Below are 288,358 nucleotides of genomic sequence, written 5' to 3'. Positions count from 1 at the left end.
GCGTTCGGACGTTAACGGCGAAGTGGGCTGGAGCACCATCATGTAGCAGCTACATAATTCTTCGAATCATCAATGGCACTTCTTCCAGCAGAGGAGAAAAAGTCACCCGCAAGAAACGCCGATAGTTCCGGCCTGTTAGGCGACCTGGGAGGAGGACTGGTCCCAAAATACGGTCGCCAATTATCCTGGCCCACATATTCCGACTACACCGATACTGATGATTCGCTGACACCATACCATGGGGTTTCTCCATACTATCCTACAGAGGACTTTTATGAAAGCTGAAGATCGCAATCCGCATAAAGGTGGCCTCAGCTGTGAATAGGGTGAATGACACAAATCCCGGAATCGTGGTTGCCCATTCCCGATGTGGAAAGCCTGTCGCTAGTAAGCCCTGCGCTCGTTGTAAGTGATAAGGGTGGTAACAATTGTTCCACACGGTCGTCTGACTTACCCTGTACTGGTGGGCTAATTGCCCGGTACTGACACGGCGGTCGCCTTCCACAGTGTTAATCACATTTTCCTCCAAGTCTGGTGTCCGAACATTTCGAGTATGTCCTTCATGATCACCTGCTTCCCGAAATGACCCTGTCTCATACAAACGGCGAAACACTGTTGCAAACATTGAATACTGTTATTGTTGTCTGCGGAGATAGGGCTCCTGATATAACCTTGCTGACCGCCACCCATTGCGATTTGCCTTTCCGTAAGTAAACATCATGTCGGCAAGCTCTCGATTCGAATACGGAACCATTTTGTACAACGCTGTATCACATCCATTACAAGGTGTGTCAGCAAGAGAAGTGAATCGGACACAACATTACCAATTACAATGGCAGGAGAGGGCGCTAGGGGATGATGAATTAGGAACAGTACCATCTTCTAGGAGGAAACCATGCGTACTGTAACTGTGGCAGTCTCTGTAAGAAAGTATGATTGAATAAATGGTCTCTAGCGTGCAAACCATGCATTTCTGGACATAAGTTCATTAGCCTTTTTTTTGTTCCGTATCCTCTTATCGATCAATCCCAACAGTTTGTACATACATGGTAGGAAAAATCACCCTGTAGATTCATTGCAGGTGGTAAGGTAAGACAGTTGTATGGAGTACTTTTGAACACGTTCTCCGAAATCTGTAGTGAAGTGCGACAGCCCACACGCAGTGGAAGTATTTTTCGACCTTGTAGCTACAAGTTTCTTTCTTTCTTGGGGCCCTGGTCCCGCTTCACGCAGAGTCGGCCGTGTTACTATTGATTTGACAGTGTTAGTTGCAGAGGGCGGCCGGCGGATGCCCTTCCTGCCGCCACCCCGAACCCCCCGGGACGGAATTAGTAAACCCCAGCTGTCTGCGTCTAGTGTAAGCCATGGAATAGTGCGAACGTTTTCAAATGTCTGCGAGTCGTGTAACTGAGGCGGAACGTGGGAACGAGCCCCGTATTCACCTACGGGGATATGGAAAACCGCCTAAAAACCACATGCAGGTTGGCCGGCATACTGGCTCTCGTCGTTAATCCGCAGGCGGATTCGATCCGGGACCAGCGCGCCTACCCGAGTCCAGGAAACAGCGTAACAGCGCTCTCGGCTGCCCTGGCGGGTTAACCTTGTAGCTACAAGCAGGTGTGATATCGACAGTTTCAGTATAGAGACGGGGGCTAGTAATCATGATTTTATCATAGAGACGATGTTTACTAATAGTAATAAAGCCATCAAAAAGACTAGGAGAATATTTATGCTGGAAAGAGTAGTTATTATCACCCCACTTAGTCACTGAATGGACACCATTCAGTTCCAATATGATGATCGTAGAGGAATTACGGGCAAAGGTTTAAACTGATTACAAATCGCGCCATGGATAAATATGTGCCTAGTAAATGGGTTAAGGACGGAAAAGATCCTCCGTGTTTAATACTAAAATTCGGAAATGCTGAGAAAGCAGAGATCGTTGCACCCTCGATTCAAAAAAGAACGCGCAGATTTCGACAGACAAAGTTAGTAGAAATTCCTGCGTCTGTAAGAGAATCGATGTGCGAAGCATACAACTACTTCCACCACCATATCTTAGCGAAAAATCTTGCCGAGAATTCTAGAAAATTCTCTTCATACGTAAAATCGTTAAGCGAGTCAAAGTCACTCGCCGATCCCAGGTGTGACAACAGAAGACAGAAAAAGGAAAGCTGAAGTTTTAAATTGCAAAAATTATTCGCTGATAGCGAATTTTTTGACATTAACTGTATTAGCAGTATCACCTGTTAGTGACACATGAAAATTTGTGCTGGACTGGCACACGAACCCGGATTTCCCGCACATCGCGAGCGGTCGCCTAAACCACTTTGATTACCGGCGCAAGCTCCCAGGATTCATCCAAACCTTCATATGCCTAACTGTCTGCATCCCCTAAAGCTCCCGACATTACGAGGGCAGTTCAATAAGTAATGCAACACATTTTTTTTTCTCGGCCAATTTTGGTTGAAAAAACCGGAAATTTCTTGTGGAATATTTTCAAACATTCCCGCTTCGTCTCGTATAGTTTCATTGACTTCCGACAGGTGGCAGCGCTGTACGGAGCTGTTAAAATGGCGTCTGTAACGGATGTGCGTTGCAAACAACGGGCAGTGATCGAGTTTCTCTTGGCGGAAAACCAGGGCATCTCAGATATTCATAGGCGCTTGCAGAATGTCTACGGTGATCTGGCAGTGGACAAAAGCACGGTGAGTCGTTGGGCAAAGCGTGTGTCATCATCGCCGCAAGGTCAAGCAAGACTGTCTGATCTCCCGCGTGCGGGCCGGCCGTGCACAGCTGTGACTCCTGCAATGGCGGAGCGTGCGAACACACTCGTTCGAGATGATCGACGGATCACCATCAAACAACTCAGTGCTCAACTTGACATCTCTGTTGGTAGTGCTGTCACAATTGTTCACCAGTTGGGATATTCAAAGGTTTGTTCCCGCTGGGTCCCTCGTTGTCTAACCGAACACCATAAAGAGCAAAGGAGAACCATCTGTGCGGAATTGCTTGCTCGTCATGTGGCTGAGGGTGACAATTTCTTGTCAAAGATTGTTACAGGCGATGAAACATGGGTTCATCACTTCGAACCTGAAACAAAACGGCAATCAATGGAGTGGCGCCACACCCACTCCCCTACCAAGAAAAAGTTTAAAGTCATACCCTCAGCCAGTAAAGTCATGGTTACAGTCTTCTGGGACGTTGAAGGGGTTATTCTGTTCGATGTCTTTCCCCATGGTCAAACGATCAACTCTGAAGTGTATTGTGCTACTCTTCAGAAATTGAAGAAACGACTTCAGCGTGTTCATAGGCACAAAAATCTGAACGAACTTCTCCTTCTTCATGACAACGCAAGACCTCACACAAGTCTTCGCACCCGAGAGGAGCTCACAAAACTTCAGTGGACTGTTCTTCCTCATGCACCCTACAGCCCCGATCTCGCACCGTCGGATTTCCATATGTTTGGCCCAATGAAGGACGCAATCCGTGGGAGGCACTACGCGGATGATGAAGAAGTTATTGATGCAGTACGACGTTGGCTCCGACATCGACCAGTGGAATGGTACCGTGCAGGCATACAGGCCCTCATTTCAAGGTGGCGTAAGGCCGTAGCATTGAATGGAGATTACGTTGAAAAATAGTGTTGTGTAGCTAAAAGATTGGGGAATAACCTGTTGTATTTCAATGCTGAATAAAACAACCCCTGTTTCAGAAAAAAAATGTGTTGCATTACTTATTGAACTGCCCTCGTACTTGGATTCCCGGAATAGGGAGAATGAGACAATGAGGAATGTTTTTAACGTCATTTTGCCCATCTAGGGTTGTAATATTTATTTTACTTTACGTTGTCTGTTTCTACAGACATGCACACACGTTTCCAGAGACAGACATTGTAAAATAAAATACATTTTAAATTTCGCGTTTAAGACATCATTCATCTACATCTATACTCCGCGAGCCACCTTACGGTGTGTGGCGGAGGGTACTTATTGTACCACTATCTGATCCCCCCTTCCCTGTTCCATTCACGAATTGTGCGTGGAAAGAACGACTGCTTGTAAGTCTCCGTATTTGCTCTAATTTCTCGGATCTTTTCGTTGTGATCATTACGCGAGATATATGTGGGCGGTAGTAATATGTTGCCCATCTCTTCCCGGAATGTGCTCTCTCGTAATTTCGATAATAAACCTCTCCGTATTGCGTAACGCCTTTCTTGAAGTGTCCGCCACTGGAGTTTGTTCAGCATCTCCGTAACGCTCTCGCGCTGACTAAATGTCCCCATGACGAATCGCGCTGCTTTTCGCTGGATCATGTCTATCTCTTCTATTAATCCAACCTGGTAAGGGTCCCATACTGATGAGCAATACTCAAGAATCGGACGAACAAGCGTTTTGTAAGCTACTTCTTTCGTCGATGAGTCACATTTTCTTAGAATTCTTCCTATGAATCTCAACCTGGCGCCTGCTTTTCCCACTATTTGTTTTATGTGATCATTCCACTTCAGATCGCTCCGGATAGTAACTCCTAAGTATTTTACGGTCGTTACCGCTTCCAATGATTTACCACCTATGGCATAATCGTACTGGAATGGATTTCTGCCCCTATGTATGCGCATTATATTACATTTATCTACGTTTAGGGAAAGCTGCCAGCTGTCGCACCATGCATTAATCCTCTGCAGGTCCTCCTGGAGTACGTACGAGTCTTCTGATGTTGCTACTTTCTTGTAGACAACCGTGTCATCTGCAAATAGCCTCACGGAGCTACCGATGTTGTCAACTAAGTCATTTATGTATACTGTAAACAATAAAGGTCCTATCACGCTTCCCTGCGGTACTCCCGAAATTACCTCTACATCTGCAGATTTTGAACCGTTAAGAATGACATGTTGTGTTCTTTCTTCTAGGAAATCCTGAATCCAATCACAAACCTGGTCCGATATTCCGTAAGCTCGTATTTTTTTCACTAAACGTAAGTGCGGAACCGTATCAAATGCCTTCCTGAAGTCCAGGAATACGGCATCAATCTGCTCGCCAGTGTCTACGGCACTGTGAATTTCTTGGGCAAATAGGGCGAGCTGAGTTTCACATGATCTCTGTTTGCGGAATCCATGTTGGTTATGATGAAGGAGATTTGTATTATCTAAGAACGTCATAATACGAGAACACAAAACATGTTCCATTATTCTACAACAGATTGACGTAAGCGAAATAGGCCTATAATTATTCGCATCTGATTTATGACCCTTCTTGAAAATGGGAACGACCTGCGCTTTCTTCCAGTCGCTAGGTACTTTACGTTCTTCCAGCGATCTACGATAAATTGCTGATAGAAAGGGGGCAAGTTCTTTAGCATAATCACTGTAGAATCTTAAGGGTATCTTGTCTGGTCCGGATGCTTTTCCGCTACTAAGTGATAGCAGTTGTTTTTCAATTCCGATATCGTTTATTTCAATATTTTCCATTTTGGCGTCCGTGCGACGGCTGAAGTCAGGGACCGTGTTACGATTTTCCGCAGTGAAACAGTTTCGGAACACTGAATTCAGTATTTCTGCCTTTCTTCGGTCGTCCTCTGTTTCGGTTCCATCGTGGTCAACGAGTGACTGAATAGGGGATTTAGATCCGCTTACCGATTTTACATATGACCAAAACTTTTTAGGGTTCTTGTTTAGATTGTTTGCCAATGTTTTATGTTCGAATTCGTTGAATGCTTCTCTCATTGCTCTCTTTACGCTCTTTTTCGCTTCGTTCAGCTTTTCCTTATCAGCTATGATTCGACTACTCTTAAACCTATGATGAAGCTTTCTTTGTTTCCGTAGTACCTTTCGTACATGATTGTTATACCACGGTGGATCTTTCCCCTCGCTTTGGACCTTAGTCGGTACGAACTTGTCTAAGGCGTACTGGACGATGTTTCTGAATTTTTTCCATTTTTGTTCCACATCCTCTTCCTCAGAAATGAACGTTTGATGGTGGTCACTCAGATATTCTGCGATTTGTGCCCTATCACTCTTGTTAAGCAAATATATTTTCCTTCCTTTCTTGGCATTTCTTATTACACTTGTAGTCATTGATGCAACCACTGACTTATGATCACTGATACCCTCTTCTACATTCACGGAGTCGAAAAGTTCCGGTCTATTTGTTGCTATGAGGTCTAAAACGTTAGCTTCACGAGTTGGTTCTCTAACTATCTGCTCGAAGTAATTCTCGGACAAGGCAGTCAGGATAATGTCACAAGAGTCTCTGTCCCTGGCTCCAGTTCTGATTGTGTGACTATCCCATTCTATACCTGGTAGATTGAAGTCTCCCCCTATTACAATAGTATGATCACGAAACTTCTTCACGACGTTCTGCAGGTTCTCTCTGAGGCGCTCCACTACTACGGTTGCTGATGCAGGTGGTCTATAGAAGCATCCGACTATCATATCTGACCCACCTTTGATACTTAACTTAACCCAGATTATTTCACATTCGCATTCGCTAATAACTTCACTGGATATTATTGAATTCTTTACTGCTATAAATACTCCTCCACCATTGGCGTTTATCCTATCCTTGCGGTATATATTCCATTCTGTGTCTAGGATTTCGTTACTGTTCACTTCCGGTTTTAACCAACTTTCCGTTCCTAATACTATATGCGCACTATTTCCTTCAATAAGAGATACTAATTCAGGAACCTTGCCCTGGATACTCCTGCAGTTTACCAATATTACGTTAACTTTTCCTGTTTTTGGTCTCTGAGGACGGACATTCTTTATCAACGATGATAATGTCCTCTCTGGTAAGCCGTCAGGTATTTTATCGTTTCGCCCAAGGGGGGGTCCCTCTAACCTAAAAAACCCCCGTGTGCACGCCACACGTACTCTGCTACCCTAGTAGCTGCTTCCGGTGTGTAGTGCACGCCTGACCTGTCTAGGGGGGCCCTACAGTTCTCCACCCAATAACGGAGGTCGATGAATTTGCAACCATTATAGTCGCAGAGTCGTCTGAGCCTCTGGTTTAGACCCTCCACACGGCTCCAAACCAGAGGACCGCGATCGACTCTGGGCACTATGCTGCAGATATTAAGCTCAGCTTGCACTCCGCGTGCGATGCTGGTTGTCTTCACCAAATCAGCCAGCCGCCGGAAGGAACCAAGGATGGCCTCAGAACCCAAGCGGCAGGCGTCATTCGTTCCGACATGTGCTACTATCTGCAGCCGGTCACACCCAGTGCGTTCAATAGCTGCCGGAAGGGCCTCCTCCACATTACGGACGAGACCCCCCGGCAAGCACACCGAGTGCACACTGGCATTCTTCCCCGACCTACCCGCTATTTTCCTGAGGGGCTCCATAACCCGCCTAACGTTGGAGCTCCCTATAACTAATAGGCCCGCCCTCTGTGACTGTCGGGACCTTGCCGGAGAATCGGCCACTGGCCCAACAGGCGAGGCACCCTGTGGTGGCTCGGAAACGATGTCATCACCACTAGGAAGCACCCCGTACCTGTTGGAAAGGGGTAAGGCAGCTGCCACGCGGCCAGATCCCACCTTCGCCTTTCGGCCAGGCACGCGCGAGCCCACCACTGTCCGCCATTCACCCTGGAGTGATGGCTGACCGGTAAGATGCTCACTGCCGGAAGACGCAGCGACATCAGGGGTTCCATGTGATTCCAAGGCCACCGAAGTAGGCATAGGTCTCACCACAGTTGCCCCAACGCCACTACGAGCCGACGCCTGCGCCTCGAGCTCGATGAGCCTAACAGACAAAGCCTCCACCTGCCCCCGAAGAGTGGCCAATTCTCCTTGCGTCCGCTCACAACAACCACAGCCCCTACACATGACTATGTTTACCCTACTCTATACGGTGACAAATTCCCAAGATAATCTTCTGATGAGCTACTCTGATAATCAAGAAACACTCACTGAAATACGAGACGCGAAAACTACGCTAGGTTTTCCCAGAAAAACTATTTAAAAGCTAAGCGCAGCAAATAAGTACAAAAACGCTTTATACAAACAGTACTCGCTGCTGCTGGTGCTGTCGCTCTGGCTGTCACAAGACAACTGCTGATTCAAGTGACTAGTGGCTAACGGCCGCGAAACAAACAAAAGACGGTTTTAGGGCGCTTTCTGTTCTAAACGATCAAGAAAACACTAAGAAATCTAACACGAAAACTACGTAAAGTTTTATCAAGAACTGTTAGTTACTATGCAGAGCAGATAAACACAAATAGAACCCCTTCCTTAGTGGAAGGTCGTAAACAAAATGCAAAATAAACGCTTTATACAGACACTACTCGCTGCTGCTGGTGCTGTCGCTCTGGCTGTCACAAGACAACTGCCGATTCAAGTGACTAGTGGCTAACGGCCGCGAAACAAACAAAAGACGGTTTTATGGCGCTTTCTGTTCTAAACGATCAAGAAAACACTAAGAAATCTAACACGAAAACTACGTAAAGTTTTATCAAGAACTGTTAGTTACTATGCAGAGCAGATAAACACAAATAGAGCCCCTTCCTTAGTGGAAGGTCGTAAACAAAATGCAAAATAAACGCTTTATACAAACAGTACTCGCTGCTGCTGGTGCTGTCGCTCTGGCTGTCACAAGAGGACCGTGCAAACACACCGCCGTTTGACCGTCGTACAGTCACCCATATGGAGGACGTAGTAATAGGCATCCCTAGCGTAGATAAGCAACTGAAAAAGTTGAAAACGAGTAAGTCACCAGGTGCGCATGTAATACCAATTCGGTTTTACAGAGAGTACTCTCACGCAGTTGCCACTTACTTAGTTTGCATTTGTTGCGAATCTCTAGCCCAGATCAAAGTCCCAAGCGACTGGAGAAAAGAGCAGGTAACTCCTGTATATAAGAAGGGTATAAGGACGGACCAGCATTATTACCGACGAATAGCCTTAACATCAGTGTGCTGCAGAATTCTTGAACGTCTTGTGATTTCGAATATAATAAATTGCCTAGAGACAGAAAAGCTTCTGTCCACAAATAAGCATGGATTTAGAAATCATCGCTCGTGCGGAACACAGCTTGCCCTTTTCTCACACGATATACTGAAAACCATGGCTGGAGGTGAAAGAGTAGATTCCTGATTCCTAGATATCCAGGAAACATTTGACACGGTGCCCCGCTGCAGGCTGTTAACAAAGGTCCGAGCAAACAGCTGAAGTTCACAGATATTTGAGTGACTCGAAGACTTCTTATGTAGTACGTTGTCTTCGATGGCGAGTGTTCGCCAGAGGCAAGGGTATCGTCAGGAGCGCCCTAGGGAAGTGTATTAGGAACGATCTTATTTTCTATATGTGTAAATACTCAGGAAAGAGAGGAGGAGGAGGAGATTAGTGTTTAACGTCCCGTCGACAACAAGGTCATTAGAGGAGGAGCATAAGCTCGGATTAGGGAAGGCTGGAGGAGGAAACCGGGCGTGCCCTTTAGAAGGAACCATCCCGGCCTTCGCCTAAAGTGACTTAGGCTATGAGCACTATGGGACTTAACATCTTAGGTCATCAGTCCCCTAGAACTTAGAACTACTTAAACCTAACTAACCTAAGGACATCACACAACACCCAGCCATCACGAGGCAGAGAAAATCTCTGACCCCGCCGGGAATCGAACCCGGGAACCCGGGCGTGGGAAGTGACTTAGGGAAATCACGGAAGACCTACATCAGGATGGCCGGACGCGGGTTTGAACCGTCGTCCTCCCGAATGCGAGTCCAGTTCGCTAACCACTGCGCCATTCCGCTCGGTGCTCAGGAAAGAGTGAGAAGCAATTTGCGACTGTTTGCTGATGACGCTGTAGTGTACGGAAAGTGTCGTCGTTAAGTGCCTGTACGGAGATACAAGATGATTTTGACAAAATTTCTAGTTAGTTGACGAATGGCAGCTTACTCTGAACGGAGAAAAATGTAATTTCATGCAGATGAGTAGGAAAGACAATCTCATAATGTTCGAACATAGCAGTGGTAGTAATCTGCTTGACACAGTCACGTCAGTTAAATATCTAAACGTAACGTTGCGAATTAATGCGAAATGAAAGGAGCACGTAAGGACGGTAGCTGGGAAGGCGAGTAGTCGACTTCTGTTTATCGGGAGAGTTTTATGTAAGTGTAGATGATTTGTAAACGAGGCAGTGTGTAAAGCACTAGTGCGACCCATACTTCAGTACTGCTCGAGTGTTTGGGATCCCCACAAGGTCGGATTAAGGGACACATCGCAGCAATTCAGAAGCGTAATGCTAGATTTGTTATCGGTAGATTCGTTCAGTGCCTCTTGAATTCAAATGAGAATCCCTGGAAGGAAGACGACGGTCTCTTCGCGAAACGCTATTTAGAAAATGTAGATAACAGGATATTGCAGCCGACTGCAGAACAATTCTACTGACGCCGACGTACATTTCTCGTAAGAACTACGAAGCTAAGAGAAATTAGAACTCGTACGGTGACGTATAGACAGTCGTTTCACCCTCGCTCCGTTTGCGAGTGGAAAAGGGAAGGAAATGTCTCTTAGTGGTACAATGTACCCTCCCCCATGCACCATTCGGTGGCTTGCGGCGTAAGTGTGTAGAAGTAAACGTAGATGTAGATGAATGTCAGACGTGATAGCAAAGAAATGATACTTCGTTCCGAGAAGTGCTATAACGTATCACACGAGGTAACTTCGCAGAACCTGTAAACAAAACATCGAGATTGAAACAAACACATTTAGCACCGCCTAGGCGAAGCAGTAACCGGTAATGTTGCTCATAACTTAGCCATCGAACGGTATTTCTGCATATGTGCCACACCAAAAACATAAAATTCTACTTACCTAGGCCATAAATGTCTTCCAGATTATTTCTTCGTATGTACCCCGTAAACCACTGTGAAGTCGTGACGTGCGTAACTGCCGACTTTGAGTGTCATACACTAAAGTGCTGTTCACAATCGCTGTGTTTTCACCTTAATTGGACTGCAGCTACTACCTATATACCCCGCAAGCCATTCTGCAGTATGTGGCGGAGGGTACTTCATACGTATATCGACTATTTTCTGTCCTATTCCGTTAGCGTATAGAGCGTGGGAAACATGCGAGTCTAAATAGGGCTGTACGCGCCATAAACTCTTATTTAATTCTCATGACCCCAGCGTGACTTATATGATGGTGATGGCAGAATTGTCGCGCAATTTTCTTCCAAAACTGATTCTCCAAATTTACTCAACAAGGTTCCGCGGGAACAATGCCATATTTCTTCTAAAGATTCCCATAAAGTTTTCCGAGCATTCCTGTTACAGGTTTTTATGGTCTGTGCCGACCTATTTCGATCTTAGCCATACGTTCAGATGTTCAGATGTGTGTGAAATCTTATGGGACTTAACTGCTGTCATCAGTCCCTAAGCTTACACACTACTTAACCTAAATTATCCTAAGGACGAACACACACACCCATGCCCGAGGAAGGACTCGAACGTCCGCCGGGATCAGCCGCACAGTCCATGACTGCAACGTCTAAGACCGCTCGGCTAATCCCGCGCGGCTCCTAGCAATGCGTCTCTGTTTTCTTTCGATGTCTGATGTCATGTCTGCTTGATAAGGACTCCAAACACTGAAGCCCCACTCTAAAATTGGTCTTATATGCGTTTCCATCGAAAAATGCAATGCACTTTACCAAAACCATTGCGTAAAATCTACGTCTTTCATTCCCTTCACATTGTCTACGTGTTCTGCAAATTTCATATCTCTTCTTACTATTAGAGGAGAGTGTTGTACCGTGGAACATTTCTCAGGCTCTCGTCTCCAGCCAGCTGTGTGATAGAAATGTAATATGTTTTATAATTCCATTTTAAAATGATAGCATTCAATTTATGCTTGCTGCAGTCTTTTTATGAAATTACAAAAATTACTCCGAAAAAGTTAAGTTCTTCCAAATGTGAAAAACTGTTCCAAGGAACAATGTGGTTTTGTACCTCGAACAAATATTTCATTGCGTATTATTGCTGAACTACACTCCAATAATGAGTAAGTGAAATTAAATCAAGAGGAAGTATTATCAAAAACGAGTTATACGTTAAAAACATTTTTAAATAGAAGTTATTGACAACTAACACAAATTTACCTTCTCAAGAGAAGGCAGATGGTCACGACATTAAAGAAACTCAGTTCATTTGCAAAAGTTACATTTCCCATCGTTAAAAGACATTCCGTTTCAAAGTACAAGATGGTGCACGTCTGACGAAGTATGGCTGAACCGTTCACGTGTTATGTAACTATTTTTAAAAAAGTGCAGAATTTTACCCCTCATGAATCTCTGCCATCATCATCATCATCATCATCATCATCATTTAAGACTGATTATGCCTTTCAGCGTTCAGTTTGGAGCATAGCCCCCTTATAAAATTTCTCCATGATCCCCTATTCAGTGCCAACATTGGTGCCTCTTCTGATGTTAAACCTATTACTTCAAAACCATTCTTAACCGAATCCAGGTACCTTCCCCTTGGTCTGCCCCGACTCCTCCTACCCTCCACTGCCGAACCCATGAGTCTCTTGGGTAACCTTGCTTCTCCCATGCGTGTAACATGACCCCACCATCTAAGCCTGTTCGCCCTGACTGCTACATCTATAGAGTTCATTCCCAGTTTACTTTGATTTCCTCATTGTGGACACCCTCCTGCCATTGTTCCCATCTACTAGTACCTGCAATCATCCTAGCTACTTCCATATCCGTAACCTCAACCTTGTTGATAAGGTAACCTGAATCCACCCAGCATTCGCTCCCATACAACAAAGTTGGTCGAAAGATTGAACGGTGCACAGATAACTTAGTCTTGGTACTGACTTCCTTCTTGCAGAAGAGAGTAGATCGTAGCTGAGCGCTCACTGCATTAGCTTTGCTACACCTCGCTTCCAGTTCTTTCACTATGTTGCCATCCTCTGAGAATATGCATCCTAAGTACTTGAAACCATCCACCTGTTCTAACTTTGTTCCTCCTATTTGCACTCAATCCGTTTATATTTCCTTCCCACTGACATTACTTTCGTTTTGGAGATGCTAATCTTCATACCATAGTCCTTACATTTCTGATCTAGCTCTGAAATATTACTTTGCAAACTTTCAATCGAATCTGCCATCACAACTAAGTCATCCGCATATGCAAGACTGCTTATTTTGTGTTCTCATATCTTAATCTCACCCAGCCAGTCTATTGTTTTCAACATATGATCCATAAAAAATATGAACAACAGTGGAGACAGGTTGCAGCCTTGTCTTACCCCTGAAACTACTCTGAACCATGAACTCAATTTACCGTCAACTCTAACTGCTGCCTGACTATCCATGTAAAGACCTTTAATTGCTTGCAAAAGTTTGCCTCCTATTCCATAATCTCGTAGAACAGACAATAACTTCCTCCTAGGAACCCGGTCATATGCCCTTTCTAGATCTATAAAGCATAGATACAATTCCCTGTTCCACTCATAACACTTCTCCATTACTTGCCGTAAGCTAAAGATCTTGTCCTGAAAACCTCTAAGAGGCCTAAACACACACTGATTTTCATCCAATTGGTCCTCAACTAATACTCGCACTTTCCTTTCAACAGCACCTGAGAAGATTTTACCCACAACGCTGATTAAAGAGATACCTCTGTAGTTGTTACAATCTTTTCTGTTCCCATGTTTAAAGATTGGTGTGATTACTGCTTTTGTCCAGTCTGATGGAACCTGTCCCGACTCCCAGGCCATTTCAATTATCCTGTGTAGCCATTTAAGACCTGACATTCCACTGTATTTGATGAGTTCCGACTTAATTTCATCCACCCCAGCTGCTTTATTGCACTGCAATCTATTGACCATTTTATCCACTTCCTCAAATGTGATCCTATTTCCATTATCATTCCTATCCCATTCTACCTCGAAATCTGAAACATTACTGATCATATTTTCACCTACATTGAGCAACTCTTCAAAATATTCCCTCCATCTGCCCAAGGCATCCACAGGATTCACCAGCAGTTTTCCTGACCTGTCCAAAATACTTGTCATTTCCTTCTTACCTCTCTTTCGAAGACTGCTAATTACACTCCAGAATGGTTTTCCAGCAACTTGACCCATAGTCTCCAACCTGTTTCCAAAGTCTTCCCAAGATTTCTTCTTGGATGCTGCAATTATCTGTTTGGCTTTGTTTCTTTCATCAGCATAACTTTCTCTGCCTACCTGAGTTGTAGTATACGCCTTCTTTTTCCTTTTACAGGCTGCCTTGACTGTGTCATTCCACCAAGCTGTTTGCTTCATCCCACTTTTACACACTACTGTTCCAAGGCATTCTTTAGCCACTTCTGGTACTGTGTCCCTGTACCTTGTCCATTCCTTTTCCAATGACTGTAATTGACTACATTCAACTAACTGGTACCTTTCTGAGATCGCTGTTATGTACTTGTTCCTGATTTCCTTATCCTGAAGTTTCTCCACTCTTATCGTCCTACATATGGACCTGACCTCCTGCACTTTCGGCCTCACAATCCCAATTTCACTGCAGATTAAATAATGATCAGTGTCATCAAAGAATCCCATGAATACACTTGTGTCCCTCACAGCCTTCCTGAATTCCTGGTCTGTTGTTATATTGTCAATGACAGATCTGGTTCCCCTGCCTTCCCAAGTATACCGGTGAATGTTCTTATGTTTAAAAAAGGAGTTTGTGATTACTAAGCCCATACTGGCACAGAAATCCAAGAGTTGTTTCCCGTTCCTGCTGGCCTCCATATCCTCTCCAAATTTACCTATAACCTTTTCATACCCTTCTGTTCGATTTCCAATCCTGGCATTAAAATCACCCATGAGCAGAACACTGTCCTTGTCCTTTACTCTAACAACTACATCACTGAGTGCCTCATAAAAACTATCCATCTTATCTTGATCTGTCCCTTGACAATGCGAATATACTGACACAATCCTAATTTTCTTGCTAGACACTGTCAAATCTAGCCACATCAGTCGTTCGTTTACATACCTTATTGCAACTACGCTGGGTTCCATTTCTTTCCTGATGTAAAGCCCTAAACCCCATTGTGCTATTCCTGCTTTGACTCCTGTCAGGTAGACCTTGTATTCTCCCACTTCCTCTTCTTTCTCACCCCTTACCCGAATGTCACTAACAGCTAAAACGTCCAGCCCCATCTTACTTGCAGCCTCTGCCAGCACTACCTTCTTCCCAGAGTAGCCCCCACTGATATTAATAGCTCCCCATCTCATTACCATTTGTTTGCCAAGTCGTATCTTTGGAGTCCCTGGTTTGTCAGTTAGAGGTGGGACTCCGTCACCTCCAAAGGTCCGAGGCATTTTGCTCTGATTGTTGTCAGCATCATATTTAAAGTACCAGGGAAGCAGGTTGCTAGCCTTACTTGCCCCGAGTCCCATTGGGTTTTACTCCTAGCGGTTGAGGGACTAACCGGTGGCTTTGGTAGTCTTTGCCGTATGAGCACAAAGGTGACCACGACTCAGAATATGTCCGAGATGCCCAGCCTTATTCCAAAGTAACTGGTATCCCGACTGTCGGGACCACTTACTTGGCCACTCATACGTTGCCCGTGGTTCATGAACTAGGACATGACTACAGGAACCCACACCATGAACCATGAACCACCATGAATCTCTGTAACTGAAAAATTAACAGTATCCGCAAAATAGCTTTAATACGTGCAGGGGTTGTAATACAATATGGAAACATCGCGAGAAATGCGTACTCGAACATAAATGCAGATGCTACAAGCCTGCAATTGGCGCTATTGTATTTTACCACGAACAGCGCCTATGCAATGGCCTCAATACGTTGCAAGTGTCAGTCGTGGTCAGCAGTGTTGCATTATGCCGGAGCTGAGTGAGTTAGAACGTGGACAGTCTCTTGCTTCTCATATGGTGGGTGCTTCCAACCAAAGGAGCAGATGTATTTGGTGTTTCAAGGGGCAGCGTATTGTACATTCGTACATCATACAGGGAAAGCGGAAAAGAAAGTGCGAGTTGAGTGATCGTGACAGAGTGTCATTGAAGACGATTGCGAAGAAAAATAAGAGGACGACAACGGCAGAAGTTACTGCAAAAGAGCCTGTCGCACTCACGAAATTGTCAGCAACGAAACAACAAAAATGGAGTTCCGTAAGCAGGGAATTGCATGGCAAGCTGGAATTCCACAACCACTGATCAGTGATGCAAGTGCCCGTAACAATAAAACGTGGTGCCGAACCGTAAAACTTAGACTGTGGGCCAGTGGAAGAAAGTCATTTGATCGGGTGAGTCTCGTTTCACGTAGTTTCCGACTTCTGGCCGAGCTTACGTCACAGAAGTAAAACAAGGAGGGTGTTCAGTGATGATTTGAGCAGTCATACCGTGGTATTCAACAGTTACTCAGCAAAGTAGCATTATTGCCAAGGATCATGTAACCACATTGGCTGGTCAGGTCCATCCCATGGCACAATGCTTCTTCCGCAGTGGAAATGCTGTGTTCCAAGACAACTCCCTGTTCACACAGCTCGCACCGGGCAGGAATGGTTTTGTGAGCACGATGATGAATTTTCGCATCTCCTCTTGCCACCACGGACACCAGATCTCAACATTCTTGAGTCCTTGAGCCCTACTTCGGAGAGGAGAACACGTAATCGCTATCCACCTCCACCATCGTTACGTAAACTTGCGGCTAATTTTCAGGAATAATGGTATAAGATTCTCTTGAAAACCTCACAGGACCTGTATTTATTCATTCCGAGACGACTGAAAGCTGATTTGAATGCCAACGGTTTTCCTACTCCGTATTAGGCACGGTAATGTGTTTTTGGCGTTCCCACATTTTTGCCCAAACCCTGTACCTCAAAACTGTATCCATATGAGTACTGTCCTCTGCATAAATCACCAAGACCGTTCCAGATGTAAACCATCGTCTTTAAGAAAAATTTGATAGCTTAAAGAACAAAAATGTTTAGATTCAGCAGCGTCTAGTAGCCGCGCGGTTTGAAACGCCATGTCGCGTCCCCTTCCACCGGAGGTTCGAGTCCTCCCTCGGGCATGGCTGTGTGTGTTGCTCTTAGCATGTAGGTAGCGTGTAAGTCTAGGGGCCGATGACCTCAGCAGTTGGGTTCCTTAGGAATTCACACACATGTGATCGTTTTTAAATTCAAAGTAAGCTTTCTTAATTGAATGTAGCCCTATATAATGCCAGTAACTGTTACACAGATCGTTTCTTAGTAAACTATGAAAGTCGTGAGTAGATGTGTGCGGGGTCTGAAATTGAAGTTCCACACAAAACAAAATAATTTCCTTAAAAAATCATTGAAATCGTATTTTTCTCTGAATATTCGTTATTGGAAAGGGTTTACAAAAATACTAATCTTGAAGTTCGGTTTTACGCATTGGACAACCATGTATGAAAATTCAGATCTGAGTCTCCGGACATAATTACTTTTTGTTAGCAAAATCAAATAGATCGTACTAATATTCTCATTACATGTATCTTCCCAGAATTTTTCTCTATGTATCCAAATACTGCAATTACAGAACTAAAGATCGAAGACATAATAATCTAAGACCTTTCACAGGTCAATCATACACACAGCTTACAATTAAAACAATTGGTGGACCATAACGTTACCTAAACTGTGGGCAAGTTCATGAAAGATTTGGCAGACGAAGGTCACATTTCTCCCTCTTCGCTTTTGTCTTCAAAACTCGTTATGCGAGCCATCGGTAGAGACCACTTACCGCTCGCATCTTAACTTAGCCGATGTTCAAATCAAGGTAAAAAAAATTCTAATTACGAGGGTGGATCGGGTAGCGCCAACATCGCCACGAGTGCCAAGCTGACACTCCGCCCCCCCCCCCCCCCCCCCCGCTTTAAATTTATACATTTATATCCTGTCGTCTGACAAGACCTGGAGAACCTGCAGCAAAAGTCTGTAGTGGCAGCTGATTCAAAATGTGATCCCTCGGGCTACGACCCCATCATCTTCAAAGTACTGCCCCATGGATGCTTTTTCAGGGTTCAAAACATTTAACATCACTAGGGCTACGTCGGTGCCGTACGGTGGATGATCCAAGAGTTCGCAATGAAATGTTTTCAATGACCTCTCCGACTGTCTCGCCGGTGGGAGGTGTCCTCAGATAGGCAGTGATAAGACCACGTCTCATCCCCTGCAATCAATCGTATTAGGAAAAAGATTTAACTGCTTACGAATGTTATTGTAGGCAGATCCACAGGGATAAACAATGACACGTGACGCTTCATAACCTCACAACAATTGTCAATTCTTCCACATGTTATAATGTGGCATCACTGGAAAACTCTAGGACACACCTTGTTTAAAAAATTTTCTCATAATTTGTTGAATTCCTGTGTCAAATTGAATGGGGTTTTCCGTGAAATGCAGTTCAACCAGCAGCAGGCGACGCATTCCACGATCAACGTTCTCTATTGACAGTCACTTGGCCAACAAAAATCCCATAAATCACGCTGTTCTAACGGGTATACACTCTCTAATAGCACACCTACAGTCTTGCATTAGCTGCAATCCAATAACGGTTGACGGAGAACTTTCTCCATAGGCTATGTGCCGCCTAAAAATATGCTGTCAGCTTTTGGAAACTCACAGGCATTAAATTTAAAACAGTGGCAGTCCACTAAGAAACACACAAAAATTAAAACTGTAATGAAGCTGCACCAAAGCTGTCGAAAGAGGAATAGAACAGAGAGAAAAGTGTATTTTCAAATCTGACGATAACTGGTTCACTACACTACGTCACCCGTCAGTTTTGAATAATAGACTACTGGCCATTAAAATTGCTACACCAAGAAGAAATGTAGACGATAAACGGGTATTCATTGGACAAATATATTATACTAGAACTGACAATGACTACATTTTCACGCAATTTGGGTGCATAGATCCTAAGAAATCAGTACCCAGAACAACCACCTCTGGCCGTAATAACGGCCTTGATACGCCTGGGCATTGACTCAAACAGAGCTTGGATGGCGTGTACATGTACAGCTGCCCATGCAGCTTCAACACGATACCACAGTTCATCAAGAGTAGTGACTGGCGTATTGTGACGAGCCAGTTGCTCGGCCACCATTGACCAGACGTTTTCAATTGGTGAGAGATCTGGAGAATGTGCTGGCCGGGGCAGCAGTCGAACATTTACTTATCCAGAAAGGCCCGTACAGGACCTCCAACATACGGTCGTGTATTATCATGCTGAAATGTAAGGTTTCGCAGGGATCGAGTGAGGGGTAGAGCCACGGTTCGTAACACATCTGAAATGTAACGTCCACTGTTCAAAGTGCCGTCAATGCGAACAAGAGGTGACCGAGACGTGCAACCAATGGCACCCCATACCATCACGCCAGTATGGCGATGACGAATACACGTTTCCAAAGTGCGTTCACATCGATGTCGCCAAACACGGATGCGACCATCATAATGCTGTAAACAGAACCTGGAGTCATCCGAAAAAATGACGTTTTATCATTCGTGCACCCAGGTTCGTCGTTGAGTACATCACCGCAGGCGCTCCTGTCTGTGGTGCAGCGTCAAGGGTAACCGCAGCGATAGTCTTCGAGCTGATAGTCCATGCTGCTGCAAACGTCGTCGAACTGTTCGTGCAGATGGTTATTGTCTTGCAAACGTCCCCATCTGTTGACTCAGGGATCGAGACGTGGCTGCACGATCCGTTACAACCATGCGGATAAGATGCCTGTCATCTCGACTGCTAGTGATACGAGGCTGTTGGGATCCAGCACGGCGTTACGTATTACCTTCCTGAACCCACTGATTCGATATTCTGGTAACAGTCATTGGATCTCGACCAACGCGAGCAGCAATGTCGAGATACGATAAACCACAATCGCGATAAGCTACAATCCGACTTTTATCAAAGTCGAAAACGTGATGGTTCGCATTTCTCCTCCTTACACGAGGCATCACAACAACGTTTCACCAGGCAACGCTGGTCAACTGCTGTTTGTGTATGAGAAATCGGTTGGAAACATTCCTCATGTCAGCACGTTGTAGGTGTCGCCACCGGCGCCAACCTTGTGCGAATGCTCTGAAAAGCTAATCATTTACATATCACAGCATCGTCTTCCTGTCGGTTAAATTTCAAGTGTGTAGCACGTCATCTTTGTAGTGTAGCAATTTTAACGGCCAGTAGTGTATATAGATGCGAAAGTCGAAAATAAAACTTGATAAAAAATACAGGAGGTGCTAATAAAGAAGGCTCCTCCGAACAATAGCACAATGAGCGCCACCGGAGCTCGATCCTGTTGTTGGAGTGAACAAAGCCAAGGCCAGCGATTCGTTGCCGTGACAGAACGCGAACTCAGGTGGAGTAGCGCAGGCACCTCGTAGCGTGTACCAACTACTACAAGCATTAAAAATAGACTACACACACTTTCGCCGACCGCAATATCAGGCATTGTGGTGAAATTGAAAGGACTCCTTTAGTCTCTTTAGCCTTCAGTGCTGTTGCGTGTTTCAGTGGGTACCATATGTTCCCGTCTAAATTAATATGGAGCTGCGGCGTGGTATGAACCGTCTGTCTTTGAATCCTACATGTTATTTCGCACGCCCTTGGTTGTAAAAATAATTTTACAACTGGATGGAAAGTAATGATCCACGTAGAAAGCAGCGGAAGAAAATGTTATTGGATGATTAGAGAGTGTAACGCAGTGCCAGAGCATAGCCAACCGCCTTAAGACTTGAAGGAGCAAAATAGCCTAAGTGAGTGTATAGGGCCGTCACTGTCTCTCCTAAGAGCCGCCAGGGGCATTCTCTCTGGTGTTTCGAAAGATATTTGCAATTTCGTAGTGTCATCCTAAAAGCGTAGTGTCATCCCAAAATCGTTGGTTTACCTCCCATTGCAAACAAAGTGATTTTTAAAACGGAATTTTACGTTCCCATTCGATAAAGCAGTCCCAAATTATTTTATTGCGATATTCGTTTTATAGATATTTATTAACGGGGACTCCAAAACATGAAGAAGAACCGGTACTTTAAAAGCAGCAGTCTTTGCCTGGCTTGCCTCGTCTCGTGTGCCGCCCTGTTCCGCACTGTCTGCTACCGCCATACAGCAGCGCTACTTAGTTGCTGCTGGAGTACTGGTTATTTTTCGTGTTTTACTGTCTCTGTTAATACATACCTATGGACCGATTATCGCATTAGACTCACCTGGGACCGCCCTATGAAATGGGCACATGAAATTTCGCTTTAAAAGTTATATTGTTCGTAACAGGAAACAAATCGACAGTTTTCGTTGACACTGGGGGCCGCACGAAACACATGATGAACTATGTTTATTTTGGCCGATTCCATCTACATATTGCATAATAAAATCGTAAATATCTACCGAAACACCAGAGAAAATGCGCCTGACGACTCTTATGAGAGGCACAGTATATTAGCCAGCGAACTGTATAGAAAGCTCTGTGGGACTGCTCTTTTATACAATGTGTACGCGACACTACCGCCATCTGCATACGTACATATTACTATCCCATGACTTCTGTCACGTCATTGTAATATACTGCTTTGCCACATCTAAATCTCTCGCCGCGCGGGATTAGCCGAGCGGTCTAGGCGCTGCAATCAGGGACTGTGCGGCTGGTCCCGGCGGAGGTTCGAGTCCTCCCTCGGGCATGGGTGTGTGTGTTTGTCCTTAGGATAATTTAGGTTAAGTAGTGTGTAAGCTTAGGGACTGATGACCTTAGCAGTTGAGTCCCATAAGATTTCACACACATTTGAACATTCGCATCTAAATCTCGTGACATATACATAGCAGTTCAATCAGATAAATGTGAGCTCATATGGACGGTTACTGACAACTTTTCTTCCCACACATCATTCGCAAATGGAATGGAAAACGCGGGAAATTATTGTGATACATGAAGCACTTTCCGCCACACACGATAAAGTGGCTTCTGGAGTATAGATGTAGATATTGACGTTGAACAGCACCAGTGGTCCCGCCGAGCTGAATTTCCCTATTCGACGAACTGACCACCACAAAAATTTCGCATGCCTCACTCAAAAACACAGTGGGAGAGGTTTGAAATTTAAGTTATAGGTTTTATGTCGAAATGGAAATGTGTTCTACTTAGAAAGTTTCTTTTGCTGCCACTAATATCACTGTTCGCATCTATAGTTAAAGATTTTCACAGGAAACTAACTGTTTGCTGTATTTCTTCTTTTTTAATGCATGAAATCTAAGCCAAAAAGATGAGTGACGATTTATCTTTAAATGAAATAGGAGGAACGAAATTTTAGATTTAACTTAACCGTTATTAGACTCGGAGTACAAGCCCGGACTGGTAAAGGACATGAAGAAACATTTGCCGTTGGCCGCAATTTTAAGTCTTTATGGAACTTTTCCAGCTACTGCGTGAAATGCTTTAGGAACACCATGGAAAACCTAGATCAGTGTGATCGGTCAGGGATTTGAGCACTGCTTCTACACAAGAAAAATCCACTACCTTCTCCAAAGCGCCATCTCACTCCGTAAACTAGACAGAGGAAGTCGCAAGCCGTACACGGCATTGATACAGCTCAGAAATTCAAGAATTTTCGTGTAGTGGTTGTTCTGAGTTCTTGCGCATTCTGTAATTGTTGGAGCTTGTAGTTAATCTGAAGATGTTTATCAATGTGCATCACTTCTAGACATAATTAAGTAACATTTGTGTTCAAGACATTTCTATTTTGTACTGAGTCCTCAACAAAAGATGGTCGCATACCTTTGTAAGGAGTTTCTCTATTAGAACATTAACATTGCGCTCTTGATCAAGTGTGGGGACATATCATAAGAAATGAAATTCAGAGTTGAACGCTAATCAAAAGACATTAACCCAAGATTACTGAACCCTCATAAAGTTTACGATTGCAGTAACATATAAAATAGGACATTTTGCACTTAATTTGGTATCTAACATACCACTGAAGATCTAATAATTGCAGTCACCTAATAAATAACCTATAAATTATGACTTCCTTTGAATAAGATGTGGGGTAATACACTTTACGATAGTTTAGCAGCAGTATAGCATTCCCCCCCCCCCTCCCCTTTTAGTGTTCTAGGGTTAAAGCTCATAATAGACGCGAGAGTTTCAACAGATGATTTTCGCAACAGATGTAAGCTTATCTGGTCGTTGGATCTTCAGTGCAAAATAACGCGCTCGTTGAAGCAAGTTATTTTTGTTTTCAACTCAGCTATAAAATACTGACCACTTCGGTGAATTATTGTATGAATGCCGAAATAATGTATCGCAAAAATAGAAAAAGGAAGTTTAGAGTTTTACGGCGAAATTACCAGAGGCAGAGCACAAACTCGGATTGTGATAGGAAAGGAAGGATCTATACTGGTCCTAGAGGGATTCAGAGGCTCAATCTGAAACCTAAATCTGGGTGGCTGGACATGGATTTCATTCCCATTGCTTTCGAAAGTGTGTTCTATGGCTTTGCAGGTTACCCATCTCACTCGATCTATAAAAAAAATAAAAAAAAAAACGTATTGCTGAATCAGTAAGTCTGTTGTTGTTGTCGTTGGTTCAAAAAATGGTTCAAATGGCTCTGAGCGCTATGGGACTTAACATCTGAGGTCATCAGTCCCCTAGACTTAGAACTACTGAAACCTAACTAACCTAAGGACATCACACACATCCATGCCCGAGGCAGGATTCGAACCTGCGACCGTAGCAGCCGCGTGGTTCCAGACTGAAGCGCCTAGAACCGCTCGGTCACCGCGGCCGGCTGTTGTCGTTGCTGGTGGTGGTTTTATTGTTCAAAATGGTTCAAATGGCTCTGAGCACTATGCGACTTAACTTCTGAGGTCATCAGTCGCCTATAACTTAGAACTAATTAAACCTAACTAACCTAAGGACATCACACACATCCATGCCCGAGGCAGGATTCGAACCTGCGACTGTAGCGGCCGCTCGGCTCCAGACTGTAGCGCCTAGAACCGCACGGCCACTTCGTCCGGCGTTTTATTGTTATGGCCGTCGACACAAAGATGGGCTCAAAGCAGTTCTCCGCGTTAATATATTGTACAAGTATTTTCATACGTGCATAAATACCGTTCACTATCCAACCCTTTGTCGCCCTCTACAATTTTTACCCTCAGAACTTCTTTCCATTGTCATACTGACTATTCCTTGATGTCTCAGGACGTATCTTACATAGTCATCTCTTCTTTTAGTCAATTTTTGACATAAAGCTGTGTTGTGTACTGTCCTTAGGTTAGTTAGGTTTAAGTAGTTCTAAGTTCTAGGGTTCGATTCCCGGCGGGGTCAGGGATTTCCTCTGCCTCGTGATAGCTGGGTGTTGTGTGATGTCCTTAGGTTAGTTAGGTTTAAGTAGTTCTAAGTTCTAGGGGACTGATGACCATAGGTGTTAAGTCCCATAATGCTCAGAGCCATTTGAACCATTTTAAATTCTAGGGGACTAATGACCATAGATGTTATGTCCCATAGCGCTCAGAGCCATTTGAACCATTTGATATAAAGCTCTTTCCTCCCAAATTCAGTTTAGTATCCCGTCATTAGTTATCCGATCTATCCACCTAATCCTCAGCATTCTCCTGTAGCACCACATTTCCAAAATCTTCTAATCGCTCTTTCTCTACACTGTTTATCCAATATTAATATATCTGGAAACGCCTTTCTTGCAGTTACCGATGGGAAGTTTTTATCCTCTTAACTTTGTCAATTATTTTGCTGCTGAAATAGCAGAACTGTTGAACTACTCTTAGGGTTTTATTTCCTAATCTAATTCCGTCAGCATCGCCTGACCTAATTCGATTACACTCCATAAATATTCAGCGAGACAAGTGGTGCAGACACCGGACACGAATTCGGGAGGGCGCAGGTTCAAATCCACATCCAGCCCCAAGATTTAGATTTCCGTGTTTCCCATAAAAAGCTTAATGCAATTTCCAGGAAGGCTTCTTAGAAAAGGAGTCCGCCAGTGGCCTTCCCCATTGTTCCCCAGTGGAGCTTATGCTCCGTGTCTCTGACATCGTTTTTGACGGAACTCTTACCCCTAATCTTCCTTCCACAAATAATTGTACTGCCAGTTTGCAGAACAAGCGGCTGATATAACTGTGTTTACGTTACGTCATGCCTTTGAAACTGTAACAGTTGGGTTTTGCTTTCCGCAGTTATGAAACGAGGTACTTTGAAATTTATTGTAGGTACCTGACGCCTTCGCGGAACCTGGCCGTAAACTGTTTCCTGTTGACAAACATTAACAGGACTTTATGCGCTGACAAGTCTTGTTATCGGACGTCGCTACCGGGATGTCAACACTCAAAAGTTAATAGCTGTATGCGCGACATTCCAATTCTCTCGGCAAGTCGAAACTCAGGGATGTCGTATGCTACGTGTTTGTTGTCATAACTACACACACACACACACACACACACACACACACTTTGCTGTTGCGGTTTGGGGAATGAGGTCTGTATGTCCAACAGTTGTGGGTTATTTATACTACCTAGAATGAGGTGGCGTAGTCGCTAAAACAAAGGACTCGTTTCCGACAGTAGGGGGCTTTAGTCCCGTAATACCATCCTGATTAGATTTTCGTTGTCTCCTAAAATTTTTTTCATCCATCTCTGAACAACATAGCCAGCGATCTACAGCAAGTATATATAATCCTCGAGGATGTCGAAACTATTAACTCTTTTCTCTTTTTTTTACCAGAGCCACAATATCGCTATAACTACTGTTACTGTTAATAGATTTCTTGGTGGAACAACCATTTTTGTATTTACTCAAACATCTCCGGTAAACACAGTTTCCATATTGCTATAGCTTTTCTAGATTTTAAAAAAAACGTCTCACAAAGTTGAGTAGAATACAGTCTTTGAAATTATGAAGTGTTTTACGAAGACAAAAGCTCGTGCACAACGTAGGAGAACTTTGGGAAATTAATTAAAATATAGGGATAAGAAAGGAGCATTTTAAAATTTTCCGATGACATTGCAGTTCTTGTGAGAGACGGAAAGGGACTTAGAAGATTAATTGAACGAAATGGACAGTGGCTGGAAGGAAGTCATAAAATGACATTGATGAAAGTCAAACAAGGTTAATGAAGTGTATTCGGCCTAAGTAAAACGTTTCTGAGAAAATTGGATTGTAGCCGCGCGGAGTGGCCGCGCCATTAGAGGCGTCATGTCACTGACTGAGCGGCCCCTCCCGCCGGAGGTTCGAGTCCTCCCTCGGGCATGGGTGTGAGTGTTGTTCTTAGCGTAGGTTAGTTTAAGAAGTGTGTAAGTCTAGGGACTGATGAGCACTGAAGTTTGGTCCCTTAGGAACTCGCATAAAAGAAGTCGGATTGTGAAATGATGTGCTGCAGGAAGTAGGCGAGTTTTGCTACTTGGAAAGCGAAAGAAAATACAACTGCAGAAATGAAGAGGATTTAAGATTGACATGGGAACAGGAGAAACATCTGTTGTGCGAGAGAGAAATATATTATCATCAAATATAAATGTAAATGTTGTGAACTCATTTCTGAAAGTATTTGTCTCGAGTGTAGATTTATTTGAAAGTAAAACGTGAACGATAAACAGTGTAGACACGAAGATAATACAAGCTTTTCAAATGTTCCCTCGCTAAGTGACGTCACCCATACGTTCTTGCTATCAGTTGTTTCTGGGCAGTAGCTAGATCGTGACAAGTACATTTCTGAGTCTAAGCGCATAGAACTATTGTGAAATCTCTCCGCTGGGATGCCTAAAATTGTGAGACGCATGCCCTGTCTGATTTTATTAGGTTCTCTCTATTGACTCATTCTCACTGAGAATACGTGTAAAATCAATTTAACTGATTTGTCTATGGATTCTTAGTGAAATATTGCAAATATTACGTAAGAAAATAAACTGTTTTCTGATGTTCCATAGTATTTTATTTTACACGGATTACGTTTATTGTTGCAAGTTTGTGTAACAGTATTAGTCTTTGGAAGATGTTATTCATATTTTTTGGCGTACTGTGAAACAAACAAAAGAAAGCTGCAACCACCAAAACAAATGTGGTGTATTAGTGTATTACGTGGTCGACGCGCTTTGCATGTGGAGAGCAACTACCAGATAACGGCTTACTTTTGTAGAAAAAAACTGAACAGGCTGTATGAAAATACATAGTATGGAAATAGGTGATACAGAAACAAACTCCCTAGCCATTACTGCAAATATCCAAACAGGAAGCAACTAGTTTAAAATATACAGGAAGTAGACATTTACAGTCACATCCATTCCAGCAGCTTCACAGAATCACTTTCCCTACAAACATGCTGTATTTCACCCAACTGTACGGCGTCTCCTATCAGTTCTTGCATCCACAACTGAATTTGCCCGAGAACTGTAAACAATGAAAACAATGACTTTAAACAATAGTTATCAGTCCACTATAAGTGACAGTATTCGCTGAAAGAGGAAAGAGAATAAGCTATAGTTTCCCAAGCTCCAAACAACTGAATATATATGCTGCCTATTTTTGGCGTCTTCTCAATAGAATAGGCAACATATTGAAAGTTGAATATTATTTAGTGGCCTACTACATCACAAGGACAGAATGCAAGAAGTTGTTTAACTCCAAAGTCATACAATCCCCTACGAACAAAGCTGGATGTATACAGTATCACTTGCCGTGATTGCATCTCGTACTGCATAGGAAGAAGAGGAGATATGTGTGCAGCAGGCTGAGTGAACATAATAGATATCGGATATTTCTTAAAACAAACTTTACGTTTGCACAGCGTTGATTGGAAACCAAACAGAAATAATGTCGATGTGTCCAAATGTGGCACTTAGGACAGAAACACCAGACTCTTTCAGAGCTTGAAATACTAGGAATTGAAAAAGTCAGAAGAGCTACTCAGAACTGCTGCTAAATGACCATACGCTTTTAATTCCTCGCCAGATCTGGATACATCCAGAAGAAGTAAAGAAAAAACTGGTTCATTTGAGCCCCTCCCCTAACTTCCATGCACTGTTCAGTCATTTAATCTGTACCAAATCCTCCGTCGTTAAATAGTGTTACGATTATTGCAACAACCTAGACTTTGTTAGCTAAGACATGGTACTCTATTGTCAGTACTGAGTGATGTGAAACTCTATATTCACTTAAACTGTAACCTATTTTATTCAGTTTTAATAGCGTGTAATTGGAATACTCTCTTTCAAATTCTAAAGGTGGCAAGGGTAAAATACAGGGAGCGAAAGGCTATTTACAATTTGTACAGAAACCAGATGGCAGTTAATAAGAGTCGAGGGACATGAAAGGGAAGCAGTGGTTGGGAAGGGAGTAAGACAGGGTTGTAGCCTCTCCCCGATGTTATTCAATCTGCATATTGAGCAAGCAGTAAAGGAAACAAAAGAAAAATTCGGAGTAGGTATTAAAATCCATGGAGAAGAAATAAAAACTTTGAGGCTCGCCGATGACATTGTAATTCTGTCAGAGACAGCAAAGGACTTGGAAGAGCAGTTGAACGGAATGGATAGGGTCTTGAAACGAGGATATAAGATGAACATCAACAAAAGCAAAACGAGGATAATGGAATGTAGTCGAATTAAGTCAGGTGATGCTGAGGGAATTAGATTAGGAAATGAGACACTTAAAGTAGTAAAGGAGTTTTGCTATTTGGGGAGAAAAATAACTGATGATGGTCGAAGTAGAGAGGATATAAAATGTAGACTGGCAATGGCATGGAAAGCGTTTCTGAAGAAGAGAAATTTGTTAACATCGAGTATAGATTTAAGTGCCAGGAAGTCATTTCTGAAAGTATTTGTATGGAGTGTAACCATGTATGGAAGTGAAACATGGACGGTAAATAGTTTGGACAAGAAGAGAATAGAAGCTTTCGAAATGTGGTGCTACAGAAGAATGCTGAAGATTATATGGGTGGATCACATAACTAATGAGGAAGTATTGAATAGGATTGGGGAGAAGAGAAGTTTGTGGCACAACTTGACTAGAAGAAGGGATCGGTTGGTAGGACATGTTCTGAGGCATCACGGGATCACCAATTTAGTATTGGAGGGCAGCGTGGAGGGTAAAAATCGTAGGGGGAGACCAAGAGATGAATACACTAAGCAGATTCAGAAGGATGTAGGTTGCAGTAGGTACTGGGAGATGAAGAAGCTTGCACAGGATAGAGTAGCATGGAGAGCTCCATCAAACCAGTCTCAGGACTGAAGACCACAACAACAACAACAACAACAACAACAATAGAAAACTCTGTACCTACCCTCTAATCTATTATGTTTATTGCTATCAAAACCTTCAAATGTCAAATAAGTTGTCGGTTCATTCGTATTACCAGTACTGACTCAGTTAGCAGTCTTTTCAAGTGTGTTAAGTATCTATTCTGAGGACAGCATGAGCACGTTAATAAAACGTATAAGATGACGACAACCGTCGTTGAGAGGAGAAGTAAATTTGGGAATTTTCCCGGCCTGCAAAAAAAGCAGATTTTTTACTACACCAAATAACTACGTGTGTCGTCCCAACTTATACAATTTATTAGACGGCCGTGGTGTCTTCGGCATAAACAATAAATTTGAAAAATATTCGTAGTTGAAACCGTTCGCAACTGTGGTGTTTTATGTCAATAAACTTACAGTCAGGTCCTTCACGAGCAAGACAATATGTAATCATTATAAACACACATCAAAAAAAGTTTTGCATCACCCTAGTTCCCAGAACTCCTGAAGATAGATATTGACTGTGGATATTGTATCACAGACACAGTCCCTTTGACTGTTCAGAGATGTCACTAAACCCGCCCAAAGATGTAAACAACCATGCATGAGCAGCGCCTATTAAACAGAGGGGATCCGGCAGCCCATCAGTTCCAGTAAATGTAAAATCAGGGTGGCTAGGGCCTCCCGTACGGTAGACCGTTGGCCTGGTGCAAGTCTTTCGAGTTGACACCACTTCGGCGACTTGCGTGTCGATGGGGATGAAATGATGATGATAAGGACAACACAACACCCAGTCCCTGAGCTGAGAAAATCTCCGACCCAGCCCTGGAATCGAGCCCGGGCCGTTAGGTACGACATTCCCTCGCGCTGACCACTCAGCTACCAGGGGTGGACATCAGTTCCAGTCATTCCACCAGGAAGGAGGTACACAGCTCGTGTTGTCTGTAGTTCATCCATGCCTAGACGGTCAATACCGCAGTTTAATCGCGTCCGCATTGTTACTTTGTGCCAGGAAGGCCTCTCAACAAGGGAAGTGTCCAGGCGTCTCGGAGTGAACCCCAGCGACGTTGTTCGGACATGGAGGAGATACAGAGAGACAGGAACTGTCGATGACATGCCTCGCTCAGGCCGCCCAAGGGCTACTACTGCAGTGGATGACTGCTACCTACGGATTATGGCTCGGAGGAACCCTGACAGCAACGCCATCATGTTGAATAATGCTTTTCGTGCAGCCACAGGTCGTCGTGTTACGACTCAAACTGTGCGCGATAGGCTCCATGATACGCAACATCACTCTCGACGTCCATGGCGAGGTCCATGTTTGCAACCACGACACCATTCAGCGCGGTACAGATGGGCCCAACAACGTGCTGCATGGACCGCTCAGGATTGGCATCATGTTCTCTTCATCGATGAGTGTAGCATATGACTTCAACCATACAATCATAGGAGACGTGTTTGGAGGCAACCAGGTCAGGTTGAACGCCTTAGACACACTAGCCAGCGAGTGCAGCAAGGGGGAGGTTCCCTACTGTCTTGGGGTGGCATTATGTTGTACCGACGTACGCCGCTCGTGGTCATGGAAGGCGCTGTAACGGCTCTACGATACGTGAATGCCATCCTCCGATCGATATTGCAACCGTATCTGCAGCATATTGGCGAGGCATTCGTCTTCATGGACAACAATTCGCGCTGCCATCTTGCACATCTTGTGAATGACTTCTTTCAGCATAACGACATCGCTCGACTAGAGTGGCCAGCATGTTCTCCAGACATGAACGCTATCGAACATGCCTGGGATAGATTGAAAAGGGCTGTTTATGGACGACGTGACCCACCAACCACTCTGAGGGATCTACGCCGAATCGCCGTTGAGGAATGGGACAATCTTTACGAACAGTGCCTTGATGAACTTGTGGATAGTATGCCACGACGAATACAGGCAGGCATCAATGAGGGGAGGACATGCTACTGGGTATTAGAGGTACCGGTGTGTACAGCAGTCTGGACCATCTTCTCTAAAGGTCTCGCTGTATGGTGGTAAAACATGCGTAGTGTGGTTTTCATGAGCAATAAAAAGGGTAGAAATGATGTTTATGTTGATCTCTATTCCACTTTTCTGTTCAGGTTCCGGAACTCTCGGAACCGAGGTGATGCAAAACTTTTTTTGATGTGTGTTACTACACCAGTATGTTATACCAGTTTATGACGAACTTATTTTATACAATAACAAGAGAAAACCGGGCTTGCAATCCAAAGCTAGGTCAAGTAAAACAAAACGTTTTGTAACATAGGCAAAAGATGTGCTTTTTTACGTATACTGAAGGGAAGGAATTTGATGACATTATTACGGAAACAGAAGTGAATAATGATGATATGGTTATTGTGATATGGTGTGTAGAGCTTGTCAAAGCACTCAAACACTTCAGTCGAAGATAAACACCTGGAGTAGACGGCATTCCTTTAGAACTATTAGTATGCATGGGAGAGACCAACCATGACACGCTGTTCCACCTAATAGGTATGATATACATTGAAGAGCCAACGAAACTGGTATCGTGTAGGGCGCCCGCGAGCACGCAGAAGTCCCGCAACACGACGTGGCATGGATTCGACTAATGTCTGAAGTAGAGTTGGAGGGAATTGACACTATGAATCCTGCAGGGCTGTCCATAAATTAGTAAGAGTACGAGGGCGTGGAGATATCTTCTGTACAGCACGTTGTAAGGCGTCCCAGCTATGCTCAATATTGTTCATGTCTAGGGAGTCTGGTGGCTAGTGGAAGTGATTAAACTCATAAGAGTGTTCCTGCAACCACTCCGTAGCAATTCTGGACGTGCGGCGAGTCGCATTGTCCTGAGGAATTGCCCAAGTCCGTCGGAATGCACAATGGACACGATGGATAAAAGTTATCAGACTGGATGCTTACGTACGTGTCACCTGTCAGAGTCGAATCTAGACGTATCAAGGGTCCCACATCGCTCCAACTGCACATGCCCCACACCACACACCATTACAGAGCCTCCATCAGTTTGTACAGTCCCCTACTGACATGCAGGGTCCATGGATTCATGAAGCTGTCTCCATACCCGTACACGTCCATCCTGTAGATACAATTTGAAACGAGACTCGTCCAACCAGGCAACATGTTTCCAGTCATCAACCGTTGAATGTCGGTATTGAGGGGCCCAGGCGAGGCGTAAAGCTTCGTATCGTGCAGTCATCAAGGGTACACGAGTGGGCCTTCGGATCCAAAATCCCATATCAATGATGTTTCGTTGAATGGTTCGCACGCTGACACTTGTTGATGGCCCAGCATTGAAATCTGCAGCAGTTTACGGAAGGGTTGCACTTTTGTCACGTAGAACGATTCTCTTCAGCCGTCGTCGATCCCGATCTTGCAGGATCTTTTCGCGGCCGCAGCGATGTAGGAGATTTGATGTTTTACCAGATTCCTGATATTCACGGTACACCCGTGAAATGGTCGAAAGGGAAAATCACCACTTCATCGCTACCTCGGAGATGCGGTGTCCCATCGCTCGTGCGCCAACTATAACACCACGTTCAAATTCACTTAAATCTTGATAACCTACCATTGTAGCAGTAGTAAGCCATCTAACAACTGCGCCATACACTTGTTACCTTATGTAGGCGTTGCCGACCGCAGCGCCGTATTCTGCCTGTTTACATATATCTGTATTTGAATACGCATGCCTATCAGTTTCTTTGGGGCTTCAGTGTATGAGACGCGTGAAATACCCACTGTTTTTCATAAGTCATATTTGCAAACTTCTAACACGAAATATCTACTGAAAAACGGTAAGAGCGGTAAAACTCGACTTGGATCAAAATCAGTTGGCTTTCTGGGAAATGTAGTAACACGTGAAACACTACTGACCTTACAACTTAACGTAAAAAAAAAACTGATTAAAGGAAGGCAAATATTCATTTATAGTATCTGTAAATTTAAAAATAAGTTTTGACAATGTTGTACGGAATACACTCTCTGAAATTCTGTAGTAATCCGGGAAAAATACAAGGATATCTTCAACTTGTACAGTACAGGGTGGATATAATTAAACTTTCGTTACTTGAGCCAGTGTAGACGAAAAATTATTTACCGAATGAGTACCCAACTTTACAGGAAAGATGTTCAGATTGTGACTACAGGATTTGCGTTGTTAGTAGTGTTAGTGTCATGACCTGCCGTTAAGTGCTGATACAGGTGCGGCGGGTAGTGTAGGCGTCAGTGTGCATTGCAGTTGCACGCAGTCAACATGGTTCTGGACATGGTGCGCAGGACTTTATTCGTAAAAGAACTACAGCAATAGTGCCGCTGCTCTTCGCGAATATCGACGTGTTAAAGAAATGTGGAGAGATCTTATTTCCGCTTCGGGGTTGAAGAACATGATTCGGAAGTTAGAATTAACTGGCGATTTGGGAATTGCTTCTGGGAAAGACCGATGGCCAATTGAGCCACAAATTGTTGAAGAAGTTACTGTTGACATGGTGAGAATCCTGGACGCAATGTACGACAGCTGAACGTTTCTTGATCCACCGTTGGAAAAGTGCTTCGAACAATATTGTGAAAGCCCGCATCTCGTGGTCGTGCGGTAGCGTTCTCGCTTCCCACGCCCGGGTTCCCGGGTTCGATTCCCGGCGGGGTCAGGGATTTTCTCTGCCTCGTGATGGCTGGGTGTTGTGTGCTGTCCTTAGGTTAGTTAGGTTTAAGTAGTTCTAAGTTCTAGGGGACTGATGACCATAGAGGTTAAGTCCCATAGTGCTCAGAGCCATTTGAACCAATATTGTGAAATGCTATTCGTACAAACTTCACATTACTCACCAACTTTTGCCACTTGGTGCAGACATTCGAGTAAACTTTGTTCTTACGTTTGTTAGAAGGGTTGAAGTTGACAACCTGTGGCCTTGGAACATTTTGTGGAGTAATGAAGCAACACTCACAACTGTCACATTTGGGGTTCGTCACCGCCAACGAAGGCTCATTAAGTTTTCCTGTATAGTGACGGCATCACTGTGTGGTGTGGCTCCACGGCATAGTTCATGATTGGTCTATTTTTCTTTGAGGAACTCGGACTTCAAGGACGAAAGACATTCAGCGTGAACGGCACACGTTACTGTGATCTGCATCGCCAACATGATTCCTGCTCTACGGGAGAGAGGTGCTTTGGACTCAGTAGTTCTGATGCGCGATGGAGGTCCACCTCATACTGCTCGTGAGGTCACTCGGTTACTCTGTAACACATTTAGAGAGAAGGGAATCATTGGCCGATCTTTCCATACCATGTGGCCACCAGGATCACTGGATTTGAAAGCGTGTGATTTCTGGCGGAGGGGTTACCTGAAGGACAGAGTTTATCAGCGGGACAGTAACACACGTTGGAAGTTGAAGATGAAAGTAGCGAGTGAAGTAGTCTACATCGCACCTGAGGTGTTTCGGGCAGCAGTAGAGCAACTTCTAGGACGGTCTCAGACTGTCGTGGTTGCAAATGGTAGTTACATTGAGCTACGTTTGTAACCTGGAATGTAAACAAGGTACCCAATTAAAAAATGTTTTCCTGTCGTGTGGAAATTAAAACGTGTTTCTTGCAGTGGTTTACGCGTTGTTTCTCTTTCTCGTGTCCTTACAAATGTTTCCACAAAGTTTCATTGTCCTTCGATCATTTGGTTCTCGTAGGAGCCCACTCAAGTAGCGGAAGTTTTATTTTAAACACCCAGTACAAAAGGAGCATTAGTTGCCGAGGAAGTGAGACATGTCTGTAGCCTGTCCCCATGTCATTCAGTCCGTAAACTGTGCAAGCACTGAAGGAACTTAAGGAGACATTTGGAAAGGAAATGTAAGTTCAGAGGGAAAATATAAAACTTTAAAGCTTTCCGTTGACTCTATAATACTGCCAGAGAAGGCAAAAAAGTGGAAAGATCAATTGAACGTAATGTATAATATCTTGAAAAGAGTTTTTAACACAGATAACAGTATCAGTATAACAAGGGTATTGGGGTATATTCTAAGTCTGCCAATGCTGAGGAAATGAGATTAGAAAATGAGATGCTGAAAGAAGCAGACGAATTTTGCTATTTGAGCAGCAAAATAACTGACGACTGCAGAAGTAAAGAGGGTTTAACACTTAGCTTGGCAAAACCAAGAGAAAAGAAGGGTACTAATTAAGAAGAGCTGAAGCGAATTTGGGAGAAAAGAACTTTGAGCCACAGCTTGAATAAAAGAAGAGATCGTTTGATAGGACGTCTGACGAGTCAAGAGGAACACTTAGGTAATGGAGTGAAAGTTGTGATGTAAGGTTTGTAAAATTGAAACCAAGGCTTCAGCACAGTGATAAGGTTCAAATGAATGTCAGATGCAGAAGTTACCAGTAGATGAAAAGACCTGCACAGGATAGACTGGCATGGAGACCTGCGTCAAATCAGTCTTAAGACGGATTATTAAAATAACAACATGAATAAAGCTAACATATTTGTCTTGCGCTTTTACAGTCACTAATACATACACTAGGACACTCATATGCAATGCAGAGTTGACCACTAGACGACACGAGAGGCGGACTCGCCAGTATAAAAGAAGGCGGGGAGTATTTTGTTGTCAACAGAGAAACAGTAACGCCATAATGGGCCGATCAAGAAGGTCAGTGACATCGAACGTGGACTAGTTATTGGATGTCACCAGAGTGACAAATCCTTCAGGGTTGTTTCAATCCTTCTTAAGTTGCTCAATTATACTGTCAGTGACTTACACTACTGGCCATTAAAACTGCTACACCAAGAAGAGCAGCTCCTCATTAGCCACACATTTCTGTAGTCAATGCACAGCGCCGCTTGAGGAGCTGTAAAGGGCGAGGCCTCTAAACAGTGGGTGACTGGAAACGAGTGATGAATCACGCTAAGCTCTGTGGCAATCCAATGGAAGGGTTTGAGGTGGCGATTGCCTGTAGAACGTTACCTGCCGTCACGTATAGTGCCAACAATGAAGTACGGAGGTCGCGCGAAGTTGCTGCGCGGTTAGAGGGGCCATGTCACGGATTGCGCGGCCCCTCCCGCAGGAGGTTCGAGTCCCCCCTCGGGCATGGGTATATATATATATATATATATATATATATATATATATGTGTGTGTGTGTGTGTGTGTGTGTGTGTGTGTGTGTGTGTGTGTGTGTTGTTCTTAGCATAAGTTACTTTGAGTAGTGTGTAAGTCTAGGGACCGATGACCTCAGCAGTTTGGTCCCTCAGGAATTCACACACATGTGAGCATTTGAAGTACGGAGGAGATATATTACGGTACAGGGCTTTTTTTCGTGGCTAGATTGTGGTTCCCGTATTTCCACATCTACATCTACATCCATACTTCGCAAGCCAGTCTCGTATTGTTCGTGGAAAAATGGTTCAAATGGCTCTGAGCACTATGGGCACTATGGGACTTAACTTCTGAGGTCATCAGTCCCCTAGAACTTAGAACTACTTAAACCTAACTAACCTAAGGACATCACACACATCCATTCCCGAAGCAGGATTCGAACCCGCGACCGTAGCGGTCGCGCGGTTCCAGACTGTAGCGCCCAGAACTGTCGGCCACTCCGGCCAGCGTTCGTGGAAAGAAAGATTGTCGGTGTGCCTCTTTGTGGGCTCTAATCTCTCTGATTTTATCCTCATGGTCGGCCGGATTGGCCGAGAGATTCTAGGCGCTACAGTCTGGAACCGCGCGACCGCTACGGTCACAGGTTCGAATACTGCCTCGGGCATGGATGTGTGTGATGTCCTTAGGTTAGTTAGGTTTAAGTAGTTCTAAGCCTAGGGGACTGATGACCTCAGAAGTTAAGTCCCATAGTGCTCAGAGCCATTTGAACCATTTTATCCTCATGGTCTCTTCGCTATATATACGTAGGGGGGAGCAATATACTGCTTGACTCCTCGGTGAAGGTATGTTCTCGAAACTTCAACAAGAGCCCGTACTGAGCTACTGAGCGTCTCTTCTGCAAAGCCTTCCACTGGAATTTATCTGTCATCTCCGTAAAACTTTCGCGATTACTAAATGATCCTGTAACGAAGCGCGCTGCTCTCCGTTGGATCTTCTCTATCTCTTCTATCAACCCTATCTGGTACGGATCCCACACTGGTGAGCAATATTCAAGCAGTGGGCGAACAAGTGTACTGTAACCTACTTCCTTTGTTTTCGGATTGCATTTCCTTAGGATTTTTCCAGTGAATCTCACTCTTGCATCTGCTTTACCGACTATCAACTTCATACGATCATTCCATTTTAAATCACTCCTAATGCTTACTGCCAGATAATTTATGGAATTAACTGCTTCCAGTTGCTGACCTGCTATATTGTAGCTAAATGATAAAGGATCTTTCTTTCTATGTATTCGCAGCACATTACACTTGTCTACATTGAGATTCAATTGCCATTCCCTGCACCATGCGTCAATTCGTTGCAGTTCCTTCTGCATTTCAGTACAATTTTCCATTGTTACAACCTCTCGATGTACTACATCATCATCAGCAAAAAGCGTCAGTGAACTTCGGATGTTATCCACAAGCTTATTTATGTATATTGTGAATAGCAACGGTCCTACGACACTCCCCTGCGGCACACCTGAAATCACTCTTACTTCGGAAGACTTCTCTCCATTGAGAATGACATGCTGCGTTGTGTTATCTAGGAATTCTTCAATCCAATCACACAATTGGTCTGATAGTCCATATGCTCTTACTTTGTTCATTAAACGACTGTGGGGAACTGTATCGAATGCCTTGCGAAAGTCATGAAACACGGCATCTACATGGGAACCCGTGTCTATGGCCCTCTGAGTCTCGTGGACGAATAGCGCGAGCTGAATTTCACACGATCGTCTTTTTCTAAACCCATGCTGATTCCTACAGAGTAGATTTCTAGTCTCCAGAAAAGTCATTATACTCGAACATAATACGTGTTCCAAAATTCTACAACTGTTCGACGTTGGAGATATAGGTCTATATTTCTGCACATCTGTTCGACGTCCCTTCTGGAAAACGGGGATGACCTGTGTCCTTTTCCAATCCTTTGGAACGCTACGCTCTTTTAGAGACTTACGGTACACCGCTGCAAGAATAGAGGCAAGTTCCTTCGCGTACTCTGTGTAAAATCGAACTGGTTCCCATCAGGTCCAGCGGCCTTTCCTCTTTTGAGCGATTTTAATTGTTCTTCTATCCCTCTGTCATCTATTTCGATATGTACCATTTTGCCATCTGTGCGACAATCTAGAGAAGGAACTACAGTGCAGTCTTCCTCTGTGAAACAGCTTTGGAAAAAGACATTTAGTATTTTGGCCTTTAGTCTGTCATCCTCTGCTTCAGTACCATTTCGGTCACAGAGTGTCTGGAAGTTTTCTTCTGATCCACCTACCGCTTTTCTCTTACGAAAACGCGAAATGTGGAAGGATATGAAAACATTTGACAGCACTGTGTACTGTAGGGGAACAATTCGGATACGATGACTGTATAAACATAGCAATGCACTCTGTCAGAAAGCAGCACCTGTGGTTAGTGGATTTGTTGGCACTAACACTTCTGAAATGGAGTGGCCTGCCCATAGCCTCAAACTGAACCCAATGGGACACCTTCAGGATGAGTTAAAACGTCGACCTCGCTCCAGACCCCAACGTCCGACATCATTACCTTCTCTGGTTTCCGGGTTTCGGGAAGAACGGGCTGCCATTCCTCCACAGACTCTGTAAGTGTCCCGAGCAGAATACAAGCTGTCATAAAGGCGAGGGGTTGAGGTTAGAGGTCTGCATTATCTCCGATTTTTACCGGCGTGTCCCGCTCACCCCTCTGGCTCTCGGGAGTATTCGGCCGAGCGTCCTCTTCCGCCGGCTGTGGGCAGCCGATCGCCAGCGCTCGGCCAAGTGCGCCAAACGCTCGGCCGGTCGCCAGTAACCGGTGGACTCAGTGCCAGCGAGCGGCGCTTCTTCACACTCCTTGAGATCAGAGGCCACCGCTTCACATTAACCACTCACTTATTTCTTTAACAAATGTCTTTCGTTGTTCGCTACCAGTTCTATGACCTAAATAATACACTTGTATATGTTACATTTGATGTTTGTTAATATGTTGCAGACTACTGGAGCTTCGCCTTTGAGGTTATCATGTATTCCAGTAACTGTAACGTTAAAAACAGTAATGTCTGTATTTAGTATTTTGTTCCGTTCGGTAGACAAACGGGAACACAGTAGTCTAACATCGACTATGTGTAGCCTATCTCCAAACTCGGCCACGTATACGTGGTACTAATAATTGAATGCAGGATCGAGAAGGAATGACGGAGTTAAAAGTAATACTCAAGAAATTTTGTTGCACAAACGTTAATTTCTGAACAAATTATGACCTGTAATAACGTTACAAGTGAATCGTGACTATACAATTCTTTCTTCGTCATTGGTGCTCCCTGATACACAGGCGTCATTTGTGTTCCTGGAGCTATTACTACAGCTGGCGGTTTGAACTTCTTCCTGTGAAGTCAATGAAAGTGGAATCATACATTTATAGAGTTTGAGGAATGTTTCCTTCCTTGTGATTACGCGGTATGTTGTGAATACTTACGTAATTGTGATGGATCAATAAGAGATCATCCACCTTGCCTGATACCAGGCACGATCTTTTGCTGGACAGCAGGTGACCGGCCTGGCTAAAATTTCTCTCGCTGGCAGCACTAGTGGCAGGAATACAGAGAACTCTTCTAGCTACTACCGACAGCCTTGGAAATAAACCCGCGTGCGTTTTCCACCACTGCAAAATTTGTCCTTCGGCACAGCTACAGTCGGATTTGGAGAGCGAAAGGTACCTCTCGAGTTCATTGGTAGTAACTGTGTGTCCATCTTCGTCGTCCTCATCCGAACTCCAGTCCAGCCTGGACTTTTTCATGGGAAGAACTTGGTCATTGTTTGCTTGAATGGACTCTAAACATGAATGAAAACATCCGTAACATATTCCTGTCACCTTCAAATATGTATACACCGTAGTTAGAATTACTGGTTACTAAACGACTATTTACGGTGACATTTTATATATATCGCACAAATTATATCAAAACGCATTGTGTAATGTTTAAGCTGCGAAACCTTTCCCAAATATCACATTGTAGACGTAATAAATGTTGATCTAACGAAAGATGGCAGATTAGACAAACAAACATTCGTTTACAAATTGGTTTCAGTGAATGAACCTTACCATTTACGGGCAGTTCCAAGTTCAATCGTCGAACTTCAGCATACGCAGCTTGCTTTTCGTCTGCTGTGAGTTTCTTCAAATGACGCCGTGATGGCCATAGAACCGTGCAACACAGTGGATAGACTCAATTTTGCACTTCTCTGTGATTAAGTATGCTGCTCTCCTTTTTATTTTCGCCATGAGCTGAAAAGGAACCCAATATACATAACTGCACTCTGATAATTCAACAGTTGTATAAAGGATCGTAACCTGTAGAAAGTGTTCTTACTTCGTTGTCACTGTCTATTGGTTCACAATGATGTAACAGACTCTTGTACCACGGCAGCATACGTTCCAGCGTTGTCATCTTTGCAGTTTCCAAATCCAAACTCGCTTCTTTAAAGGGGGTTAGAAAAGCGACAACGTCTCGTACGCACCCTTCTTGGAAGGTTTCTAAGAGTGTCGATTGTCCCCGGGATTCTAGCAGATCTCGAATATCGTCGATTTGACTTATGATGGAATTGAGCATTAACAGTATACTGTTCTACCGAGTTACAGCTTCTTGCTTCAGAGTGCCGCCGACGCCCCGAGTGACCCGATCTCTTCAAATAGCCTACTATAGCACTTGCTGATAGTAGACACGACAGGATTTCAGGGGCTTCGTCTTCTAAAAACGTCTCTTGAAATGTGTGACAAAGCGCAGTCATCAAGCAGTAATCAAAGCAAAGCAAACGGTCGTAAGATTCAAGTGCCTTCTTCATATTTGCTCCTTGGTCGGTGACAAAGTAACATTTCGTAAGATCATTCTTGTTAATTCCTAACTCAAGCATCCGCTCCTCGATTTCGTGCGGTATGTTCTCTCCTGTCTTAGGTACGTGCGGAAACTCGGTTGTTATCAAAACAAGCATTTCCAGTTGCCACTCATCATTCACATAATGCGACGTCACAGTCAAAAAATTTCTCTTCTTGTAGTTATCAGACCACAGATCAGCGTCTAAAGCGCACATTTTGTTCTTTAAGGCACATATTAGCTTGGGCACCGTTGTCACCCGTATTTTGTCTGCCTTTTCTTTAATATGCCGCGATACAGTTGTAGGGTGCGGAAGAACATATTCTATACTGACTTTGCCGTAAGTGGCACCAACATTGATGAGCTCCTGCGAATAAATCTTGAAGCCAATCTTACTACAAGTATTTAACGGTAGCAAATCTATTCCACTCATATCGACCAACCTATCAACAACAACTTTCTTTATGCTACTTGGTACTGAAAGTGGCATTTACTTTTGCAGTGCCGAATCATACCTGTCGTGCTCGACTGGTACGAAAGTATGGTATCGCATGTGGTACATTGCACGGAACTAGCAGAAGCCTGCGTGACAGGATCCACTACAAGTGCAAACGATTTCCAAGCTTCACTTTTCGCCTCCTCTTCCGACATGTCTTTCTTCTTCAGGACTAATGAGCCGCTCCTAATTCTCTCCATAATACTTCTCTTCGTTTCATGAATGGAACGTTTACGACCTATACTTGATTTATCCATAACGCTGTCTGCGCTGCTCAAAGCCAGGTCGTCAGTTGCGTTTACAGACGGTTTCTAATGCGATTCGGCACTGTAGAGCGCGCGGCGGTTGTACTGTCACCGACCGAGATTGTGAGTACGCTCGAGCGCCCGGCAGTGCTCGACAGTCCAACCGATAACCGAGAGGTGGAGCACAACCGGCCACATGGCGCATTAGACGGCCACAGCCGTATCGCAGCGTGGGCCTTTCCCAGCCGTCGAGCAGCGGCACGAAACGGGAAATGCTCGAGCGGTTGTTTTCATCGTAATGCAGAGCTCTAGTTGACGTAGCCCATAAAAATGTCCTCTAATAGGTGTCAGAATACTTTTCATCAGTTAATATCAGCTGACGGCGCACAGTACAAGCCCAGTGAAGAGTCTGTAGAGCCTTGAGCACGTGGTCCATCGTCAGGGCAGAGTAGAAGCAAATGCACTGTCGCAGCAAGTCTGACAGAAGTGAGGGGTACGAATTTCAGCGAGCCTGGAGTATTGTAGCGGCGAGCTCAAGCAGCGAAAGCAGGTTATCGGCGCTGGAACACGTCCCGTCATTGTGCTTGCGTAATGGCGGCTAGCGGTAACGCTGGAGGCTCGGTACGATAACGAATTTGCCGGCAGGTCGCACGGAACGCAGCTGCCGAGTTCAGTGTGAACACCGCAGGCAGGTACAACCGCAGTTACCTCACCAGAAAGAGAAAAGGGGAAACGAATCTCGCGATCTCGTTCAAAGTGATGTTTTATTACTTTACTACAGCAGTTAACGACACCTTCGGCTCTGGCTTGTGTACTGCATGCCATTTTAACCCGAAGGTGCGTTTTCCTCCAACCTTAATTTTTATGGGCAGTTGACGAAGAACGAGTTAGATGGTACAGAGGTTAGCTCAGATGACTCGTTTTCAGAAAGATAATGGTTAAATAGTCATTCAGCCATCCGGTTTAGCTTTTCCGTAGTTTTCTTAAATCACTTAAGGTAGAAGCTGAACAATGCCTTTGAAACGGACACGGCCGATTTCCTTTCTAATCCTTACTCTAACCCGACAATGTGATCCGTCTCTAATGACCTCGTTGTCAATGTGATATTAAACCGTACTCATCCTTTCCTTCCTTGTTTAAAGAAGATTCGTGAAACTTGTATCCAGTTATCTTTGGAGTTATATGAATCTGTATTATCACATTAGAAGTTCTCATATGAAATTTCCCCTTGCCGCAGCGTGCATGAACTCCGTTAAGCAACTGTATTTATGTTCACCGTCGCTTGCATTTTTACTTTTAAAATTTACTTTAACTGCAGGTGTTGCAAACTCATCAACTACACAGTATGACACTATTTCTAATCCTTTTCTCCAAACAGAAACATATACAATGATTTAGGTCTCCCAAAAAATGTTGGTGTACAGATTTGAGGTCGTATACATTGAAAACAGAAATATAGACGCTAAATAATGGTGAAATGCTGTATTAACACTTTTGTTAGAAATATTATGACATGCTATGAATTTCTACACTGCAGCCGGCCGCGGTGGTCAAGCGGTTCTAAGCGCTCAGTCCGGAACCGCGCGACTGCTACGGTCGCAGGTTCGAATCCTGCCTTGGGCATGGATGTGTGTGATGTCCTTAGGTTAGTTAGGTTTAAGTAGTTCTAAGTTCTAGGGGACTGATGACCACAGATGTTAAGTCCCATAGTACTCAGAGCCATTTCTACACTGCAGTAACAATAGGGAAGTAGTTCGGCAAGTACAATGGCTTTCAGAAATTTGAGAGAATCACGAAACAGTAACTCAGGAAAACACAAAGCAGCTGACACAAAAATCGAATATAAAATTAGAACATTAATGGTGCACAAAACTATCCACACCATTGGTACTGACGTACGCTATTAGTTACATGGCTCCGTCTCCGAAACGAAGATCAATGTCAGACAGAGACGTTTAGCCATTCAATACAGTTCAGCGTTTGCGATCGAGAGGTGTTTGATGTGTGAAATACAAAAGAGGCATTATTGGGGTGCATCAGCAGATCACATACATATACGTACTTCGAAGGAAGGACGGAATATAGTGATGACATTAGAGATTAAGCACAGGCTTTGGTAGGAAAGGAAGTTTTATAAAATAGAATGGTTTGGGGAACCCAAGCCTATATGGCTGGACGGAATTTTGAACTTCTCTCCTATAGAAAAGAAGTCTAGGTATTCAGTGTATTGTGATGCCTGTCTCTTTCTGATGCCTGCTTCTTCAGTGAGGACTGCGTCTAGCAAGGTAGCCACAAACTCTTCACCATAATTCCACTGACAATACAGCTGTAAATTCGTCACCATAGATCCACTGAAAATGCGGTCATAAAAGCGTTGTTTCTCTGCGTTCTTCCTCAAAAAAATGGTTCAAATGGCTCTAAGCACTATGGGACTTAACATCTGAGGTCATCAGTCCCCTAGACTTAGAACTACTTAAACTTAACTAACCTAAGGACATCACACACATCCATCCCCGAGGCAGGATTCGAACCTGCGACCGTAGCAGCAGTACGATTCCGGACTGAAGCGTCTAGAACCGCTCGGCCACAGCGGCCGGCGTTCTTTCCTCGACCGCTGCCAGTCCCAACGACTTTCTGTACCTAAGGATAGTCGCAAACGTTTGCTAAATTCCTAATCCTCTTACAATTACTTTTAGAGGGAGTAGATTCAGTGGTCACCAGAGTTCCTTCATCGATACCTACCCATTCTCCACTGTCTGGATTCAAGAACATCTTACAGCAGCTTTTAGTGATGAAATATGAGGCATCAGACGCTACGCTGTGCAATTAATGCACAAGTCTGGTCACACACCATGTGAACCAATGTAAATGACGTAGGATGGACTTGTAGATGCTCGCGTGGAATCAAATTAAATGTGGAGTGTGGAAGATAGTCGCCGATAAATTGGGGAGAAGTAACAAGCTTTAATGGGCAGTAAGAGGATACATGATTGGTGGGATTACATATTATTTTTGCTCAACACTAACATCTGTTGCCGTGATCCCTAAAGCTCGTCTCAACTATGGAGCTCGACTCAAGGTACCAGGTTCGCATCCTGATGGTGTAACAAATTATCGCCACTAATATTTGGCCGTCAAGAACAGGAGCGCTGGTGCCGTAAAGGCCTTCATCACCGAACTTTGCACCAATATTCTCGATTTAATTCATAACCACTCGACAGTGTCTCAATTAAGTGAGGGCATGTGAAACTGTTGACGATTATGCGTCCGTTGAATTCACCATCTCCCTTCTCTCATCATCATCCAGCAAGACGTAACTACCGAGGTGGAGCAATGGTTAGCACACAGGACTCCCATTCGCGAGAACGACAGTTCAAATACGCGTCCAACCATCCTGATTAACGTTTTCCGTAAATCGTTCCAGAAAAACTCCGGGATGATTTCTTTGAAAAGGGCACAACCGATTTCCTTCTCCCTCCTTGCTGAGCTTTTACTCCGGCTTTAATGACCTCGATGTCGACTGGACGTTAAATCTTACTCTTCCTTTTTCTTTTTACAAGCATGACATCTCACTTATACACTCGTCTCTTTCAATCACCTACTTTCAACAGGTATACTTAAGACACATCTCTCATGCATCACGTTGTTAACGGCCATTGTGCGCACAGAAAGAAAACCTTTTCCGATCAGGCAGTTGAACAGCCCCTCGGGGCTTCCCAGCCAACAATGTCTAGTAAAATGGTTCAAATGGCTCTGAGCACTATGGGACTTAACAGCTATGGTCATCAGTCCCCTAGAACTTAGAACTACTGAAACCTAACTAACCTAAGGACATCACACAACACCCAGTCATCAAGAGGCAGAGAAAATCCCTGACTCCGCCGGGAATCGAACCTGGGAACCCGACCGCGGGAAGCGAGAACGCTACCGCACGACCACGAGCTGCGGACCAATGTCTAGTAGTACAAAATATAAAAACACTGCCGTCCCATAAGGTACATATGGTTATTTCCTCTCAGACATCATTCATCATTTATCTGCTACGTCGCGTATTCACCGGCACACTTGACGCTATGATTGGCGAGCATCACGTGACTGAGAGATTTACAAAAGCCTTCCAGCGGACTACGTTACCTGCCATATTGTACCACGACGGCGTCGATTTGTCCTCAGGGCCTCGGACTGCCGCCAGTGGGGCTCTCGCGTTTCATAAGCGCTGCACTTGTATCAGCTTCTCGACGAATACTTGTAATGTATTAGTGAAACTGCCAACGGCCTTTCCGCAGTGTAACACCGGTTCCCGTCAGATCACCGAAGTTAAGCGCTGTCGGTCCTGGCTAGCACTTGGATGTGCAACCATTCGCGTTGACCGAGCGGTATTGGCAAGTGAGTTGCACTACTCAGCCCTTGTGAGGCCAAGCTTGAGAGCCTATTTGGTTGAGAAGTAGCGGCTCCGGTCGCGAAAACAGATAGCGGGTGGGAGAACGATGTGGTAACCATATGCCCCTTCATATCCGCATTCAGTGATACCTGTAAGGATGGCACGGCGGTCGTTTGGTACCGATGGGTCTTCCGAGGCCTGTTCGGACGGAGTTTAGCTTAGTTCATTAATGTAACTGCATGCAAGAGTTCTACATGAAATAATTGACGTACAATTTGTCTTCCATCTAGACCAAACGACCTTATCAACGATTGTTTAATTTTCTTATATCCTGTAAAATATACACTAGTAATAAATTGGTTCATTTGAATGCGCGTGAGTTCCTACACTGGTGGGCAAAACTCAAGAACAAAAGTAATTTTCGCATGATGTGTCACTGCCAAGTAACATAGCTCGATACGATTTGGATCATACACAGAAAGAAGAGTATAGTACAGAATGTACACTACTGGCCATTAAAATTCCTACACTCAGAAGAAATGCAGATGATATACGGGTATTCATTGGACAAATATATTATACTAGAACTGACATGTGATTACATTTTCACGCAATTTTGGTGCATAGATCCTGAGAAATCAGTACCCAGAACAACCACCTCTGGCCGTAATAACGGCCTTGATACGCCTGGGCATTGACTCAAACAGAGCTTGGATGGCGTGTACAGGTACAGCTGCCCATGCAGCTTCAACACGACATGTAAGGTTTCGCAGGGATCGGGTCGTAACACATCTAAAATGTAACGTCCACTGTTCAAAGTACCGTCAATGCGAACAGGAGGTGACAGAGACGTGTAACCAATGGCACTCCATACCATCACGCCGGGTGATACGCCAGTATGGCGATGAGGAATACACGCTTCCAATGTACGTTCACATCGATGTCGCCAAACACGGATGCGACCATCATGATGCTGTAAACAGAACCTGGATTCATCCGAAAAAATGACGTTTTGCCATTCGTGCACCCAGGTTCGTTGTTGAGTACACCATCGCAGGCGCTCCTGTCTGTGATGCAGCATCAACGGGAACCGCAGCCATGGTCTCCGAGCTGATAGTCCATGCTGCTGCAAACATCGTCGAACTGTTCGTGCAAATGGTTGTTGTCTTGCAAACATCCCCATCTGTTGACTCAGGGCTCGAGACGTGGCTGCACGATCCGTTACAACCATGCGGATAAGATGCCTGTCATCTCGACTGCCAGTGATACGAGGCCGCTGCTATCCAGCACGGCGTTCCGTATTACCATCCTGAACCCACTGATTCCATATTCTGCTAACAGTCATTGGATCTCGACCAACGCGAGCAACAATGTCGAGATACGATAAACCACAATCGCGATAGGCTACAATCTGACTTTTATCAAAGTCGGAAACGTGATGGTACGCATTTATCCTCCTTACACGAGGCATGACAACAACGTTTCACCAGGCAACGCCGGTCAACTGCTGTTTTTGTATGAGAAATCGGTTTGAAATTTTCCTCATGTAGGTGTCGCCACCGGCGCCAACCTTGTGTGAATGCTCTGAAAAGCTAATCATTTGCATATCACAGCATCTTCTTCCTGTCGGTTGAATTTTGCGTCTGTAGCACGTTATCTTCGTGGTGTAGCAATTTTAATGGCCAGTAGTGTAAGTGAAAGAAAGAGTCAATGAGACGAACAGATATGGCACTTTTATTCAAAGTCAGTGAGTACATTGAAGTCATCGCGATTTATGATGGTCCCCTGGACATTATAAAAGGCGATACAGGGTTCTTAATAGGGTATGTAATCAGTATAGACGGCAGTACATGCTCTGCAAGGTCGTCACAAGGTTGGTAAGGAGTTTTTGCTCTAGGCTGTACCATTCCTGCTCCAGCGCTGTTGAGAACTGTGGATGGTTATCAGTGCGTGTGGACACGCCGCAATATCTCCCCAACGTGTCCCACTCGTGCTCGATGGGATATGAGTGGTGGGGAACGGGCAGGCCAGTCCATTCGCGTAATATCCTCTCGTTCCAAGAGCCCCTCCAACTGGGTTCTTCGATGCGGTACCGCACTGTCGTCCGTAAAAGTGAAATCGGGGGCGAATGGACGCCTGGAAAGAACGTACGTTGGGAAGGAATACAGTGTCATAATAAGTTTCACCGATGCGTGTACCGTGTTCAAAGATTTCGTGGCCACATACCCTCGGAACACTATGTCTCCTCACACTGTAGCACCTGGACCACCAAATCAGTCATCTTCCACAATGTTCCTCGGTGCATCACATGTTCCCGCCTCTCGCCATATGAGGGTATGTTCAGAATCACTACTCACACTGAATGTGTTCTCATCCGAGAAGAGCACACGAACCCATGTCTCGTCGGTCCAGCTCCTCTTGTCACCACTGCAAACGGTGCCGCCGGTGTCAACGGGACACAACGTATTGTTTGTCGGGCAAACAGACCACCCCATGCAGTCGCCGTGCAACAGTGGCGTGTGAGATTGTGTGCCTTGCAGTCTTGTTAAATGTGGTTGCAGCTGCACCCGCCGATTGATATGGGTCTCTTCTTGCCTGCTGCACAGTGCAGCGGTCATATGCTGCTGTAGTGGACCATAGCCGACCATCTCCTCTCCTTCGGGCAGCAGTGCCTGTGGTTCGGAATGTTCCCCGTGCACGTGAAAAAATGCTCGTCACACTTCGTCCTTATTCTGGTTTCCCAATGATTCTTCAACTGCCTCGTGTTACAGGGTCAGCCCCATTTGGCGCTATTGTCACGCTAATTCACGTCATGTGACGTCCAGCTTTCTGTGCGCAACTGGGAGACCTCTGGCAACACACTCTTGCACTTTCATTCATTTCCACTTAGTAGTTAATATGTTAAGTTACTTTATCTACATCGCCCCTAAATTCTGCCGAACAGTGTATTAGCCACATTTCTTTCATGTAACCAGCTCCCAACTCTAGATCTGATCGTTGTTAGGTTACTTTCAGCAGTCTGACGTTGACCTACTGTTAAAACATCAGATAAGACCGGAGGGTCACTGCATAATTTGACGACCAACTGAAAGCATACCACTACAGTAATCTCTTTGATACTGATTTCTAGTCTAGTCAACTTTCCATCCACGACCGAGTCCCAGTTAGCACCAAATTCACCCCATTGGGCCGGCCGCTGTGGACGATCGGTTCTAGGCGCTTCAGCCCGGAACCGCGCGGCTGCTACGGTCACAGGTTCGAATCCTGCGTCGGGTATGTATGTGTGTGATGTCCTTAGGTTTGTTAAGTTTAAGTAGTTCTAAGTCTAGGGGACTGATGACCTCAGATGTTAAGTCCCATAGTGCTTAGAGCCATTTGAACCATTTTTATACTGCTGTTTTAAAAACTTACTATTTAGGAGGTCCGTCTCCGTAATAGAACGGTTGGCCTACCTGAAGGCCATGCGGGGTATTCAGATTATATCCACGCTACTGGGAATAATTATTATTTCCCGGCAGGATTAGAAAGGAGTTTTCTCTCCATTGTGAAACAAATGAGGAGCTACTTCAAGAAGAAATAACGCACCTGTTTTCGACAGCTGCGAGACAGATATGCTGATAACATGCCCCTCTAACACGTCAAACCACTGACGCATTTACTACACAACGATACAGTGACTCAACAGTAGATGGCAGCTTTCAGTTGTTGCGTGCACCTGATCGTGGAGCTTGTTATTGGCCCACGAGAATTGTCTGGTGTTTCAGTTCACAACAAATACCAGTTAAAAGATCAAAAAGAGGTTAGACGCGCTCCATCTTTCGTACCATTTCCCAGGCATAGACTTGTAACTCTAGGGAAATGTAAATTTACTCCCTTGAATTTCTTAGACGACATTGCAAATATGGACTAACTTACATACTTACAAACGTGCGCTTCATCAGTTTTGATCTCACTGAAGTAGGCTGTAGGTCTCCTGCCCTCCTCCTCGCATGTAATGACAAAAACAGGAAATGTACAGGAAATGGGCCGCCCAATTCGACCACTGCAGTTTGTAGAGCTACCAAGCTAACTGTCCTGTCTGCGTAGGAAGGTCCAAGAACATCTCGTACTCGACATGTGTTGTATTACATCTACATCTAAAAATGTGTTATGTTTATGCAATAAGACTGAAGTTTTAAATGGTGAGTGGTATACTGACCGAGTGATATGATATCCTGCCAAAAGAAGTGCATGTTGTAAAGTTTTACTAGTAAATGTGTTGCTGCGTCAAACTTTCGTTAAACAGTTAGGTAGGAAACTTCGAATGGAATAGGATATCTTATTTTCAGAAGGCAGCCCAAGTATCCCCATTATTTTCGCGCTGTGGTCTTAGTGGAGATGATTTAACGTAACTTCCCGTGACGTGTCACATACGTGTATGTCGAATGTCCGTGACTGTTGAGTGCTATATAAGCACTTTGCTGCGTTTCGAACTCTGTGAGAAAATAGGAAGAAAAGGAAGAGAGAGGCTGAAATGCAATGACGGCACTTAACATAAGCATCTCAGATACCATCAAATGGCTGCCGAGCTACATCTCCACCACGCACACCGACAATAGGAGGAGTGTTATTTCAAAAGTAAATAAATGTTCAGTATTTTCAAAATTCAGATTTCTGTAGTTACAAATCAATCTCGTTATCATGCATGACTTGTTGGAAAGGTTTGATCAAAGTCTGATATTTGCCACTGTTATAGGGACTTCACTACTACGAGCTTTTGCTCTCAGCCAGTCAAAGAAAAAGTCGATAAACACGAACTATGCTGTGCTTCTGAGAGACGTGAAGGGAGTATAAGAATGTTGGATGTCAATAACAAAATATAGGACGTCACTGTCAATGTCAGTGATAATGTGAGAGAGTTATCTGCAAGGAAAAGAACATAAACTTGCCACCAGAGTCAACAATAGAAATTAATGGTTTAAACAACAGTATTAACTTTTGATTATTGCTCAGTTCCAGGCAGTTTTATCAGAGAGAAGTTTACAGTAAGAGAGTCCAACAACAATAAGAAAATGCCAGCTATTGCCTGTTCGGTTGGGCTACCAGGTACACCAGTGAACCCAAAAGCTGTAGGAAGCAAAGAATGCACAGCAGCTGATCTCACTTATGACGATATCTGCACTTCTCATTATCATGTAAAAAGTTTAAACATAACTGACCAGGATAAATTATTATTAAAATAATGGTAATCACATCACCAAAACACAGGAACATCGTGAAAGAAACAAAAAAGGAAGAATACTGTTTCGATCAAGTACAGCATAAGGAAAAAAGATAGCCAGAGAGTACCTCTCTGTGCTGCAACATTTCAAGCAACATCAGGGATGTCCAAAGGCAGGCTCTTAAGTTTGTCCTACAAATTTCATGTAACAAGGAAGTCACCAACTGAAAACCGAAGGAGAGACCACAGTACTACAAAAGATAAAGAAGTTACACGAGCTAAAAAGAATGACATGAAAACATACAGGTGTAAGGAAAGCCACTGTTATACGCACCTAACAGGGTTTGGAAAGGGCATTATTGTGGGTCTCCATTTGGCCGATTGATCGAATCGTGCAGTATGCAGATTTGTGGGGCGTTCGGGTATGCCAACGGACTTACGTTGGACAGCCTGGGACGTGAGGGCAGGCATACCGTTCCCGGCGGTCACGTGTGACCACTGCAAAGGCGTACTGTTCACTAAGCACATCCGAAGCCCTTCATATCTGCGCTTGCCATCTCAGAACAAGTAACGGACTACCTGTAAGTTTCTGCGTCCTCCTGCCTCATTGATCGGAGACCAGCAGTAGCCGGACTACGGAATTACCGTTACATGCATAGGCTGCCGTTAACAACACAACACAAAAAATACTAATGTGTTCATTAATGTTAACACTTATCATGTATGTACGAGGGCCGTTCAGAAAGTAACCTCCGGTTGATTTAAAAAAATACACCAAGTTAAATAAAAATATTTTAATATATACATCTTACAACTACATCTTTGCACTATTTTTCTACATAGTCTGCATAGCGATTGAGGCACTTATCGTATCTCTTCACAAGCTTTGAAATTCCTTCTGCATAAAAATCACCCGCTTGTGCCTGGAGCCAGCCTGTGACCGCATCTTTGAGCTCTTCGTCGTCATCAAACCGCTGTGACCCGAGCCATTTCTTCAAATGCATGATAATCACTTGGCGCCAGGTCTGGGCTGTAAGGTGGATGGTTGATAACGTCCCACTTGAAGGACTCAAGAAGGGCCGTTGTTCTGCGAGCAGAGTGAGGACGGGCGTTATCGTGCAAAAAAACGATACCGGAAGTCAGCATACCACGGCGTTTGTTCTGTATAGCCCGTCGTAACTTTTTTATTGTTTCACAGTACACGTCTTGATTAATGGTAGTACCACGTTCCATGAATTCAACCAACAACACCCCTTTGGCATCCCAAAACACCGTTGCCATCAGTTTTCTGGCAGAAAAATCTTGCGAGGCTTTTCTTGCTTTGGTAGGCGAATTTGAATGTGCCCACATCTTTGATTGTTCTTTTGTCTCAGGGTTCACGTACTTAATCCAGGTTTCGTCACCGGTCACGATTCTGTTTAACAATGGTTCTCCTTCGTCCTCATAATGTGACAGAAAGTCTAATGCAGAGGCCATTCTTTGAGTTTTGTGGTGGTCGGTAAGAATTTTGGGCACCCATCGTGCACAGAACTTACGGTAACCCAATCTTGCTGTCACTATCTCGTACAAGAGAGTCTTAGAAATCTGTGGAAAACCCGTAGACAACTCCGACATTGAGAAACGTCGATTTTCACGAACTTTTGCATCAACTGTCTGAACGAGTTCGTCAGTCACCAATGATGGTCTACCACTCCTCTCTTCATCATGAACGTTTTCTCGTCCACTTTTAAATAAACGTACCCATTCACGGACAACTCCTTCACTCATAACTCTTGGTCCGTACACGGCACAAAGCTCACGATGAATAGCTGCTGCAGAATATCCTTTGGCTGTAAAAAACCTTATGACAGCACGCACTTCACATTTGGCGGGGTTTTCTATTGCAGCACACATTTCAAACCGCCACAAAAACTAAACTAGCGCAGGTACGACGTTCACTCGACCACGGCTTGATGCCGACTGACCTGTGGAGTGCGTGAACGCACAGATGGCGTCGCTACTCCCCCCACAACCCGCACTGTGACCAATCGGAGGTTAATTTCTGAACCGCCCTCGTATATCCTGTAAACTGACTCTTTCCACATCATTTTGACAAAAGAATTGTTCATATGCTCTATGGAGCATATAACTAACTAACGGCTGCTTTTGGAGTTGTGCCGTGACCAGGAAGCATGGACTGCTGATGAATGTACTGAGCTCAGCAAAGAATCGTGGTCCTATATTAGGCCGGATTAGCATCGTCAGCTAGTATGGCGCAGCCCTCGAGGGAGGTCCTCTTCTTCGAATGTTTAGGAGAAGTACAACGGTGTAACTCTTGGCGTCATGGTGTTGGGAGCCCTTCGGTATGACTTCAAGTCACGGCTGGTAGTGACTGAGGGAATTCTGACGGCACAACGGTATGTCACGGATATCCTGCATCCTCATATGTTACCTCTCATGCACCAGTATTGTGGAACCATTTTTCAACAGGACAATGGACATCCACACATGGCACGTGTCTCTATGAACTGTCTGCATGATGATGAGGTACTCCTATAGCCAGCGAGATCCCTAGGTCCGTCCATGATAGAACATGTGTGGGACTGGAATGGTCGTCAACCCCACTCCAATGTAGTGTCCATTACATCGAGGACCAGTTACAACAGTTGTGCGCTCAACGGCTTTATGAGAGTCTTCCCAACCCAGTCACTGCATGCATCCAGGCCAGAGGACCTGCAACGTCATACATTCAAGTGGGCTCATATCCCGCTGTTTCACGAGTCGAAGGATTCCCTGTTCCCAGAATTCCTGTAGCTGTGACAGGAGCCAGTCGTCCACTGTGTCTTTCAGTTCTTCGTCCGAGTTGAAGGTCTCACCTTTGGGATGTTTTGTAGCGGACCTAACACATGGAAGTCGCAGGACGACATGCCCGGACTGTAAGGCGAATGCTCAAGCTGCTCCAATTTCAACTTGGCGATTACATTTTGTGTGATCTTGGAGACGTGTGGACGAACATTATCATAGAGCAGAATCACTGCCTCTGTGAGCAACCCAGGCTGCTTGCTCTTGATGGAGTTGCGCAGGCTACGGAGTGCCTCAGTGTACACGTTACTGTTAACGGTTTTTCTGTGCTCGAGGAATTCGACATGTATCGGATCTCGAACGTCGAAAAAGACGATCAGCATCATCCTAGCTGCTGTGGGCGCAACTTTGAGTTTTTTAGGGGATGGTGACAACATTCGCGTCCCTAGATATCGCACTACGTTATCCCAAACTGGAATATGCAAATTTCAACCGGTTTGGTTGTTACGACATTTCGTACCTTTTCATTTGAACGCTCCTTTTACAATGAGAAATCAGTATCCATCAACGCTAAACCTACACACTACTCTATAGTAATTCGCCCAGAAGCACTTTACGAAGCAGAATTTTTAACTCGGAACAACAAGGTGATGATGGAGACACTGGAAAATCACCAAAAGAGAAGTACTACCGGAAAATTTTGAACCAACTGAAGAGCAAACACAATACGGAAGACGTTTTAACAGTGAACTTTAAACACATATTGAATACATAATTAGGACCGAGCGGTCTAAGGCGCTGCAGTCAGGGACTGTGCGGCTGGTCCCGGCGGAGGTTCGAGTCCTCCCTCGGGCATGGGTGTGTGTGTGTGTGTGTGTGTGTGTTTGTCCTTAGGATAATTTAGGTTAAGTAGTGTGTAAGCTTAGGGACTGATGACCTTAGCAGTTAAGACCCATAAGATTTCACACACATTTTTTGAACATAATTAGGAAAATAAAATAGCATTCTAATTCCATATCCAAAGGATGAATCCCAACAGATTGCCAAAAAAACTGTTCACTTATTTCGGTAAATTATAAAATAAGTTGAAAGGGACATGAACGAACTCAAAATTATCCCACAAGATGCTGACGAATAACTGCCACTCAGAAAGAAATTACAGGATTTCAAACGCTTCCGTAAAAAACCCGAGAAGAAGACTGGAACTAGAAAGAAATTTTCACTCTGCAGCGGAGTGTGCGCTGATACGAAACTTCCTGGCAGATTAAAACTATGTGCCGGACCGAAACTGGAAGTCGGGACCTTTACCCTTCGCGGGCAAGTGCTCTACCGACTGACCTACCCAACCACGACTCACGCCCCGTCCTCACAGTTTCAATTCTGCCACTACCTCGTCTCCTACCTTCCAAACTTCACAGAAGCTCTCCTGCGAACCTTGCAAAACTAGCCCTCCTGAAAGAAAGTGTATTACGGAGACATGGCTTAGCCACAGCCTGTGGGGTGTTTCCAGAATGAAATTTTCACTCTGCAGCGGAGTGTGCGCTGTTATGAAACTTCCTGGCAGATTAAAACTAGGTGCCAGACCGAGACTCGAACTCGGGACCTTTGCCTTTCGCGGGCAAGTGCTCTGCCAACTGAGTGCTAGCTCTGCAGGATCGCAGGAGAGCTTTTGTAGGTTGGAAGGTAAGAGACAAGGTACTGGCAGAGCTGAAGCTTTGACGAGAGGTCGTGAGTCGTGCTTGGGCAGCTCAGACGACTGGCTCCTGTCACAGCCACAGGAGTCCTGGGAACAGGGAATCATTCGACTCATGAAGCAGTGGGATAGTTGTGCTCACATCTTCGAATAAAGACTTTAATTATACCCACAGTGTTATTTCGTACCTTTTCTTTTGAACACCCTACATGTATGTCCTTTGTGAGGTATTATGCTGTTTTCGTCTTATTAACTCTTGCTTTAATGGCTTCTTTCTCCGAAATGTCTTGTTCAGTTATTTCTCCTAAATACTTGAACCTGTTAGTTCTCTCAGTTTTTCAATATTTAAAAAAAACTTAACTCCGTCTGAACAGGCCTTGGAAGGCCCACCGGTACCGACCGGCCTCCGTATCATCCTCAACCCACAGGCGTCACTGAATGCGAATATGGAGGGGCATGTGGTCAGCTCACCGCTCTCCCAGCCGTATGTCAGTTTCCGACTGGCTGTTGGCTGTTTTTGGGGGAGGAGACCAGACAGCGAGGTCATCGGTCTCATCGGATTAGGAAAGGATGGGGAAGGAAGTCGGCCGTACCCTTTCGAAGGAACCATCCTGGCATTTGCCTGGAGCGATTTAGGGAAATCACAGAAAACCTAAATCAGGACGGCCGGACGCGGGATTGAACCGTCGTCCTCCCGAATGCGATGTCAGTTTCCGAGACCGGAGCCGCTACTTCTCAGTCAAGTAGCTCCTCTGTTTGCGTCACAAAGCCTGAGTTCACCCCACCTGCCAATTGCGCTCGGCAGAGCGGATGGTCACCCATCCAAGTGCTAGCCCGACAGCACTGAACTTCGGTGATCTGAAGGGGAACCAGCGTTACCGCTGCGGTGAGGCGGTTGGCCAGTTTTTCAATATTTAGCTTTCATTATGTTTGGGGCTACCTTGCCGTTTGTCAAAAATTTGGTTTCATCAAAGGAGATTTGTAATCCTCCTTTTCCAGATTATTATTAAGAGAGCGCCTGAAATACCTTAGCTACTGCTGCTGCATATTGGCTTAAGGAGACTAAACATCTAAGATCAGTAGTCTCCTTTTCACCCCTCAGGAGGGAATTAGTTAACTCCATATGTCTACGTGTAGAGTAAATTCATGTGGAACCTTAATAAAGTTTCCTAAATGTTTGCGTAGCTTGTATCTCAGATGGGACGTCGGTATCGACCTATTATTCACCTTTTGGTATGTGGGAAACCGCCTAAAAACCATACCCCGATTGGCCAGCACACCAGCCTTCATCGTTAATCGGCGGGGCGTGTTCGGACTGGGGCTGGAGGGTCCACCGTGCCAGAAGCGGATGCTTTAACGTGGACAGCTATCCAGGCGGGTGGAGTCCCGTTACAATCCAGACGAAATAAATTCACAGTTAAATGCATTACCCTGAAGCGCTTAGATATTTTGATTCTAAAGGAGAAGGAAAGGATAAAGATAGAAGATTTTCTCATTTAATGTCAGAGAAATTTGTAAAGGTTAAAAGGGTAGCATACATCAAGTGAAGAAGTATTCAGTAGAGGAGGCTAATTAAAATCAGTACTAGCTTTGATTCATGAGAATAAGTTTACTTGACATGTATTGAGAAAGATAATATTGTATGTAGTCATAGAAGGCATCTGACTGTTGCCCGGCATACAGCCTGACATCCATGAGTGATCGTGTGAGGTGCAATCTCATTTGGTATCAGAACTCCTTTAGTTGACATCGTGACATCCTTACAACATAACGGTGCGTCTATGACATTCTACTCCTTGTTTTGTTGCCCTTTATGTGTTATTCGTTGCGGCGTGATCTTTTCACAAAATTTCAGTCTGCAGCTAAACTGTCGAATGTGAAAATACTTTGTTGACGCCCATCTACATGGGAGGTGATCATCGTAATAAACTAAGAGAAATCAGAGCTTGCAAGGAAATATTTAAGTGTTCGCTTTTCCTGCGCACTGGTCGGGAGTGGAACTGTGAGAAATGGTGTGAAAGTGGTTCGATGAATCCTCTGTCAGGCACTTAAGTATGAACTGGAGAGTAGTCGTCTGGATGTAGATGTAGAAGACTGGGAAGGAAATCGGCCGGATCCTTTCAGATAAGTCATGCCGCTTTTGCCTTAAGCGATTTTAGGGAAAGCACGGGGATTTGACACCCGGTCCTCTCGAATGCGAGTCCAGTGTGCTAGCCGCTGTCCTAATTCACTCCTGGAGAACAAAGTAGAACAAAAAGTCGCTATTAAAAGTATGAAGTAACCTTCGCCACGCACCCTACATTGAGTTGATTCTGGGAAACGGCAGAAACCCTAAATCTAGATGGTCGACGGAGATTTCAACTCCGTAGATCCCGAATGCGAATCCACTGTGCTCGCTGTCCCACCTTACGCACCTCCCTTCCTTCGACTCGTGATATCAAGACACCAACATTAATCCATCACTTAAACAGAGTCACTACCTTAAAATTATAATTACATACCCATTTCAAGGTACTAGTCTTTCCAGAATAATGGAAACGGTATGTAACACCCTATAATCCTGTGTAGGACTCCGTCCCGAAAGAAAGTGCAACTCGCAAGTTAATCATTTACGTTATGCTCTGGACGAGAAAATACACTCCTGGAAATGGAAAAAAGAACACATTGACACCGGTGTGTCAGACCCACCATACTTGCTCCGGACACTGCGAGAGGGCTGTACAAGCAATGATCACACGCACGGCACAGCGGACACACCAGGAACCGCGGTGTTGGCCGTCGAATGGCGCTAGCTGCGCAGCATTTGTGCACCGCCGCCGTCAGTGTCAGCCAGTTTGCCGTGGCATACGGAGCTCCATCGCAGTCTTTAACACTGGTAGCATGCCGCGACAGCGTGGACGTGAACCGTATGTGCAGTTGACGGACTTTGAGCGAGGGCGTATAGTGGGCATGCGGGAGGCCGGGTGGACGTACCGCCGAATTGCTCAACACGTGGGGCGTGAGGTCTCCACAGTACATCGATGTTGTCGCCAGTGGTCGGCGGAAGGTGCACGTGCCCGTCGACCTGGGACCGGACCGCAGCGACGCACGGATGCACGCCAAGACCGTAGGATCCTACGCAGTGCCGTAGGGGACCGCACCGCCACTTCCCAGCAAATTAGGGACACTGTTGCTCCTGGGGTATCGGCGAGGACCATTCGCAACCGTCTCCATGATGCTGGGCTACGGTCCCGCACACCGTTAGGCCGTCTTCCGCTCACGCCCCAACATCGTGCAGCCCGCCTCCAGTGGTGTCGCGACAGGCGTGAATGGAGGGACGAATGGAGACGTGTCGTCTTCAGCGATGAGAGTCGCTTCTGCCTTGGTGCCAATGATGGTCGTATGCGTGTTTGGCGCCGTGCAGGTGAGCGCCCCAATCAGGACTGCATACGACCGAGGCACACAGGGCCAACACCCGGCATCATGGTGTGGGGAGCGATCTCCTACACTGGCCATACACCACTGGTGATCGTCGAGGGGACACTGAATAGTGCACGGTACAGCCAAACCGTCATCGAACCCATCGTTCTACCATTCCTAGACCGGCAAGGGAACTTGCTGTTCCAACAGGACAATGCACGTCCGCATGTATCCCGTGCCACCCAACGTGCTCTAGAAGGTGTAAGTCAACTACCCTGGCCAGCAAGATCTCCGGATCTGTCCCCCATTGAGCATGTTTGGGACTGGATGAAGCGTCGTCTCACGCGGTCTGCACGTCCAGCACGAACGCTGGTCCAAATGAGGCGCCAGGTGGAAATGGCATGGCAAGCCGTTCCACAGGACTACATCCAGCATCTCTACGATCGTCTCCATGGGAGAATAGCAGCCTGCATTGCTGCGAAAGGTGGATATACACTGTACTACTGCCGACATTGTGCAAGCTCTGTTGCCTGTGTCTATGTGCCTGTGGTTCTGTCAGTGTGATCATGTGATGTATCTGACCCCAGGAATGTGTCAATAAAGTTTCCCCTTCCTGGGACAATGAATTCACGGTGTTCTTATTTCAATTTCCAGGAGTGTATCTACATTCATGCTTAACCGAAATACGACCTCACTCAGACAGAAGTAGCTGATTTTAAAGGCTTCTTTGAAACAATATTTTCAGCTTTAAACTGATTTCTGGAAGTCGTTTATTACAGCTGTGTTCAAAGTCTTATATAGCTTTTGAGAAGTTGCAGTTTAGTGCCAAGCCACTGTTAACAGCAAAGTGGAGGTAATTCATACGGAAGTCGTTTATGCCATGCAGTTTGCTCAAGGTAAATCGATTGTCTAGGAATAATGTGAATTGTTTCAACAGAAAGACCCCTCGACAAAAGCGAATTTACGAGTACGATAAAGAAAATGGTTTCAGGCGAAAGTTAATGTAAAAGACACTCTGCTATTCGTTTTTCTCCGTGAAAAGAATATTAACGTACGCGAATGGCCACGCAGATAACATCAGGCAGGCGAAACCGTGCACGTACTTTACACTGTAATTCCCTAAAGAACTTAACCTTCTGTTCTCAGAAGCCGTATCCGTGCCAAGCCCCGCTGATTGCAAGTAGTGGAGTCATTACATACTGGCGACAGTAACACATGTTTATCCTGCAGGTCTGAAAAGCTGTGTGGCATGGGGTGAGCTATTCTAACTTTGAGCAATCCTAACTTAATAAGCAAATTCCCTGTCGTGGCCAGAACCTTGCAGTGATCGTGCTAGTAGAGTCGAGAAAACATCCGTCATTTAATGAGCAGCTACGGTATCATTTTTCACAAATTTCTTGTTTTGCCAGTTTCAGTGTTATTTTGTGACAACTTAGTTTCATTTCCGTTCTTTAATTATTATTCCAATGTTTCCTATTTCATTATTTTCATTATTAGCAGTATTTACTTTCTCAGCTACATATATCAGACAGTACGCATTACATTTATTTACATTATACAGAAAAAAGCATCGTGTCAAATTTGAAATACTGCAGCAAAAAAGTTTCATGGGCTGTAATTCTTTCACTGAAAATTGCTGACAGTTTTTCGAACAACACCATAGTCGTAATTTCTAAACAAATGAAGTGTAAACATCTATAAAATCACAGGACTAATACTACGAGTATGAAGCCAATGTAAGTAAACTAATGAACTTACTTTTTGTTGTCCATCGGTTTTCGCCGAAAAATGCCAATAGGGCATTATTTTTCCCTTTGTAACGACCACTGTTACGCATCTAAAAGGAAAACCGATTGACAAGACGGAATAATAAGAAACTAAATAACAAAATATAACAACATAAGAAAGTAAATTGTGTCACAGCAGCCGGCCGAAGTGGCCGTGCGGTTAAAGGCGCTGCAGTCTGGAACTGCAAGACCGCTACGGTCGCAGGTTCGAATCCTGTCTCGGGCATGGATGTTTGTGATGTCCTTAGGTTAGTTAGGTTTAACTAGTTCTAAGTTCTAGGGGACCAATGACCTCAGCAGTTGAGTCCCATAGTGCTCAGAGCCATTTGAACCATTTGGTGTCACAGCAGCGACGTAAACAAACGAACAGTAAAATAAGAACCAGTTCAGACTGTGGGAGATGGTCACATGAACTTCAACGATGATGTCTAAGTATCTCGCAGCTGACGCTCCATATTGTTAACAGTCGAGTTTAGTTCTTTTCACAGTGAGTGTGAATGCCTCCTCCGTGTCAACCGCAGGACAGAAGACGTTACGTCGGGCTGTTCCCTGGAATTCCGACGGATGACATTTCCATATTGATCATGTTTATAAATCAGGGATGTAGCATACCTCACTCTACTTCCGTAATTCTCGTTTTGGTTCGAATTAATTTCCTTTCCAAATGAGATGTTTCCTAGTGAGAAAATTCTGAAATTCGATACCAGCTAAATTCAATGAATCATGAGAAGCCATATTGTCACAGAGCGCAACTATAATTTGACAGAAGAATTATGATGACATCATTACTCAACTGTTACTTGAATCAATAGCAATTTTACTAGCAAAAATAAATAAAAAAATTGGGTTGTGCCGTTATCATTGCATTTTCGTGTGATTCATTGCTCTATATTTTAAAGAAGAATTTCATGTTCCTACGTATTTGTTGTGAAGTGGAAGCCATAGTTTGGAACACGCACTTTGAATACATATTCATGGAATGGGGCCCTGAAACGGATCTCACGTATATAATGATTTGGCTCATCTTATATCCGTGTAATACGTTAAATTTGTGGATAACAAAATTATGGAAACGTTTCGTAACGTATTTCGTTGGTATGAAATACTTTACAGTGAACGAGGTCGCTGACGCACGCCTCTGCAGTGGTGCTCGACTCGGAGATGGCCGTATCGAATTCTCGTAACGGAAAAATTTTCGCGGCCAACATTTAGCGACAAGGGTGTATTGGTGGAGGGGTATACATCTTTTGCGTCAATTTCATGCCTTAAATTCCATATCTCTCCGCAACATCTCAAGTGGTAATCCTTTCGTGGGATGATGAGGTTAAGCTGGACGGTCACCTTGCTGCTACTGGAAAAGAGCGGTCTACTTACTGGGATCAGGTTTCACACTCTTATTTCTCGCTGTCATCAATAGCACAAACATGGCACTAAACTTTACATTTACATACCACATTTGCCTCCACTGGACAGATCTGCTTAAGACACATTCACACGTCGTGAAGGAAAGATGACACCGTCGTATGCGAGGGAGGAAAACATTTCCAGTTAGACCCCTTAGGGTCTCTCAGTCAGCACAGCCAGCTTCACTATTAAGACGGTTGATTTTTCATTCGTTACCTTATTAAGCAGGCGCTAACTATACAGACTGTGATCGTCCAGCATAGCTGCTACATTTACGAATCCCAGTGCTATACTGCTTATAATAAGTATTGGTAGAGTCGGTGCAGTGAGACAGGAAATATTTAATCCCATTTTTTCAATGTTAAATGAAATTTTTCTGATCTAGTAATAAATGCTATCAAAAAAGGTTTTGCATCACCGCGGTTCCGAGAATTCCTGAAGATAGACGCTGACTGTGGATATTGTCTCAGACACAGTCCCTTTGACTGTTAAGAAATGTCACTAAATCCGCCCAAAGATGTAAACAATCATGCATGAGCAGCGCTTGTTAGACGGAGCGGGTTCCACAGCCGATCAGTTCCAGTCATTCCACCAGGTAGGAGGTACACGGCTCGTGTTGTCTGTAGTTCAACCATGCCTAGACGGTCAATGCCACGGTTCTATCTCGTCCGCATCGTTACTTTGTGCCAGGAAGGGCTCTCAACAAGGGAAGTGTCCAGGCGTCTCGGAGTGAACCAAAGCGATGTTGCTCGGACGTAGAGATACAGAGAGACAGGAACTGTCGATGACATACCTCGCTCAGGCCGCCCAAGGGCTCCTACTGCAGTGGATGACCGATACTTACTGATTATGGCTCGGAGGAACCCTAGCAGCAACGCCACCATGTTGAATAATGCTTTTCGTGCAGCCACAGTACGTCGTGTTACGACTCAAACTGTGCGCAATAGGCTGCATGATGCGCAACTTATCTCCCGACGTCCATGGCGAGGACCATCTTTGCAACCACGACACCATGCAGCGCGGTACAGATGGGCCCAACAACGTGCCGCATGGACCGCAAAGGATTGACATCACGTCCTCCTCATCGATGAGTATCGTATATGCCTTCAACCAGACAGTCTTCGGAGACGTGTTGGAGGCAACCCGGTCAGGCTGATCGCCTTAGACACACTGTCCAGCGAGTGCAGCAAGGTGTAGGTTCCCTGTTGTTTTGGGGTGGCATTATGTGTGGCCGACTTTCGCCGCTGATGGTCATGGGTGGCGCCGTAACGTCTGTACGATAGGTGAATGCCATCCTCTGACTGATAGTGCAACCATCGGCAGCATAATAGTGGGGCATTCGTCTTCATGGACTACAATTCGCGCCACCATAGTGCCCATCTTGTGAATAACTTCCTTAAGGATAACGACATCGCTCGACTAGAGTGGCCAGCATGTTCTCCAGACATGAACCCCGTTGGACATGCCTGGGATACCAGAATGAGATTTTCACTCTGCAGCGGAGTGTGCGCTGATATGAAACTTCCTGGTAGTCGTCCTCGGATAGCTCAGATGGTAGAGCACTTGCTAGCGAAAGGCAAAGATCCCGAGTTCGAATCTCGGTCCGGCACACAGTTTTAATCTGCCAGGATGTTTCAAGCCTGGGATAGATTGAAAAGGGCTGATTACGGATTACGTGACCCACCAACCACTCTGACGGATCTACGCCGAATCGCCGTTGAGGAATGGAACAATCTGTGCGAACAGTGCCTTGATGAACTTGTGGATAGTATGCCACCGACGAATACAGCCATGCATCAATGAGAGAGGACGTGCTACTGGGTATTAAAAATACCAGTGTGTACAGCAATCTGGATTCTGGACCACCATCTCTGAAGGTCTCGTTGTATGGTGGTACAACATGCAATGTGTGGTTTTCATGAGCAAAAAAGGGCCGAAATGATGTTTATGTTGATTTCTATTTGAGTTTTCTATACAGGTTCCGGAACTCTTTGCGTGTTTTTGGTACTTGCATTGTTTAATTCATAAATTTCGGGCGTATTATAGTATTTGAGAGTTGTAGCATCGCGTTTTAGTACCTGAATAGTGTAAATTCGCGTAGTCGTTTGTCTACTGTTTTTGTTTTGAACGGCCAGTGTCGGTTGGTCACAGTCAGTGTGCTCCCTGCCGCTGTTGGATAAGCAGCTGCAGCAGCAAGTCGTATACTCCTAGCTCACTCATTTGTTACATAGTTTAATTCTTAATTTCTTTGCGTGTTTTTGGTACTTGCATTGTTTAATTCATAAATTTCGGGCGTATTATAGTATTTGAGAGTTGTAGCATCGCGTTTTAGTACCTGAATAGTGTAAATTCGCTTAGTCTCCTTCCGCCGCCGAGCAGTGTCAGCAGTGTGCAAGTAGCAGCATTACTGCATTTACTAGGCAATCTTGTATTTTAATAACCGTTTAAATTTTGTCGATTTGTTTGCGTTCTCTGTAGATTAGTTCAGACGTTCTTTGCAAAACAGTTTTTAGCATGGATAGGGACTGCAACTGCTGTGTTCGGATGCAGGCTGAGTTGGCATCCCTTCGCTCCCAGCTTCAGGCAGTGTTGGCTTCGGTCACACAGCTTGAGGCTGTTGCCAATGGGCATCACTGTGGGGGTCCGGATGGGGTTTGTCGGGGACGGCCAGCTCGTCCCACGCATCCCCTGATCGGACTACGACTGTGGTTGCCCGGGATACTGCCCGCATTGAGGCTGATCCCTCACCTGTGGTAGAGTGGGAGGTCGTTTCAAGGTGTGGCAGGGGGCGAAAGACATTCCGGAGGGCTGAACGGAAAGCCTCTCCAGTTTGTCTGACGAACCGGTTTCAGGCTCTGTCTCAGGCTGATACTGATCTTCGGCCTGACATGGCTGCTTGTCCTGTTCCAGAGGTTGCCCCTCAGTCTGCAAGATCCGGGCAGTTGCAGAGGGTGGGCTTACTGGTAGTTGGGAGCTCCAACGTCAGGCGCGTAATGGGGCCCCTTAGGGAAATGGCAGCAAGAGAGGGGAAGAAAACCAATGTGCACTCCGTGTGCATACCGGGGGGAGTCATTCCAGATGTGGAAAGGGTCCTTCCGGATGTCATGAAGGGTACAGGGTGCACCCATCTGCAGGTGGTCGCTCATGTCAGCACCAATGATGTGTGTCGCTATGGATAGGAGGAAATCCTCTCTGGCTTCCGGCGGCTATCTGATTTGGTGAAGACTGCCAGTCTCGCTAGCGGGATGAAAGCAGAGCTCACCATCTGCAGCATCGTCGACAGGACTGACTGCGGACCTTTGGTACAGAGCCGAGTGGAGGGTCTGAATCAGAGGCTGAGACGGTTCTGCGACCGTGTGGGCTGCAGATTCCTCGACTTGCGCCATAGGGTGGTGGGGTTTCGGGTTCCGCTGGATAGGTCAGGAGTCAACTACACGCAACAAGCGGCTACACGGGTAGCAGGGGTTTTGTGGCGTGGGCTGGGCGGTTTTTTAGGTTAGATGGCCTTGGGCAAGTACAGAAAGGGCAACAGCCTCAACGGGTGCGGGGCAAAGTCAGGACATGCGGGGACCAAGCAGCAATCGGTATTGTAATTGTCAACTGTCGAAGCTGCGTTGGTAAAGTACCGGAACTTCAAGCGCTGATAGAAAGCACCGAAGCTGAAATCGTTATAGGTACAGAAAGCTGGCTTAAGCCAGAGATAAATTCTGCCGAAATTTTTACAAAGGTACAGACGGTGTTTAGAAAGGATAGATTGCATGCAACCGGTGGTGGAGTGTTCGTCGCTGTTAGTAGCAGTTTATCCTGTAGTGAAGTAGAAGTGGATAGTTCCTGTGAATTATTATGGGTGGAGGTTACACTAAACAACCGAACTAGGTTAATAATTGGCTCCTTTTACCGACCTCCCGACTCAGCAGCATTAGTGGCAGAACAACTGAGAGAAAATTTGGAATACATTTCACATAAATTTTCTCAGCATGTTATAGTCTTAGGTGGAGATTTCAATTTACCAGATATAGACTGGGACACTCAGATGTTTAGGACGGGTGGTAGGGACAGAGCATCGAGTGACATTATACTGAGTGCACTATCCGAAAATTACCTCGAGCAATTAAACAGAGAACCGACTCGTGGAGATAACATCTTGGACCTACTGATAACAAACAGACCCGAACTTTTCGACTCTGTATGTACAGAACAGGGAATCAGTGATCATAAGGCCGTTGCAGCATCCCTGAATATGGAAGTTAATAGGAATATAAAAAAAGGGAGGAAGGTTTATCTGTTTAGTAAGAGTAATAGAAGGCAGATTTCAGACTACCTAACAGATCAAAACGAAAATTTCTGTTCCGACACTGACAATGTTGAGTGTTTATGGAAAAAGTTCAAGGCAATCGTAAAATGCGTTTTAGACAGGTACGTGCCGAGTAAAACTGTGAGGGACGGGAAAAGCCCACCGTGGTACAACAACAAAGTTAGGAAACTACTGCGAAAGCAAAGAGAGCTCCACTCCAAGTTTAAACGCAGCCAAAACCTCTCAGACAAACAGAAGCTAAACGATGTCAAAGTTAGCGTAAGGAGGGCTATGCGTGAAGCGTTCATTGAATTCGAAAGTAAAATTCTATGTACCGACTTGACAGAAAATCCTAGGAAGTTCTGGTCTTACGTTAAATCAGTAAGTGGCTCGAAACAGCATATCCAGACACTACGGGATGATGATGGCATTGAAATAGAGGATGACACGCGTAAAGCTGAAATGCTAAACACCTTTTTCCAAAGCTGTTTCACAGAGGAAGACCGCACTGCAGTTCCTTCTCTAAATCCTCGCACAAACGAAAAAATGGCTGACATCGAATTAAGTGTCCAAGGAATAGAAAAGCAACTGGAATCACTCAATAGAGGAAAGTCCACTGGACCTGACGGGATACCAATTCGATTCTACACAGAGTACGCGAAAGAACTTGCCCCCCTTCTAACAGCCGTGTACCGCAAGTCTCTAGAGGAACGGAGGGTTCCAAATGATTGGAAAAGAGCACAGATAGTCCCAGTCTTCAAGAAGGGTCGTCGAGCAGATGCGCAAAACTATAGACCTATATCTCTGACGTCGATCTGTTGTAGAATTTTAGAACATGTTTTTTGCTCGAGTATCATGTCATTTCTGGAAACCCAGAATCTACTATGTAGGAATCAACATGGATTCCGGAAACAGCGATCGTGTGAGACCCAACTCGCCTTATTTGTTCATGAGACCCAGAAAATATTAGATACAGGCTCCCAGGTAGATGCTATTTTTCTTGACTTCCGGAAGGCGTTCGATACAGTTCCGCACTGTCGCCTGATAAGCAAAGTAAGAGCCTACGGAATATCAGACCAGCTGTGTGGCTGGATTGAAGAGTTTTTAGCAAACAGAACACAGCATGTTGTTATCAATGGAGAGACTTCTACAGACGTTAAAGTAACCTCTGGCGTGCCACAGGGGAGTGTTATGGGACCATTGCTTTTCACAATATATATAAATGACTTAGTAGATAGTGTCGGAAGTTCCATGCGGCTTTTCGCGGATGATGCTGTAGTATACAGAGAAGTTGCAGCATTAGAAAATTGTAGCGAAATGCAGGAAGATCTGCAGCGGATAGGCACTTGGTGCAGGGAGTGGCAACTGACCCTTAACATAGACAAATGTAATGTATTGCGAATACATAGAAAGAAGGATCCTTTATTGTATGATTATATGATAGCGGAACAAACACTGGTAGCAGTTACGTCTGTAAAATATCTGGGAGTATGCGTGCGGAACGATTTGAAGTGGAATGATCATATAAAATTAATTGTTGGTAAGGCGGGTACCAGGTTGAGATTCATTGGGAGAGTGCTTAGAAAATGTAGTCCATCAACAAAGGAGGTGGCTTACAAAACACTCGTTCGACCTATACTTGAGTATTGCTCATCAGTGTGGGATCCGTACCAGGTCGGGTTGACGGAGGAGATAGAGAAGATCCAAAGAAGAGCGGCGCGTTTCGTCACCGGGTTATTTGGTAACCGTCATAGCGTTACGGAGATGTTTAATAAACTCAAGTGGCAGACTCTGCAAGAGAGGCGCTCTGCATCGCGGTGTAGCTTGCTCGCCAGGTTTCGAGAGGGTGCGTTTCTGGATGAGGTATCGAATATATTGCTTCCCCCTACTTACACCTCCCGAGGAGATCACGAATGTAAAATTAGAGAGATTAGAGCGCGCACGGAGGCTTTCAGACAGTCGTTCTTCCCGCGAACCATACGCGACTGGAACAGGAAAGGGAGGTAATGACAGTGGCACCTAAAGTGCCCTCCGCCACACACCGTTGGGTGGCTTGCGGAGTATCAATGTAGATGTAGAACTGAGGTGATGCAAAACTTTTTTTTGATAAAACATTGTAAATGTGAATTACTGAAGAAAGTGTAAAATATCTGTGTTCCGCTGTTAAGAGTTAAGACATGTTATCCAAGCTGAATTAATCGAGGCCTTTGTTGGAGTTTTTTTGCCATGGCCCCCGGTACTGGGTAAAATCATTTTACTATCTGCTTTAGAAGTACTGGATACCTCCGGCACACTGGGGGAAGAAAACTTGCCAAGACAAATTGTACTTTCTCGAAGAACGCGTATTTCGACTCATGTGATTGTTCTGTGCCAGATACAACCTTACTTGCTGCCAGATACAACCTTACTTGCACTATACAATTTGTATTCATCTTTACAAACAATTACGTAATCATTAACATGAGCTTTACGGTCAAGTTCACCAAATTTGATCAGGTTGGAATTATAAGAATCTTGAAAGGTGTACTTTGGGTTGTCTTCATCATTTCCACCTCCATTTTTCTCAAATAATTGTTTTGTTGGCTTATTCACACCTTTTCTCACCCATAACTCTAGTTTCTCTGGTGTGTCAAGTGTTCAAATGGTTCAAATGGCTCTGAGCACTATGGGACTTAACATGTGAGGTCATCAGTCCCCTAGAACTTAGAACTACTTAAACCTAACTAACCTAAGGACATCACACACATCCATACCCGAGGCAGGATTCTAACCTGCGACCGTAGCGGTCGCGCTGTTCCAGACTGTAGCGCCTAGAACCGCTCGGCCACCCCGGCCGGCTGTGTCAAGTGTAATTCTGGTTTTTACTTTATGCTTATTTTTTATTTTCACTTCTTTTTTTTTTACTTCTGGGTGTAAATAGCCTCAAGACTTGTGTAAGTAACTTGTGACTTTTGAGATGATGCTTTCATCAGTTTTGTTGCTAATCCGGAAGAGGACTGAGCCATTTCACTTGTTGGTTGAGAATAATCAGTCATGCTCCTCGCAAGAGGTGTAGCAAGCACATTACGTAGTGGAAAGTTGTCCCCACTAAAAAAATGTGCTATCTATACCTACACTCCAATAGTTAACACGGATGACAAAGTGTCTTACTGTTCTCCGTGTATCACTGCACCCATTTCTCCCGCACATTTTATGGACAAAACGCTTATAGTCGCCGCTCCCCACTGCCCTCGGCCAAATTTATCTCTCATGATTATCAAATGCAAAAAAATGGCTCGGAGCACTATGGGACTTAACATCTGAGGTCATCAGTCCCCTATAACTTAGAACTACTTAAACCGACTTTTTCAGTGACTGCAGAAGAAGACTGCTACAGATTTGTATCCGTCTATATTCCATTTCGCATGTAAAATCTACATTATGAGCTCACTCCTTGAGTAATCGTCACCTGTTCTTCCCAATGCTTTAATAGAAAACGGTGAAGAATTTGGGTGTAACTTTGGACGAGCACCTCAATTGGAGAAAAAATACTATGACACCGGCAAGAAAACTTCCGCTTTTCCATGTGGCCTCTAGAATTATCGGAACATATTTTACAGGGTGTGAAACGTAAACTTGTTTAATCACTCATTAGCCTCGCCCCCTATCTTGCGATGCAGTCCTACTGGGCACGAGTAGTTAAAAATTCTAGACGGTTAGAACTGTGGTGTTTGCGTGCGTTACGACTACAACATCTGTCTATTTGAACATATTACGGCTTCATATCCCTAGTTATTTGGAGCCATACACTTTACTTGACTACTTTTATTTTCGACTTCTATGGTGCACGTTCTATAATTTGTAATTAATATGATGAAAATATTTATCAACTTTTTTTCTTCATTTATTTGAATTTAGAAATTAAATTATCTTACTTGCTTACTTTCATAATTTTGTTTTACTGTTAATACTTAGCTCAAACTTTTTCTGAAGTGATGCACGTCTAGGAAGTGTATTCTGCCTATGTTTTTTATTATCAAACATTAAGTAATATCATCCGAAATTCTTATGTAATAAATGCGAATTCAGTTCACTTTATCTCTAGAAGTTTTTCTTTTGATGATCTTTATAGAGTTTTCAGTGAAAACGTTACACGAATATAGTGATAAAGAGCAAGTTGATTTACTCCTTTTCTAATTTTAGCTTTACGTTGCTCTCCATTAATCTCTATCCTCACATTTTGGCTTGTATGTACGTTTAATATTGTTCTTGTAGTTATTAGATTTATATGTAAGATTTAATGCTACTTATAATATGTGTCATAATATATGCAATGTAAAATATGAAAGATGCATGTTTATATGCGGAAAAGGATCCTCTGCCTCTAACCTTGCCAGAATAAATGTGTAAATAAATAACACCGGTAGCAAGTACCAACGAAAACTTCACTGATAGGAGTAACCATGTATTGGTTGTCGTTACATAATTTCCCAAATTCTATGGTTTTCTGTCCATGTAAACACAAAAAGGGACTCATTGTATTCTCTGTTCTTATTTTCGTTGAACATCTCTTTATATGTACTGAAAACTTCTGAGGATGTGAGGATGTAACATCACCGCCTTGTTCTTTTATCTTAGCACCTTTGTTTGTTTGTTTAAACACTCCAGATCTCCACAGCGAAATGTTCATTAAAACCGTTTCGAGTCGGTGTCGTAAGACAATCTTGTGCGTATGATACCGACAAACTGCCGCCGTAAAAATACTCGAGCATGGCGACATGTTACGTTTTAGCTACGGGATTCTGAGGAAAAAGGAACGAGTTAACTGTTCTTCCGTCCACAGGTGAAACTACGTACGAGTGACAACTTCCATAATCCTGCACATCCTATAATTACTCTCAATATTTTCGAAACAACATTTATGTAATTACTGCACAGATCGTTATAAAATTTTCCTTGTTTGCTCATTAACAACACTGTCTTGAAATTTCGTAAATGTATATTCTCAGATCACGTGAGAAGTCAGATCGTTCGGGATCTACGCAATGTTTGCCTGTAATATGACCAAATTTGTGAACATCTATTTTGCCACTCTTTGTACGCCTATGTGATCAATTACAGAAAACCAGTTTTGTTGGCATGCCATACACTTTTCTAATATTTCACCGTAGCTCGTTGTGTAGCAAATTTTCGACGTAAAATAACTTGAGTTAGTTTTACCTCCTCCACAAACGATGCTTGTCACTTGCTTTAGCCACTAATGAGCTTATATAATACCACAAATTGCTGCTCTTGATACTTGAACCAAACGAATGCTTCCCGCTTTGAGTCATCGACTCTGTAATTAAACGCTACAACTTTTACAAATGTAGTGGCGTGCTTAAGTTCATACTGTTCTAAATTTGGAGTCAACTGGATGTTCCTTCTCTAGGGAGAAATTTTGTCAATATCAGACCGAATAACCTTCCAGTTTTCTTCCGGTACCTAATATGTATTCAAGCTTCACATATCGTTATGATGTATGACGAAGAGTGTATATTTTATTGCACCATGTTTCAAAGTTTATTGTCGCTCTATTTACGGACTTAGCATGCAAAGAATAAATTTTTATGTGCCAGTGTTATTAGTGTCAATTTTACCTTCGCATCGTGGAAGAGGAGGAAAAAATTCAGACGTTGTATCACGGAAATTGGTTCTTGGAAGTTCCTTATGAGTTTTTCACTTGCTACTGTATGGCAAGTTCTATTGTCTACCAATTCGTACTTTTCAGCCAAATTGTGGCGCTCTACTTTGAAACAAAAAAAACACATGTTTTTACTCATTTCGCTGTTTTTTGTACACATTTCATGCCCACCTCCCCCCCCCCCCCCTCCCTTTTATTCGAAGTCGACACACTTACGCAGTATTTCATTATATGTTGTACAGACGTTTAATACTCAAATTCTTTCGTAGACACGCTTCAGCTTTCCAGTATTCCACCACTAAGCGTAAACGTTTCTTTTGGTTTTCACACGATGGAATGTATGCGATGGTGCCAGTGTATTTATGCCTAGTTACTTCTAAGTGTCTGGATGGTATGTCTGACTCTAGGTGCATCTTATTACTTCTGTAATCACTGGCTATGTTTCGGCACGGGCATATCTTTAAATTTGTCCTTATTTAGAGTCAAATTCTGGGTTATATCTTCTCAAGATAGAAACAGATGTCTCAGACTTTTTTTTTCATCAAACATTTTCTCTTAGATAAGCACTTTTTTCGGCGAAGCGTCTGAGATCGCAACTAGTTACACATAACAAAAGCATTAATGATAATGTCATATTTCTCAGAGGCACACCGGAAATTACTTCGGTTGTTGATTGCACAACCACTATAAAACGCTGCAGTCTGAAAATGAAGAAACGCTCAGAGTAATCTTAAATCTTTCTATGAACCTCATGGGGAACTGATTTTTTTCTCAGCAGATGTCGTAGTTCTGTGTGTAATACTTCCAGGGAACATGTGCGGTAGAATATATTAGTGAACATTCCCCTAAGTAATTGTATGTCTTCCCTACTTTCTTCCTGTATCTTCCTTAGGCCTTCAAATTTCGTAAAACAGCTGCTCAGTGCATTCACCGTTCATAACACTGTCAGTTCCTGCTGCATTTCCTGGTTTTTGGACGAACGAATCCCAAGTTGGGGACCAGTTTCAATCACAGAACTGTTGAGTGTTGAGATATGGTCCTTCTTTTCTTCCATTGTATACGGTGTCAAATGTGTATCTGTCTCTTCTTAATGGCTGCTAAGTGCTTGTACTGTTCACTGTTGTATTTGAGCTCTTATGGACCGTTACATAAATTTAAGTAAAGGAGATGGTGAAATTCGGCGCTAAGAGGTAATTTCTTTTTTTATTCACAGGAACCAGCAAACATGTCGGAAGATTGCCAAACTTAATTGTTTTTACAATATTTTCCCCAATTACTAATTTTCAAATATTTTAAGTTCTTTCCCACACTATCCGATAAACACATCAATTGTTCTGGCAATCTTCTTCCTTCTGGGAATTCTTTTATCGCACTCTTAAGCTATATGTCTTTATTACCTTATTTTTGTTACTGAGTGGTATTCATTAAATAAGTAATGTATTTCTATCTTTTTCTTCTTTTTCAAATTCACCATTCTCCACTGACGTGGCCTTTCACTATTCCAAATACGTTGCGCAGAACACCGATATGCAAAACTAAGGATGAAAGTCATCTTCGCATGATGTGTCACTGCCAAGTAACGTAGATCGATGAAACTTGGACAACACATACAAAGAACTGCTAGAGTATAGCACAGAAGGTAACTGAAAGAAATATGCAGTGAGACGAACAGAAATGACACTTTTATTCAAAGACAGTAATTACACTGAAGGTAGATCCGAATATCCCCCCCCCCCCCCCCCTGAGAAGACCGCAGAAGGGGAAGGAGTACAATGGCACAATAACGAGTTGACCGGTGAGTAGTGTATCGTGTTCAAAAGATTTGGAAGTCAAAACGCCCATGTAACATTATGCCACAGAGCGGGGTAGCGTAGTGGTCAACACACTGGACTCGCCTTCGGGAGGGCGATGCTTCAAACCCGCGTCTGGCCATCCTGAGTTTGGTTTGCAATGATTTCCCTAAATCGCTTAAGGCAAGTGCCAGGATAGTTCCTTCGAAAGGACACGGCCACTTTCCTTCCACCCTTCCCCAATCCGAACTTGTGCTCCGTATCTAACGATTTCGTTGTCGACGGGAGTTACACTAATTTCCTCAACATTATGCCTTTCCGCCCCCACACCATAACCCCTGGACCACCGAAACAATCATGTTCGACAATGCTGGATGTACCCTCGTATGGCGAGAGGTGGAACACGAAACGTACACAGGAACAATGGCTAACATGGCAAGTTTAGTGGTCCATGTGTTATGATGAGGGGAGGCATAATGTTACATTGGCGCACTGACCTCCAGACCGTTGAATACGGTATACTCACCGGTCAGCGTCACTGTGACACTCTACTCCTTCCCATGTGGGTATTTTCAGCGGTGCATTCGGCCCTGACTTCAGTTCTACGGATGCGCGACCACGTTGAACAGCGCTCTTGGAACGGGTGAATTTTCGGTGAAAGAACTGATCTGCCCGTTCCCCCGACTCAAATCCCATTGAGCACGTGTGGGACACGTTACGGTGACGCCATCCAGCATTTGTCAACCACGTTGGTGGAAGAATGGAACGCTCTGTCACAAGAACTCCTTACCAACCTTGTAGCCAGTGTGGAAGCAAGTTGCCGAGCATCAAATGCTCTCCGTGTTGATCACACACCCCATTAAGGACCATCTGCCACCGATTGTAATGCCCAGGGGGCCATCGTAGATCGCCGAGACTTAAATGAAATTATTGTCTTTGAATAAAAGTATCAGTTATTTTGTTCGTCTCATTGTGTCTTTGTTGGTCCAAGCTTCATCGAGCTATGTTACTTGGCAGTGACACATTATGCGAAAATTACATTATTCCTTAAGTTTTGCACACCAGTGCATTTTTCTCTCAACTTTTCTGAAGGTTTCTCCATCTGTCTTTGTCAGAGTCCAGAATTAACACCTACCGAAGTTGGGACTCATCACCTGCGGAAATCACTGTGAATGACACATGAAATTTAAATATTGATAAATTATCCAACCCTCCAAAACTCATCAGAATAATTCTCTAGAGTAAATGATTAATCCGGGATTTCAAAGAACTCTTCCTTCAGTGTAGGCCGTGGGTGTCTTGGAAACTGAAATTGCCCCTTCACACGAGGACAACACATATGGGTGACAGATGGTAAAGCGGCTGAATTTACGATGTGGTGTAAGGATTCATTAAAACGGGGTGACTATCAAGCAATTTATATGATTGACAAAGCGATGTAGCCAAGGACGTTGTGTCGTCCACAGTGTATCCTATGTCACTACGACTCAAGTGACATTAAGAGGCATGATGTCGCTTACACTAGTCAACTACCAACGTAAATCATTTGTTTGCTGAGACACTGTACGACAAATTACTTTATATAAATGAAGCGAAGCTAAATCCATTCCTGAAATTATTATTCCAAAGTTTATGTGAAATAAATTTAAAACTATAGTTCCTTGTCCTGTAACGTTTCTGATTTACCTTTTAGGAAAGAATGTCGTTAAAAAAAACTTATACATTTTTATCTACATAGATTCCCACTGTAGCTTCATGATGAACCGATTATCGTTTCGTTATTCCTTGTAAGTTTTTACATTATTTCAAAACTAAGTGAGTCGTCACAAGTAATTTCAAGATTTTGCATCATAAAATGTGCACATTGGATGCTCTGCGTCTGGTGTACTTTAAGTCATACTTTTCTGTCAGCGTGTAGTGAATGTTTTCATATGAGAAAAAAGGACTTTCCGTCTACGAAGAAGAGTGATTTACATATTATTATGTAATTTAGTTAAAAATAAAAAACATGATAACAATCATAGGAGGTTTCATCTAGACATATGCTACCTTCAGAATCTGTACATTATATGCAGCATTTGGTGAACTAAATGTTCACAATATACGTTTCATACTAAATCTAAGAATCTTATTGGATGTAGTAAGTTAGACATGTCGCGAATGCTTTGCTATCCAGATGTCATATGCGATGTATAGAACGTCTATCCGAAACTGGTTATGACTGTTACCATATGATGTGATGGTTCTGAAATGAAGATCAGTGAATGATAGGTATATCGTTTATTTAATCGTATGAAATCACAATTACAATGACAATGACATTGTTTTGAAAATTTCTTTCATTTTTTATGAGTTAAATTCAGTCATATTAGGTGACTTATTAATATTTATGTGAAACATTCTTTTGTCTGCAGTGTAATATTCAGTCAACAGCATCAACGTTCTACAAATGCCCTGCAAAATTCTCGAGATTATTCATTCAGTAAGAATTCCGTTGATTCCTGTGGAGTTCTACTATAATAAACAGTTGTTTTCGTACAGCACAGCACTTCATGGAAGTTAATGGTAGCCTTCCTCACTGTGCAGCATATCTCTAGGTTCCTTTTTAATGTATTCATATTTTCTGTTTAGTAGGCCTGCATTTCTGTTTAGTAGGCCTGCACCTAAGGTGTTGGTATTCGGAAATGGTACAAGAACTAAAGTGAGCCATTTTCCACTTTACGATGAAGAACAAGTCCCATAACTTGTAGTGGGATGTATTACTTCGTTTGTGTCTTTTTTTATGTGCTTTACTTAAACACGAAATAGCAGACACTTCAAGAGCTTATATGCACTTGCAAGTCGAGTTGCTCGTGAGTACCTTGATCACGAGTTTATACGTTTCTCGCGAGTGAGTATGTTGCTTGCGAGCGGATGTGAGCTGCTCGGCGCGAGCGGCATGCTGTCAGTTTCTCCGGCGAGCACGAAGGGAACGCTCTGGCTCAGTGGCGATAGGTGGCGCTGATGGGTTTGTGAGCGAAGTCTTTTGAATCTTCTTTTTGTGTGTCAGTATGCATTTGGGGGATTGCAAATGCTCCGATTCATTGCTGTCTTCTACGTTGTTGGCTACCCACCGAATCCGATGTAGCCTTTACCTGCCTTTTTGGGCAGGATCGTGGTATTTTTTTTTTCCTAAAACACCTTTCCATATTTGACTTTCAAAGGCAATTAATCTTAACTGGAGCAAGTCCGATTTACAACTACGGCTGCTAACAACAGAGGGTGACTATTAAATAAAAACAGATGTTTTATTTCGAAATGAAAATACTTCGTTGACACGTAATTTATGGTGTTGGCATTTAATGCTCCAGCTTTCTTGACTTCCCTACATCCCACTAATAAACGGAATACATGCATACGGGGTACCCGCACGGATAGGCAATGGGACTCAAAGTTTCCTAGGCCGTGCAATGACCAGTCAGAAAACATGGATGGCTCCACAAGAGTCTTAGCAGATGACGCAGTTTTCACATGCAGATGACATTGTTAGAAACGTCTTATAAAGTACAGAGAGACTTTAAGATGATCAGTGGCTGGTAGCTGACTCCGAACACGTACGTAGTGTAATGCGCGTGAAAAGGCGAAAGGGTCTAGTATCTTTAGTCTATACTGATAGACAATCGCTCAAGAGAATCAATCACAATCTACAAGTCTCTAGAAGTTACTGTTCTAATTATTTTAGGCGGAATTTCCACTTATATCTAGCCGTAAGGAAGCTAGATGCCACAATGATTTATTGTTACAATGCTAAGAAAGTGCAATTCTCAGATGAAAGAGGTCGCTTACAAGGCCCTCGTTCGACCAATTACTGATTATTGTTCACCACTTTGGAACACTTACCAACTTGGATCAATGGTAAAAATAGAAAAGACTCAAAGAATAGCTGCTCGATTAATCACGAATTTGCTATTCAGTGTAAGAGTGTCAGGAAAATGCTCGACAAACTGACGTAGCTGTGGTGTCACCGCCAGACACCACACTTGCTAGGTGGTAGCTTTAAATCGGCCGCGGTCCATTAGTACATGTCGGACCCGCGTGTCGCCACTGTCAGGGATCGCAGACCGAGCGCCACCACAAGGCAGGTCTCGAGAGACTGACTAGCACTCGCCCCAGTTGTACGGACGACTTTGCTAGCGACTACATGGACGAAGCATTGCTCATTAGCCGAGCCAATAGTTAGAATAGCCTTCAGCTAAGTCCATGGCTACGACCTAGCAAGGTGCCATTAGCCTTACATAGCTTGTATCTAAAGAGTCTCACTAGAAGCGATGTATACAACAAGGATGGATTAAAGTTAAGTATTCCAGAAGCTACGTACTTTTCTTTATAGCATTCATTACGTATCCTGTTACAGACCTATCTCTTGCCTGCGTGAACTAAACGCGTGCCCTTAGGCTGCTTCCGTGGCGTGGCTGTCTTGCTACGCCACAACAGTAGCAAACGTTACTACGTAGACTGTTTTTCGCAGAGTGATTTACGCACAACAGCCACAGACCCCATGTTTCAAAATGACTAAAAAGAAAAACATACTATTTCCTTCAACATACATCTCGCATAATGATAACTACGCTAAAATTAGAGAAATTAGGATCCATACGGAGCGGTATTGAAGTCTTTCTTCCAGCCATCCATTCGTCACTGGAACTGAAAGGGAAGGGGGGCGGGGGTGATGCACCAATTCGATGCTTGTAAAACGTTGAGGAGATGTACATCGCGTTTTTTTGACATCAGACTTCTGACTGGTTTGATGCTGCCCGCCACGAATTCCTCTTGTGTGTCAACCTTTTCATCTCAGAATAGCAATTGCATCCTGCGTCCTCAATTTTGTACTGCATGTATCCCAGTCTCTGTCTTCCTCTACAGTCTTTATCCTCTGCAGCTCCTTCTAGTACCTTGGACATTATTCCCTGATGTGTTAACAGATATCCTACCATCCTGTCTCCTCTTCTTGTCAGTGTTTTCCACATATTCCTTTTCTTACCGAAATTGCGCAGAACCTCCTCATTCCTCATCAAATCAATCCACCTAGTTTTCAGCGTTATTATGCAGCACCACATCTCAAACGCTTATATTCTCTTCTGCCACACAATGCTGAGCTCCAAACGTACAATCTCAGAAACGTCTTCCTCAAATTAAGACCTACGTTAGGTACGAGTAGACTTCTCTTGGCCAGGAATGTCCTTTTTTCCAATTCTAGACTGATTTTTGTGTCCTCCTTGCTCCGTTCGTCATGGGTTATTTTGTTGCCTAGGTAGCAGAATTTCTTAACTTCATCTACTTCGTGACCATCAATATTGTAATGTTAAGTTTCTCGCTATTTTCATTTCTGGAGTTTCTCATTACATAACCGGCGTTGAATGTTTAAACTTTAATTCCATTCGGAACTGATGTCCATCATCAACATCAGTACGTGGTTTAACCCCCACTGGCACAAATACTTGCCTGTATTTTTTGTCGCATAGAAGCAAACAGTCTCCGAATGTTATACTGAGAAATTTATTGCCGTACCTGAAATACATATGGTGGCAGTTCGTGAAAGTTACTGAATGGATGCTGGTGTGAAAGTATTCGTCTTTCAATTGAAACCTAAACATGCTCTGTGTGTGACAAATCAGGGGATCGGGTGTTTGTGGTCAGAACTAGAGCGTTCAGTCTAGAATTACGCTGCCGGAATTTGGTACCCTGGTCATACAGGGTACGGCAATAGGCTTTACCATCTGTGCCACATACTGGCGACAATTCAACCTCTACTCAACAATTACAAAATCGGTCCTGTTCTCATACCTAATAAATCCCCTATCGTGATCCCAGCAGTTGAATAGGTATGGGTCTGGAGAATCTTTTCTTCAAATGGCTCTAAGCACTATGGGACTTAACATCTGAGGTCATCAGTCCCCTAGACTTAGAACTACTTAAACCTAACTAACCTATGGACAGCACACGCATCCTTGCCCGAGGCAGGATTCAAACCTGCGACCGTAGCAGCAGCACGGTTCCGGAGGGAAGCGCCTAGAACCGCTCGGCCACAGCGGCCGGCAATCTTTTCTTCCTCTCTTTTTTCACAAACTCATCTACAAACACGTTGGCGTCCATCTGGCAGCCATAACAGACGTGAGAATTGTCCATCACACTACAGAAAGCGACTCACTGTCTCATTTGACTCTTGCTCTACATCACACATGTTTCTGTTGTCTGTGGTATGCTGTCAACGACAAAAGAACGGGGCAGGTTAAGATCTCAACCCAGCTTCCAGTAATATGTTACAGACAGTTCGTGGCGACTTGTGACCTCTGCCGAATTTCAGCTGTTGTTATCCGTCTATTAGTCATAAGAAGTTCAACACTCTTGCTATTCTCTCGTGGTGTGAACCTTCTGGAAAAATCCGTGCCACACTTTTGGTCCTGAGTCCACCTCGTCAATACTCGTTCAGCAGTCGTTACACTACAGTCAGCGCAGTGGCTAGCACACTGGACTCGCATTCGGGTTGACGACGGTTCAATCCCGCGTCCGGCCATCCTGATTTAGGTTCCCCGTGATTCCCCTAAATCGCTCAAGGCAAATGCCGGGATGGTTCCTTTGAAAGGGCACGGCCAACTTCGTTCCCCGTCCTTCACTAATCCGATGAGACCGATGACCTCGCTGTCTGGTCTCCTCCCCCACAACAACCCAACCCAACCCACTACAGTCAACGGTCTGTGTGATCTGTCGGTGCGATGCTGCGATGTCACTCATGCCAAGGATTTGAACTTTCTCAAAATGCAAAAGATAAGCTTAAAGTACACATCGACTGGGCATGCTGTGTTAAAATCTCCACCTGAAAAGTTCCAGTAACCTTGGACATATCCAATAGCCATCACACACATCTTTCATTTGTAGGAATGACTTTTTTTCGGTACTGAAAACATTGACAATAAGGTCGTAAAATGAAGAAATTTTAATCAACATATCACACATGCATGGAAATACTGTTCATTGTACAACACTTTCTATTTCTATAAGCGTAGTTGTCAGTATAGATGACCAGCGGCAATTAGTCAAACCACGTAGAAGTCAAGCTTTAAATACAGTTCATGTTTCATGGTCAACTTCCGATAAATTTCCGCAGCGTGAGGCAGGAAGGTGTGGCTCTGGTGACGCAGCGAGATGTGCTGTATTATGCATGCGACCGCAGGATAACTCCTCGCCGGAGTGCATCGCCAAGCCGCCCACTACTGCAGAGGTCAACGCTGCCCTCGCCTGGCGGCGCGGTGGCTTCATTAAGGCGATTACTTTACCACTCACCGGCGAACTGCGTCTGGCGCTGCAATCCCAAAGCCGCGTCATTCTGCACAGTCGTCAAAGAAAGCGTTTACTGACTACTCTCCGTACAACCGTCATTTACAAGAACTCCTAAACTAAAGAGAAAGTTAGACATAAACGTGCGTCGATGTCGTGGTCGATAGAGACGGAGTATTAATTTAGACTGCGACTTACCGACCCATGATGTAAAAATGCAGCAAGACTGAATGCCATCCGGTGGCGTTGTGGGTACATGATGCGGTCAGGAGAGAATACAGTAGTAGCAATGGCGAATGGGAATCATTCTAGCTGTGCACCTGGTCCCGACGGAGGTTCGAGTCCTCCCTCCGGCATGGGTGTGTGTGTTTGTCCTTAGGATAATTTAGGTTAAGTGGTGTGTAAGCTTAGGGACTGATGACCTTAGCAGTTAAGTCCCATAAGATTACACACACATTTTTTCAATCATTCTAGCAAAGACACAGGCCGCAGAAGGCGGAAATCCTCTGACTAAAAGTTTATGATGGAGGGCAGATGGTTATTGCCCGTGCCTGGGAACAAGCATCTCGGAAACGGGGAAGCTGGTTGGATGTTCGCGTGCTACTGTCGTGACCATCTTTGGAAAGTGGTTGAAGCACGGTGAAACAGCAAGTAGCTACAAGGTGTTGGGCGGCCTCGCCTCATCACAGAATGTGGAGATCGAAAACTTCGCAGGTTGAGAGGGTATGTGATAGTGCAGCGATTATAAAATCGAGTCAAATTGACACATAAACTCGGCAATATGAGCCTAGTTATAAGTAGCACACTGCACCACCTCTGGCCTGGACACATGCACTGATTCTGTTGGAAGCGCGACATAATGCTGTCGTATTCTCCTCTGACTCAATGTGGCGCACAAATATTGTAACTGGTCCTCGATATCCTGGGTAGTGACACTGCGATGGAATTGATGTACGAGCTGACCCACACATGTTCTATCGCAGACGTATCCAGGGATCTTGCTGGCCACGATACTGTCTCAACACCACCCAGTTGGTTAATTAAGACAAGTGTTATGTGTTGACAAGTTAATTTTCTGTCAAAAATTGGGATCACGATACTGTCGTATGAGACGTGACATATCAGTGAGCCATCAGAGTTCCCTCACTCACTACCAGCCGTGACCAGATGTCGTACGCGACGTCTTCCTAGCATAGCATCTCAAAAACGTTCAAAGAATGAGACCTCTCCCCAGGCCGCTACTATACTCGAGGATGATGGTCATCCGGAGTAGAGCGGAACCGCGAAGCCATTCGTAAGCAGTCCATGCTACCAGGTACCAATTCACATCCAGCCGTTTTGTGTTGCGGCGTTCCTGGCCGCCTATGTATGAGACGGTAATTCCCTAGTCCGGCTATTGAGACTCCGAGCAATGCTGCGGGATGATGCAGAATTTGCGAGGAGCTGATTACATATTTTTGGCTGGGAGGCGTGCTTGGTGCACAATACGACGATGCTCCCTCTTGACGTCCGACGTGGTGGACCGGAATCTTGACAACGAGTATGTCTGCCCTCACGTTTCATACAGTCCAACATCGAGCCGCCGTCACATCTTAATGCCGTAAAAACCTGGATACAGCACGATTTAGTCAGCCAGCCAACCAAATGGAGACCCATTATGAGACTGGAACTAATAACGCTCTCTCACACGACTATGCGGCATATTCGGGTCCTTCACAGTAATCACTGAACATCTGACGCTGTTCACGCCCCTATATGCCCCTGGTAACAACACTAGACAAAAACAATAGGCTTTGGTGGTCGTTCTACCTGTCACAGAGAACTGTAACTGTAATCATTAATATACCCGCCTATAGCGTGTAAGTGTACAAAGATACATTGATATTCCACCATCTCTTCTGACTGCTTCACTTATTTTTAAGGCAGTAGAATTCTAGCTAGGAAAGTACTCCATTTCAAATGACTAAAACCGAACAAAATTTTCGTTAAATACGAGCAGTGTCTGTTCTAGGATCAATCAAGGTCATATATGTGTGAAACTCTACATTTGTGTACAGTCGATGTTTGATGATTAACCAATATAAAGCTCAAGCCGCTAAAGAAACAATACCGTACAACAGACAATTACGACCAGCGGTTACACAAGAGTCATAAACGAAGTACTTTTTGGCAACAAGCTAAACAATTCCTTGAAGCAATATACATGAACATATGCAGCACTTACAGGGCTATATTTCGCAAAACAGATTTTGCTGTGTTGTCACATATCCTCTCATTCGGCATCAGAGAGCAAATGTGGAATTTAAATGAAGTGATTAAAACACATACGAATGGAAGAATTCATGTCAAATATCTGGATAATGTGATTGCTGTGGCTTTTGATATTGGATGCACCGAATATGATACAGCATGTTCACAAGTTTCGTTGTCAAGTTCCATACTGTCCTCGTTCAAAAAACCAAACTGCTGAGGTCATCGGTCCCTAGACTTACACACTACTTAAACTAACTTATGCTAAGAACAACACACACACACATGCCCGAGGGAGAACTCGAACCTCCGGCGGGAGAGGCCGCGCAGTCTGTGACATGGCGCCTCAAACCTCGCGGCCACTCCATGCGGCACACCTCATTCAAACTTAACTTTTTTACACTATTTGCAATTAAAGTAACTATGTGGTTTAAGCGTTGTGGTTCTCCAACGCAAATCAGTTACATTCTTATGGATGCCCTGCATGCTACTACCTACCACGAAGGGTGGAAAGGTACAAGAGGACAAAAAAAATGGTTCAGTTGGCTCTAAGCACTATGGGACTTAACATCTGCGGTCATCAGTCCCCTAGTCTTAGAACTACTTAAACCTAACTAACGTAAGGACATCACACACATCCATGCCCGGGGCAGGATTTGAACCTGCGACCGTAGCAGCAGCGCGATCCCGGACTGAAGCGCCTAGAACCGCTCGGCCACAGCGGCCGGCTATAATCAGCACAAGTTCAAGGCTTTCGAGTTCAGATCTGAAGCTGTTGGTTTACGCAGTAGACACTCTTGATGTAGAAACACTTCGTTAACTTGTCTGGAAGCCTGCGAAACGCCTGTAAATTATGCTGTATTCCATGATCGGACAAGTGCATGTGCAAACTGACGCAGGACGTCTGCAACATGTGTTGTAAGTTTCTGGCATGGAAATTTAGTGACATATTCTTTCGTTAGTAACTCAGAAACATAGGATCTTCTCAAAAACGTTTGAACGGACTATTTTCTTGTTTTGGTGTGAGGTGCTCCCCTCTAAAAATTTTTAAAGGTGTTTCTGATATTCTCTGCACATATTGTGAACTATAACGGGCCTGTCACACTTCCTGAGCTGTGCTTTCGCTTCTGACGATGTTTTTTCGTTAGAAAGAGTTAAAACTTAATTTAATGAAATTTGATTGCCTAAGTAAAACAATCTTTTTTATCTCGTGGTACTCATAGTGGCTACTCTTGGCTAACCAAGAAAATGAAATTAATGGAAAACGTATTAATAAAATCTGTCTACAGTACTTTACAGTGTATCCAGTATGTCAATGTACATTTCAAACACATTGCTTCATCACCAGGGCCTCCTTATACTAGAACCTTCGTAGCGATGTCACCCCCTCTGCATCACTTATCAACAAAATTCGCAGACACGCGTTTCTGGGGTTTTGACATCGCTATGAAGATCCTTGCATAACGACTGAGGCTATGATGATGAAGCCGTGCCTCCTTGCAATATATGGGTGAGCTAACAAGACAGGAGATGGAATGTGTTATCAAGTTTTCCAACTGTTTTGTTTCAAAAGGACACAATTATCACTCGTTGAGGAAAATGTCATTTAAAAAAAGCGTATAATGAAAACTGAGGTCTTTGCAGATGGACATAAGTTAGAGTACCGAATAAATAGTGACTGAAGAACCACACGGAGCCCAAATTCAAATCTCACAGCCTCCTTAGAAAGTACTTCAAATTTGCAGTTACATATATGTGCACTGAGAACGCCCTTATAAACACATCAAACAGCAGAAGGCTAGGATTGAATATGAAATATGCAGTACAGCGCTATTAACATTTGTAAAGAACACTACTCCAATTCCCGTAAATTTGGCGAAATTCCTTCAGGAAGCTAGTAAGCCATTAGCAGGAAGGTGACTGGATAGAATCTGTTGCAGATGTCTCAGGTAATAACAGAATGTTTTCCTCGTGGCGGGACGGGACCTTGAACTAACCTGGCAGCATACAAACGGCAGTGTTACTAGAATGTGATAAGAGTCTGACTTTCCCCCGCTTTACACAGGCTCTGCGTACCTGTGGTCAGATCTGTTACACGAATATGACGGAGTATGACATTTTATTCATTTTCTACACTTCCATTACTGCACAAAGGAAGAGAGTTACAACACTAGACTTTTGTTGGGTATTCAGATTTATTATACGATATTCCTCAATTCCATTTGAGTCATCGATAGAACGCAAAGAACCGCAGAGCCTGTGGGATTTCAGTAAAAGAAACAGACGGTTACTACCGTTTGTATGCTATAAAGTCGGCTCACGATTAGGACATCACGTGAGGAAACGTTTGTTACGACCAGACATCTACGCAGTTGCCATCCTCTGGCCACCACAAGAAAAGGTGAAAGATTGGAGTCTATCGTTGCGTCTTCTACGACGTCAGTAAAGAATATGCACAGTGGAACAAAAACGGACGTCCAGTGGGCTTTTTGTAGGAACTCTATCATAAATGACCCAAAGTGCTTCAGGTAAACAGGAACATAGTGTGTACAGTCCTCTTCCTGACGCGAGTTCAATGTCTCAAGTACTGCACCACGTCGACTGTCCCAACCAGTCAGTCTTCTGCCTAATTTAAACACAGTGAACAAAAAAATTAAGTCATCCCCACAAGACATCACGCTAATACCATAAACACCGCCCCTATTCTTGATAATGGCCTCTGTTCAGCGAGGACCGCCTAGGGGGCTCACAGCTTTTTCATGAATACCTGTGTCGTACGCACTGCGTGCTAAACCATTGTAGTAATTCTTCCTTTCCTGTCCTACAATTTTACTCTTTGACTGTATCTTTTCGCACACTTGGTCTCTAGGACAAATTACTTGCTGACAACCTAGCTGTCTTGTAGGACGTCAAGTAGGCTTTTCCCAATTTCTTCCCTTTATTTTAGACCACATATTTCGATTACCTTATGTTCGCGGTCCCCACATCTAGGTCTGCCCATCTTTTCTAAATTATTTTATAGAGTTTGCAGGCCGTGCAGGGAAGGTCGCCCAACACCTAGCATGATAGCCAGTCCATGTGGGGGCCATCAGGTACCGGTACGGTGGTAGCCCCCTGAAAACGCAGAGATTGCACTGTTGATGACCTAGCTGTCACCTCTCCGCGCATGCCGTGGACGAGATTTTTGTCCGTTTGGGGACACCGAGACTCTAGGCATGGGGCATTACACAAGGTGGCCTTTGCTTTGTCCGGGTGGCGCCGCTGGGCATAGCGCTCGTTCGGAGTAGGCGGAATCATTGCGGGTGTTTGGCGTCATGAAACGGCCAAAGTTATCAGCCGGTGGTCGTGAGGCTCCGGCGGTCTCTTCAGACAGATCACAATTCAATGCAAAGTATTAAAATTCTGGAAACTTTCCCTCTTCGGGCAGCGCATCGGAGAAAAACTGAACCAAGTGACTTGGAGACAGTTATTCACCTCAGTTTCTGCTTCGTACCCAAACAGATGGCTGGTCCTTTCTCTCTACTGAGCCAGTGTTGTTTGTGGGGAATATTTAAAACTCATTTGGCGAACTTTCTGACCTTAGTAGATTACGAAGTGGTTCCCAGTTGTTACTCTATTGCAAACAACTTGGTTTGTACCTGTTACCGAAACATGGAGCATGGATTAATTTTTCAACAAAACCTAACGCTGCAGACTGATGAAAAAGTACACGAACACTTGGAAAGGTAACGGAACCACTTCATACACCATGCATGTCGAGCCCCTCCAGACAACAAGGTTGACACTGGCACATTCGTCCTCGCTTTTGAAGTGGATTCGTTTCCAAAGAAGGTCAATATCATGATTTACTGCTTCGATGTGAAGCCGCATTTCCCACTCTGGCTTCGTATGCCAGCGTTTTAGACAGTCTTCCCGGCATATATAAGACCTGATCTGTGGAGACTGTACTCAACCACTTCACTTTTTCAGGACCCTCTCCTCAGAAATCCACAGATCAGCAGCCCAACACCAGCCAGTCGCTGAAGAAGCCACAGACTCTCGGTCCCAGAGCTGCTCACTCTTCTTTCTTTCTTACACCTTCATGGGATAAGCACTCACAAGATTCTCGCCGCTATAAGTTGTGAAAGAGAAGAAGAAGAAATGTAGGGAATATGCTGTCTTGGTGATTTTAGAGGGGCCAGAAACCGCCCCCACACACACCTTCGAACTCCAAATAGACGTTCGTTGATGTTGTTCCACACCCATTGGTGGCTGACAGTGATTCCAGGGCGTGACCAGTCCTCCCGGCCCCTTCACAACTAACCAGGACACCCTCATCCATGGCCCAATAAACCTGTAACGCATACTACTGTCATCTACCAGAACTACAACTAATTTCCTCTTGTTGTGTGATCTGTGTTGCTCTCCAAGAAACACATTTCAGTGATGATCATTCTCCAACTCTTCGAGGCTACTGTGCATTCTGTCAGAATCACACTGGCCCTGAGAGAGCATCTGGATTGTCTGTACAATGGTTCTAACAGATATCGTTAGTAAGCGGATTCAGCCCTGTACTCCACTGATAATAAAGTGCAAGTGGAACCAGTCCCAGTGATCACCAATTGTTAAGTTTACTGACGTGGCCTTACTTACCTTGAAATGACCATCATAATGCAACATTTCTCTCCCCTTTTCTCCTATTTGGGGATTTCAATGTTTACTACGTGCTGTAGGGGAGTATCACCTCACTTGAATGGGAATTCTGATCAACCACCTTTTTTCTGACCTATATCTGTGCTTCTCTCTTATGGTACTCCTACCAATTTTAGTGCCACCCATGACACCTTTTTGAGGATGTAATTTATGCGCTTTTACCACAGTCTAGACCTTCGCTACAATGGTCACTGCATGACGAGCTTAGTGTTAGTGACCACTTTTTGGCGATCCTGTCACTTCCTTATGACCACCCAACAGACAACTTATCACGTTGTGATCTTTGAAGAGGTAGCTGGCAGTTGCGTACCACTGCCATGACCTTCACCACCTCTCTGTCAGAGTGAATCGACGAAACTGTGGGAAACGTCTTCCACGCAATCACCCCTACCGCTGGATTTGCTATGCCCCTTTCTAGGGGCCCAATCCGCCACCAGTCGGCGCCATGGTGGACCAAAGACATTTCAGCACCTATTCAGGATCGTCGAAGGGCTCTGAAATGTCTCAAGTGGCTGCCCCCACAGACCACCCCCATCACTTTTAAGTGGCTCCACACTGAAGCTTGCAATGTAATTAAAATCTGTAAGACGGATTTCGGCGAGCGCAACATATCACCCTTACGGGGGTGCTCACTTGTATCCAGCCCAAAAAAAATTTACATCCTTCAAAACACGGCAAAACCAAAAACGTTGTTTATAGATAGCAAAAACTTTAAAAAGCCAAGATCGCATAAATACCGGTATTTTTGTATTTACAGCAACCAGTTTCGACAGACGTTGCTGTCATCTTCAGGTCTTCAAAAATCTTTGTTATAAAACTTGTTCATTTTGAGTTGAAACCTCACGCCAAGTTGTTATGTGAGTAGATAAAATATAGTACACTATGTAAAGGTTTGTCATAAATAATACATCTAAAATCAAAAAGCACCTTGTACAGATAACCATGTCCATGTATGTAGCGTTCACAGATAATTTTCACGTCATAAAAACCACAGTGCACAAACAAATATTTATCCAACCTTGGCTTCAGAAAGTTTTTACCAAGTAAAACAGATCGCACCTTCTGATTTATCACTATGATAAAAAGCAGTCAAGCTGTTTAAAAAAAGCTGTTTATAGAACTGTGTTGAGTTAAGATTGTGCAATAAATAGTTGATAAGTAAGAAATTATTTTAGTTATCGATATTTTAAAGTAAGACTCGACATGCAGTAAAATAATAAAAAGACATTATGTACATATATACTAGTACTACGTAAATATTTTATACATACACACAGACATATCTACAGCAATATATGCCCAGATAATAATAAATCCCTAGCTTACTTACTTACTCACCTCTGTCATCATAAAGAAACTATTGATATGCGAGCGCAGCCGCGGCTCACAGCCAGTATGCCATAAAACATTTAAAAACACTGCAGTTGCAGGGTGGGCGACCGGGGTGGGGGGGGGGGTGGGAGGGAAGCACATCACGAGCTATGTTTCAGCGCGCCTCGTGGACTGTTTCGAACCCATTAAATAAAACCTAATTCTGGGTGGTCGAGTAGGGATTTGAACCACCATCCTCCCGCATTGGTTGTAACTGTAATTAGTACCTAATTAGTTGAAACAGTATCTCAGTGGGTCCAGATTTTTCGACCGGCGATCTGGTAGCGAGTGACTTCCATGACAAAACGTAACATAAGAGCGCAAACGACAAAGCTGGCGAAAACAACTTTCCTTGTGGTCAGCGATTACATTCGTGCCGGAAGCCAATGCGCGCGGCGAGAGATAAGCTGGTGGACACACAGGTTTTCATGCGACGATACACTTTTAGTCTTGCTTGAACCGAGCGTAAACGCCACACACTCGTGCAGTGTAAATCTTAGTCGTGGTAAACGCGCACCAATGGAGAAGAATAGGACGATCCAGCCTGACATAAGGCTGCCACCCAAACAGCTGTGTCTTTTGAGACATAATGGTTCAGGTGAGTACCATGCGCTTATCGCTTACAACTGAACACAGTCTTAGTCTTAAAATAAATGCTCTGTTGACTGCTTTGCGCATACGAGCTTCGTCGTATCATTCAATAATGGTTCCATTCGTTGTCAGTAGAATGAAAATTTGCTGACGATGAAGAGGACTTATTTCATATAACCAGAAATTCTGCGTTTCATCTGTCTAACATCTCAAGGTGACGCAGTTCACGTTGAACATTTAAATTGTATTAGGCGAACGAAACTTTACTCATCTTTCTAGAATTACTACACATTTCAATGGCAGACTACTCGAGACCACTTCGTAAAAGGTTCCGTCCGTTTCTTTCCGCTGGTTTTCGCTAATGATAATTCCTCACCTATATGTAGTCACAAACCTCTAAAGAATTTCTTTTGTAGAAATATTTGGCAGTCACTGTTTGCGCGAAATCGAACTTCCATTTCCATTGCAGATTTTTTCTAAAATTCAAATGCTTGTGCGCTGATGCACTGTGTATCCCGTGTTTTCTGACCTAAAAATTTTTTGAAAGATGTTGCACGATTATTCGTTAAATAGTTGCTTTAAAAGCACTAATGAAAATGTAGATATTCCATTGCTTCTGATATATTTCCTCATTGAAAGTCTTTACTATACGAGTCTCTTGAAAAATACCGTTTGTTCGTGAACATTACTCCAATGCACGTTGGAAAAATGTTGTTTTGTGCTCAACCGTGGCAGTTTAGTACACACCTGTGCTATCAATTTAGTGACTTTATTAACAGCAGCTTCAGTATTAGTTCATTTTTCCATCATTTTTAATTAATAGTCTGCATTTGAAAGCTGTAGCAACGTTTTAGAAAAGAACGACAGAAGAATAAATACTTGTACTCTTCTACGGAGCTGCTTGTATTTTGTAGATGTTTACAAAGTAGTAAGTTTTCGCTCATGCATTATACAGATATGATTTTTCTGACAAATGTAATAAGCACTTCGCACGTATTCGGCTACGAAGTGTGGATGATCAGTGCAGGTACCAATAGGTTCCGGCCGTACTGGTGATGCATTGCAGATTCCTTACTAAGACCATTTAAGTTGATAATCTGAAGAGAAACTGAACTATGAGTGAGAGCAAACGAAGTTTAACAGCTACAAGGGGACTTACCAGAAGGCACCGATCTTTCCTGCTGTTTCTACTTCACAGACGTATTTATTTATTGGAAATTTATTATTAGTTATTGTTTACCTGCATCAAGCTCTTCCATGGACAATGCTGCAATTTATTATATGCATAACTAGTGCATAAGGTGTTTTACGACATTCCTGTTTACTGCATGCATATAATCTGACCAACATACCGCAGTCTCATTTACCCTTGAAGAATTCTGACCAAAACCGTCATATGGTACTTGTTTTCATCCAGCCTCGATATCTCAATCAACCTTCACAACCAATTACATCTTTTTACAGCCGGTATCATCATCGTTAGCGATAAAGGCCTCTTCCAAACTGTTCCATACTGCAATCCTACAACCATGTTGCTCTTGCATATTTTACAATACCATCTACCCCACTTTCGTCAGGTTGTCGTCTCGCCTTTTATTATCTTTTGGTATCCTGCAAAGAACTTTCTTGTTCCGTCTTAGGCCTGTTCTCTTGGCTACATGTTCAGATCACCTATAATGCATTTTCGTTGCAGCTGTAATTAGGTCTTCCACTTCAGTTAGTTTCCTCATTCATTTGACTGTTTCCCCACCTGTCCTAGTAATTCCAAAGCAGCATCGTGCCATTCCTCACGATTTTTGGGTGATCTTCGCCTTCGAAGTTTCGTCTCACAGCCATAATTCAAAATTGCCAAGACATACGGATTTTTAGGCAAATCACAAACTTGGTTTTGAAAATATTATTTAATTTACCAAAACCATTCCAAGCCATTTTTACTGTTCTGCTTACTTATTTTGTTGTCAGTTCAGTTGCTGTCTTCAATTGATCTAAATAAAAAATCCCATCAATTGGTTCGAAGCAAACGAAAGTGGTTCATGTGAGTTTGGATTCCTCTACGGCTGCTGACAATATTTTTCGCGATATCTACATCTACACATACAGTACACAAGCCACCGTACGGTGCGTGGCGGAGGGTACCCTGTACCACTATTTGTCATTTCCCCTCCTGTTCCACTTGCAAATAGAGAGAGGGAAAAACGACTATCTGTACGCCTCCGTATGAGCAGTAATTTCTCGTATCTTATCTTCGAGGTTCTTACGTGCGACGTATGTTGGCGGCAGTAGAATAGTTCGGCAGTCAACTTCAGATGCCGGTTCTTTAAATTTTTTCAATAGTGTTTCTCGAAAAGAACGTCACCTTCCGTACAGGGATTCCCATTTGAGTTCACGAAGCATTTCAGTAACGCTTATGTGTTGCTCGATCCTACCAGTAACAAATCTAGTAGCCCGCCTCTCAATTGCTTCGATGTCTTCCTTCAATTCGACCTGATACGGATCCCAAACACTCGAGCAGTACCCAAGAATAGGTCGATCCAGCGTCCTATATGCGGTCTCCTTTACAGGTGAACCACTCTTTCCTAAAATTCTCTCAGTTAACCGAAGTCGACCATTTGCCTTCCCTACCACAGTTTTCACACGCTCATTCCACCTCGTATCGCTTTGCAACGTTACGCTCAGATATTTAAACGGCTTGACTGTGTCAAGCAGGACACTAGTAATACTCTATCCGAGCAATACAGGTTTGTTCTTCCTATTCATCCGCATTAATTTACGTCTTTACACATTTGAGGCTAGCTGCCATTCATCGCACCAAGTGGAAATTTTATCTAAGTCGTCTTGTATCTTCCTACAGTCATTCAACTTCGACACCTTCCCGTACACCTCGGCATCATCAGCAGGTAACTAACTGCAGATTGCTACCCATCCTGTCCGCCAGATCTATTTGGTTGGCTCTCCTTTTAATTCTGATTTCGCTACTAAAGTGTTCGAGTGTAATGGGCAGCGTAGCATTCATGTATACATTGATGTGCCATAAAATTATAACCACGGCCCACCGCGAGAGTGGGTGCCGCCCGGCAACGTGACGCGTAAGGAATGTACTTCGGCAGTCAAATGAAAACGAAACAGATGAAAAAATTAAGTAAACTCTTAATTATTTCAAAGGTAATTTCCATAACTGTTCTGTTAATACATTTATCTCACTGTGAGACTAGACGGTCAATGCTTTCATGGAAAAATGTTTGCAATTACTTACAGAGGCCGGCCGCGGTGGCCGAGTGGTTCCAGGCGCTTCAATCAGGAACCGCGCGACTAATACGGTCGCAGGTTCGAATCCAGCCTCGGGCATGGATGTGTGTGATGTCTTTAGGTTAGTTCGGTTTAAGTAGTTCTAAGTTCTAGGGAACTGATGATCTCAGATTCAGAGCCATTTGAACCATTTGAATTACTTACAGAACCATGATTGTAACCAGGTGTGCACTTCTCCGTCCGAAGAAAATCGAGGTCATGAATGTCTTTCTTCTGGGCTCCAAAGATATGGAAAACGCATAGTGAGAGATAATGATTCCATGGAGGATGTGTGAGCGCTTCCAAGTGAAACTTCTGCAGCGTAGTCAAAACACACTTGGCAACATGTGAGCCCACCCATATGCGATTTTCATATTTTTTGGAGCCCTGAATATAGACTTTCCTAGCTGCCGATTTGCTTCGTACGAAGAGGTGCACGCCTAGGTACAATCATGGTTCCGTGGGCAACATCAAACATTTTTCCATGAAAGGAAAATCGATTAAATTAACAGTTATGGCGATTACTTTTGAAATAATGAACGGTTTACTTTTTTTTATCCGTCTCGTTTTCATTTGACTGGTTCTTATACAGAGGGGTCCAAAAAAATGTATCCACCGTTTAAAAGTCCATAACTGGCAAACTAATTGGCGGAGTTATCTCATCTTTGGTAGTGTAATAGTTTGTAGTTCCGGCAATCGCCCCAAAGCGTTGTATTGCGTTGTTTTGTTTTGTCAGATGACAGTCGCCAGATAGTCAAGTGTTTTGTTCTTAGTTGCACCTAGTTACTCGAGTAAACATGGCTGGCGCAAGGCTTATATTCGATGAAAGGAAGTCAGTTTTGAAGTGGTATTTTAAGCATGAAAACATTAATGAGGTGCAACGGCAATGGCGAAATGAGTATCAAATAGAGCCACAATTCGTCGCATTCGAGACAAATTTGAAGCCGTAGAGGTTCCGCAGACCTAACTCCTCTGGACTTTTACCTGTGCGAGCGGTTCCAGGCGCTTCAGTCTGGAACCGCGCGACCGCTGCGGTCGCAGGTTCGAATCCTGCCTAGGGCATGGATGTTTGTGATGTCCTTAGGTTGGTTAGGTTTAAGTAGTTCTAAGTTCTAGGGTACTGATGACCTGAGATGTTAAGTCCCATAGTGCTCAGAGCCATTTGAACCATTTTTTTTTTTTTACCTGTGGGGAACACTAAAGGACGTTGTTTATCGACAAAAGCCATGCAGATTGGATGAACTTCTAGAATTCATCGAACATTCATGTGCAAATATCCAACTGAACATGTTGCAGTCTAGTTCATGCTGCAGTTCGGCGGCATCGTTTGTGTGCGGATGTTAATGGTGACCATTTCGAACGTCTACAGTGATATCTTTAAGTTGGACTTTAAGCTACACTTTCACCAAAAATGAGACAACTCTGTCAATTAGTTTGCAAGTTATTGACTTTTAAACAGTGGATACATATTTTGGACCCCTCTGTATATACGGTCCAATCACATTAATGTGACCACCGCCTATGTGCGACGTTGACGTCCAATAACCACTCACTGACGGCAGATAGTAGCACTAGCAGTGGAGGGTATATAAAGCATGTAGAGGGAACGCGGAAAACAGTGCACTCGTTGTCGTAATGCGGAAACAGAGCGATTATCGGACGTCAAAAAGGGCATGGTCATTCACTTTCGGGCCAAGGGTGGAAGCATTGCCGAAATTACAACGTTTGTAAACTGTTCTGGCGTCGCCGTGGTTAAAGTGTACCGTGCATAGCAAAGTGGCGCTATTCAAAACCGGCGCAGAGGCAACTATGATGCACCACGGGCAACAGATGACAGGGGTAAACGACAGCTGTGGAGGCGTGTAGGGGCGAATAGATGTGCAACTGTTGAGCAACTGACCGCCCAGATGAACCCAGGAGCTAGCAACAGTGTCGTTGAGCCGACGTAGCTGCGTATGGACCTCTGCAGCAGGTGGCTAGTTCATGCACATATGCTGACCGCTGTTCAGTGGCGCCAAAGGTTGCAATTTGCACGCCAGTAACGCAAATGGACATCCACTGTGTGGTAACGGGTACCTTTTTCAAACGGATCACGTTTCACGTTCCACTGAACCGATGGCCGTTGTCGTGTACGGCGTGAAACGTCTGAAAGCCAACAAGGACGGAGCAATATGGTCAGGGGAATGTTTTCGTGCCATTCCCTGTGTGATCTCGTCATTCTGGAAGGCACAATGGATCAGCACAAGTATGCATCTACTCTTGAGAACAATGTCCACCCTCCCATGCAGTTTGTTTTCCCACAGCACGATCTACCAGCAGGGAAATGCAACTTGTCATGCAACTCATAGGGTACCTACGTGGTTCAAACATTACCAGGATGATTGTTGGATGTGAAGTCCGCCAGTGATGCAAAACACCGTTTTTTCTCTCAGTACCCAAACATGTTACGGCACCACTGTGTCATCATCAGTGGGTTTTCGTTTTTATTTATTCTGCAATGTGAACATTTCTGTTAAATGATTATAAAGTTATGTGCATCTTTAGTTCAAACAACAGATCGTTTCTTTTTGTAAATACCTTTATATTTGGTGTGCATGAATTTTCTGGATCACTTGTGTGTTAATTACTACAGGTAGCTTGTCAAAATGGTTCAAATGGCTCTGAGCACTATGGGACTTAACATCTATGGTCATCAGTCCCCTAGTACTTAGAACTACTTAAACCTAACTAACCTAAGGACATCACACAACACCCAGTCATCACGAGGCAGAGAAAGGGTAGCTTGTCATCTGCGACCAAACGATGTTGATGAGAAAGTTTTTTACTGGGAGTTAACCTATCTTCTAGAATGTAATTTAGTTTGTCGCGATGTTTTCGCGCCTATATTCGTTTTTACTTACGTTTTCGTGTGGCAAGCACTTCCATTCTCCGCATCATGCTGAGGTGTTGTGATGCACACGTAACTATAACAAATATTTTCCACAAATAACGCAGTAAAAACACTTTTCACTTCACCACAACACAGTGTGATTGTCGTTTGTTGTGTGTCCCAACCCAGTCAGTGTTCATTTGTTCACTAGAGAGTCCGCCACTAAATTTGAATTTTTACTACGTTATTTGTGGAAAATGCTTGTTATAGTTACGTGTGCATCACAACACCTCAGCATGATGCGGAGAATGGAAGTGCTTGCCGCACGAAAACGTAAGTAAAAACGAATATAGGCGCGAAAACATCGCTACAAAGTAAATAACATTCTAGAAGATAGGTTAACTCCCAGTAAAAAACTTTCTCATCAACATCGTTTGGTTGCAGACGACAAGCTACCTGTAGTATTTAACACACAAGTGACTCAGAAAATTCATGGGCACCAAATGTAAAGGTGTTTACAAAAAGAAACGATCTGTTGTTTGAACTAAAGATGCATATAATTTTATAATCATTTAACAAAAATGTTCACATAGAAGAATAAATAAAAACGAAAACCCACTGATGATGGCACAGTGGTGCCGAAACATGGTTGGGTACTGAGAAGAAACGGGGTTTTGCATAACTGGCGGACCTCACATCTAATTGCAAACACTGCCAATACAAGGAGATGCAAAACAAAATGATGGATATTACCAGGATGAGTTTACCGTACTCTCCTGGCCACCAGCCTCCCCAGATTTAAACCAAATTGAGATTCTGTGGGACCTCATCGCGCCATGGATCTTTAGTTGAGAAACCTAGCGCAGCTGGTCACAGTACTGAAGTCGGAATGGCTCCATATACCTGCGAGTACCTCAATTACTCTCTTCCTGCACGTCTTGCAGCAGCCCGCGCGGTAGAAGGTGGTGTCTCATGCTTCTGACAAGTGGTCACATAAAATTGACTGGACAGTGTATGAGCGGAACATGGGTTCAAATGGCTCTAAGCACTATGGGACTTAACATCTGAGGTCATCAGTCCCCTAGACTTAGAACTACTTAAACCTAACTAACCTAAGGACATCACACACGTCCATGCCCAGGGCAGGATTCGAACCTATGACCGTAGCAGCTGGGCGGTTCCGGACTGAAGCACCTAGAAGCACTCGGCCACAGCGGCCGGCCGGAACATGCGGAACCATTCTAGCGACAATATGGTGCGGAAGCGGGGAAATTCACGGACGTAAGCGACTGTGATGAAGGACAGATTGTTATGACATGGCGCCTGGGTACAAGCGTCCGTGAAGCTGCGAAGCTGTTCGGCTGTTCGCGTGCTGCTGTCGTGAGCATCTTTGTATAGCGTTTGAAGGACAGACAAATTCGCCTGATCAGAAACCGATGAAATAGACTGGGATGCTATCGCGTGCTAGCACCGAGCCCACAAACCACAGGCACGAAATTTCCAGGAACTGCGTAACTTGTGCGTATACATCTGGTGCCATATACCTCCACAAACTTGACAAGGACTTGCAGAATCCATGACATACAGAACGGATGTGTATTGCGTTCCAAAGATGGATCAACACAATATTGATCAAGTGCTCATAAAGTTTTGGTCATGAAGTGGATATTTTTCAGTACACTAAGATAGGCTGAATCGCTGCTTCTTTCCCTAGGGCTTTTAGTACAGGCTGCCATTCTATATTCACGAAGATGCAAAGCTGGTACTTTTTGCCGATGATACAAGTATAGCTATCTCACCCGACAGACAGGAATTAACTGATGAAATTGTAAACGATGTTTTTCAGAAAATCATTAAGTGGCTCTCTGCAAATGGGCTCTCATTAAACTTTGACAAAACACAGTATATACAGTTCTACACAGTAAATGGAATGACACCATTAATAAATATAGACTTCGATCAGAAATCGGTAGCTAAGGGAGAATATTCAAAATTTCTAGGTGTGTGCATTGATGAGGGGTTGAACTGGAAAAAACACACTGAAGATCTGCTGAAACGTTTGAGGTCAGCTACTTATGCTATTAGGGTCATTGCAAATTTTGGCGATATACATTTCAGTAAATTAGCTTACCATGCCTGTTTTCATTCTCTGCTTTCGTATGGCATCATTTTCTGGGATAACTCATCATGGAGTAAAAGAGTGTTCATTGCACAAAAGCGTGTAATCAGAATAATTGCTGGAGCTCATCCAAGATCATCCTGCAGACACTTATTTAAAGAGTTAGAGATCTTCACTATAGTCTCACTATATATATATATATATATATATATATATATATATATATATATATATATATATATATCCGAACGAATTCAAAAGTAATAGCAGTGTACATGATCTTCACTACTCAAGGTTAAATCTAACTTTGGCTCAGAAGGGGGTAAATTATTCTGCCACAAAAGTCTTTGGTCACTTACCTAATAGCATCAAAAGTCTGACAGATAGCCATATAGCATTTAAAAGGAAATTAAAGGAATTTCTGAATGGCAACTCCTTTTACTTGTTAGATGAATTTTTGGATATAGTAAGTGGGTAATTTCCCCCTCCCCACCCCCACCCCCCAAAAAAAGTGTACTGTAATATTTTTTTTAATGTAATATCTTGTATAGACACCTTTTATTAACCTGACTCGTTCCACATCATTACGAAGTGTCGTATTCATGATCTATGGAACAAGTACTAATCTAACCTAATCTAATCTAGTTGAACCTTAGTCCAAAGACTTTTCGAACTCTATGACTGCCTGGTAAAGTGTAAATTCAAATTTATAGTTCCACTCTGTAGTTTTTTTCGTGACTTGCAAATGATCCACCGTACTTCATCGCTTTATAACACTAGCTTCTTCCTTTACTTGATTAAAATTTAATTTTTTCTACGGGGTTGGTGATTTTTTTTATTAATCTTGTCATTAGAGGAGGAAACGGATAAGTCTACAACCTTTTTTCCTTTTCTGTCTCCTTTCCTGTGATGCAGAACAGTTGTAGCATTATTCCAGTTTGGTGGAATTACACATGATAACGTTCGACAATGTTCATGGGTGCACGCAGTGTTTCCAGCCTCTCACCGTACGACGGTACGTCCAGTTTTGTCGAACATGATCGTTTTGGTGGTCCGGGTTTTATGGTGTGGGGTGGCATAATATTACGTGCGCGTACTGACCTCCAAATCTTTTAAGACGGCACACTTACCGGTCAAGGTTATCTGTACTCCTTCCCCAAGCGCGTATTTTCAGGGGGGGGGGGGGGCGGCATTCAGATCCAGCTTCATTCTTCTGAATGGCAATGCGCGACCGCATCGTGCTGCACGGATGGACGAGCTCTTGGAAAGAGAGGACATTCGGCGAATTGACTGGCCTGCCCGTTCGCCCGACGATCGACCAGGTGTGGGATGCGTTGGGGAGACGTCCACATGTACCAACGACCATTCAGCGGTTGGCAGTCGCGCTGGTGGAGGAATAGGAGGCCCTGCCAGAAAGAACTCGTTACCAACCCAGTGACCAGCATGGGAAGACGTTGCAGAGCACGTACTGCCGTCCTTAGTGCTCACACATCCTATTAAGAACCATCCCCCGCCTTTTGAAATGTTAGGGAGACCATCATGAATCGCAATGACTTCCATGTAATTGTTCGTCTCATTTGGTATTTATTTCAGTACCTTTTGGACTGTACCGTAGCATTTCTTCCTATGTGTGATCCAAGTTTCATCGAGCTGTGTTATTTGGCAATGACATATCATGCGAAAGTTACTTTCGTCCTTTAGTTTTGTGCAGTAGTGTATATTCCCCTCTCGTGTCACGAAAGTCTTACCAACGAGAGAGTAGTTTCTATGTTCCACGTCTGAAGCAACCTGAAATTTTACTGTTTAGAAAGTCTACAAACCATATTTGAAGAATATTTGCATTACACATCTTCATCTTCACGCACACTCCTCAAGCCACTCCACAGCACATGGCGGACTGTTCCACTCGCAAAAAAATGGTTCAAATGGCTCTGAGCACTATGAGACTTAACATCTGACGTCATCAGTCCCCTAGAACTTAGAACTACTTAAAGCTAACTAACCTAAGGACATCACACACATCCATGCCCGAGGCAGGATTCGAACCTGCGACTGTAGCGGGCGCTCGTTTCCAGACTGTAGCGCCTAGAACCGCTCGGCCACCCCGACCGACGTTCCATTCGCAAAAGGAGCGAGGAAAAAGACAATTGCCTTTCTTTCTGTACTATCTCCAGTTTCCCTTATTTTCTCCTTGCGGTGCTTACACGAAGTGATTGTAGGCGGCATCAGAATCATTACGCAGTCCGTTGCAAATTCCAATACTCTAAACTCAATAATGTTTTGCAAAAGCATTGCCCTCTTCCAACCAGGAGTTGTCTTGTAAACTTACGGAGAATTTCAATAACGCTCTCGTAATGACCGAACTGACAAGTAACAAATCTAGCACACTGCTTCTGAATTGCTGCGATATCTTACTTTTGTCTGCCCTGATCGTTATCTATAACATTTAAGTTGTATCAAAATGGGTCGCACAAGCCTCTAATTTAGTGCAGTGCTGCACTTCTCAGAAGCATCCCAAGAAATTTTATTAGGTTATCCGCCTTCCCTGTAACTGAACAGTTGTGTTCGTTACATTTAATGCCGATTCGCAACGTTTCGCCTAGATATTATATCCACATTTATAGGAAAATGCATTCCTCGCATCAAATGAAAATTTTGTCTAAGTCGCTCTAAACCCTTTATATTTACTCAACAATTTATTGCGAAGAGCCGGCCAGAGTGGCCGAGCGGTTCTAGGCGCTACAGTCAGGAACCGCGCGACCGCTACTGTCGCAGGTTCCAATCCTGCCTCGGGCACGGATGTGTGTGATGTGCTTAGGTTAGTTAGCTTTAAGTAGTTCTAAGTTCTAGGGGACTGATGACCTCAGAAGTTAAGTCCCATAGTGCTGAGAGCCATTTGAACCATTTTTATTGCGAAGACATTTCACTAATAAACAAATAACAAAACATTATTGTACATTAACGTTAATGGCTATGATGTGAGATTTAATGCATGTATTTGTGTCATAGTCGTTGAGCAGATCACCTGCAGGCTCTGATGATGAAGTAGGTGATGATTCTGCCGCTGTTGCTAGTGGATATAGCAGTGTTGCAGGTGATGCTTAAATCTTGATACTACTGATGCTGGGAGACGGTCGATGCAGATAGTTTGGAAGTGGTTGTGGTTGGAACGGCAGGATAGCGGAAGGGCTACAGCAGTTCCCAATGGATTAAGATGACTTTCTTAATAAGAGGCAGAATACTGAATGATGTATTAAGAACTGGAGGGAGCGGCAGGGAGGAAGGAGCCACGGAAAACATTGCTTGGACGCTAATGAGATGAAGCATATAGGCAGATGAATGAGGAAGTTATAGTGGCAGATAAGGTTATATCGCCGTTTTTTTAGGTGTGAACAAGAAGTAAGCCTATTCAATGAATACGCAGTGTAGAGCTTAAGGCTGAAAACTGAGCTGTCAGCGAGACAAATAATAATTATGATGTGGAAACATTGGAGGCAGTAGTTTTTTTGGAGGTTAATGGTGAGGAAACAGATTCTTCTGCTATGGATGTCAGAAGGGAGCCCACACTATTCAACAGGTGGCTTACGTACGTGAAGAATAGGAGCAGTCGTGTCGAACTTCCCTAGGACGCTTCTGAGTTTGTAGAATGAGTTCACTCGAAGACTCTTGGCTAGAGAACGGGATAGGTGAAAGTTTGTGGATGCAAGATGGAGACTGTGGAGAGGATACAGTTCACATTCCAGTCAAGCTTCCCGTTAGCTGTTCCGTCACGTCACCGGTGTGTGGGCGTCGCAGGACAGTGGTATCGTTTTCCCCGCCGAGTTCTTCAACTGCGGTTGCAAGACTTCCTAGACGTTGACAATAGATGGTTACACTCCAGGGAAGCAATTCGTGGCACATGACATAGTACTGGGCACGGAGAGGTTTTTCCAGGGACGGAGGAATCGCGCAGTGTCATTCGGAGTATGGGACACATCAACAGTTTGAATAGGGACCGAGAGAATTTTTTTTCTTTTTAATTTTTTTTTCCAGCATATGTCCTTTAATGAGATACAATCATATCACATAACGATGCAAACAGGACATTCGTCTGATTTTATTACAAAATATAAAATAAAATTGTGCGAAATAATTAATCTACGAAGTACATTAGTCTCACTAAACCAATATAAAAAAATGAAGCGCCTAAAAGACATGGTCAGGTGCGAGTATAACTTCCTACATATACAGACTGATGACGGGTTTGTAAGTGACTGGAGTTGCAATTCTCTGTGACAGGTAGAACGGCCACCAGAGTGCGTTAGCGTCGTTGGTGTTTAGTGTCCTTACCATGCCTGGTAGAGTATACAGGGTGAACCAGAACACGACTCATAAACTTCTGTAGGTGGTGCTATTGACAAAAACTAGGAAAAATGTCTAGTAAATATAGGCTCTTAAATGCGTACCCGAAGGCTATGAGCTGTTCTGTATCTTTCCTACTGTGAGACTATGTCTTCCAGTGAAATCTCTTTGCTTTCCATATTTTGTGAGGTGGTAGTATCAGCCAAAATAAGAAATAAAGTCTTCAGACTACGAACACTTCTTCATCTTCGCTATGTGAAACACATGTCTTCTACTGAGTAGCTCTTGAGGTGTGAATTTTAGAGTCCATGTTTCCTGGACTTTTTTCTTGTTTTGGTGCATACACCCACTCCCAAAATATGAAAAGCAAACAGCTTACAGTAAAACAGACGTGTTTCACTGTATAGAAGATGAAAAAGTGCTCATAGCTCTTAAGGTATGCCTTTTAGAGCCCTTACTGGTCATTTTCTCTTGTTTTAGTCTGTACTACCACCTCTGGCTCTCAGCACTATGCGACTTAACTTCTGAGGTCATCAGTCGCCTAGAACTTAGAACTAATTAAACCTAACTAACCTAAGGACATCACACACATCCATGCCCGAGGCAGGATTCGAACCTGCGACCGTAGCGGTCACGCGGTTCCAGACTGAAGCGTCTAGAACCGCACGGCCACAAGGGCCAACTACTACCACCTCTGGCACTTTTTCGGTGGAGTTCTGGCTCACCTTGTATAAGGGACGAAAACAGCGTCATATGTTGATTGTTCATCGTGAAGGATACCGAGATACCGTGTACTCGTGTGAGACAGCGTTATCAGCTCCTCAAAGAGTTTGAAACTGGCTTCATTGTAGGTCTTTATTTGCCCAGTTGGTAGAATAGTGCAATATCCCGATTTGTGGAGCTTTCGAATGTGACGGTTGCTCGATAATGGTTTGCGTGGGAATTTGAGGGTAGGTATACCCATTGTAAAACTTTCTGTCGACCGTGCCCCACTACCAGAAGGGAGGATAGCCGTATTGTGCACCAAACACTTAATACCCCTTCACATCTGCGCCTGCTTTCCGAGAACAAGTAATGGACTCCCAGCAACATTCTGTGTCATCCCGCACCGTTGGTTGGAGACTAACAGCAGCCAAACTAGGCCTACATTAAGGTGGAAAAAGTCATAGAATTTCTTCTAATGTCGTGTCGGACCGCCTTTAGTCCGGCGTAGTGCAGCAACTCGACGTGGCATCGACTCAGCAAGTTGTGGAAGTCCCCTGCAGAAATGATGTGCCAGGATGCCTCTATAGCCGTTCATAACTGCGGAGGTGTTGGCGCAGAATGTTGTGCACTAACTGACCTCCCGATTATATCCCATAAATGCGGGTGATATGGGTGGCCAAATCATTCGCTCAGATTGTCCAGAATATTCTTCAAACAAGTCACAATAATTGTGGCCCTGTGACATGGCGCATTGCCATCCATAAAAATTCGATCGTTGTTTGGGAACATGAAATTCGTGAATGGCTGAAAATGGTCTCCACGTAGCCGAACATAACTATTTCCAGTCAGTAGTCGGATCAGTTGGACCAGAGGACCTAGCCCATGGCATGTAAACACAGCCCACACCATTACGAAGCCACCAACAGCTTGCGCAGTGCCTTGTTTACAACTTGAGTCCATGATTTTGTGGGGTTTGCACCACACTAAAACTTTACCATCAGCTCTTACCAACTGAAATCGGGACTCATCTGACCAGGCCACGGTTTTCCAGTCGTCTGGAGTGCAACCGATGTGGTCACGACCCCAGGTGAGGCGCTGCAAGAGATGTCGTGCTGTTAGCAAATGCACTCGCCTCAGTCGTCTGCTGCCATGTCCATTAACATCAAATTTCGGCGCAACGTCCTAAGGGATACGTCCGTCGTACATCCCACATTGATTTCTGCTGTTATCTCAGACTGCGTTGCTTATCTGTTAGCACCGACAACTCTACGGAAACGCCACTGCTCTCTTTAAGTGAAGGCCGTCGGCCACTGCGCTGTACGTGGTGAGTGGTAATGTCTGAAATTTGATATTCTCGGCACATTCTTGACACTGTGAATCTGGGACTATTTAATTCGCTAACTATTTCCGAAGTGGAATGTCACATGCTTCTACCCGCAACTAACAAGCCTGTTAATTGCCGTCGTGCGACCATAATCACGTCGGAAACTTTTTCGCATGAATCACCTGAGTACAAATGACAGCTCGGCCAATGCACTGCCCTTTTTATACCTTGTGCACGTGATATTACCAGCATCTGTATACGTGCATATCGCTATCCCATTACTTTTGTCGCCTTAGTGTAGGTAATTACTAACCCATGCGAAACGGACGTTGACACTACAGCACAAACGGATGGGTCTGGAGTGGTGCTGTGACCAGGAAGACTGGTCGCATTGTGTTCAGGATGAATTGAGGTTCTGCAATGTCGCGCATGACCCTATTCGGTGAATATCGCGGCAGCTTGGGGAAATGTCCTGTTCTTTCAATATTTTAGAGAGACACAGCAGTACTACACCTGGTATCGTGTCGTGGGGAGCCATCAGATATGATTTCAGTTCACGGCTGGTAGGGACCGAGGTAACTCTTATGGCAGAACAGTACGTCACGGACATTCTACGTTCTTATGTGATATTTCTCACGCGACAGTATCGTAATGTGAAACATCGGACCTTCCTAGTGTCAGGATAGCACTGCTTTCTCGAGTCCTAAGTATAGGCTGAGGCATCTCTTTCACTTCTGATATTTTTTAATATGCTAAAAGACATTGGTAATCTATTTTCACTGTGGCAGAAAGTTACAATGGTCTGCTAAAATAACAATCAGAGTGTATCCGTAACCTTATTTACTATGGAAATGAAGAGATTGCTTTTTTTAACAGAACTTTGTTCTTTCTAGTTCTCGGTGTGTTCTGCAGCTCTTTATGCATTTGCTGCCATTCTCCACATTTTATCACAGTTCCAGCAACTCATCATTAGCAGTAGTCATTCTAAACTTTTAAAAATCTTTACAAATTGCTAAGAAGTTGACGCTGTACATATTCTATAAACTGCGCAAATTAAATGAACTTCAGCGTATGTATGTAGGCTGTCCGTACTAACCCAAACTAATACTGCTCATTGCGTCTTTCGTGCGACACTCAGTGTCGACGGAAACAGTCGGTTTGCTTCCCGTTATTAGAAAAAGGTTTTTTTAAAGCGAAATTTTACGTGACCATTCTATGGAAAGGTCCCAAATTAATCTAGTGCGATATTTGTTTCGTCGATATGTATTAAAATGGACATCAAAACACAAATAATGACCAATACTCCAGTAACCACTGAGCAGCCTTTTATGATGCTACAGAGGAGGAGCAATTGCCATGGTCACATTGAGAAGATACCTGGAGAAAGGGCTTGAAAACGTACCGCTGCAAAAAGAAGGAAACGAGGAAGATCACGGAAAAGATAGAATAAAAGTTGCTATGTCGAAACGAAAATAGAAGAGTACAAGTGTCATAAGAATTTGTGGCTCTTAGGATGCTGTAAAAAACCTCGCTCATAGACAGATAGACACTTTAAACGTGTTACACGATTTCACGTATGACTTGGTATGTACGCTAGAAAATGTAGTACGATGGCCCGAATCTCCGTCCCTCGTTGGAGCCACGATAAAAATATCAATAACGTAACTCATCATTTTGTGGTGCTTTTTAAGCAAGTTGTTCGAAAGTTCGGAACCCGCATCACGCTGTGTAGCTGCAACAACGTCTGGCTGCGGCGGTTCGCAGCTGCGGTTGCAATGTGCTGAAAGTTTCCAGATTTCTAGCATAAGGCTGGATCCAGTACTGAACGCGCCTGTGAGAAAAGTAAGCGAGGCCTAGCGTGAGTCCCCACCGTCCAGTCAGGAAGAGCGGAAGCTGCGCGCGTCAGCTGATCTGCTGGCGCTGCGCGGAATTGCTTAACTACGCCACAATCCCTTGTTAGCAGGGCATCGTCCCCTGCTGTCGCTACTGGCTGCTTGAGGCTTTGCCACGGGCACTGCACGGGCTCGGTGGTGCCCGAGGACCAGAATATGAAAAAACGAAAACAAACTTACTTTACAGTTTCTAAAATACGGCTTGCAGTTGGTGCTCCAAGGTTCTGAAAAGTCTCAGGAATCACATTTTCAAACCGCTAAAAACTAGGACTTCATTTTTTAAAAAAAAATTACGACCAGTTTTTATCATAGATCTTCATCTGATTGACACAGTCTTATAATGTGCAGTTCGTTGACACCAAGCACACAAATGGGATACAAGAGCCCAATAGCTCTACGAATACCTCAGTTCAGGTTTGGATTTTAATTTAGTATACCGAAGCGTTTCTCGTTTGGCGACGTATGTATACGAGAGCCATTATGCGGAATACAGTGAGTGGGCACTCATAATTCTTTCGAATATCTCATGCCAGCTAACTGAAGTATCTGTAGAGCCATGCTGTTTAATATAGTGGTCTCATACGTCTATTTTGGAAGTTTTAAGCTTCACCATGAAATTGCCGTTTCTCTTAACGCCAACAGTTGTGCATTTGTGGTAGTTTTCAGTCCGAAGGTGCGTTTGATGCAGTTCTCCACGCTAGTCTATCCTGTCGATGCCTTTTCATCTCTGCATATCTCCTTCAAACTACATCCACGGGAACCTGCTTACTATAGTGAAATCCTGACCACCCTGTGCTGTAATTTGCGCGCCCCCCACTTCACTACCTTAGCGAACTGACAATTTCCTGACGACTCAGGATGAATCCGATCAACTGACCTCTTCCTTAAGTGAAGTTGTGCCATAAATCTTTTCTCCCTATTTCAATTCAGTACCTTTTCATTAGTTGCCCTGTCGACCCAACCAATCTTCAGCATTCTTCTGTAGTACCGCATTTCAAAATTTTTCTGTTCTCTTCTTGTCTGTAACGAGCATATTCCACCTTTTCACTTCCGTACAACGTTAAACTCCAGACAAATACCCACAGAAAAGTCTTCCTAACACTTAAATTTATATTTGACGGTAACGTGTTTATCTTTTTCACGAACGTTTTTTTGAATCCTCTCTACTTCGGCCGTCGTCAGTTATTTTGGCTTCCAAATAGCAAATTCAACTACTACTTCTAGTATATAACGCCCTATTCTAATTCCTTCAGTATCGTAAGGTTCAATTCGTCTACATTCCATTACCATCTTTTTAGCCCTAGATTACTAAACCACTGTAAAATTTCCGATTGCGGTAGGGAATAGAACACGACATTTTGTACTTAATTTGGTATGTAACATGCCATTGGAGATCTAATAATTTTAATTGACTAATGGATAACCTATAATTTACGATTTCCTTTGAATAAAATGTCGAGTAGTACACTTTACCATGGTTTAGTAGCAATGTAACATTTCCCACCATTAGTGTTCTATCATTATTGTTGACATTCATATTATAACTTCTTCTCAAGACTGTTCAAGAGATCTTTCAAATCGTTTGCCGTCTGACATACACAGAGCTCACGAAACTCAAGGAATAGCGATATGCACATAGACAGATGGTGGTAGTATCGCGTACACAAGGTATAAAAGGGCCGTGCATTGGCCGAGCTCTCATTTGTACTCACGTGATTATGGCCACACGACTGGAGTTAATAGGCTTTGAACGCGAAATGGCAATTGGAGCTAGACGCATGGGACATCCCACTTCTGTAAATCGTTTGGGATCTCAATATTCCGAGATGCAAAGTGTCAAGAACGTGCCAAGAATACTAAATTTCAGACATTACCTCTCACCACGGGCAACGCAGTGGCCGACGGTCTTCACTTAACGACCGAGAGCAGCGGCGTTTGCGTAGAGTTGTTCGTACTAGCAGACAATCGTGTGAAATAACAGCAAAAATCAATGTGGGACGGAAGACGAACATATCCGTTAGGACAGAGCGGCGAAATTTGGCGTTAATGGACTATGGCACCAGACGACCCACGAGAGTGCCTTTGCTAATAGCATGACATTGCCTGCAGTCTCTCTCGGGCTCGTGAGAATATCAGTTGGACCCTAGACGACTGAAAAACTGTGGCCTGGTCGGATGAGTACCAATTGCAGTTGGTAAGAGCTAGAGCTTGTGGTAGTGTTCGAGTGTGGTACAGCCCCCCCCCCCCCCCTAATTCATGGATCCAAGATGTCAACAAGGCACTGTGCAAGATGGTGGTGGCTGCATAATGGTCTTGGTTGTGTTCACATGGCATGGACTGCGTTCTCTGATCCAATTGAACCTATTATTGACTGGAAATGTGTTCGGCTGCTTGGAGATCATTTGCAGCCATTCATGGACGTCAAGTTCCCAAACAACGATGTCATGTCACCAGTCCACAGTTGTTCGCGATTGGTTTGAAGAACATTCTGGACAATTCGAGAGAATGATTTGGCCATCCAGATCACCTGACATGAATCCCATCGAACGCTTAAGGTACATAATCGACAGGTCAGTTCGTACACAACATCCTGCACCGGCAACTGTTTCGCAATTATGGACGGCTATAGAGGGTGCATAGGTCTTTCCGCAGGGGAGTTCCAACGACTTTTTGAGTCCATGCCACACCCATTTGCTGCACTATGCCGGGCAAAAGGAAGTCCGATACGATATTATGAGCTAGACCTAAGCACGACTTTCGTCACCTAAAGTGAAATTACAATGTAACCTGGAAACTTCGAAGTTTTTATTTCGTAACCAATAAATTTTATTCCCTTTTTAAATATCTTCTTGCTTTCCGTTACTGGTTGCTCACTGTACAGACTGATTAACCTGACTTAGAGACTTCAGCTATGTCTCATTCCCTGCTCAATTACTGCTTCCCTTCCATGTCCTTCGACTTTTGTAATTACAGTCTGCCTTCTGTACAGCTTGTAGATACCCTTTTGGCGCTATATGTATACCTTCTATTTTCAGAATTTCAAACAGCGCATTCCAGGCAGTAAACAATATCTCATCGTACTGCCATGTCCAAATTTTTCCTTACCATTGGATTGCTATATGATGTACAAAACCTTTTGGGTCATAGCTTTATAAATGATAGGATGCTTCGGTGGCTAAGTTGATGCGTAAACTTCGAATATTATCTGACTAAACTAATGTTATCACCGCCACACTCTTCGAATATAATATAATGTCGTGTGACTAGGGCCTCCCTTCTGGTAGACGGTTCACCGGGTGCAAGTCTTTCGATTTGACGCCTCTTCGGCGATTTGCGTGTCGATGAGGATGAAATAATGATGATTAGGACAACTCAACACCCAGTCCCTGAGCGGAGAAAATCTCCGACCCAGCCGGGAATTGAACCCGGGCCCTTAGGATTGACATTCTGTCGCGCTGACCACTCAGCTACCGGGGGCGGACACTCTTCGAACACAAAACGCAGGAAAAATATGGCCTCCCATTGACATGTGAAGAAGGAAACTTATACTGAAACTTGTAAAGGACTTTTTCATAAATACTAGCAACATATGGGACTCTGCCATGAAGAAAATTAACTTAACAACGAAATAATTACCGAGGGAAGTGGCGCAATGGCTTGCACACTGGACTCGCATTCGGGAGGACAACGGTTAAAACCCGCGTCCGGCCAGCCAGATCTAGGTTTTCCTCGATTGCCCTAAATCGCTCCAGGCAAATGGCAGGATGGTTCCTTTGAAAGGGCACGGCCAATTACTTCCCCATCAAGGACACAATTCGGGCTCGTGCTCCGTCTCTAATGATCTCGATGTCGACGGGACATTAAACCCAGTCTTCCTTCCATCAACAAAAGAATTGATCACTGAAATACGGAAAGGAGAGAAGCGATGTAACGTTGACGAAATGTATCGTTATAAAAACTGGGATCGGTATCGAGAAACATAAGCAACCGAATTCATACTTCAGACGTCAAGGCAGCGTTATAGAAAGTAGTGACTTATGTAGTGGTCACCAAGAAAAGATTGTGCATATGGGCGATGCAAAAGTAGTACCTGCAACATAATGCCACCCACAAGACACACTAAGTCAAAGGATTACACTTAGCGAGAAAAGCAAGAGCTGGAAAAGGATCAGAAAAAATCACTGCATCGGTCACTTGAAGTGCAAAAAAGAATTTCAGTCTGAAAATTCTGGGAGGGCCAAAAACAAAATACTACCTATAAAAGAGAAACGAGTCACTCAAATGCTTAATGGTAAAAACGGTAACCTATGTTATCAATAAACAAGGTATGATCAACCCAATTGATTTTACAGTCTACGTGGTTAACAAGTACACGATATCTGCAAGATACCCCACTCGCAAAGAGACATAGTTAGTCAGTTTCATGTTCCATGGTTTATTTGCACGATAAATAGTAATGATCGGAAACGAGTCATTCAAATAACAAATTAAATTGTGATTCTTGCTAAACGCTAACCATTATTTTTTTTTTTGGCATACACCACATTTACCCATTAAAATAATAGAAATTCACTATGGAACAGGAGTAGCCAAGATGAAACTTTCTCAGTTTCTTTTCAAATTTTACTTTAGTGTGTCTCAGACATTTTATATCACTGGGTTACTGATCAAACATTTTGGTTCGGCACTGTGCACCCGTTTTTGCACTAAAGACAACCGTAATTTGGAGTAATGAATGTCATTTCTTTCTTCTGGTATTGTAATTACGTAAATCATATTTCTTTTTTAACTAAAGTGGATTATTAACAGCAAGCTTCATGATGGAATAACTGTACTATAACAAGACCATCGCGAATGAGAACCACATATCATTCCTGCAGTATGTTTTTGAGCAAGGAAGACTTTGTTAAAGAAGAGTTACCCCAGAACACTATTCCATATGGTATTATTGAATGAAAATATGCAGAATATGTCAACTTACTGCTCTGGGTCTCCCCAAGATTTGCAGCGGTTCTATGTGCAAATGTGGCTGAACTAAGTTGCTTTAGGAGTTCCAAAATGTCCTTTTTTTCATTTTAAATTTTCATTGATATAGACACCTAAAAATTTTGATATTTCCACCCAAGTTATTGTTTCCTCGCCATGTGTCATACTTATCATTTAGATGTACAGAGCTCAATATGTTGTGCCTTTTCAAATTGAATATTTCTATAAAACCTAAATATAATATTTTTAATGAACCTTATTTGCAATTTTCTCTGTATCTGTAGGTCTATTTGGACTGATTTAAATATATCGTTTTGAACATCAAATTCACTAACATCCACACGAAAGTAATGTTTTCTCTTTATTAAATATATTAATAAGATACAGATAACCTCACTTCGTCGAGCAGACGAAAATAGAACACTCGATTTACAAACACCTTTCGCGTCAAAAGACTCGGAAACCCGTACTTGATTGGGCTAGCAAAATAAAATGCTGTTCGTTAAACACGATACTGGAAATCGATTTCTGAAATTCGAATTTCATCTAACACAAGTTGTGTTAGTTATTTATTTTCGTGTTCCGCTCATCAAAATTACGGCCTCTCGTTACGATGTGGACGAGTTTTACAAATATAGTACTATTTCTCAATGAAATACACTTTCAGATCAAAAGTGTCCGGACACCTATTAGTGCACATTTCTACGGGATGTGTCCACCCTTCGCATTTATGGTGGCCTGAGCTCTGTTGGACACTTTCAATGAGGTGTCTGAATGTCTGTGGAGGAATGACAGCAGCCCATTCTTCCTCAAGAGCAGAAACCAGAGAAGGTAGTCAAGTCGGAAGCTATGGTCTGGAGCGGTGTCGACGTTCAAATTCATCCGAAGGGTGTTCCATTGGCTTCAGGTCGGGACTCTGGGCAACCCAGTCCATTTAAGGAATGTTATTGTCCACTGCACTGTCACGCTGATACAATCATCGTCCCCGAAGTACACTCATACTCATAAATTATGGATAATTGCAGAATGTGATGCCACACAACGTGGCACTACAGAAAGCTGCATAGGCACATAGAGAACACACACGACACAGATCTGTAAGTCCACGGTGTTGGTGATAAGTTGAGAAAACCGTCCCGAAACACATGTGCTACAAAACGTCACTGTTTACTGCGCATGTACCTCGACATCAATATGGGATATGATCACCATGCACACGTACACAGGACGCACAACGGGTTGGCATACTCTGGATCAGGTGGTCGAGCAACTGCTGGGGTATAGCCTCCCATTCTTGCACCAGTGCCTGTCGGAGCTCCTGAAGTGTCGTAGGGGCATCCCAGACGTGCTCGATGGAATTTAGATCTGGAGAACAGGCAGGCCACTCCATTCGCCTGATATCTTCTGTTTCGAGGTACTCCTCCACGATGGCAGCTCGGTGTGGCCGTGCGTTATCATCCATCAGGAGGAAGGTGGGACCCACTGCACCCCTGAAAAGGCGGACATATTGGTGCAAAATGACGTCCCGATACACCTGACCTGCTACAGTTCCTCTGTCAAAGACATGCGGGGGTGTACATGCACCAATCATAATCCCATCCCACACCATCAAACCACGACCTCCACACAGGTCCCTTTAAAGGACATTAAGGGTTTGGTATCTGGTTCCTGGTTCACGCCAGATGAAAACCCGGAGAGAATCACTGTTCAGACTATACCTGGACTCTTCCATGAACATAACCTGGGACCACTGTTCCAATGACCATGTACTGTGTTCTTGACACCAGGCTTTACGGGCTCTCCTGAGACCAGGGGTCAGTGGAATGCACCTTACAGGTCACTGGGCGAATAAACCGTGTCTGTTCAGTCGTCTGTAGACTGTGTGTCTGGAGACAACTGTTCCAGTGGCTGCGGTAAGGTCCCGAGCAAGGCTACCTGCAGTACTCTGTGGCCGTTTGTCGGCGTTTATGGTGAGATATCGGTCTCCTTGTGGTGTTGTACACTGTGGATGTCCCGTACTGTAGCCCCTGGACACGTTTCCTGCTGGAATCGTTGCCATAATCGTGAGATCACACTTCGTGGCACACGGAGGGCCCGTGCTACGACCTACTGTGTTTGACCAGCCTCCTGTCGCCCTAGTATTCTACCCCTCATAACGTCATCAATATGTGTTCTTTGAGCCATTTTCAACACACAGTCACCATTAGCACGTCTGTAAACGTCTGCACACTTACTCGCTGCACCGTACTCTGACATGCACCAACACACCTCTGCGCATGTGGACTGCTGCCAGCGCCACCGTGCGACGACCACAGGTCAAATGTACCGCATGGTCATACCCCGAGGTGATGTAAACGTGCAAACAGCCCACCAGAGCGTTTTCTCACCATGTATCAGCATATCCTTAATTTATGAGTATGAGTGTATTTCGCTGCTGTACGCAGTACACAATGCTGTAAGATGTGTTCATATTGTTCCATGTTTAGCGTTTTCTTAAGCACAATAACGGGACCGCACTCTCAAAATGTTCAAATGTGTGTGAAATCTAATGGGACTCAAATGCTAAGGTCATCAGTCCCTAGGCTTACACACTGTTGTTGTTGTTGTCTTCAGCCCTGAGACTAGTTTGATGCAGCTCTCCATGCCACTCTATCCTGTGCAAGCTTCTTCATCTCCCAGTACTTACTGCAACCTACATCCTTCTGAATCTGCTTAGTGTATTCATCTCTTGGTCTCCCTCTACGATTTTTACCCTCCACGCTGCCCTCCAATGCTAAATTGTGATCCCTTGATGCCTCAGAACATGTCTTACCAACCGGTCCCTCCTTCTTGTCAGGTTGTGCCACAAACTCCTCTTCTCCCCAATTCTATTCAATACCTCCTCATTAGTTATGTGATCTACCCATCTAATCTTCAGCATTCTTCTGTAGCACCACATTTCGAAAGCTTCTATTCTCTTCTTGTCCAAACTATTTATCGTCCATGTTTCACTTCCATACATGGCTACACTCCATACAAATACTTTCCTGACACTTAAATCTATACTCGATGTTAACAAATTTCTCTTCTTCAGAAACGCTTTCCTTGCCATTGCCAGTCTACATTTTATATCCTCTCTACTCCGACCATCATCAGTTATTTTCCTCCCCAAATAGCAAAACTCCTTTACTACTGTAAGTGTCTCATTTCCTAATCTAATTCCCTCAGCATCACCCGACTTAATTCAACTACATTCTATTATCCTCGTTTTGCTTTTGTTGGTGTTCATCTTATATCCTCCTTTCAAGACACTATCCATTCCGTTCAACTGCTCTTCCAAGTCCTTTGCTGTCTCTGACAGAATTACAATGTCATCTGCGAACCTCAACGTTTTTATTTCTTCTCCATGGATTTTAATACCTACTCCGAATTTTTCTTTTGTTTAATTTACTGCTTGCTCGATATACGGATTGAATAACATCGGGGACAGGCTACAACCCTGTCTCACTTCCTTCCCAACCGCTGCTTCCCTTTTATGTCCCTCGACTCTTATAACTGCCATCTGGTTTCTGCACAAATTGTAAATAGCCTTTCGCTCCCTGTATTTTACCCCTGCTACCTTTAGAATTTGAAAGAGAGTGTTCCAGTCAACATTGTCGAAAGCTTTCTCTAAGTCTACAAATGCTAGAAACGTAGGTTTGCCTTTCCATAATCTATTTTCTAAGAAAAGTCGTAGGGTCAGTATTGCCTCACGTGTTCGAACATTTCTGCGGAATCCAAACTGATCCTCCCCGAGGTCGGCTTCTACCAGTTTTTCCATTCGTCTGTAAAGAATTCGCGTTAGTATTTTGCAGCTGTGACTTATTAAACTGATAGTTCGGTAATTTTCACATCTGTCAACACCTGCTAACACACTACGTAACCTAAATTATCCTAAGGACAAACACACACGCCCATGCCCGAGGGAGGACTCGAACCTCCGACGGGACCAGCCGCACAGTCCATGAGACCACACTCTAACCACGAAAAACATCCCCAATGCGCAACACCACTTACTCTGTACTTCACTGCTGGGCACTGCACATGACGGTAGGTAACGTTCTTTGAACATTCAACAAACTCAAACCTTTCTGTCGGATTGGCACAGGGTATCAATCTTTTCCAGTCGTCCACTGTCCAGTGACATGTCACTCTTTACTCCACGTCAAGCGTCACTTAGAAATGTGTTGGTTATGAGGAGCTGCGCGACAGTTATACACTTTTTTTTCAACTTCCTATGCAAAGTCATTGTGTTAGGTGGACAGCCTGTAGCGCTTTAGAACTCACGAGTCATTCCTTTCCCGATTTTTTGCAGTTTTTTACAACAACCGTCCGTAATGCTTCACGGCCCCATCCTTCAGTACATGAGGTCTGCCTGGTCCTGGTTGAGCTGTGTTGTTCCTTCGCGTCTCTGCTTTGCAGTGACGTCGCCAAGAGACGACTCTAGCAGCTTTACAAGAGTTGAAGCGCCGCTGATGGTTTGTCACTCAGGTGACATCCAGTGAATAGACCACGTTCGAAGTCACTGACCTCTCCTGACCGACCCATTCTGCTGTCACTGCTCCCCTACTGACAGCCTCCTTTTATACTGGCGGGTCCACCTCTCGTGGTCAATTCCACAATATATATTGGGTGTTCGGATACTTTTGATCAGATAGCATATGTAGCAACATGCTGAATCATTTACTTGATTATCTTACGCTATGGTCTTTTTACCGCGATTTGGACATAACTATACTCTAATTTTATTTAGCAGGAAGAGTTGTCAAGCAGATTTGATTTCAGTCTGTGCTTGAAGTTGGTTTTATTTTTTATTTCATTCTTTAAATCGGTGTGTGTCGCGTGTGTACGTGGTGCGCAGGGAACTCCGGCAACCAGCGTCGTACAGGAGTGTGCTCGGCCCTCACAGCCGGAGCACTTGGCGTTCCTGTGGCGCGAAGGAGCGAGGTCAAGGACGACCGCTCTCCCTGCTGATCCTCCAGCGTAGAAGCCGCTGGAATGCCGAATCACGGCTGATTCCAGCAGCAGGGGAAGGCCGAAAACGATTTAGGCAGCTTCCCACTTCAGAAGCCGTACTTCTTCCCGCTGTGAAAACGTTTGCGTTTCGCCGTTCGCATACAGAGGGCAGTGACTCGATATTCTGTCTCATCGTCCTTGCCCATACGAGAAATGTCACACAATGTATAAGGTCTTCACTACTTCTATCCTCTCTGCGACGTTTCGTTCTCGCGTTTTACGTATCTGTTTGTATGTAAATGTCGAGTTCTGGATGGAATCACTGTATACCTTCTGTGTAGTGAATTTATTTGTGATTTTCTTTGTATTTATCAGATTCCTGACCTCTGTGATATGGGACGCCAGAAATTCCTCACCTCTGTCAATATCTTCATCTCAAAGCACGACTTTCCAATGTCCTCAAATCTATTTGTCATGTCCAGGGTGACAATTATTGAAATATATGGAAAAAACGTAAATTAGTTACGAACTATGGCGTGCACACACTTTATACAACGTGTAAACGTCACTACATGTATTCAGATTTAGGTTATGGCAGGTTCGATATGCCTGCCATCATTGGCGATGATGTGGCGCAGACGAATAGCGAAATTCTATATCACCCGCTGAAGTGTCGGAATATCAACGGTGTCGATAACCTCCTGAATGGCTGCTTTCAGATCAACAATGGTTTTGGGATTGTTGCTGTACACCTTCTCTTTAATATAGCCCCACAAAAAGGACTCGCATGTGTTCAGATCAAGTAAATAGGCGGCCAATCTAGGCTCATGCCAGTGGTCTCTGGGTACCCAAGAGCCAGAATGCAGTCCCCAAAGTGCTCCTCCAGGACATCAAACACTCTCCTGCTTCGATGGGGTCGAGCTCCGTCTTGCATAAACTACATCTTGTCGAAATCAGGATCACTTTGGATAATGGGGATGAAATCATCTTTCAAAACTTTCACGTACCGTCCGGTAGTCACCGTGCCATCAAGAAGCATCGCACCGATTATTCCCACCACACATTCACCCATTTAGGATGAAGAGACTTCTCTATCGCGAAATGCGGATTCTCAGTCCCCCAAATGCGCCAATTTTGCTTATTGACGAACCCATCCAAATGAAAGTGGGGCTTCGTCGTTAAACCAAACAACAACGAGCATACTAATTCCCATCATGCCCCGCGACCAGGCGTACAGTTTGAACGTCCTAACGCAAACCGTTCAGAAGTTATGACGATTGTATTTCATATATTTCAGGAATTGTCACTCGGTATATTCCAGTCTCTACAATTATTCCCTCTACGGCTCCCTCTCCTATCATAGAAGTTATTCCCTAAAGTCTTAAGATTTTCCACGAATTCCTTTCCTCGCTGATTCTATGGACAACCTCATTTTAATTTTCTGCGTTCCTCTGTAACACCTTTTCTGAAACGCTTCACTCTTTTACTTTCCGGTTTTTAAGTTAATACTGATATTTATTCGTCTGTTCTCTGCAAATCTCTATCAACTGCGTACAAGGGAAACTTCTTAATGTAGTATTTATTGAAGTGACCTTGCGGAAGATTCACAAATGCGGCGTGGGAAGAGTGACTTATTACATACCTCTGTGCTGGCTGATGTCAAGTTCATTATGTCGACGATATTTACGCTTTTGTAGACCCCTTTCCCTAGAATAACGAACGCAGTGAATTCGTGTTTCCACAATCACACAAAGGGAGTAATACAACATTTTAAAAAGTTTTCAGGTCTTTCAACAAATAGTTTTACAATTAATACTGGTTTGTTTTTCATTATCCCCTTTTTCTCTGTTAACCGATGCGCTCTGGTAACAAATCAGAAGCACGGTTCCTGAGCGAGCCAGTGGGGAATAATAAATGGCGTACGTCCCATCGACCTACCCGATATAAAGTCAGAAGCGTATGTTGATAGTATTTGGTCGAATCACACTGATGAGCCAAAACATTATGACCACATGCTTAATAGCTTGTTTGTCCGTCTTTGGAACGAAATACCTCACTGATTCTGTGTATCAGGGATCCGACAGTTTGTTGGTAGGTTTGTAGAGGCATTTGGCATTATATGTCTACACACAGGTCATGTAATTCGTGTAAATAACAGACCGCTGGTTTGCGTACTCGGTGATGGCGCCCGAAAGCGACTCAGATGGGTCCCACAAGATTTACATCAGGAGAATTTGGTCAACGAGATATGAACGTGGTTTCACTATAATGCTCCTCAAACCACTGAATCACGTTCTGGATCCGAGACACGGACAACTGTACTACTGAAAGATGACATCACCGTCGGGAAAGACTTCAAGCATGAAGGGATACCGGTGGTTCGCAGCAATCAGCGTGTCTTCAATTACTACCAGAGGTCCCATGCAAGCGCAGTAGAATGTCTCCCATACGATAATACTGCTCCCACCAACCTACACCCGTGGCGCGCCTCACGTTCCGAGCCACTATTCACCTCGATGACGGCGTTTGTGGAGACGACCAGCAACCTAGTGCAGCAAAAATGTGATTCACCCGAAGAGCCGACACGTTTCCTTTGATCGACGGTCGAATCCCGATGGTCCGTGCCCAGTCGTTGGGTTATAATGTGAACATGTAGGGTGGTCCGCTGCGGGGCTCTATGTTCAACAATGTATGATGAACAGTGCACTCCGAAACACTTGTTCTTGCACCAGCGTTGTGCGCTCCCAGCAGAGATGTCACAGATCACTATCTATCCTACTTTACACAGCAGACAAGCTTCCGAATCCCACATTTTGTGAAGAGTCGTGGACGTCCAACCATTAAGCGCCTAGTGGAAGTTTCATAGTCCTTCTACCTCTTTCCGTGGGTGCTCAGAGCAGTAGCACGTTGACATCCAACCAGCTTAGCCATTTTCGAGGTACTCGTTCACAGGCTCTGAGTATTAATAATCTGCTCTTTCTCAAAGTCGCTTATCTCAGTGGATTTCCCCAATTGCAGCCCTTATCTTCTCTTGGATGATTCCCCGCCCGTGTCTGCTCCGTTTACACACATTTTGTATCACTGGAAAACGAAGTGCCTTTTACAACTCAGCATCGATCTCATGGATACGTGTCATTTGATGCCCGATGCTCAATAGAAGACATCTTCTACACGAGCAAAATTTTTGTCTCAAACGACTACTCTTGGCAAGTGAATGCTGCAGCGCCTCCGGAGTATTATTCCTGTACTTTGTCTTCGGCGTCAAAATGTCGCGTATTTTGAGTGCTGTCTCTGAACGGCGAAAGTGAGATTATGGGGGACCACCCCTCCTACAAAAAATCCAAATATAGTAGCAAAATTAAGGAGCTGATCAATGGTCAAAACAAAATTCAAAGAAGGCGTTCTTGACAGTGGAAAATTCCCCACAGAGCTGATAACTGAAAGAATTGGAAATGTTTTCAAACATTCCGAAACATCAATACTTATTTGTTCAAGAAAATGTATGCGTGGAAATGCATCAAACAATATACATAGCACATTTTTACTTCATCCTTTGTGTCTTGCTTTCTCTCTATGTACCACATAGCGTTTGTCCAGTACATACTCTCCAATGGGACTGACTCACCGCCGTTTCATTATCAGCCGACTGGCGTTATCTGGTGCGGATATGGAGAGGAGTGGGGTTAACACATTGCTCTCGCGGCCGTTGTCAGTTTTCGCGACCTGGAGCCGCCAGCACTCGGTTAAGCACCTCCTCAATTGGCGTCACGAGACTTAGGTGCAGCCTGGTAGTTCAACAGCACGTGGTGACCCGAATAGTCATCCATCCAAGTGCCAATCACGACCGATGATTCTTGACTTCGGTGATCTGATGGGAACTGCTGTATCCATCGCGACACGACCGTTGTCCATGAAGAGAAAGCAAACTATAAAATATAGATTAAGAGGATACAGAACCGTTACTATAACATGACTGAGAGAGGTGACAATTGGTTAGTTTCCACTATTAGCAGACGACGCCACCGCCCTTCTCTCCACTCATGCAAAGTCTTCAGCAAACTCAGAACTTTAAAATTTGGAACAACTCGGGAAAATCAACTGATCATTAACGTCACCGACTCAGTCGCGACTTGGCTGGCGGCCGATTTACACACTGGCGTGTGACGTGGAGCCACCACAAGTAGTCGTGTAAACAAGACTTCTGCCCTTTGGTCTCGTGACGTGGTGCTCCATTCCCTTTAGGCACCGCCTACGTGCATCCGTCCCTACCAGGATACCTCCCCCAGCCGATGTGCTCCTAGCACCCGTCGAACTGACAGGTGTATTCATGCGCGTCTGGCTGACAGTCACGTCACACACTGCTTTTTTCTCTCTTGTTTAATCACACTCTTCCTCCAACTCAGACACGAGAGTATCGCGACCTAAGAGAGTTAAACGGAAAAATACAGTTACGTTACTTGCGTACGACTCATTGATTGTACCGTCTTCACCATAAATTATGTGCTGTAGTCCCCAGTCAGTAAACTGAGTCTTCCAACACATTTCACTGAACAGTCTCCACCATAAGATGTGAATGCAACATTCTGCAGATTTATGACCAAATAAAATGTTATCTGGTTACTCATACTAGCAACGTCAATACGTTTATCCATTTCGAGGATTAAGTATTCAGTTCAAAGCGAAGTCTATTGCCGAAAGCTTGTGTGTTCATCTGGAGTAAAGCCGTAAGTAACGTGAGAATGTTTTAACAGATGTTGGCATTGATCCCGCATTCGTCAGAGTTGTGGTGTCCACTTTACACGATGTGGGCCATGCTAGGCTGTGAATTCAAAGATATACTAGTGCAGTCTTCTTATCGTTATATCAGTAATAAATCGTCTTTGCGAGCAATAGTACATCTTCTTTGCTCGTAGTCTCTGTCCGGCTTTCCACAGTCACGTATTTCTTAGTCGATTACTGCGGATTCCGGGATGTCTCTTAAAAAAGGAGACTGCCGATTTCCTTCCCCTGCCCTGTTCTCATCCGATCACGCTTATCTTGCTTCCTTTCTTCGATTTTCCTACTCCACCTATCACCACAAACCAACCATCGTCTGCTCCCATCTTTTCTCAACGAATTTCCGACTTTATTTGTTTCGTGTGCGGTACATATGGGGATGCATCTGCAAGATACCACGTGTGGGAGGGATTCTATAAATGAAATGCAAGTAGTGTTGTTCAACATATAAGTGGTTTATTCAGTGAAACTACATTAAACTGTATGTGCAATAATTATTGAAATTTTATCAAATTCATTAAACATTCACTCACAAATTATTCAGATAATGATAAACAAAAATTAAAAAAATGGGTCGCCAGATACTGTAGAAAGTATAAAAAAAATAGAATTGAATTGACACCAAGAGCTCACAAGAAGTGAATTATATAAGGTGCCTGCCCTGGTATTTGCCTTTTAACATGAGCATTGTATGACTTCATTCTAATTTAACATATAAATAAATTACACGAGACGGGTGGACCTGGTGTAATAAATCAGGAAGGAATAAAAAAAACAGCTGAACATATGACTCTCTTAGCGGGCAAACGGTGAATACTGTGCCTTGCGTCTTCTCTCGCTTTCTTGAATTTCCTTGCAACGTGTTAGATGCTCATAAAGACGCAAGGCACAGTATTCACCGCTTGCCCGTTAAGAGAGTCATATGTTCAGCTGTTCTTTTTTATATTCCTTCTTCATTTATTACACCAGGTCAACCCGTCTCGTGTAATTTATTGATATGTTAAATTAGAATGAAGTAATACAATGCTCATGTTAAAAGGCAAATACCAGGGCAGGCACCTTACATAATTCACTTCTTGTGAGCTCTTGGTGTCAATTCAATTCTATTTGTTGTTTTTTTTTATACTTTCTACAGTATCTGGCGACCCAAATTTTTTTTATTTTTGTTTATCATTATTTGAATAATTTGTGAGTGAATGTTTAATGAATTTGATAAAATTTCAATAATTATTGCATATACAGTTTAATGCAGTTTCACTGAATAAACCACTTATATGTTGAGCAACACTACTTGCATTTAATTTATAGAATCTAAATAAAATTCACATCTCTTTCTCACTCCCACACATCGTCTGGTAATTGAAAATGGCTTTTATGTAAGGGGCCATCAAAAAGTTTCCGTTCGAAAGCCCTGCAGTCCAGAATCGGAATGCCAATCAGACAAAATCGCCGTGAGTATTGAGGCAGTCATTTCACCTACTACGCACCAGGTTGAAGATATCCGTTGGCTTAAACACCGTATCCAGACGCACGAAGAAGTCCATAACTGCCTGCTGCACCTCCTAGTCCGACAGGAATCGTCGACCATTCAAGATCTTTAAATGACCGAAGACTTATTAATGGCATGGGGAGAGATCAGGACTATAGGGTGGGTGCTCGAATGACGACCAGCACGGAACTCAGCGAACGACGGACATGGTGCCCCCTACGCATCCGTCATTCTTCGATGGATGTCTAATGGCGATTGTTCTTAAGCAGCCAAGAAAATAATAACAGAACGTTGCTCCTGTTTCGACGCATTGGTAACAACGTCGCCAAATTTCATGTTTCCGCAATTACCGCATACACATCGGAAAGCACGAATGCGTCACTAATCTTTTGCCTACATGTCTGTTCTTATATACCCGCATCGGAGACGCGCTACGTTGCATATACAGCGATGTGACGAAAGTCATGGGATGACAATATGCACATATGCAGATGGCGATAGTACCGCATACACGAGGTAAAAAAGGGCAATGCATTGGCAGAACTGTCAATTGTACTCAACTGATTCATGTGGAAAGGTGTCCGACGTGATTATGGTCTCACGACTTTGAACGCGGAATGGCAGTTGGGGCTAGACGCATGAGACATTTCATTTCGCAAATATGTAGGAATTCAATATTCCGAGATCCACAGTGTCAAGAGTCTTCCGAGAATACCACATTTCAAACATTACCTGTCACCACGGACAACATTATGGCCAACGGCCTTCACTTAACGACCCACAGCAGCTGCTTTTGCATTGGCTGCGGCCGGTCGGGGTGGCCGACGGTTCTAGGAGCTACAGTCTGAAAAAAACGCGACCGCTACGGCCAGAGGTTCGAATCCTGCCTCGGGCATAGATGTTTGTGATATTCTTAGGTTAGTTAGGTTTAAGTAGTTCTAAGTTCTAGGGGACTGATGACCTCATAAGTTAAGTCCCACAGTGCTCAGAGCCATTTGAACCAACCATTGGCTACGAGATTGGAATAATAGAGAATTGTGAAGGTGGTTCGATGAACCCTCTGCCAGGCACTTAAATGTGATTTGCAGAGTATCCATGTAGATGTAGAGTTGTGAGTGCTAAGCAACACTGCGCGAAATAACTGCAGAAATCAATGTGTGACGTACGACGAACATTTCCGTTAGGACAGGGCGAGGAAATTTGGCGTTAATGGAATGGAACAGCCGACAGTGCCTCTCCTGGTCTCGTCACCATATCGGTTGCACCCCAGACGACTGGGAAACTGTGGCCTGGTAAGATAAGTCCCGATTTCAGTTGGTAATAGCTGATGGTAGGGTTCGAGTGTGGCGCAAACCTCACAAAGCCGTGGACCCAAGTTGTCAACAAGGAATCGTGGAAGCCGAGGGTGTCTCCATAATGGTGTGGCTGTGTTTATATGGAATGGACTGCGTCCTGTGGCCCAACTGTGCCAATCATTGACAGGAAATCCTTATGTTCAGCTACTTGGAGACCGTTTTCAGTCATTCATCGACGTCATGTTCCCAGACAATGATGTCACATCACCAGCCCATAATTGATCGTGAATAGTTTGAAGAACATTCTGGACAATTCGAGGGAATGATTTGGCCACCCAGATCACCTGACATGAATCCCATCTACCATTTATAGGACACAATCAAGAGTTCAGTTCGCACGCAATTATGGACGGCTATAGAGGCAGAATAGCTCTGTATTTCTGTAGGGGACTTTCAACGACTTGTTGAGTCCATGCCATGTCGAGATGCTGTATTACGCCGGGCAAAAGGAGGTCAAACACGATATTAGGAGATATCCCATGACTTTTGTCGCCTCAGTGTATATTGCAGCAACGCCCTCAGACGGAAACATTTTGATCGCCCCTTGCGCTATTAAGCTACAAGATTTTAGATTTTTTAATCATGTATTGTTCATTTCAATCGAGGGGGAGGGAAGGATAGTGCCAGGCCACCAGCAGTTAAGATCGAGTGATACAGTGAGCCAGCCGAGGTGCGATAAGGCACCTGAGTGTTTTTCAAACCAGGGATGTGTGTGTGCAGCCCTGTGAATACAACTTTTATCATATTGCAAGACAGGAGAGTCCACAGCATACTCATCTTGAACATGTAGAAGAAATGGCAACAGATGATCACCCAGAACGATGAAATAAACATTTAGAGTCACGTTCACGGTAACTTGAACGAGTGACTCCAAGTTATTGTGCAGGAAACGCCCCCCAAAAAACATATAACCAACTCCAACCTAAACTACATCCTCCATATTCTGCAGATTAAACGACTCATTGAATCGTCGGTGCACTCGACGTCTTGTGGCATTTGAAAAGAGAAAAACTCGTGATTCGACGGACCACACTAAACGCCTCCAGTCAGCTACTGTCCTGAAGATGAAGTCACACTCAAATGAAAGACACAGTTGTTTTTCTCGTGTAATTCTCTGTCTGTTTAATACAGAGTTGTAAAACTACCGTAGGCTACAGTAGATCATCATAAGTAAGTGTAGACTAAGGTAGTTTTCCTAGTAGCCTTAGTCAATTAAGATCTTAACCACATTACTTGCGCGGTAGGTGTATTGCACCGGTAGTTACCTCATTTCAATCTCCTTGTCTGTGTGTACTATCACTGTCTTACTATGTAGATTCCCCCAGAAACCAGAAGAGGTGAACTGTCCAGAAGCTGACTGAGGGTATATAAAAGGCCACGTAATCTAAAGAGCAATTTTGTTCTACATAGTTATGTTCCTGTGTGTTACTCAAAGCAAATAGTCTTTATAGCAAAATTAAAACTGTCAATGTTTAATTCAAGTTTCTTTCGAGAATCGTTGATTTGTTACGTAAAACAGAGGGATATTGAATTAAAAGTAAAAGAACAATACAGATGTATCATACAGCGTTAGAAAAGGTAATATCCTCAAAAAAGGTAAAACAACACCGCAGAACAAAAAGATATCAAACACTGCTTCCATACTTCGTCGAGCTCATATAAAACATGTTTCTGTTATTTATAAACAACTTTCGCAGTTATCAGTAATAACAGGAAACTCTTGCCTTTGGTCATGATGAAGAACGTTCTGTTGAGTACAAAATGACAATAATTTCTACAGTTTTTTATGTTTGTACTTGCATCAAAAGCAATTACTTTGGATACATAATAGCGCAGAAGTTGTGGGATCAACTAATTTTTATTGCTTATAAAATGCAATTTATATTTTTTAAGGATATAAAATATACAGTAGATTATCATTGAATCATGTGCGGTCCTAATTATGTGCAAAACATACAAAAAAACTAAGAGAAGTGGTCGGCTCCCAGTTTCTGTAACACATTCGTCTGTGTTTTTTCTCTACCAATGCTACCAATACCAATACTACCCTACAGTTTACTACGTAATTTATGTAATGTACCAAAACTGCAGAACAGTAGTTTAATATGATAGGTGACCTCTTTTTCGTTTGAAAATCATGAGTTTCATCCAAGATGGCGATTTCCAAAAGACCACCATGTTAGTAACACAGACATGCAGGTCGTTCCTCCTCTCACGTCTAATAATGCTAACTTAAAATTTCTGTTTATCTCCCTGTTTTTGTTTTACAAGGGTGTTTTACACCTACGGGCCATCCTGCACTTGCTCATCCTTACGTGTTGTGTAATAACCACAACGCTAAAATTTAAAAAAAAATGGTCTTGTACAGAGGAGGTACTGTACTCCTTCTTCTCGTATACTAACCTCGAACGAAATAGAAGGGAAAATGATAATGGTACGCTAAGGAACCTCCTTTACACTTTGTGCAGTGGTTTACAGAGTATGGAGGAATGTGTATTGTAGAGAAGTAAGTAAGTTAATTCTACAGTTTATTGTTTTTCGTACCCATTTTTCTATCCGACCTAGCGTAGGTAGAACACAATTTGTGGCTACTCTAGTAGTAGAGACGTAGAACTGGCGAAACAAACAGGTGATTCCTGTGGTCGATGAAGGCAGAGTTCAAGAAATGAACTGCTAGCCAGATGCAGAGTGTAGAATTTTGCGATAGTCACTGAAAGCATGCGCAGTTAATCCAAGGAAACGTAAATACAGGCAAGGTCAACCACTCTGTTATCAATGGCGCATACTGTGGGCATAAGAGGCAGGTGAGAACTGCCGGGCTAGTGCAGGTCTGTGGTATTTACACATCAGTAGACAAGCCCACGTGACATGGCTGCTGCAGCGCCCTCTGTAGGAGCAAGCTGCGGCCATGGTATCTCTAGCCTGTATTCCGTATCGATACTTGCACTGGGCAGGAAATCGGAATCACTATTAGACGCTAAACTCACATCTGTTTCATTTAAATTGGATCACAGTAGCATACTTTTTTTGCTTAAAGAAATCACATTGTATCACATGTCTAACGGATTTATTTACTAGCAGTTTCAACGGAAACAAATTGTCTGCAGGGGATGTTCCAGAAGTAATTCCTTTCTGATCTTCTAACTCTTTGATCTATGTTCAATTTCCTTTTATCGAAAATTCATCGTAAATTGCAGGTGTAGGGATGATTATATTTAGTCCTGTGTATCTGGTGCAAAATTTTCTGTCTTTTTTTAAAAAGCAGAACCTACATCTGCATACTTAAACTCTGAAGATAAATGCTCCCCATTCATGACTCGAGCAAAAGCTCAGGCTTGCGACAAAATCCTTCGCAGTGAACTGAGTGCCCATACCTCGTACCTGCGTAACTTTCTGATATCAGTAGTGTGATTAACCAGCTGACGTTTTATCAGTTCATAAAACAGCGTGGTGCTACATTCATACATTACGTTATAGACTGTTTAATAGAATGCAATAGAAGGCTCAGTAGCTGAGTGATCAGCGTAGATGACTATCACGCGGAGGACCCGGGTTCGATTTGCGGTACTGCTAAGAAGTTTTCCTTGCTGGGAGGACTGGTACAGGATGCATTCGACGTCGTGATGCCAACCGAGGAGCTACTTTACCTAGTAATTGCGGCTTCACGGTCTGGAAAGCCTGCAAAACGGCAGCGAGAGTGGTGTGCTGACCAAATGCGCCTCCATATCACATCCGCGTGACGCCGGAAGGGAGGATGATACAGTGGCCTGCAGAATTCCCTATGTCCTTCATGGCCTGGCGAGGACCTCGCTTATCAGTAATGTATAACAAAGACGACAGTAACAACATACACATCTGCACTCCAGAAGCCACCATACTGTGTGTGACGAATGGTATTTCTACTTGCACTCTCATCCGACCCTCTTCATCCTGTTCCATTTGCTAATGCTGGAAAGAACGACTTCCGATGAACATCTATATGAGCCTTAATTTCTCTTATTTTCTTTTTGTGATTCTTTCGGAAGAGGAATGTGGAGGAAGTAATGTGTTTTCCGACTCTACGTGGAACTTACGCCGTGGCAGTTTCAACAATAATCCTCTCCGCTATGCACAACGCCTCTCTTGTAGCGTCCGCCACTAAGCATCTACGTGAGCATTTAGAGCTTACTAAAAGATCCCGTGACAAAATGCGCGTCTCTTCTTTGGATCTTCTCAATCCCTACTATTAATCAACCTATTGAGGACACAATACGGACAAAGAATACTTAAGAATAGTCGAACAAGTTATTTGGTAGCCATTTCTTTCATGGATGAATTTCGTTCTCATAAGATTTTCCTATGAATCTTAGCCTTCATCTACATCTACATGGATACTCTCCAAATCACATTTAAGTGTCTGGTAGAGGGTTCATCGAACCACCTTCACAATTCTCTATTATTCCAATCTCGTATAGCGCGTGGAAAGAACGAACACCTACATCTTTCCGTACGAGCTCTGATTTCCCTTATTTTGTCATGGTGATCGTTTATCCCTATGTAGGTCGGCGTCAGCAAAATATTTTCGAATTTGGAGGAGAAAGTTGGTGACCGGAATTTCTGATAAGATTGCTCCGCAACGAAAAACACCTTTGTTTTAATGATGTCCATCCCAAATCCTGTATCATTTCAGTGGCGCTCTCTCCTCTATTTTGCAATAATACAAAGCATGCTGCCCTACTTTCGACTTTTTCGATGCACTCCGTCAATCCTATCTGGTCGGGATCCCACACCGCGCAGCAGTATTCTAAAAGAGGACGGACAAGCGTAGTGTAGGCAGTCTTCTTAGTAGATCTGTTACATTCTCTAAGTGTCCTACCAATTAAACGCAGTCTTTGGTTAGCCTTCCCCACAACATTTTCTGTGTGTTCCTTCCAATTTAGGTTGTTCGTAATTGTAATTAATAAGTATTTAGTTGAATTTACAACCTTTAGATTTGACTGATTTATCGTTTAACCGAAGTTTAACGGATTCCTTTTAGCACTCATGTGGATGAATTCACATTTTTCGTTATTTATGGCCAATTGCCAACTTTCGCACCGCACAGATATCTGTTTTAAATCGTTTTGCAATTTGTTTTGATCTTCTGATGACTTGACTAGTCGATAAACGACAGCGTCATCTGCAAACAACATAAGATGGCTGTTCAGGCTGTCTCATGTCTTACTCGAAGACTTTCCGTCAATTACTACGAACTGCGACCTCTCTGACAGGAAATCACGCAGTCACATAACTGAGATGGTATTCGATAAGCACGCAATTTCACTGCTAGCCGCTTGTGTGATACAGCGTCAAAAGCCATCCGGAAATCCATAAATACGGAATCAATTTGAATTCCCTTGTCAATAGCACTCAACACTTAATGCGAATAAAGAGCCAGTTGTGTTTCACAAAAACGACGGTTTCTAAATCCGTGTTGACTGTGTGTCAATAGACCGTTTTTTTTCGAGGTAATTCATAATATTCGAACACAATATATGTTCTAAAATCCTGCTGCGTATCGACGTTAATGATACGGACCTGTAAATTAGTGGCTTACTCCTACTACCTTTCTTGAATATTGCCGACCGCTGTGGCCGAGCGGTTCTAGGCGCTTCAGTCCGGAACCACGCAGCTGCTATGGTCGCAGGTTCAGAATCCTGCCTCGGGCATGAATGTGTGTGATGTCCTTAGGTTAAGTTAGGTTTAAGTAATTCTAAGTCTAGGGGACTGATGACCTCAGATTTTGAGTGCCATAGTGCTTAGAGCCATTTTTTTTTTTTTAATATTGGTGTGACCTGTGCAACTTTCCAGACTTTTCGTACGGATCTTTCGTAGAGCGAACGGTTGTATATGATTTTTAGGTATGGAGTTACTGCATCAGCATACTCTGAAAGGAACCTAATTGGTGGCCGGCCGGAGTGGCCGTGCGGTTCTGGGCGCTACAGTCTGGAACCGAGGGACCGCTACGGTCGCAGGTTCGAATCCTGCCTCGGGCATGGATGTGTGTGATGTCCTTAGGTTAGTTAGGTTTAATTAGTTCTAAGTTCTAGGCGACTGGTGACCTCAGAAGTTAAGTCGCATAGTGCTCAGAGCCATTTGAACCATTTGAACCTAATTGGTGTACAGTCTGGACCAGAAGACTTGGTATTATTAAGTGATTTAAGCTGCCTCACTGCTCCGAGGATATCTACTTCTGCGTTACTCATGTTGGCAGTTGTTTTTGATTCGAGTTCTGGAATATTTACTTCCTCTTCTCTTGTGAAGGCATTTCGGAAAACTGTATTTAGTAACCCTGCTTTGGCAGCACTGTCTTCGATAGTATCTCCATTGCTATCGCAGAGAGAAGGCATTGATTGCGTCTTGCCGCTAGCATACTTCACATACGACCAGAATCTCTTTGGATTTTCTGTCAGGTATCGGGACAAAGTTTCGTTATAGAAACCATTATAAGTATCTCGATTTGAAGTCCGCTCTAAATTTCGAGCTTCTGTAAAAGAATGCCATTCTTGGGGATTTTGCGTCTGTTTAAATTTGGCATGGCTTTTTCGTCATTTCTGCAACAGTGTTGTGACCCGTTTTGTGTACCAAGGAGGATCAGCTCCGTCGTTTGTTAATTTATTTGATACAGATCTCTCAATTCCTGTAGATACTATTTCTTAGAAGTCATGCCACAACTGATCTACACTTATATTAATTTGGAAGGACTGGGGATTGTCTCTCAGGAAGGCGTCAAGTGAATTTTTATCTGCTTTCTGGCCGTCCGGTGTGGCCGAGCGGTTCTAGGCGCTACGGTCTGGAACCAAGCGACCGCTACGGTCTCAGGTTCGAATCCTGCCTCGGGCATGGATGTGTGTGATGTCCTTAGGTTAGTTAGGTTTAAGTAGTTCTAAGTTCTAGGGGACTGATGACTTCAGAAGTTAAGTCCCATAGTGCTCAGAGCCATTTGAACCATTTTTTATCTGCTTTCTGGAGTAGGTATATTTTTCGTTTATTTTTGGAGGATTTGGGGGTTACAATATTCAATCTCGCTACGACAATCCTGTGTTCACTAATCCCTGTATCCGTTTTGAGGACCGTTATTAACTTAGGATTATTTGTTGCTAAGAGGTCAAATGTGTTTTCACACTTGGCATATGTTTTTCCTGCAATAGTTTTATGTGATCATGCCACTTTACATCGCTACAGACTGTTACTCCTATTTTACAGTTGTTGTTGTTTTAGCGTAATCGAACAGTACTTGTACAACGAACATCTACAACATGGAGAATTATAGGTTTTAATTTCCCGCAAAATCTTCGTTTGAGATGGAAAATCATTTTTCATTGGCCAAATATTAGGAGGTAGTACTCCTTCCATCTCTGCAACCATAACTATACGGTTTTCTTAAGAAGGGCTTCTGTTCAGAAGACGAGGCATGGCTGTCATTGTTCATTGTCTATAGGAAGCGCCATGGCATAAATAATAGAACTGTGTTGTCGGCTTTAATTATTTCACGTGGAGTGTGTCTCCTGGTCCTGTTGAGTAAGCATGATTGCATTTCGCCGGTACGATATAAAGTACGTACAGAAAATCAAAATCATGAATACAGGATCATAACTTGAACCTGGACAGTCGAAAATGCGAATACAGTGCTTGTCTGTATCATACTGAATAATTAAATGCTATGTAATGTAATGTCTTTTCATTAGTAACAATTTAACTAGAAGGCACAGTGATAAATTACTAAATATCCAGTTCATAATTCGTAACTGATTCACTCAGAAACTGTGGTTATTTGCGATCGTGTTGAAATGTCAGATGTCTCAGCGAAACTAGGCAACAGCGTGTGTCTGGCGTCTCCATCGACCGAACGGACAGTACTGCCACTTTAGGTAGCAGGATCTGCCGTTCGTGCTGCCGTGTTCTGTAATCGCCCAGACCACGACAATTTGTTATTTTTTAGTTCCTGTTGTGGTACTTGCGTTTCTTACGTCATGACTGTTTGGATTTCTTCATATGTGGCTCTTGTTTAGGAGACAGGTCATATACTACCCTATTTTTGCTACAAGTTGTTTATAGAATGGTTTCCATTGTTGATTTAAATGGCAACAACAGGAGACACCTGCAGTTCTGATATAAAGTTGTATTACTCAAACTGAAAATGTTTCAAACCTAAGTTCATTTTCAGCAGTCGTCCTGCTGAAGAGAAATGAAAGCACTATATCGGAATGATCAAGACAAAAGCATTTATATAGGAACACATAAAAACACTAATGGCAGAAAACTTACGTGGTCGAATGAAGCTTGGTGGCCACATTTTGCAAATACAAGAGACAGTCTTCACTCCTTCCAATCTAATCATGTAAGTGCAGAAAAGTTGCGGAATGTTTTCAAAGAGATAGTATCGACAGCAATTGAGAGATATATACCACGTAAATTAATAAGTGATGGTACTGATCCCCCATGGTACACAAAACGGGTCAGATCGTTGTTGCAGAAGCAACGAAAAAAGCATGCCAAATTTAAAAAGAACGCAAAATCCCCAAGCTTGGCAAAGTCTTACAGGAGTTCGAAATATAGCGCGTACTTCAATGAGAGATGCTTTTAATAATTTCCACAACGAAATTCTGTCTCGAAATGTGGCAGAAAACCCAAAGAGATTCTGGTCATACATAAAGCACACCATTGGCAAGACGCAATCAATACCTTCACTGCGCGATAACAAAGGTGAAGTCACTGATGACAGTGCCACTAAAGCAGAGTTATTAAACACGGTTTTCCGAAACTCCTTCACCAAAGGAGACGAAGTAAATATTCCTGAATTCCAATCAAGAACAACTGCCAAGATGAGAAACATAGAAGTAGATATCCTCGGTGTAACAAAGCAGCTTAAATCACTTAATAAAGGCAAAGCCTTCGGTCCAGATTGTATACCAGTCAGGTTCCTCTCAGAGTATGCTGATAATATAGCTCCATATTTAGCAATTATATACCACCACTCGCTCACAGAAAGATCCGTACCTAAAGACTGAGAAATTGCTCAAGTCACACCAATAATCAAAAAGGGAAGTAGGAGTAATCCACTGAATTATAGGCCTATATCACTAACGTCGATTTGCAGTAGGGTTTTAGAACATATATTGTATTCGAACATTATGAAGTACCTCGAAGAAAACGATTTATTGACATATAGTCAGCACGGATTCAGAAAATATCGTGCTTGTGAAACACAACTAGCTCTTTATTCTCATGAAGTAATAAGTGCTATCGACAGGGGATGTCAAATTGATTCCATATTTTTTAGATTTCCAGAAGGCTTTTGACACCGTTTCTCACAAGCGTCTTCTAACCAAACTGCGTTCCTACGGAGTATCGCCTCAGTTGTGCGACTGGATTCGTGATTTCCTGTAATATTCGGCGTTCCCCAAGGAAGTGTTATAGGCCCTCTATTGTTCCTGATCTATATTAACGACATAGGAGATAATCTCAGTAGCCGTCTCAGATTGTTTGCAGATGATTCTGTCATTTACCGTCTTCTAAAGTCATTAGATGATCAAAACGACTTGCAAAATGATTTAGATAAGATATCTGTATGGTGCGAAAAGTGGCAATTGACCCTGAATAAAGAAAAGTGTGAAGTTATTCACATGAGTACTAAAGGAAATAAGCTAAATTTCGATTACGCGATAAGACACACAAATCTTAGGGCTGTACATTCAACTAAATACTTACGGATTACAATTACAAATAACCTAAATTGGAACGATCACATAGATAATATTATGGGTAGAGCAAACCAAAGACTGCGATTCACTGGCAGAACACTTAGAAGGTACAACAGGTCTACCAAAGAGACTGCTTACATTACGCTTGTCCGTCCTATTCTGGAGTATTGCTGTGTGGTGTGGGATCCGCATCAGGTGGGACTGACGGATGACATCGAAAAAATACAAAGAAGGGCAGCTCGTTATGTATTATCGCGAAATAGGGGGGATAGTGTCACAGACATGATACGTGAATTGGAGTGGCAATCATTAAAACAAAGGCGTTTTTCGTTGCGACGGGATCTTCTCATGAAATTTCAATCACCAGTTTTCTCCTCCGATTGCGAAAACATTCTGTTGGCACCCACCTATGTAGGGAGAAATGATCATCACGATAAAATAAGAGAAAGCAGGGCTCGCACAGAAAAATTTAAGTGCTCGTTTTTCCCGCGTGCCATTCGAGAGTGGAATGGTAGAGAGACAGCATGAAGGTGGCTCATAGAACACTCTGCCAGGCACTTTATTGTAAATAGCAGAGTAATCACGTAAATGTAGATGTAGATGTACAAGAGGCGTTCAATAAGTAATACAGCACATTGTTTTCTGAAAGCAGGTTATTCTTATTCAGGATTCCAGTGCGCCACATTATTCCACACGCTTTTGACTACGAAACATTACTTTTCAACGTAATCTCCGTTCATTGCGACGGCCTTACGGCACCTGATTGGGCGGGTCTGTATGCTCACTTGATGCAACTCTACTGGTCTACGTCGGAGCCAACGTCTTGCTGCGTCAGTAACCTCATCATCATCCATGGATTGCTTCCCGTGGAGTGTATCCTTCGTTGGGCCAAACAGCTGGAACTAGGAAGCTGCTAGATTCGGGCTGGAGAGTGGATGAGGAAGAACAGCCAATGAAGTTTTGTGACCTCCTTTCGAGTGCGCAGACTTGCGTCAGTCCTTGCGTTGTCATGGAGAAGGGGAAGTTCGTTTGCATTTTTGTGGCCACGAACACGCGGAAGTCGTTTCTTCAATTTCCTGAGGGTATCACAATAAGCTTCAGAGTTCAGTGTTGCACAATGAGGGAGGACATCAAACAGAATAACCCTTTCAGAGTCCCAGCAGACTGTCGCATGACATCACTGGCTGAGGGTAAGGTTTTGAACCTTTTCTTCTGAGGAGAGATGGTGTGGCGCTATTCCATGGATAGCCGGTTTGCTTCTGGTTCGAAGTGATGAACCCATTTTTCATTGCCCGCAACTTTGTTCGACAAGAAATTGTCACGATCAGCCTTGTAAGGCTCAAGAAATTCATCACAGGTGGTCCTTCACTGCTTCTTATGGTCTTCTATTAGACGGCGAGGAACTCTTCGGGCGCACACTTTTGAGTACCCCAACTGGTGGACGAGTGTGTCAGCACTACCAACAGAAAAGTCCAGTTGAGCAGCGAGGTGTTTGATTGTGATCCGTCGATCTTCTCAAATGAGAGTTTCCGCACGTTCCAACATTTTAGGAGTCACAGACTGACCGCCCTTTTGTTCACTGCCAGGTCTCCGTAGACATTCTACAAGCACTTATGAATGTCTACGATGCTCTGTTTTTCCGGGACTGGAGCGGGAATTTTCCACGATATCCCACAACAAATTCCGCATTTTTTAAACCGAAACTAGCCGAGGAAGAATATGTTGCATTACGTATTGAACGCACGGGAGAAAATGAGCTGATGTATGGGATCTCTTTTGAAAGAGACTCCGCTGATTTCCTTTTCCTATCCTAGCTTCCATTCCTTTCCTAATGGCTACGTCATCGCCGAGAGTTAACCCTACTTTTTTTTTAATATTGAGCTCATCAGGAGCTGAGACAGACCCTAGCCGCATCGTAAATACGTGTATTTGTGTCAGAAACGCTGTCTCCAAGGAGAGGCGATAATATGAAGTGCTCTCTAATGAAAGCCTGAAGATACGGAAGTGGAAGTGGGTTATTTATGTTTGCTTTTACAAAGATATTGAGAACAGATACAGATACGGAGTTCTTCGATCTTTTTTAACAAGAATATTTCGTTCCACTAGTAAATATGCTTTAGGTAATGATTGATGTAGCTGCTCACTTCGCTTAAAAAAGCTATCACAGGATGGTGTAGCACCTACCCCAGTGATTAGTTTGTGAAACTTCGTCAAAGTACTGGCTTAAATAAGTTTTGTGACCGAAGCGCCTGTAAAAAATATTAGAGATATTCAGAAAAGTAATTTTTAATTGAACAGTATGTCAGGAATCTCTCGCAAGGAACGGCGTGGTTTTCAATGATACGCTGAAATCGGATCTGAAAAGAGCCAGTATCTAAAACATATCTTTATGTCTTAATATACGAGTATCGCGATCGTCCTTACAGGGTACGGCGCCTACTTCTTTCATCTCAAATAACTGTTGACTCGTTTACGATATTTTTAATCTCTTTCCACATAGGCGAACGGCAACCAAGGGTTTGTGGTACAAAGACAAACGCATTTTCACGACTTTATTAACCATTAAGTTGCCGGCATTAACTTTTTTTTAGGTGAAGTACAGTATTTATTTGCACCATAAGAGCAGGTACGTATGAGACCAATTCAATACCATGACTATTTCGTAGATATTAGGAGAAATTACTGAGTGAACATCGAATATGGAGATTTTTAGGTCACTGTTGCGGCTCTTTGAATGACGCGCCGCCCAGACCTTTATGCGACTGTACGCAGAAATTCCATCCCTAATGATCTCGTGGGCGACGGGACGTCAGATTCTGATCGTCCTTCCTTCCATGGTAACTAGCACCGCCAAGGCAAGAGATACATAGCGTTTACTCCACGCTCAGAATGAAGTAAACTTCCAAGCTGCACAATGCTGTAACGTCAGTCGTGTAAATGAGTCATTTTAGACAACAGTCCATGTGTTCTAGGAGGCCACGGTGCATGCACACGTCTGTGGTTCACCATATTGTTGATGAAAATTCTGAGTTAGGTCTTTGTTAAATAAACAATCATTAACGTTCGGTCGAATTGAAGCTCTTTTCTAAACTACACCAGTTCCCGCAATCATATGATTGCCTGTAACGTCGCTAATGTTTAACGGGTTCATTGTACGTCTTGCTGTCTCATCTTAACAAAGACTGGCCACTTCCTTGTTCCAAGTGTGGGAAAGTCTGCAGCCGTCTTTTCGTCCGACGCTTTCCGGGCGAGTGGAATCTGATGCCTTCCTTCCATTGTTCAGAGAGAACACACGCCACGACTGTTTGGCCTATCGCAGCAGTTTCTCTACCTATGTATCAATATCAGAAAATAATGAACAAATTAACTAATAGAACTGAACATGCCAAACGTATGTAGAAGGAACATAACATTTAGAAACGTAGATGGTCACTTCAGTTGTTATTTTTACGCTACAGCAAAGTTCTACGATTATCTTCCTATAATGTACAGTGTGTCAACTGACTTGCAAGGTAATAAATCCTTCGCTAAAATTTACGGCTATAAACGGGCAATTTACATGAATGTATTTTACTTGCATTTCCATTATATTATATATGTTTAAACTTATCGGTAGAAACATGTACACGTAAACATTGTCTATTCCAAATTTCATGTACAGAGCAGAAGAATTTTTGAAATAAAAAGTGTCTCAATTCGTTAGTTATGAGGACCACAGTTTAAAATCAACAAATGACAAGAAAACTAGTAATAAGTTATTCGTGCCACTCTATTCTAGAGTAATCCTCTCAACTTGATATCAGTTCTACTTTATGTATGACGATGAAATTAAATAGTGATGATGTCGGGTAGCTCATACCCTTGTAGTTTTCTGTTTGAGGCATTCCAGTGCCCTGTATGTCAGTGTTTGGCACTTCATCACTTAATCAGTTCCTCAGTTATCTCACACCGATGAGTGGATCAAGTTTTTGACAGTTACACCGCACAAAAATTAATCTGACATTCGGGAATCGAACCTTGCGTACACAAAAAAACAATAATACTATCCTTGCATAAATATATAACATATCAATAAAGATGTTATTACAGAGAGCTTAAAATATGTCCTTGTTAAGTGAGCCCCTCCATGAAAATAATTTTCACGAAATTTCAGTCACCAACTTTCTTCTCTGAATGTGAAGATATTTTATTGTCGCCAATCTACATAGGGAGAAATGATCATCACAATAAAGTAAGAGAAATCAGAGCTCATACAGAAAGATTTAAGTGTTCGTTTTCCCACGCGCTGCTAAAGAGTGGAACGGTAGAGAAATAGTTTGAAAGTGATTCGAAGAACACTTTGCCGGGTACTTAAGAGTAGTCATGTATATGCAGGTGTAGATATTATTGGAGAGATATGAGTAACTAATGCCTTGTTTAACTGACAACTCTTTTAAATTAAAAACTTTAATTAAATGTGAATTTGAGCAGTTTTATTCAAAGTTTTTATTACACGCAGTCACTGCTGTTCCGAAAAACATTATATTTAAAAATATTATCGAAATGTGTTAAAGCGATAATTTAATGGTTTCTGGTGCTTTTTCTTTTTAAAAAAAGGAAGAAAGTAAGCATGCTGTCATTTATACACGTACTTACTCGTTCAGTGACCCGATGAATGTATGTTAGTTACGAAATAATTTAGTAAGAGTAACGAATATTACGATGATAAAGCACTATAAACTACTAACAGTTGAGGTCATTGGTTTTTAATTTTCTCAGTTCGTGGCGAGATTTGTGAAATAATAAATATGTTTTTCTTCATTCTATTTTTTGCTGTTTCTCCTGTCAGATATTACTAGACAACAGTGAATGTTCCACGATGTTCCTACCTGCATCGACCTAGCATTTGCTGGGCGCCAGATGCGAGAGAAAAGGAAAACGAAACATAACGGGCAAAGCGTCACAAAAACGTAAGTGTAGCTGGCTGCTGCAAAAAAGTGCAGTGCGGCGGCCTTACCTCTCTGGTTGCTATGCTCGGCCGGTCACCGGAGGCAAAGGACCCTGAGCTCGATTGTCATACCGTCCGTGAACACCACAACGGCTTTCTAATGCCCCTGTCAAACGTAACGCACTACCAGACAGCATTGTTGCTAGTTGTGGATATAGGAGTATGATTCTGAGGTAAAAAGTCATATCAGTAAATAGCATACGTCTTTTCTATCAATTGACGTGATCATTTTGGTGACAGAAATTGAAGTCACTACGAATTGCATTTTACAGTTGTTTACGGATCAAGGTCCTCTTACTCTGATGGAGAGGCGGTAGGTCCCTAGGGAGAGATACACAAACTGTTCAATAACTCCAGTTCATATTTTAATGCGAAAGGAACACAAAAATTAAACAAAGGTTACTGCAGTCAAATGCTCACACTAACTGGTTAGTGACTAAACTATTTTTCACTGATGAAACCGTTTCAATAGCCCATTTTTTCTTGGTCCATGGCTTCGTCAAAACAAGCTGGACATCAACATTTATTTGAGGCTGCTACAAGAAGACTTCCACAGCTTCTTCTACGAAGAATCTTCTAGAAGCCGTCTCACTGGACCAAGAACTGTATGGCTTATAGCTCATCAGTGGAAACCTATTTAACAGAGCAACATGTTTGCCATTAGCACATTATTTCAGAGTAAACAAATAGAAAATGGACCTGTCGACTGTCCAATGCACCTACAAATGAAATTAATTGTATTTTATCAAACAACAAGGAAATTATGCTAAACGAGAAGTAACACCACAAATATAGCATTGCAGTTGTGTATCTATTTCGCAGCTTCAATCAAACTCAGGTAATGGTATGTCCTCGAGAGATTACACATGGATTTAGAAGCAGAGTTCCGACACCATATCCCGAAAACAGAGATTAACATACTGGATTTGCAGACGGGAGTTGTGGGAGTTAAATCCTCGCTCGGTCATCCAGATTTACGTTTTCCATGGTTTCCTAAGTCAGTTATGGCAAATGGCAGGAAGGTTGCTTTGAAAACGTACACTACCGGCTTATTTTTCCATCCGTTTCCTATCCTACCTTGTGCTTCGTCTCCAATGAGCACGTCAAAGACGGCAGTTGCTATCTCATACTCTTGACCTTTTTTTCTTTTTGGGGTAGAACATATTAAGAGATCAGACATATTTCAGCTGCAGACGTCAAACTTCTCAAACTGAACTTTATTGGTAGTTAAGCTTTTAGTGGCTGCTGGCATGTTATTGAAAACATGTATTACTGAAGAGGCGAGACCTTTCTGTACCAAAGTAAGGACTTAAAATCTTTGTGAAAGTTGTTCTTATTTCTAGTACTGATTTCATGAACTGAACTGTTGATTCGAAAAAAAAGATATATTTTAATGACAAATTTCATTAAAGAATAAATATGTTGGGAAGCATTAGTTAGTATCCGCAATTCTTTAAACAGCCCTTTGCAGGACGTTCTTGAGTTCACACCACAAATAATTATTATTGCACGTTTTTGAGCTCGGAAAAGTTTAGCTTGGCTCGATGAGCTACCCCAGAAAATAATCCTTTATGACAATGTGGGATGAAAGTAAGCATAGTAGGCTAGTTTTTTATTTTTATATCGACTATTTCTTAGAACATTCGCATAGCGCATAGAGATTTGTTTAGGCGCTTCAGAAGTTCTGTGGTATGCTACTCCCAGTTAAATTTATTTTCAAGCTGTAATCCCAAGAACTTGACACTGTCAACTTCTTCTATCTGCTTGTTGTCATATTTTACATGTATACTGGCAGTAAAGTTCTGAGCTGCATATAGTACTTTTTTTTCAAAGTTTAGTGACAGAAAAGTGGCTAGGAACCATTTACTAATTTCCATGAAAACTTAATTAGCTGACCTTCGTAAGGTTATACTTGATTTGCTATTTATTGTAATGTTTATAACATCTGTAAACAAAACAAACTTGGCAACTGGTAATGTTACTGATGAAAGGTGATTGATACACACAAAAAATCCTAAGGGCTCTAAGATGGAAACTTGGGCGACACAACGTGTTATTGGTTCCCAGATGGATGATGCCTGACAGCATAATACACATCTCTTTCCTATTGACAATCTTTATTTTCCGGCAGAGATATAGGATTTGAACAATTTTGCAGCATTTCCTGTTACACCATAATATACTAATTTACTTAAATGGATATTGTGATTTACATAGTCATATGCCTTTGACAGATCACAAAATATACCAGTAGCCTGTAATTTACTGTCTGATGAATTAAGTACATTGTCACTGCATGTGTAGATACCCTTCTCAATACGGAACCCTTTAGAAATACGAAGTGTGAGTTAGACAATATTTTATTTTTAGTCAGATGGTTCAGAAGATGACGTATATTATCTTTTCTAAAATTTTTGAGAATGCGTGCAAAAATGAAACTGGACGAAAGTTTGATGGTATTTCATTATCTCTTTTCTTGTGCAATTGCTTAACTTCAGCATACTTCAACCATTCAGCAAATGTTCCACTGATAAAAGATTTGTTACACAAGAAACTTAAAATAACACTAAGCTCAGAGGCCAGCAGTTTAATCAACTTTGTTGATATACAGGGTGTTTCAAAATGAACATACCTGTTTTAAGGTGTTGTAACATTTATTACGTTTAACTTACAATTGTAAATAATACACCAAATGAAAGAGCAACTGAAACAGTTTTGTTCGTATTCCTGTGCGCAATGGGAAGAGTATGGAATGACAAATAATGACTGAAAAACGTGTTGAATGACTGCGAGTCTTTCACGCTTAGCTCCAAGAAATATCGCCGCGGAAAGTTTATGTGCCTTTCTTTTTCGGTGAATCAACTGTAACTGATGTTTCTTATCTTGATGTGCTACAGCTATGGCCCGTGCCTCAGTGGGAAGAAGCTTACAACACATCTTTATTTGGGAGAAAGATGGTGCGCCGCCTCACTGGCATAACTCAGGACGCGACTGGTTAAACGACGTTGTATCCGACCGGTGGATTGGGCGCAAGGGGCCCGTAAACACAGCATTTTATAATTGACCTCCACGTTCACATACGATCTGACGCGATCATGTGTATGTGCCTCCGATACCATCTTATCTTTCCGACTTTAGAAACAGTGTTATTTCAACAGTTACTCCTGACACATTGATCAAGGTTTCGGAACATCTCGCCTATCGACTCGATGTGTGATCGTTGTTCACACTGAATAATTGTAAGAAAAACTGTTTGTGTTTCTCTTTCATTTGGTGTATTATTTATAATTGTAAGGTGAATGTAATATGTGCTAAAAAGCCTTAAAACCCGTAGATTCATTTTCAAAAACACCCTGTATTACCATAGGCACTAGAATTTTTTGATTTTAAGGATTTTATGGTGGACGTTACTTCTACTGGTGTTGTGAGGGTCATACTCGTCTTATTTTAGTTATTTATAGTGATTGGTCTGAGATATTCCATGGCAGTTTCTGCTAAACCTGAAAGCCCCATCTTTTCCATAACAGTTATCAAGTGCTTATTGAAAAGTTCAGCGACACTGCACACATCCGTTACCCATGTATCATTTACCCTTAATGCTACATGCTCTTCTTCATCTCTGATTCTACCAGTCTCTTCCTTCACCATATCCCATATTGTCTTTATTTTGTTATCTGGCATGCCTATCCTTTTTTGATAATGCATTTGCTTCGATGTCTGTATTACTGTTTTCAATATTTTGCAGTATGATTTGTAATGATCTATAGCATTTTCATCAGGGCTGTTTCTGGCCGCTAGATATAGCTTCCTTTTTATTTTACAGGATATCTTTATTTCTTGATTTAATCCATGGGTTTTTATAGACTTTGGTCTAATCTGTGTTAGTTTTGAGGGAAAACAATTTTCAAATAATTTAAGGACATTATTAATAAAAGCGTAGTATTTATCATTCATGCTATGAGCATTGCGCACATTAGTTCAATTCATGTCTTTGAGGATTTTCCTAAAACAGTCAATTTTTGGCTTACTGTCTACCCTCTTGGACTTAGATTTAGTTGATTTTATATCCTATCGATATTTAGCTAAAGGAACTGCATGTCATTGTCTGCATAGCTACTTATTATTGGTTTTATAACATAAAGTTGTTCATTAGCAATTTCTATAAAGATATTACCAGTGGCTGTCTTTGAGCCCCTAGCTATTATAGTTGGAAAATTAACAGTATGAATTAAGTTGAATAACAATGCTACTGATTGTAAGAACTTTCACTGGAAGAGTTTTCAAGAAAATCTACATTAAAATCACCATCAACCACTAATTCTTTCTTTTTTGTTGTTAAATAGGTCAATACAACTTCAAAGCAATTTATGAATAGATTCCAAATAACCTGCCGGTACTCGGTATACACTTACTGTTATGAATGATTTATTACGAAATTCTAGTTCTGTTGGACATGCTTCCACATGCTCCTCTAGGCAAAGTTTATAAATTTCTATTTTATTAAATTTTTGGTAATTCCTAATGAATGTGGCAACTCTTCCATCATCCATTTCTGCCCTACAAAAGCGAGAACCCAACCTAAATCCTACAGCATTTAACACATCTATAACAGTGGTCACGTGATGGTCAGAGAGCCAGATTATGTCAGCTGGGTTGGATGACTAATTAATCAATTCAGATAAAAAGTTCATTAATTTTAATTCATAGAATTCGAATATTTTTATGCGCTAAGGATTGTTGGTATTTCACATTGACCGAGATAAAACTGGGTGGAAATAAAATTTCTGCCGACTAGTGAAAGATTTTAAATAACAGCTGTCTTTGATGATCCAGTGTGCCAGAATTCTGCTATTTAGTTTCCTCCCCAAACTTACGGTTCGTTTCAATTCTACCTCTCTTAGAATTTGACTTCTTTCTGTCCTACCTAGCCGGCCGCGGTGGCCAAACGGTTCTAGGCGCTTCAGTCCGGAACCGCACGACTGCTACGGTCGCAGCTTCGAATCCTGCCTCGGGCATGGATGTTTGTGATGTCCTTAGGTTAGATAGGTTTAAGTAGTTCTAAGTTCTAGTGGACTGATGACCTCAGATGTTAAATCCCATAGTGCTCAGAGCCATTTGAACCATTCTTTTGTGTGAGACCAATACCAAATAGGACTAACAGCGGATATTGAACGTATGCAAATAAGGGTATCACGAAGACCTCAAATTTGTTTGACGCACAGGGGGGTGTCACAGAGGCTGGAAAACTGAACTGGCAGACTCTTTTAAGGTACAGGTTAACTAACCTGCGAAGCCTACTGACAAAGATTCAGGTGCCAGTTTTAAAGGATGAATCTAGGAATTTAAAATTGCCCTCTAAGTATAGTCCACTTAGGGGCCACGGACATGACATTAGACAACATTCAAAGCACACAAATATGTTTATTACGTCATTATTCCCGCACTCCATACACGAATGGAATGGGAAGAAGCCTTCGCAATGCTTTTCAGAGTATAGATGTAGATATGATTCCAGTGTTAACATGAGGCTGCGCAGTCAAATGATACCATATCTTTTCGACTATTTACGAGCGTTATATTATATTTACTTATGTTTAGAGCCAGCTGCGTGAACACCAGTAGCCCCAGCAAGCTGGTCACAAATAAATACGAGGGTTCGAACTTAAATAGTGGCACCTGTTTATTCACAACCGATTCATAAGAGTTACATGTTTGTACCTGTTACTGTCCTTCAAAGTAGTCACCAGCGTTGTGTAGAACACGTTGCCAGCGATGTGGAAGGCGTAGTATACCGTTAGCAGAGCCTGTTCTGTTGATGGTGCGAATGGAACGGTCTACTGCCTGTCGAATGTCTGGAACAGTTCTGAAGCGAATGCCACGAAGCCAAAACTGAAACGACAATCCAAAAAATGGCGTCATTATGGGTCGCCGTGAAAGTCGAAAGTGCGTCAGAGCCCCAGTATGGTGAAAGTTATGGTGATTCCCGCGTACGACTGTGATGGTGTTATCCCAATGCATTACGTTCCTCCACGGCAGACCGTCAGTGCACAGTATTACTGTTCGTTTTTGGAGCATCACCTGCAACCAGCTTTGCGAAAGAAGCGGTGACACTTTCTGCGCAACCCACCCATCATTTTGCACGACAATGCGCCGGCGCATATAGCGAAAGCTGTGGCTGCTCTGTTCGGTCGACAGGACTGGAAGTACTGTACCATCCACCATACTCCCCTAACTTACGTCCTTGTGACTTTGATTTGATACCGAAGATGAAGATGAAGGAACCACTTCGTAGCATTCGCTTCAGAACTGCTCCAGAGATTCGGCAGGCAGGACAATAACAGGTACAAACATCTAACTCTTTTGTATCGGTTGTGAGTTATTAGTTGCCACTGTTTAAGTTCCAACCCTCGTAGGTTTTAAAATGAAATAATTTGCGTTTTTCATCTATCACAGTGTTATTCTCAGACGTAAGTTCTATTCCTGCTCTTTTTATCTACATACATCGGTCGCTTAGTGTTTTAGAGCAAAGGAAGGATCAGAATGAAAAGCCGCATAATCTGCAGTAACCTACAACAATTTGCTCGAGGTTTATGTACGAATACTGAGTTATCCGGCACAACAGAACACGCGGGAAAGGACAGCTAGAGAAGTGTACACAATGATATTGCGTAAACACTAGCGAAGTACTGGCGCTTGCAAAAAGCGGCCTCCCCACAGCGAGACCGTTACACTGTCCTCGCGTCAGCGCAATGATACGTCATCCAGTTTTCTCCTCCCACGACAGTTAAGCGTTTTTGTACTCTCTTTATTGGTAGCATGAGAACACAACGCCCCTGAAAAATTAACCTCTGTCCCTTAACAGCAAAAAACATGGCCATTCAATTCTGCTAGGTTCTTCGGTTCCAGCACAATAAGCGCCCAAAAGAGAAGTGAATGAGTTAGCATGCAGCGTGATTGTAAGGATTTCCGACACAGAAATTTTACAATAGTTTCGTATGTGCACTGGGAATCACTAAAAGCAATGGTCGCTGTGACAGGCCTAGAACATGAACTGATATAAACTGCCGAACGCCCACAATCGATAGTCAATTATAGCTGTCCATTTATTTAGTCATTTGGTATTCTGTACAGAAATTATTGGATGGTAAAATCTGGTATGGGAATCCTTGAAACATATGTATAATAGTTAAAATTTATAGTAAAAACTTATTATTTAAGGATTTATCTGTTGTCAGTTACTCCTACTAACAAACTTCCGAGTTATTCAGGCAGTCTGTAGAACTGCAAATCGACTGTATCACCGCTTTTAAAACCAGTCACTGCTGACGTCAGAAAGGGGTCCGTCCTCGGCACCTTCTCATAGTCACACGTGGGCTCTTCGGCGAGAGTCCACTTCCCCATCTGACATCTGGCTCTCCCAACGCTAACAAGTATCCTGTGTAACTTGGCCACTCCTATAAACCTTCTTTGTATGCAGATCGCTCTTCCAGTCGTCGGGGTGGTTATGGTTTAGATCAGTGCTGTCTGTTGGAGCTCAGTGTATTGTACACTGCCTGACGAAAAAAGTGAAGCACCCAAAAGACATTGTCGGATGTCACTGTAACTTCGTTCACGTATTCACTATCGGTGGGTATACAAATGATAAGAGTAGCAGTAGTATGTGACGAATAGAACGTCCACCAAAGTGCATTAGCGTTCTTCGTGTTTAGCGTTGTGATCAGGCGTGGCAGGCTATACAAGCGGCTGAACAGCGTCTCATGTCGAATGATCACTGTGAAGGACACAGAGATGCCACGTACTCGCGTGAGACAGAGTTATCTGCATCTTACACAGTTTGAAAAGAGGTTCACTGTGGGTCTCCATTTGGCCAGCCAGTCTAATTGTGCAATATCCTCATCTGTACGGCATTCAGACGTGGTAGTGGCCTCATGCTAAACATGAAGGCAGGCATACTCGTCATCAAGGACAGCCGTTTTGTGCGTCAACCATTTCCCAACGCCTTCACATCTGAAAACAATAAATAGACTCCCTGCAGTGTTCTGTGTCATTGCGCACTATTGGTCGGAGATTAGCAGGAGGCGGCTGGGAAATTACAGTCGAATGCGTTAGCACCACGACACAAACGGCTGTGTTCGGACTGCTGCTGTGACTGGAAAGCAGGGACTGCTGATGAATGGCATCGCATTGTGTTCTGCGATGAATCGAGGTTTTGCACTGCCCAGGATGACCGTCGCTGTCGAGTATGGCGGCGACCTGGCAAGATATCCCATCCTTCCAATGTTTTGCAAATGCTCAGCAGTTTTACTCCCGGAGTCATCGGGTATGACTTCAGGTCACGCGTGATGGTGTTTTAGAGAACTATGATGCCGTAATGGTACGTCATGGACATCCTGCGTCCTTTGTGTTATTTCTCATGCGATAGTAGTGCCCTTTTTCAACAGGACAATGCTTGAACTGCCTGCATGATGTGTTGAGGTACTCCCGTGATTAGCAAGATCTCCAGGTCTGTCCCGGGCAGATCATGTGTGACGTTAACTCAGGTCCAGTGCCAGGATCCACGATGTCAAGGACCAATTATAACAGTTATGCGCCAGTTTGCTTCTGCAGAGGATACAACGAATTTATGACACCCTTCCAACCTATCAGTGCATGCGTCCAAGCCAGAGGAGCTAAACATATTCGTCAGTAAGTAACTACTTCTCAACCTCACCTTCAGTCTGTTTTGAATATTGTAGCCTTTCCCTGTCTCTACGGTTTTTCCTCTCTGCTACTCCAGTACAAAGTTAAGTATTCCTGGATGCCATAACAGACTTTCCACTACCCTGGCCCTTCGAGTGGTACACTTCTTTCTCCAGTTATTTGTTTTAGCCCATTTATTTTTTAATGTTCTTCCATAACACCACCACACCACACCACCACGAAATTACAATGCTGTACTCCAGAAGCACACTTTCAGAAACTCCTTCGGCATTTCAGGATCCATCTTTGATACCACGAGAGCTCTTTTAGCGAGAAACCTTTATTTATCTTGTCAGTCTTCCTTGCTTCGATAATACTGTACAATCTCACCTCGCAGATGGAAGAATTATTTTACTTCATCCACTACTGTGGCGTTCGCAGTTTTGATGTTGAGTAACTGGTTATCCTTCTTTCTAATAGTCATCAACTTCACCTCTGCTTTGTTTTGCCTTACCCTCGTTCCGTTTTAAGTACTCTGACGATTTCTTTTAACACGTCTTTCTTACATCCGACATCTTTTGCCCTTCACTTTTATCCCGCTCCCCATCACCGAGCGAGGTGGCGCAGTGGCTAGCACACTGGACTCGCATTCGGGGGGACGACGGTTCAATCCCGCGTCCGGCCATCCTGACTTAGGTTTTCCGTGATTTCCCTAAATCGCTCAAGGCAAATCCCAGGATGGTTCCTTTGAGAGGACACGGCTGACTTCCTTCCCCGTCCTTCCCTAATCCGATGAGACCGATGACCTCGCTATCTGGGGTCGGAGTGGCCGAGCGGTTCTAGGCCCTACAGTCTGGAGCCGCGCGACCGCTACGATCGCAGGTTCGAATCCTGCCTCGGGCATGGATGTGTGTGATGTCCTTAGGTTAGTTAGGTTTAAGTAGTTCTAAGTTCTAGGGGACTGATGACCTCAGCAGTTCCGAGCCATTTTGAACCTCGTTGTCTGGTCTCCTTCCCCAAACAACCCCAACCTCTCCCCATCAGTGGCGATAAGATGCAGCCCTTCCTTACAGCCTCTTTAACACGAACTTGCTTTCTTCACGTTTCAGTATGTTTTGTAGATGTTGTAAATTATTCGTCTGCCTGCGTCCTTCAACACCAATCTTTATCTTTCTGTAGATTTCTCCGGCCAATTTACTTTTGATGTCCCGCTTGGTTCGTACACCTTGAGTAATGTTACTTCCTGGATTGGAGAGCTTTTATATTACTATGTTTTCTACCATTTTTCATCGCTTTTGTCTTTGCTTCGTTTATCTACACTCGAGATTTCTTGCTTATTAAGCCACCTCTTTGCTTCTACATGTGATCTAACAAGGCGCCTGCACGAACTTCCACTCTCCTATTTGATTCACAATGGCAGGGTGTGTAGGTAGTGCACGAATAGAACTTCAACATATATAAAAAGGAAGACGCAACTCCCAATAGTTCTCTAGAAAAACGAGTTTGAAAATTTTAGGAGAGCTTATACTCTTTGTGGGGGCGCTAATATTCAAGGAGTCCGCAACCGAGCGAGTAAGCGCTTAGTTTCTTAAGTGCGAGGTTGCTGGACCAAATCTCGCTACCAGTACTACATTTTTGTGAGTTATCTGCACAAATATTCGGTGATATGCTTCGATATGCGTGGCACGCCACGAAACCGTGTGACTAGCGATATCCGTTTACGAATGTAAAACAAGTTTGTTTTCCAATAGACACACTGAAACAACCATGCACATGGAAACCTTCGGCTTTCATTACATGTACTGTGTGTAGCAATAATGATTGTTTTCCACATTTATACAATCAGTATCATCGTGATTCGTGCAGTAATGAAAATGACTATACTGATCTGAAACTTTTCGCCGGCCGAGGTGGCCGAGCGGTTCTAGGCGCTACAGTCGGGAACGCGAGACCGCTACGGTCGCAGGTTCGAATGCTGCCTCCTGCATGGATGTGTGTGATGTCCTTAGGTTAGTTCGGTTTAAGTAGTTCTAAGTTCTTGGGGACTGATGACCTCAGAAGTTAAGTCCCATAGTGCTCAGAGCCACTTGAACCATTTGAAACTTTTCGTGTATCCTTCATTTCTAATTTCCTTCAGGAAATTTTTATTCTCCTGTTTCCAGAACAAAGATTAGGAAATATATTGATAATTTGCACCGTCATAATACGTATGTTGCTAAGATTACTTTGAAAAAAGAAAAGTACCGTCAACGAGACTCTATCCAGAGACCTTGCACTTATGAAACTCAGAGTATACTCACGCTGCTGCGGACTCCTTGAATACAAGCGACCCTACAAGCGACCCTACCCTACACGCAAAAGATTTTCAAACTCTGTTTTCTCGAAACCGGTTGAGAGTTGCGTCTTCCTGTTTACATATGCTAAAGTCCTAGTCGTGGCTAATATGAATCAAATCGGCGAGAGGACGTTCGTACGGTCCCCTTGCAAGTCTTTCTGCTTTCGACCGGAAGAGATGCGTCTTCATTGTTAGCAGCTGTTTCAGTTCTGAATTTTTTTTCCAGTTTGTTTCTGCAGAATGAAAGTCACACAACTGTGGCAATAATTTGCAAACACGCATTCCACAATTCTCACATTTGTATCTACTTCCGTACTCTGCTAATCAATGTGAAGGGGGGGGGGGGGGGGTTCAGGAGGAGCGGATACTTATTATTACACCACATCTTTTCTTCCGGTTCCATTCGTGGATGAAGCATAGGGGGGGGGAGGGGAGGGGAGGGGGATGACAGCTCATATGACTCTAAGCTTGGTGATATTTGTCTAATTTTTTCAATACGATTATTACGGTGTATATGCGTAGATAAATTTCCACATGGAGGAGCATGCGGTGAGCACACCGCTCTCCTGATTCTTGTCAGGTTTCTTGGAACCGCTACTAATCGGTCGAGCAGCTCCTCAGTTGACCTCACAAGGCTGAATGCACACGTCCTCCCGCGAAGGCAAAATCCTTGGTAGTACCGGGAATCAAACCCGGGTCCTGCGCATGGCAGTCAGCTGCGCTGACCAGCTCGGAGGCGGACGTATGCGCAGGGCCTGAAGAATATTTATACTCTCTGCCCTGAAAGATTGTTCTTAAAGCTTTCTACGCAGTTTCTCGAGAGCTTACTGTGTTTTTCATCTTGTGTCTGGCGTACGGTGTATGCAAAACAGTTATTACACTCTTTCGCCAGTGAAACAAGCCTATGGCCATCAGTACTACCGGACTCTGTAGTCGATGTACCCTGTTAGTCCAACCTGATTTGAGTTTCATACACAGCATTATTCAGGTACGGCCCATACACATGTTTTGTTGGGAAGTAGGGTTTCTCAATATTCTGAAAATGAATGTTAGCCCGCCATTTACTTTGTCTACAAGCAAGCTTACGTTGCAGTTCCAGTTCATATGTTTACATCTTGTTATTCGCTAATACTTGTACGACATTACTTGCTGTAGTTGTGACTCACAAATCCTGAAGTCTGAAGTCAAAGAATACCACGCTTTTACCTTCGTCAATCTTTCGTTTTCATGAGTAATATAAGAACCAGGGACACGGAAGACACGAAAGCAACAATTCAACGTTCTTATCGTTTGACGTCGTGGAACGCTCTCCATTAACTATAATGTTTGACCATGAAGGCGGTTATCACGGGTCCTGATAAGAGTAGCTGCCTGATTCTCTGTATCTGAGTAGCAGTACGTGCCACTGGCATGTTGATAAGGACGTTCGAGTGTGTAGAGGTGTAACGAGGGTTGAGCGTGCCGACAGAGACGCGGCACCAACCCAGGGTTCTCAAGGTGGGGAATAAAGTTGGGCGTTGGGATTCCATTTTGCGGGCGATGTAGGACTTGAGAAGGCATTCTTGGAGTTTGAATAGATTCGGGTACTTTACCAGCTGATACGGAATACGAGTGTTGGAAGTTGATCAGGTATAGAAAGCGAGATGTAGTGCACGACTTTCGTCGATTTAAAGGGACTTTGTTTTTACACCGTCTAGAGTATTTGTTTTATTGCTTGCTGCCAGCCAACTATGTGGGCGTGTTTCTTTCGAGACCTCACACAATGTTCTCAGCACTAGTTTTCCTCTTAAAATTGTCCTGCGATCGTGGACTTTGCTTCGTATTTCTTGATTTGGCAAATAATATTTTCAATTTTTTGAGTGGATTCCCTTCACACGGCCACAGTCATCAGTTAACCCACAGGAAAATGGAGAATGAATATAGACAGAAAGAGGCCAATCCTGTGGCAGCCAGACTACACTCGAGATGACAAATAGATAGCGCTGCAAGGAGAAACGTTGCCAAATACCCACTTAATTTAAAAAAAAACGCGTATTTAGCAAGAGACACGAAGTAACATTGCTACATTTTTAGTTGATGAATGGCTAAAGAAAATGCTTTTCTATATATAATTACATTGAATGCGCGATTAAATAAAAGTTTCTCGTAAAGCAGTGAATGTGTCCACGAACATAACACCAAGAATAATGAAATATTAGCCGTTTATTACGATGTTTCTGACATTCCGGAAACAATGGCAATCGATCAGAAAAAACAAGTTTCATTTGCTTTATTACAGAGAGACTGAAGCGATTACGTATTTTCCTGCTGAGATAGTCATCGTTGAAGTTATAAGCCTCTAAGCTGTGAATATCTTTTTCCGTCTTCGCACAGTATTCTTTCGAGGAGTCACTGTGAATTTAATAGCCAAGTCTTATAGGCGGGAAACCCAAATAAAATATCTTTCTGTACGGACACTAAAAATTTGCTCGTTTTTTTCGAGCAGCTTTACGATTCCTGTCTTCCCGATCAACTTTCACTAATCATTGCTTTCGTCTTTCTTTATTTCTTAGAAATACTATCATGAAGCTATCTTCACTACTACTTTAACAGTTAACAGCGGAACACTTTACTGTTGCCGGCCGGGGTGGCCGAGGAGTTCTAGGCGCTACAGTCTGGAACCGCACGACCGCTACGGTCGCAGGTTTGAATCTTGCCTTGGGTATGGGTGTGTGTGATGTCCTTAGGTTAGTTAGGTTTAAGTAGTTCTAAGTTCTAGGGGACTGATGACCTCAGAAGTTAAGTCCCATAGTGCTCAGAGTCATTTGAACTTTACTGTTCATGACTGTTTTGATAATTACGTAATGGATATTAGTTGCACTAACTAAATCACCTCCGATCAAAATTAAGTCTACAAAACCTTCCGTGAAAATCTAATTCGAACATTATCACTGCAGCTCCACTTATAGGATGATTGTTCATCGATATTAAATTACGTAAAGCGAACCGAAAAAGGGCATACAAAAACGTAAAAAGAACTGCCGTGTTTCCACCTGCAAATACACTCCTGGAAATTGAAATAAGAACACCGTGAATTCATTGTCCCAGGAAGGGGAAACTTTATTGACACATTCCTGGGGTCAGATACATCACATGATCACACTGACAGAACCACAGGCACATAGACACAGGCAACAGAGCATGCACAATGTCGGCACTAGTACAGTGTATATCCACCTTTTGCAGCAATGCAGGCTGCTATTCTCCCATGGAGACGATCGTAGAGATGCTGGATGTAGTCCTGTGGAACGGCTTGCCATGCCATTTCCACCTGGCGCCTCAGTTGGACCAGCGTTCGTGCTGTACGTGCAGACCGCGTGAGACGACGCTTCATCCAGTCCCAAACATGCTCAATGGGGGACACATCCGGAGATCTTGCTGGCCAGGGTAGTTGACTTACACCTTCTAGAGCACGTTGGGTGGCACGGGATACATGCGGACGTGCATTGTCCTGTTGGAACAGCAAGTTCCCTTGCCGGTCTAGGAATGGTAGAACGATGGGTTCGATGACGGTTTGGATGTACCGTGCACTATTCAGTGTCCCCTCGACGATCACCAGTGGTGTACGGCCAGTGTAGGAGATCGCTCCCCACACCATGATGCCGGGTGTTGGCCCTGTGTGCCTCGGTCGTATGCAGTCCTGATTGTGGCGCTCACCTGCACGGCGCCAAACACGCATACGACCATCATTGGCACCAAGGCAGAAGCGACTCTCATCGCTGAAGACGACACGTCTCCATTCGTCCCTCCATTCACACCTGTCGCGACACCACTGGAGGCGGGCTGCACGATGTTGGGGTGTGAGCGGAAGACGGCCTAACGGTGTGCGGGACCGTAGCCCAGCTTCATGGAGACGGTTGCGAATGGTCCTCGCCGATACCCCAGAAGCAACAGTGTCCCTAATTTGCTGGGAAGTGGCGGTGCGGTCCCCTACGGCACTGCGTAGGATCCTACGGTCTTGGCGTGCATCCGTGCGTCGCTGCGGTCCGGTCCCAGGTCGACGGGCACGTGCACCTTCCGCCGACCACTGGCGACAACATCGATGTACTGTGGAGACCTCACGCCCCACGTGTTGAGCAATTCGGCGGTACGTCCACCCGGCCTCACGCATGCCCGCTATACGCCCTCGCTCAAAGTCCGTCAACTGCACATACGGTTCACGTCCACGCTGTCGCGGCATGCTACCAGTGTTAAAGACTGCGATGGAGCTCCGTATGCCACGGCAAACTGGCTGACACTGACGGCGGCGGTGCACAAATGCTGCGCAGCTAGCGCCATTCGACGGCCAACACCGCGGTTCCTGGTGTGTCCGCTGTGCCGTGCGTGTGATCATTGCTTGTACAGCCCTCTCGCAGTGTCCGGAGCAAGTATGGTGGGTCTGACACACCGGTGTCAATGTGTTCTTTTTTCCATTTCCAGGAGTGTAGTTACTTTCAAGGAGGGGAGAAAGCGCTGAAAACAATGTACAGTAGTAGCGTACACACTACATGAACCAAAGTAGAAGCACGAGTGGTGAGCATACCGAGCCTCTGAGCCAATCAGCGACGACATCATCATTGCCTAGACATCCATCTGTGGATCATATAACCTTTGTTATCGATGTTATCGAATTTTAATTGTTTGTGACTCGTGTTTTCTGAGTCTGAGATTGGAAATGGGTCCAGCACTGGCCTAAACGAGCATGAGAAACAGCTTAAAAACCACTCTCGGGGTGGCTACTGCCCCACATTTCGTCCCGTAACCGAAGGCAGTCTGCATCAAGCAACGCCAGCATCCTTTATATGTGGGTAAGGACAGATACTATAGGAAGACGAGGTCATAAGGGACGGAAGATAAGCTCGGATTGGGGAAGGGAATCGGTCATGTCCTTTTCAGAGGAACCATCCCAGTATTTGCCCTAAGAAATTGAGGTAAGCCATGGACAACGCAAATGTGGATGGCCGTACGAGAAGCTGGGCCGCCGTCCTCCCGAATGCGAGTCCAGTGTCTTAGTCACTGCATTACGTTGCTTCGTAGAATAAAAGAATGAGAGAATTATATAAGAAAGCTGGCTTGTAAAAGTAGGAAATTAAGGCATTTTGTCAAAGGGATTTGAGAGAAATAGTATGTGTATATTTGCACTGTTGCCGATATTGTTAGGAATAGGAAATGCCAGAGAAACGCTGAACTCAGTCATCGTTCGCGTCTGCATAATAATCAATTGACGGAGACCGCACACGTCTGAAGCTTACTTTACAATCCAATCGTCAGACAGGAAAACCTCTCGGTTAATTTTCTGCGTCTTGTTGAGACAAAATTTCAAACTGTTGTGGATGATGCTGTTGTATACAGGAGTGTCGCAACGATGTAAAACTGTAGTAAAACGGAGGAAGACCTGCAGAGGATTATTGCTTGGTGCGCGGTAGTGTATCTAGGAGTATGTGTCCTGAGCATTTAAAGTGGCACAACAATACTGAACTAAAAACAACTGCAGTGACAGACAACACAAGGCAAAATATTATTTAACTCGAGATACATCCTGCGAAAAGACCTCGGCGGAAAAATCAAAGAAATTGAAACTTGTACGGAGTCTTGATCCTTACCGACAGTCGTTCCTCTCCTGCTCAATGCGCCAATAGAGCAGAGGAAAGGGGAGCGAGCAGGGGAGGTACTTGAAGTACCCTCAGTCACACACCGTAAGTTGGCTTACGGAGTATAAATGTTCTAGATTTCCTCCATATTGATCACCAGAAAGGCGAATCCATAAATATAATTGCTTTGTAGGTCCGTCTCTAATTACTTAGTCGCCAACTACGTTTCCCATCTTTGCTGTCTTGGTGCCCCTGCAACCGCAAATTATACAAATGTTAGCGGTGCCATGTCGCCCACAGCGCCGTGGTTTACAGCAAGATGTAAGCTATGGGATACAAGTTTCCGTACTCACTCTGTATTAAGCGCCAGCTTCCATGAATTTCTGAGAGCGCAACCTGCACTTCTATTACAGTTGTTAGCGACGCACTCAACAGTGCGTGGAAGCGCGCAATTGGTGCGAAGGGACTTCAGGAAAATATGCGCCAGACTTTGCTTTGTGAAGTGAAATATGGCGCTGCAGTGCCTGTCACTTCTGTGACAGTAATTTGCTTTTACTAAAGCAGATATTGTAGACTTTTTATACACTTTCACCACGCTTTTTATATACTTTTCCTTTTATATACTTTTCCTAAAGGTAGAGTGGGCTCTTCGAGTTCTGACCCACTCATGGTGTTTTCAGCCAAATAACAGGCAGCTCGGTTATTGGACAGAGAGATTCCCCATTGGAAATATTTGAGAGGGGATTTCCAATTCCTTTATCTGTGTTACAAACAAGGATTATTATCAGGAAACCTTGGTCAGAATCCGGTGGTGGAAATTAACTTAATTCTGAGACAATAAGATCCAGACATAAATGTAAAAGCCTAGTGTACGTCCATTTGTTTAGGTATACACAGAGTGAAGTCCGTGACTTGCCTCACTTACATAGTAATCCTACGTCGCTCGCGATCCTTCTGTATATCTCATCACACAATGGGTCAACTCGTTTCGAAACGTGGACATATTAGAAAACTAGATACAACATACTAGAAAATTGTGTTCGTTCCAGATTTTTGGGGTCGCCAATTACGAGTGCGAAGTCGGAATGACGAGACTCAGAATGGAGGACACAACATGGTGGATCATAAATTATAAAATTTGCGGAATCGAGTACAATTTCGAGAAAAAGGCAAAATTTGCGGTCACTGATAACGACTTAGAAGTCAGAATTGCCGTATTGAAATGTTTTATTCGATATTTCACATTTTTCAATCGAAATCGTAGTTACCTTTTTCGTTTGTGTCATTGTCACTATCAGAATTGTCGTTATTGGGCTGTCCACTGCGGGATGGTTTGAAAATCATCTTTTCCCCCAGGTGGCATCTGTTTATTTTCTTCAGTTGTAATTGTCTAGACGCTCGAGATGAGTGGATCCGAAGATCCCAGGAGCAGATGGAATACATCACAGGAATATTTTTGCGTAAAATCTTCTCGGTACCACCGGATATCCTTATTCCGAGTTTCCTGTGCATCTTCAGATAGCCAACCAATATGTAGCGCAGCAGTTTTGAGTATGGCATATCCGTGCATCAAAACTGTGCGGACTGATGTCGGCATCGACTACCATGAGTATAAATCTGCGTACCGTCTAGCCACATGCAAACAGTATCTTTTAAATTTTGCGACATTAATGGCATACCCGCTTGACATCATCTGCAAAGTTACTTTGCTCTTCGCAACCAACTACTCAACAATCCAGAAAATTTGTGCAGTTAACGACACATCATCAAAAAACGCCTATCATAAAACATTCTCGGACTTCTTGCTGCGTAAGTTCAAGGTAAAACCTCGAGCTTTCCACCATCGTCTTCGTCAGGAGCAATTGGCTTTCATAACTGATGCTGTGGTGGCCTTATACATCCAAAGAGGGCTTTTGATTGGTCGCTAGTTACGTCATACTATCGCAGATGGTGTCAACGTCAGCGTTTGTGGCGCCACCGCTCCCGACATAGTGTAAACATTGCGACAAATATCTTTAGATCTTATCTGGATCGAGATCTCCTTTCCATGCAGCGCTAAGATTTTATACCCGCCGTCGCGGTTGAAGGTTTTCTCACACGTTCTTATTTCTGCAGCCTCTTTAACTATGGAGTCCCAGTATGTGGGAGCCTGGGACAAAATTTTGTTTTCGTCAAACAGTATTTTATGTTTGTTTTTGAAGCTGAGCACAGCAGCTGCAGATTTCTCCAGTTCTCGATTTTTATCTTCTTAGGGAGTCGGAAATAGATCCGATACCACGTCTTCAGAGGACTCTGCCTATTTTGCTGGATGTAGCGCCGCAGGAGCGAAGGAATTCAATCGGTAGCTAACCACGTGAATGTTCAGTATTTTCACGTTTCCTTTTCTTGGAGAACACTGACTTAATATCACATGACCCATAGCCGTCCTTTCGGAACACATACTTCGGATAATTAATTTCTGAATCCAAGTGGTCATCGTCAGAAACTGTTTTCCTCTGTGTACAGCATGCACCCAAACATCCAGTTCACTGTTGAGACAGAGAAATAGGGAAGGCCATCGCATTTACATGTTCTGGTACAACGAAATTCTGATGGACGTCTCGACCTTTCAGAGTACCGCAAGCCGACGCACACTGATTTATATCTTAGCGCCCAGAGTTTTCACCATCCATTCCAGAAGAGAGCAGCTTTAAATTCACTGGTAAACAGAGCAATAACCGTTTCTAACGATACCACTTGGATTCCGAAACTAATCATCTGAAGTATGTGTTCATGTGGTTCATGTAATATCAAGTTAGCGTTCTCCAAGAAACGGAAATGTGAAAATGTTGAAGATTCACGTGGTGAGCCACCGGTTGCATTCCTTCCCTTCTGAGGGGCTACATCCAACAAAATATGCAGATTCTTCTGAAGACGAAGTATCAGATTTATTTTCCGACCTCCTAAGAAGATAAAGTAGATGCTACACCCTATTCAAAACAGTTTCGGTCACTGGATTTCTGGGATTTACAACATCCCATACGAATGCGGAAGCAGTTACATCTATCAGTCCAAAAAAAATGGCTCTGAGCACTATGGGACTTAACTTCTGAGGTCATCAGTCCCCTAGAACTTAGAACTACTTAAACCTAACTAACCTAAGGACATCACACACATGCATGCCCGAGGCAGGATTCGAACCTGCGACCGTAGCGGCCGCCCGGTTTCAGACTGTAGCGCCTAGAACCGCTCGGCCACCAGCGGCCAGCTCTATCAGTCCATCTGTACCGTTTCCAATCGCTGTGCAGAACGTCGATGGCATATTAAAAATTGGGAACTGGAGAAATCTGCAGTTGCTGAGCACAGTCTCACAAACAAACATAAAATACTGTTTGACGAAAAGAAAATTCTGTACCAGGCTCCCACATACTGGGACTCTATAATGAAAGAGGCTGTAGAAATAAGAACGTGTGAGAAAACCTCCAACCGCGACGGCGGATATAAAATCTTAGCGGTGCATGGAAAAGAGCTCTCGATTCAGATAAGATCCAGAGATATTTGTCGCAATGTTTATCCTATGTCGGAAGCGGTGGCGCCACAAGCGCTGACGTTGGCACCATCTGCGATAATATGACGTAACTACCGACCAATCAGAAGCCGTCTTGAGGCTATATAAGGCCACCACAGCAGCAATTTTCAGTCAGTTGCTCCTGACGAAGATGATGGTGGAAATCTTCAAAAGCCGGCCGGGATGGCCGAGCGGTTCTAGGCGCTACAATCTGGAACCGCGCGACCGCTACGGTCGCAGGTTCGAATCCTGCCTCGGGCATGGATGTGTGTCATGTCCTTAGGTTAGTTAGGTTTAAGTAGTTCTAAGTTCTAGGGGACTGATGACCTTAGAAGTTAAGTCCCATAGTGCTCAGAACCAATCAAATCTTCAAAAGCTCAAGGATTTAACCTCCATTGACATGGCGAGAAGTTCGAGCATGTTTTATTCAACAGTGCCCTCGCGAAAGCCTTCGTTTTCAAGCTCCTCGCAGTACTACTATCATTTTTGTTGTGCCCCATCTTTGTTGGGGAACGTCAACCAGCAAACCGAAATTGCGTTTAAATCGCTTTCAATTTTCACTTTGCGAACCGCGATATGCTGTTTACACCCTACAGACCGAGCGTGGCATGAAGTACGTACCGAAAAGGAATCATTGAAGATGTTTGTCACAGAGCTATCCACAATAAGTTGTTTATTGATTAATTTTCAGTTCAGTAGCCTAGCAATAGTTTAACTGAGTGTTAAATAATTCATTAATTATACTAAATTATCTCGCAATAATTTCCATTATATCGTGCATTATTGCAGAACACTGTGCAAATATGCGTAAGCAAACACATTTTAACTCGGTAACTACACCATTAGTTGGAGAGCCATTTACAAATGTGGAGCCAAGTAGAACAAATTTTGTCGCCAACTATTTCGGATAAAATCGGTGATAGTTTGAAGTTGATATACATCATTACACCGGTGAAAAATGTCATAAAGACACCTTCTTGAGTGCTATCCATTTTATTTAAACATGCCACAAGCAATATCGGGGAAATGTGTCATCGCCGATTCGCTGTTTACAGGCAACTGTCACGGCACGTGTCATATCGACTTGTAACTGGAATGCCACCGCAGCAGTGGGCAAGTACGCAAAAGAGCCATCTACACAAGATTTCGTGGGACTAGAGTAGGAATGCGGACTTTTTCTATTTCCATTCGTCCAGGTTTTGAAGCGAGTTAGCTCACTGTGCGGGAATCCAAAACGTTTCCAGACTCGATTAATATCAAACAGAGAAAAGTTAAGATGAGGGTTTTAATGTTTCATGTGATCTACATAGTCCCCCACACTTGAGTACAATGTACAGAGCGTTCATACAGCCACGTGGAACTGTCGGACTGGCTTGAATGTCGATTATGTCGTCAAAGTGCTGACCATACATGTGAATTTTTGCACTATGTCACTTTGTGGTAGCTTTGTATTGATAACACCAAGTCTCATCATCGGCGATGATTTTTCCCAGCTAAGAGGTCTTTTGCATTTCAGTCAAGTCGCGGCAGTCGTCTACGCATCGTTGTTTTTGTTCGGGACTCTAGGTGTAGAGGACAAGCGTTGCACACACTTTTCTCTTCTTCGAAACGTTCTGGAGAACGTGTTGAAACTTGATTTAGAGGCGTTGCCCCATTGTAGTTGGTGACACAACTGTGTTGACACACTACGATTGCATCTCCACTACTTAACACTGCTCACAACCGACTCGTCGAATGGACACCTTTTGTTTAGAGTAGTTCAAGCTACAGTCGTAGTTACCGTGCTGACGCCGATTAGATGCCAGAAATGAAATCAGTCTCGGGACTCTTTGGACGGCCGGTGTACTATTCCAATTTGACGTGGTATACTAATTGGGGACATTTTATTCAAGAAAACTCCTACGAAAAATGTCATGATCACATAAGTCGTCAGGCTTCCTTGTCAATTATAGCAGAGGACTTTCATTGCAACACAGTTTCAAAGCACGTTAACACGCTCTTGCCCTCGCCCAGAGGCTACTAAACAAAAGAATACTCTCTTAAGTGTGAGGAACGCCTTCAATAAAAAAGAGAGAGAGAAGAAGTAGTTGAGTGGCCGGGGTAGGAGGAGGATCCGGGTTTGATACCCGGTTTCGACAAGGATTTTTCCTTGGTGAAAGGGATGACACGACGGTGCACGCAGCCTCCTGATGACATCAGAGGAACTACTTGATTGAGTAGTAGGGGCTACACGGTCTGGAAAGTCGACAGTGGCAGCGGTGTGCAGACCGCATATCCCTCCATACCGCATCCGCATGATACCACATGGCGGAGGATGATACGGCGGCCGGTCGAGGTCCTTTGGACCTCCATATCCTGGAAGAGGAGCTTGCTACTACTGTCTAAATTGTACGGTTGTCTTGAAACGTTAACCGTTTTTATATCCAAGCATGCAGTATACTTCAGGCCAATTTGATTTCTTGCTATCTTGTAAAAAGCTGACATGTTGAGAGACGCGGCTGTATTACAGTTGTGTTGTTGTTGTTGTGGTCTTCAATCCTGAGACTGGTTTGATGCAGCTCTCCATGCTACTCTATCCTGTGCAAGCTTCTTCATCTCCCAGTACCTACTGCAACCTACATCCTTCTGAATCTGTTTCGTGTATTCATCTCTTCGTCTCCCTCCACGATTTTTGCACTCCTCGCTTCCCTCCAATACTAAATTGGTGAACCCTTGATGCCTCAGAACATGTCCTACCAACCGATCCCTTCTTCTAGTCAAGTTGTGCCACAAACTTCTCTTCTCCCCAATCCTCTTCAATACCTCCTCATTGATTATATGATCTACCCATCTAATCTTCAGCATTCTTCTATAGCACCACATTTCGAAAGCTTCTATTCCCTTCTTGTCCAAACTAGTTATCGTCCATGTTTCACTTCCAATCATGGCTACGCTCCATACAAATACTTTCAGAAACGACTTCCTGACTCGATGTTAACAAATTTCTCTTCTTCAGAAACGCTTTCCTTGCCATTGCCAGTCTACATTTCATATCCTCTCTACTCCGACCATCATCAGTTATTTTCCTCCCCAAATAGCAAAACTCCTTTACTACTGTAAGTGTCTCATTTCCTAATCTAATTCCCTCAGCATCACCCGACTTAATTCAACTACATTCTATTATCCTCGTTTTGCTTTTGTTGGTGTTCATCTTATATCCTCCTTTCAAGACACTATCCATTCCGTTCAACTGCTCTTCCAAGTCCTTTGCTGTCTCTGACAGAATTACAATGTCATCGGCGAACCTCAAAGTTTTTATTTCTTCTCCATGGATTTTAAAACCTACTCCGAATTTTTCTTTTGTTTCCTTCACTGCTTGCTCGATATACAGATTGAATAACATCGGGGAGAGGCTACAAACCTGTCTCACTCCCTTCCCAACCACTGCTTCCCTTTCATGTCCCTCAACTCTTATAACTGCCATCTGGTTTATGTACAAATTGTAAATATCCTTTCGCTCCCTGTATTTTACCCCTGCCACCTTCAGAATTTGAAAGAGAGTATTCCAGTCAACATTGTCAAAAGCTTTCTCTAAGTCTACAAATGCTAGAAACGTAGGTTTGCCTTTCCTTAATCTAGCTTCTAAGATAAGTCATAGGGTCAGTATTGGCCCACGTGTTTCAATATTTCTTCGGAATCCAAACTCATCTTCCCCGATTTCGGCTTCTACCAGTTTAAAAAGCAGCAACCAGCCACCAGTATGGTTTAAAACATTTATTTAACTCAAACCATTACCACTTTCGGGTTTATTACAAATCCACCTTCGGATGGCTGTTACAGATTTCCCTTCTTTCTTGTTGGGGCCTCGCTTTCTATTCGTTTATTTGTGTTTTGCATTATAAAAGTAACATACGAGGGCAGTTCAATAAGTAATGCAACACATTTTTTTTCTGAAACAGGGGTTGTTTTATTCAGCATTGAAATACACCAGGTTATTCTCCAATCTTTTAGCTACACAACACTATTTTTCAACATAATCTCCATTCAATGCTACGGCCTTACGCCACCTTGAAATGAGGGCCTGTATGCCCGCACGGTACCATTCCACTGGTCGATGTCGGAGCCAACGTCGTACTGCATCAATAACTTCTTCATCATCCACGTAGTGCCTCCCACGGATTGCGTCCTTCATTGGGCCAAACATATGGAAATCCGACGGTGCGAGATCGGGGCTGTAGGGTGCATGAGGAAGAACAGTCCACTGAAGTTTTGTGAGCTCCTCTCGGGTGTGAAGACTTGTGTGAGGTCTTGTGTTGTCATGAAGAAGGAGAAGTTCGTTCAGATTTTTGTGCCTACGAACACGCTGAAGTCGTTTCTTCAATTTCTGAAGAGTAGCACAATACACTTCAGAGTTGATCGTTTGACCATGGGGAAGGACATCGAACAGTATAACCCCTTCAGCGTCCCAGAAGACTGTAACCATGACTTTACCGGCTGAGGGTATGGCTTTAAACTTTTTCTTGGTAGGGGAGTGGGTGTGGCACCACTCCATTGATGGCCGTTTTGTTTCAGGTTCGAAGTGATGAACCCATGTTTCATCGCCTGTAACAATCTTTGACAAGAAGTTGTCACCCTCAGCCACATGACGAGCAAGCAATCCCGCACAGATGGTTCTCCTTTGCTCTTTATGGTGTTCGGTTAGACAACGAGGGACCCAGCGGGAACAAACCTATGAATATCCCAACTGGTGAACAATTGTGACAGCACTACCAACAGAGATGTCAAGTTGAGCACTGAGTTGTTTGATGGTGATCCGTCGATCATCTCGAACGAGTGTGTTCGCACGCTCTGCCATTGCAGGAGTCACAGCTGTGCACGGCCGGCCCGCACGTGGGAGATCAGACAGTCTTGCTTGATCTTGCGGCGATGATGACACATGCTTTGCCCAACGACTCACCGTGCTTTTGTCCACTGTCAGATCACCGTAGACATTCTGCAAGCGCCTATGAATATCTGAGATGCCCTGGTTTTCCGCCAAAAGAAACTCGATCACTGGCCATTGTTTGCAACGCACATCCGTTACAGACGCCATTTTAACAGCTCCGTACAGCGCTGCCACTTATCGGAAGTCAATGAAACTATACGAGACAAAGCGGGAATGTTTGAAAATATTCCACAAGAAATTTCCAGTTTTTTCAACCAAAATTGGCCGAGAAACAAAATGTGTTGCATTACTTATTGAACTGCCCTCGTATTTTTGCACATGGACTGCGTTAGTGCAGTTTAATTCCCTTTAAATTGCTATAACACACATAAAACGACATGTATTGTAACAATTCACAGGGAATTAAATAGCGCATATACAAAAATGTGTTAACTATATAATTTAAAACACAAAAGAACGAATTCGTCACAGAGAAACATCCCCCACTGCAATGCACCAGTAACGAACTCAAGACGAGGCCCCAGTAGGAAAGAAAGGCAAGCTGTAAGAGCCATTTGAAGATGGATTTGTAATAAATCCGAAACCGGTAACTACGATATTGCAGTGCCTGTGTTGTTACGGAGAACGATGTAATATTCCTTCGGACATGCACGCATGCAAGCACTGAAATATCGTATTTAACCTCCGCTACCAGGCAGCGACATCCAGTTAAAATGTCCTCCAGTGTATGGGAATTGTTTAATATGTTTACGAGTAGAGATTGCGACGCAGGAACGAAAACATATGTAAACTTGGGTTAGCCCTGAGTCGTGCACGGATAGCTAAGAAAATGGTTCAAATGGCTCTGAGCATTATGCGACTTAAATTCTGAGGTCATCAGTCGCCTAGAACTTAGAACTAATTAAACCTAACTAACCTAATGACTTCACACACATCCATGCCCGAGGCAGGATTCGAACCTGCGACCGTAGCGGTCACTCAGTTCCAGACTGTAGCGCCTAGAACCGCTCGGCCACATCGGCCGGCTCTTAAGGTATGCATTTTATAGCCCATTTGTACTACTTTTTTTCCTGTACTACTTTTTTTCTTGTTTTGTTGTAAGAGACCTCTCCCTAAATGTTGTCGGTTTTTTTGGGACGCCCTGTATATGTGGGTCGCTGAAAAGAGCTCATGTTTACTAGACTTCTTCTCTTGTTTCTGTGTGAGAAACCTATTCCTAAGGCTCGTCGGTGTTTTCTTGGGACACCGTGTACATGATTATCTCTCAAGTGCCGGTCCCTGTGGCCGAGCGGTTCTAGGCGCTTCAGTCCGGAACCGCGCTGCTGCTACGGTCGCAAGTTCGAATCCTGCATTGGGCATGGATGTGTGTGATGTCCTTAGGTTGGTTAGCCTTAAGTAGTTCTAAGTCTAGGGGACTGATGACCTCAGATGTTACGTCCCATAGGCCACTCCGGCCGGCGGGATAGCCAAAGCGCTGAAGGCGACCGCTCGCGTAAAGCGAGAAATCCGGGTTCGAGTCCCGGTCATTGCAAATTTTCATTGTCATCATTCCCTTATGCAGCTGATAATTGTTCGTAATTCGCAGCATCGAATACATTTCATGAAACCGGTAATGGTATGAGCTACATAAACTTTTTAAACCATACTTGTGGCTGGTTGGTGCTTAAATTATAAACCTTGCAATTTGACTTTCGTTGCCGGCCGGAGTGGCCGTGCGGTTCTAGGCGCTACAGTCTAGAACCGCGAGACTGCTACGGTCGCAGGTTCGAATCCTGCCTCGGGCATGGATGTGTGTGATGTCCTTAGGTTAGTTAGGTTTAAGTAATTCTAAGATCTAGGGGACTGATGACCTGAGAAGTTGAGTCCCATTGTGCTCAGAGCCATATACGTGTCATCAACATAAGGAAAGAATTAAGGTAGTCGAAGGGGATCAAGTTTAAGACGCATTGCTCGAAATGTTCCGTAAACAATTTAGAGCTTATGGCCATTTGGTCAGTGTACGGTTGTGAGAAACTTTCTATGACGCCCGGATCCTGGTGAAAACGACCCGTCGTTCGCAGTTACTGACGCGTGTCGTCACAGGAAGACCACGAAATGCGGCGAAGCAGGCGAGCCGGCGGCGGTCCCCGCGAGTTGTGGCGTAAGAGGAAAGTGCTGCGATGCCGTGCGCTGCGTGGCCGCGCTGGCGGCCTTGCGGTGAGTAACGGTGCCCGAGTCCACCGTGGGCTTTCCACTGGCCCTTGCACCCTGCCGGTGCCACCTCAAGCCCACTGCTAACACCCAGGAGGACGGTGGTTCGAATCACCGTCCGCCCATCTAGATTTAAGCTTTTAGTGACTTCTCTAAATCTATTAAGGCGAATGCCAGAATGGTACCTGTGAAAGGGCACCGCCGATTTTCTTCCCCATCCTTCCCAATACGAGCTTGTGTTGGGTCTCTAATAACCGCGTCATTGACGGGACGTTAAGCCCCATTTTTCATTCCTTTTTGCAAACTAGCATCTGGCAACTAGTATCAGTTTTGTGGATGTGGGATGGCTGGAGGAAACGAAGCACAATTCCTTCATAAAGTAAAACTCGTTATTACTGAAAGACTAGGTTTATTAATCACCAGACATACTAATGCTACCACTCTGCGCAAAGGATAGTGAAAGTTTTAAAGCCATGTCGAATTTATCTTTTTATCAGTTACATGTCTGTAGTCACGATAAACATTGAAAGTGGGGCTGGGAAAAACCGACCGGTTAAAACTGATACCGGTGTTTTAGTTCTAAATAACCGATATTTTCGGTATTTGTTTGGCCTCGGTTACAATAGGGGTTTCTTATTTTCTGCTAATGACGGGGTAAAAAACCAAAGTATCTATTAGTCATAGCAGTGGCGCTAAAATTTTTGATTTTTAAGAAACCTTTTTTATAAAACGAGTAAGTTTTATTCGTAAAATTTCAATTGCTTTGAAATATTGCGTTATTGTAGAAAATGGGAACAGCGATCAGAGCTCTTTTAATAACGATGGTGACAGAAACGAGAAACACTAAATGGTTCAAATGGCTCTGAGCACTATGGGACTCAACTGCTGTGGTCATAAGTCCCCTAGAACTTACAATTACTTAAACCTAACTAACCTAAGGACAGCACACAACACCCAGCCATCACGAGGCAGAGAAAAGCCCTGACCCCGCCGGGAATCGAACCCGGGAACCCGGGCGTGGGAAGCGAGAACGCTACCGCACGACCACGAGATGCGGGCGAACACTAAATGGTTCAAATGGCTCTGAGCACTATGAGACTTAACATCTGAGGTCATCGGTCCCCTAGAACTTAGAACTACTTAAACCTAACTAACCTAAGGGCATCACACATATCAATGCCCGAGGCAGGATTCGAACCTGCGACCGTAGCGGTCGCGCGGTTCCAGACTGTAGCGCCTAGAACCGCTCAGCCACCTCGGCCGGCCGAGAAAGACAGACAGGACTTAAGGTGCTACAGCAGTGCACTACTGGGACAATAATTTCCCTGTTACCGTGTGGCGTGACTTATTGGATGGTACTCGTGTACATGCACTGTGCGATATTTGCCTCATCTGGTCTATATGGTAGTTTCTCGCTGTCGTAGTCAGAAATTAGTTGTATTATGAAATGGCACCATCCATAGTCTGGAAGTATCTTACTAAGTGCATTATCAATGAAATACAAAGCTGCATTTGCTTTAAAAGATTAAGGACAGGAGGAGTCACAACAACTTGTGACATTATATAAGGAGAAAACTTAAAAATTAACAATTCATTCATAGTTTACGAAGGAAATATGAAGTAGCTGGTCTGTTGTCTATGTGTACACAATATGCCCATATGTCCAAAACTGACAAATCTGTGCGAAAAATAGAGTTCTTCAATCTCAAGTTTCACTCTTTAGCACTGACTGTTAGTGGTGTGATCCTCGATACAGGACGATTTTTTTGGCAGAGTTACAAAAAATTAGAACCACTAGGAGAATACTGGTGATTTTTTTGTAGTATTCAACCACTTATCGCTTTTCAAGCAAAGCAGCAAACAGTGAATGGACTAAGTTTTCTTTCATTTGCCTAGTCACTTTAATATTTTTATTCTATGCACATTGAAACAGAAGGAATTAACATTTTTCAATCTTTGTTCGATTTCTACGTTTAATACAGGAAATTTTGTTGTTGTTGTGGTCTTCAGTCCAGAGACTGGTCTGATGCAGCTCTCCATGCAACTGTATCCTCTGCAAGCTTCTTCATCTCCAAGTAACTACTGCACCCTACTTCCTTCTGAATATGCTTAGTGTATTCATCTCTTGGTTTCCCTCTACTATTTTTACCCTCCACATTGCCCTTCAATACTAAATTGGTGATCCCTTGATGCCTCAGAACATGTCTCACCAACCGATCCCTTCTTCTAGTCAAGTTGTGCCACAGATTCCTCTTCAAAATGGCTCAAATGGCTCTGAGCACTATGGGACAACATCTGTGGTCATCAGTCCCCTAGAACTTAGAACTACTTAAACCTAACTAACCTAAGGACATCACACACATCCATGCCCGAGGCAGGATTCGAACCTGCGACCGTAGCAGTAGCGTGGTTCCTGACTGAGCGCCTAGAACCGCTAGACCACCGCGGCCGGCAGATTCCTCTTCTCCCCAATTCTATTCAGTACCTCCTCATTAGTTACGAGATCTACCCAGCATTCTTCTGTAGCACCACATTTCAAAAGCTTCTATTCTCTTCTTATCTAAACTATTTATCGTCCATGTTTCGCATCCATACATGGCTACATTCCAGACAAATCATTTTAGAAGACTTCCTGACACTTAAATCTTTACTCGATGTTAACAAATTTCTCTTCTTCAGAAACGCTTTTCTTGCCATTGCCAGTCTACATTTTATATTCTCTCTACTTCGACCATCATCAGTTATTTTTCTCCCCAAATAGCAAAACTCATCTACTACTTTAAGTGTCTCATTTCATAATTTAATTCCCTCGGCATAACCTGATTCAATTAGACTACATTCCATTATCCTCGTTTTGCTTTTGTTGATGTTCATCTTATATCCTCCTTTCAAGGCACTGTCCATTCCGTTCAACTCATCTTCCAGGGCCTTTGCTGTCTGTGACAGAATTACAATGTCATTGACAAACCTCAAAGTTTTTATTTCTTCTCCATGGATTTTAATTCCTACTTCGAATTTTTCTTTTGTTTTCTTCACTGCTTGCTCAATATACAGATTGAATAACATCTGGAGAGGCTACAACCCTGCCTCACTCCTTTCCCAACCACTGCTTCCCTTTCATACCCTCGACTCTTATAACTACCATCTGGTTTCTATAAAAATTGTAAATAGCCTTTCGCTCCCTGCATTTTACCTGTGTCACCTTCAGAATTTAAAAAGAGAGTATTCCAGTCAACATTGTCAAAAGCTTTCTCTAAGTCTACAAATGCCAGAAACGTAGGTTTACCTTTCCTTAATCTATCTTCTAAGAAAAGTCGTAGAATCAGTATTGCCTCATGTGTTCCAACATTGCTAGATTCGACTGCGTAAAAAATTGGAGTGTGAAAAAATTGGGACTTTGTACGGCGCTACGGTCGCAGGTTCGAATCTTGCCTCGGGCATGGATGTGTGTGATGTCCTTAGGTTAGTTAGGTTTAAGTACTTCTGAGTTCTAGGGGACTCATGACCTCAGCAGTTAAGTCCCATAGTGCTCAGAGCCATTTGAACCACTTTGTACAAGCGTTGATGACCGCGCAGTTGAGCGCGGCACAAACCAAACATCATCATCATCATCATCATCATCATCATGTTCCAACATTTCTACGGAATCCGAACTGATCTTTCCCAAGTTCGGCTTCTACTAGGGAACAATAAGAATAAAAAACCGAAAATCGATTATTTCAGAAACCTGTTATTTTGAGCGGTTTTAACACTTGGGCTAAACTGGCGTTGAAAAAAAGGGAAAAAAATATAGCCGAAAATCGTTTATTTCAGTGATAACCGCCATCCCTAACTGAAAGCCCCATACCACATTATCGTAGCACGCCGCTAGAGAAGCCAAAACAGTATGATTTCCTTAGTCGCGAGGATTGGTCTGACTCGCTGCAACATTTCCTCTGCTGCTGAAAAAGAATTACCGCAAGCTTCCCCACTATTTGAACAGGCTGCGTCATTTTCTTGACTCACCTCTTCTAGCGGCGTTCCACGGTACTGTAGCGCAGGTATTTAATTGTGTTCCACAAATGCAGACACGTAACTGCAAACAACAAAAATTAATTACATAGATTTATTTTTTCCAGGTTATAATCAAAAACCGAACTAGTGCTAGTAGGACTCCAGCTGTGAGGATTCCGTACAAACTTAGTTATGTATACAGGGTGTTCCAAAAAGGTACGGCCAAACTTTCAGAAAACATTCCTCACACACAAATAAAGAAAAGATGTTATGTGACATGTGTCCGGAAACGCTTAATTTCCATTTTAGAGCTCATTTTAGTTTCGTCAGTATGTTGTATCACGTTTGAATGAAGCCTCACCCGTAAAGAGAACATTTGCACTGAAATGAGGATTGACACATTGTTGGATGAACCATTCGCAGAAGTGTACCCGTGGAGGCCAATCAGCTGCTCATAGTGCCTGCACACGCTGTACATGGTACGGAAACAACTGGTTCTCCCGTAGCACTCTCCATACAGTGACGTGGTCATCGTTACCTTGTACAGCAGCAACTTCTCTGACGCTGACGTTAGGGTTATCGTCAACTGCACGAAGAATTGCCTCGTCCATTGCAGGTGTCCTCGTCGTTCTAGGTCTTCCCCAGTCGCGAGTCATAGGCTGGAATGTTCCGTGCTCCCTAAGACGCCGATCTATTGCTTCGAACGTCTTCCTGTCGGGACACCTACGTTCTGGAAATCTGTCTCGATACAAACGTACCGCGCCACGGCTATTGCCCCGTGCTAATGCATACATCAAATGGGCATCTGCCAACTCCGCATTTGTAAACATTGCACAGACTGCAAAACCACGTTCGTGATGAACACTAACCTGTTGATGCTACGTACTGATGTGCTTGATGCTAGTACTGTAGAGCAATGAGTCGCATGTCAACACAAGCACCGAAGTCAACATTACCTTCCTTCAATTGGGCCAACTGGCGGTGAATCGAGGAAGTACAGTACACACTGACGAAACTAAAATGAGCTCTAACATGGAAATTAAGCGTTTCCGGACGCATGTCCACGTAACATCTTTTCTTTATTTGTGCGTGAGGAATGTTTCCTGAAAGCTTGGCCGTACCTTTTTGTAACACCCTGTATACAGGGTGATAAACAATTCCTGTTACACACTTCTAGAGGTTGTAGAGGGGACTGAGGTGACCACGTTTTCCATAGAAACCCACACCGAGAAGCGTCATCCAACGACGCTACAGAGCGTCAAAGCTATAGGCGTCGGCGCCTGTTATTGTATTTATATACGGTGTGATATCGTAATGGTGTTACAAACTTTCAAGGATGATGGAGAAGGATAAATGTACACTATGTTATCAAAAGTATCCTGACGCACCCAAAAACATAAGTTTTTCATATTAGGTGCATTGTGCTGCCACCTGCTGCCAGGTGCTCCATGTCAGCGACCTCAGTAGCCATCGGACATCGTGAGAGAGCAGAATGGGGCGCCCGCGGGACTCGTGGACTTCGAACGTGGTCAGGTGATTGGGTGTCACTTGTGTCATACGCCTGTAAGCGATATTTCCACACTCTTAAACATCCCTAGGCCCGCTGTTCCCGATGTGACAGTGAAGTGGAAACGTGAAGGGACTGCATCAGGATCCACTGCAGGTACTATGACAGTTAGGTGGGAAGTGAGATAACTTGGATTTCATGGCCGAGCGGCTGCTCATAAGCCACACATCACACCAGTAATTGCAAACGACGCCTCGCTTGGTGTAAGGAGCGTAATAAACATTGGACGATTGAATAGTGAAAAAACGTTGTGTGGAGTGACGAATCACGGTACACAATGTGGCGATAAGATGGCAGTGTGTGGGTATGGCGAATGCCCGGGGAACGTCGTCTGCCAGCGTGTGTAGTGCCAACAGTGAAATTCGGAGGCGGTGGTGCTATGGTGTGGTCGTGTTTTTCATGGAGGCGGCTTGCACCCATTGTCGTTTTGCGTGGCACTATCACAGCACAGGCCTACATCGATGTGTTAAGCACCTTCTTACTTCCCACTATTGAAGAGCAATTCGGCTATGGCGATTGCACCTTTCAACACGATCGAGCACTTGTTCATAATGCACGGCCTGTGGCGAAGTGGCTACACGACAATAACATCCCTGTAATGAACTGGCCTGCATAGAGTTCTGACCTGAATCCTATAGAACACCTTTGGAATGTTTCGGAACTCCGACTTCGTGCTAGGCCTCACCGACCGACATCGATACCTCTCCTCAGTGCAGTACTCCATGAAGAATGGGCTGCCATTCCCCAAGAAACCTTCCAGCACCTGTTTCTTTCTTTTTTTTTTTAAGTAGACATAGTACCGTGGATTTAAGGTGCAATGCAACGGAGTGCTCTAATAACATAGAGCGATTCGGCATGATGGTAAGAATCGTTGGCCGAAATGTGATACCTGAAATTCCCAGGGATGGGAACGAGCGTCAAGAAATGGTAGTGGAGAAAGAAACTACTGGAAAATATCATGGAATGAAAATTAACGTAAAGAATGTAATAATAGTGAGAACAGGAGGCGAAAGGGTAAAAACAATACTGAGTGAAGAAAAATTAGAACATTTATAAGATTTTTAATATCTAGGAAGTAGAATATGGAGCAGCTGGAAGTGCATCACATAGATTTAATCAACAATAGCCAATGGCAAAATAGGAATCCTCTGAGAATAAGAGAATTTTATGCAGCGACATGGAAATGAGATTTGTGGAAAAGTGTACGAATTGTTTTGTCTGAAGTGTTCCACTGCACAGTGCCAAAACTTGTGCCCTGAGGATGGAAGCCTGGACGCAGTTGGAGGCTTTTGAAGTATGACTTTTGGAAGTTGTCCGATTCGCAGTGGACGACAACGGAACGTCACGTCACTGTAACGGCTCGTCAAATGGTCGTGTATTCAGAGTTGACGTCCGTTAGCATCACTTCACGTTGCACTGGCCAGTACTGAAAGGTGAAAGTGAGGTTATGAGCGTTTGTCCGTCGCAGTGTAGTCCCAGCATAAAGGAGTAAACAATGACGTCAAAATTTACTGACGAGCAAAGAAGAAATCGTAATGAATGATTTTTTTACACTTTTTTCTCCTTGGTTTGCCCAGTACTGAAAGGTGAAAGCGAAGTTCGAGTGTTTGTCCGTCGCAGTATGGTCTCAGCATAAAGGAATAAACAATGGTGGCAGAATTTACTGGCGAACAAAGCAGAAATCGTAATGAATGGTATTTTTTACACTTTTTTCTCCTTGATTTGCCCAGTACTGAAAGGTGAAAGCGAGGTTATGATCGTTTGTCCGTCGCAGTATACTCTCAGAATAAAGGAATAAACAATGGCGGCAGAATTTATTGGCGAGCAAAGTAGAAATCGTACTGAATTCGTATTTTTACATTTTACAAGTAAGTTACAACATATTCTTGTACGCCTTCATGCTATAATGGAATCTATGCAGACGTAGACATGGAATACAAGTTCACCTCATTCTGTGTCAATGTAGCAGTTACACACCGAAGTCCAGTTAAAGGCCCACACTCGAGGACATTCGTCTTGCTTTAATCGATACGTACGTAGTTCCATGTTTCGTTTTTTTTTTTTTTTTTTTTTTTTTTTTTTTTTTTTGAACACGAGCTAAAAGCTGTATACTATCTACATTGTTTCACAAAAATAAAAACGACTGAGAGTTTTAAGCCCACTGCTAGTAAAAAGTTTTTTCCAGTCAGATTGCTGCAAGATAGCCAACAAAATTAACGAACGACCTTCTCCGAAGGATGTGTCATGTCAGAACTGTATGGAGTCATCAGTCGATTGGGGAATGTGGAGAGTTTTGCAATGAATCAGAAGGATGACGCGCAGACTCCTCATTACAGAATGGACCTCACGACTTGTCTCCACCTGTCTGTGCAACACCGATCGCACACACGTTTGGTCTCGGGCAAAATCTAAATGTGTGCCCTGCAGGCAGGTGTGTTCTGCTAATCTCCGTTACAGATGAAGGCACTTCCGGAAACGCATCTAGTCTTTATCATGCGATGCTTGCAGCACATTAAATCAGTTTGCAGTAGATCAACGGATGTATCGTAGTGCGGGTCTACAATTTAAACGTTGCTTCAATTCCAATTTATCGGTAACAACGCCCTCTTTTTGAGACAAAAAATTATATGAGCCACCTTGTAACAATACCTGATTTTCAGGTTTGTTTTGTGGCTGATTTGTAGAGCATTTCCTTTGTTTTCCATTTGCATTATAAAACAAGGACTTTCCAGAAAGGGACATCCGTTTTCATGCAGCAAGAGAAGTACTGGGGTTGAAGGAACAGCAGCTACACTGATTCATGCAGCAGACCCGAACTCTTGAGCTGCGATAGAGAGAAATCCATATTGCTTCTCAATCGCCTGAAGCAGATGTTCGAAATGTACGATGCAGTTTAAAACCCTGACAATTGTGAAAGATGGTCTGTAATATATATTTTAAAGGCAAAAATTCTCAAAGCCACTGACATTCATTGCATAATTTGTACTGTTATACGGACCGAATTTTATGAGTGAAGGCGTTGTGCGTCAGTGTGGTATCCTTTGTTTGAGTGGAAGGACGAATGTTCATGATTATAGCCGAAGTGGCCGTTCACCTGTAGTCAGAGACAAACTGGTGCAGGAAGTTGACGAAAAATTCGAGAGAACGGAAGTTCCACGATATCTCCACAGTCAACATTCCACAGATGTCTCAGAGTGTAGAACACCAAATGGTAACTAGACAAGTAAGATTCCATATTTTCTGTGCTCGTTGGGTTTCAGAACTCATCAGACGGCCTGGGATAATACAGCCTCGATTTAAACAAATTAAAAATGGTGAAAAAAGAAGCTAAACTCTAAATTCTGTCAGCCAGAAATGGTATAGCTACTATTCTTCTAGGTGGAAGGGCAGGGACGTGGAAGGGCAATTAAGTCTGAATTTTCTTGTAAAAATACATATTTTAAAATCGCCAAGGGTGCTAATAAAATATTTCTTTATTTGCTACCGGTTTCGATAAGAATATAGCTAATGTATTTTACAGAACGCAAAAGGTCAATCACTTCTGAATTTTCATGTAAACACTCATATTTTAAAATCGCGAAGAGCTGCTGATAAAACAATTATTTTTAATTGGCTCAGCTATGGGTTCTTGGTGAAAAATTGTATATTTTATTAACTAAATGAAACTCTTTTTGCCTTGGTTCGCAAAACTTTCTTGTTAGTGTCGACCTAGGCTATTAAACTCATTTTCCAGTAAATAACTGATTCCAAAGATGGCAAGCAAGCAAAATAAACACACGTCAACGTCTTCATCTGTCATTCCTCGACTAAACCCACAAAAATTATCTCTGTTGACCGTCGTGACGTAATTACGTTTGTATTGTACTACGTTAAGATTTTCATCAGGACTGCATTTAGTCTATCAACAAATATGAATGAAGGCGTCAAGATTCTCCTCCTATGTAGAAGTTACAACATTATCTAAAAGGGGTGAATAATTGAAATGAGTTTGCTCATTCAATAGTAAATGTAGAAATAGACACATCTATTTGTTGCTTTTTAATATCTGTAACTGAGTGAGCTTTGCGTTCCTTCCCTCTTTGTGTAGGACTTCTTCATCTATTGCATATTTGTGATTTTGGCTTAAATAATGTTCTTTAATCTCCAGCTTCTATGGTGTTTCCCGAGCCTAGTACAGATTGACAGCTCAGTCTAACCTCTTGGCTTACATAAGTCGTAAAATATAATAAATTGTAATGAAACAATTCAAAAAATTGCTTCGTTTAGTTAACAATAGATAATATTTACTAGTTGTCTGAATCATATAATCATCTCTACAAATAATATGTTATGTTATCTGCAGATGACCTGACGATCGAAGGCGGTAGTAAGTAAAGAATTATTTTATTAGAGTTATTGGCAGTTTTGAAATATATTTTTTTTTTCACTTACGAGCTTACCTACACAAAATATCTGGATGTTTCGTCGTATCTGTTCCCGATGAACGAAATCATAGAGAGCGAGATTTATTGCCAGGAGACCATCTTCAATCTCGACGCCGTCTCATATGCGAGACTTTTCACATGATTCCACAAAAATAAATAAAATGGGGTCAGGTCACTTAAACGTACTGGCTGCGAAACGAGACCTCCTCTTACTGTCTACATTTCAGGCAACGAATGACACTGTTGTTTATAGCTAGGCTGTAAAAAGTGAGCTGGTTCTTGGGTAGGGCTTTGTCCACGTGTTGCTGTCTATGCTGTCAAGGGCTATTTTTAGAATTCGCCGAACAGTGGTCGCTGCGACACAGCCTAGTCGACGCGAATATTGACAAAAGGTAATTGGACATGGCGTTCGCGTCATCAGGTCCATGTTACCGGCTGCCCACGCACGTACACAGCGTGTCACGAATGCCGGACCGGGCAACGTATTATGTAAATTATGAATGGTGAGAGTGGTGGCGACAAGTATGTGAGCACAGCAGCAGAGGGGAGGGTTGCACGGAGACAACTTACTGAGAAGTCTGCAATTTTAGTCATATTAGGATCGGTATATGTATGTTTAAACGAAAAGAGTGGTGAAAATACATGTTTCAGTGGTATAATGACTGAATAAAAAGAGTCTTGATATCTAAAAGTTACTATGTGTGGAAACAATGAAACTGTCGCGGCGAATATCGGATTTCCTGAGAGGCTGGACGCAACACCCCCTGACTAGAGAGTCACCAGCTGAAGGAGTTGTCAAATAGATACGATTTTAGTTTGTGTTTGAAGTTACTTTTATCATATGTTAAATTCTCTAAATCATTCGTTAGATGGTGAAAGATATTTATGGTTGAATACCTCACACCTTACTGTGCCACACTAGGACTGAGTGAACGATAGTGTAACTCATTTCTTCTGCTAGTGTTATGAATATTACTGATGTTTTGAAGCTGTAATTGTTGACAACAAGTTTCATAAGGAAGTGAATATACTGTGAGGCTGTTATCAGTATGCCCAACCACCTAAAGAGCTGTTTACAAGAGGTTCTAGAATGGATACCACATAGTGGACGCTGAAGTGAAACCTGGTGTGTCCACGGCAGTGTTACTGTTCATGTTATACAGGGTGAGCATTAATACAAGAGTGGGCTGACGAATGAATGTTACTCTGACCGTGTGCCGCTGTTCCTTGTGTGTTGTACGCTGCGCTGTGTGATAGACGCAGCGTACTGTACGCAGCAGAATGGTCTGGTATTCATGTCGGGAACAAGCCGAGATGGTGTTTGTGCACGGCCAAGCAGATGGAAACGGTCGAGAGGCAGCACGGCTATACCAAAACAAGTACCCTCACAGGCACCAACCACAAAACACAACATTTCAAGCCTTTTTTGGGCGTTTGTGTGATCATGAGTCCTTTATAGGAATGACCATCGTGCAGGGAGGCGGCGGACTGTGCGTACACTAGATCTGGAGGACCGTGCTGCCTCTCGACCGTTTTCATCTGCTTGGCCGTACAAAAACGCCATCTCAGCTTCTTCTCGCCATGAGTACCGGACAATTCTGCTGCTTACAGTACACTGAGTCAATCACAGTCTGCAACAGGCAAGGAACACGCGGCAAATGGTCAGAGGAACCGTCATTCCTCAGCGCCATCTACCGCGGCAACGATCCATTTCCGGACACAAGTTCATAGGACCTCCTTTCCTCCATTTCCAGTCAGTAATCCTGCAGTTTTTCGGTTTTATTAATGTTCACCCTGTATCTTAATAATACAGCCGATAGTATTAATTGAGAACTCAGGCTTAATAAGGATATTCTGACCGCTAAAAACTGAAGTAACATCCAACCAGATCTTAAAAAAATATCATTCTGGTGCAAAGACTGGCAACTAGTTATTAATGTAGAGAAATTCAAAGTTGTGCACTTCATGAAGCGTAATAGCGTAGTATCATTCGGCTAAAGTCGCATTAGCCATTCGAGTCAGACAAATATTTAGGAGTAACAATGTGTAGAGGTATGACGTGGGACGATCACCTACGCTTTTTTGTGGTAAAGTAAATAGCAGGCTACGATTCCTTTCTAGAATATAGGGAAACAGCAATGTGTTTACAAAAGAGATTGCATACCAAACATTGGTAGGGGCCATACTCACACACGCTCAGGTGTATGTTAGCCCTATCAGATCATGCTAACGGGGAACGCATACAAAGATGGGAGATTCAAATGCTGCTTTCATCAGCGAAGTGTCTTTACATTCACCTTCTTTATACACACATCAAAAAAAGTTTTGCATCACCTCGGTTTGGAGAGTTCCGGAACCTGTACAGAAAATTGGAATAAAGATCAACATAAACATCATTTCTGCCCTTTTTATTGCTCAAGAAAACCACACATTGCATGTTGTACCACCATACAGCGAGACCTTCAGAGGCGGTGGTCCAGAATTCTGTACACAGCGGTGCCTCTAATACCCAATAGCACGTCCTCTTGCATTGATGCATGCCTGTATTCTTCGTGGCATACCATCCACAAGTTCATCAAGGGACTGTTGGTCCAGATTGTCCCACTCCTCAACGGCGATTCGGCGTAGATCCCTCAGAGTGGTTAGTGAGTCACGTCGTCCATAAAGGGCCCTTTTAAATCTATCCCAGGCATGTTCGATAGGGTTCATGTCTCGAGAACATGCTGGCCACTCTAGTCGAGCGATGTCGTTATCCTGAAGAGTCATTCACAAGATTTGCACGATGGGGGCGCGAATGGTAGTCCATAAAGATGAATGCCTCGCCAATATGCTGCCGATTACGGCGCCTTTCATGACCTCCAGCGGCGTACGTCGGCCCCACATAATGCCACCCCAAAACAGCAGGGAACCTCCCCCTTGCTACACTCGCTGGACAGTGTGTCGTAAGGCGTTCAGCCTGACCGGGTTGCCTCCAAACACGTCTCCGACGATTGTGTGGTTGAAGGCATATGCGACACTCAGCCGTGAAGAGAATGTAATGCAAATCCTGAGCGGTCCATGCGGCATGTTGTTGGGCCCATGTGTACCGCGCTGCATAGCGTCGTGGTTGCAAAGGCGGACCTTGCCACGGACGTCGAGAGTGAAGTTGCTCATCATGCAGCCTATTGCACACAGTTTGAGTCGTAACACGACGACCTGTGGCTGCACGAAAAGCATTATTCAACATGGTGACGTTGCTGTCGGGGTTCCTCCGAGCCATAATCCGTAGTTAGGGGTCATTCACTGCAGTAGTAGCCCTTGGGCGGCCTGAGCGAGGCATGTCATCGACAGTTCCTATCTCTCTGTACCCCCTCCATGTCCGAACAACATCGCATTGGTTCACTCCGAGACGCTGGACACTTCCTTTGTTAAGAGCCCTTCCTGGCACAAAGTAACAATGCGGACGAGATCGAACCGCGGTATTGACCGTCTAGGCATGGTTGAACTACAGACAACACGAGCCGGGTACCTCATTCCTGGTGGAATGACTGGAACTGATCGTCTGTCGGACCCCCTCCATCTAATAGGCGCTGCTCATGCATGATTGTTTACAACTTTGGGCGGGTTTAGTGACATCTCTGAACAGTCAAAGGGACTGTGTCTGTGATGCAATATCCACAGTCAACGTCTTTCTTCAGGAGTTCTGGGGACCGGGATGATGCAAAACTTTTTTTGACGTGTGTATTAGCCTTTTCTATAGCACATGAAACTCAAATTTTTTGGGTAGCTTTTTATTTTCGCCACACTGTTTAGGTCAACACTACGTCTTCTAGATGCATGTTTACTTCGTCACTCGTTTCATGACAATAGAATCTTACTAGAGGTAAAAAAAAGCTCTCTACACCCTCCACACCTCTATCAGTAACTAAAGTATGTCTCTTACTGTGCCGTTTTCCTTTCCTTCGTCTTCTGCCTAGCCATTAATGTATGTTGGCAACCACACGATGCATATTTATTCTCTGAATCGCAGTATGTTATAGTTGATCTGCGCTTTCTAATTCTCTCCACTACTTAATGTTATCTAACTGAGATTCCTTCTTCACTCTTTTCTTCTATTACCCTCGATCTTCCCTTCTGTTATCAACAGCAGATGTATATAGTTGGTGTTCCGTAACATACGTACTTTCTTCTCTTAAACATTGCTGTCATTTCTCGCTGTCTGTACATTCGTCTCAATACTTTGGTGTTAGTTCCTCTTGCGCCCACGATAATTTAAATATTTGGCAGTTAATCCACATTTTAAATATATCGATCTTCCTTGCACTTGGCTCATTAAGTGTCCATCTTTCACAGTCATATACAAAGTGTTCGAAAATTTCCGTTACAGACATCCAGGGCTTGTAGACAGGACTGGGTACATAATATTTTGTATAAGAAACCAAGTCCGGAAATTTATCGCTTCCGTTTTACGTCGGTTTCAATTCAAATGTTCAACTCATCCACCTCTGCTTGAGGAATTGAATTAAGCGTGACGCAGTACAATTATTCGGTAACAATTCAGAAGGAAACATAACGAAACATCTATTTATCACTTAAGCACATTTGTTGTATTAACACTTAAACATTACGTGTTTACATCATTCCAAAACAAGAAAGAACTCAGCACACTGTACGTACAGAACAGCACTGATGCGTTACAACAGCGGCCCGATGTGGTGACCACTAACATTGTTAGAAATGTTCTCTCCATCCCATCTCATGCGTCTTCAATTTCTAGTGCAACACCCAGAGGTTCCAGCAGATCTTGCTCTGCCTCGCAGCAAGGACAGACGTTAAGTGACATCAGGTAACCCCCTGACGTAATACAGTCATCCTGTCTACCCTGCTGCGTACCAGGACAAGGAACTCTGAAACCTTTTCCTTTCCCTCAGCAGACGTGGACGCATTACACATCTGAACGGCAACCTTCGTAGAACGGAAACAGTGCTTTTCCGGACATGGGTTGCTATTCGGAATATTATGTACTCACTTCCCTTGACAAACCCTAGAAGTTTGTAACTCGAATTCCCGAATACACTGTAGAAGAACAGACAAGATGTAGCATCCTACAACATGAATTCAAAGGTTTAAGTCTAGCTTTGTACTTTTGAGAACAATCTTGAATTTTATGAAAGCATTACGGTCGTTGTCAATGCCACATTTTATCTCGATGTGTGATCTCCAGTATTCGCAGAGCCACGTTCCAAGGTACTTAAACTTGTCTGTGCTTTGTATTAAGGAGCCATTGAATTAAAATGCTTCTTTTTGGCATCATTACTCGGACTTAGATGACGGCTTTAATCTCCTACTATGTTGACCAGCTGTTGAAGATAATCTACGTTATCAGCAGTCAATAATGTACAGTATTACGGCATAGAGAATGTTGTTGATGAAGACTGCATTAACCTTTATGCCATTTACTATATCACGACGTACTTCCTGAAAAATACTCTCTGAGCGCAATTTGAATAACAAAGGTGACAGAATACATCCTGTCGAACTCATCTACAGATATTAACCAAGTCGGTGACACAACTATCAAACTTCACCTGTGCAGTGTAATTCCAATATAAATTCTCTATGCAGCAGATGTCTTCTACGTCTACTTACATACTCCGCAAGCCACCGCATGGTGCGTGGCGGAGGGTTCCCTGTACCACTACTGGTCATTTCCTTTTCTGTTACACGCAAAAATAGAACGAGGGAAAAACAACTATCTATATGTATATAAATGAAGATGATCTCTGTTCTTTTGGACATATCCGAAAGAACAGATACCATCTTCATATAAATATATACTTAAGACTCACCGGCCATTCGACCATTTTCTTCTGTGCAGATGCACAAACAGTGCATTCTTACGGGAATCGGCAGTAAAGCCGCGAGTAATGAGTATAATGGGCAGGGGCACTATGAATATAACGCGGGACAATAAGTTGCGAATGTGGGTCTCACGGGAGGCGTGCCAGAGATAAGTCCCTGCAGTCGCACTATCCTCTGTGTTTTCGGTGGCTCAGCTGCATAGAGCATCTGCCATCTAAGCAGGAGATCCCGAGTTCAAGTCCCAGTCGGGGCACACATTTTCAACTGTCGCTGTTGACTCATATCAACGCCTGTGTGCAGCTAAGGGTATTCATTTCATTGTAACTATCTATATGCTTCCGTACGAGCCCCAATATCTCTATTCTTATCTTCATGACCCTTACGCCAAATATACGTTGGCGACAGAAGACTCGATCTGCAGTCAACCTGAAATGCCGGTTCTCTAAATTTTCTCAATAGTGCTACTCGAAAAGAATGCCCTCCAGTGATTCCCATTTAAGTTCCCGAGGCATCTCCGTAATACTTGGGTGTTGTTTGAACCTACCAGTGACAAATCTAGCAGCCCGCATGTGAATTGCTTCCATATCTTCCTGTAATCCGACGTGGTGCGGATCTCAAACACTCGCACAGTACTCAAAAATGGGTTGCACTAGTGTCCTATATGCCGTCTCCTTTACAGCTGACCTACACTTTCCTAAAATTCTCCCAATGTCCCATTGTCTTTCTGATCTGTGTACATGCTCTTGAGAGCTTCTGTAAGTTTATGGTACTGTACTCGACCAAAGGTTTTTTCATAATTAGTAAAATAAATACCACATTTTTATCCTGATCACAGGATGTATGTTGTATGATACTAGATACAGTCGCTCTATACGCCCCGAGTATAGAGCTTGTTTTCATGTTGATGACACAGACTTTTTATGGATGCTGCAGAGATAAGTCCCTGCAGTCGCACTGTCCTCTGTGGCTCAGATGGATAGAGCGTCTGCCATGTAAGCAGGAGATCCCGGGTTCGACTCCCAGTCAGGGCACAGATTTTCAACTGTCTCCGTTGACTCATATCAACGCCTGTATGCAGCTAAGGGTATTCATTTCATTGCAACTATCTATAAGCCTCCGTACGAGATTCGATTGTATGGGATTGTTACAATTAAATTTCCACTGCTTGAGAGGACCACCATGAAAAACGAGTGATCGTAGGACAATGAAACTTTGTGGAAACATTTATAAGGACATGCGGGAAAGAAATAACGAGAGAAGGAACTCTGGTCTGGTATCCTCCTCAGGCAGCGATATGGATGTTCTCACAGTGCCGTGGGTGATACTAGTGTGAGACTCCATACGTCACCATTAGCGTCGCTGCATTCTAGCAGTGGGGCCAGTTCCACAGCCTAGCGCCAGTGTTGCGTTTACTGCAGACGCTATCGTTACGTTCTCGTTACAACAATACAGGCGTTATCGCTACGGACTGTTCTTCAGCTGTAACTATGGTATAGGAACGTGTGCTATGGACTGGCTTTGCTTGGACCGTTACTACGAGGTACATTCAAGTTCTAAGGACTCCGATTTTTTTTCTCCGGACTGGAAAGAGATAGAAACATGCGCATTGTTTTAAAATGAGGCCGCGTTCATTGTCAATACGTACCAGAGATGGCAGCACCGTACGGCAGATGGAATTTTACCGCCAGCGGCGAGAATGAGAACTGTTTTAAATACTTAAAATGGCGACGTTTTCCTTACTTGAACAGCGTGCAATCATTCGTTTTCTGAATTTGCGTGGTGTGAAACCAATTGAAATTCATCGACAGTTGAAGGAAACATGTGGTGATGGAGTTATGGATGTGTCGAAAGTGCGTTCATGGGTGCGACAGTTTAATGAAGGCAGAACATCGTGTGACAACAAACCGAAACAACCTCGGGCTCGCACAAGCCGGTCTGACAACATGATCGAGAAAGTGGAGAGAATTGTTTTGGGGGATCGCAGAATGACTGTTGAACAGATCGCCTCCAGAGTTGGCATTTCTGTGGGTTCTGTGCACACAATCCTGCATGACGACCTGAAAATGCGAAAAGTGTCATCCAGGTGGGTGCCACGAATGCTGACGGACGACCACATGGCTGCCCGTGTGGCATGTTGCCAAGCAATGTTGAAGTGCAACGACAGCATGAATGGTACTTTCTTTTCGTCGGTTGTGACAATGGATGAGTCGTGGATGCCATTTTTCAATCCAGAAACAAAGCGCCAGTCAGCTCAATGGAAGCACACAGATTCACCGCCACCAAAAAAATTTCGGGTAACCGCCAGCTCTGACAAAATGATGGTGTCCATGTTCTGGGACAGCGAGGGCGTAATCCTTATCCATTGCGTTCCAAAGGGCACTACGGTACCAGGTGCATCCTACGAAAATGTTTTGAAGAACAAATTCCTTCCTGCACTGGAACAAAAACGTCCGGGAAGGGCTGCGCGTGTGCTGTTTCACCAAGACAACGCACCCGCACATCGAGCTAACGTTACGCAACAGTTTCTTCGTGATAACAACTTTGAAGTGATTCCTCATGCTCCCTACTCACCTGACCTGGCTCCTAGTGACTTTTGGCTTTTTCCAACAATGAAAGACACTCTCCGTGGCCGCACATTCACCAGCTGTGCTGCTATTGCCTCAGCGATTTTCCAGTGGTCAAAACAGACTCCTGAAGAAGCCTTCGCCGCTGCCATGGAATCATGGCGCCAGCGTTGTGAAAAATGTATACGTCTGCAGGGCGATTACGTCGAGAAGTAACGCCAGTTTCATCGATTTCGGGTGAGTAGTTAATTAGAAAAAAAATCGGAGGCCTTAGAACTTGAATGCACCTCGTACAACGGATTTCTCTGCAGCCTACGACGACGACGCAGCACTAGCATTGGCACTGGATATGTCTGTATCCAATGGTCTAGAGATTCGAATGTATAGGATTGGTACAATTAAACTTCCACTGCTTGAGACGACCACCGTGAAAAACGAGTGATCATAGGACAATGAAATTTTTTGGTACCATTTATAAGGACATGCGGGAAAGAAATAACGAATAAACCATTGAAAGAAACATTTTAATTTCTACGTGAGAGGGTAACATTTGTTAAGCTACGCGCTTCGTCACGGGTTTGTTTAACCCATTCCGGTCTGAATTTTTTCTGAAGGACGGAAAATTTTTCTTTATGTGGTAATGCTCTTAGGTGATTTTTTACTGACTTTAATGCAAGATTTATGCAAAAATATGTACCCATTTTCAAAACATACTTTGTACACTTGGCTTCATTTTATGGACTAAAACAGCTATTTACGAAAGGTTCTCTATTGTAATAAATAGTAAAATGATCTTTCAATAATTACCATGCAAAATAACAGTAATAATATTCCAATGTTCAGTGGAACACAGCGAACCAACCACATCCGTGTATTCCGTTGGTCACGAGCTGCTTCGCACTGCTACATTGACTTACTAATATTCTCATAGTGATGCCCAACGGTTGGCAGCACTTCCACATGATGAAAAGCTTGAACATACACAAATTTGTGCCTCCGGTTTCATCGGGAAAAGATACTTCTGTTACAGAGAAGACACAGTAAAAGGTAATGTACACAGTCATAGCCAGAAAGTCTGAAAGGGTTAATCGGCAAGAGACTCATATTTTATATCCAATCACATTTCTTAATTATATAAAAATAACCATGCACAGGTTCTGCACAGAGGTTCTTGTAATGGGGAAAACGAATTTGTATGTGATATGTCTTCCCCCAGGATTAAGTCGTGTTCTGCGGCAAAATCTTGTTTACAGCTTATACGTCTTGCATTCCGCCTACTTTTGCGAAACTAAGCGTGAAAACTGAGAATTTGTGTTTCGCAAAACAGGCGTAAACCACGCTCTACAAATTCTTCTGGAAACTCGTTTACTTTGAAGCATCACACACCAAATGAAATATAAGTTACAGTTTAAACGGATATTATCGCCCAAACTAAATTCCTATTTCCGCCCATTAAGGCGTTTCAGCCTTTCCCGAAAACGCTAGATTCGCAAGGTAACGACCGATTGCTTCCACAGTATTCGCTCAAATAAGCATTCCTTGTATAAACTTAGAAGACACGACGGAGGGAGTTAGGATGATGCAAAGAGCTCCTGGACGAGAAAGCGAACTTGTAGCCATGTTTTCGTGTCTTCAGTTTCACACTGTTTTACATGACGTCAATTCAGTGATTGTCGAAGTTAAAAAGCACGCGTCAAGTTTCCTGGAGAGGTGCAGCGAAAGCAGGTGATATAGTAGGACGGACTAACATCTTCGCATTTAGCACGCAAAGTGCCGAATGTCTGCAGATGACACGACAGGCGTCGAACAGATGCGTTACATCATCGCGAATAGGCACAGCACGCCAATGCGACGCTGATGACTGTGCGGCAATTAGCTATATCCCAGTTGCGTGAGGCCGAGGTGCGAAGTTACTACGCCGCTCGGCTCGGGGGACGCAGTCGCTGTGCTTTCACGAGACCGTTGCCGCAACCTGCATGCTCCGGGTTTGCCCAACAGCCACGTGAGTATAACGCCGAGCTCTGGAACCATTCGGTGTCACTCCCAACGAACCTGTGTTCAGTGTTATGGTTCCCATCCAAAAGCTACCTCCTTCAAGCATGGTGGTACAAAAATCACCCCACTTTTTCAACGTTATCTCAGGAATCACCATGGTGATATATATTCATGGTCAACATTTTACAGCGTTATTTTACTGTTTCATTATGTACAGAGCGCACACAGGAAGCGAAGGAATCACCTACAACCTCTGTCAGTCGGCTACGTTTTCGATCAGTTGTTAGCTGTGGTACGGTGAATATCTCTTCCCTAAAGAAAGCATTATGAGCACATTACACTCGATTTTCTCATCGTGTAATGCTTCTGCGCTGTATCGCTAAGGTATGTACCAGTCTTTACACAAGATGTCTACATCTACATCCATACTCCGCAAGCCACCTGACGGTTTGTGGCGTAGGGTACCCTGAGTAGCTCTATTGATTCTCCCTTCTATTCCAGTCTCGTATTGTTCGTGGAAAGAAAGATTGTCGGTATGCGATCTGTGTGGGCTCTAATCTCTCTGATTTTATCCTCATGGTCTCTTCGCGAGATATACGTAGGAGGGAGCAATATACTGCTTGACTCCTCGGTGAAGGTATGTTCTCGAAACTTCAACAAAAGCCCGTACCGAGCTACTGAGTGTGTCTCTTGCAGAGCCTTCCACTGGAGTTTATCTATCATCTCCGTAATGCTTTCGCGGTTACTAAATGATCCTGTAACGAAGCGCGCTGCTCTCCATTGGATCTTCTGTATCTCTTCTATCAACCCTATCTGGTACGGATCCCACACCGGTGAGCTTACCTGCTATATTGTAGCTAAATGATCTTTCAATGTATTCGCAGCACATTACACTTGTCTACATTGAGATTCAATTGCCATTCCCTGCACCATGCGTCAATTCGTTGCGGAACCTCCTGCATATCAGTACAATTTTCCCTTGTTACAACCTCTCCATATACTACAGCATCATCCGCAAAAAGCTCAGTGAACTTGCGATGTTATTCACAAGGTCATTTATATGTATTGTGAATAGCAACGGTCCTACGACACTCCCCTGCGGCACACCTGAAATCACTCTTACTTCGGAAGACTTCTTTCCATTGAGAATGACATGCTGCGTTCTGTTATCTAGGAACTCTTCAATCCAATCACACAATTTGTCTGATAGTCCATATGCTCTTACTTTGTTCATTAAACGACTGTGGGCAACTGTATCAAACGCCTTGCGGAAGTCAAGAATCACGGCATCTACCTGGGAACCCGTGTCTATGGCTGTCTGAGTCTCGTGGACGAATAGCGTGAGCTGGGTTTCACACGATCGTCTTTTTCGAAACCCATACTGATTCCTACAGAGTAGTTTCTAGTCTCCAGAAAAGTGATTATACTCACAAGAGGAATGGTCAGTATACGCGGATATGACAGAAACGACCATTCGAAGCAAAAAAGTGAAGTAAACATGGGCTCCAAAATGCATATCTTAAGCGCTATGAGCACTTCTTTACCTTCTCTTAAGGTATGTATTTTAGACAACATGTTTACTAGACATTTTTTTCTTGTTTTGGCCCGTACTACTTCCTCCAAAGTTATGGTAATCAAAGAGCTTACAGTAGAAGAGATCTGGTTCATAGCATCAAAGATAAACGTGGACTCATTGCTCCTAAGGCACGCATTTTAGAGCCCATGATTACTAGACTTTTTTCCTTCGAATCATCGTTTCTTTCAGATCGCTGAATACTGACCATTCCTCGTGGGATAGCCTGTACAGTAACCGCTATTTTCATTGTTCTGACGTGTTTCGTTTGAGGTGGTACGTTTTCCTTACTTCCATGCAATGAGAAGAGTTTTGCCTAATTTTGCTTTACATCCTAAAAACCATCCAGCGTGAATTATTCTAAGTTGCCTCTACGTTTTGTGTCCTTATACCTTCTTCGCTGATTCGTGATATTCTTTCCTCACGTGTAGGTCGCTTCTCTGAAGTATTTCTCGAATGAGAAAGGCACTGGAACTGAAAATGTTTGATCGAGATTTCAACTGGTTCAAATGGCTCTAAGCACTATGGGACTTAACATCTGAGGTCATCAGTCCCCTAGACTTAGAACTACTTAAACCTAACTGACCTAAAGACATCACACAGATCCATGCCCGAGGCAAGATTCGAACCTGCGACCGTAGCAGCAGCGCGATTCCAGACTGAAGCGCCGAGAACCGCTCGGATTTGAACTGGTTTTTAGTCTACAGACGATACTGAGTGGTACTTGTGTGGTATCATGCACGGCTATATAAAAACGGGACCGTCGACGACACGACAGTCAGTTATTTCTTGACTACGGCCGTGCATTACTCCGCTGAGTTGATACTCCTGAAAGCTGAGAAGTTTTATTAACTCATATCGTCACGAGACCGTGCATTCGTAAACTCTATAGCAAATTTTGTAGTGCAGTTACTGTTCCCTCCTAACGAGCTCTATTATATTCTTATTTGCGGGGTGTTAACGTTTGTTTACCACTCATAATTTGCAAATCTTTGAAGTACCAATTTCTGAACCTAGAGTTAATTTTTGCCACTCCCTTATCAGAAATAACTGCGGCAAATATAAAATCTCTGCTTCAAAGATTAAATGCAAGATCTTGAAACGAGTTTTAAGATTAGTGTCCAAAATATCGCCTCTGTGCCTAATATCACCTATGCCTGTTCTCTTCAGAAGAGGCATACGTGATATTAGGCACAGAGGACATGTTTAGGACACTAATCTTAAAACTCGTTTCAAGATCTTGCATTTAATCTGTGCAGACCATCCTTGATTTTTCGTGGTCAGCATCCAGGTTTGGGAGTTCAGTTGTAGAAGGCGCTAGTACAGAAGTTATCAGTGATGGACGAGATAGTGATCGGAGTTGGGCTTTTATAGCATCTTTCATAATCTTTTTGGCCTCAGATACAGCTGTGGAACGACCAGGTAATAGTAACCAAGATACCATCTTCACAGATATGCCGATGGCTCTATTATATTTTGTCAAATAGAAAATGGTTCAAATGGCTCTGAGCACTATGGGACTTAACTTCTGAGGTCATCAGTCCCCTAGAATTTAGAACTACTTAAACCTAACTAACCTAAGGACATCACACACCTCCATGCCCGAGGCAGGATTCGAACCTGCGACAGTAGCGGTCGCGCGGTTCCAGACTGTAGCGCCTAGAACCGCTCGGCCACCCCGGCCAGCTGTCAAATAGAAGTCACTGCATTTTACTATACGTTAAATATAGAACAGAAACGAAAGTAAGGTCTGGTGTACCCCAAGGAAGCGTGAAAGACACTCTCATGTTTTCAGTATAAGTTAACGATGTACACTATCAGAATGAAAGTACCCGGACGCTCTTATGCAATAAGAAATTGACCACTAAATGACAAGAGAGGCGGACCTGCCAGTGTAAAATGTGGTGGGGAGTATTGTGTTGTCAGTAGAGAGGCTGTAACGGCAGAATGGGTCGGTCAAGAAAGCTCAGTGACTTCTAACGTGGACGAGTCATTGGACGTCAGCTGAGAAACAAACGCGTCACGGACATTTCAACACTAAAGCTGCTCGTGTCGACTGTTGGTAATGTGATCGTGAAGCCCAAATGCCAAAGAGCTGCCTCAGCTCCAGGCAGACCTCGTGTATTGACGGACAGGACCGTCGAGCATCGCGGTGGGTGGCTCTGAAAAATCACATGAGATCAGTAGAAGGAATAACTCGTGAGTTCCAAAGTGCTACCAGCAGTCTAGTTAGCATGAGTGTAAGCAGTATGTCAAAATAAATTATTTAAATAAAAATAAATTTTTAATATACTATGTTCTTAAATCGACTAAAAAGTATAAAATAATTTCTCCTAGCCTCACGAAGGGTACTCATCCTATATGGATAGTCCTGAAAATTTGTGCTTGTGAATTTTTAATATCTATGACAATACTTGGAAGATACATAACGAAAAACGTGGGGCGCACACAATAGATAACAGAAGGTGAACCATCCATGCATCAGTTCAGTGTCACTTGCGCGCAAGTTTTTAGTTACAGATCCCCAAAGTATTGTCATAGCTATTAAAAATGCACAAGCCTACATTTGCAAGTGTTAGGAATATGCATGAGGCTCGAAGAAATTCTTTTATACCTTTTAGTCTAATTTAAAAACATATTATATCAAAAATTATTTTTATTTAAATTATTATTTCAGCTTTTTAGTCTTGTGTGTGTGAAATTTTTCAGTGGACTTTAAACATATTCATGAGATCATATTTTTTTGTTCAAATCAGCTATTACTTGGGCAGCTTCACCCATGTATGTATGTGTCATGTGCGTTACAGACATCTCCTCTTTCCCCTCTCTCTGTCCATCTTCTCTTCTCCCCCTCTCTGTTGAGTCTTGTCCATCCACTCCCATACCACGTGGAAAGGATTCTAATGCTACCTGCACAACATGCTGGTCCTACAGGGCAGCCAAGATGTCAGGTGTTACCAAACTTTTTCACCCCCACTCCTACTGAACACCCCGACAATAAAGCGAGTTAATATTGCGTTGTCATCCTGTTCTGAACTATGATTAAAATTTCATATCTCTAACTCATCTGGAAGTTAGTTTAAAATCAACTGCAAAATTTGTACTGAACAGACAGACTGACAGACTAGAAAGCAACCTAACAAAAACGTGTTTAAAAAAAGATAGCTTCAGTTTAATGTAAAAGAGAATAATGTAAATGAATAACACGTTACCATATTTCTCTCTGAGAAAGTGCACTGGAAATATTAACAGAATTGTTCCACATCATAGTGAGAGATCGCAATCCTGATCCATGTAATATGTAAATAACTAATCATCTAGACTCTAATAAGCGCCCCATATAGTACTGTGCTATTGTACCCCTATGGGGAATGAGTAGGGCTCAAATCCTCTTTCAGATATACTGATTTGGCTTCTTGCAGTGTCATAAGCCATTCCACACTAACTCTGGGATGGTTCCCTCTAGAAAGGCATCACCAGTTTTCTTCCCTGTCTTCATCCAATTGAGCAACTGTTTCGTCTCTATTGAACTCAATGAGAACAGGACGTTTAGCTCTTCAGGCTTCACATCCATGACCGCTATTCAATATTTAGGCTTACTGTGGTTTTCCTAGGGAAGAAAAAGCCTCAGTAACCGAGGTCACTAATGCACGCCGGTGTGGTGGCACTCGACTCGGGGGTAAGCCAGTTCCAATTCTGGTGGTGTATGAACTTCTCACTACCAGTATTTGCAGCCTTTGCGCCGGTGACCTGGATTAGATTCCAAACATCTCCGCAGTATCTCATGAAGTGAAGGCATTGTCAACTGCCCCAAGCAGCAACCGTGCTTTATTGGTAGTCCACACTTTTCGCAATTTTGGCTATAATAAACCGCAATGTCACAGTAGTAGGTGTCACAATTTCAACTAACTAAAACGTTCGTGCTGTTCGCACGTTTAGTTACATATTAGCTGAGTACCTGGCATTGCCTGGATGTGTATTTATTCCAGTCTTCTGTTAGCTTATCTTCTTTGTCCTCTCTCTGTCCATCTCTTTGTCCACCTCCTTCTCCCCCTCTTTGTCCATCTCTTTGTCCACCTCCTCCCCCCCTCTTTGTCCACCTCATCCTGCCATTCCCTTTTCCATCTCCTCATGCCCCTCTCTTTGTCAATTCCCTCCCCTCCTCTCTCTGCATGTCTCCTCCTCCTCCTCCTCACTCTGTGCATCTCCTCCTGCCCCTCCATCTGCTTATCTCCTCCCCTCTCATTTCCATGTACATCTCCTCCACTCCCCTCTGTCTATCCATCTCCTCCTCTTCCTGTCCATTTCCTCCTTCATCTCTGTCTGTTCATCTCGTCCTCCCCCTGCCTCTGTCCAACTCCTCCTCTTTCCTTTCTCTGTCCATCTCCTCATCCTCCTATCTGTACTTATCTCCTCCTCCCCCTCTCTGTCTGTCCATCTCCTCCTACTCCTCCTCTTCCTATCTATGCTTATCTCCCCCTCCCCCCTCTGTCTGTCCATCTTCTCGTCCTCTCTTCTCTCTCCATGTTATAAAGCTCACCTCAATAGGGGCTAGTGGTTCTTACCCCTATTTTACTTCTTTCCAGATTGTTACTAATATGTGTACCAATTTTTACTGACATTGTTCCAGGGGTTTAGGATGAGCTTTTTATCCTTGCTTTGCCCGAAAGTGTACATGCCAAAATATTTCACACGTATTCTACATATTTCAAGCGTATTGTACACATATTTCACCTGAAAGTCTAACGAATTTACCCTTGTAGTTTCATTTTCACGCAGCTCAGTGTTTTGGCGACGTATCTGGTGAACTATGTGATGTACAATGACACTATATTGCAGGCACATCCAGCGGTACATGTGTCTACTGTCTGCGAAATATATTGGGAATAGAATAATTGTACTCCTCAGCGAAATGGCAATAAAGGATGGGAAGGAACACCATGTGCACTCAGTGTATATGTCTGGGGGTCTCATTCAACAACCGGAGAGAGTATTAAAATTCTAGAAATTAGCTGCAGAAGCATTCGAAAGAAGATGCCAGAGTTTGAAGTGCTCGAAAAATGCAGTGAAGCTTACATAATAGAAGGTACAGAGAGCTGGTTAAAGCCTTCGACCATAGATACTAATAGACCGGGCAAACAGTACAGTAGATTAGATTAGATTAGATTAATACTAGTTCCATGGATCATGAATACGATATTTCGTAATGATGTGGAACGAGTCGAATTTTCCAATACATGACATAATTAGGTTAATTTAACAATATACATAAGTGAATATAACAATTTTATTTTTTGTGTTTTTTGTTTTTCTTTATTTTTTATTTTTATTTTTATTTTTTTAATATTTTTTTTTAATTTATATCTAAAAATTCCTCTATGGAGTAGAAGGAGTTGTCATTCAGAAATTCTTTTAATTTCTTCTTAAATACTTGTTGGTTATCTGTCAGACTTTTGATACTATTTGGTAAGTGACCAAAGACTTTAGTGCCAGTATAATTCACCCCTTTCTGTGCCAAAGTTAGATTTAATCTTGAATAGTGAAGATCGTCCTTTCTCCTGGTATTGTAGTTATGCACACTGCTATTACTTTTGAATTGGGTTTGGTTGTTAATAACAAATTTCATAAGAGAGTATATATACTGAGAAGCTACTGTGAATATCCCTAGATCCTTAAATAAATGTCTGCAGGATGATCTTGGGTGGACTCCAGCTATTATTCTGATTACACGCTTTTGTGCAATAAATACTTTATTCCTCAGTGATGAATTACCCCAAAATATGATGCCATATGAAAGCAACGAGTGAAAATAGGCGTAGTAAGCTAATTTACTAAGATGTTTATCACCAAAATTTGCAATGACCCTTATTGCATAAGTAGCTGAACTCAAATGTTTCAGCAGATCATCAATGTGTTTCTTCCAATTTAATCTCTCATCAATGGACACACCTAAAAATTTGGAATATTCTACCTTAGCTATATGCTTCTGATTAAGGTCTATATTTATTAATGGCGTCATACCATTCACTGTACGGAACTGTATGTACTGTGTCTTATCAAAATTCAGTGAGAGTCCGTTTACAAGGAACCACTTAGTAATTTTCTGAAAGACAGTATTGACAATTTCATCAGTTAATTCTTGTTTCTCAGGTGTGATTACTATACTTGTATCATCAGCAAAGAGAACTAACTTTGCCTCTTCATGAATATAGAATGGCAAGTCATTAATATATAATAAGACTACACACTTGGCGTGGTTGCAACACAGAATCACGTGACTGTTGGCAGAACATTGGCGGGAGTTCAAAGGGGCATCCTGCCTTCTGATTTCTTTTCCGATATTTTTCAACGCTTTCCCTACTAACTTCACTGCGTTAAATGTAGCTTGTTCAAATAACTTACGGGGATGCAGCTTGGTTACGTCGTCGATAATCGCCGATATTTCGACACGTGCACACCCTGTTATTGATTTTCAAGGCAAAACTGCACCAAATAAGCGCCGTGCAAGGGAATTTAAAACCACCATTTTCAGAGCAATGCCGTAAAGATAAAACACATATACACTGTACGTACTAGCACCATCACTCAACCATAGATGACTGACGTCAGAAGTTACTGATAGCGAAAATTAGTAACCAACGAGTGAGGTAACATTAACCCTTTCCCTCTGTTTTTTGACAAAGGGGAAACAAGATTCCACGCAGAATTTAAACAAAAAACTCCCTCTCCATTTATAAAGTTACTTGCTAACTTAATTTCAACTGCTTCCTTGGTAACACTAACCCACTAGTTGGAATTGTATGTCAGAGTCTCCGTGTTGTTATATTCCATAGGATGACCGGTCTCAAGACAATGTTCTGCAATACCAGATTGCTCGGATGTCGCACGTGTGTGTGACGCTTATGCTCAGTACACCGGACTTCAGGATGGGCTACCTCAGCTGATAAACTCTCAGTGTCTGAGATGACGTGGGAACTGTGAACCAAGGTACGAAGTACCCGTTCACTCTGAGCCTAATCAGCCTGTACATACAAGTCAGCATGGGGAGACTTCCTATAAACGGCATGTCCAAACGTACAATCAGCCTTCCTCCTGACCAACACATCAAGGAAGGAAAAGCAGCCATCCTCTCCAACCTCCATCGTGAAACAAATATCTGGGTGGATTGAATTTAGGTGTTCCAAAAAGTCGTTCAAATTCTCACTGCCATGAGGCAAACAACATAAGTACCGTCTAAATATCTGGAAAAAAACACGTTTCAAAGTCGCCGACTCCAAGGCACGTTCCTCAAGTCTTCCATACGGGCAATAACAGGTGACAACGAGCTTCCCATCGCAACTCTATCTGTCTGCTCGTAGCACTGGGCATTGAATAAAAAGTAACAGGAAGTCAACACATGTCGAAATAGGCTAGTTAATTCAACACCAACTCTAATTTCAGTTAACCATAACGAATCAGATGGAGGAACGCTAGTGAAGAGAGATAACACCAGAACTTACTAGACTATCAGAACCATTCAAAGGCATCCCCTCTAATCGACGTAAGAATCCGCCGACTTTGTAAGGTGGTGCTCACTCCGACCTATTAGCGGGCTCAACAGAGCCACAAGGTGTTTTGTCACACGATATGTCGGAGCACTAACATTACTCATAACTGGCCTCAGAGGACCTCCTTCCTTGTGGATCTTAGGAAGGCCATATAACCTAGGGGTCCGTTGCGATACCAAGCGAAGTGGCGCAGTGGTTAGCACACTCGACTCGCATTCGGGAGGGCGACGGTTCAAACTCGCGTCCGGCCATCTTGATTTAGGTTTTCCATGATTTCCCTAAATCGCTTCGGGCAAAGGCCGGGATGGTTCCTTTGAAAGGGCGCGGCCGACTTCCTTACCCATCCTTCCCTAATCTGATGGGACCGATGACCTTGCTGTTTGGTCCCCTCCCCCAAATCAACCAACCAGCCATCTGTTGTGACAAGGAGCTTTTCTGAGGCGGCTGTTAGTCTTTCTCTCAGCATTTTTTGTGGTGTTAGACAGTAAACACTATCTTTTGAACATAATCCTGCTTATCCAAAACTATTGTAGCGTTGTCACAAGTAAAATAACAATATCAGTATCAGCTCTAAGAAATGGTTCAAATGGCTCTGAGCACTATGGGACTTAACTTCTGAGGTCATCAGTCCCCTAGAACATAGAACTACTTAAACATAACTAACCTAAGGACATCACACACATCCATGCCCGAGGCAGGATTCGAACCTGCGACCGTAGCGGTCGCGCGGTTCCAGACTGTAGCGCCTGAAACCGCTCGGCCACCTCGGCCGGCTATCAGCTCTAAGTGAACGTAAAGCAGTCCTCTCAGTTGCTGTTATATTACTCTGTAGCTTGTTTAAACACGAGTAGTAGTGGTAGCGTGAATGACACAGGGATGAGCATGGCATATATTCACATGTTTTGAATTATATTTTCCGGCACAATTCAGTATTTACAATGAACTCAGCACTGAACAGATATTTTGTAAGAAGACAATAAAAATTAAGCACAAATGATTTTATGGCACTTAAATAATTTTATTTATTTATTTAAGTAAGCTTCTTACACATCTTGCTTGGAAAGTTTCAGTCTCTGTCTTTCCCAAAATCTGATCTTGAAGTGTTCAAATAAAATGGACTTTATAAGTGTAGAGCCATGGTTTTCTGTGACTTCAATGTTCACAGTATGTTCACCAACAAATCTAAATATATTGCTGTCAGTTTCTGCGGTAGCACATGACTAGAGCACTAACGTTACATATTTGTTTATCACCATAGCCTTTGCCTGCTGCAAGCGATAGGCTTGCACTGCTACTTTGCAGATTTTGAGAACATCCCTGGAAGGTGTCACTAAACCACCCATATTATTCCTTGTGAGGAACTTATTTTCAATTCCTATTGTGCCATTTAAACAATTTGTGCTCTTAGTACAACATATGGTTTTCTGCAAGTTCTCTTCAATGAATCCCACTACGTGTACAACAGTTTTTGTTACACTGATTTGATCAATGCAGGGAGACAAAAACAGCAATGGTCTTAGCCCACTGTTATTCACACCAGAACTGTGATTATTGTGCAGTTTAACTCCCTGTGATTCTAATTCTCTATTTTTCCACTCCCGAACACCTCACGAAAAAAATGGTTCAAATGGCTCTAAACACTATGGGACTTAACATCTGAGGTCATCAGTCCCCTAGACTTAGAACTACTTAAACCTAACTAACCTAAGAACATCACACACATCCATGCCCGAGGCAGGATTCGAACCTGCGACCGCAGCAGTACGAAAAAAAGCACCTATATCTTTCCGTGCGAACTCGAAGTTCCGTTATTTTATTATGATGATCGTTGTTCCCTACGGAAGTCAGCGTCAATAACATATTTTCGCATTCGCAGGAGAAAGTTGGTGATTGAAATTTCGTGAGAAGATCCAACCGCAGCGAAAAACGCCCTGTTTTTTAGGATTTCCACTCCAAATCCCTTACTTCCGAGACACTCTCTGCCCTATTTCTCGATAATATTAAACATCTGCACTTCTTTGAATGATGTACTCAGTTACTTCTATCTGGTAAGAAACCCACACCGCACAGCAGTGCTCCAAAAGAGAATCGATAAGAGTAGTGTAGGGAGTCTCTTTAGTAGATCTGTTGCATCTTTAAAGTGGTCTGTCAATAAATCGCCTTCCAACAATATTTTCTATGTATTCTTTCCTATTTAAGTTGTTCGAAAATGTAATTCCTAGGTATTTAGTTGCATTTACGGCCTTTAGATTAGACTGATTTGTCGTGTGAAATTTAACTCATGTGAATAACCACGCTTTTCATTATTTAGGATCAACTGCCAATTTTCGCACCATGCAGATATCTTTTCTAAATCGTTTTGCAATTTGGATCGGTCTTCTGATGACTCCACTAGACAATAAACGGCAGCATGATCTGCAAACAACCTAAGATGGCAGTTCAGACAGTCTCCTAAATCGTTTATATACACTCCTGGAAATTGAAATAAGAACACCGTGAATTCATTGTCCCAGGAAGGGGAAACTTTATTGACACATTCCTGGGGTCAGATACATCACATGATCACACTGACAGAACCACAGGCACATAGACACAGGCAACAGAGCATGCACAATGTCGGCACTAGTACAGTGTATATCCACCTTTCGCAGCAATGCAGGCTGCTATTCTCCCATGGAGACGATCGTAGAGATGCTGGATGTAGTCCTGTGGAACGGCTTGCCATGCCATTTCCACCTGGCGCCTCAGTTGGACCAGCGTTCGTGCTGGACGTGCAGACCGCGTGAGACGACGCTTCATCCAGTCCCAAACATGCTCAATGGGGGACAGATCCGGAGATCTTGCTGGCCAGGGTAGTTGACTTACACCTTCTAGAGCACGTTGGGTGGCACGGGATACATGCGGACGTGCATTGTCCTGTTGGAACAGCAAGTTCCCTTGCCGGTCTAGGAATGGTAGAACGATGGGTTCGATGACGGTTTGGATGTACCGTGCACTATTCAGTGTCCCCTCGACGATCACCAGTGGTGTACGGCCAGTGTAGGAGATCGCTCCTCACACCATGATGCCGGGTGTTGGCCCTGTGTGCCTCGGTCGTATGCAGTCCTGATTGTGGCGCTCACCTGCACGGCGCCAAACACGCATACGACCATCATTGGCACCAAGGCAGAAGCGACTCTCATCGCTGAAGACGACACGTCTCCATTCGTCCCTCCATTGACGCCTGTCGCGACACCACTGGAGGCGGGCTGCACGATGTTGGGGCGTGAGCGGAAGACGGCCTAACGGTGTGCGGGACCGTAGCCCAGCTTCATAGAGACGGTTGCGAATGGTCCTCGCCGATACCCCAGGAGCAACAGTGTCCCTAATTTGCTGGGACGTGGCGGTGCGGTCCCCTACGGCACTGCGTAGGATCCTACGGTCTTGGCGTGCATCCGTGCGTCGCTGCGGTCCGGTCTCAGGTCGACGGGCACGTGCACCTTCCGCCGACCACTGGCGACAACATCGATGTACTGTGGAGACCTCACGCCCCACGTGTTGAGCAATTCGGCGGTACGTCCACCCGGCCTCCCGCATGCCCGCTATACGCCCTCGCTCAAAGTCCGTCAACTGCACATACGGTTCACGTCCACGCTGTCGCGGCATGCTACCAGTGTTAAAGACTGCGATGGAGCTCCGTATGCCACGGCAAACTGGCTGACACTGACGGCGGCGGTGCACAAATGCTGCGCAGCTAGCGCCATTCGACGGCCAACACCGCGGTTCCTGGTGTGTCCGCTGTGCCGTGCGTGTGATCATTGCTTGTACAGCCCTCTCGCAGTGTCCGGAGCAAGTATGGTGGGTCTGACACACCGGTGTCAATGTTTTCTTTTTTCCATTTCCAGGAGTGTAGATAAGGAACAGCAGAGCGCCTGAAACACTACATTGGAGAACGCCAGAAATCACTTCTGTGTTACTCGATGACTTTTCCTAAATTACTACCAATTGTGACTTCTCTGACAGGATCTCACCAATCCGAAGCAACTGGAAAAACAACTTTCATCTACCTCACCGCAAGCCGCCTCCACAAACTCAAGCAGGTGAGGTCACGGTTGCTATAGCAACCACACAGCTATACTAGTCTTGTCTCCATCCAGGAAGTTGAGATGCGAGAAAGGGAAGGCTACCTCACTTTGCCTGGTCAGAATTGCACGTTTGCTGCTACATGAGAGTTCCGCACACTACAGAACTGGGAAATACGTTTGCAATAAGAACCAGCATACATAATTAAATAAACTTTTTTAACATGTGGCAAGATGAAAATACTGGTGAAGTGCCACTTCACCTACTAGCCCAGAATAGCCGCCGCTGGTAGAAAGATTAGTATGTTCAGTAATCAGAATAAGGAAGCAATAGAACCATATCTCAACGACTAAATTGAAATGTTTAGCTCAGGACACACCACGTAGAACTATGGCTCAAATTCAAAAGAACGGTTGCCCATGCACTATATAGCTGTGTAGCTAGTTGAACAGTTCATGATGGGAGGGACTGTCTACAGTATACAGTCACTGTGAAGAAACTCCTAAAGAAAGAGAAACAACTGTATAATAGGTGTAAAACAAAGCGGAGGGCTGCAGATAGAGATGTGCTAAATGAAACGCGTTTGGCTGTCATTAAGACAATGCGTGATGCTTTCAGTGAGTGGTATAGCAGAATATTATCGGACGATCTTTCACAAAGCACGAAGAAATTCTGATCTTGGCACCAATGTACTGTCCAGACACTCGTGGACGACACAGGAACAGAAATCGATAGTACCAAAACAAGAGCAGAAATGCTTAATTCTTTTTTCAGATGTTTCTTTGCGAAGGAAAACCCGGGTATAATGTCCCTGTTTGATTCTCGTACCACTGGCGTTGAGAAACAGCTGAAATCGTTAAAATTGAAAAGAGTTAAAGGGCCTGATGGAATACCTGTTAAATTCTATAACGAAACTACTGCCGAGTTATTCTTTCTTTTAACCATAACACGCCGAATATATATCGCGAACAAGAAACTGTGTCCAGGGTCGGAAGAAAGCGTAAGTAACACCCATCGACAAGAAAGGCAGCAGAATTGATGCACCAAACTACCGTCCAGTAGCCTTGAGATCCGTTTGCTGAAGAATCTTAGAACATATTCATAGCTCAAGTATAATGAGGTATCTCGAAAAGAATGACCTCCTCCAAGGCAACCAACATGGACTCCGAAAATATCTATCATTTGCAGCCGAACTTGGGCTTTTCTCACATGACACGAATCAGCATGGTTTTAGAAAGCGTCTCTAGTGCGAAACTCAGCTCGCCCTTTTCTTACATGTTATACTGCGAACTATGGATGAAGGGTAACAGGTGGATTACCTATTTCTAGATTTCCGAAAAGCATTTGACAGGGTGTCCCATTGCAGGCTGTTAACGACGGTACGAGCTTATAGACAGGTTCACAGATATGTGAGTGGCTAGAAGACTTCTTAAGTTATAGAACCCATTATGTTGTCCTAGACAGCGAGTGTTCATCAGAGATAAGGGTATCGTCAGCAGTGCCACAGGGGAGTGTGACAGGACCGCTGTTGTCCTCTGTATACATAGTCCGCAGCTCGTGGTCGTGCGGTAGCGTTCTCGCTTCCCACGCCCGGGTTCCCGGGTTCGATTCCCGGCGGGGTCAGGGATTTTCTCTGCCTCGTGATAACTGGGTGTTGTGTGATGTCCTTAGGTTAGTTAGGATTAAGTAGTTCTACGTTCTAGGGGACTGATGACCATAGATGTTAAGTCCCATAGTGCTCAGAGCCATTTGAACCATTTTTTTCTATATACATAAATGATTTGGCGGGCAGGGTGGACAGCAATCTGCAGTAGTTTGCCGATAATGCTGTGGTGTACGGTAGGGTATCGAATTTGAGTGACAATAGAAGGGTACAAGATGACTTAGACTAAATTTCTAGTTTGTGTGATGAATGGCAGCCCGCTCTAAATGCAGAAAAATGGAAGTTAACCAGGATGAGTAGGAAAAACGAACCGAAATATTCGAATAGAGCTGTAGTAGTGTCCTGCATGACACTGTTACGTTTTTTAAATAGCTGGGCATAACGCTGCAAAGCGACATGAAATGAAATAAACATGTGAGGACTGTGGTAGGGGAGGCGAATGGTCGACTTCGTTTATTGGGAGGATTTTAGGGAACTTTGGTTCATCTATAAAGTAGACCGCACGTAGGACGCTAATGCGACCTAGTCTTGATTACTGCTCGAGTGTTTGGGATCCACACCAGGTCGAATTGAAGCAATTAATAGGCGGCTGCTAGATTTGTGACCGGTTGGTCCGAACAACACACAAGTGTTATGGAGATGCTTCGGAAAACGAATGGGAATCCCTGGACGGAAGGAGACGTTCTTTTTGAGGAACAATACTGAGAAAATTTAGAGAGCTGGCATTTGAAGCTGACCACAGAACGATTCTACTGCCACCAACATACGCTGCGCGCAAGAACCACAAAGATAAGATACGAGAAATTAGAGCTCATACGGAGATATTTAGACAGTCATTTTTCCCTCGCTCTGTTTGCAAGTGGAACATTAAATGAATTGTATAGTGGTGGTACAGGGTACACTCCACCAAGTGCCGTGCATTTGCTAGCGGAATATCTATGTAAATGTTGATGTAGACGTAGAAAGCCTTATATCAAGACAGCCAGATAGACATAGTGTTTCTTGACTCCCGAAAAGCATTTCACTAGTACCATACATTTTATTACTATCCAAAGAACGATCACGTACGGTGTCAAGTGGAATTTGTGACTGGATTTAGGAGATCTTTATGGAGAAGAGACATCATGTTATCTTGGATGGAGAGCCATCAGCAGATGCAGAAGTAAAAGCTGCACAAATATTCAGTCAGTTCTTGTAAAGTGGTGTAATGACTGCCAAGTGGCTTTAAATGTTCAGAAATGTAAAATAATGCTTTTCAGAAAACGAAAAAACGCAGTATCCTATGAGTAAAACCTTAATTAGTCGTAGCTGGAATCGGTCAACTCATACAAAAAACCTAGATGTAGCAGTTTGCAGCGGTATGAAATGGATCAATCACATAGCCTCAGTCATAGGTAAGGCAAGTGGCAAACTGCATGCAGTTCATTGGTGGAATACTAGGGAAATGCTATCAGTCAACAAAGGAGATTACATACAAAATACTCTCGTGACCGGTCCTAGAATATTCCTCCAGTGTGTGGGACTCGCTCTAAATAGGCCTAACGGTGAAGCTTGAAAGTATACAAAGAAGTACAACACAAATGGTCATAAGTTTGTTTGAGCCATGGCAGCGTGCCATGAAGATGCTAAATGGAAATGTGTGACTACGGCCTCCCGTCGGGTAGACCGTTCGCCGGTTGCTAGTCTTTCGATTTGACGCCACTTCGGCGACTAGCAGTCGATGGGGATGAAATGGTGATGATTAGGACAACCCAACACCCAGTCCCTGAGCGGAGAAAATCTCCGACCCAGCCGGGAATTGAACCCGGACGCTTAGGATTGACATTCTGTGACGCTGACCACTTTTTTTTCTTTTTTTTTAGGTAAGGAGAAAACAAATAAAAACCTCTTGTGTATGAAAATAAAAGACGACGTTCTTCATAAAATAACACAATATCCTATGAAAAAGTAAAACATAAAAGGTAGTTATATTGCCGCAACGGCCTTCTTTTTTTATTTTTTTATTTTTATTTTTATTGTTATTGTTAACATAAATGAGTAATCTCACCATCAGCAGCAACCCAAAGTTGTTTTATGTTTATTTTTTTTTGGGGGGGGGGGGAGGGGGGGAGCACAGGATAAAGAAAAGAAAAGTAGGCTGCGGATAGAGAGCTATGCGTGAAAAGCGTAAACATGTGTAAGGAAAAAAAAGAACTTAGAGGATGAGGAGAAAAGAGAAGTGAAATAAAATAGGAATACTTTCCGCGCCATGCTCCATTTTGGCGCGCTATCAGAACAAAATGCATTCTATCATTGACCATTAAAGGGGAACGTGGGATCGTCCAGTCTTGGCTGGCGCGGTTCGTTTAGATTCCAGCTTTGAGGCGGGTTGGTGAAAATACTCTGTAAATAGTTCGCGAAAGTGGCCCGATAGTGTCGATGTCGGCGAAGGGTGTGGTGATGTACTTGGAGGCGTGTCCAAAAGTCCGCCGGATCGACGGTGTCGTCCCGGAAGAGGTAGTTGACAGCCATGCCACTGATCCATGTGATGGCGTGCCACTTAGCCGATGGAAAGTAGGTCGTGTCGGGATATATCATCATGGTAGGAGATACGTGATGTGGTGGTACTCGGAGGTAGAAAGCCACAATCTTTTGTACGAGGGTGCAGACGGCTGCTGCCGGCCCACACTCAAAACGATGTAAATCTGTATCTTCGACATTGCACTTGAGGCACAGGGGTGAGTCCACCAACGCGATGCGATGCAGTTTCTGTCTTGTAGTATACTTGCCGTTGACGAGAAGGTACCACATAGAGGTGGTGTCAGTGGTGTGATATGGTTGGTGGATCGTTTTCCAAACTGTAGGCCATGAAACCTGGGGGTGACGTGTTTCGACGGGGTTGCAGGATGGAGGCTTTCGGAGAAGGCAATAGATGTCGCTGGTGGTCGTCTTCCTGGTCCTGGGGAACTCGATGCATATGTAGCTGTACTCCAAAGAGAAACGGCCGATATGTGACATCGGAGGTGGGATGTGTGCCAGAGACGTCGGTGGGCGTCTCGAAACAGGTGCGAGCTCAGTGGTCAACATTCCAGTAAAACTAGCATTTTGGCTTTTCCATAACCGGAGCATAGTATTGGTGTAAAGTGCCGTAGTCCTGGCTCTCACATTAACCAGATCGAGGCCACCGTCCCGCTTCGGTAAGGTGAGAGCTTCATACTGGACTTTGAAGATGTGTCCAGAACAAATAAAATACCCGAAAGCCGCCTGTAATCTGGCCGCCATTGTCGCAGTGATGGGCAGAATCTGCGCTATATGGGGTATCCGGGCTGCCAGATGGGTATTGACGAAGGTGACTCTCTGGCACATATTCAGCGGGCGTAGTACGTGATTTTGTATGTTGGCTCGGATGCGTTGCAGTAGCGCCCGAAAATTGATCGCCGAGGTGCGGCGAATGTCTCGCGTGTACACCAACCCGAGACAACGAAGGGTGTCCACCAGTTGAAATGGGACTACGCTGTCTGCAGGAAGGCCGCGGCCGATCTTCATGGCGCATGACTTTGCCACGTTCATAGCGCTCCCTGCCTCTGCACTGTAACGGGCAATCCACTGCATCACGGCTTGTACGTCGGCCGCTGAACGTACGACGAGGGCCAAGTCGTCCGCGTAAGCTCGGCAGCGGAAAATATGATCCTGGAGTCAAACGTCGCCGTAGTCCGCAATTGAGTGGTTCCATCGCAGTGACATAAAGCACCGTCGACAAAGGGCAACCCTGCCGTACTGAGCGTTCAATCCGTATAGGTTCTGTAATTCTGCCGTTGACGAGAAGTCTGGCCGTTGCTCCTCCAATCAGCTACCGGGGGCGGACATGAAGATGCTTAAAGAGACAAGGGACATTCCGTATTGATTTTCACTTTATTTTTCCCCATCATTCATTGCGCGCCATTTGACTCATCGCTACAGCTGCAAGTGTGTAGCACTTTGATCCACTCGATGGTGGCAGGTCAGTCACTAGAAGTGTAATCCCTGCACAAGGCAGACCATTTTCCCAACTGCTGTCATTACGTGAGCAGACAACATGTAGTGTGATTATCAATGACAGCGCTGGACGACGTGGTTTCTGTGGAAGGAAGATGTAAACACTAGATATTCACACGCAATTGGTGGCAGTGTGTGGAGAGAGTGCACCGTTACGAAAAAGTGCTCTTGCAATATGACATCGCTCGTCCCATACGAAACGGAAAACCACGGCTGCCATCGCCGAAATGGGGTCCCTTGTACTACTACATCCACCGTATTCTTCTGACTTGGATCCTTTAGCTTCTGCAGGCCCTCCTCGAACCCCTTTTCTGGAGTCCATCGCACCCACCACAATGCCGTTTCTCATAGCTCCTGGAAGTCTGCGAAATGATATCGGCACAAGGTTTTCTTCATAGCTCCGAACAGGTGGTAATCAGAAGGGGCCAAACCAAGAGAATATGGTGGGTGTGGCAGTACCTGGAATCCCATTTCAGCGATGGCAACCACGGTTTTCCGACTCGTATGAGAACGAGCATTGTCGTGTTGCAAGAGCACTTTTTACGACGATGCACACTCTCCACATACGGCACCAATCGCCTGTGGTAGTGGTACGCTCTCTTTCCACAGAAACCACGTCTTCTAGCGCTGTCCTTGATGACCACACACTGTGTTGTCTGCTCACGCAATGACAGCAGTTGGGATTACATTTCTACTGATCGTCCTACCACCTATGGTTAGACCAAAGTACTACAGACATACAATTGTAATGACGGTACCATGAATGATAGGAATAAATAAGGTGTAAATCAATATGGGACGCTCCTCGTAGATGCAAACTATCCCGTGAAAGCCTAATTATAAAGTTTCTAGAACTAATAGTAAGTGAGGGATCTAGGAATACACTACAGATCCTTACGTTTTGCTCCCATAGAGATTGCAAAGACAAGATTACACTCATATCAGCACGCACACAGGCGCTTATACAATCATTCTTCCCGCCCTCCACACGTGGATGGTAAGGGAAAGCCGGCCGCGGTGGTCTCGCGGTTCTAGGCGCTCAGTCCGGAACCGCGCGACTGCTACTGTCGCAGGTTCGAATCCTGCCTCGGGCATGGATGTGTGTGATGTCCTTAGGTTAGGTAGGTTTAAGTAGTTCTACGTTCTAGGGGACTGATGACCACAGATGTTAAGTCCCATAGTGCTCAGAGCCATTTGAACCATTTTTTTGGTAAGGGAAAAGCTGCGATGACTAGTACAATGAGACACATTCTCTGCCTTGCACTTCACAGTGGTTTCTAGAGTATAGATGTAGCTGCAGATATATGTGTGCCCCTGTTGATGGTGATGCGACGGTCGAATGGGGACGTTAAGCTCGGAAGGGGCTCCCTTGGTGCCATTCGGGAGGAGTATGTTATGTGCCAGCGCCGGTTGTCACTCTCTCCAGTCTGTCATCAACATGCAACACAAACCCAACGCTACACTACACACGCCTCCATCACACTCACCTACTCCCAACAAATCAACATATGAAACAGCTCTCACATGTTCGCAAGGAAAGGAACCACCGTGCGCCAACGAAAAACACATTTTCCGACTCAGCGGCTAAACCCATCCCGTTGGCTATCTCAGATAATAATGATATGCGACATTTAATTTAATTTTCCTAGAAAAACGTGACTGCCGTGTTAGTTTCTCAACAGGCGACGGCTGCTTACTTCCGCCAAACTCCTCCAACTATCTCGTCTGGAATCGATTAGATACACTGCTCGTTCTGTAGAACTAGAGTGAGGAGAGCTTCGATGAAGTGGAACAAGTCTCAAAAACAAAAATCATAATACATACAGATATCTACAAAGAACTGGTATACTAATGTTTGTCCGCAGCTCGTGGTCGTGCGGTAGTGTTCTCGCTTCCCACGCCCGGGTTCCCGGGTTCGATTCCCGTCGGGGTCAGGGATTTTCTCTGCCTCGTGATGACTGGGTGTTGTGTGATGTCCTTAGGTTAGTTAAGTTTAAGTAGTTCGAAGTTCTAGGGGACTGATGACCATAGATGTTAAGTCCCATAGTGCTCAGAGCCATTTGAACCATACTAATGTTCTTTCAGCAGATCCTAAAACAGATAGTTCTCAAGGATGTGAAAAAAGTAAAAGAATGTATATTTCAATTTGTGCATTAATTAAAAAGCCCACAACAAACATTTAAATGAATATACATTCCAGTATATAAGATACTTTCAAGATTATTGTAGTCAAGAGACGTCAAAACAATGAAAATTTGTAAGGCTTAGTTACATAGATTCCACTACTATACTGAAGCAGTGCAATAGCCAGGTATTAAATATAACTCATGTTGTGTCATATAGTTAATAAGGAGTGCATCAGTTGGATCTACTATGAAACTGATCAGTTGAGTAGAAAATCGTTGAAACTGTACTTTCCTAGTAGCTAATTTTTTTCTGGTTTCTGTGAGAAGTGTGTGTTCCTGAATAACTGACAGCTCTTGCTCAAACTCAGTGACTTTAAGCCTTTATGAAGATTGTTCTCATTCCTGAAACTGACACTGTGAACTGACCTATTAACATGAAAGAGGGGTATTGCACAAAAAACAAATTTCATTAAGAAATAAATATACTGAGAGGCAGCAATTAGTATGCCCAGTTCTTTGAACAGGTTTCTGTATATAGTTCTCGAATTTACACAACAATTAATTCGTATTAGTCGCTTCTAAATCTGTAAAACTTTAGCTTAGGTTGATGAGTTTTTACGGAATATATACTCTGTTTGCAATGATTTCGACTTCGACGAAACATTAAACCTTAATTTCCTCTTTTCACAGGTACAGCTCATGGGCAGCTTCTGTTACCAGTGCAACTACATCAACGTCTAATCTTCAAAGATTATACTAAAGTAAGTAACAGCAGGTAATTCATACTCTTCTACCACCTAAAAGACATTTTTCTCGATCCAACCCGTTATCGAGCGTGGGGGAAACGTCTCCCCATATATAATCGTGTTTTCTTTGTTGTAATTTAATTCCATCAGTGTTATGCATCGAATCTGGTAAAAACTGCGTACTGTCTTTTAAAAACTAAAATTGGCAGTAGCCTTCCCAATAGGAATGAACCACTTCAATCCACTGCACTAACCTTTAGGAACTGCATCAGGAAAGGGTAAATTTTGAGTAGTAGGCTGAAGTGATGTTGGAGGGCTGGCATGAGGGGACGTGTAGTGTGGGAGTGTGGGTGGTAAGAGTCATTGAATTTTCTATAGGGGTCAATAGGTTGCAGGCCAGCTCATAATTTACAGAGAAGAATGGAAGTAACAGGGTGGGAAAGGAAGAGGATACAGTAACGTGACAAAGGACAGGGAGGAATATGCTACATCTGATAGCAAGGACAAATGTCAGTATGAATTTCGCTGTTGTTTGGAAAATGGGGGCTGCAGAAGTTGAGTTGCGAGAGGGTGTGGAAGTCGAATAGGTATAGTATGGGCAAAAGGTGACGGTATCGGCTCAGCAGCATGCCAGTGTTGCTAACTATTTGGGGTGGGGTGGAGTCGGATGGAGTGTGCTGCAAGGGCAGGGGAAAAATGATAGTTTTGTTTCACTAAAGTTTGTGGGCTTTATAAGAGACACAGAGATGTTTGGTGTGAATGAGTGGGGAAGGAAGATAATGATTTTCTAATGGATAAAAGTCATGGGACACCTCTTAGTATGGTATCGGAGCTTCCTTCGCCTCGTGTAGTGCAACAAGTCGACGTGGTTTGGGCTCAACAAGGTTTTGGAAGTCCTCTATAGAAATATTGAGCTCTGTGGCTTCTATAGACGTCCATAACTGCCAATTTGTTCCCATTGCAGGGTGTTGTGTTCAAGCTGACCTCTCCATTATGCCCCATTAATGTTCGATGGGATTCATGTCAGGAGATCTGGTGGCCAAATCATACGCTGAAATTGTCCAGAATGTTCTTCAAACAAATCGCAAACAACTGTGGCCTGGTGACATGACATTGTTGTTCAGGGACATGAAGTCCATGAATGGCTGCAAATGGTCACTGATTGGTTCAAATGGACCAGAGGACACAGTCCATTCCATGTAAACACTGCCCACATAATTATATACACACTACCAGATTGCACAGTGCCTTGTTGACAAATGAACTCTACCGTCAGCTCTTACCATCTGAAATCGGGGCTCATCTGGACAGGCCATGGTTTCCAGTCATCTAGCGTCCTACCGATATGGTCATGAGCCCAGGAGAGGCACTATAGGCGACATCGTGCTATTAGCAAAGACACAAGCATCGGTCATCTGCTGGCATAGCCCATTAACACCAAATTTTGCCACACTGTTCTAACGGATACATTGGCCTTACAAACTACATTCATTTCTGCAGCTGTTTCACCCAGTGTTGCTTGTCTGTTAGCACTGACAACTCTATGCATATGCCACTGCTCTTGGTCGTTAAGTGAAAGCCTTCGGCCACTGTGTTGTCCATGGTGAGAAGCAGCTCCCGAAAATTGGTATTCTTGGCACTCTCTTGACACTGTGCAACTCGGAATACTGAATTCCCTAAGAATTTTCCAAATGGAATGCCCCATTCTGTTAATTCCCGCCGTGCAGCCAAGTGGGAAACCTTTCCACATGAATCATTTGAGTACAAATATCAACACTGGCACTGCCACAATTCGGGCGAATGTTTTGGCCACCCATATGACATGACATGAAGCCCATCGAACATTTATAGGACACAATCGAGAGGTGATTTCGTGCACATAATCCTGGACCACCAACAATTTCTTAGTTATGGACGGCTATAGAGGCAGCGTGGCTCAATATTTCTGCAAGGGTATGCCAACGATTTGTTGAGTTGATGCCACATCGAGATGCTACACTATGCCAGGTGAAAGGAGAACCAGCACGGTATTGGGAGGTATCCCATGATGTTTGTACCTCAATGTAAGCAACACATTCTCTACTTGTTACTTATAATAATTAATATTTGTAGCCATTTTCGGGAAACGAACACCTGTTTAAATAATTTTCTGAATAGGCTGGGTTTCTCCCCATTTGATAACTTTTGTATCTTGACGAACAAGACAATGGGATAATCTTTCACCACAGTCATAGTGTGTGTGCCCTTTTAGGTATATTACAGAGAAAAATATAATCAGGCACTGACAGATCGAGGACTACTGATATACGAAAAGGATATACACCACAGCAGCGCGACTTTCCAATGTAAAAGGCAGTCTGATGTTTTAGGAAGTACACACAACTCACTCATCCTGATTTTTGATGTTCGTCTGGTTACCTGTAGAGAATGCCATCGACTTATTGTTGCTTCTGCACTCATTTCATCACTCGTTATTGCGTGTCACGAACGAGTATTTAATATTGATGTACCCAATTTAACAAGACACACACGGGGTCCAGTAGAAAACTCTCTGAGAAGATGCAGTGATAAGAAACTGGACTCATTTTCGGGAGGTTGGCAGTTCTGATCCAAGTCTGTCCATCCAGATTTAGATATCCTGTGGTTTCCATAAACTACTTGAATCAAATACCGTGGGGTTTTATTTGAAAAGGACACAGCCAATTTCCTTCCAATACCCAAACGTGTTCTCCGTCTCAGATTGCATCGTTGCCAACTGTAGGTTGAACACTAATCTTCCTTTCTCCATGTCATTCCAAAGGTTATCAGTGGGGTTCAGGTCGGGGTTTCGGATGGATCAGCCTAGAAAATTCGCAAAATGTTTATTCACACTATGAAGATGGGACATAATAATGTAACATTCATTCCATTTTCTCTCTGCATAGTCTCCTTATTGTCTTCAAATGGATTAAATATTGCTCTATAGACAAATACGTTAACTTAGAGCTTAGTGTTTCATGCAGCCTGCTCACAATACATTCTTTGTGTCTGAGCTGCATATAGAAAACAGTGATTACATACTGTGCGGCCACACATCTGTGCACATCCCTTCAAAAGCTATCTTTGTGGCTTTTAAATTCCGAGAAAGAATTCAGGAAGGGTGCATAAACAGAAATGATAATTAATAATTAATTAATTAATTTGTGTGTGAGGCATGTTCAGGGCCAAAGGGTATTCTCTGATTTAACAAACTCATTTGACTGTGTGAATTTTTTAATACATTAGAGCACTACAGAATCAGAGTAAAAGCTCACCAATGGTTCATTTCAAAACTAGAAAATACGAATCTTAAGAGTATCCTCCAGTTTCATTCAGCAGGGAGCTTAATTTAATCAATCTCTGATACTGTACAATCGCAATGCCACAAGGCTCTGTTCTTTATCTACTGCTGTTTTAAAACAAGTGTCCTGCATTCTTGCAAGAGATATTTCTGGCAAAAACTATAAAAATTTCGTATAAACATATGCCTGCAACAAATACTTGTTGAGACATTGGTAATTTTACTTTTATCTAGAATGGTCGATATTCACCAAAGGAAAGACCTCAGACAAAGTCAACAGATTCGGTTCATGTTGGCAGGTCACTTGTATACTACCTGAAATGAAAACTATGTGATGTTGTGGATCACTAACCAAATCGACTCAAGCTTGATGTTATTAATAGATAATTGAAAACTGAGCCTTTTCATAATCTATGTGCTCCACAAATGGATGTTTTACAAGAAATCTAAAAAAAGAACTATTGTGATTGCCACTTATGTGTCCAAAATTTTAAAGTGGAGCTGGCCAAGAGACCAGAGCATCTGACTGAGAAACAGAGGAACTATGTTGGATTCTTACATGCATTCTGCAGTTTCCTCTTCATTTTCATTTTTTCTGTATCGAAATTGGTGTGAATGGAACAGTTCAGTAGGTTGACATCTTCTTTTATTGTAATTAATAATATTAATTGAAACATTAAAGTCTGAATGAAGCAAATTACCTGCATCAACATATTTTGACACTGTATATCAACAGTGATATTTGAGTTGCTTCAGATTGCTTTTCAGAGAATCTCCCAAAAAGTATGTTACTGAGTTGCTACAGAATGATTTTCAGAGAATCTCCCAAGAAGTATGTTACATTGTGCTTTCACATCAGGTTATCACCCACAAAAACTATTACGTTATTGCAAATAAGATGTGGCTCTGACTTATGATAAATGATAGTAACTCTAGGAAGCACTTTAAAATTTGGATCATAGGAAGAAAGCTGATAAAATAAATATAAGTATAAAGTGTCAGCATGAAAAGAGATGGATAATTTCAAAGAATTTTGTGTAGCATATGAAAGTGTCTTATTCTGAATCAGAACTACCTTTTTTTACCCAAAAATTTAGGTTATGATGAACAAAAGGCCTTCCTTATGAAACAATTGTGTAAGTATAGAACACATGATTGCAATCGATCTCTAGTTTACAAAAAGAGTAGAGGATTCAGTAGAATTATATCACATCCTTATGGAGGAAATATCTTCTCATTTGCGATAAGCAATTTTGAGAAACTATGGAAAACGTAAATCTAAATGGCCAGATGGTATTTTGGACCTCCATCTTCTCAAATAAGAGTTCAGTGTCTTAACAACTGTGCTACTTCGCTCAGTCATTCCTTAGAGTCTGATATGCATTTTCTCAGTGAAATGTGGAGTTCTGTGTGCTGCTACATGTCAATATATCTGATTATACCACGAAAATGTACTAACTATTTGAACACTATTATCGTGTTATATTTCTGGTTTCTGTATAGGCGTTTTGGAGTTCATGTGAATTTAGCTCCTCAGTGAATTCCCTGCAGTCAAAAAGCAGTTTGATATACATCCAGTACTGAGCTAGGATTCTTCTTTTCTCAGATATCTCAGGGTGTTAACGTGCTGTTATAATCTATCGTGTTGTATATTCCCTTTGCTGCCAGTGTAGATGAGTAAACTTTGGGTATGGATTCCTTGGTCCAAGACCAGAGGAAAAATTATGTGAATGTTATCTGGAAATTCTTTTTCTTTTTGTCACTCCACCAGTTTGTGCAATGGTGCATTATCTGTTAGCTACTGTCACATCATTAGAATGTTCAAAGTGTCTTCAGTTTATAAAAACTGGAGATAAATGATCAAAATGTCATCCTTTTGTGGCTACAAACATCTCATCTTGCCGCATCGTGGATTGTCACAGGGGACTCCCTTTTTCTAACACATTTAATGTAATCAGAGGTAGTGTGACTGATAAGTGGAAATAATCTACTTGGGACATTAGAGTTTGGGTTCCTGCATTGCTGTTCAACTGAAAATATCATTTACTCACCAAATATTAGAAAGATAAGACAATAAGATATCACCAGTTGATATTTCTGTTACTTGTCCAAGGCATCTGTGTGGACAAAGGACGTCAAATACAAATGCTCACAGGAACCAGACACACAAGGCTACGATATAGGTGAGTTAGAAAAGAATCTATGGAGTTAAAACGCAGTTTTGATATAAACATAAATTATTTCAAGAAATATAGCACAAATCACAAGAACAACGATAATATTAATGTGAGACGTGAGTTTCTCCTGGCATATACAACTTTCAAATAACTTCCAGGAATTCAGCCAGGTAACACTTTCAGCGACCCACCGATATCGGCGATCGCTGAAAGTGTTACCTGGCTGAATTCCCGGAAGTTATTTGAAAGATAATATTAATGGTTTCTTCCTGGCACTTGACATCTCTTTTCTGCTGCTATCTTCCCTACTTTTTTACAGTAATTAGTTTCATAACTGACCAAAAGTGACTGTGAAATTTTAGATCTGACAAGAGATTTATTTTGTTTCACAACTGAACATAGTCACTTATGCTGATGAGTACTTACAAATATGGAAATAATATTGCTCATAAATTTTCGAATATTTTCAAATGTGCAGGCAAATATTTACTGTATTCAGGTATGCCAACTTCAGTAAATGTTATCTTCGAATCTCAATCACACTATATTTCATTTACCTCATCTTGCATTTCATTAGACACTGATTCTATATTTTTAAATAAATCGAAGAGATCAAAGAAAACTTGTTTTCCAATAATTTTAAATCCACAAATTTTAATTTAATATCGTTTCATAATTTTTTCTGCATTTGTTTTGTGTAATGTTGTTTCATCGTAATTAAATTTGTTGATGTTGCATGTCAAAAAATCTGTTCAATTTTCGTTCTTCATCTGATTTTATCATAAAACTAACTTACATTTGAATGCTTTAACTTGATCACCCACATTCATGATGATGGTGTCTTTCCAATGAAGTTTCTGATTCAAATTATATAACTGTTTTGTTATATCAACCATGAACAATACAGCTTGTAAATCATATTTTGCATATCTTGTCTTATATCTTGACTTTTATATCTAAAGAATGAGCCTATTTCGTATTTCAAATCCCAGAACTGTTTAATAACTGTGGTGTAGGATATGCAACGTATCTTGGTATAGTGTGACAAACCAGAATAATCGATATTTAGTTGACGTAAGAAAGGGACAACCGTGTTAGTGATTTCAACCACAAGATTTTATGAAATTTGTGGTTTTCTTGTGAGTTTAACAAGTTTAATATGGTTCAAATGGCTCTGAGCACTATGAGACTTGACATCTGTGGCCATCAGTCCCCTAGAACTTAGAACTACTTAAACCTAACTAACATAACATGTTCTGTACAAGTGTTTTGCATCACAAACAGTTCCAATAATTCCTTAAAAATGCTGTGTCACAAACACGAGAAAATGTAACTAATTTAGGTATGCTTCCAATGTTCATATTCTTATCACAGGCATGTAAAAAGCTTCGAAACTTTCTTGTATCGGAATACATAAATAGTTGTAAAAATCAATTATTCTTTCTGCAACTGTGTTTCAAGACGAAGGGATTGTTTGAAAAGCCTTCACATTTCCTGGACAAACAATTTCTGAAGTCTTTATTACACATTTTTTTGTGAAATCACCTTCAATAAAAGGTTTCGATTGTTTAGCTTTCATTTCTGACAAGATGTAACATCTGTGCAACACTCCTTCACTTTCTTATGTAATCGTTTGAAACAATAACCGGTGTTTTGTCACTCGACACTCAGTTTTACTTCATAATTCTTACATGTTAATGTATATTATTCACAATGATGACTAATGCTGTATATTTTTGGTAAACTAATATCATTATTGCAAATCAAGCAGACTACTTTATAATTTATGTCACAGTGAAAGAATTCTAGTTCACGCTTTTCTTGGAAATTTCGAGTTTCCTCGACAATTCTTTGATTATTTGTACTACCAATTGGTTTCAATAGTGACATGCTGAACACAAAACGCTGAAATAAATGAATGATCGTTAAAATTCTTAAAATAATGGAACTTTTTAATAAAAAATAAAATATTTCTTGAATAAAATTTACCAAACAATGAACAATTCCACAAATTGATAACATTTCCAACAGCAAAATATAACCTCTTCTCATCAACCAAAGAGATCAATTCATGCAAGACTAAAGTATGTACATATAGCTGCATCACACGAGATGGGGTGAGGAGGAATTAAATCTCAGCTGCTCCAGAGTGTAGGAGGGTCAGAGAGGAAATGTTTTTCGATTTATGCTGAATTTTTACCAACTCAGATACCATGCACTATCAGCAGCTCTTGTAGAAATGGCATCTAGAAGTAACTGTTTCATGAAAATGTGTTACAATGATGTTCATGTTGAAATGTGTTACTCATTTGTAACAGTGAATATGTCCCTGATTAAGAGGAATAGCTTCATTTTTCATTGTTATATTAATTACTGCTGGATAACCACTCACTGACAATCTTCCATACCACAATTTTTTGACTACTGCTGCTGACGCTAGTGGAAAACATTATGATGTCATAGGCATGAAGACTACCAGCTTACAGCAGTATTTTCTCAGGTAGACCAAGTGAGCAAAGTGACATAGCTTCAATGACAGACCCTACTGACTTAAACTTTGGTCGAAATCGATCCATTGTTTTTACTTGAAAACACAGCGGAACACTCTTTCCATGTTCAAAGCAAACACTGTTGCTCCAAGAGCCTGACTGTAGTGTATCATGAACAGAGGAGTCTCGTTTATACCCTTTGGGTCTGTCAGTTTGTAGTCGCCCACCAAAATATACGTTGCTAATCTGTTTTGTGCTCCTGCATCTAACATGACATGATATTTACATATTGATATATTTGTGAGGTGGGCCACAAAAATAAGCTTTACAGGCTGCATGTGGCCAACAGACTACGAGTTTGACATCCTAGGTAAAGACCATCACATGTTGGAAAAGCTTAAGTTTTATGGAAGTAATGTTGTTACAAACAATGGATTTAAGTCATATTTAACAGAAATAATGCAAAAAGTGATGTTGAATAATTCTAGAACGGACGAAAACCTTAATGACAGTAGAGAAATCAAGAGTGAAATCCCACAGGGTTAAATTTTGGATCTGCAGCTATTCCTTAAATTTGAAGGACATTTGTCATACGTCAAATAAAGTTGACACTTTGAGCTGATGACATAAGTCCTATAATCAGTCCAGTTAGAGAGGCAACAACAGAAGGAATTGTTAATAATGTTTTTAAAAGAATTAATCAATTCTTCTCAATAAATGTACTCTTCTCAATTTTGTAAAATAACAGCTTATTTAGTTTTGTAAAACAGATAGAAAAACCTCAGTGACTCATAATTGGAAGTCAATGACTAGGATATAACGCTCAACATTTCTTAGAGCACATATTGATAAAAAATCTGAAATGTTGGAAAGATGGTACTGACCACTTAATCAGTAACTTCTGTTCTTTGCATAATTGCCACCTTTGAAAACTAGCATGTCAACATATTGATGTATTTTGCACATTTCCTCTCATTAATGTTTTCTGGCATAATTTTCTAGGATAACTCAATAGTTTGGCATAAAGTATTGGTTTTCCAAAGGCAAACAGTGCAAATGATATGATTCATGCTGATCACTCACTGTTATACTGAGGGAGCCTCTTCAACTAGTTAGGTATTCTCAATTCTTTATACAGGGTGGTCCCGAATTCATGGTACAAACTTTAATGGTAGGTGCAGGACATTGTAACAAGGATATATTGTATAGGAATGTATAGTCCCAGGTGACGCGGTGAGGCGTAAACAGGGGAAATAACGGCCGAAAGGAAAACGAAAGATTTTATTGAAATCGTTGTTGACAAGTGTCATGTTTACAGTAAGTGTTCAAAATTGCGTCCACCATGAGCGATACATGCTTGACAGCGTCGGTGCAGCGATTGGCGTACACGTTCAAAGATGCCTGGTATTTCACGCACACCTGCAGCAGCTACAGATATGCGAGCAACGAGATCCTCATCTGAGTCAACTGGAGTCTCATAAACAAGACTCTTAAGATGTCCCCATAAAAAGTAATCGAGGCAAGAGAAATCAGGAGATCGGGGTGGCCAAGGGACTGGTCCACCACGCCCAATCCATCTAGCACCAAACGTGGCATTCAGGTAATTCCGTACAGCAGTGCTGAAGTGTGCTGGCGCTCCATCGTGCTGAAACCACATGCGGTTACGAATGGCGAGCGGAACATCTTGCAGCAGTTCTGGTAACACTTCTTGCAGAAAAATAAGATAGCTTTCGCCACAGAGTCGCGTGGGTAGTAAGTATGGCCCAATCAAAAAGTCGTTCACAATACCAGCCCACACATTAATACCGAAACGTTGTTGATACGCATGTGGACGCGTTGCATGTGGATTATCTGTTGCCCACACATGGGAATTGTGCGCATTAAAGACACCCTCGCGTGAAAATGTCGCTTCATCTGTAAATAGCACATGACCTACGAAATCCGGCTGCAACGCACATTGCTGCAACAACCACTGGCAGAAGTTCACGCGAAGAGGATAATCTGCCGGATTCAATGCTTGTACTTTTTGAAAATGGAAGGGGTGTAAGCGATTTTCATTTAACACTCTGCATACAGTCTGATGACTCACATGTACGTCACGCGCAACAGTTCTTGTGCTTGACTCGGGTCTATCAGCCACTATGTTCAAGATGCGTTCTTCCAGTCTTGGAGTGCGTACAGCTCTTAATCGACCAGCGTCATGTCTGTTGACGTCGAACGTACCTGTTTCACAAAGTTGACGATGTAACCGTTGAAAAATTCTATGATCCGGCATTCGTCGATTAGGATACTCCGCGCGATACATTCGTAACGCAGCTCTGGCGTTACCATTTGCACGGCCGTACATGTAATGCATGTCTGCTTTTTCTGCATACGTAAAGTCACCCATCGTCTACGGCAGCACAATTGTGAATGGCGCTTGTCCCTACTGCGATACATCATGTTCATCTACTGCCCTCTACCGGCAGTGACACCAACCGATCACTCCATTTCTCTTTCCCCTGTTTACGCCTCACCGCGTCACCTGCGACTATACATTCCTATACAATAAATCCTTGTTACAATGTCCTGTATTTACCATTAAAGTTTGTACCATGAATTCGGGACCACCCTGTATATATACTTATCAATGAAATTCATCATAACTCGTCAATTGCAGTGTCACTAGAACACAAATTTACACAGCTGAAACATGAGAAAAAATTACCTTCCTTGCCCATTCTGTTAGCAGCTCAAAGAGAAGTTCGTTATACATTCAGAAAAATATGTAATCAAGTGCCTACAGACAATAAAGCAAAATTAAAACTTAATCATAAATAAATTCTTCTAGACAACAATGAACACAGTATTTAATTGCCTTTGCTAGCAAAAGTATATAGTTAGATCACATCCTTGTTTTATGAGTGCACAGTTGTTCCCAGTTAGTTGATTGCACCCATGACAAATATTACTTGTCGTCCTTATGTCTCTTTGCAGGCTCCATTCATCCAAATGCTTTGTGTGTACCAGAGTAAAAGGACAATTTTTATATCTTCTGACTATAGAAGTGGAAGATCATTTATGTATATCATAAAAAACAGAGGACCCAAAATAGAAACGTGCAGTGCACACTTGATAGCTTCAAATTCTCAGTGTGTACTGCTGTGTGGAACTAACACATTCTGCTGTCGTTCATATAATACAAAAACCGTGACCTTCCTGTATCTACTATTCCATAATGTATTAACTCTTTCGTAAGGATGCCGAGGGTCACATAGTCAAAATCCGTAAATAAGCCACAAAAAATTTCCAGAGGTAATAAGTTTTGACTTCTCGATTCTGCCATATCAAGACAAATACAGTCTGTTTAATTAATAGTCCTGTTTTAAATACAAACTGTTTGCAACTGAACTATTATAGTATGTGTATACAAAGTTTATTCTCCATCATTTTCTGGAAAATTTGTGAAAATTCTGGAATAATGAGGTGAGGAAGCATTGATTTACTAATGTTTTGCCTCTTTTTTCTTAAGTCACTTGACAGTTGCATATTGAACTCAGTCTCAGAAAATGTCGTTATGAAAACATTCCTTGCAAAAGTAATTTAATATATTCAGTCAAACAACATTTCACTCTTTTGCATATATTTTCATCAGTACTATTTCAGTTATTTATGAGGACTGATAACTTCTTCTGGATATATACGATTAGATGAATTTAATCAGAGCTGCTGTTGGTATGTTATTCTTAGAGACAAAAAAATGGTTCAAATGGCTCTGAGCACTATGGGACTCAACTGCTGAGGTCATTAGTCCCCTAGAACTTAGAACTAGTTAAACCTAACTAACCTAAGGACATCACAAACATCCATGCCCGAGGCAGGATTCGAACCTGCGACCGTAGCGGTCTTGCGGTTCCAGACTGCAGCGCCTTTAACCGCACGGCCACTTCGGCCGGCTCTTAGAGACAGTTAGCATCAACTAATGTAGTATTCAGACCTATATTATATGCAGCTGACAGAAGGAAGCTATTAAAAGTGTCCGTAATTTTGGGGCTTTTCTTATCATTTGGTTCTCATCTTTCAAAGGAACTTTCTCTTTGTTCCTTCTGTCTTTCTTTGCTACAGTCTGAATAATTCTTATCTTATTAACAAAACAAAACACTTTTTTAGTCTTGTTTCACAAACTTTATTATTTCTTTACAACCTGGGTTTAGGGTTATAAGCCTGTTTTCTGGTACATAACTGATCAAAAATCTGAGAACCAACATGATAAATATGTCAACTTTTTATACTATAGTTTCTTGGCTTACACTGTGGAAGTTATTTCTGTTGATAATTTGGAAAAAATAAAATATGGATTCACAGAATTCATTAGGACAGTATCCTCCATGCTACCTTGCGTCTATTATTTGAGTTTTCAATGTAATGTTCATTTGCTCTACATGTTGCTGTTCCAACTTGTGATCTATAATGTCCTTTGAGGTTGTTATATGTGGCTTTGTCCAAATTACCACTTTTTACTTTTTTGTAGCAAATAATTACCAAGATCTTTAATTTCTGTAAGTCAGGTGTAAACCATTTGTTTTGTCAGTTGCCTGGTTCTTCTGACTTTATTACTATATTGTTTTTTGGTCTTTTGGCAGCAGCTGTTATAAGAAATTAAGACAGTATCCCAGTCTACTAGCTTTAGTTTCTCCCTATAGGTGTTAATATTCTAAACAGTTAATAACACAGGACAATGATGGAAAAACTTTTTAGCTGAAAATACCTTATTCTGATGTTTTTTTGGGTGCGAAATCCAAATATGATACTTAAAAAACTGTATCAGCCACCATTTCTTCACATTTTACAGTTAAATTTGTTAAATTAAGCGATTTTTTGAAGAATTTAACAGCTTTTATATAGTTAGAATAATTTTAAAATGAGGTGTAATGAATGTAGATGACATTGGTAGCACTGCTGAAAAACATTTGCTGGCAAAAAAGGTCAATTCTATTTTTGTATTAACAGTTGGTGTTTTGTTTCCTGTCTTCTTAACCTCACTTTCCCGTTTCCTGTACATGTGCTCAGTACAGTGTCTGGCTAATCGTGGTTGTAAAAACTCTGCTGACAGTTTTTGTTATATTTGTGAATTTCTGATTAAAAAACACTAAAGAAACGTTACAGACTTTCTGAAAAAGGTTTACCTATCACACTTGGGATCTAAACTTGGTGATCAACATAAATCTTGTTCGCCACATGGGGTATGTTATGTGTGTGTTGAAGATCTGAGAAAAGAACCAAAAAGGAGAAAAAAGACTTTAGATTTGCTGTTCCTATGATATGGAGGGAGCCAAGAAACCATTCTGATGATTGCTACTTTTGCAGTGTTGATATTACTGGTCATAATTCGAAAAACAAAAGATAATAAGTTACCCTAACCTTCTGTCCGCCATCCAACCAGTAGGGCATGGTGTAGATTTGACAGTTCCTTAACCATCAGATGATTTAAATTCTATTCCAATAGATGTATTTTCTGATGTGCAATGTGATTTAGATGAACCAGATAATGATGAAATCCATTGTAATACAGAAATTGTAGAGCCCAAATTGTTTACTCAGACCGCGATTAACGATTTGGTTAGGGATCTGGGCTTAATGAAAGAAGAAGCTGAATTGTTTGGCTCTAGATTAAAAGAAAATAACTTATTGGCAGCTGGAATTTGCCTATACGTGTATAGAAAGAGAGAGCCGCAATTTTTCAAGTTTTTTCAACAAGAAGATGATTTAGTGTACTGCTCAGACATTCCCAGTATGATGAATGAGTTTGGTATTGAATAAAAAAGGAAGACTTGAGGATGTTTATTGATTCATCCAAAATTCACTTAAAGGCTGTATTATTACACAATTGTAACATGTATCCGTCTATACCTGTTGGACATTCTGTATATATGAAAGAAAGCTATGAAAACCTAGAAATAGTGCAGAATAAAATAGGCTAGTCTGCTCATGGTTCGATTATATGTGGCGATCTAAAACTAACATGTATGCTGCTTGGTCAGCAAGGTGGCTTTACCAAATTTCCATGTTTCTTGTGTGAATGGGACAGTAGGACTAGGGATCAACACTCGTTCAGAAAGAACTGGCCTGTGTGGGAGTCTTTAAAACCTGGTGAGAAGAACATTCTACACAAAAACCTTGTAGATACATAAAACGTACTCCTACCACCTCTACATATAACGTTAGGCCTAATAAAACAGTTTGTAGAGGCTTTGCCTAAAGATGGACCATGTTTTAAGTATATCTACCAAACGTTTCCACACCTTTCAGAAGCTAAACTAGAAGTAGGCGTCTTTGTCGTACCTGACATTAGAAAATTGATGTCTGGTGTTAACTTTGAATTCACATTGCCCGTAAATGAGAAAGAAGCGTGGGTATCATTCAAGCAAGTCGTTACAAAGTTCTTAGGACATGAAAAAGACTCTGAATAGGTTTCTATTATAGCTGCATTGTTAAAGAAGTTTAAAATTTTAGGATGTTTAGTGAGTATGAAAGTTCACTTGGTGAACAGTCACCTTGATTACTTCTTTGACAATATGGGCGATGTTAGTGAGGAGCAAGGAGAGCGTTTTCACCAGGACATTAAAGTGATGGAAAAACGCTACCAAGGCCGCTGGGACACCAATGTGATGGGGGACTACTGTTGGTCAATTCACTGAGAACTTCAGCAAGCAAGCAACTCATCATAGAAAAAGCTATACAAGAAGCTTCAAAGAAAAAAGAGAAAAAAAAATACAAACCAATTCCAGCTGAAAAGTGAAACCTCTACTAATACCTATCATTGTTTTAAGTAGCTTACTGTAAATACAAACCATGCTTATGTTGTAACAAAGTGTTTCATTAATTTCCCCATTTACTGTATAGCATAGGATTTTTATACTATATAATGAAAAGCATATTGCTCGAAAACTAAGGGTGATACAAAAAAACTGAGGATAGATTTGGATTCAGCTCATAAAAATCTATAACGATCGGCTATCAAAGTAAAAAAAGTTTTTCAAAAACCATTTTTCGTTGGCCTGTGTAATCTATCAACGTAGTACTGAATTTGTTCATAGTCTACATTTAATTTCTCAGTACAGTAATTAATTTCACCCATACATTTTAGATCTGATAGGTGATCAATGTTAAACAATCCTAGCTCAAATTCACTTTTATTGACATCAATGTTAAACAATCCTAGCTCAAATTCACTTTTATTGACATTTGCCATGAAGTGTGTGTCTGTGATGTATTTATGGTCTTCACTTATACAATGTTTGGCAAAGGATGAATCAGGCTTCTTTGAGCTCTGGTTTCTATGGTGTTCTCTGTACCTAGTGCAAATAGATCTCCCAGTCTGTCCAATACACCAACACTGACAACACAATTTAATACAAACAGTCACAACATTTTCTGCTATGGAAGTTTTTACAATTTGACAAGTTTGACAGATAGAGTGACACTATTGCTTCAAGTGGCGAGAAAGCACAATCATATACATGGTAAGAATAATATTTGTTTTTCATCCCTCTTCTGTGTGACTTATGAAGTATTTCTTTTTTTGCATCCAAGAGTTTGTGCGATATCAAAAGTCATGAATGACTGCAAAATAGATGTAAAAACAACAGAACTCATTGATTCAGTGTCATAAGCTACAACTTACTCATGAAAAAATACTTCTAAATATGTATATAACTGTATCTTACTCTGCTGAATGCAAGAGAATATAAACACCCATTTCATGCATGAGAAATGTATATTTCTGTTATTGCATGTTCTAATTATTAAAGGTACTTACCTTGAGACAAAGAAGTTGTGTATGGTGTATAATGGTTCGCACATTCTTAAATTTCACTAGACTTTCTGACACACAAATATTTGTGCAATGTAATTACTTTTGCTTTAAAAGCAAATATGTTGAAGATTCTTTCTGTTTGTGACTCATATGTGCAACACTGTGTAATTGGTCTTCTTTGTTGGGAGACAGTTTTACTGATTTTGACGTTTTACTATTATGCCTGTATGCTTTTCCCTTCAGTTACCATCGCATTGATTTATTTGGTATGTTAAGTAATGTAGGTATTGCATTCCATACATGTTTTCTAACCACATTCTGACAAGCCTGCACGTGTAGGTAGTGAAGACAGCTTCATGTTTTTCAGTGGATCTATGATGTCTTTCAGCATGTCAGGTCTTCTGCTATTTACGAGCCAGTTTTTCTCAAAAAACAAAATAGCATTGTTCAGTAAGTATCTGTAGGTTGTAAGGGAACCATAAATAAACTGCCAAGTAATGTACCATTTTATACCTCTCAGGGTCCTTGGCATACCTGAAAAAAGGCAAATGTGGCGTTTTCTTCTTGTTGTTGCTGTAATTCATTGCGCTACAGGTGCTCCCAATTCGTAACAAAAATTCTACAAACCAGTTTATACAATTGTGATTGAATTTCAAACTCAGAAGTGTAAGTTACTGACCACCTGGTGTGCTGCTGCTATCACAGTGGGTAACAAATATGAGATAGAGTGTCAACCCACCACAAACCAGCCAACCAGTACTTATCGATTATAGCAACGAAACTAAAATATTTTATAAAATAATTCCTTTTCATGAATTTTAGCTTGAAATATAGCATACTGTGTATAACATTATATGAAAGTTTTCAGAAAAGCAACTGATATAATATTGACTTCGAAAAATAATGCTATTATCGACAACTGCTGTTGAGGAAAAGTAATTCTAGAGGTGGATGTCCTATTCCAAACTGTTACGTTAGACCGTGCTGACACTCTCAGCAGGTGATCTTATAAATTTCACTTTTTGTTATGTCTGATTGTTTAACTTTTGAATTGAAGAGAAGTGTACCTCTTGTCTGTGGGACATAGAAAAGGACAGAGAAACCCTTTCCTGTCAAAATGTTGATTATCCTAATTGAAATGTTACCTATAAAAGTTAACTGCACCAATTCCTATGTTGTACACTGGGTAAAATATGTTGCGGTTTCCTTCTTTATTTTGCGTTGAGGAGTTCGTCAGTGACGTTAGTATCAAATTAATTATTTGTGGCTGTTATTTTTACTTTGTTGAGTTCCTGGTCATAGTATCCTTAGGACATAGTGTTAGAAAGGAATTGGTGAATTATGTGGTGGGATGCTACATGTGTGTAAGCTGTAGGATGTTTAGAGGAAGCTCAGATGAATATGTTCGTAAAGGAGTCTTTTTAGCAAATTTTAAATTTATGGTTGCTATTTTCTATCCATAAGCTGATGTCCTGAAAATAAGTGCTGGAACACCCTAACTCCATACTAATCTTTATGGTAGTATGCTATTGATTCATATTTTCCACAAACTTGTGTTGTTTTCTAGAGGAACCATTCCACATACACAGAATATCAATGACATATCTGTACCAATGGACAACATGGTTTGTGAATGGTTCACTCCTTAGAAAATAAATCTCCCACTTCTTCATGAACATTTCTCTAGCAATGAGGATAAGGGTGAGCCCACTGCCAGACTATATGCGTACTTACAATAACATCTTTCAAAGCAGAAACAATTTTGATTTTTAAGAACAGTCTATTGTATTAATTATGCTCAGCTGTTCTTCTGGATTACTGTTGTGTAAATACTGAGATTCTGACACAATACCTCTAAAATATTTCATGGGAATGCTTGAAAACAAGCTGCATACATCAGAGGAGACTCATTTTGCATTTTTTTGACGTCTTAACATGTCTTAACTTGTTAGCTAAATCTAAACTGTTCTAAACGCTATTTTATTCTGTGAAGATCACGTTTTTCCTCCAGATGGTGTTGATATTCCTTGCAGTATTGTATACTGGTGCTTGTATTTAAGACACTACTGGTCAGATTGAAACTTATAGTTTATGAAGATTCAGTAAGCCATGCAGCTTTAGAGTCCTAGGATTAATCTGAAGAATGCTCTTACAAACTTATTCATAAAGAATGTTGGTGCACTTGTTTACCACCCACTTAGCCTGATCATTGTATTTAGTTGTTCGATCATTCTGTATTTTCTGAAGTTACAATAACTGTAACAACACTACAGTTCGTGCTTTACCTACTTTAATCACAATCATGTTACTGCTCTCAGTCCTAGTTTTAAGTTCCTTCATGAATAAAAACTCGTTTTCCTTTCTATACTGAAATTGTTGTTGGTACTGTGTCTCCTTGATTTCTTCTGCACAGTGTACTTTCGTAGCTATATCTTTCTGTAGGGCTTATTTCAGGGATACTTTTAGATGGTGTAACACTTATGGTTTGATATCATATTTCTGGTGTGTTTGTGGCCTTTTGATATTAACTTTTCTTCTGGTTATGTCAGGGTTAACGTTCATAGGTTCACAATTGTATCTACACTCCTGGAAATTGAAATAAGAACACCGTGAATTCATTGTCCCAGGAAGGGGAAACTTTATTGACACATTCCTGGGGTCAGATACATCACATGATCACACTGACAGAACCACAGGCACATAGACACAGGCAACAGAGCATGCACAATGTCGGCAATAGTACAGTGTATATCCACCTTTCGCAGCAATGCAGGCTGCTATTCTCCCATGGAGACGATCGTAGAGATGCTGGATGTAGTCCTGTGGAACGGCTTGCCATGCCATTTCCACCTGGCACCTCAGTTGGACCAGCGTTCGTGCTGGACGTGCAGACCGCGTGAGACGACGCTTCATCCAGTCCCAAACATGCTCAATGGGGGACAGATCTGGAGATCTTGCTGGCCCGGGTAGTTGACTTACACCTTCTAGAGCACGTTGGATGGCACGGGATACATGCGGACGTGCATTGTCCTGTTGGAACAGCAAGTTCCCTTGCCAGTCTAGGAATGGTAGAACGATGGGTTCGATGACGGTTTGGATGTACCGTGCAGTATTCAGTGTCCCCTCGACGATCACCAGTGGTGTACGGCCAGTGTAGGAGATCGCTCCCCACACCATGATGCCGGGTGTTGGCCCTGTGTGCCTCGGTCGTATGCAGTCCTGATTGTGGCGGTCACCTGCACGGCGCCAAACACGCATACGACCATCATTGGCACCAAGGCAGAAGCGACTCTCATCGCTGAAGACGACACGTCTCCATTCGTCCCTCCATTGACGCCTGTCGCGACACCACTGGAGGCGGGCTGCACGATGTTGGGGCGTGAGCGGAAGACGGCCTAACGGTGTGCGGGACCGTAGCCCAGCTTCATGGAGACGGTTGCGAATGGTCCTCGCCGATACCCCAGGAGCAGCAGTGTCCCTAATTTGCTGGGAAGTGGCGGTGCGGTCCCCTACGGCACTGCGTAGGATCCTACGGTCTTGGCGTGCATCCGTGCGTCGCTGCGGTCCGGTCCCAGGTCGACGGGCACGTGCACCTTCCGCCGACCACTGGCGACAACATCGATGTACTGTGGAGACCTCACGCCCCACGTGTTGAGCAATTCGGCGGTACGTCCACCCGGCCTCCCGCATGCCCACTATACGCCCTCGCTCAAAGTCCGTCAACTGCACATACGGTTCACGTCCACGCTGTCGCGGCATGCTACCAGTGTTAAAGACTGCGATGGAGCTCCGTATGCCACGGCAAACTGGCTGACACTGACGGCGGCGGTGCACAAATGCTGCGCAGCTAGCGCCATTCGGCGGCCAACACCGCGGTTCCTGGTGTGTCCGCTGTGCCGTGCGTGTGATCATTGCTTGTACAGCCCTCTCGCAGTGTCCGGAGCAAGTATGGTGGGTCTGACACACCGGTGTCAATGTGTTCTTTTTTCCATTTCCAGGAGTGTATAAACTGGATTGGCATTTTTTGGGGGCAGTGTTCTCTCCTTCAACAACAGTAACTGTTCTAACTTCATCTTTTGGTCGGAAAACGTAGTATAAATGATGTCTAAAACTGTCTAACTGCATTGTCCAAACAAGTAAATTGACACAAACGTAAATGTGAGTAAGCAACATATGGACTTATTCTTTGAGATGCTTATTTTTTTCTTCAAAATTTGGCAACTTTGTGTAGAATTTTACAGTGCAGTTCTGTAGACTGTTGGATCGATTTAACCCTGTCATCATCTGTTCCTATTGATGCTAAGTAAAATATTCCCTTAGTTTTACATTATATTCCGGTTCAGTTTGTAACCCCAAGTTTGGGAGAATTTAACCTATTTTCACAGGTTAATCTATCAGGACAACTGTTTTCAGAGTAATCTATGGCTGTTGCAAAATACATTATATCCTTCATTATACTGAGTATGGTATGTGCATCTTGCCAGTTTGTACTTCACAAATATGTTTTTGCATTTCCCAGTTCATTTTTCATTTATTAATCTTGTAGATTTCCAGTTATTTTTATTTATGTTATACACCATGATATTAAATGCGGGAATTGGTCATTGTGATCTGAAGTGTTTAACAGCACATCAAATTGTCTCATGAATAACGAAGTTATGAGATAGAGTGCTACATGTTCTGACTATTATGTCCAATTTCCATGAATTTATATTTCTGCTGCATTAACTCCAAAAACTGATCACTCCAAAATCTAAAACTATCAAGGTTTATATATGTTTCACCTTTCCTAATTTAAGTAACCATTGCTTCTTTTTCGGTACCTGACGTACAGTGAATATTAGAATTCAGCAGTGCTGCTGCAGTTATGAAACCAGATTCAGGAGCATATATTACACTTCTGTAAGTTGTAGGTTACAGTTTTTTATTTTAACAATTTTGAAGTTCACTATTTTTCTTTGTGAACCATCTAATATTTTGGAGCAATAAGGTTAGTTTGATCTCCATGTCATCTTCACATGTTTCAGGCTCAAAATTTCCAGTCATATTTACTTCTTTACCTTCTGATAGGCTGAAATATGAGTTTCTCCTAAAATAAAGATGCTGTCCTGATATCAGAGACTACAAGGATACTCTTATGAGCGGCAGTGTCGTAAAGAAAAGATTCTCCTATGAACCCAGCCAATTTTCCTTTTCCTGTGGAAATTTAAGTCATGTTTGTAAAACTTCACCTGCCATTTGCACCAACAGAAACTAAACCCAAATTCGACCCTGTAACTGATAGATGTAATTAATATAACTTGTTTCGTAACTGTTTTTGCAATACCAAGTCAATATCACTTCAATGGCTGCTATCTGACAATAGGACTTTTGTCCTCAATTCTACTTTCGCTGAAATCACTAATTTCCTTATAAAAGCCTCTGCACCTAGGCTACACCTGTATCTATTGGACACCCTAGCCTAGTTATTTTCCACATCCATTATAAAACTTCCAGATACTCCATACTGAATACTACGCTCTGCAGCTGAACGTGTGCTGATTTGAAAAATCTTAGTAGATTAAAGCTGTGTGCAGAACCACTCGAATCTGACTTGATAGCTCTGTCAATGAGAGCATTGCCTGCGAAACACAAGGTTCGATTTGGGTTCTTGGTCTGGGACACAGTTGTAATCTATCGATACTGCTCTCTCTCTGTGGCCAGTGTTTTCTGCCATCACTTCCTACATCTCATTATCTTTCTCCCCTCTTAATTTTCCTATTTTCTTCCAAACTACATATAGCTGCATTTTATTGGCCCTAACCCCTTCCAACCATTCAGCTATTATCCTGTGATGTGCGAACAGATTCTGCACCTTTCCAACGACTCTAAATTTGCCTTAGTGAAGCAATCTCTTACAACAGCTGCATTACACCCCAGACTTAGCTTTTCTATGGCAGCCCAATCACATCATGCTCGTGTTTGTTTACAAATAATTTGGAAATCTGAGCCAAAAAATAAAAAATAAATTTTATGCGGTACAATAAAATCTTAAATTATATAACATCTTGCATGTACAGTTATTAAGTAACAAGACTATTACAGAACGGTTACATGGAAATTTAGCGATCTCTGAACAGCGAAAGTTGGGGATCTCTGCTGTTCAGATATGTGAATTCTTGTACTTCTCCACAATAACTGAAATTAGTTTGTGGTTGCAACTGTGTTCTTAGTTACCTTAGGGACAGTCTCACCAATCCAGTAAATGGCTGATTCCGAAGTGTGCGCTGAGTGTACATTAAATAATTTTTTCTTCCTTGCTGCTTGTTCCATGAGATCTCTCGATATTCAAACACCGAACATCTATCTCAAATGAAATATACTTGAAAAAGTTTTCCAATTCAGGGAAGGTATAAGCGATTTCCTATTTAACTGTGATGCGTTCTATACAAATATCTCTTCTGAGTCCTGTTGCCGAAACTCTTACGCCGTATATCAGCTATATAACATAAGGTAGTAATAGTTGCAGTGTCTGTGTAATACATGGATGCCGGTCATTACATATCTGAACGGTATCTACTACCACTCGCTTAATCATACCATATCAAATGTTTCGTTCTCAGATTATGCAGGTGTGCGATTTCGAAACTTTTTATCTCTGGCGTTCGGAGAGTTCGTCGGCATTCCCAGAGAGCTACAGTGATTGTTTCTATCTCGCGATACGATTATCTTTGGTCGTGAAGTTTTGTTGTGACATTTATGCACGCCAGGCTACAGGGGAGTCTGACTAATCTTCAGAGAAATGGTGATACGTTGGTGTATATGTGAAGGTAGCGAAACTAAATTTCCACTCCTAATCGCAGATTATGGGTGCTGATAGGAAAACTCCCTGACTTCAAAATCTGGAAGTTAAAGCAAAATTTGTTCATTCGTCGGAGCGCTCCCGTGGATAGCAGCGTATATGACTGCTTCAAGTGTGAGTATACAATTCTCTTATATATTTTTCAACGTGTGGGAGTATGGTTATCAGTATTTACTGTACGTTCATGTGGCGTGTATATACTGCCGGCAATATTTCAAATCATTTATGTAGGGCGTACTTCCGTCATTACAAAAACCGGAGATCAGTAGCAGACGAATGGGTGTTTGCTTTTCTTGTGTACCTAATGTTGTAAATTAGTTGTTTGTTTATACCCAGTGACTTCCACTTTGAGGATGGAACCGATGTCGACATTGTTTGCGAGCAAAAATCGCTGTGTTCAATGGTTATCCCGACAGTTCTAATTCGTGGCGTCTCAAATGCATATAACATTACACAAAAATTCTCCAGAAAAAGAGCGTCTCGTTAATATTTTAAAATGTAGTAATCACAAAATTCCGTGTAATGGAAAGTAAGGACTCGAAACAGGTAACTCAGCGAGCAAAGCAATATTCACACTTCGTGTGGTATGCTCGCTTAACTCTAAGGTTGCTTAAAAACACTGCGTTGATAACGTTAATAAACAAAAAAATAATTGTTTCTTGTCATTAACAACTGCATGAGTAGGGCAAAAAAAAAAAGTGTCAGTTAATGTTAACACTAACAATGTATACATTTCTGGTAAACTGACTTGCTCCACATTGTTTCTATAAAATAATCGTGCCACTGAGTACGCATTAGAATGACCAGAATACCAACGTTTCTTTAGTGAGAAGTTTGCCGTCGTCATTTCTAGTTGCAATATTCAGCTCTCTGTACAGCTCAGTACACTCATGTAAAAATTTTAGTCCTAGTCCGTGTGACCAGAACCCTTTAAAATGGTCTAATATTTAGGAATTGCATATCATGTCTAACCAGTTTCAGATGAAAATATTTTTTTGTGCGTTAGAATGTTCTTATTGAAGATTGGAATGATCTTTAGTGAAGAGGATGTAGATAAATAAATTTTCCAACGATAATGGAAATGGTAGATAACTGATCTAGTGCCAATTGATGTGAATTGTAGTTACTGGCTCAAATTGTTAGGCTTCCCCAACATTTAAAATGAAATATCCTAAATTTTAACAAATAACTAGATGTTTTGCTTTTGAGCACCATTTTACCGTTGGAAAGTCGTACCTGTTTGCTTGTAAAGTAAACGGAAAACTACTTAAGTACGGGTACAAACGAAATATAAACAAACATTTGTGTGTAAATGTTGATAATTTGAGATAATCCATATAAAACTCTCCTTTTTGATGAACCCCATTCATCAGTGATGGGTTATTGAATTTGTCGTAGGAGAATCAACATTTGAATCCAATCTTTCTGATTAGTTTTTATTTCAGTGGGTATTGTAACCCTTTTAACACAAAGTTCGCTTGATTGTTAAGCGATAACCCAGTGATTTGGTTCCATAAGTTCCAAATTCACATTGGTATATCATTTATGCACTTTTTAGGGATTTAATGAACTTCATAGTTCCGCTCTGAATTTAGCAATGTGTCATTGCCAAGTGAAGGCATTTTATGGAAAATTGTAATGTATTTTCATTCAGTATATTTGAACTACAGTGTAGCAAATTTCCAAGGCAGACCGAAAAATGACGTGTAAAATGGGAGAATTTGAATGAACTTTCTTAGATGTTAAAACTATGCATGGAAGTGTGATAGTAAGCCAGATTTTTACCTTTGAGCACACCATCTTAAGTGTCCTTCATTTACTGACAGAAAACCTTAATTGGTATGTGCCTAACAATTTGAAGTGGTGGTGGTCATATAGTTAATTAAATGTACAGCACTAGCTTCAGTGTGTGTTGTTTGCTTTCTGACCCCCCCCCCCCCCTTCTACACACACACACACACACAGTGGTGTGGCTTGGGGGGGGGGGGGAGTAATAGTATCACTTATACCTTTATTTTGCTTCACTGTTCATGACTCAACTTCACTCTTATGAATCGAGCGAGGTGGCGCAGTGGTTAGCACACTGGACTCTCATTCGGGAGGACGACGGTTCAATCCTGCATCCGCCCATCCTGCTTTAGGTTTTCCATGATTTCCCTAAATCGCTCCAGGCAAATGCTGGGATGGTTCCTTTGAAAGAGCACGGCCGGCTTCCTTCCCTAATCCGATGAGATCGATGACCTCGCAGTTTGGTCTCTTCCCCCAAACAGCCCAACCCACTCTTATGGGGCAATCAAGTCACCTGAGTCTGTCGATACTGGATGTCGGATTCATCTCATAATGTGATGGTGTTATTGCATGTGATGGCATACATGTGCAGACTGGAAGGTGACAGAACACTGATGGTATTTTGTTTGTGTCTTTATTATATTTTGGAATGTAAGGTGGGGTAATACAGTACTCTGTAGTGTAGCCCAGTTTCCTCACACACAATTCCAACCACCTTCCCCAAACCCAACCCCATCAGCTCACCCTGTACACCCTCCCCACTCGTATAAAAAAAAAAATTAAATCACAATAATTCTATGGGACGCCATTCCACCAGCAATACCAGTCTAAATGAGATTACAAATTGGAAAAGTGAGAGCACCTTTTTTTCCCTCTCCTGATCAGATTTGGTCACCTGCAAAACTTGTCTATTCTATTTGTGCAAGCTGCAGGGTCACAACCCTTAAAATCAATACTATGATTTACTGCCAAATGCTCATACCCCCATTTCCTCAAACACCTGTAAGAAAAAATACATCACGCATAACAGTGCTGCTGTCCTCAACATACTGCTCAACCAACCTCACAAGTTCCCTCTTAAACTGACTACGCAACACCTGAATGTGTCCCCTCCCCCTTCAAAACAACACCCACTCCCATACACCCACAAACCAACCTCCAAACCACCCCTCCTATACTTACCATTCCCAAATTGAAACTCATCAGCCTCCACTGCCATGCCAGGACGCCAAAACTTCCCCATGTAGTAACACACTTCTCACACTCACTCTTGTCTCATGTGCAAAAAATATAATGAAGACTGGTAACAAAAATAATACTCCACTAAAATGTCTCCCTCATGGTGAACCTAGATCTCTCAAACCAGGTACCCAGCCAGATAGATCTTCAAATATTGTAACAGTGACACCACCACATGTACGGGTTTTGGTACGAGTACCACACGTAACACAAACCACTTCAAACCTCAACATCCACTACAAGTGTGTGCCACCAAATACTACAGTAAGATGCCTACAAACAAGAACCAACTCAATAACACTGTGCCACAGTGATGTCACACACCAGGACAGCATTATGTCATAGGTCAAAGCAGACTGGTGGAATCACACACTTCGCATGACCCTACCCGAATGCCTTATATGACAGCCCATTAATCTGGCCCATTTTGTTGTAAGAGAATTTAATAAGTTTCTTTCTTCCATTTATTTTTATAGTATTTTTTCATGTTGTACTTTGCAGGTCCGTTTAAAATTTCAAGTCTTCTGTATGACAACAACACAAATGCTTCAGGTTTCTTCTTTTCTGGATTTTTTGCAATTTGTACTTCACTTCCATATTCTTACAGGACCTCCGTCAATTGTATTTCAATATTTGACACCAAAAGAGCCATTTATTGAATAAAGCTCTCTTTACTTGTGTGTAGGCTCGATACCCTTGATTTTTTTAATCATCTCATGTAATCCTGGTGTTACTACATCCATGTCCAATTTTGATATTAAAAAAGTTGATATTTTCTATTCTAATACTCATAACTTTTGTCTTAGCTTTGCTTAACTGTACTGTATCTTGTGTACTTAATATGTTGCCCAGTACTTCATTCAGTGGAAGTTACCATAAGCATAAGGTTTCAGCAATCAATTTTCGCCCCATGCTTGCCTCTCTCTGCAAGATATTCCTAATTTGAAGAGACAAGACGACAGTTAATCTCTCATCCTTCCCTTTTACTCTGCTATAAGCTTATTAAAGGCAAGGAAGAACTTTAAAATTGTACTTTTATAGCAAGACTGGTATGCAGTCAGCATTTGTCACTTCCACTGATCAAAGTGATGCAGTGGATAAGACACTGGTGAACTCACATCGCCAAGCAGCAGGATTTAACTCGCTGTTCAGCTATCTAAAATTAAAGTTTTCGTGGTTTCACTAAATCTCATTTGATGAATACTGAAAAAGTTCATTTAGAAAAGCCACAGTCAGTTTCCTGCCCCATGACAGATTGCATTAAGACTCGTAATGATGTTGTTAATAGTGTATTAAACACCAGTTTTCCTTTGTTCACCACTTTCTGCTGCTGTTTGGTTTGCATATATGTGCAATATATTGCTGTTTTAGCAGTTACATTGTCTTCTGCGTATATGTAGAATTAATGCGTAAATTATGGTCTGTTTTAGACAAGGAAATGTGCTCATGTGTATTCATGAAATACATCTTTTAATGTTATTTTTGCCTAGAAACTTTGTACCTACACATTTGCAGATGTGTTAAAGGGATTGTTTAGCATAGGATCATAACCAAGTGAGGTGGCACAGTGGTTAGCATACTGGACTTGTATTTGCGAGGACAGTGGTTCAAACCCGTGTCCATCAATCCCGATTTAGGTTTTCTGTGATTTCCCTAAATCGCTTCAAGCAAATCCCTGGATGGTTCCTTTGAAAAGCCCCAGCTGACTTCCTTCCTCATCCTTCCTTAATCCAATGGGACCATTCACCTTACTGTTTGGTCCCCTCCCCACAAATCAACCAACCATAGTAGCATTGCTTCTAAGAGTTTACAGTGGCGTTTTATGATTCAGTATTAACTTGGTAATATGGAGAATATACTGCTACAATATGTTAGGTCTTTTTATTTGAACAACTTTTCTTATATTGACTACTGTATATGAATTCAGTTTCACACACCAGTTTTTACTCACTTGAGTTTTAAATTCTCTCATTTAGGCTGGTCAGTTCCCTCCCAAACTGCTGCCTGCATAAATCTGGAAAGACCATTTGCAATTGTTTGTTTATTATTGCTTTTCATCAACATATCTGGAAAACTATGCCTTTCAGATTAGTTTTCTTTTGGCATTTAATGGTATACACTGTCTGATTGTAAACTTTATTTAATGGCAGAATTGACCACTAGATGTCAGGAGAGGAAGACCCACCAGTATAAAAGGAGTTGTTGAGTATTGTATCGGGGAAGGAGGTGGTGAGTATTGTATTATCAGTAGAGAAGCAGTAATAGAAGAACGTGTGGGTCAGGGGTGGCTTCAAATGAAACTAATCATTCGGTGTCACCTGAGTAACGAATCCATCAGTGGCTTTTTAACCCTTATAGAGCTGCCTGATTTGACTGTTGATGTGATTGTGAAGTGGAAACATGAAGGAACAGCCACAGCTAAACCATATCTAATGTAGGCACTGTAGTGTACAGACAACAAGGCCAAGGACAATCTTTCTTTGTATCCACATTTTAAGCTGAGTTTCTCAGTCTCCTTTGTGATAAATGTAACTGGCTAATTCTTCAGATCAGTGCACAAAAGGAACTGTTTTAACCCAATCTTAATAGCTCCAGATAATTGTATGGTCCACATATAAAATAACTGGAACAGTTGTGGGTATATCATTTTTATTTTTTATGAACCCTAATAAATATGAGAAGCAACTGATGTTATTTTCCTTCTGTTGTATTACAGACTGAATCAGCTGGCAGGTTGATATTGGTTCCATCCTGCAGCTTATGTCAACTGCATTTAAAATCCTTGCAATATTGCTACAAACCTCAAGGTATGTATTTCATAGCTGTTAATTCACATGAAATGACTGTATTTTGCTGGTTTTGTCATATTGACATGTTCATAATTTTAAAATATCTGGTACCTATTTGTAATAAAAGAAAAACAAGGTTGAAGACGGCATTTTCAGTGGTATAAAGATACAGGATTAGCATCTGGGTTCAGAGAATCTTGTCCAAGGAAGCAGACATCTAATAATTTAAAGTTGGAAGCAGCACAGTAAAAAATCAAAATTAGTATTGTTTCAAATGGCAGTCCTTTACACTGAGTAATAGTGGTGTAGTTGGGTATTATGGCAGTTGCCATTTTGGTTAATAGCTAGTAGTGACGATTTCAGTTCCTTGCCAAAAGAAATGGTAAGTCGCCAGTATCCGCACTGTTACTTTGTGGCTGACGTGTTCTGGAAAATGATGGCTGAACCAACTAGTTTGTGTTTATATGCTTTCAGATGTCCAACTGAATAAAAATTAATATTCTATTTTTATTTAGGTAGTCTTCTATTATAGAACTCTTTAGACTCTGTACAGTTAGACCAGTACAGACCTAATATTACTTCTCCAGCATAAAACAATTCTTGAGGGATATGGTCTGTGTATTTGAAGTAAATTTTTGGCCTGTGAGCAATTGTCTTTGCTTTAGCAGTAGAAAGAAGCCACAGAGCTCAAATTTGGTGAAAAGGGTGTGTGTGGAAGGGGGGGGGGGGGGCGATTAGATCAAAGCATTTGGCTATCATGTAGTGCTGTAGAGTATACTCTTGACAGTTTTGTACTCTTGACAATTGTCAGTTTTTGCTAGTCTGTTTGAACTAGACGGTGTTAATTAAAGAAAACACAGCAGATACAGTAGCACCTATCATGTGATCTACTTTCAGGTTCATCTAATGATCTAATGATAAAGTTGAGTTTTATTAGTACTGGCTAGACACAGCAAAAAGTTTACTTAATCTGCTGATAGTTATATCAACCATGACCACATTGAAAACTCATTGTCATTTGTCACAGGGTTCTGGCTTTTTCAAAATTTCCTCAGTTGTATAAATTTGTGGCCAGTAGTTAATTTGAATGTAATCTCAAAACATTCAAAAAGTTTTAACTTTTATTTGAAAGAAAGGCTAGTGTGTTATTCAGTAGGTCATTTATTAAGGCCTCAAAAGAGTGAAAAATATTCTTCATATTGATTCTAGTTTCTAATTATATTTGTTCATGCAAACAATTTTGAACCATAGTTTTTAATCACTTCTTGACACACTAAGTGTTCGAATTTTTCTTACGAGAATCACAGCTAGTTTGCTTTGTCACAGCATTCTTCTGATCATACAGCTTTTAAGCTTGATTAGACACAAACTTCAGATACATTGTAGTCTTTCAAGGTGCCTTGAATAGTCTGGCTCATAGAAGTTTTTGAGCACCTGACTCCATTCCCCTCAGAAATAACATGTTTCCTTGTAAAGTGAATGGTGGGTTTGCCCATAATTGATCTCATTCATTACATCTCATGTCTAGATAATTTGTTAATTGTCCATATATTGTACAGTTTTCCAGCTGTAGAAGAGAGCCATAAAAATAAAATCTGGAAATAACTGAGCTCATTATAAGAGCTGTTTAAAAGTTGTAGAGCCATAACTGGTCAGTGTGAGCACTACCAGTCCATTATGCACAATCAGAGAAACTGTAGCAGTTGTTCCACAGACAACTGTATCAGTGATCATAGAAGAAAATATAGACATAACCTCCATTTAGAAAGAAAAAATGATAAAAAGAATTCTTGTGTAGAGTGAAGGAAAGAGAAAATTCATTGAACTTTCAGAAAAGTGACTGGGTACAGAAAATGTTTCCCTCTCCCATCGTAATGCCCTCCCGTGTATCTAATCTTTCTTGATATGTTGTAACAGTTGTTTCTAGGTAATGTTTAGTGTACTTACTACTACTACTATTACTGCTGCTGCTGCTGCTGCTGTAATAAACTATTTTTGCAGTATCTGACTCAGTATATATGTCATGTGCATGTCCTAGAAATAGGAGTTTGGGCTTTAGGAATAGATAAGTTCATTGCATTGTAGTACCTGCTTTGCTAACAGTTTTTTGTGTGCTTCATAACAGTGAAAAGTAAATGACATCAGTAACTGAACAAATTCTCACAGTTGTGCTTCATGTGGGATGCCCAGTTGTCAGTGAAAAGTACATAATTTAGTTCAGAATTTTACCAATTAAAATGGCTCAAACTGCATATAAACATTTGTTTTATATCTTTTGCTATAGACTGAAAGTAACACGCTTGATTTAATTTTTTTTACAGCTCATGGCTTTTCGAGTCAGAAAATCTCATTCACTGCTCCTTGGTTTAGTAGGCATTGTCCTAATAATGTATTCAGCTTATTATTCGAATTCAGGATACCTATTTGTCGAAAATGGGCCAAGTAAGTCTTCTATTAAATTGTATGCTTACATTAAAATTTTCAGTGCTTCAGTACAGTAGCTATTTATTACCTCTCACCTATGTTATCATTAATAACTTTTGAGTTAATATTCATAATTTCCAATCATATTCACACTTCAATGGGAGATATTTGAACTTGGGAATGTATTGCAAATTGCAATCGCTGCTTTTAGTAAGAAATGGATGGGTATTAGACTAAGCACATTTTCTTGTAATACACACTTAACGTATACTTCAGAATTGTATTTAGCCACAGTTCTGTTTCTGGACCGTAGAACTTTTTATGTTTGAACCTATCAAGATATTTCTGTTGTTCTTTTGTAAATTTCTTATCAATATGAAAGGTTGTAGTGTGTTAAAGGGAAAAGAAGGGATAGACCATTTGTACTTCACTTTCGAAGAAAGTAAAGTGCAGAGAAGCTAAATACTACATTAATTGCCACACAGTTAATGACTGTGATAATTGCAGCAGTATGCACACTCATGTCACAAGTTAAGGATTTTGAGAGATCCATGTGAAAACATTACCTCCTGGTGACACTGTTTAACTGTTGTGGAAAAACACAGAAACATGCAGCATACAGTACATACTAATATGACACCACTTAGTGTTTCTGCAACAATATGTGTGTGTAAAGGTCTCTGGTGGTGTTCTGATTATTTGTTTAAGCTTTGGCACACAGTACTAGTAGAAGAGTAACAGAATGGCACATCGGGACTGATGACCTCAGAAGTTAAGTCCCATAGTGCTCAGAGCCATTTGAACCAATGACACATCAAACACATTTGGATGACATTTTATCCAGCCAGATCAGTGTCAGCTTTGAGCTCAGTAACAGTCAGTCCATGGTGGACTCAAAGTTTAATACTGCCCACATCATAATGTCACAGATGCCTGAAGGGAGGCAACACTGCCTGTCCAGGCAGGGTTCACCTTGGGTTCTCATTTGCATATTTTGGATTCAGGAAGATGCTTTGCATGCTCAATGCATTCTTCTCTCACAAAGACACCAAATAACTCATAAAATATGGTTCTTAGCTGACCATTAGTTGACTCAGGAACAGTAGCATAGTGAAGTGTTTATCGATAAGTTACGGTTCAACTTTGAGTAATTACCACTATATGTTGACTTTAAAACTCTGCCTGTAGTATCAAAAGGGGACCATACAGTAACAGCAATATTCAAATCTGGAATGGCAGCCTGTTAGAATTGCGTGTATGCCACTGTATGTGTTTACAAGGGCTACATTAATGACTGTAGGCTATGAGTATGACACTTTGCAGTAATATGTGGGCCTTTCTCATAGTGTGTATGGACCTGGGTTCTATCCAAAGGATAATGATACTAGGCAATGAAAAGCTGACATTGTGACTGAGTGCCTGAAACATAAGGTCAGTCAGCTAGAGTGACAGTTTTTTCCTTGGACTTCAATCCGATTGAACATGAGTGGGGACTGTAAGCAAAAGTATTTAAACCTCACTAGCACAGACCATTGCTGATCAGATAAAGACACTGATCCATGAAGTGGAAGTGTTGCTGCTAGCCTTGCTGGTACAGTACAGTCTACACTGAGGATTCATGTTCTCATGTAAGCATATTACACACCATACTGACACTGTGTATGCCAGTTTTGTATGGACATCACACATTGTAACTGTCACCCATAACCTACATATGCGTGCCCACAACACTTTGCATCCATATTAGTTGCTCAAAACATCCCCACAAAACCCTTCAGTATGTATGTTATAATGCTTCATGTTTTGTGGATTTTGGAGATTCTCTAACTTATAAAAATGAGTGTCATAAGACTTTGTTGTATGCCAGGCTCCTGAGTGATGGTAATGTTGCTGTCAGATAAATTAATTATGCACAATACACTCCATTCTCAGATTATACTACAAGAGAACACAAGGCTAGATCTGAACTTAAGCCTTAGATTAACAGGTGTTCTTTTATCCTGCTGTAAATTGTTTGATAAACTGAAATTTTAATTGCCTCGAATAAATATTTCTCACCCTTTCAAGAAGTTTTTGTTTTCATAGTTACTCTTTCTCTACCCATGGACGAGTATTTTTAACTGGAGCTGTTACTTAGAATTAGTGAGTTCCAAACCTCCATCCAACCCTACTACATTTAGTTTCTCTCTTCTTTGCCTAAATCACCCAGGCACATTCTAGTATGATTCCGTTTGAGGACATTCTTCATTACTTCCTTTTTCCACTTGCCCTACCCCAGTGTTTTGTTTTCTAATGCCCTCAGTGGTGGCAACTCTGTTCATCTTCCTTCCTAATTTTCTTTTTTTCCTTCCTGTGTTCGTCCTCCCTCCCCCTTTCTCCCATGCCCTTCCTGATCATTGGTCCTGATTCTAGTATTGTAAAACAAATCACATACCTACATTTACATGGCACTAATGACTGCACTTTCTCTACCTCCTATTTTACAGTCATTTCTTGAATGTTATAACAATTTTATTTCAGGTAAATTGTGACATGTGTGTTCCTTATGTCTGTTTTTCCTACAAATATAATCATGCAATTAAGTGTTGTGTATTTATCTTAAGATATGTTCCTCATGGAATGACCTGTAAGAATTTCACTACTCATAAATGAAGTATGAATCTGTCTTTTATTATGTTATTTGCATTATTGGCCAAGGGCAGTGAAATTATGGCAGATTCTCACAAGGCTAAATATCTTCACTAAATTTGTTGAGAAAATCCCCCTCCAAAGAGTTTTAATCATCAGAAATGTTATCAGGTGAAATAATCTTATACATTTCTTTGAGAAACTACTATTCTTTATGCAGAACATTTTCCACCATACATTGAAGCTAAAAGCTGATTTTTTTTCCCCTAAATCATGTGAACATTATTTTTAGAGTTGATTAAGTATGCATATAATATGATATAGCATTGTATTCTTTCAGTGATGAATTTGTGATTTGGAAATACTGCTGCATGAATTGGTGTTACCGAGCTAAAAATGAATACTACCTTTCTTTCCAGATTCTCTTGTGTTCTGTGAAATGCTTTTAATTTATTCCTAAGCATACTGAAAGGACTGTATAAGTGAGAAAATATCTACAATCATTGTTCAAGTTACTGCAGATGTTAGTAATTTGTTCACATGAAAATTTTCAGCTGGTAACATTTTTCATGTCGCACAGATTTTTATCATCATTAATGATTTTGTAAATACTTACCAGTGTTTTAAATTTGGTTGTGTTTCTGTGTGTTGTGTGTGTTATAAATAATATTTGGAAATACCAAAGTAGTAAACAGAAAAGATGGTTGCAGTTACTGAAAAATTAATAATTTTAACAGGAAATGTCAGAGTTCAAATTGTGTCCAAAGTTCTTGCCTCATTTTCATTGGTTCACCTTATTTCTACATGAAGATGTGCAGTCCACAAGCCACTGTGCACTGTGCAATGGAAAGTGCTTTTTACTAATATCAAAAACCTTGTTCTACTCTGTTCGCATATGGAGTGAGATCCGAATGTAACAGGCAGTAACATCATTGCCAAGTCTTGTTTCATCTTTACGTGCCAGATCAGGTTCAAAGAGAACAAAATTACCCATCTTCCGAAGACTAGTATTGAGTTCCATGAGCATCCCCATTATTTCTTTGTGTGGAACACACTGCCGTGCTATAATGCATGCAGTTCATCTCTGAATATTTTGTTTGTCTGCTGTATAAATTATATAATGATTCCAAGTGGTGGGGTAGCAGTATAGAACAGAACACACTGGTGTTGTCTTTGCAATTTTCAGAAATGATGGGCTGCACTTTCTCAGAGTTCTCGCAACAAAATTGTCTTCCATTCACGTTCCCTGCTAAATGATTCCACATGTTCATTCCATTTTGTGTCTATCCACATTGCTCCCATTCAGTACACAGTGTGAAAGTACTGTCCAAATTATTCACCAGCTCCTTTGGATCATCCAGCAACACTACCTTCCTGTTGACAACATCATCAGCAAAATTGCTCTACATATATTGTTGATTGACAATACAGCACAGTGTTAAAGCAATTCAGGAATCTAGGAATACAGCATCTACATTTCCATTTACACCAACTGCTTCCATAAAAGGTGAATCAAAGATGAATTAATAAGCCCGTGATTTAAAGCCCTTTCCATGTTTCCGTGTTCTTGTCCAGTGACACAAAATTTCTGATATGATGTAAATGTCAATAAGATATAACCCCCTCTTGCTCCTCCCTTCCACAAAAAATGAAAATGGTACAGATGAAATGACTTTGCAACCACTATGAAATTTATCAGAGGGTTACTTCCCATTTTACCATGCGTGCTTCAGTGCCGTGCTGTGCTGTAAGTCATCCAATTGTTTCCTTGCAGTCCCTTCGCGGGTGATACATCGAGGGTTGTTTTGTATTCCTACCTTTCTTACTGAAAGCTGGTTCTTGAAACAGTGTATGTAGGCTTTCATAGGGTAATATAGAGCTCTTAAAGTGTGTGTCAGTTTAGTTTTACTAGCATTTTCCTGATGCTATTCCAAGGGCCAAACAAACCTATGACCATTCATGCTGGTTTTTTGTTTAAGTTAATATCCCTTGTTAGTTCTATTTGCTATGGGTCACACACGCTTGAACAACAATCTAGGATGAGTTACAGGAGTGTTTTGTAAGCAGTCTCGTCCATAGGCTGATGGTATTTTCCCATACCAGTGTATTGAAGTGTTCCATTTGCTTCACCTATGATGGAGCCCATGTCACTGTTCCATTTCATAACCTTACAAATTGTTACAACCAGTACCTGTATGAGTTAGATGGTTCCAGTTGTGACGTACTGATATTTTAGTCCCAGGATATGAAGTCTTTTGTTTTATGAAGTGCACAGTTTTACATTTCTGCATATACAGAGCAAGTTGCTAATCTTTGCACCACTTTGAAATCTTATCCATATCTCCCTGAAAATTTGTGCAGATTTCATCACAGTACTTCATTATAGATAACTGTGTCACTTCTAAAAATTCTAAGGCTATCATTAATATTTTTTGCAAGATCATTAATGTACAGTATTAACAAAGTCATCAAGAAACTCTCTGGAGTTTACCAGAAGTTACTTCTACATGTGTTGACAACTTCTCATCCAAGTAACTTGCTGTGTCCTTCATAGCAAGAAGTCCTCAATCCAGTTCCAGAATTTGCTTGATATCCATAATAAGCATAGGTGTTGGTTGTACTGAGTCGAATGCTTTTTGGAAGTCAAGGATTTGTTCACCTGCCTGACTGCCGTAATCCATTGCTTTCAGGATGTCGTGGGAAAAGTGTGAGTTAGGTTTCACAAGAGTGGTACTTTCAGAATCATGGTTGTTGGTATGGAGAAGACCGTTCTGTTACAGAACATCATTATTTTTGAGTTCAGAATATGTTCTAAGATTCTAAAACACATGGCTATGACACTGAACAGTAGTTTAGGGGAGACGGTAGGTTCACTGCGATGATACATGTCCATGGCTAACCAATTTTATGTTCATCTCAGAAATTCTGTCTGTAAATGTACAACTATTGGGTGCGCCTCATTAGTATTAATACATGGAAATGTATTTATAGGTTGCTCACCAGTGAATGTCACGTCTTTTTTCATCTTATTCAGTTTGACGTGTTTATTCACTTTGTTTTGATTTGTGTTCATTTGAGAACCCTATACGTGGTGTAATGTCATCTGGTTACATATTAACTATTATATGTGCTGTGTAACCAGAATAATAAATTCAGTATTATCATAACACTCCTCTGAAACTATAAAAAGAACATAAATACCGAGTATCATTGTGACTGTTGTTTCCATTCTTGCACACAAATTAAAGCAACAACTCATTATATCTTCAGTTGGTACATTCATTACAGTTCTGGAAACTATTGCTGCCTTTTCTTTCTTTGCAAGTGAGAACCTACGAACTTCATACTCATTATTTACATACATATTACAAACAGTATTTAACAATAAGCTCCCCTAGGGATAAATGTGTGCAAAACATTACAATTCACTGTGAGGAAAATGTTGTTATTCCTTTTCGCTTCAAAGTAATGGAAGAAAAAGGCAGCAGGAATATTCCTGTATCTACGATATGGGTTCAAGTCCTGGTCCGGCACAAATTTTCATTTTCTTTCCATTATACTGCTAACGATTGTCCGTATTCACAACAGCAAGTACATTTCGTGTATTCCTTTGCTTTTACCAGAATACATTTCATCTTCATGTGTACTTTAATTGAAGATTTTCTTATGGAGAAAAGAAGTCTGCTGAAATACCCATCTTGTAATTTTTCTTTTATACTGTAGCTATTCTTTCAGAACACATACTTCATATGTGCAATCTCAGGATTCATATATGATGGAATACTCTGCATGCCGAAATATAAATCAGTGTGTGTTGGCTTGCTGTATACAGAGTGGCTAATCTACCCATTCAATTTTTGTTGTACCAAAACGTCTGAAAAAGGCAACTTAGCTTCTGTCTCTCTGTCTCTCTCAATAACAAACTGGATGTTTGGGTGCATGTCATTCTTGTGATTGAGAAACTGTTCAACAGCTTGAGTGCTCTGTGACCAAACCATAAATGTGTTGTCAACAAATCGGTAAAATTAACATCAGTAAAATGGAGCTAAATTTAATGCCTATTCCTCAAAATGCTCAATAAAATACTTGGCCCCTGTTGGAGACAATAGAGGAACCCATCGTCATTCAGTTGGTCATACCAATTTTATCAACATGTGACCCCCCAGGGGATCCACAACTCTTTTGTGGATACGTGCGTGGCGAGCACGGGGCCCCAAGCTATTGTAGCCTTCTTTCTCTCCAGGGCTGCATTTCCTTCCCCTTCCCCTCCTTGCTCCTTTCCCGTCGCCCTCTCCTCTCCCTCTCTTGGTGTCCTTGCTTATGTTGGCCCCCGCTATCCTCCTGGTTCTGTTGGTTTTACAGTCCGGCTTTGTTGCGTAATCATCTCCTCCTTTTGGCATTCCTTGGTCCCCCTCTGGGGTTTGATCTCCAATACAAAATTTCTCCTCCGTAGTGTGAGCCATTTGGGGAAGAGCACCTTACCTACTGTCTCCAACGTGCGCCCTCCTAGTACATTCCACCTTTTCTTTCAAGTCGTCGTCTGATGCTAGGGTGCTTAGCCAGCACGGTAGCCAGCCCATGTGGTGGGGTCGCTATGTAACCTTTTGGTTGAGCCCCCTGAATACACAGGGATCACACTTCTGATACCTGAGCTGCGACCTCCTCATGCATGCCTTGGAGTGGTTGCTCGTCATCCTGGAGCATCGGAACTCCCGGCAATGGCCACCGTGCCAGACGGCCCTTGCTGTGGCTGGGTGGCGCCCGTGAGGAGAGCCCCTGATCGGAGTGGGTAGTATCAGGGCAGATGCTATGCAAATGAAACGCATATGGGTCCAGAACTCTGGCCGTTCTTCTGCGGCCGTCTCTCTGCGTGGAACTGATTCTTCAAGTGCTTCTTCTCTTGCCCCTTCGGCCTTCCCTTCCACGGCTACCCCCTGGGAAGAGGGTGAGGCCCGTCGGCTAGGGGCGAAACCTTTCCCCCGTTATCTAGTTTGCACCAGGACTGATGGAGATACTTTCACCAATACCAACCCTTTATTCTTTGTGGAACACGTTGAAGACAAGTTTGGCAAAGTGGACTCCCAGAGCAAGATGCGGTCGGGTTCGTTGCTGATCAAAACTGCTTCAGCTGCCCAATATGCGGCCATTCGTGCCTGTACCCATCTTGGCACAATTCCTGTGTCCATTACCCCCCACCAGTCTCTAAATATGGTACAAGGTGTGATTTTTCACAGGGACCTCATCCTTCAAACTGATGAGGAACTTCGGGACAATCGGGGATGGCAGGGTGTTCACTTTGTTCGGTGTGTCCAGAAGGGTCCTAAAGACAATCGTATTGATACTGGTGCCTTTATCCTGGCCTTTGAAGGGGATACCCTCCCTGAGAAAGTTAAGATTATGATTTATTGATGTGATGTGAAGCCGTACATCCCACCTCCTATGAGGTGTTTTAAGTGCTTGCGTTTTGGACACATGTCTTCCCGCTGTTCACAGGCCCCTCTCTGTGGTGACTGTGGACGTCCACTCCATGAGGGGAGTCCCTGTGTTCCCCCTCCTGTGTGTGTAAATTGTCATGATAGTCATTCTTCACGTTCACCAGATTGCCCAGTATATAAGAAGGAAAAGAAGATACAGGAGTATAAGTCCCTCGATCGTTTAACCTACACAGAGGCCTGAAAGAAATATACACGTCTTCACCCTGTGTCCATGACATCTAGTTACGCCTTGGTTACATCTTCACCCCTTCCTCCCTTTTCCTTACCCCCATCCCGGACCCCTCTCCTGCCCCCCTCCGCTGCGGCTCCCACACCTTCTCCTCTGGGCGCTGCCCCTGCTCCCCAGCCGGAAAAGCGTCCCACTCCTTCGGCGTCTGCCTCTCAAGGGCGCCTCTCCCGGGATGCCCCTTCCCGGCACCTTCCAGGCCAAAGGTCAGCTGCTGCGCGACGATCGCGAGAGCCACGGTCTGTCGGCCCCCAGGTCGCCCGGTCTCTTTCTGTTCCTGATCTTGCTGCAGCTGGCTCCTTTACGCCACACAGCCCTCCTCGATCTCAGCCTGAAAAGAAGAAGAAACATAAGTCCCGGGACAAAGAGCCTCTGGTGTCACCAGAGGTCCCTTCCCCGACTTCACAACCGGATTCTGACCTGTCGTTCATGGATGTCACCCCCTCCTTGTCGGTGACGGGTGGGGAGCCGGCGTTATGACTGGCTTTAGTGTGTTCAGCCCCCATTTAAATCATCATTCTGTGGTTCTGCAATGGAATTGTAATGGATATTATCGTCACCTTCCGGAATTGAAATCCCTTCTTTCGTCTTACTCTGCAGCTTGTGTGGTTCTCCAGGAATCTCATTTTACTGATTCTCACTCACCGACCCTCCGTGGGTTCCATGTTTTCTGTCGAAATTGGGTTGGACCCTTGCGGTCTTCTGGTGGTGTTTGTACATTGGTCTGTACAGACATTGCTAGCACATGGATTCCTCTTCAAACTACATTGGAAGTGGTTGCTGTTAGGGTCCACCTAGACTCTGTGGTCACAGTTTGCAATATTTATCTCCCTCCTGACAGGACTCTTACACCTGCTGCCTTAATTGCCTTTCTTCAGCAACTTCCTCCTCCCTTCCTCCTCCTTGGGGATTTTAATGCTCACCATCCCTTGTGGGGCAGTGCCTTTCCATCTAGATGAGGTCTTCTTATAGACCAGTTTATTGCAGACCACGACTTGTGCGTTCTTAATTATGGCTCCCCTACTCATTTCAGTACCGGTCATGGTACCTTTTCTGCCATTGATCTTTCTCTTTCTTCTCCCTCTCTCCTCCCTTCATTACACTGGTCGCCACACGACGACCTTTGTGATAGTGACCATTTCCCGTTGATTATCTCGCTCCCTTCCCGCTCCCCGATGGACAGGTTACCTCGTTGGTCTTTCCAACGCGCCGATTGGCCTCTATACACTGCACAGGTCGTGTTTTCTCCCTCTTTGTCGGGTTGTATTGATGACGTCCTACGTGATGTGTCTGACGCGATTGTTCGCGCTGCTAGCCTTGCTGTCCTGCACTCATCTGGACCATTTCGTCGCCGGCAAGTCCCATGGTGGAGTACGGCCATTGCCATTGCCATCCGTGATCGCCGTCGAGCTTTGCAACACTTTAAGAGGCACCCATCCGTAGCCAGCCTTACTACCTTTAAATGCCTCCGCGCTAAAGCCCGTTATTTAATCAAACAGAGCAAGCAGATATGTTGGGAACGATTCGTTTCTTCCCTTGGTTCTACTGTCCCTCTGTCACAGGTATGGGCTACACTTCGCTCTCTCCAAGGTTGCCATCGGCATTCCACCCTCCCAGTCCTTCACCTCCCAGATGGCCTTTGTACGGACCCATTAGTTCTTGCAGAACATCTTGCGACCCATTTTGCAGTGGCTTCAGCATCAGCCTCCTATCCAGCTGCTTTCCTTCACCTGAAACAGCGGGCTGAAGCTTCCACCTTATGTTTTACCCCTTGTGAGTCAGAATCTTACAACGAACCTTTTACTGAATGGGAATTTCTTTCTGCACTTTCTTCTTCTCATGATACGGCCCCCGGCCCAGATTCCATTCATAACCAACTGCTTCAACATCTCAGTGCTCCACAACAGCAACATCTTCTTCAGGTGTTTAACCGTGTCTGGCTCCAGGGTGACTTCCCTTCTCAGTGGAGGGATAGCATCGTGGTTCCTGTCCTTAAGCCTGGTAAGAACCCCTTATCTGTTGACAGCTATCAGCCAATTAGTTTGACCAATGTTGTTTGTAAGTTACTTGAACGGATGGTAGCCCGTCGGCTCAATTGGGTCCTCGAATCTTGGGATCTAATATCCCCTTACCAGTGTGGCTTTCGAGAGGGACGGTCTCCAATCAATCATTTACTTCGCTTGGAATCCGCAGTTCGGCAGGCTTTTTCCCAGGGCCGCCATTTGGTTGCAGTGTTTTTTGACCTTCGCAAGGCCTATGACACGGCCTGGCGCCATCACATCTTACTTACCCTTCATCAGTGGGGTCTTTGGGGCCCACTCCCGATTTTTATCCGCCAGTTCCTGTTCCATCGGTCATTCAGAGTTTGAGTTGGTACTGTTTTTAGTTCTCCACGGACCCAGGAGACGGGCATCCCACAGGGTTCTGTCTTGAGTGTCCTTCTTTTCCTCATTGCTATCAATGGAGGCCTCTGTCAGTCCTTTGGTCACCCCTGCCCTGTATGTGGATGATTTCTGCATTTGGGTTAGTTCCTCTTCGATGGCATCTGCAGAGCGGCAACTCCAGGGAGCTATACAGCGTGCCTCTGCATGGACCCTCTCACATGGGTTCCAATTCTCTCCTCTAAAATCGCGGGTGGTCCACTTCTTTCAACGTACTACGATCCACCCTGATCCACAGCTCTATCTCAATGCCCACTGATTGCCTGTGGTCCCACAGTTTCATTTCCTGGGTCTTCTTTTCGACAACAAGCTCACTTGGCTGCCTCATATCAGACTTCTGAAGATAGGATGTTTCTGTAAATTCAATGAACTTCGCTTCCTTGCCCACTCCTCTTGGGGTGCGGACCGTTCCCTCCTTCTCCATCTTTATCGTGCTCTAGTTCTGTCTCGCTTGGACTGTGGTTGTCAAATTTATGGTTCAGCTGCTCCTTCCACACTGCATGTGCTGGATCCAGTCCACCATCGTGGTATCCGTTTGGCCACCGGTGCCTTCCCTACTAGCCCTGTTGATAGTCTCCTGGTTGAAGCTGGGATCCCCCCCCCCCCCCCCTTTCTGTTCAGCGGTCCCAGCTTCTGGTGTCTTATGCACTCACTATCCGTTCCTCTCCCACTCATCCTTCCTATTCTATCCTGTTCCCAGACCATGGACGTCGCCCACCTGACTCCCGCCCTCAGGCGGGTTTACCGGTTGGGCTCCGCCTTGCGTCTCTATGCCGTGATTTTCAGCTTCCTTCTTTGTCCTGCCTTCCTCGCTCCCTTCCCTCCACCCCCCACCTTGGTTAGTTCCTCGGCTTCGAATTTGTATGGATCTCCGCCGTTCTTTTTTCTGCCAAATTTTATGGGAGTTTCGGGATGCTGTTGTTTTTTACACTGATGGCTCTAAATCTGCTGATCATGTGGGGTATGCCTTCACGTCCTCTGTCGGAACGGAAAATCATCTGCTGCCACCTACATGTGGGGCGTTTACTGCGGAATTGATGGCAATTTCCCAGGCCCTTACCTTTATTAAACAGTCCCAACACAACCGCGTTTTGTTATGTACGGACTCGATGAGTGGCCTTCTTGCTATTGACCGGTGTTTTTCGCGCCATCCCTTGGTCTCTGCCATCCATGACCATCTCGCTGATGTTCACTGTGCTGCTTGTTCCATTGACTTCCTTTGAGTCCCTGGCCATGTGGGTATCCCGGGTAATGAGCTCGCTGATCGTTTGGCTGGGGGAGCAGTCACTTACTCCCCCCCCCCCCCCCCCCCCCGTTTTCTGTAACCCCTCCTGCAGCGGATTTACAGCTTCACATCAAATCCCACTTCGCACAGTCATGGGGCAATTCTTGGGAGGCTACTCCCCTGTGTAATAAACTTCGTGCGATTAAGGTGACACCAGGCCCATGGCGTTCTTCCTTTCGCCTCTCCTGAAAGGACTCGACCACACTGTGTCGTCTCTGCATTGGCCATAGCAGTCTGACCCATGGTTTTCTTTTGCGTGATGAGCCACCCCCAATTTGTGGTTGTGGAGCCTTCCAGTCGGTAGCCCACATTTTGGTTGAATGCCCCCTTCTTTTGGCTCTGCATGCTAAGTACAGACTCCCCCACACTTTACCTTTGATGTTGGCTGACGATTCCCAGGTGGTCTCTCTGGTTCTCGGTTTCCTCCGGGAAAGTGGTTTTTATTCTCAGTTTTAAGGTTTTTAATCTCTCTCTGGTATTGGGGCAGGGCGGTGAGTGTTTGGGTGTCTCCCACTGTAAGCAGTGTTCAGAGATTCCCGATTCACCTCCTTGACAGAAATCCTCTTTTCTTCCCCTTTTACTCTGTTTTTACCCTTTTTTTTAAGGCTTGGTTAGTCTCCTATTCCCATATGTACTTTCTACATTCTAGCAGTTGTACCTTTCAAGTCACAGGTGGTCTTGCCTATGCTGCTTCAGCATAGCGTTGGGTCCGTTCTCTTGCTGACTTCCCTCGTTTTGTTTTTACCATTGACAACATGACTGCCCCTTTACGTTTTTAGTCTTTTCCCTTTTATTGTTCTGACTTTCCTGAGATGTCACATTAGTGGAATGGACCACATTTGAAACAAGGGACTGATGACCTTGCTGTTTGGTCCCTTAAACCTCAAACAACCAACCAACCATCAACATGTGAGATGTAGTTGGTTGTCAAAGTGTGGCAAAGAAACTTCATAGTTTTAAAAGAAAAGTGGTCTGCCAACATTTTGCGTGTCTTGCACAAGAACTTCAGTAAACTGAAAGACCACATCTAGAATGACTAACACATCATTAGGGCTAACTTTGATTTGTTTGGTTTAAACATTTGAAGTATGTTCTCCAAAAGAGCAGCTAAGGCACTTGAGATACAAGGTTTGTGCTCTTCAAAAAATTAAAATGTGAACTATCTGTTGTGATTCTTCCTTGCTGCAGCACTACATCTAGCAAAATAGGTAGGGCCCTGGAAAGATATACCATCACACCCATGTTCTGACCATCTAAGAAGGTAGGGAGATGTTGTGCCTAGCTAGACAGCCTGAATGTGAGGATCAGTGGGATTTCAAAGGTTCGATAGGAGTGTGGAAGCAATGACATCAAGCAGTCTGTCTATACAGTTTCCAACTGTGGTGCAGTAAACCAAACAGCACATTAAAAATCAGGAACTTTAAAAATCACTAGCTACTGAGTACACCATCATGAATAAATATTGAATAATGTTTGATGAAACTAAAGTCTTGCCCCATGCTTCTGTACACTGGGGTTTTGTTATCAAAGGGGAAGCAGTAATTGAAACGTGCAACAACAAATTCAGAGATGATAGTAGCTATTATCTTAGTCATGTGTGGAAGGCAGCTGTCAACATCAGCACAGACATTGACACAAAATCTGACAGCATGGCATATTCTGACCAATTAAAAGTTGTTTATGTGCTATAAAAGGTAACCAAAGCAATCAGTTGTTCTTGCTGAACACTGTGACGATGATCGTCGAAAGCTTGAGGTTTTTCCTAGTATTGTGACACAGGAGGAAGAAGTATGTCTTAGACAAGAATGTCATTGCAAGAAAATTTGTTCATGTCCAATCTCAAAGTATGTTCGTTTGGTGTTTCTTGATTTTGACTAGTACAAAGAACACTGGCTTATTTCACAGATTGTTCCAGATTATATGGACTTTACAGTCCTATAAATTATGGCAAGGCCTACAGATTGCCAACACATTAGGCAAGAATGGCAACTGACCATCAACATAGGAAGTGAAATGCAATAAACATAAATAACTGAGTACTCATATGTATTAATTACACTATAGTCAAGGAATTACAGTAATCACTCACACCTTGTAAATACATGTATCCATCTGAAGTTATTTAAAATGAAAAGACCACATAAATCTAGTTTTGAAAAAGACAGATTCTGTGGTCAATTGCAAAATCACAGTACAACCAATTCATGAGTATTGTCTGTCTGTCAGGGGCCATTGTATTGTTAAATTAGAGGGGGTGAGGGGAGAAGGAGACAGCACAATTTGTTATAGGCTCGTGTAGTTAGTCCAGCAACATCACAGGATTGATTGACACACTCCAGCATAAAATGCTACAAGAAATATGTGCCTCAGAAGTTAAGATTACAAAAACAGAAATTCTAAATCATTTCAAGAACCATATTAGTTTCTGACTTACCTCTCAAGTAATGACTTCTTTTTTTTTATGTCTCATCCTGCATGTGGAAATTATTTTATTTATTTGGCCAGATACTATTTGAGTAGTCCATCATTTATACCAGGATGTTGGGGAAAGTCAAGTATGCTATCACACTAAATCATGTAAATTTGGTTCTCTGTGCACTAACTGTTTGCACATTGTGTTTCTGAGAAGGCAATGGGAATGATATTGGCATTTGCATAGACAAACTACCCAAACTTCATATCGAGTCTTGCTGATGTGCCAGACTAATAGTCCTTAACCTGGTTTGGCTCACTTCCATATGTTAAGCTAGTGATTATAGATTGTTGTATGACTAGATCATGTAGGGTAAAATTAAATAATTCCAGACTTTTCCAAATATACCATCAGTTGTTCCTCCTGTGTACCTCTCTCAAATCTAATGGAAACGAGACTGGTGTGCTGTTGTTCATATGCTCACATCCTAGCATGGCTTGTGGAGTACAGAAACAGATGTAGATTGAGGAGAAACACAGTATAACAGCTAACCAGTTGCACCATAAGCATGCTTCGTTCTCGTGAAAGTTTATGTTGCATCAAGCTGATGGTTGACAAAGAATTTGATTGCTTATTTCTCTCCTGTATTTTGCTGTCCCATTCTATTGAAGTGCCACAAAGTTTCACAATTGCACAGTTTGTAAAACTGCATGTCAGTGTATAATTTGGACATTAGATAAGTCTTAACTGGTTTCATTATAGTCCTACAGTGTCTGCCCTGGTAAATGATTTCATTCTCATTGGTTCCAAAATACAGATATTCCAGTCAGATAGGTCAGTTTTGTTTAGAAGTATTGATGGCGAGGGCCTGTATTAAGCAATTTTATAGTAGGTGCTCAGTTTACTGAACTGTCTAGTGAGAGTGTGTGAATGTTAAAAAATGAAGCTACTGACACAATATCCCACTGCCCAAAATGTACTTAGAACTGTGTTGTGAATAACCTCTGATTGCTTCATTGTTAGTATTTTTAGTTTTATTTAGCAGATGCTCTGCCAGAATGAATCCATATTCATTGCTTTTCACATGACCAAACATAAACTTTACAGCAAGAACTCCTGTGGCCAAAACATACTACAAATAATTTCCACCACACATTCACAGGAAACTGAAAATTAATCATTCTGATGAAATTATAAAACTAGTAAAATATTAACACCTACTTGATGTTTGCAAAAATATTTGTGTTATAAAGTTACCAAAATTGTCTTAATTCTGCAGAAATGTGACTAAGTGGTAAAGTGCCACACTACAGATCTAAAGCTCTGACACTGGAATTTTTTCTGTCAATGTTTGGAGGAAGGGCAACTGCATACCACCTCCAATTGGACCTGCCTAGTAAAGTGCTGGTTTTTTTTCCGAATCAACCTTCAGGTTGATGGCAGTTTCACCTTTTTTGCAATAATAAGTATTATAAGAGTTTTCAGACTCACTAGAATTGTCAGGGGACTGTAAAAGAAAACTTTTAGTTGCTGTAGTAACGTCCATGCAGGTACCCATTTGGTGCATGTGTAAAGAAATCTAAGCAAAGGCAGTATAATTCAAGTAAAGGTTTTGTAACTTGCATGGAAATGTGCACTTCAGGGCAACAGGATTCCAGAGGCTTCAAGGTTTAACAGCAATAGGATAAAAGAGAAGTTAGTCAGATTTGAAAGCCAGTTTATTTCTGTCCGTTCTTTCTGTAAAGTACCAGATATACTGCCAAATAATTCTGTGGAAAACATAAGATGGCCATTTTAAGGATTTTTTTTTTCTTTGATTACAGGGATTTAGATTGTTTTGCTGACATCTAACAAATATATTCAAGTCTCACAATGGGGCAAGGTTGGGAAGCAGAAGGTGGCAAATAAGCAATCGTACATGAGAATGAGTGAGATATTGAAAGATTTAAAATATTGAATATTTATAAATCTTATGACAGTATCTGAGAAAGTATATCCCAGAAAAAAGGTGCACACATATTAACCAGGTGTAAACATTAATGTAATTAATACTTTCCCCCTAGGGGAGCAGCAGCCAAATTGGATTGCAGAATAAATATGATCCCACATTTGAGTGAATCTTTACTTAAAACTGAGATTATTCCAACAGAACCAGCTAGTCCCTCAGAGGGGAGGAAAAGATCCCATATTCCACCAGAACATGGAGTAATTGAAGAAAAACACACACAGTGATTTCAGCATACACATTTGAAGACCTTGTTTATGATAAGGGGATGGAGCATCCACAGAAGCAAAAGTAGATTGTGGTAGATTAGTTCACTGGCTGGCAGAGATGTTCAATGATAAATACTGCTTTTCTCCTGTTTCATTCACCATTGATTTCCATTCAGTACACCATTAAAACTAATAGTAGTATTTTATGTGCCAAGGAATAATACTCTTACAGTGGAACCACAATGCCATTTTGTCTCAAATGAATTTTCTCTTATTTTGTCAGATAATTTACTCATAATGTTATCACGAGGAAAAAAATCTCACACCTGATACTTCAGCAGAGTAAGGGTATTATCTGTTGTTGTTCCCTTTTGTGGTGTCATATCATTGTTAACATTGCCCAGTGTAGTGGTTGTCAAGACCCATCCTAGTAGCCCACCTCAGATAGATCCAAAGATCAAGCAGTAACTGAAATGAAAGCTGCTTCAGCAGAAAAGATATTCTTCTCATTCCCAGGTGAAGCAACACATTATTCCAAAAGCAACTTTGATATTATGTTCCATAAGATACAGTGGAGGGTGGGGGATTACATTTGTCTGGAAAGCACTTTCTTCCTTTCTTAGTGGAATAAAGTGTGACTCTTCCCCCCCCCCCCCTTTCTTCCATTCTCTGGTACCTTCCAAAATTTCAAATTTTTGTTGTTGTTTCATTAGGTGTGATTTTTAAAATGCCTTTTGACACTGCTGAACTTGTTACATTGGGTTACCCAGTGTGCAGGATTGATGGTAATTGTACTTGATCAAGGATATGACATCTCACGTAAGGTATACATTGCTCCATTAGCTAAAAGCAAAGTGATTTGACATAACAGTTTATTGCTGTAGGCATTCCATGTAAGTCTTTGCCAGGGGATAAAAACTCTTTTGTGAATACAAACATGGAGAACCAAGCCATTGCAGACTCATTCATTTCTTGTGGTGCAGTTCTAACTTCTGTGATTTGGTCTGTAGGACAATTTCATTGTTGACAACTTGGCTTTGCTATACTACACTGATAATAGATACTTACTTTGCCTCCAACAGAATTTCTATTCCTCACACATGGTCACCAGTTCTTGATTTGATGTCAATTATCTCAAATTTTATACTATTACATGGAATTTTGCCCAACATGTGTGTGATTCACCCAGTCTGCAATCCTACTTTGTGTAACCCTTGTATGAGTAGTGTATACATCATATGGGGGTCGTCAGGTATCTGTATATTGTAATTCATTGATGATGCAACACACCATTGGTGCCAGAGCATGAAAATTCCCCTTCCATGCGAAGGAGTTTTTTAGGGGCATGGGGACTGTGGGCAACAGTTACCATTCCAGGCAGCTGTAGCCAATGCTGCGACAGGCTAGCAGGAGAGCCTCTGGTCAGAATGGGTAGCCACAAGACCCCCCAGCAATTTCACCTGATAGAACAGACCATTTCAGTGCATAAGGGTATGATCCCAAATTTTTCTCTTCACCTGACATACCATTAGAGGAAAATAGATTCAATAGAAATATTGAGAAATGTGCCCCTCGGTACATTTTTTGGTCACAAAACAAATGTTTTTGCTTGACATTTTCAGGATAAACAAACAAGAAGTCACCCTAAAGTGCATGGCAGAGGGTACCTTGTAACATTGCTAGTCATTCCATTTCCTTTTCTGCTCATCAGTGAGGTGAGGGGAAAACAACTTTCTACATGCTTCCATAAAAGTCCTTATTTCTCGTAGCTTTTCTTCATGGTCCTTATGTGTGATGTGCATTGATGGCAGCAGAATCGTTCTGCAATTTGTCAGAAATGTTGGTTCTCTAAACTTTCTCTACAGAATTCTTTGGGGAAAAAAAAAAAAAAAAAAAACATTGCCTTCTCTACAGAGCCCCATTTGAGTTTGCAGAGCATTTCCAACTGTTGATCAAACCTGCTGCTAGCAAATATAGCAGCACACATCTGAATTGTTTCAATGTCTTCTTTTAATTTGACCTGTTAGTGATCCCAAACACTCAAGCAGTACTCAAGAATGATTTGCACAACAATTCTGATATGGTCACCTTTTATAGTTGATCTACATTTATCGATAATTCTCCCACTAAATCATGACTTTCTGAATTAAGTTACATTTTTCTCACAATTAGAACAAGCTGCCATTCATTACATTTTCTATCAGTCATCCTGTTTTCTCGTATTGTCAGTCAAGGACAACACTTTCCCATGCGCTACAGCAGCATCAGCAATTACAGAGTGCTGCTCACCCTGTACATCACATAATTTTTGCATACAGATAACAAGAGCAGTCCAGTCACACTTTTATCTGAGAACCTACTCCATATGCTTGGACCTCTAAGTCTGCAGTGTGACACTGTTTGAAATGCTTTCTGGAAATCTAGGAATATGGAATCTGACTGTTCCTCTTTATCTGTGGTGCTGAGGATATCATCCGAGAAAAAAGAATACAGAATTTCACACAAGCAATGTTTTCTATATCTGTGTTGATTTTTGAATAGAAGCTTTTCTCTCTCTTGAAGAAAGTTTATTGTATTGGAACATAGAATATGCTCAAGAATTCTGTAGCAAACTGACATTTAGGTTATTGGTCTGTAATTTTTACAGGTCCTTTCTTATATCCTTCTTATATATATGTCACATGCACTTTTTTCCAGTCATTTGGGACTTCATGTTGGGAGAGAGATTAACAATAAATGGAAGCAAAGAAAGAGGTCAAAGTCATAGTGTAATATGTGTAAAACCAAATTAATATTCCGCCATACCTCGTGATTTACTTGTTTTCAACTGTTTCATTTGCTTCCCAATGCCAGGGATTCATATTTCTATGTCTTCTATATGTAAGTTTGAGCAGCAGTAAAATGATGGTATGTCTGCATAATTCTCTTGTATTAATCATTTTTTAAATGTGAAATTTATAACTTCAACTTACCATTTGCTGTGTTCGATTGCCACCCCACACCAGACTGGTCTGTGACAGACTGATTATAAGCCTTTGACCCACTTAATGATTTTTTTGTAAGAATATAATTTGCTAAGATTCTTGGCAAGATCTATTACTAACGTGTGATGGTGAAGTTGTTTTAGGCTTTGCACATCAGTCTTCTTCTAGATGCATGAATTTCTACTAACTTTTGCTTGTCGACAGTTCTGTGTTCGTTTTGGTACTGAGAGTGCAACACTCTCCCTTTTCTCAACATTTTCCAAATGTTATTATTAAACAATGGTGTATTTTTCCCATCCTTAATACACTTACTCAGCACATACACCTCCAGAGTGTGATTTACAATCACTTTAAATTTTGCCTGTAGTTTTTGTAAGTCCATCACATTGGGGCTAAATGATGTTCATTCATTGTCAAAGTATGATGCTAACAACTGCTTATCTACTCTCTCCAGTTTAAAATCACGCCTAGCCTTCTTGATGAATTTATTAACGTTAGTAACCATCTTGGTGATGATTCCATATACTAATGTGCTAGACATAGATGACTTAGTTCACCAAGGCCAGTTACTTGTGGGCAGTTATCTTTAGTCAGACTTAGTTTCAACCTTGGTAGACATAATATTCTTGTTGTTTGCAGTAAACACTCTCACTTCTGTGATGTTTAACTTGTCCTTTTTTTTATATACATTCCATGCTTTGTCAAATATTTCAAAGCATAGTACTTATGGTTTCTTCCAGCTCTCAGTTCAGAGTATAATCTGAGGACAACAGCTTTCCAAAAGAGCAGTAAATTCAGGGACTTCGTTACAAATGCTTGGGCAATTTAATGTTAAAATATTGGCATTTGAAGTGTCTTACTTTGTACATGACCAGATATCACTCTCCGTGTACTGACTTGTGAGCATTAATCAAAGGACCACAAAGAGTTGCCTGACCTAGAGAAACAATGTGCACTCCATATGTCCTCTGTGACCTGAGCAGTTGTTTCCTCACCCCTAACTACTACCAGCTACGCTTCTTCTTCAGCCTATCTTAATCCACTGATGTCTCTGCAGCAAATATTGTCACAGGATTGACGGAGCCTCAGGCTGATGCTCTCCACTCAGCTCCAAACCAAAGGAACCCAATGAACTATGGGTGTGATACTGCAGATTGTTAATTGTGCTTGCACCCAATGAGCAGTCTTCACTTCTTCACAGCTGCTCATATGAACTTAGGATGGCCTCAAAACGCAGGTGACGGGTGCACTTGGAGACTATGTGAGCCATAACTTGAAGATGAATGTACCTGGCACCCACGATAACTGCAGTCAGTGCCTCTTGCACGCCTTGGATGAGACCCTGGCAGACATCAGTGCACACATAGGAGTTATTCCCAGACCTAGATGCTATTTCTGTAAGGCGTTTCATAATACACCCCACACTGTATCTCCTGATAACTATCTAACCCCTCCACCATTGTGCCTGCTGAGACACTATTTTAAGGAGTAGGCCACTTGTCCACTTTTAGGGTAAAGTGCTGAATGCTGACAGCCAGTTCCCACATTCATTCTCTACCTTGAGCCACATGAGTGGGTTACAACTTGTCAGTACCCTGAGATGAATGCAGTTTCCCCGTATCAAGTGCACTGAAACCTGCCTCAGCAGCATAGCCTTATGGCTAAAACAGACAATACTTGAGGTATAACACGCAACATACCAGTTTCTCTGCTGGCACTGCATCCTGATGCAGCACCCTGCAGGCAGCTAACTGTGGCAAACAGCATCTTCTTCTATTGGTGAACAACGACTAGCTCCTCCTGTGTCTGTACACAAGACACACACTCCCTATCTGTCCTAATACTAAAATTTGAAAAAAAAACAACAAATAAAAACTAGCTCTGTTATCTTTAAGGCACAGATTTGCACCAACAAACCTCTTAATGTCACAAATGCAAGTTATTAGGAAACATTGAGCCTGTTACTGACAGTGATTCACTGCAAATTGACAAACACATCTTCACTCTTTACAAGACGATTGAGGGTGCAATTTTTCATATTGACCTCATATTCTAGACAGATCACAGAACTGCTTGCAGAAAACAGCTGACTGCTAGCATCTTGAAGGCAGATTTCCAGTGGCTGAAAGATTACTGCAATTTTTGGTTAACTGCCCAACACCCACTTGGGCACTATCCACCTGCCCCATAATCTGTGCCCAAATGAGACTAGCACTCCATTGTCAGTGTTAAAATACTTACATATTTTCATTTTTAAATCTCCTGATACAAAAGTAACATCTTTTTAACCTTGAACTGGGATCTTACGCTGTGTCCTGTTCAATAAACATTTTAGTGATAATCGACAAGGAGTTTAATACAGATGAGTTAGTACACTTTACTGGAACAAAGAAGCAGGGTCTGTGTGTACTTTGTAGACACAAATGGTCCTTTGTTCAAGGTAATGACCACTAACTAATATATTTGATAGCTACACAAATTCGTAGCATCAGTTTAGATTCTTTTGTCATGACATTTCCTGACAGACTGCAAAAACGCATCTGTGATAAACATCTCATACATTGCTACAGAATTGATCAAATTTGATGAAATGTGTCACAGCATAAGGAAACAATTCAAGTTTGAAATAGTCATTCACCAATAGGCCATGGTAAGTAGTTGCTTAGTAATGCAGGTAGTCTCATTTCTTTTGTGTCAAATTAGTATATATTACTCACAAGGTTTTTTACCTTGTGATGTTTCCTGCAACAAAGATCGCACCCAAACCTAATTTTTAGATCAATTTGTATTATCTTCCTCTTACACATTACCATAAACAGTTTTCTTTGGCATGGTTGGATTTTTTCCCATAGAGAAAACCAAGCTTGGAAAATGTCTGTCAACAACCTCAGTCATCGTGACATCTGGGAGGCAGATCTTGGAGTAGGATTTAATTACTTTTCACTGTTATTAAAATTAGAAACTGCCAACATGAACCTATGATACAATATTTTCTTGCAGTAGGAAACAAAAGAAAAATTCGGAGTAGGTATTAAAGTCCACGGAGAAGAAATAAAAACTTTGAGGTTCGTCGATGACATTGTAATTCTGTCAGACAGCAAAGGACTTGGAAGAGCTGTTGAACGGAATGGATAGTGTCTTGAAAGGAGGATATAAGATGAACATCAACAAAAGCAAAACGAGGATAATGGAATGTAGTCGAATTAAATCGGGTGATGCTGAAGGAACTGGAGTAGGAAATGAGACACTTAAAGTAGTAAAGGAGTTTTGCTGTTTGGGGAGCAAAATAACTGACGATGGTCGAAGTAGAGAGGATATAAAATGTAGACTGGCAATGGCAAGAAAAGCGTTTCTGAAGAAGAGAAATTTGTTAAAATCGAGTATAGATTTAAGTGTTAGGAGGTCGTTTCTGAAAGTATTTGTATGGAGTGTAGCCATGTATGGAAGTGAAACATGGACGATAAATAGTTTGGACAAGAAGAGAATAGAAGCTTTCGAAATGTGGTGCTGCAGAAGAATGCTGAAGGTTAGATGGGTAGATCACATAACTAATGAGGAGGTATTGAATAGGATTGGGGAGAAGAGGAGTTTGTGGCACAACTTGACAAGAAGAAGGGACCGGTTGGTAGGACATGTTCTGAGGCATCAAGGGATCACAAATTTAGCATTGGAGGGCAGCGTGGAGGGTAAAAATTGTAGAGGGAGACCAAGAGATGAATACACTAAGCAGATTCAGAAGGATGTAGGTTGCAGTAAGTACGGGGAGATGAAGAAGCTTGCACAGGATAGAGTAGCATGGAGAGCTGCATCAAACTAGTCTCAGGACTGAAGACAACAACTACTACTTTCTTCTGATTTTGTGATTACATAGTGAGGTGACCAAACAACACTGGTGCAGAGTCCAGTGATTAGAAACCTTATGTCACCACCTTTCCTCCCCTTGTCAGCCAGATTCTGCTGGTGACAGGGAAAAACTATCAAGTTTTCAATTTTTTTTAGTGGACTCCCTTGTGGCAGCAGTTGCAGAAGGTTATTTCGAACTGAGTTGGCAATGGTTGAGTTCTTTCCAAAGTGTACTGTATCATATTAGATCCTGGACAGGACAGTGGATTTTTGGATTCTGCTGGAAAAGAAATCCCAGATGTGGGTAACCCCTCTTGCCCAACAAAATTGCAGCTGTATCTGGTAGCTTTACTTTTAATATTTGTGTGTGATGTCATTTAATCTGGGAAGTTTTTATTCTTTGCCATTCAAGAAAAATCTCATTATCTCATTGAAAGAGGAGGAACTGCAGTGTGTAAATGATATTAACTAGATATCAAACGTAGAATTCCTAGCACATGCGACCATTATTGGAAACTATCGAGCATTCAGGTTTCATTATCAGCTGATAAATTAACGTTGCCAACCCAATTAGAGGTGATAGATTTGCAGATTTCAGTTTTACTTAGACATTTATTACAACCCTCCTAACTTTCAATGGTAGTATCATTTATTATAGTGAGAAACATGACCCAAACTACACAGAAATGAGATGCAAGTCAGCTACATGTTTGAACTGAACAGCCTTGAAAAGATAAAAAGCAAAGGAAGCTAAATTCTTGAAACAACAACACTGAAGGCTTTGACATCTAGTATAAATCTGCTCTTGTTTTTGAAAAGAAAATGTCAATTTTTGGCAGTCCAATTAATGTGTTTCTTATTTTGGAAAAAAAATGTTTAATATCTTCTTTACATGCACCATTGATGTTGTGTTACCCTCCATGTATATCATCAGCAATTACGTGAGCCGCACTAGCTGCAGTATGTAGCTCACAGTGCCCAATATGATTTCACATTTGATTATTCACTGTGAGCAACAGTGATCAGCAGGGAAGGGAGCACCCACTGGTTCACTTTGGAATGTGACGGCTGGAATAGCATGATCTGTGGTCCGTCTTACTCCTTTGTTTACTCAATGGGTGCAAGGGAAGTGATCATGCCTTGGTACTTTCTAAACAGTTTTCTGTTAGAACTTTGTCAGTTAGAACAAGAAATAAATGTTCCAAAGTCTGCTGCGTTTGTTGGTGTTCTTTTAATGATTCAACCACTGTCGGACTTCTGAAATTCCTCAGGGTTTTATGGAATATATAAAGAGTGCAAAGATGTTTTGTGGTTTTAGCAATTGTAGTTGAAATACAGACTGCCAAGCATTATTTTTTTCCGCTTCCATTGGTCTGTTTTCATGTTTAACATATTTTCTGAAACTACTTCTTATCCTTGCTAATATTTTTTTAATCTTTGCATATACATAAGCTTCATCTTTTTCTTCTCATTTTGTCAGGAAATGCTATAGATGTGTGAGATAAAACTTCGTTTATCAAAATGTAATCAGTCTGCAGTAAGCCACATATAAGTGTCGTTTTTGTTTCTTTAAAAAGGAAGTTAAATTTCTAGCACTCTTTTCTGTGACACATTATTCCTGCTTTAAATGCATTGATGTTCAAAGCAGCTCAATTTTCCCTAATTTTCATAGTTAGTCACTAAACATTTCTGTTGATAATTTTTGCTGCACTGTGGGAGAAGCAATTGGTTGAAATGTTTTTTACATAAAGGTAAGGAATTGTTAAGTGATTTATTTCAGAAGTAGCTTGTAACAAATGATTTGCCTTGGTAACCGTGAGGGGTGTAAAACAGTGGCTTTCAACTGCTTCGTATTTTTTTGCAGAGTAAAATCATTATCGTAAATTTAAAGCAATACTTAGATATAAATAACATATTACGTACATTTCACGAAAATACAGGTAAAATTCCATGCAAAATTTCTGAATTTATGCAGAATCTTACTACAAATTAGAATATATTTCTGTGAGAGCTGCAGAGGAATTTGATAACTGCACATCTGTTGGCAAACATTTTTGCAGACTTTACAGACTTTAATTTGCTTCGTGCAATATCTAATACGAATTGGCAGCAACTAAGCGATGCTGAAGGTGGGTGCTTATAAAGCTGAATGAATGCATGCATGCTAACTGTTTCTGCACCCATTATTTATAAACTCAAGATTGCAGGTTGTATGTTGATGATCTCATGTGACATTTCTTTTAATTTTGCTAATTTATTAAGATGGTAGTGGTGAATTTAATCATAGCAGTTGCATATTTGTAGTTAGCATGTTCTTAGCCCCACCTTCTCTCTCTCTCTCTCTCTCTCTCTCTCTCTCTCTCTCTCTCTGCGCCTGTCTCTGTCTATGTCGCTCCCCTGTGTGTGTGTGTGGGGGGGGAGGGGGGGGGGCGGTGTGCACTGATATGTTTCCATAAAATTGCCTTTTTTACCTATCTTTAAATTAATAACCATTTTGTAGTGCTCTTTGAGATATGCAAGTTACTTAATAGGTGGAGCTGGATTATGTACATAAAAATATATAGTTAAAAAGCTGATGGCATTTAATAAGTAGATTTTGATGTTAGTGCTAATGTTCTTTGAAAGTATTATTTGTATTTTTTTCTTATATATGCTTCATTAATTGCAATTAATATCACAAATGTGTGTTACAGGAAACAGAAAGGCAGCTAATATCACAGCACCAGATGGCTCTGTTATTGTAGAGGTAGATGCATCGAAAAACAATATTGCTGCTCTTAAAGTTTCAAAAAATGCTATTTCTACTGCTGCTTCACGAGTAGTTTCTGTACCTATGGGTGAAAACTCAACACACAACACAACACTTCGTGAAGCTGCTAAACAGCCAAAGCCAGTTGCAAATACAGCTGCAGCTGAGAAGAGTGCACCAAATGTTAAAGCAGCAACAAAACCAAATAATAGTGATCCTGCTGACAAAGCTGTTGTGACAAATACCATATTTGATGCAGGTTATTTCATTACCAATGAAAATTTGTGTATAGATGATGGGCAAAATTTGCAAATTTTAATAATTATTACATCAGCCCCAGCCCATTTTGAAGCACGCATGGCCATTAGACAAACGTGGGGAAGCTTCAAGCAACGAAAAGATGTTGCCATGTCATTTCTCATTGGATCTGTGCAAGATAACAAAACTAATCAGACTCTAGCCACTGAATCAGATATGTATGGAGATATCATAATGGCACAATTTTTTGATACCTACAATAATTTAACTTTAAAAACGCTTTCTATGTTGGAATGGGTTGATAGCTATTGCAGTAAAATAAAGTTTGTGCTGAAGACTGATGATGACATGTTTATAAATATTCCAAGACTACTTAGTTTTGTTAGCAAGCATTCAAAAGACAAGAGAACAATTTTTGGAAGACTAGCAAAAAGGTGGAAACCCATACGGAACAAGAAATCTAAATATTATGTCTCTCCAAACCAGTATCGGCCTTCTGTGTTCCCTGATTTCACTACTGGCCCAGCTTATTTATTAACGGGAGATGTGGTGCATGACTTGTATGCAACAGCACTTAACAAAACATATTTAAAACTTGAAGATGTGTTTATGACAGGAATAGTGGCACAGGATAGGAAAGTGAAAAGAACTCATGCAAATGAATTCATGAATAAACGAATAACATTCAACCCTTGTGCTGTACAAAAAGTTATCAGCATACACATGGTTAAGTTTCACGAACAGTTTGATCTGTGGAAAAAACTTTTAGATGGAAGGTCAAAATGCACGTAATGTACTTGTTGTAAATGTGACTTGTCATATAATGGCAAATTCTTTATAAAGTGCTGTTCATTATGTATTGCTATTTATTGTATATGTTTCCCATTTCATTAGTTTTGGTTCAGGTTGCAATGTCTTTAATAGATAGTTGTTACCTGTACACTGTTGTGTATAGATATGAAGACTGAATGTTTGAAACCCAACTATTTAAATTTTGTTGAATATGACATCATGTAATATTTATTTTGTGTAATATGTGTTCATTTGTGCATTTTACAGTTGGGTTTCTCCTTTTGTCTTGTTTACAAGCATTTATATTTTTTAATGTATGCCATTTAATTTAAATCTGTACCATTATTTTTATAAATTCACTCAGCTTCTCAAATAAGACTTTATACTGTCATATACTAATTGCCAGGTAGCTACTTTTACCAGGATTTTTATATACCTGTAGGTGCTCTATATTTCTTTTGTGTCTTGTATTTCAATTTCCAGTATTACAGCAAGAATACATAAATTGTTTTTATACTAAAGCACTTTTTTGCCACCGATCTCAGTTGTAGCAGTATTATAGACCATTTTCCTGTTGTAAATATATAAAACCTTTGTGAGAAGTAGCACAACAAATCTCTTGCCTGTTGTGTGCACTAAAACACTGAGTGCCAGTCACCAGTTTTTTACAGTACTGGTGATGATTAAAAACAAATTCCTTTGCTATTCCATCCATATTCAGAAAGAAGAAACAATGAAGAAGAAAAAAATTGTAATTATAATATTTAGGCTTTATATATCTTTCCTAATGTTGCTGTTAGCATTCTGGTTATCACTTGTTCCTCTCCCTCCCCCTCTTTCCACCTGCTGCCCACACCCATATACCCTCACTACTGTAAAATGAGTGAAGATTGTAACAGACAAAATGACTTCTTGCAGCTGGAGTGTGTAATACTATCTTCATTAATGATGTGTGCTAGAGGAAAGTTGTTGCCCGTGCAATATAGAGGATGTTTTATCAGTACTGTGCACAGAAGTTTTAGGCATATTATGATTATATTTAGGAAATACTCTGTTCATTTAAAATCTTGCTGTTCAAAACTTTGCTACAATTTCCTGTACCTGTTTGGTTCCAGTCGAATGACATATTATTTGGATAAAAACTTTTAATTATTTGAATTGTCCACGTAGTTTGTGCACTGGGATTATTTTGGTCATTGAGGGAAAGAAGATACGGGGAATCATAGCTTAAGAATTGAAAACAAAGAATTGTAAAATTTCTTTAAAAGCGATAGTAATAAACTACATTTTTTTTTACTGTGAATTTGATGTATAAGTAGCAAAATATTTGGAAATTAGTTTTGCCTTTGTGTAGTCTCCCTGCACAGCCTTACTTTCTCTTCTTCCTCTCTTCTTTCCTGTTCCTCTTTGAGTTGTCTCCTCTATTCTTCCATAAACATTTCTTTCCTTCAATCCTTCATTTTCATTTCAAATTTTCCATGTTCTTTTGAAGGAATTTCAGTATTTCAACAGAACTGTTGTTTCTTGTGCTTCATGGTGTGGATCATTGATTCAAACAGCTTTTTCACAATGACAACAGGAGTCTGTCTTCAAACTTTACTGCTTCTGCAGCTCTAATGTTTGGTTTTTACAGCTACTAATACACAACAAGGTTAGCTGTCCACCACACTCAAAGGCCTTGTCACAGTCCATAAATGAGCCTTTTATATTCACTACTGAAGTATCCTACCTGAATGTTTATACATTTGTATACATTTACAGAATAAAATTTAATGAATTCTTTCTTGCATACTCCTTTCCTCACCAGTGAGACATTTACAGCAAAGGGTAAATCTACAGAAAAAATTAAACACACAATTAACCAAACTATTTGATGATATACTTTTTCATTTGTGCCTGAATTGTCATCTCATCTCAACATTCTTGTTGACTTGTTTCATTGCTTTTTCCATGAATGCTTACTTAATAAATGGTATCCATTTGTTCAACAATTTAGTGCAGACTTAGGATTAATGCTGCCACCATTTTGTTTGTTTGCTTTAGATTTGAAGTAAGCTAGTAAAGTGTACAGTGCACTATAATTTTTCTTAGAACTGGTAAGACATTGGATTGTAGTGCAAGCTTCAGTGTAGTTTATTCACATGAAAACATGTGCTCAACCATTTTTCTTATTTCGTATATAAACTTAAAGGAATGTTTCTTTCTCAAAATTTAGAATTCATTGCCATTTATGATTTCAGAGGCACTTAAGTCGGTGTCTTTTTGGTGAGTAGGATCTGCATCTGCTGGTAAATATTCTTGTTTCCCCTTTTCAGAAGCATTATTAAAATATTCCTAACATTTAAGATGCTTGTTGTTAGCAATAGGTAGATTAATGGGAGAGCACAGACCATGGTGAGAGATTTTGCACTAAACAGTGGTACAAATTTTTTTAGAAGGAGCCCCCAGTGAACTGAACTGTTAATTGCTGACTGTATAATATCAAATATTAGAAAAACAAAGGGAAATAGGTTGTTTAATGTTAGAGCAAAATGTGTAATTCACTGTAACTGGAAGTTAAACAAGTATTTTTTGGATGTAGAACTATAAAAGTATATGCATTTCACATTATACATAAGTGTGGTGCTGTATGATTATCTCCCCTGTGTTCAACAAGGCCAATATTTATTTTCCCTTTTTCTGGACATCTGGTCTTAGTCGATGTCAATGAAATTTTGATTATTTAAATGTAGAGGGTCTGATCTTGCTACAAGTACCCAGTGAAAAAGATTTTAAAGAAGTTGAATTATCATATCATATTTTATACTGTTACTAAGAATGCTTATTTCTGACAACTTTCCAGAAGTATGCAGAGTTGTGGTGGTTGTTGGTGACAAATGTTTCAGGGTGGTGATTTAATTCTATTTTTCTATTATAAAACATGGCAAAATGAGGCAGTCAGGTGTGTAAATGTGGTAGCTACATTTTAAATATTTTTGTAAATGTTTGTTAATTGTCTTAGGATCTTACTTAGAACTTCTAACTATAATAAGTAGAAGATTTATAAATAATATGGAGTGGAATACATACCATTTCATGTAAACATGGGATCAATCTATATTTTGTTACTTACCCCATGAACTACTAGAATTTACTGGGTACCGTTGTAAATGCTTTGGTGTTGATCTATGCACTTGTGAAAAGTGAATTATGATATTTTTTGTGTCATTTTTCCAAATTTAATGTATAAAATCTGGCAAATCAGTGATACATGTCCTTACTAGCTAACTGTCCTAAAGAACATTTGCAGAAGTTGAAACTTACAGCTTTGTAGGACCACTGAAAACTGTGCACAGTATTAATGAAAATTGAGTCGACAATCGATTGGTTTCATTGCTTAAATGAAGTAGACCTACACATGATGTTTGTAAAGCAAAATTTAACAATATGTATATTGTTTACTCATTACTAAATTGAATTAAATGACATTTATAATAAACTTTATTGTTTAATGATCATGAAACAGATAGGTAAACGAGGTGTTTGAATTTACTGAAAATTGAGTGATATTTTTATTCATTGTAGTCTAAGAAACAAACTTGGTGTTTTTAGTAATCTTCTTTACACAAAGGAAAGTGTTAAAGACAATGTGGTGGAAGTGTTTGTGCATACTGAGCGTATCCAAAATTTAAAGTGTGTAATTGACTTCAGAATGTTTGCTTTTCAATTTGATGTAAACAAGCATGTTTTTGTCACAGTAAACAGATGCAACAGCTGACATATTTTTAATCAGTATTTTTTGAAGAAGAGATATATCTTGTTTCACAGTTAGCTTGTCTCACATTTTGTGTGTGTGTGTGTGTGTGTGTGTGTGTGTGTGTGTGTGTGTGTGTGTGTGTTTTTCACATTACAGGTCAGACAGGGCTAATCAGTAACTTGTGTACATCAACATCTTGTGTTTCTTGGTTCCTTCGGTCCTGGCGTATAGCTGGTTGTTGAGTTTCTTTACAAAGTAATACATTCATCTCTAATCATACTTACATCTTTCATAATACATGTTACAGAAACTAAAAACATTTAGAATGCCTTTTAACATGCACTTTCAATGATAGAATCAAAATATGAAGAACACCATGCCTGTATTTTAGAGTTGTTATCTGAAGTTCTGAAGATACAATAGAGTTCATGAATGTGCAGTGAAAGTTAATTACCTCAATTTGAATAGGAAGTATAGTGATTGCTCTTTACTTAATAATTCAAAATATGTATGATTATATCTTGTCAGATTGCTGTGAGAGACTGGCAACCAAGTCTTACTTTTGTGTTTCACCTTCTGTCTGTGTGTTGGCTGAGCAAGCTTCCTTCATCTGGGCATGTGGACACACCTGAGTTTTTAATGTATTCTTTGTACGGGTTACCAGAGAAGTTGTTGAAGCATTTTAGTTATCTAATTGTTAAAGAACTTAAAGCTGCAAAGTTTCTTTATTGGGAATGAACATGTAATACCAGGCAGGTGATGTATGTGGAAATTTTTATGTTTCATTTAGGTATCGCCAGGACTGTAGCGAAAAAAAGTTTGAATATGCTATATATGATAAGGCCAAATTCATACCATTTTTACTTTGCTGTTGAAATATCTTAGACTGAAATTTTCTATTGTTTGTTAGTAGAAGGGAACAGCTGGGCACTTGATGAAAACAAAGCGGTACACATTGTATCATCATATTGCACATTTGTTTATTGGAAAACAGGATGTTAGTTATAACACGATTGATGTCAAGATCATTAAATACATTGCCATAGCTCTATTAGACAAGTATGATAGTGAAAAGTCCTGTTGAAAGAATTGTTGTACAATTTGCCTGAAGTGGTTAGGGAAACCTCATTAAACATAATTGATGATGTCAGTGTGGAGATTTAAACTACCATTCCTCCTCATTATGAACAGCCTCCAAAACATGTCTCAACATTTTGTGTTGTTTGTAGTCCTGGTATTATTTATGGCATGGTACATCGATGTACGACTGAGACATTAATACCTAAAATACAGCCACGAAAAACCAGTTTCCCGATTTTAAATTGGATAACAGTCTTAGCTGTAGCCTTTTAGTAATATCATCATCATTGTGTGCTGATGTAAATTTCTTCTATAGCTGCAGGAGGAGTGCTCCCTAAGTATTGCTCAAGTACCACAAAGGGGAATGAAATGTCATAATTGAATAGAGAACTAAATTCAAATCATCCTCATGCAGATACAAAATTTGCACTAAAATTTCCTTCAGTCATGTCTTTGGCACCCAAAAAATTTGCATTCATTTCAGATTTAGTCTTTGTCAAAAATTGACTTTTCAGTGTCTTCACGGGGTTTCATTTGAACAAGATCCACAGGTAAAACATGTTTTGTGCATTCTTCAGTTCATTAGTCATCTTCAAAAAAAATGAGCACGAGTATCAGAAATTTTAGGATTTAGAGTATTTTCTTATGAATAAAATGTCACATTAATCTGTTTGCATGTTACCTGCAACAGCTTTCTTCATAGATGTGCCCAACTTGAGTATGCCTGAATTCACTCCAGTTAAATTTTATGACCCATATAATTCATTCATTCACTCATATAGCACATTTGCACCTTACTCTTCTGCATAGATACAGAACGAATTCCTGACTACTATTCTATAGTGTCTTACATTGACTCATTTGTGTGTCTAATGTTAAAGTATTGTTTTTGCTGACAAACTTTTATGTATTTGCATTTTATTTTGCTTTCTTACCTCTCTATTTTATTTTGACTTTGTACCCAAAATATTTTTGTATTGCTGATTATAAGACATCTTCGCTTTACAAATAAGTGTTTCTTCTGCCTATATTGTATTAGTTTTTTTTTCTCTTTACCTCCCCTCCCATCACTCCCCACAGCATGTATGTCATCATGAAAGCCAACCTTCCCTTTTCGTCATACTTACACCATGTTAACATTTTCATTTTCACCCATCCCATTCCACCACCCCCTTTCCCACAAGAAATACTGTCTACAATAGTCAACTTTATGTTACATTTATTTGAGTGATACAAAGGGGGATGTAGTATACTGCTAGAGTGATCATTTAAAGCTGGGTCTTGAAACTTTAACAGACTTTCTTGGAATAGTTTACATCTGTCTTCAAGAGTCTTCAAGTTCAGTTCCTTCAGTATCTCTGTGACGGATCAAACAAACATGTGACTGATCATGCTACCCTTTGCTGTGTTTGTTCAGTATCCACTATTAGTCCAGTTTGGTATGGGTCTCACACACTTGAGCAACATTCTAGAACTGATCACACAAGTGATTTGTAAGCGGTCTCCTTTGTAAACTGATTTCAATTCCTAAGTATTCTATCAATAAACGAAAGTCTACCACCTGCTTAACCCAAAGTCAGAACTGTACATTAAATTGTTTATATCCATGAAGAGTAATGCTTCAGATTTACTGCTATGAAGTATGCAAAGCCATTATGATGCAAAGTGGTGAAACAGTTGCAGACATGAATGGACATTGCTTTAAGTAGATAACTTATTAATTAAACTGTGTAAACGTTAGGCCATGATATATATTCAAGAACAAACTGATTCTGAAAATAAAGAAGCTTTGCAGTACTAAATTGACTGAAAAACAAACACACACACACACACACACACACACACACACACACTCTCTCTCTCTCTCTCTCTCTCTCTCTCTCTCTCTCTCTCTCTCTCTCTCTCCTCAGACTGGTGAACCAGCACATTCAGCAAATTGTAAGAGGTGCCTATAGTTTTCTGTACAACATTAACTGTGGTACAACTCTCTTTTTTTTCTCATATACAGTTTATTAGACAAAAAAATCGCATTGACAAAATCCTAGGACAGAGTAGAATTCAAACCCTGACATTTTCAGTTCTGTGCTGACGCATACTTAGGCACCAAGAGATACTTTCTTCATTTACAGTTGCTAAGTTTGTGTATTGGAAGCACCAGCAACAAAAATGGGAAACATTGTTTTTAGCTGTTGTGTGACTAGCTTCACGTTGATAAAGTAGTAAGTGTAGCTGTGGGATTGATATCAAGTTTTTGAAGCATTTATTTTATGTAGAACACTGTTGAATTTGTTGGCCATCCATTGTGTAAATGGTTGTACATATTATGCGTGTGGTAGCTCTCTCGTATTGCATGCTAGCTGGAAAAAGTAAAAAGTTTTTATTTCAATCCCTTTTTCACTGTCAACCTCACTTCCCTCTCATCTCCCACCATACATTACATTTCTCTTTGTAAATTGTGTTCCAGTTGGTCAGGCTGTGTGTATGCTAGATTTCTGTTCTTTCATTCAATGTGTTACACCACCACCTCCCTCCCCCCCCCCCCCCCCCCAAGAAAAAAATTCCATCTTTCTAGCAGATATCATCTAATCATTTAGAGTATTTGATGTGCCTTTCTTCAGTAAATACTTCCTAGTGCTAAAAAAGCATAATTTTTGTCATTTCTAGCAAATTATGTTAATTTTTTACTTGCTGTGAAGGTTGTGGCACCTTAAATAAATGTTTTTCTCTGTCCTAGAATGTTTTATGAAAGAATCGTGTTGCATGGAACTTATTGTTGAGCTCTTGTCAGCCTGTAAAATAGTAGTTTTTTGGTTTGTGAAATTTATGAAATACTGTGTAGTGGCTTTCCTTTTAATGTATTTTTGTATGTGTTGTATATTATAATGTACTGCAGGATGCTTTTTTAGAATATTTTAATTTCTCTTGTTACTCAAGTTTTATGGAATACTCAAAGTACATATTTAAAGGATAGTGCATGGTTGTGATGATGTTGCTCGTTACTTTATGATCATACTACAAACTGTTTAAACAGAAGTAAATAAGTTTCTTTTGCCTGTAGTAAGTTGGTGGTATAATCTAATACAGGTATGCTGCCAAATGTGGACATCATGTTCAAAAGTAATCAGTAAGATTTTTGTAATAAATATTATATGAATGTGTCAATGTGTTGTTTGTTCTTTAAAGCCTCTGCCTTACCCACAAAAGAATTGCTTCTACTAGTATAAAGTGTATTATCCCTGTTACACATCTCTGTTTCTGCTAATTCTTATCTAATTAATTTTTTAATTTGCTTAGCCTCAGACTGGATGTGTTGCCCAGTTCTCTTATGTAAATAGAACCACATTGTCTGTTCAAATATGCTATGGATCATAGTTAATAGTAAAGATGCTCCTTACTTGTACTCAGGTCTTCTTACTAGCATTGCTTATGTTTAGAAATTTTGCACGCGTACACGAATTTGATTTGTTTGTGCATTACTCCAGGTGTCCTAGAATATGACACAAGTATTCCCTAGCAGAGTTTGTGTAATAGTTGGTGTGGAGGGTTTATTTCAGTACTTTGCCAGTCTGATTTTAAGAAATAATGTCCACCATCATGCAGCTACTTTACTGTTTCTCAGTCTGTTAAAAATTGAGCAAGATTTTAATACTTTTTTGTGGGAAGTTTCAGTTGGAAACATGTTTTAATTAGTTATAGGTATATGAGGAGCAGTGCAACTTTCAATTTTTGCAATATTTGGCCAAGTTTGTATTGTACAGTCATGAAAGAAGACTATAACTGTCACATTTGACTGTATATGTACGGAAAAATAGCTCATGGATGAACTGCTGGATGTCAGTGTCCAACAGGCACAATATTTTGCAAATGACGAGATTGCCATCATCAGGTGCACTTATGAACCGACTGATGGGGAGCTAGTGCCACACCTTTACCTTTGCCTCCTCTCACTCCAATTGGCCACTCCATTGGCTGTCCACACCCAGCATCCCTACACCCACTGCTTCTGCTGATCCATTGTTCCATCCTAGGTTCGTGCCGTGGTCTGCGCACTTGTTTTTCCTCTATCTGCTCCCCCCAAGTCAGTTTGTTGTCTAGTATCTTATTCATCTTATTGACCATTCTAATATCAGGGTCCCATGCCTTGCTAGGTGCATCCCTGTTATCACAATTTGTTAGCAGTTTCCTTACTTGAATCTCAATACGTTCATAAATGACACACCACCATAATTTTGACATCTGTGTCAGAACCTTGGTGTGTTCATAGTCCATTCCATGCGATTCCACCAGAATTGCAGAATTGTTAGTTTGCTGCAGTCTGGTATGGCAGCAATGAATTTTGACAGTACACACCATCTGACCTATATAAGTCTTACCATATTGGCAGTGTATCTGATAGATCTCCGATTTCTGTAGTCCAAGGTCATCCTTTGCATTACCAAGTACTGCCTGTGTTTTAGATGGTGGGCAGAAGATGGTGTACACTTGATGTTTCCGAAGATGGGTGCCGACAACCAATGGAGCAGCCAGTTGGAGTGAAAGGGAAAGGAGGTAAAAGCATGGTTCGGCCCCCCCCCCCCCCCCCCCTCCCAATCAGTCCGTTCATGAAGGCAACATGGTTGTTTGCTGAAATAATGTGCTCACTGGACACCGACATCCGTCAGTTCACCATGAACTATTTTGACAAGAAGTATTATGCCAACAGGAGCTGAAGAATGACAGGACTGGAGAAGTTAAACATCATGAATTATGGACCAGCACTATTTTTATGTAGATTTGACACAGGAAAAGCAAGAGTTACAACATATGTAGAAGTTGGACACAAAGTCAAAAATATTGAGACAAGTAGTTTTTTTGTTGAATCAGACCTAGAAGCATGTTTTGTGAGTTGTTAGTGCAGATTACTTCTCTGATAATATACCATACAACAATAAAACTAAATGATAATGTTGTGACCAGTAATTCACAAGTTGCAAGTACTTTTAACAATCACTTTCTAAAAGTAACAGTGAAGATAGGATTAAATGGTTCATTTGAAGAAGCAAGGGAACATACTAAAAATATCATTCCACAAAATGTGAAGTAACTAGAGGTAGCACTAACATCCTTCACTGAAAGTAATAAGACTTCAAAAATTCTAAAAAACAAAACCTCAAGTAGTGTTGATGGAATTTCAAACAAAATTCTGAAAAGTTTCCAACTTAATAATTAATGTTCTTAATTATAAGTGTAAAGCATCACTGGCACAGGGAATGTTACCAGACAGGGTAAAATATGCAATTGTTAAACCTCTTCATTAGAAATGTGACAAGACAGACTTAAACAGTTATTGTCCAGTTTCCTTACTGACATCCTTTACCAAAGTATTCATAAAAAGTGCTTAACTCTAGAGTAGTCTCACACTTAATTGGACACAGTTTACTTAGCATATCACAGTTTGGATTCCAGAATGGTTGTTTGATTGAGAATGCTACTTATACATCACTCATCAAACATTACAAGCCTTAAATAATAAAATATCACCAGTTGATATTTTTTGTGGTCTTCCCAAATTGTTTATTATATGGATAATGGCACAGACTGAGGATAGCTCAAGTTTTATGGAATTGATAGTTTTACACACAACTGGTCTGAATTATACTTACAAACAGAATACAAAAACGTGTACTGAATAATCCAAACCATAGTGGAAGGATAGAAAACTGTAGTGACTAGGTAGAAATCACAAAGGGAATCTCACAGTGATTAATTTTGGGTACACTGCTATTTCTTATATACATGAATGACCGTCCACTTAACATTCAACAAGCAAAATTGGTACTTTTTGCAGATATTACCAGTTTATAATAAATCTCATTAGAGAGAATGCAACAAAAGATACTGTTAATGATATTTCCAAAGAATTGTTAAGTGGTTCTCAAAAAATGGACTCTTCATAAATTTTGAAAAAAAAAAAAAAAAAAAAAGCAATTGTATTGAGTTCTATACAACATGTAAGAGTAATCCAAACAACTGATGTAGTACATGAGAAGAGTTGGTAATTTTTTTTTTGGGTTTACGTAGTGATAAAAACTGGAAGAAGCATCTTATTAAGCTTCTCAAACAATTTAATGCAACTACTTTTGCTCTCCATATAATTGCTAAAAAGATCAAGAGAACTGTGTGAATGTAACAATCACTGGGTGAAAGAGGAACAGCTCTTCAGCTTCATCTACATTTGAGCTTATAGTATTGAATAAATTTGACTTGTTACCTGAAGTAGTGGGGGAAAAGCCTCATCCAGCTGTAGGTCATAGTAGGGTAGGGTGCAGCAGATTTCTAGCAAAGAAACTAAGTGTAAAAAGTTTTCAGCGGTGCTGAGCCACAGTAATACAGTATATTTTGAAAGAATACATTGGCATTTGTCTGTATTTGTGTTTTTCTTCCATACAGTCTAGATTTATAGTAATATACAGATTACAATAATACACAATCAAATAACGGTGTGTTCTAAATAAAAATAAATAAAGAAGAGAGTGTAAGTCCGTACCAAAAGAGAAGACTAGGGACAAATTAGGAACATGGTACCAGGTCACAATTATTGTGGAGCCAAGTGCTATACTTTGTCAGGTCACAGAGGACACACACAATTTGTGAAAAGATTTTGCCGTAGAGGAACAGGTTAATGTAGTAGGTGGAACAGAGAACAGCCTGGATGACAGTAATTACGGCATTAGGGGGTTACTTGAATGCAACTATGCACATAAACGTGAGATTTGCGTAGTTCCTACAGTGCCACGATTGGCTATGGGTTAACACTGCTGTGAGTTAAGTGAACACTGAGTTGAGCAGATAGCTGCTGACTGAAATGACATTTTATGTGAGTATATTTCCTGTAGCTGCAAAAACATCTGAATAGGAGAGGGAAGATAGGTTGGCTGAGCTTCTGGCAGCTAATGTCCAGTGGGGATGGGCGGGGTGGTGGGGGGGGGGGGGGGGGCAGAGGGGCACTATTACACTAAGCAAGATCCCTGTCATTACGGGTGTCACAGAGATACCTTTCTTGAGTTAGAATCAGGATTCGGGAACCTTGTTTTGAAATAAGTCAAAATAACAGAAGAGCCCCACAAAATGCTTAAAAAATGAACAGAAAAGCTTATTTCATCAAAACATTACAGGATTTAGCAGTAAGGTACAGGAGCTTTTTGTCTGTTTGGAAAATTCAGGGAGCTCTGGAAAGCCTAGTGCCTATCTGAGCATCACATAACCACAGGTTTAGGTACCTGACAAAGTATAGCACTTATCTCCACAATAATTGAGACCTGGTACCCTGTTCCTTATTTGTCCCTAACTGCACTTTAACATCTTGCTTGTCAACAACTAATATGAGAAAAGGCATGACATTTCATTGCGCTGACCACTCAGCTACCAGGGACAGACATAAAACTCATAGTGATATGTGAACATGACAACTACAGCAATAGTACATATTTTAGTATAATGTTTAGATTTAATGCTGTGTGAAATCTGTAACACAGTCCTCTTCAGTATAAAGGCTCTTCACAGTACAGTATTTTGTCTTCAGTATCATTTGCATTCCCCTGTATAAGTTCTGAATAGTACTCTTTACTTTCCTCTGAACTTCTTCATGTCAGCAGCTTTATTTTTGCTTACGTTATGCAATGATGGAAGTTGAGGTACCGGTATTTCAAACATTACTGAAGCACTCCTCTTTCCAGGTTTCAGGACTTCAACATCTGTCTGTCAGTATAGTGAAGCAAGAACTTTGAAAAAGACATTGTGCCCTGGTCTTAGGTCATTTTACATAATGCAGAACTCTTGCCTCAGATACCTTAAAAGACAATTTGGCCTTCATTACACATTAGGAGATTGTTTTCTTATAATAACAATACCAGTTTTTACCCCATACTTTAACTGCCCCAAACTTTCCCAAAATGTTATGACATTCTGAGGGTAGAATGAGTGTTTTATGTTTTCAAAGTTTTTCAGTCAGGTCAAAAACCCTGTAAAGAGACAAAGAGCTATGTCCACATGTTAGGAAATAATGTTGAATTCCTTTAAATACCTTTGAGCTTTCAATGTTACTCATAAGCTTTGCCACCATTGCGGAGTTTTTGTTTTGGGAGCCGCAAGAATCAGGAGATAATCTGAGATCAAGATTTTCCACATCTTATTTTATTAGATCTTGCTCTAAAGAATTTCTAAAGTCTCTCACAGCAGACACAATTTCATTTGTCCCCTTCCTTAGTCAGTCTCAACCCATGTGTAGTTAACTACCTTGTGTACTTTCTTCTGTAAATATTTTAAGGACATACTGTTATAAAACCTCACATGCCTGGACTAAAATACTACTTCAGTTGACAGTTTGGGTAAGGGTTGATTCTGCTGACAGTCAAAACAAGCTGTCACAGTGTTGTTTACATTTTCATTTAAAATACTGAAAAATCTTTTTGCCCTTATTTTGTGCAACCTATAATCTGTTCTTGTATAATTTTTGAAAATATAGTATAATTGGATAGATAAAAAATCATACTCATCAAATGGTGGAAGGAGAAAACCCATCCATAGGTTAAGGAAATGAGCAAGCTTTCAGATTCAATGGCTCCTTCCTCTGGCAGAGGGGTTGAAGGGGAAGAAAGAGGGATGAAGAAAATGGACTAGTGAAGTTTAGGAAATAAGGAGAGTTAGCAAAACTTACCCAGAATTCCAGAATGAGATTTTCACTCTGCAGCGGAGTTTGCGCTGATATGAAACTTCCTGGCAGATTAAAACTGTGTGCCCGAGTTCGAGTCTCGGTCGGGCACACAGTTTTAATCTGCCAGGAAGTTTCTTACCCAGAATTGTGGGTCAGGGGAGCCTTGCCAGATGGGATGAGAAGAAAAGACTGGTTGTTGGAGACTGCACTGGATAAGATTTGAAAATGTGAGAGCTTAAATGTGGAGGACATATAATAAACAATACAGAGATTACTGACAAAACATCATAAAAGAGTTAATAAGAGTGTAAAGCTAAGTGTGCAGTCTTATACGTGGTAGGAGGGGGGGGGGGCAGGGACAAATAGACAGGTTAGACAATGAAAGATAGAAAAAGCTAAAAGTGAATGAAGAAAGGAATAGTTATTGAGAGAAATGCTGAGACTGAGAAAACTAAAGACATGGTTAGCATAAATTAAGGCCAGATGAGTGAGAACATGTGACAACCATTCCCACCTGCAGAATTCTGAGAAACTGGTGTTTGGGGGAAGAATCCAGATGGCATGTGTGGTGAAAGGCACTGAGGTCGTGACTATCATGTTGTACAGCATGCCCTGCAACAGGATATTGTGTGATGGCAGTTTAAACACTCTGTCTATGCCCATCTAGCCTAACTGGTAACTTGGTGGCACTCACACCAATGTAGAAGGCCAAATAGTGTATACACAACAGCTGGTACATGGTATGTTGTTTTACAGATAGCTCACCCTTTGGTAGTACATGTTTTCCCAGTTACAGGACTTGTACAAGTGGTAGTGGTAGAAGGGTGCATAGGGCAGATCTTACTGTGGAGATGGTCACAGGGATAGGAACAATAGGGTAGGTACACTGCAGAGATTGGGGGGAGGGGGGGGGGGTGACAGAAAGCTATTCTGTGTGTGGTGGGCTAAATGTTGGACAGAATGGACCTCATTTCGTGGCTGATTTTAGAAAGTCATAGCCTTCTCAAAGTAGCTGATTAATACACTCAAGATCAGGATAATACTGAGTGATGAGAGGTGTACTCCTAAGCGGTGTTTTGGAAGCATCAGTAGTACCAGGATTGGCTGTGATGGCATGGGAAATGTGTTTTGAACTAGGCTGGTGAAGTAATTACATCAAGTGAAGGCTGAGTTGAGAACTGTGGTGTATTACTGTCAATAGTCTGCATCTGAACAAATATGTTTGCCTTGAATGCCAAGGCTGTACAGGAGGGACTGTTTGACATGGTAAGAATGACCAAGTGTCAAAATGAAATTACTGTTGTTTGTTGCTAGGTTTAATGTAAATGGAAGTGTGTAGCTGAACCTTGGTGAGGATGAGATTAACATCAAGGAAGTGGCATGGGATTTGGAACAGAAGGATGTGAAATTTAATTGAGAGAATGTATTAAGTGATTCCAAAAATTTTAACAGATTAGCCTGCTCATGACTCCCTATGGTAAAGAGGTCGTCAATGTATCTAAACCAAACCAGGATCTGAACACTTGTGGATTCCAGGAAAGCCCCCTCCAAGTGACCCAGGGGAAGGCTGGCATAGAAAGAAGCCATCCAAGTTCCCATGTCCATCTCCATGATCTGTCTGTATGTCTGCCCCCTCAAATGCACAGTAGCTGATGGTGAGTATAAAGTTGATTAGGTGAGGAAGGAGATGTCATAGTTTGGGGATCAGGTAGGTTAAAACGTGTACATGGGGGATGCTGGTATAGAGAAAGGTGACATCAATGGTGACAAACAATGTGTCTGATAGGAGTGGGATGGGCACAGATTTCAGATGATCTAGAAAATAGTTTGTGTCTTTATTATAGGAAGGGAGTCTTTGTATTATAGGTTGCAGATGTTGTTCAGTTAAGGAAGATGTACTTTCAGTGGGTGCTTTGAAATCAGCAATTATGGAACAGCCAAGATGATTGAGTTTGTGGATATTAGGAAGAAGGTAAAAGTTGGGAGTGCATGGTTTTGGTGGGGTAAGAAGTTCTATGAATTGAGGTGTTAGCCCTTGTGAGTGGCCTTGGGTTTGAAGGAGGTATTGTTGGTCAATTTGTATCACAGGGATGGGATCTTGATGGCAGGTGCTGTATGTAAAGGTGTCAGAAAGCCGGCACAGACCCTCACTCACATGCTCCCATTGGTCAAATATCACAGTGGTAGATCCCTTTTCTGACAGGAGGATGATGACAGTCATCAGTTTTTAGGGACTGAAGAGCCTGGAGTGCTCCCGAGGACACCTTAGTGTCATGTTGGAGGGACCTCATAAAAGGTTGTGAAGCAATGCTGGATGTTAAAAATTCTTGTAAGGGATGATTTTGAGGTAGTGGTAATGGATCGAGAGGGGATCATGGTCAGAAGTGTTCAAAGCAGGGTTCTGTGTCAAATTTGCTGTTGCAAAGGTTGGAATTGAGTTGCAAAGTGATATTTTCAGTTGACATTACACATCAAGGACAGTAGGTCATTCACAAAAGCAGCATGATTAAATACAGGTTTTGGGCTGCAGGGCTGAAAGTGAGACTCTTGGATAATACACACACTTCAGAAAGGGAGGGTGCCTTAGATAAAAGGTTGAGTACACTATACTTTTGTGTCTGTTTCTTGTGATCATGAATTGTCATTGCTGTGAGAGGCAGTGGTGAAGGCTGGGGGATGTTAAGAAGGTTGGCTGAGGTCGATTTGTAGGAGAGGAGTGGTGGTTGATGATGTGGCTCTAGAGCTGGAGAGGTACAAGAAGGGAAACACCTGTTAAGGAGAAGGTAGGATAGCTTTTTGAGATGAAGTCTGGCCTATTCTTGCAATTGATGCTGGCTTGGTGGATGATACTATTGAAGGACACTTGGGAGGGGGGGGGGCAGATAACTGCAGGATTTTGTAGAAGAAGAGAAGTCTGTTGGAGTGGAAACTGGCAGGCGAGGCATACACGTCACAGATTAAGCCAAGTAAGTGCGAGAGATTGCTGTATTTGAACTGTAAAAGGGGCAGGTTTAGAGTAGGATTACACACAGAAACAGGGACTCTCAGTGTTAGGCCTTTGGGCGTAACCTCTAGGAACAAGCAGCTTTCAAGAAACAGAATGTGGGACCTTAGTTTTGATAGTACAAAAGCATGTTTTCAAAAGGATCGAATATAATATGTGGCGGGATTCTTTATGGTAACAGAGGAGGGTTTGGAATACGATTGATGGTGGGAGTGGCAAAAAAGAAGCAGAGGGGGAAAAGCGAGAGAGAGAAGGTAGACAAGCAAGGAAAAAGATCGGAAAAATGAAGAAACATTTGTAAGAAAATCGTGAGAACCGGCAAGGGTTAACAAGAGGTAATTAGTGGGCGAGAAATTCTCGCCAGAAAAGCGGACTGTATGAAACGAAAAAATTGTGATACGAAAGAGTAAATTGCGAAATATCGTGTAAAAGACATGAAAGCAGACAAAAGTTAAAAAAAAGAACAGGCTAAACAGAAAGAGTAAGTCATTGAGGAAAACAGAATGTACTGTGCGTGGGAAATAAAATAATGCAGGAGACGGCAGTAACAGGCGATCAGTACTGTTTGGCGAAAAACAAACGCACAAAAACGTGAAAGAATGACGTAGAAGCAAGTAACTGCTGATGTTGCTGTAGCGTATGGGAAAGAAAAGTTCTGCCAAATTTGCAAATAAATTGGCGAAAGATGATTGGGAGAAGGCCCTGCAATACAGCGAACCGCAAGCAAAGAGTTAAATGCAAATTCGTAAATAGCACTGAACCCGTCTAAGGGCGCGGAAATCAGTAATGCCACTGAAAAAGATGTTGGGGCAAGAGGTTGGTACGGCAAATAAACAGCGAAACAGCATGTAAGATCGAAAACAGACGACAGTTTGAACAAAACAGACGACAACAAAGACTGATAACGGGTTGCGTAAGAAGCAATGATGGCCACAGTAGCCAATATATCAATGAAAATAATTAATTTTCGAAACAATGACACAACGGGATAGATAGATTGTTTTTTCATGCTCTACAATATGAAAGGCGTGACTTCAGTGCCCATTTCACCCCACATGCCACATGGATTCTTCTCACAGACACCAGTCTCAGAACTCTGCAGATGGGAACTGGCGTTACAACATATCCTTGGTTCTCACCACCCACCTGGTCTTAATTTATGCTGGTTATGTTCTTTAGTTTCTTCAGTCTCAGCATTTCTTCTCAGCAAGTATTCCTTTCGTAATTCCCTTTTACTTTTCTATACCTTTTATTTTTTGACCTGTCTAGTTTTCCCCAACCCCACTTCTACCGCATACAATACTGTTAGCTTTCTGCTCTTACAATGCTTGACAGTTGCTAAGGAACAACTGACAGTTGCTAAGGAACACCTGAAAACTGCTAAAGGAACAACTGACATTGCTACAGAACATCCGACCAATGATAGTAACAGGAAATATAGAGCACTGGATGTGTTAGCTGCTGCAAAGCCTCTGTATGAAGGCACTGTATGCATTAAAGAAGTTCATGCAGTACTGTGTTTGACAAAGGTTGTTGTGAAACCAATTACTGTGTGGTATGGCAACATGTCTGCAAGACTTCATTTGACTGCTTACAATCGTGGAGGAGTAGTTGGATGGCTCAAAGCAGATTAAAATGTCACTGCTGTGGCCACAGTAATGGGTGTGTCCAAAACTCAAAGGTGTCATCTTGTGATGAAAAGAGGCCACTGGAGGTAGAAATGCTATGTGAAGGTATGCCAGTGGTTGTAGATAGACCACCACACTGCAAAAGGACCGATACATAGCACTTGTGGTGAAAAGTCATCTCACTCCTTGGTAGATAACATGCCTGGTCTTGGCAGACATGTTTGTCAATGAGCACTCCTTCACCGAACTGTGTAGTAACTGATAACCACCTTGAGAGAGAAGTGGAAAAATATATCCCAAGGACTCCTCAACAGTTTGGTAGCAAGCATGAATAAAAGTGCAAAATGTGCATTAGTGCCCAAGGAGGGCATATTTCTTACTGAGAGTCCAGTACCTTCATGTTGGGAGTCTGAACTGTTTCAAACATGAACATTATTTATGTCTGTTATCCTGCTTTCCCTTGTGGTGAAATCTGTACCATTTTTCATTATAAATATACCAGCCAACCTCTATTACTTATCTACTGTTTTTTGTATTGTCTGTCATTTCCTGTGACAGCTCCAGTCCAAAAAAGTCTTTGTTCCTTACCAGTTGTCAAGCAATATATTAATTCTTGCATGATGTTCTGTCAGTAATCTCTGTCTTGCTTACTACCCTATCTTCCTCCTTTAAGCTCTCAAGTTTTTAACTCTCTTCCAGTTCAGTCCGCAACAATCAGTCTTTCCTTCTCATCCCATTTGGTAAGTTTCCCCTGGCCTGGGGTGCTATACAACTTTTCCAAACTCTTCCCATTTTCTTAACCTCACCACACCTTTCCCTCCAACCCTCTCCTTCTCCTTCAGTCCTTCTCCCAGAAGAAGAAGAAGAAGAAGAAGAAGAAGAAGCCACTGGCTCCAAAAACTTTGTCTGCAGTTCATGGTCTCGCGGTCGCATTCTCACTTACTGAGCCTGGGGTCCCGGGTTTGATTCCCGGTGGGGTCATGGATTTTCACCTGCCTCGAGATGACTGGGTATTTGTGTTGTCCTCATCATTTCATCATCATTCGTGAATATGGCAAGATTGGACTGAGCAAAGGTTGGGAATTTGTATGGCCACTGATAGCTTTGCAGTTGAGCGTCCCAGAAACCAAAACATCATCATCATCATCATCATCATCATCATCATCAAAAAGTTTGCACATTTCTGTAATCTTTTGTGTGTTTTGTCCTGCCACTGCTTGGTTAGTAGATTTTTTATCTGTCCATTTATAATATATTTTCAAAAATTGATTGATTTTGTTGATATATTAGCCTGTGTATAATTTCTTGTATTCCATATCTTAAGCTGACTTTAACTCTACAACACAGTGTACAAGCTGAGAAACTATCAGTATGAGGATTTCCAGAGCCTAGGTTGAAACATTTGTAGAATACCTTTTTGTACGCTGAAAGACAGCAGCCAAACAACCCCTGTTTAACTTGGGAAGAATTGCACCTACCATGCATTTTTTAAAGATTTAACTCTGGTGGAAAATATGATTTCTTAACTTTATTTCTACTTAAGTATAGCCATCTTAATTAATTGTATCTGCTGTTCAGCCCTTTCCTGCAGCTTGCGAGCTTATCCACCTCACATTCTAGCTTATATCTTTTGGCAATACACCTGAGTCTGTCTCTGGACACTCCTGGAAAATAAATGTGCAATAATATGACCTGTTCACGCAATTATTTTCATACTACAAACTTTCTGTTTAAGTTATAAATAGGTATGAGTTAAAAAACGCCTCCAGTCACAACTTTTCGTGTTTTATAAAGTACACAATGCATTTTGGACCCTGTGGGTCCATCATCAGGTGTAATTTTTCGTAATACATGCTTTATTTTTTCTGTTGAATGAGGTGAAATGCATATTCCACATAATCCAAGAAAATTGTTTTTAACATTATAGCACCAGCAGACATTCTTTCTCCATGCACAAATATGTGTATGCAATTGTGCCTCTCAAATGAAATGACATGTATTGAAGTGATGGAAAAAAGAATGTTTGCTGGTGCTGAAATATTAAAATCTATTTTCTTGGATTATGTGGAATATGTATTTGACCTCATTCAAGAGAAAAAATAAAGCACGTATTACGACAAACTACACCTGATGATGGACCCACAGGGTTCAAAATGCATTGTGTACTTAATAAAACACGAAAAGTTGTGACTGAAGGTGTTTTTTAAATCATACCTCCATTGTATTGAATACAGTCATATTTGAAACTGCAAAAATACAGATAAAATTCATAAGAATCAGACTTATCTGTCACTTTTCTGAATGTTGAGGCACATACAGGAATCTCTCGGCCTTCTTCTTCTCATATATGAAGGGCTTATTTCAATAATGGTACAAGTCCATTTTTGTTCATATTGAGATATAGAGTTCTAAAGTTAAAAGAGTACTGAAAAATCTGCAGTTGTGATACCAGAAATATTCAAGCATATGGCTTCTTGCTAGAGATGATCCTTTCTTTCTGTTTGTTTGGACCATTAATTTCAGAAGCATTATAGACAGAAAAGTGGAGGTAATGGACTTGTACCACTACTGAAATAAGCCCTTCATATAGTATGAAACACTGGAAACTCCAGATAGGAATATCAACAATGTAGGAAAAGATAGACTGCTACCTACTATAAAGATGACATGTTAAGTTGCAGACAGGCAAGTGTGCAACTTATCATGTCGTCTGTATGGTAAGTAGCAGTGTATCTTTTCTCGTCTTCCTTCCCTCTTCACCTTTCTGACAAGTTCACACAATTCTGTTCAACTTTTATCTTATTCATATACAGAATATCTCCAAAAAGAATAAGGTCATTTAAACACAAACATTTTGCTTTGAATGTAGTTTCCTTCATTGATTCAATGCGGTTGCAATCTGTATTCAGATCTTTATTTGAGACTGTAATTATACACTTCTTACTCTTTTGATGTTGATGACTCCTGCTTTGGCTTCCAGTTTTCAACTTCTGGACTGTTTCAGAATATTCTGAATCTTCTAAGATGTTAATAATGATGTTCCAACAAGAACATTTTACAATAGCTATTAATCTCACAGTGAAACAGTGGCTGAACATGAAAGAAAATTACATGGGACAATATGTATTGTTGTGTATCAGTCACTTAACAAAGAGTTGGTTTATCTTGTAGGATGTTTTGTATCTGCCTGACAATAAACATTTGTGAGTTTAAAGGTTATTAAAATTAACTTTTGA

General features: G+C 42.2%; 1 protein-coding gene across 3 annotated transcripts; it reads left to right on the top strand.

Annotated features, from left to right (window-relative positions):
- Positions 1 to 90,446: 90,446 nt before the first annotated feature.
- LOC126470249 (beta-1,3-galactosyltransferase 5-like) lies at positions 90,447 to 270,739 on the top strand. Of its 3 annotated transcripts, none has more exons than XM_050097961.1 (5): positions 90,447 to 90,577; positions 208,738 to 208,808; positions 237,158 to 237,248; positions 239,552 to 239,672; positions 265,877 to 266,012. In XM_050097961.1, exons 1-5 carry the CDS (start codon positions 90,499 to 90,501, stop codon positions 265,893 to 265,895), a joined length of 381 nt encoding a protein of 126 aa, XP_049953918.1. In that variant the 5' UTR covers positions 90,447 to 90,498; the 3' UTR covers positions 265,896 to 266,012. The 3 variants fall into 3 exon arrangements, with proteins under 3 accessions (XP_049953918.1, XP_049953917.1, XP_049953920.1); XM_050097960.1 differs by lacking the exon at positions 90,447 to 90,577 and adding an exon at positions 186,959 to 187,069 and having other exon boundaries at positions 265,877 to 270,739; XM_050097963.1 differs by lacking the exons at positions 90,447 to 90,577; positions 208,738 to 208,808 and adding an exon at positions 231,302 to 231,528.
- Positions 270,740 to 288,358: the final 17,619 nt, after the last annotated feature.

The sequence above is a fragment of the Schistocerca serialis genome, chromosome 3, assembly GCF_023864345.2.
Source record: "Schistocerca serialis cubense isolate TAMUIC-IGC-003099 chromosome 3, iqSchSeri2.2, whole genome shotgun sequence".
In the NCBI taxonomy this organism is placed as follows: domain Eukaryota; kingdom Metazoa; phylum Arthropoda; class Insecta; order Orthoptera; family Acrididae; genus Schistocerca; species Schistocerca serialis.
This window is presented reverse-complemented; position numbering and strand designations above follow the sequence as displayed.

Bases quoted from the DNA above. Each gene is read 5' to 3' on its own strand.
- LOC126470249 (XM_050097960.1), top strand. From the start codon at position 239,555: ATGGCTTTTCGAGTCAGAAAATCTCATTCACTGCTCCTTGGTTTAGTA. The intron at 239,673-265,876 runs GTAAGTCTTCTA...TGTGTGTTACAG, and splicing joins ATTTGTCGAAAATGGGCCAA to GAAACAGAAAGGCAGCTAAT.